Raw genomic sequence first — 228,557 nt, forward strand, 5'->3', positions numbered from 1 at the left:
TGTACATATTAATCTCACTTATAAATAATTGGGTCAACATTCTAATTCCAGTTAGCAAACAGAATACACAAACATTACAAAATAAAATACACAAGTGCGAAGTATGGCTTGTTCACTATTAGGAAATATTATCTTTTCTGTGGATACAGAAAATGCATATAATAAAAATACATATCCATTTATGAGTAAAATTCTTAATAATGTAGGCATAGGTAGATACTTCTATAGCATGGTAAAATACATATCTCAAATAAGAAACCCATGTCATCTTTAATGGTGAAAAGCCAAAAGTATTTTCACTAAGGCTAAGAAAACAAAGATACTCACCACTTTACTATGATACTACATCCACTTTATTTAACATTGTTATATCTAAGCAAATTAATGAGACATGATAAGAACAAAAAGACTTAATACAGATTGAGAAAGTGGGTGCCTGCTTGTTTGCAAATGATGAAATATCAAACCTGGAAAACAAGTGTAATCAATTGAGAACCAGAGACTAAGTATAATAAAATCATTCCATTATTTGGTATAAGATTAATATTTAAAAATCAATGTTTTAAACCTATTATCAATATCAATTATACATGATTTTTTATATGTAAAAAATATGTGGTCAGTAAATATAATAGAAAAGTTGATTTTGTATGCAATGGTAACTGAAAAGAGATAACAAATTGGACTAGATTTAATGAGAAATGTACATACCACTGTTCTGGAGAAATATCTAAAGCCTTTGGCTGGTACATAAAATACTGAATAAATGAGATGCATTTTTCTGAGGAAGCTTTTTTTCTGTAAAGGAATATATTGTTCTTAAATTTAAGTATACATTTAAGTCAATCTCAATAAATATATAACATTTATGTTTGGAATTAGTCAAGTTGATATATTCAGAGAAATACATGAATGAGAAGTCAAGGAAATTAGAAGATAGAAGATATAAGCTTGTACTATTCTTGCAAGATATTCACAAATAAAGGAAACTTCATATTTAAAAAGGGTTTGGTACTAATCCTTGAAAGTCCATAAAAGGAGTCATATTGACTCTGTTTATGATTAAAATTTTATTTAAAACGAGTGACAAAAATTGGATTATTCAAAAACTACATGGCCATAAGAAAATAATATTGACCCTCTACCTTATTTGTTTTACCAAAATAACTTACAGTAAAGTACAATTTCAGGACTTCCCTGGTGGCGCAGTAGACACGGGTCCTCCTGCCAGTGCAGGGGACACGGGTTCAAGCCCTGGTCTGGGAAGATCCCACATGCCGTGGAGCAGCTAAGCCTGTGTGCCACAACTACTGAGCCTGCGCTCTAGAGCCCGTGAGCTACAACTACTGAAGCCTGCGTGCCTAGAGCCAGTGCTCTGCAACAAGAGAAGCCACCGCAAGGAGAAGCCCGTGCACCGCAACGAAGAGTAGCCCCCGCTCACCGCAACTAGAGAAAGCCCGCGCGCAGCAATGAAGACCCAACACAGCCAAAAAATAAAAAAATTTTTTAAAAAGTACAATTTCAAAAAAGTCCAAAAATTGATAAATATACTAGAAGAAAATGAAATGTTTTATTATTATTCTTGTTGGTGTTGTTATTATTATTGATATGGAGAATGCCATTCCAAGCAAGAAACAACCATATACCAGAAAGGAAAAGATATGTACCTGTGACTACATAAAACTCATTTCTGTAAGTTGAGAAATGCATTATACAAAGTCAAAAGAAAGGTGTCAACTGTAAAATAAATATTTGCAACCCCTATGTGAGAAAGAGTAATAATTTACTTAACATATGAAAGGTCTTACAAATAAATAATCAAAAAATGAACAATTCAAGAGAGAAAGAAGCAAATGACAACAACAGTAAGCAGAAAGAATGACAAAGTATCAATAGCTTGTAAATAAGTGAAAGGATCCTAATGTTACTAACGAAATAACAGGAAATTTTAAAATGTGAGATACTATTTTTAAAAAACTTGATGATTCAAAGGGGTTGGTGAGCGTGTGAAAACAAAGACAAAGGATGTGTTAGATACTGCAGTATCTACGAAAATTAAAAATTACTTTTTTGTTTATTTATTTTTGGCTGCTTTGGGTCTTTGTTGCTGTGTGCGGGCTTTCTCTAGTTGCGGCAAGCGGGGTCTACTCTTCGTTGTGGTGCGCGGGTCTATCTTTGCGGTGGCTTCTCCTGTTGCAGAGCACGGGCTCTAGGTGCTGTGCAGGTTCAGTAGTTGTGGCACGTGGGCTCAGTAGTTGTGGCACGTGGGCTCAGTAGTTGTGGCACATGGGCTTAGTTGGTCTGCGGCATGTGGGATCTTCCCTGACCAGGGCTTGAACCCATGTCCCCTGCATTGGAAGGTGGGTTTTTAACCCCTGCGCCACCAGGGAAATCCCAAAAATTACTTATTATATGATTCAACAATTTCTACAACTTAAATGAAAACTATTCTTCAGATATATTCATCATTGCAGCATTTTTATTTTTGTAATAGTCAAATTAGGAGATAAACCTAAATGACCATCAGCATCTGGTTAAATAAAATATTGTGCGTCAGTGAAATCAGTGAACTGAATGAAGCAGCTCATATGTGTTGGTAATGAAAGATTTCCAAAATAATTTAAGTAAATAAAAGTGTGAGGGGGTTTTAGCGTCAGTTTGGTCCTTCAAGAAGCAGATGCCAAGATGGGATTAGGCATGTAAGAGATTTATTGGATGAAATGCCTGTGTGAAAGGTATAAGAGGAGAAAGCAATGAAAGCAAGGGAATCCTTCAGACCACAATGCTGGTCTGACACCTGAGAAAAGAGAGAGGGAAAGAAGGGTTTGGTAAAAAGAGTCTCAGACCACAGTGAGTTTAGAACAAATCCTGGCCAGGCCTATAGGGAATCCTGAGCAATGATTGCTAGTTAAAGGAACTCCATGATGAGCAGGATTGGGCTTTTCCATGCTGAGTCATTGAGGGCAGCCTGGGGGAGGTGTGGCCTCGGTGTGAACGCCCTGATAGATCCAAACAGGTGGGCAGTGGAGGCTCTTAGTTACCTCTACTCACAGAAGTTTTTATTGAAAGTGGTGCATCTTCATGACCAGCAGAGTCTAGTTCTTATGCCATATAGATTTACCTTCCAAAGATGTTTGGAGGGCACTTCCTCCTTGTTGTCCATGGGCCTCTCTTCCTGAGGAGAAACTTAGAAGAGGAAGGTTAGAAGTGAACTATAGCCTATATTGCTTCCTTTGGTCTTGGTGGGTATAACCAAAGGCAATTTATTCCTTCACTATGAATTCTAGCTTTTCCTTATCCTCAACTGTCCGGGTACCATACCTGTGGATCAGGCATTTTGTATATCTCTAGATAGTGGTGTTAATCAAGGCTCTGCAAACAGGAAAGGCAAACGCACACCCAGAATAGGTATCAATCCCCATGTTGACGAAGTGTTGGACCTTGCAGGATGGAAGGAGTAAAATGAAATTGACTTGCCAACAAGCGTCTATTTGGACTTTTTGAGAATAGTGACATACTGGTGGTTCAGCATAGGTCTCTGTTGTTGGAAGTTGGACATTGAGAGGCAACGTTAGCTAGATTAGCCTTGGTTCCTGTTATTGCATCCATGCATAGCCTATATATCTACTGTCCTTACCATTTCATTTATGTGCCTGTCATGCCAGTTCTTGGGGGGTTGATGAGGAAGAACAGATAATATGAACTGGTCAAGTCATTTTTCCAACCTGGTTGTTCAGTGTCCCTTCAGTGGTGGGTGCTTTCTGGTGGGCATGTGTGATATAAAGTTCTTCACACTTTGTGCCCACTGCTGTATGTCCATGCACATGCTCTACCCAAAGGCTTCTAATTTCTTATTGGCCACTTCCTAGGAATTTGTACATATTCTCACCTCATGCTACTTCTCTTATCATACAAAGCCAATGACTAGGAGCAAGATTTGCAATTTTTCCATTTGGGAAGATTTTTTTTTCCTCTCTACTGCTTTTCAAGGCTGTTTACAAATGTGGCTTTAATGCAGCTACCATCCATTTTTAGGTTGTACCCAATATGAGGCCGACCTGTCCATAAATCGAGCTTGAGCTTTTTCTTATTCCTTTAGATGTTTGGATGTGACCCCCATGAAGCTATAGATGTGAGCTGGGGGAGGGTTCCGGGTGCAACTATGGTAGGTGACATGGGGGTTGGGGCTACCTGTTCATGATTAATAATGTCCTCTGTTCCTGAACAAACTTGATCTAGGATATACCATTTGCATCTTACCATGGATTGCTGCTGGGCCTTTCTGACAGTAAGCCTTGGTGGGTCCAACATAACCCAGCTCAAAATGGGCATTTTCAGTCACATGATCAGTTTGTGCCTCATGGTCAAGCATTCCATAACTACCAGGGATCAGTGACAGACCAGGAGCTGTTTCTCAAAAGGCATATAATTCTCTGGTGCAGATGACATGGCCTTACTCCAGAACCCCTGCATCATGATTCTCTTGCTGGGGCCTACCATAAACAAAGCATAAACAAACTTTTTCTATAATGAGCCATAGAAAATATCTGAGACTTTGTCAACCATATGTTCTTTGTTTCAACTACTCAACTCTGATTTTGTAGTGTGAAAGCATCTATAGACAATATTCAAATGAATGAACGTGGCTGCATTTTTATAAAATATGTTTTCCAAAAATGGTGGCATACTAGTTCAACCCATGGGCCATGGTTTGCTGATCCCTGGCATGAACTCCACAGTGAATCTTTTATCATAATTGACACCTCCAACCCCATAGGGTCTGCTGGATCATATGGCTCAGCCTTTGGTCAACTTGCACCACAGCCTGAAACTATTGGAGAATCCTTTCCTCCTCTAGACCCCATTCAAAGATGGTGGACTTCCTTGTCACCTGATATGGACCAGAGAAGTATTCCTAGGTGTGGAATGTGTTGCTTCCCCAAATCAAAGAGGCCTACCAGGTGCTGTGCTTTATTTTTTATTGTAGGGAATACAAGATGCAGTTATTTGTCTTTTAATTTGGAGGGGATATCGTGACCATTGGATCCTTAAAAACTTTTGTTATGGCAGGTCCCTGAACCTCTGTAAGGTTTGTTTCCCATCCTCTGGAGCACATGTCTTAACAAGGCCACCAACTTACTAGCCATCTCTTACTTTCCTGGTCAATTGGCGTGATGCCATCATATAACTGATCAGTGTGATGTTCTCTGGGATGGTCCCCTTTCTTTAGGATTGTCTTATGACAGAAAGCAGGAGAGTTAGTAGAGCCCTGGGACAAAACTCTAAGTAAATATATTTGTCCATTTCATGAATGTGAAGTGTTTCTAGTAGTCTCTTACCACTGAAATAGAAAAGAATGCATTTGCCAAATCAGTGGCAAATACTATCTTAGCTCTAGCAGTATTACCTTGGCCAGTACAGAACCTGCAGTAGGGACTACCATTGGATAAGCTAGCAGCAATTTACAAGAAATTTTTAGGATCCATCTGTTATTGCAAGAGACAGACTGGCTAATTAAATGGAGACATGGTAGGGATAACCACCGCTTTAGGTTTTTAATGGTGGTGCTAATCTTTGCCATCCCCTGTGTTGTGATTTTTTAAAGATTTATTAACTTGCCAGAGTGGAGGGCAATTTTGAAGACTTCTGCTTAGCCTTTCTCACTATTAAAGCACTTACCTCATAGGACAAGAACCCAATTTGGGGATTAGTCCAACTGCCAAGTTTGTCATTCCTCGATTATACATTTGGGGACTGGGGACAGACCACTCTGTGGGTCTGTCGACCCAGTGGACTGAATGTGAGCTTGACTTCAGCCTAGGAAAGACCCCATTTATTACCTAGCCTCCAGTTATGAATAATCATACTTTGTTTCTCTAGATGTCAGTGTCAACTCAGACCTTGTGTCTAATAATTCTCAAAATGTCTGGGTACTCCCCTTTCCCCACTGCATATTTATCTGAATAAATATCTGTAGGTCCCTTTAGGGGTGATTATAATATATATTTGCCACAGTGCTGCAGGGTCTTTAATCCTGGGGACTCAGTCATCTTTTTAGTCAGTGGTTTTGAGAATGGCTGTAGTGAGTGACTAAGGGGGATAGAAGTAGATCAGAATGGTTATAGGAGCTGCATCACATCACATCACATCATATCACATCACATCACATCGGGCCTTGACGACTCTTGTGATGACTGACTTTCACACTGAATGAAAACTGGAGATTTCAGGGTTTTGAACAAAGGATTAAAATGATCTAGCTTACATTAAAAAAAGCTTTCTGACTGCTACGTTGGATGTTGTTATGGTAATCTGTTAGGAGGCTATTGAGCCTCAGTGCCTGCAGTGGAGTGGTGGTAAATGGCTAGATTTTAGATATATTTTGACAGTAGATTTCACAGGATTTATCAATGAATGAGTGAGTGAGAAGAATTATGGATGATTTAGAGTATTTTTTGGCCCAGGGGATTGAAACAATGGATTAGCCTTTAACTAAGAAGAGGAAGCCTATAGATAAGAGCAGGGTTTGAGTGAGGGGATATTTAGAATCCAGTTTTGGGCATGTTAAGCTTGAGATATCTTTGAGACATCCAAGTGGAGATGGTGCGTAGGCATGTATTCGACATTTAGTGAGAGGTGTGGTGAGACAAATGTATTAGGAGTCATCAGTGTATAGGTGGTATTTAATGCAGTGAGGATTGGTGACCCCTTAAGAGAGAGAGAGAGTCTAGATATAGAAGGAAGACCCAAGATTGAGCCCTTGGGGTATATTAGCATTGAGAGACTGATAGAAGTGGAAGAAGCAGTAAAGAAGAGTGAAATAGGAGGAGAGAAGCAAGAGTGCAGTATTCTCAAATCCAAGTAAAAGAAGTGTTTCAGGGAGATGAGAGGGACAAAATGATGCTGGTAGGTCATGTATATGACTGTGAATAAAAAATTGGATTTAGCAAAGTGGAGGCCATTGGTGACCTTTATTTAGTTGATGTCAGCTGCATTATCCCTGTTTGAAATATCAGCATCATCTTTGATTTCTCTCTTTTCCTTCGAACTGTCTCCACTTCCAACTCCAGTATTTAGTAAGCTTGTCCTCAATTGTACTTAAGAGCCATGATTCATCACCTACATTGGGGTAAATACCATTCTACATGCTGAGCATATGGAGATGAACAAGACATGAACTCTTTTTCAGGAATTTACAGCTGAGAATGTGGTACAGGCATAAACACATTTCATTGTAATGGAAATGATAATAATTTTAATAACTATAGTAATTTCTTCTTTTGACATGACTTTTGTTGCTTTTCTGCTGCTGCTGCTACTAGTACTACTACTACTACTACCGCCACCTACCATTATTGGAACATATATGCTGTGCCAGGGATATCTCAAGAAATTCTTACACTTCTATGAGGTGGCACCATTTTATGGATGAAAATGAAGCAGAGACAGGTTGAGAAAGTCATTCAAGGTCACACAGCTACTAAATGGTGGAAGTCCTATTCAAAACCGAACAGTCTAATTTTTGAGTTTGTGTTTGTTAACTAGAATTGAAAGATGACATTTTCTACCTCTCAAAACTTGCATACCTACTAATTTATTCCCTCACCTTAAGTTACATTCCCCCTCTTGCTTCCCCTTATTCTTTTTTTTACTGGGATAGCTTTTCTAATAAATCAATTGTGTGTGAATCCATGTCTCGGACCTTTTGAAGAACCTAAGACATATTATCTTCTATGCTGTTAAAGAATTGTGACAATGACTTGTCTAAGTCTTTGACTGATGGATTAGTTTTTGAAAGAGGTATAACTACAGATAAAGTACTGTGGGACATCAATATATCGAGATGCATTTTGAGCCATAAGTTATAACCACATTTATTGAGAACTTACTATATTCTCAGTTGTGATTTCCCAAGGGGTCCTGGTTGAATATTCCTGCCGATGAACCTCAGATGAGACTATCTCAACCCATCAATGTGTTCCTAATAGAATGTTACTCAAATGCAAAGGAATAAGGAACTTAGGAGTGGCAGTATAACATAATAATAACTTACACTTATAAAGTACTCTGTGTTTGCTTCTGTCTTAAATGTTTTTTAAATAGGAATTCATTTATTCTTCCCAGTAGCAGAATGAGAAATGCACTCTTTTACAGACAGGGCACTTGAACAAAGAGAGGTTAAACTACCTGCCCAAGATGTCACAGTTACTACTATTGCAAAGATATCAGTACAGTCATTATCATGATACTATTATTGGTAGTGCTCACACTTTCCTTCACTATTTTGTCTCTTTATGTGTCACAGCACTACTAGAAAGGGCTGAATGGCTTTTTTAGACCTTACTGAAGGGTTAGACTGATTAAAGAGAATGATTAAAGATAATTACAAATTTGAAGGAAGGGGAAAAATTAAAAGTTTTATGTTTCATATGTCTTTTTCCATAGTCTAAGGGAAAAGCATCCCAAACCTTAAGGGGCCAATTTTTAGGCACACCTCAACTTAGTCAGCTTGGGCTGCCATAACAAAACACTACAGAACAGGTGTCTTAGACAATGGAAATTTATTTCTTCCAGTTCTAGAGCATCTAAGATCAAGATGCTGGCTGATTTGGTTCCTGATGAGAGCTCTCTTCCTGGCTTGCCTTATTACACATATTGCAGTGTGCTCATATGATCTTTCCTTGATTCATGCTCCTGGGGAGGGAGAGAGATATCTCTGATGTCTCTTCTTATAAGGATGTTAATCTCATCATGAGGACCCTTCCCTCATGAACTCATTTCACCCTAATTATCTCCCAAGGCCCCCTCTAAAATCACACTGGGAATTAGGGCTTCAACATATGAATTTATGGATGACAGACATATTTTGTCCATAACACACCTTATTCAATTGACCTTCCCGTATTTATATCCTCTCTCAGAGAGAGAGAGAGAGAGGGAGAGAGACCTAAGTGAAAATCTTTTTAGTGTAAATTTCCAGCTTCATTTAAGCAACTCACCTCTTATTCATGTTATTTGATCTTGTCTTAGAATCCAACACCCTCCTAGCCCCATCCCTGCAGGCCTTGTCCTCTCTTGCTTAACTTACTCTGGAAATCCCCGAAGTCTACTGATGTGGTGACCCCCAATTCCTGTGTTTCCATGATCCCCACTTTCAGTGACTCTGAGAGACCTGTTCCACTGACCATGTGAACCATACCTCTATTGACCTTACAACTCTGGCCATCTCTAATCTGTGACCTACACTGGGCCCATCATCTCCCATTTTTGATGACCATATGATTCTCATCCCTACTGACTCCATTCACCCTACTCCACTGTTCCTAAGATCTCCCTCAGTGACCTCAACCCACTGACCCTTTTATCCTCACCCCACGTTGATGGCACTTTACTCTCCACTACTATCACAGAAAACCACATTCACACATAGCCATCTTCTCTCATTCGCAACTTAAGTCTAGCCATTTTGGGTTCTTGACACAGCCTCTGAATTTCATTTAATAATCACTCTACTTAAATGCCTGAGGAATTTATCCAAAAATTTATTTTTTCATGCACAATAATTTGGCTTGAAAAATCAAAGTTAATATATGATATATAATACTTTTTAGTTAAAAGTTTTAATGGATTCATTAAACAAATATGAAAGGCATTCAGCAAATGTTAACATTGCACAGTTATCAAGGATGCAGCTATGTCAGAGACAGGTGCTATATTATGCATGGGTTCTGTTTTTATCACTATTTCAACTTTATCCTATTAGTTCCAACTCTCAGTGAGGCTACTTTTTTAGAGAACAAAAGGGAAACCCTACTGTCCAAGAACATCTGTTTTCCATATAATTTTTCTGTTCCAGGATTTCTTCTGGAAACATGGTCATTTGACCTGAAACTGAGAGTATGCTTGAAGCCTTGGGGCACAAAGATAGCAGAGTGAACACTCCTGTCTCCCAGCTCTGAAGATCCAAGTCCTTTGACTGCTCTTTGTACTGTCTGTTTTCACTGGCTATGGAGGGGTAGACAGTGAACCCTGAAATGGAAGCCAATGGATGCCCTTATGTCAGGCATGAATAATCTTTTTTCTTTGCATCAGGATTCCTTCAGATCATCAGCTTTGAGAACCTAGCAAAAGTCATTGCTTTAGAAGGTAAAAGTTTGCAGAAGGGAGATTTCCTTCCCCTCTCAGATCCTTGGTTGGCTTCAGCATGTTCTTCATTTTTATTTCTGACCATGACCCTATGGCTCAAATACTGTGAAAAGTCACAAGGGTGCCTGATTTGGAGATAAGCATTTTCTTACCTTTTAATACGTAAAAAGCATCTCTTATTGAAATATCACCACACAAAACTATATATTTTTTGATATTTTAGTCTTGAAGGAATAGTTTTTTTTAATCATTAATGATTAAATGATCATGGCTTAATCAAATTTGACCTTGTCCACAGCCTTGATTAAAATGGCCCTTTTTACCTGGTCATAAATCTTGTTCCATTAACAAGTCCTTCTCAGACTTGTACATAGCTCTAGGCTTTGAATACCTAAGCTCCTGTGAATTCTTTTTTTCCTTTTTTAAAAAACATGCACAGGCAAGTGCCAAGGCACCAGGGAAGAAGAGGATGATGGTTAAATAAAAAGTTATTTAACTTCTATTTTCCATATTTGTTGAATAATGTTTCCAGAATTGATGCAGGCTCTATCCTGGTCAAGTTTCTGGTTTTGTTTTTTTTTTCATTTCCTATAACAGGATATCCCTAAAAAGCACTATATTTGGGATTGGGAATCATGAATTTTCCATGAATGTTTTTGCATTCAAGCATTAATAACTCTTCCTCACAAATTTCTGAGGGTAAAAAATATACACTTAGAAATGAAAAGAATTTGTAGATTCCAGTCAACTGTATATTGGTTAAACTATGTAGTTATTCTATAGAATTTGTGGCAGTCTGCAATGATTTTAACTTCCCTCTATGAAAATGACTTTCTTGTGACTTTAAATAACATTATATATTTAAAAATAAAAAATAACATTCAGAATAATAGTTTAAAATATGAAGTAGGTATTTTAAATGGATTTCTTTTTATTTTATCATGTACTCATATATTTTAGTAATCTGTTTTTAAAGCAAAAGGAATTGAGGCAAAGAAAAATGAAGTTCTTTCTCAGCAAGTCTTCAACTCTTGCTGTTAACTGATTTAGTTTTAGATGTTTCAATTGAAAAAATTGATATAAGGGAGGTTTTCTTTATGAGTGGGTGATATTTTAGGCTTCCTCAGGTAATGTGCCTCCTTTGTTCAGATACTGGGGCTGTTTTGTGGTCATTGAGTATTAATTTTTTTTCAAGTCATTAAGCACATCCTGTTTCATGATTTTGTTCCATGCATCAGGAATTTTACCTTTATCTATAAATCTTTTGAGATATTTTTCTTGTAGCTTTGATCTGAAGTGACAGACAAACCATTTCCAGTATGGCTGGGTGGATGTGTCTGGGGTGATACTCCACCTGGCATATTCCCCTCCTGCCTGTCGATAGTTCTTATATGGGACTTTCCTGCCATCTCCCAAAACCAAAAAGCAATCACTTGCTACCAAACTGGTACAGCAATCAATGACAAAATGGTCTGTTGTGTACCAGCATCCTCCACTGACAGCCTGTGGACGATGGAAGGGAACACTGTGGTCTCCATCATGCGTAGGGATTGTGTTTGTACAAATTGCTCTACAGCAGGGACACTGTTTCCAGCAGCCAGAGAGATGTTCAGCGATCATTTTCTGGATTTCAGGAACGATTTCTTCTATAAGCATATACAAGTCATTCTCTTCTACTCTCTTCATTTCAGGATCCAAAGCTTTACTCATGGCTTCTTTGAGAAAGTCAATATCTTTTATCTCCTGGTGTTCAATGCTTATCAAGTCTTTTCGTGGGAAGATCAAGTTACTCCCCAGGTGATCACAGAACAAATCCAACCACCCAGACACAGTGCTGTTTTTATCTTTAGCTACTACTGTGGATGCCTGAATAGCTGAGAGGATGGCATTCTTGATTTCATCTGAACTTATTTTTAAAAATGTCTTCATTTTTTCACTTCCTTTGTCAGAACAATATCTTTTAATGTGGTTTTCAATGTAATTCTTAAAAAATGATTCCGGATTATGAAGGTACTGCCAATAATTATCAAAATTTTCCTCTTCTGCCAGAGAGATGAGAATGTGTTTCTCCAGGTTAGCCCTATTTCCATTGAATGCCGGGCAGGTGGCTTGCATGTCCCCGGCAATTTTGCGGGCCATGTTTTTCTTTATGGTGTTGGAGACAGCAGTGGTGAGTTTGTGCCACAGAAAATCAACAAATGTTTTAATTGAGGTTGCTCCCTGAGAAGAGATCTTAAAACTCATGAAGAAATCATCTTTCTTGCTTTCCAGATAGTTTACAGGATCATTTGCTCTCTTGAATGCCTTGTGCATATCATGAAACTTCATTGATGCTCTTTGGAATAAACACAAGGATAAGTCTATTTCATATTTTCTTGTAAATGTGTATCTTTCCTTAGTGGGTGCAGATTTCACCTCCTCATCTATTATTCTCAGGATTTCATAGAAATAACTTGGATTGTAATCATGCTTTTGCCTACTAATGTTGTTAATAGTTTCGTTAACTTTTGAAACAATGCGGTTAGTAGTCATATTTATGGACTCTTTATCCTGGGCCTCTAATGTCATTGTAACTAAGTTCAAATATTTCTTGTTCATTTTGATATGTTTGTCATATTTGATTTCAAACTTTTCTCCAGAATTTTTCTTCAGTATGCTTGCCATGTCTTTCTCCTTTTTGAAATAATCCAAAAGGATGTTTTCAGAATCCACTTCAATTTTAGGCTCTGTGACTGGAGGGTGAGTTGAGGACAAATCATAGACCCATTTTTTCCAAAGTGGGTTGAATTTCTCATGTAGCTCTTCCTCACTCAATTGGGTGCCCTTTACAGTTAAAGCCAACTCTCGGCTTTTTTCCAATAATTCCTTTTCATAACCTGATTTTTTGTTATGCAGTTTTTCTTGATTCTTTTTAAAACTAAGAAGTTCTTTGGCTTTTCTTTGGCTGTCTAAAATGAATGCCTCTTTAAGGATTATTAGCTTATTTTCAAAATTTCCTTTCCACTGTACCAGCACTTCACTATCTGGGTCTTCATTAAAATATTTTTCAAGTTCTTGCATGATGGCTTCATATTTCTCTGTAACTGGAGCCTCAATTGTGTGTGTTTCGAGTGTCTGTATTTTTTCATTCTGAATCTGGTTGATCAGCTGGTCCTGTATGCTCAGCACATGACTCCTCAACTCCCATGTCCAGTAGTTATACATGGTTTCCAGTTTGCTCATGGCCATGACCTCTCGGGTATTCCTGAAACTGAAAATAAAGTTTTCATTCAATAGGGCCCTCCACAAATCTTGAACTCGGAATTTTACATCTGATATCTTCATGATGCTTCCCCTAGATTCCTGTTGGGCAGTCACAAGAATTCTGCTTTTCAGTTCTTGGACATTGTGGCTATAACGAGGATTGGGAGGGGCCATTGGGGGATTGCCATCCCAGAGGTGAGCAAAGTAGTAGACGTGGGTATTAACATCAAACTTAATGACATCACGAAAGCGGGTTACATCTGAGCACTGCTCTTCTTCAGCTGCTGTTGCTGCCATTTCGTCCAGTCTCTGCTCTAGCCGCCTTCGTCCTTCCATAGTTTGGTCTTTAGCTGTAACTTCTGCCACATTCTGATGAACAAAGAAGCAACTAGGAGAGATTTTTACTTGTTTCATCCTCAGAAGAGCTTGGACAACTATTTGTAGAATATCTTGCATTTCTGATGGATTTTCCCCGAAAATATTGATCAGAGTCAAGTTTCCAAGTCCGATGACAAAGGTTGCCAACTCATTGTCACGATTCTGGGACTTGTTGCTGAGTTCTGGGGCCCGAAGTCCTTCTGTGTCCACAACAAGCACAAAGTCAAAGCCAAGTTCCTTTGCGAATGTCTCCTCCACCTTCAGAAGCTGCATGTAGGCCCCCCGGGTACACCTCCCAGCACTGACAGTGAACTGCAGCCCAAAAAGTGCATTCAGCAGGGTGGATTTCCCTGAGCTCTGCAGGCCAAGGACAGAGAGAACAAAGAGCCGTTTGTTTCCAAGTTTCTCAGAGACCTTGTCAAAAACAGCTGCCACCCACCTCAGGGGCACATAAGAAGCATCCCCATCCATCAGCTCAATGGGAAAACCAGATAGCATCAAATCTGCAGCAATGTGGGGAAGGGAGAGAAATAGGGTATCTTTCATGGATGAAGCTTCTTCCAGAGCTTCATAGATCTGGCCAACTTCTCTGAGAAGTTGCTCAATTCCCAAGGTGCAGTCACTAATCTCTCTGGAGATAACTTCTATCTCATTTTGCAAGCCTTTCAGAGAGTTGCTCTTTGGTGCCTCTTGCTTTTCTTTTTGGACCAGTGACCACAATGCCTTTTTCTTCTCATTTAGTTTTTCCAAGTGTCCTGCAGTCAAATTGTCTAAAAACACACTCAGCCATTGCAAGAAGTAGAGTTTGGTGTGAGTTTCTGAATGATTTTGGAAAACTTCAAGGACAGAATGCATTAAATCGTTGAGAGGAAAGGCTTTTCTCAACTGTTGACATCGTATCATTTGTTTATCTGTCTCAATCTCACTCTTGTGTTGTTCAATGCTTCGATTCCCTTTTTCTCTCAGATGATAGAGTTCTTTGTCCTTTTTACACCAAAGTTGCCACAGTTTTCCCTGAAGGGGTAGTAAATTTTCCTTCACCTGAGGTATTTCCATTTCTCCCAGTAGGGCCATTAGAATCTCTGCCTTTTCTTTGGCTTCCTTGCATTCTCTCTGGTCTTCATCAATAAGCAATCCTTGCTTGCGAGCAATTTGGGCACAGTTCTCCAAGCTGAGTGCAGTGTCAGAAAGCTCTAACAAACGTCTGATTGTAGTTATGAGCTCCTCTGTTAATTCTGCCTCATTTCTGTTTCTGATCCCAATTCTCACTCTTGGGCCAGAGTTATTTGCCATGGTTTTTTCTTTATCATCAAGCAAACAGATTAAAGTTTTTGATTGCTGACACAGGTCACGGACAATTTTTCGGGTTTCTTTATTGTCATCAGAAGTTGACATGAGGACCACAATGAGAGAAGAGACCTCCTGCAAAAAGGCAAGTTGCTTCTCATGTTCCTTTGCATCTCCATGAAGATTGATGAAGGTCAGGCAGTTGTCAAACCTGTCCTGATCTTCACCCCCAGGACAGAACCAGGCAACTTCCACCACACCTCCCATCAAGAGACAGTCTGTGCTGCTCCCTTTGCAATGTCGGTGAAAAAAGACATCATGTTTCCTTTTACTGAGAAGACAGTTCATGATCTGAGATTTGGAGGCAGAGAAGCCATTTCCAACTCTAATAAAAGACACAATGGGGGTAGAGACACGACACATCTGCTGATTTTTGTAATTGTCCTTCTCCTCTTTTATTGATTTCCCTGCTTGCTGCCAGCTCCTCCTAATTTGACTGAGAGACCAGAGACAGAATTCAATTTGAGCATTGCAAGGATTAGGTATGAGAAGGGGGAGGGCAAACTGACAAATGGAAAGTTTGGCCAAAATGTATTGTCTGGCAAAATCATCTGCACAGTGAAGAATTGCCATCTGTATATCCATAGGGTGAATGTAGGGCCTGGCATTAGTGGCTGCTGAAGGATTAGTGGTGCTATTACTGTCTTCAAATAGATCTTCATATGGATCAAAAGCCTCCTTTTGTTGATTTGAGGTGCTTGGATAGACTTGCTTCTCTGTGTATTCATCATCCTTGATGATCAGGTATCTCAGCCCATAATCCAGCATCAGTAGCTTCTGTAGGAAATAGTAGGGAAGCTCTCTTTCAGAGCAGGGCTGGGTGTTGTACACAGGATTCTTGGAGATCACATGGAAGTTAGCTCTGCTCATCGTTTTTGGGTAGTAATGTTCTAGGCCTAGACGCTGGAGTATTTCTAGGAAGGCTCTATTTTCTATGACCTCCCGTTTGTTACTTTCATTATCATGTGGTTCATGGGGCTGTTTCTTTCCATGGAAAAGACTTTGCAATTGTTTTTTCACATCCTCCATTTGCAATGAAGAGACGGTGGCCTCATAATCCCCATCAATGAGCAATCTCAAGTCTTTTTCTAGGTTTTCCCAATCATGATCTGCCCCAAGTTTGGTGAGGACATGTACAACTTCTTTAGACAAAGATTGTCCCATGTGACGTCTTACTAATGCCAAGCGTTCTGTTTTCTCCTCTGGAGAAGCAACTTTGATGCCAAGTGTAGCTGTCAGACCTGTGAGCACCAGGAATGCCTGAGCCTTGTAGTTGCAAATATTTTTGAGCTCTTGGTATTTATCTAGGGCAGTTTGCATTTTATCCAGTAGGAAGTCTAACTCATCACACCCAAGGAGATACTGAAATGTATTGTTTACCACATGATATCCTGTACCAGCTGCAATCAAAAGTAGCAAGATGTGTGTGTCTGGCTGCCCCGTTTCTTGGAGGTATCTCAAGAAGCAGCCAAGAGACAAGCTGACCTCGTAAGTTGCCTTGCTTTGAGCTTCCTCCACTGATTCTGTGGATTCAGACTTGGCCTTTACTTCCATAAGGTCATTCTGGGTTTTTTTAAAGATTTTAATTAATTCAGAAAATTGGGTGATATTGACATTCTCTTCCTCTGGTTCTGACTGAAACATCCACTGCATGATGGAATGAGCCTGAGGAAAGTTTGTCACTTTGTAGATGTGAGGATCCAAAAGGCTGCACAACTGAGATTTAATAAATTTAGTTTCATAAGTGGAATACTGTTTGCAGAAGTTGACAGTGTCTACCAGAAAATTCTGCAGACTCCTATCTGTGAGGCATATATTAGTCCAAGCGTTATAACTTTTTATTTTTTCACTCAATCTTTGCATGAAATTTATCAGCTTTTTAAGCTGCTCTTCAGGATCAGATACCTCCCAGGATTTCACATCCTCTAGGAAAAGCCTAGCCTCCTTCTCAACACTCAGTAATTCTTCTCCCTCCTGGATCTGGGCAGTAAGACCAGTCAGAGCAGTGTAGCTGTCTTTCAGGCAGTTAGCTACCTGATAAGGATCCTTAAAATCGCTTCGGTGGCTGGTGAGGATGATGTCCCAAACGGGCACCAGCTGAATTCCCCGGTCAATGACACACCAGGTTTGATTATTGGCAACTAGGCCAGCTTTCCACTGTGAAAGGCCATTTGCTTCTGGTGGGCCACCTGTCTGGGCCACAGATAATTGGACTTTGGTTTGGAGATTTTGGAAGGTTGTTCCCTGAGAGGCTGTTTTTGAATGAGAGTCTGACACATCCACACCTGCAGCAACATTCACTCCAAAGCCACTGTAGCTGCCCCTTATGTAAATATCCAGGGCCTCTGCAGCTTGCTGTTTCACTTCTGCCAGCTGCTCACTTTGGAAGCCCTCTGAAATGGCTTTCCACCAGTAGATTCCTCCCAGGTGCAGAGGGCCCTGGTTAGCATGAGAGCCAAACCTGTGAAAGAAGGCTTCAGTCCTGCGCCTCAGCAAGGGAAGTTTGTCTGGGTCTTCTGGCTGACCTGAAAGGTCTTCAATGCATTTCAGTTCCTGTAGAGCAGCCTTGGAGAACTGGAGCTGGTCAGTGGAAAAGTGGCAGGAGGCCAGTGGGATGTAGCTGAACTTGGTTGAGCAGAAGTAAGAGTGCTTAGAATGTGACTGTTGGGTTTCCTCGGATTCTGAATGTTTGCTCTGATTCATAGCAGCTTCCAGGCTAAATCCCCAACCTCCACCCTTTGCTGAGGCAGTTACACTGAAGCCCAGCTTCTCTACAGCCTGGGTGAACATGGATTCTTTTTGAGAAGATGTAAATTCCTTTGTTTCCATCCGTGTACTCTGCTTAGGGCCACAGAGTGAGAACTCCTTGGGGACACTGAGTAGCTCCTCTTTCTTCTCTAACAGGCCCCTTTGGTCACTGGTTTTGTAAATTCCCTGAAGGGCTAGTCCTCCAGATGCATGTCGCACCAGCTCTCTATCTGGAAGGTTCTTCCTGTGAGACAGTGTCCCCTCCATAAGTTTGAGTTGTCCCAGCATGTTTTCCATGACGTCTCTTAGGGACTTTTCGGGACGTGGCCAGAACTCTTTGGGGATCTCCATTGCCTGCATCAGCTCTGCTTCCTTTTTCCTCACTGCCTCTTCCTGTCGCTGCCTCCCTTCTGCCAGCATCTCTCTTAGCTCCTGCAGTGCCTGTTCTGCCTGCTTCTGCCTTTTCTTTATTGTTTCCACCCGAGACTCCTGTAACTCTGAAAGAGTATTTGAGTATGACAGGTTAAGCAGCTTCTCCAGGGCCCTTTTCTCCCAGGGATGTTGTGCCTGGGATTGCAGCTTCTGGAGTTCTTTTTCTTCTAGGTGTTGTAAGGCTTGGGCACAGGTCACACCCAGGTGTTCCTGCAGCTTGGGCAACCAGTACTCAACTGCCAATCCTGCTTCTCTCAACATCTCTTGGAGATCTTGCCCATTTTTGCCTCTGAGCAGGAGCTCATTAGGGGTAGACTCTTCTGTGTCCATGGCTGTGGGACGAAAAGACACTCAGTTAGCCTTTGGCATGTTAATATACAGAACTCTGTGATTAATTTGCAGAAATCTGATGCTTTTCTAAACACTAATAATGAACTATCAGAAAAAGAAATTGAGGAAGCAGTCCCATTTATGATCACATTAGAAAGAATAAAATATCTGGGAATAAACTTAATCAAGAAGGTGAAAGACCTATACTCTGAAAACTATAAATACCGATGAAGGAATTTGGAAATGATACAAAGAAATGGAAAGATATCCTCTGTTCCTAGATTAGAAGAATTAATGTTGTTAAAATGTGCATACTACACAAAGCAATCTATAGATTTAATGCAATCACTATCAAAATACCCATGACACTTTTCACAAAAGTAGAACAAATAATCCTAAAATTTATTTGGAACCACAGAAGACCAAATTGCCAAAGCAGTCTTGAGAAAAAAAGAAAGCTGGAGGTATCACATTCCCTGATTCAGACTATACTACAAAGGTACAGTAAGCAAAACAGCATGGTACTGGCCTAAAAACAGACACATAGATCAATGGAACAGAATAGAGAGCCCAGAAGTATATCTACACACTTATGGTCAGTTAATCTACAACAAAAGAGGTAAGAACACAATGGAGAAAAGACAGTTTCTTCAATAAGTGGTGCTGGGAAAACTGGACAGCTACATTAAAAGAATGAGATTAGCAAAAAATGGGCAGAAGACCTAAAAAGACATTTCCCTGAAGAGATGGCCAACAAGCATGTGAAAAGATGCTCAACATTGCTAATTGTTAGAGAAATGCAAATCAAAACCACAATGAGGTATCACCTCACACCAGTCATAATGGCCATCATCAAATAATCTACAAATAATAAATGCTGGAGAGGGTGTGGAGAAGAGGGAACACTTGTATACTATTGCTGAGAATATAAGTTGGTTCAGCCACTATAGAAAAGATTGTGGAGGTTCCTCAAAAATTAAAAACAGGACCACAATATTGTCCAGCATCCACTTCTGGATATATATCCAAAGGAAGTGAAGACAGGGAATTGAAGAGATATATGCACTTCCATGTTTATTGCAGCATTATTCGCAATAGCCAAGATATGGAAACAGCCTAAGTGTCAGTCCATGGCTTAACAGATAAAGATTTACTACACACACACACACAATGGAATATTTATATTATTCAGTCATGAGAAAGAAGAAAATCTTGCCATGTGTGTGTGACAACACAGATGGACCTTGAGCGTATTATGCTGAATGAGATAAGTCAGACAGAGAAAGACAAATCCTGTATAATATCACTTATATGTAGAATCTAAAAAGCCAAACTAGTAAAAATAGAGAGTAGGATGCTGGTTACAAGGGGTTGGAAGGTGTAGGAATTAGGGAGATGTTGTTTAAGGGTACAAATGTGCAACCAGTAGATAAATAAGTCCTAGACATCTAATGTTCAGATAGTGATTATAAGCAACATACTGTGTTATAAACTTCAAAGTTACCAAGAGACTATATCTTAATTGTTCCCACCACAATAAAGAAATGATCATGTGATGTGATAGAGGTGTTAGCTAACTCTATGTTGGTAATATTGCAATATATAAATGTATCAATTCAGCATGGTGTATACCTTAGACTTATGCAATGTTATATGTTAATTATATCTCAGTAAATAAATAAAATGCACTTCTTACCTGGTTTATACTTGTCACTCACTTCTTACTCTTCATCTGACACTAGTTAATAATATCTTTGTATTATGAATAACTGTTTTATATTATGAACTGTATATGGATTATGAAGATCTCTTTTCTACTGATGCCATCTTAATGTGTGTATGTAGGACCAAATGTTCTAGTATTCAGTGTTTCCTCAATGTTATGTTTTTCCCCCCAATGCCTTTGGACATATCTTTGGGCAGAAGATGAGATGAGATTTTACATGTCGCAACTTCACACATTATTCAGGTTTCCCCTCTTTTTGGAATTCCTGTCCTACTGAATGTCACTATCGTACTTCCAGGTCAATGGGTGTCCTACTCATCCTTCTTCCTGCTGACATGAATGCAGTTCACCATGTCCTTTCAATTTATCCATTTAAATCTCTCTTCAATCTCAATTCTTTTTAATCCCCTACCAGCTCTCCAAAAGATTTTGCCTTCACCTTGTCTTTATTGGATTTCTATAATTGTCATCTCATCTTACACTCATTCTTATTTTGTGCTTTCCATCTTCCCCAATGTCACTAAAATTTGAATCTAGATTTATGGCAGACTTAGAAACTCAGAACAACGTTTTCAACTGAAGATATCTAAAATATCTAGATAAATTTTTAAGACAAATTCTTTGGAGCCTCAAGCAATTTACTGGATAGTGAAGTAATATCTGATGGAAGAGGTAAATAAATTTTAAGCAACTGAAATATTTCCATTACAAATTAAAGCCAACATTTAAGACCTTGGCATACACCAAGGAGGGCAAATAAATTCACAATCAGACATATCATAGTGGAACTGCAGAAAATAAAACAGCAAAAACAAAGCATTTAGAGAAAAACAGATTTTATCTTCAAACAACTAATAATTAGAGAGAGGGCTGACTTCTCAGCAGGATTGATGGAAGCCAGAAGCCAGTGGAATGGAATTTTAAATTTATTGAAAGAAAATAGCTGACGAACTAGGATTCTGTACAGAGTTAGATATCCTTAAAGAGTTACAGTGGAAGAAAAACATGATTGAAAAGAACACATTGACAGAGTTTGCTACTTGGAAATGCACGTTGAATGAACTACTAAGGCATGTTTTTTCAGGAGAAGGAAAATATCACCAACAGGTCCTTGCGGTATTTGAGAGGAGGGTCAAAGATTCTATTGATTTTGGTGCCATTTGTTAAGTAGAATATATGTTGCAATTTCTAATATAATGTCAAACAGAAGAGTAACTGTCAAACTAACAGAGAAAAAATGAAATAACAAAAACACTTGATCATACAGCTTATCAAAATTTGTGGGCTACAGTGAAAGCAGTGCTTAGAGGGAAATTTACATTGAATGCATATATAAGAAAAAATTATCTGAAATCAATAATCTAAGTTTCCACCTTAGGAAATGAAGAGAAAATTAAATTCAAATAAGCAAGAGAAAAGAAATAATGAAAACTAAAGCAGAAACCAATAAAATTGAAAACAGGAAATCAATAGAGAAAATCAATAAAACCATAATTTGATTTTATGAAAATACCAACAAAAGTGATAATTCAGACTATGAAAAGAAAGAGGGAAGGCACAAATTACTAATACCAGAAATAAAATAGGGGTTATGAATATGAATCCTATAGACATTAAGAGGATGAAGAAAAGAGTACTATGAACAACTGTTTGCTCTCAAATTTGATAACCTAGATGAAATACACTAGTTCCTTGGAAGACAACAATCTATCATAGCTTACATGAAAGGAAATAGATAATCTGAATAGGCCCGTGTGTATTAAAAAAAATTGAATCAATAATTAACAACCCATCCAAAACAGAAAGCGTCAGTCCCAGTGGGATTCACTGGTGAATTCTACCAGACATTTAAGGAAGAAATTGTACCAAATATCTACAATCTCTTTCAGAGGACAGAAGCAGAGGGAATACTTCCTAATTTAATTCATGAGGTCAACATCACCCTAATACCAAAATCAGTCAAGGACATTACAAGAAAGAGAACTATAAACCTATATCTCTCATGAAAAAAAAAGTAACAAATTAAATCTAATAATATGTAAAAGAATAATCCACCACAACCAAGTGGGATTTATCTCAGGTATGCAAAACTGATTCAACATTCAGAATCAATTAATGTAATACACCACAACAGACTAAGAAGAAATATCACATGATCATACCAATATATGGAGAAAAACTATTTGACAAAATCCAACACCCATTCATTATAAAAACTTTCAGCAAACTAGGAATAGAGGGGAACTTCTTGAACTTGATAAAAGACACTAACAAAAACCCTACTGTTAACATCACACTTAATGGTAAGAACTTAGAAGCTTTCCTCTTAAAATGGAATTGGTAAAGGAATCCCGTTTCATCACTCCTATCACACATCCTGTTGGAAGAGTTAGCTAATAAGATAAGAAAAGGAAATAAAAATATACAGATTGGGAAAAAATAAATAACACTGTCTTTGTAGATGACATGATCATCTATGTAAAAAATGCCAAAGAATCAACAACAGAAGAATCTCCTGGAACTGGTAAGTGAATATAGCAAGGTTGCAGGATACAAGGGTTAACTTACAAAAATTGTTTTTTTATATGCTAGCAATAAACAATTGGAATTTGAGATTAAATACACAATACCATTTAAATTAGCACCCTCAAAAAAGAAATACTTAGGTATAAACCTAATAAAACATGTTCAAGATCTATATAAGGAAAACCACAAAACCCTGATGAAAGAAATCAAAGAATATCTGCATAAATGGAGAGATATTTTGTGTTTAATATTAAGACCAGTTCTTCCCAACTTAATCTATAGAGACAATGCAATCCCAGCCAAAACCCAGCAAGTTATTGTGTGGATATCAACAACTTGATTCCGAAGTTTACAAGGAAAGCAAAAGACCCAGAATAGCCAACAAAATATTGGGGGAAGAACAAAGTCAGAATACTGACACTCCCAGATTTCAAGACTTACTGTGAAGCTATAAAGGTGCTTTGTGACCACCTAGAGGGGTGGGATAGGGAGGGTGGGAGGGAGACGCAAGAGGGAGGAGATATGGGGATATATGTATATGTATAGCTGATTCACTTCGTTATAAAGCAGAAGCTAACACACCATTGTAAAGCTATTATACTCCAATAAAGATTAAAAAAAAAAAAAAGACAGTATGGTACTGGCAAAAGAAGAGACAAATAGAATTGATGAATGGGCTAGAAGAGCCAGGAATAGACCCACACAAATATAGTCAACTGATCTTGAGAAAGGAGTCAAGGTAATCCAATGGAAGAAAGGATAGTCTTAACAAAGGGTGCTGGAATAACTGGACATCTACATGCAAAAAAATGAATCTAGGTACAGACCTTGCACTCCTCACAAAATTAACTCAAAATGGATCGTATTACCTAAATATAAAATGCAAAACTATGAAACTCCTAGAAAACATAGGAGAAAATGTAGGTGACCTTGGGATTGACGATGACACTTTAGATACAAAATCAAAAGCATGATCCATGAAAGAATAAGTTGATAAGTGGACTTCATTAATTTTAAAACTTCTGTTGTATGAAAGATACTGTTTTAAAAAAAAGAAAAGATAAGCCAAAGCCTGGGAGCAAGTCTTTGCAAAATATATATCTAATAAAAGGCTGGTATCCCAAATGTACAAAGAAACCTTAAAACTCAACAGTAAGAAAACAAGCAACCCAATTAAAAATGGTGCAACATTTTTTTTTAAATTAATTAATTAATTAATTAATTTTTGGCTGTGTTGGGTCTTCCTTTCTGTGTGAGGGCTTTCTCTAGTTGCGGCAAGCGGGGGCCACTCTTCATCGCGGTGCGCAGGCCTCTCACTATCGTGGCCTCTCTTGTTGCGGAGCACAGGCTCGAGATGCGTAGACTCAGTAGTTGTGGCTCACGGGCCTAGTTGTTCCGTGGCATGTGGGATCTTCCCAGACCAGGGCTCGAACCTGTGTCCCCTGAATTAGCAGGCAGATTCTCAACCACTGCGCCACCGGGGAAGCCGATGCAACATTTTTGAACAGATATTTTACCAAAAACATATGCAAATGGCAAATAAACATGGAAAAATGCTCACCATCTTTGTCATTAGAGAACTGCAAATTAAAACAGCAAGATGCCACTACACACCAATTAGGATGGCTAAGAACTCTCATACATTGCTGGTAGGAATGCAAAATGTTACAGTTACTTTGGAAGACTGGTTGGCAGTTTCTTACAAAAAAAAAACAAAACCCTGTACTGTTATCATATGATCCAGCAACGAAGCTACTTGGTATTTACTCAAATGAGTTGAAAACTTAAGTCTACACAAAACCTTCCCATGATGTCTATAGAAGCTTTATTCATATTTGCAAACTTGGATGCAAACAAGAGGTCCTTCAGTAGGTTAATAGATTAACAAACTGTGGTACATTCATACAATGGATTATTATTTAGCAAAAAAAGAATTGAGCTATAAAGCCATGAAAAGACATGGAAGAACCTTAAACCACATTGCTATGTGAAAGAAATCAGTCTGATAAAGCTACATAATTTATGATTCCAACTATATGAAATAGTGGAAGCCAAAACTTTGGATACCGTAAAAAGATCCGTGGATGCCAGGGGTTGTGGAGAGAAAAAAATGGTGCCAATAGACTTGCTTGATGCAGGGTTGCCACAAACCTTCGATTTGTAATAAAACACAATACCCATGAAGTGCAATAAAATGAGATATGCCTGTGTACCTATTAGAATGGCCAAAATCCAGATCACTGGCAACACCAATTGCTGACAAGGGTCTGGCATGAAAGAAGCTCATATTCATTGCTTCTGGGAGTGCAAATGGAATAGCTACTTCGAAAGTCAGTTTGGTTCATTCTTACAAAACCAAATATTCTTTTTCCATATGATTAGCAATCATGCTCCTTGATATTTACCTAAATTATACCTCACAAAAGCTGGCACACAGATGTCTATAGCAGCTTTATTTATAATTTCAAAAACTTGGAAGTAACCAAGATATCCTTCAATAGGTCAATGGATAAATAAACTGTGGTACATCTAGACAATGGAATATTATTCAGTTCTAAAAATAATGAAAAGAATGAAGTGAAATTAAATGAAAAGAAATGAGAAGACATGGAGGAAACTTAAAAGTATATTTCTAAGCGTAAAAAGTGAGACTAAAATGCCTACATACTTTATGATTCCAACTGTATGACATTATGGAAAAGACAAAACTATGGTGTCAGCAGAAAGATGAGTGGTTACAAGGAAAGAATGAGTAGGAGGAGCACAGAGGATTTTTAGGGCAGTGAACCTATTCTGTATATTTAAGGGTTCGTTACACTTCATTAGACATTTTTCAAAACCCAGAGAATGTGCAAGACCTATGTAAACTACGTACTCTGGGTGATAATTGATTTTTCAATGTGGGTTCATCACTGTAACAGATGTGCCACTTTGTTGGGGGATGTTGATAATGCAGGAGATGACACGTGCGGGGGCAAGAGGTATATGGGAAATCTCTGTAACTTCTGCTTATTTATGTGTAAACCTAAAAGTGCTCTAAAAAATAAGTTCCATAAAAATAAAGCAAAGTTTACAGAATTACTTGGTGAAATTGATAATCCACAACTACTTTAGGAAAGGTTTAGTATTTAGTATGTTTTTTGGTACCTGATAAAACAAACCAAGAAAAAATAAGTAAATACAAAGAGAACTCGAACAATATGATTAGCAACCCAACCTAATGTCCCCATGTAGAACACTGCTCACAACATGTTTTCATTGTGTCTCTAATGAGTTGTAGAAAGCCTTTAGGCTGGGCAGGGGACAGCCACGTGTTTGGGGATTGTTGGTGGATAGTTGAGGGGAGAGGAGAAGAAAGTTGAATACCTGGGTGAGGGCATGAAGACATGCATTTGGAGAGCCAATCTAGGGATCAGCCTAAGACAGAGATGTGGTCTTCACCAGCCAGAACTCCCCATGAAGGTGGATCAAAACAGGATGTCCCAATTGCACTCATCACCTGATTTCCAAACGTCTCCCTCCTTTTGTTTTCCCATCACATTCATCCTATTTTAATTTTTCCAGTGTCTCAGGTTCCAAATAGTCACCTTTGACTTCTGTCTCTCTTTAGCTCACTACAGTCAGACATCATATTCTCAAATTCTTCCATCCAGTTCAAACCCATGTACATATCATAGACTATGTGCCAGGTGTTCTGCTCAAAAATGGGGTTATAGGCATGAATAAGACATGGTCAGAGAGGGTTCTGCATCAGTCTAGGAGGAAGGAAATGATGAGAGTAGTCTAGGAGGAGGGAGAAACAGAGCTTTAATTGGAGCTCTAATCCTCATTAGATGACTTTACTTCTTGATTCTCTAGAGAATGCATAAGGTGTCGTGAAATGCACTGATAGTTCTGATGCTAATCATGGGAATCTTTTGAGGCATTCCTCATTTGTTTCTAACTTTTCTAGTTTCTCTTAGAGTTGTATTTGGTTTTGGGTACCCACTTTCTATCTGTGATCCAGTTCTTTCACTTTGTACTTGGTGTTGGTGTTTGGTGGTGTTGGATTAACTTCTGTGGGTAGGAATATGTCTCATACTAATTACAGACTCATTTCCAGTTCTGGCTCCTGTCTGGATTCACCTTCAGACCACATATATCCCCCAATGATAATGGGGGGATAGTGGTATGGGCACATTTGTTTTCTGGACACCTTATTTCATAGTTTTCCATCTATAACTTTTCATTGTTGGGCATCTACTATAGGGCATAGATTATCCTATATATCACCTGTATCAATTTGCTCATGAGTCTATTACCTATTCCATATACACACTGCCACTGGGCCTTCATGTTTGCTCTGGTATATTCAATAATTTTTTTCCTGTCTTGTAATTCCTTTTCCACATTGCATCCAGAGTCATCCTTTTGACATCCAAATTTAAATCATGTATTGTTTTGTTTAGAAAACTGAAAATTCTACATTGTCTCGTGATAACATTAAAATGACTTATCATTCAAGGCCCTTATACTTGAACAAGAATCATACTCTACCGTACCTTTCACAACCACTCCTTTTCCTTTTCCTAATACTTACCTCACTCTCTCCCTTAAAAACCACACTCTGCCATCTTCCTTCATTCTCATGGCATTCTTGACTCTAAATATTACCCTGGATGAGCCTTTCCTCCCCACCTTTTCTGCCAGGGGTTCTATATTCCTTCTGCCCTAATTCAAGTTTCTCCTTATTTGTGAAGCCTTTCATTAATCTTTAGGTTGAGTACATAGCTCTCTTTTCTGAGCTATCAATAGTACCTTGTACTTATATATATTATATAGATTTTCCAACTGTTTATTTTTAAAGCTTTTTTTTTAAAATTTATTTTTGTCTGCATTGGGTCTTCGTTGCTGCACACGGGCTTTCTCTAGTTGTGGCAAGCGGGGGCTACTCTTCTTTGCAGTGTGCAGGCTTCTCATTGAGGTGGCTTCTCTCGTTGCGGAGCACAGGCTCTAGGCACACGGGCTTCAGTAGTTGTGGCACGTGGGCTCAGTAGTTGTGGCTCCCGGGCTCTAGAGTGCGGGCTCAGTAGTTGTGGTGCACAGGCTTAGTTGCTCAACGGCATGTGGGATCTTTCCAGACCAGGGCTCAAACCCGTGTCCCCTGCATTGGCAGGCGGATTCTTAACCACTGTGCCACCAGGGAAGTCTTAATTACCTGTTTAGATCGTGTACTCCCCTTCTTCCCATACTTGTAGCTATTATGCATCAACCACCATGTCAAATTCATGTTTTGTTCTTAAGAAGTCTTATAGTCTATCCTTGTGTCTCTGTTTTTAGTCTCTGCTCCTTTTGACTTTTTTCGTCACTGTTTCTTTTTCAGTCTCTGTGTCAATTCTTATACACCTTTCTCTTCCATTTCCCTTCTTTCTTACCAACTTGCCTCTTTAAGCCAAGCTCCTGTTTTCAAGTTGTTCCAGAGATATGTGCATATAGAGTGGGTTCTTTCCCTGAGTCTCTTAGAGTTAAGGCTGACTGCTTTTAGTTTAGGCTTTGGCTTCCTGTGTAGCACCGGGCCTGATTTTAAAATAAGATAAGGAAGTTAAAAAAAAAAAAAGAAAACCTTTTTACTGTGTTTTAACATTTGTTATTATCTTGCAAAGGCTCAAGGATCTTGAATTATGTGTTTAATAATGACTCAAGTTTAAAAATTATCATAAGAGGACTACTGATTATAAGGTGAGTTGTCCTGTGTGGGTATGCGTGTGAGTGCCCCTGGGTGGGGCATCACACATATAAGCCCTATTCATCACCCAGCTGTCAGGGTCAGCCCTTCCTTGATTCTACCAACTGCTGTGGAAAGGCTTTCAGTTTTATTTCTCTCTCTCTCATTTCCCAGAAACAATAGTTTTTCTTTTCTTTTTAAGTCAGCAGTGCCTTGGCAAGGATAGAAAACTTTTCCACATAAAGAAATGTTGCCATGTCTTGTAGATCCTGTCTCAACTTCATTCTTGCAACAGAACTTTAATTTTATCTAAGTTTCTTTAACTTCCTAGAAATAAACATTTCTGCCTGGCCAGTGCTGTTTTTACATACTGTGACCCTAATTATAACTATAATTATGATGTCTAAAATTGTAATTGAGCCTGAGAAATTTTGGTTCATGCATTTTCTTCTAACAGGCTTGATTTAGAATATTATTTGACATCTATCATATGGTGATACTGCAGTCTTTTATTACTTTGCCTGCTGAAAGGTGCCTAAAATCTTCTGGAGCTCTGATAACTGAGAGTTAGAGTGGCTAAGGGTCTATCTTTTGTGAGAAGCTCTCATTGAGATCAGAAATGGGTTAGGTGTAGGGGAGAATAATAGTTGATAAAAGGGTTAGAAAAGAATCCAAGAGCGTTTTTAGGGAAGAATAAAATCTCAATCATAGGCCTTCAGTTCTTGGCTGGGTTGGGAGACCTTTCTTATAGACATGCTCTCAATGCTTTCTCAGAGACCTCTGTAAACCTCTGTTATGCCCTCAGTGACCATATTTCATGGTATGCTGGAACCAGCCTATACTGACTCATGAGAACCAAATGTCAAGTGTTCAGGAATTTTGTAAGGCAGTTATTAAGCACAGCCATTATGAAAAATAAATTATATAGGAGCACATCCGCAAATACGAAGGGATAAGTAGCTCCAAGGGCACATCCTTCTACTGAAACAATAAACAAGCAAGAGAAAAAACATCAGAATCAACTTTGTTGGAAATCTGGAAAATAATCAAAGGTCTATAGTAACCAAGTATCTGCTGATCAAGAAAAAGGCAACTTAAAAATGGTAGGGGAGTGTTGTGGCATTTTTACTTGCCTTTGGGCCACCTTCCTCCCCTGCTTGAGGGAATCTTGAAGATATCAGCCCACATTCCCATTGTGAGACCCTTGTCCCTGCTTTCAAAGGGAGAAGAGCAGACCTTGATCTCAGAGAATTGTGTTTGTCTATCTGGAGCCCTCTGGGGGCTATCTGAAGGACTGACGAAAGGCAGTTTTGTTTTTATTTTGCGTAGCACAGAGCTTCCTCAGGGCACAAAAGCAGCCAAGTGGAGGGCATTCCTTACAAACAAGAAAGGTAAATGGACAACCCCTACTGTCTGGGGGAAGATGTTAAGGTTGAGACAAATAATAGACATGCTGAAACTTGGTAGGAAAGACTGGAGAGAGATTCTGTGTGGAAGTGGAACAGTAAAAAGTTCCCTGTGTGTAGGATTTATACCTCTAAATGATCCTTAGGTTCAGAAGCAGAAAGTGAAGGCTAAGGCAGAGTTGTAAAGGGCCAGGTTAAGCATTGGAGGAATGCTAAACACTGAGCCAGTATGCAAAGCGAGGTGTTTTTTGTTTTGTTTGTTGGTTTTTTGTTTTGTCTTTAGGCAAAAAAATCTCAATCAACACATAAGCTCATGATAAGCTAAAGAACACATTTCAGAGAGCACAAACCACAAATATCTTTAGAGAAAAAGGTAGAAAAGTACTAAACATATAACCAAAACCCACAGGAATGAACCAAAACAAACCCTGAGCACGAGAAAGATTATGATTTCAAGAGTCACCTTATTATAAAATTCAAAATGTTCAGTTTTCCACAAAAAAAATTTTAAAATGTGCAAAGAAACAAGAAAATATGACCCATTCACAGAAAAATGAATAGAAACTATCATGAGGAATCAAGTCATAGAATGTATTCAGCAAGGCCTTTAATTCATCTGGCTTAAATATGCTCAAAATGCTAAAGTAAATCACGGACAGAGATTCAGTAACACCAGGGGAATGATGTGCCCCAAATAGTATATATCTCTGAAGAGATACAAATTATAAAAAGGGACCAAACAAATTCTGGGGTTAAAAATTACAATAACTGAAATGAAGAATTCACTAAGAATTTGAACATCAGATTAGAGCAGGCAGAATTAAAAACCAGAGAACTTGAAAATAGGTCATTTAAAATTATCCAGTCTGAGGAACATAAAGATGAAGGAGTGAACAAAAATGAAGAGAGCCTAGGAGACCTGTGGGACACCATCAAGCATACCACATACAGATAATGGAAGTTGCGTAAGGAGACAAGAGAGAGAAATGATGTAAAAGAATTTTGAAGAAACTATGCCCAAAAAGTCATAATTTGATTAAATACATGAATTTACACATTTAAGAAGCTCAATGAACTTTAGGGAGGAAAAACACAAGAGGTCCACACTGAGACACGTTATAATAAAACTTTTAAAGGCCAGAGACAAAGAGAGAATCTTGAAAGCAGCAATAGAGAAGTGACTGTCATATACAAGGGAGACTCAGTAAGAAAAAGACTGGATTTCTTAGCAGAAACCGTGGAGGCCAGAAAGCAGTGGGATGACATATTTAAAGTACGTAAAGAAAGAGAAAACCCATAATCCTATATCTGGCAAAACCATCATTCAAAAATAAAGAAGAAGTTAAGACATTCCCAGATAAGCAAATGCTGAGGGAGTTCATCACTAGTAGATATGTCCTACAGGAAATGCTAAAGGGAGTCCTTCAGGTGGAAATGAAAGAACACTTGGCAGTAACTTGAAGCCACATGAAAAAATAACACAGGTAAAGAAATATATAAGCCAGTATTACTGTATTTTTCATTTGTGACTCCTTTTTCTTTCCCAATTTGATTGAAAGACAAATGAATAAAATGATAATGATAAATCTATGTTAAATGAGCACACAAAGTAGAAAGATGTAATTTGTGACACAACAACATAAAGGGGAGGAGGGATGGAGCAGTGTAGGATCAGAATTTTTATATACTTATGGAAGCTAATGTGATATTAATTCAACATAGATTGTTACAGGTTTGAGAGGCTAATTGTAAGCTCCAGGACAACCAATGCTAAAATAACTTTTAAAATATACAGAAAAGGAAATTAGAAAGGAGTCAAAATCATACACTACAAAAAAATCAAACACAAAAGAAGGCAGTTAATGGAGACCTTGAGAAACAAAAAAGATATGAAACATATAAAAGACAAAGCAAAATGGCAGAATAAGTGTTTCTTTATCAGTAATTTTTATAAATGGATTAAACTCTTTTATTAAAAGGTAAATATTCTTATAATAGATTGAAAAACAAAATGCAATTACATGCTGTCTAGAAAAGACTCATTTTATATCCAAGACATATAGGACAAAAGTGAAAGGATAGAAAAGGGCACTCCAGGCAAATAGTTACTAAAAGAGAACTGAGGTATCTACGCTAAGATCAGACAAAATAGACTTTTAAGTCAAAAATTGTTACAAGAGACAAGGAAGAACACTAAATATTGATAGAAGTGTCAACCCATCATGAAGATATAAAACTTATAAACCTATGAACCTAACAACAGAACTCCAAACCATAGGAAGCAAAAATTGAGAAGTGAGGACAGAAATAGACAGTTCTGAAATAATAGTTGGAGATTTCATTGCTGTACTTTCAATAATGGATAAAACAACTAGGTAGAAGATCAGTAAGGAAACAGGGTAGTTGAACAATACTGTAAACCAGCTAGATCTGACAGACGTAAACAGACTCTCCATCCAACAACAGCTAGCAGTGTTTCTGCTGAACAAATTTTCTCAAGAACTTTGTGGATCTTCTATAGATTTCAGTGGGGTTCACTCCTTTAGACAAAAGCCACTTCTATGGTTCTTTTCCAGACAAACCCTTCTGGAAAAGCCTTGGCCTCCCGCTGAGATGGTAGGGAACAGTGACCTTAAGCTTCCTAGAGGACTTCTAATTTGGTTGATATCTGTGAGGCAAACCCTTATCTTCTTGAAAGGACCATTTCTGTGCCTGATTCCTTTACCTTTTAATCTTTCTGAGGTTTTAGGAAAAGGTTGTACAATCATAATCAACAGAGATTCAAGACTGTGAATCTCTTTATTCTAATGGGTTTTGCCTTTTGCAGAGGCTGAGAAATTTCAAAATTGTAAGGCCTTGGCTCCTTTTTGTTTAACAGTTCTTTCCCCAGTTTATCTTTCTTTTCTCACATTTTATCATAAGCAGCAAGAAGAAATCAGGAGGCACTTTTAACACCTTACTTGGAAGTCTCCCTAAGTATAAAACCAGCTTTTAAGTATTTCCTTGTACATAACTCCAGGACATAATTTTGCTAAGCTTTCTATCACTACATAACAAGAATCCTCTTCCTTCTGTTTCTAATAACATGTCCCTCAATTTCTTCTGAGCCCTCACTGCAGCATACCTAAAGTCTGGATTTCTTCTAACAGTCTGTCGAAGGTATATAGGCTTTCTCTGTCATGCTCTTCAAAGTTCTTCTAGCTTCTGCTCACTTGCCTGATTCCATAGCTGTTCCCAAGTTTTAGGTACCACTTCTAGGCACCAAAATCTGTATTATTTTTATATTATCGTATAATAGATTGCCACAAACTTAGTATCTTAAAAAACACACACATTATATCACAATTTCTGTCAGGAGTCTGGCATGGCTTAGGTGGTTCCTCTGCTCAAGGTCTTACAAGGCAGCACTCCAGGTGTTGACTGAGCTGTATTTTCATCTAGAGTCTCAACTGGAGAAAAGCTGCTTTCAGCTTATACATGTTGACAGAATTCATCTCCTTATGATTTTAGGACTGTCCACAGTTCCTTGCCACATTATCTTTTCTGTAGGCCCTCCCTCAACATGGTAGCTTACTTCTTTAAGCCAGCGAGAGGGAAAATTATCTCTAAAGAAAGGCCGAGTCGCTCTTTAAGGTTTTTTCCCTGATTAAGTCAAGCCTACCCAGGATAATATTCCTTTTGGTTAACGCAAAATCAACTGATTTGGGACCTTAATTTCATCTGAAAAATTCCTTCATCTATGCCACATTCTATTGGCTAGCAGCAGGGGGAGGGCATTACATAGGTCTCGAATCATGGAGCTACCCTCATCTGTGTGCCAAGTGACAAAATATGTAACATGCTCAGCCCAGTGTTTGACCTATTCTAAGGGTTCAATAAATGTTAACTCCTCCTATCATTTAATTTTTCTAAAGCCCTGTTGGAACCACAGTCTCAGTGCCCAGAGGGATGTGGGACTCAATGAGGTAAATCCCACTGAAGGGGAGGAGGACCTAACGGAGGTTTCCACCACTAAGCCAAGGGAGTATCTGATTCTCCTAGTAATAAGAGCATGCCTCACACTTTAGGAAAATCTGGAGAGAGGAGCTGTTGGTGGGGACTTGAAGAGCTAAACCAGAGAACTTAGAAGGAATACATATGAAGATTAGGTTCCAGGGAATTTTTCAGTGCCTCAAGGTAAAGTGTAGAAAGGAATTAAGGGAAGCATAGCCCAGGGAGTGTATGCCATGGAAACAAGTAGGATGGCTGTTATCTGGGGAGACATATAACCTTCAAGACATCCATTTAGTTGGCCAAAGGGACTTGGAGTTTAGGTGGCTCAGGATTGTAGCTGAGCTATTCTGTACATGGAATTCATTTGGTGCCTACACCTATTCCAGGTGGTAGAGGCAAATTTTCAGAGAGGATATCTAGTTAAGATTGGCCTAGGAACCAAAGTAACCAGAAAAGTGGCAAGTGTAATGGGGAAAACATCATGAAAAGAGACAAGGGCTGCTCGAATGGGATGAATAAGGCCCAAGGGCCATTGGATCCTATAGGACCAGGAATGGACATGTAGGAAAACGAGAAGCTCCCCAAGGTAGAGGAGCAGGCTCCAATCTGCGGGAAACCATGAAAACTGAAAGTAGAATGGCAGACCCACCACTCCAGGGAGCATAAATATAGGGTTTGATGACAATATATCAAGTACAATAAAGATTGGGAAGCTTACATACATTGGGGAATGAAAGGATCAGTCAAGACAGAAGGGTCTAAATTAAGGCCATGCTTTTTTTTTTTTTCTTTCTTTTTAAATTTTAACTAGAAACTACATACCACAGCTGCAGTCAGGAATGCTGATCCTGAAGGTTAACTTTCAGAGGTGGCTTCCTGTCTCCTGGTGCTTCTGCCATGAGGTAATGGGAAATATTAGCCATAGAAATTGCTGCAACATGGAAAATAACTTTCATCATTTTGGTGTAGACTGAAAGTTAAGGGAGGTGCTGTGTCTCTTTTCTGCTAATGTTTTACTTATTTTCTTGTTGTCTCAGAACGAGGAGTCTCTTTCCTTTAGGAAATGTGGGAGACTGTAACCCAAAGAAAGCCTCTTCAGCCTTTGAAATCCCATAGCCATTGACCTCCAAATAGGTTAGGAAGGAACCAAAAGGATAGGACAGTAGCTGCAGCTGCTTTTTCTTTCTAAGACTTAGGACTAAGCCTGTTGAGCTAGAATTCTCATGGGTGTCAGTTCAAGGGCACAGACAAAGGCACATAGGGAGGAGGGTAGACTCCTCAATGATTGTCTTCACTGGACAGGCTGGTTCAGATTTGGACAGATATTGTCCTGACACTGGAGTTGGGGAGTTTGTGTGTCCTGTTACACTGTCAGGCTCTTCTCACTCTGCATGAGTAAGTCTGCTGGGCATTGGGTAGGAGTTGAATGTGTCAGAAGACATTTTTCAAGATGACCTTCCCTGAAGGGAGCTAGCAGACCATGGATATATCCCCACATTAGGAGATGATCTGCCAGTGATTCGGGAGCATTGGTTTATACCACAGTGGACACAACCTTTGCTCACAAAGCAGAATGGTACAAGTAAGACTTCATATTGACTAGAGAAAGTGTATTGTGGAAATCAATCCATATATTTAGTCCTTGCTAAAGACTGAGTCCCTGGTATTTATGTAACCTAACAAAATGATCTCTGCTGAAGACTAATGCAGTGGCCTTTACTAGGTGTATGTAGGTCCAGACACACTAGTATTTTCCTCAGGAGTAAATCAGTTTTACAGTTAAGGTGTATACCAGGATCCCTCCTTCCCACCCCTGTCTAGAGTGTCTGGGAAGAAATCGTTTGAAGTCACATAAAAATTCAACTTTGTGAGTTCCAGCAAGGATCTATTAACAGTCAAAGACTTACATCCTTGTTCAAGACCATGTTGTGTCTTTTCACTGACTTATTCTCTAAGAAAAATACATGTAAAATAGTGTGTATATCTGAGTGCTGTGTATAAGGCACTTGTTCCAATAGTTTCCCAAGGCAACAAGCCATTCTTTGTAGCTTTGTGTGCCTCAGAGCTGATACTGGGGTTGTGTCAATGAAAGAGAAGTAGAGATATGGGTAGTAGGAAGAAGGATGAGGAGAAGAAAAGATGTCTTTTAGTTCTTGTCTACTTCAGTGTTGCCTACAGTGAAGGACTTGTGGCCTAGAGGTAGATTATTTGCCCATACTTTGTGGTGCTGGAAAGATTTTGACAATGATTTCTCCACCTAGCTTATCATACAGTTTTGGTCTATTTGAATGCCAAACTATAGAGATAGATTTAAAGAAGGCAGAAATTGCAGCAAATTAATGGAGGTGTTAAGGATTGTAATGTCCTCACTCCTCTGATCGAACTGGACTTGGTTTTAAACCAATTTAAAGTTAAAAGTATGAGTTAATCTTTCAAAGTAGTTGTTCTCAGTCTTTATTTTGGATATTGATCACCTGAGGACATCTTAAAAATGTGGGTTCCCAGCCCCACTCACAGAGAATCTGACATGGGATGTCTAGCTTATTGCTCAGGAACTATGGTTTTTATAAACCCCCCAACTTTAATTTTATAAATGCTGCCAAGTGTTCAATCATATTTTGAAAAAAACCCAACCCTATTCTAAGGAGACATTTTTAATGGAGAAAAGATGGGAGTGTAAAAACTAAATTTGCCATTCCTGTTGGCCTGAACATGAAGATATCTCCTTTGAGATTCTTTACTTCTTAGTTTCCAACTGAGGTGTTCTTTCTGTCTCAGTATTTGAATGAATACACATGAAGGTTCAACTACTATGCTAGAATGTTCAACTGAGGGATCTTTAAGAATTTAACTTCAAAGGATAAAGACACGGAAAGGGCTATGAAGAGCTATAAAGCTCATTAAGGAGACAGGCAGGCTAGATCCAGAAATGCTGCCAACATGTGACTGAGTCTAATATGGTTTTCAGAAGGAGAGATCAGAAAGGATGTTTGAGAAAAATCATCAAAGAAACAATAGAAGAATATTTCCCAGAGCGGCAGTATGGCCTGATTCTCCATAATGAAAATATACATCAAATGTTGTACAGAATTAATAACAACACCAGTAACAACAACAGTAACAACAACTCTAATATATCCTGGAAATATTCTCCTATTCTTAGAATAAAGAGTAAAGAGTTTGAATATTAAACAAATGAAAAATCTGGTTTATTTACAGATAAGTTTAAAGCAGACTGATATCAGAGAAACAATAGAAGAATCTAGGGAGCTCCTCTTTGTTGACCATCTCTTCTCTCTGTACCCATCATGATAATGTGCCTTTGAGTGAACTAGATCATACAAGTACCATGGATTGGAAGTTTGGCAAAGATTTAAAAAATTTCAGCATTTATTTCACACATATTTATTGAGGGCTATCATCATGCTGGGAAATGTTTTAGGTACTGTGTGTTGATTGATGAATAAGGCAGGTTAGATACCTGCCCTTACAGTGTTTACCCATAGTGGAGGGAAGCAAACCATAAACTTGTAAGTATTTGAATAAGCAAAATAATTTCAGATTATTTTAAGTGCTAGGAAAGAAACAAGCAGATAATGGGATGGAGAGTAACTTGAGGCTGCTTTCGATATGTAGTTAGAGAATGTGTGTTCAAAGACTCTGCTGCTAATCGTGAGCTGCTTTAGGCTCTTTATGCAGTGTCCAGCCTTTCCCAGTTTCTGTCAAATATAATGATCCACCAATGCCACTTCTGAGTATTTATCTAAAGGAAAAGAAAATACTAATTTGAAAAAATCCTCCCTCTCCCCTACCAGGTTCATTCCAGCATTATTTACAATAACCAAAGTTGGAAACAACATAAATGTCCATTGATGGATGAATGGATAAAGAAAATGTGGTACATTTCTAATGGAATATTATACAGCAGTAAAAAAAAAAAGGAAGGAAATTCTGCCATTTGTGACAACCTGGTTGGACCTTGATGGCATTATGTTAAGTAAAATAAGTCAGACAAAGATAAATACCATATGATCTTACTTGCATATGGAAATGAAAACAAAACAAAACCAAAAACAAACTAAATGATACAGAGAACAGGTTGGTGGTTGCCAGAAGTGGGGGAGAGGGAGGGCAAAATGGGTGAAGGACAAAGGCTGAAATTTCCAGTTATAAAATGAATGAGTCCTGGGGATGTTAATGTGCAGCATGATGACTATAGTTGATAATACTGTACCATGTATTTGAAAGTTTCTAAGAGGAAGACCTTAAAATTTTTCATCATAAAGAAAAATAAACTATAACTGTGTGGTGATGGATGTTAACTAGACTTTGGTTATCGTTTTGCAATATATACACATATGGAATCATGTTGCACAACAGAATAATATTATATGTGAATTATAGCTCAATAAAGTAATAAAATTTTAGCTTGCCTCTTAGTCTCTGCCTCCTATTATAGATTTTATTATTCCTTTAGCTCCTCTTTGGACTTGTTGGATTAACTGTGTTGAACAGCTTATCCAGTTAGAAACTCATCCTGAATTCCTAAGTCTAGCCATTTGGGGGTACCATTCCTTTTTGATGGGGAAATGGTGATGTGGGCACCTTTTATTTCTTGGAAGCCCATTTTCCCTACTTTTTCCCCTAAACTGCGGTCCTTGTTAGTTACTTACTAAATGCTCGGCATTTAGTTTGCCCTATTTATTTGACTGCTCTGTATGAGAAGCTCTTGAATCTGTTATCTCTATCCTTGTTGTGGTCCATCTTTCACATTGCATCCTGAAACTTGTAGGTAAATCATTTACTTGTTTACAGAACTTGAAAACTCTTCATTGGTTTATGATATCAAATTACTGGGCCCTGGCATTCAAGACCCCTCACAGTCTGGCAACAATTAACCCAATTCCTTTTACAACCACTCTTTTTCCTTTTCCTAACATCTAGTTCACTTACTTCTCTTAGAAACTATACTCCGTCGTCTGTCCTCAGCCTCATAGTTTTCTTAACCCTGTATGTTGAGGGGGAGCAGAATATGCCACCTCCAAATCTGCCACTTTGGCATGTGGATTGTTTTGAGCTGAAGGCAATTAAGACCCAGCAGACTCAGGAAAACTTTTTACCTCTCCTTGAACTGCCTAAAAGAATCATATAGAGGGCCTGTACCAGAGAGAGCTATTACCAGAGACAACTTTTTATATCAGAAAGATGTACCTGCATGGCATGGCAAACATTTGCTTACCAGTCATTTGCTCTTCTCATCTTCTTGTGAAGTGTCTTCCTTGCCTTTGAAGCCCTACACTCCTACTTCCTTCTCCTTAGCTTGGGATAGTATATATGCCTCAATTGCCAGATTGCTTTGAGTCTTCATGTCTTGGTGGGGATCTTGTAAGCATGTAATTAAACTTAATTTTCTCCCGTTAATCTGTTTTATGTCAATTCAATTATTAGACCAGCCAAAAAATCTAGAAGGGAAATTGTTTCCTCCCCTAAAATATTATGTTACATGAGCACTTCCCAGGACACTATGCTCCTAACCCAATTCAGGTTTCTCATTTGTGAAGCCTTCCTTTATTCTTCCAGGTCGAGTTAGTTCCTCTCTTCTCTGTGCTTACCATAGTACCTGTTACTTACATGAATCATAATAACAAAGTTAAACTTTTCTTGAGTCCTTTACTCCTGGAAGCAGTGATGGTTAAAGAAATCCGTCCACCCTTTTGTGTTCTGAGAATTAGTTTACTGCAAAGAGCCACCTTTCCCCATATGACTTATATAAACTCATCTGTGTGTCCCTTTATTACTTATAGGGAGGCCAGACACAGACCGCCCCCCCCCTTTTAAAATAACTTTATTTATTTATTTCTATACAGTAGGTCTTTGTTGGTTACCTATTTTAAATATAGCAGCAGACACAGACCCTTTAAATTCCATTCTTTGCCTCATAAAGGATTCACTGAGCTGTTTGTCCCCCTGATCAATTGGAAAGTGTTTGAAACTAAACATTAGTTAAAATTCTCTGCTTTTCAGTCCCCTTAACTTTGACCCACCTTCCTCCTGACCCTGCATACAACCTCTCCTTAATGGTCCCTCCTAAGGATAAAATATTCCCTGATTATCCCACTCCCTCTATACTGTGTTCTTCTTAGCCTGCTGACCCTTTCCTCTAAAAGAATATTCCTTTCTGCCTGGCCTTTGAGATGCCTGAAGCTCTATGTTTGGATTATTTTCTCTATTACAATAGTCTCTTTCCCCTTATTGCAATAATCCTTTCAAATAGTCTCTTTTTACCTAAGTCTAGATTTATTTTTAGTTGACAATAAAAATTACCAAGTTGTTTGTCTGTTTCGATAATGTACTCCCTTTCCCCCAGATTCGGAGCTGTTTATTGGAACAATGAGAAAGCCAGGTTCCTATTTGTGTTCTTAGCATGCCTTAATCTGCCTGTGTCTCTGACTGTCCCTATGCCTGTTTCCATCAATTTCTGTTTTTATTTTAGTCTCTGAGTATGTCATTGTATCTTTTTGTCTATCCCATTTCCCTCCTTTTCCTTCACCTACCTGTCTTCTTGAGGCCAAGCTCCTGTCTTCAGGTTGCTCCAGAGATATTAGAGAGAAAGTAGAGCTGGTTCTTTCCCAGAGTCTGGTAGTTTGCTGACTGAAGCTGACTGAAATCTTCAGCCTAGACTTCAGCTGCCTCTGTGGTAAAAGGGCCTTATTTTATCCTCCAGACAGGAAGTGAAAAACTGGTTTCACTTTTGTTTTTGGTTTTTTTCCCCCTTTAAAAAAAATCAGCTGATTTAAAGGAATCCTGCTTATTTATTTATTTATTTATTCATTAATTCATTTATTTGTTTATATTGTGATTCCTGGGCGTTAAAATAACTGCAAATGGAAGACTAATGTTGGTATATTTGTGTGCATGCATGTGTGTATCAATGGTGGAATGGGGTGAGCACCAGATAAAGAACATGGGAGAAACAGGATAGGGAAAGAATTTAGGAGAAGAGACATGGGCACATTCGAGTGTCTTCCTCAGGGAAGTTGCTTTAACTGCTTTACTGTTCTAGCTCTCAAGTCACCCAAGGACAAAGAAGAAGCATGCTCTCAGTGCTAATGAAACTTCTTAGGTTTTATTTCCTATAAAAGATCTCACTAGAATTAGCTGTTTGTTTGTTTGTTTTGTTTTTTGTGGTTGATTTGAAAATTAACCAGGTTTCCAACATTGTATTAGCTGATTTGGATGATTCAACACTACTGCGAGATAAATTCTTAACAGCATATTGTGTGTTTATGCTGAGAAAGAGAATTTTACAGTTGTCTATATTTTATATTAGAGCTTTTTAGTAATGTTAAAAATCTGACTGTTTTCTCTCACACCTAAATCCCATGTAAAGCATTTTGTTTCATTGATTATTATCTTACTCCATGATTTAATTCATTATAATTTTGCTTGTAGATCAGTACCTCCTGCTCCAGTGTTCTTCTTCTGTTTCAAGCTTTGTATGTCTACACACGTCTTCTTGGAGGTGAACCTCATACTCATTTTTCCCAGGTCCTCTAGAAATTCTACCCACATTGTTTCATATTTCCTCTTCCCACTCCCAGTACACCTGCACATCTCTACTACATGGACCTATACTGAGCTCTTCTGCACTGTGCTCTCAGAGCAGTTATACCACTCTTAATGATGCTCCTATCACATTGTGCTGCACTGTAGCTGTCTATCTGATTTCTCCCATCCCCCAAACCTGAAACATCCCACCTCCCTGTGTTTGTCCCAGTTGTGAGGGATCTGTCTTCTTCATCATTATATCCCAGATGTAGTGCATGAAACATATAGATGAACAAAATGTGTTCATCTATATGTTTGTAGGACAGATGCATGGAGGGTTTTCCCCACAGCAAAATGTGTGATAATTGAATAAGGAAATTACCATATCTGTCAGAGCTTTTTTCCTCAAGTTGTATGTGAGGATATTAATAGCTATTTCAGTGAGTTGACATGAGGCACAAAGAAGGTATAAGGGCAGCTGGCATGGTGTCCTTCCAATAAGACTTCACTTTTCCTACTTTTAGAATAGGAGTGTAGGTGTTTTCTAGTAAACAAGAGTTTAAATGTCAGTCATTAATTTGAGTCCGGGATCCAACAGTGACTAGCTATGTTTGCTTATGTCTTGAGTGTGGAGAGGGCGACCTAAGTAATGAGAAGCAGCCAGGTGGTGGAATGAATTTGTGCCAGTAGCACTACCCACCTCATATACATTAATGAGGATAAAATGAGATAGGTTAATAATCCCACCCAGTGCTTGGCCTGCAGCAGACATTCAAATATGAATTCTTTTTTCCCCAGCACATAATTTGTTTGAAGATCTAATCTGTCAGAACAAGAAACATCAAGTGGAGGGTCTTCAGCTGCAGTGCTCCTTCCAGTGTTTAATTTGATTAAGATTTCAGTAAATGTATAAATTAATGAAGGAATTAAAACAATCCCGTAGAATCAAAATCAGATTCACAAACAGGTTCATTTCACCACACAGTTACCTCCTGTTCCTCCAGGTCAACCCCCAATACAGAGGACAGACTCTTGGTTTCATCTTTTAGTTTTCTCTCAATTCCAAGAAATGTTTGTTTTTAACATGAACTTCAGTTAAATGATTAGTGAATGTTTTGTTTGTTTGTTTGTTTTTTTCAAGGAATTCCTTCATTTTTATTATTTATTTATTTTTAGCTGTGTTGGGTCTTCGTTTCTGTGCAAGGGCTTTCTCTAGTTGCGGCAAGCGGGGGCCACTCTTCATCGCGGTGCACGGGCCTCTCACTATCGCGGCCTCTCTTGTTGCGGAGCACAGGCTCCAGACGCGCAGGCTCAGTAGTTGTGGCTCACGGGCCTAGTTGCTCCGCGGCGTGTGGGATCTTCCCAGACCAGGGCTCGAACCCGTGTCCCCTGCATTGGCAGGCAGATTCTCAACCACTGCGCCACCAGGGAAGCCTAAAATTCACCAATTTTAAGTACATAATTGATGAGTCTTAATGAGTATATTCCATCATATAATCACAACTAGGATAACAATATAGAAGATTTCCATCATTCACAATTTCCCTCTTGCCCCTGTGCAGTGAATCACCTCTCCCAACCCAGAGCCCTGGGAGACTATTGATCTGCTTTTCATCACCGTAGTTGTGTTTGTTGTAGAATTTCATTTAAATTGTCATATAGTGCATATTTTATGGTGTCTGGCTTCTGTCATTTTGTTTTTGACATTATGGTTGCATTTAGCAGTGGTTTCTTTATCTAATCACCTGTTTGGTTTTTTGTTTGTTTGCTTGCTTGTTTATTACTGAGTATTCTATTGTATGGGTATACCACAATTTGTTTATCTATTAATTCTTGATAGCTGAAGGTTATTTCCAGTTTGAAGTTACTACGAAGAAGCTGCAATGGGCATTAGATTATAACTCTTCCTATGGACATGTTTTCATTTCTCTTGGTTAAATAACAGTAAATGGGAATGCTGTGTTTTGTTTTGTTTTGTTTTTTTTGACATCTTTATTGGAGTATAATTGCTGTACAGTGTTGTGTTAGTTTCTTCTGTACAACAAAGTGAATCAACTATATGTATACATATATCCCCATATCTCCTCCCTCTTGAGCCTCCCTCCCACCCTCCCTATCTCACCCCTCTAGGTCCTCACAAAGCTTCAAGCTGATCTCCCTGTGCTATGCAGCAGCTTCCCACTACCTATCTATTTTACATTTGGTAGTGTATATATATCACCGCTACTCTCTCACTTCGTCCCTAGCTTCATTATTGAACCTCCCTGGTTCAATACTGTATGGGTTAATGCAGATATATCCCTCATTTTATGGTCTATGTCTTAGTCTACACTCAAACCAGGTTGTAATCCTGAAGATCAAATCTGGGCAGACAGGATCCCTTTTCTTCTATTTGTAATTTGAACTTCTGTGACCCTCCAGAAGGAAGAGACCACATAACTTGTTCTGTGCCTTTCAGGCTTTTCTTCACTATCTTGTGCTTAATTGTGCTCCAATTTGTGAATATGTCTTTGCTGTCCCTCTGTGCTGGGAGGATGCAGGGGGTGGGACCAGACCAGATGTTGCCCTGCTTCTCATTTCCCCGAAATGAAACTTCAGTGTGGCTTTGCAAGTAATGTTTGTTTGTCTCAATCATTTAAATCATTTAATGGCGAAAATATCCTTAGATTCAAAAACAGTCTTCCACAAATGTTCACATTTCTTACTTGGCTTCTTCCTTGTTAACCATTGCAGGATTTCTGTTTCATTTCTCAGTTCCCAGAAATAAGCCGACTTTTACTGTCAGTAGGGATCTTGGCTAGAGCAGAAAACATTTGTCTAAAATATGGCTTTAAGTGAATAGATATTGTACTCTTTTCTTTACTTCATAATTGAAAAACCCCAGGACATCTCTGAGAAGGAAACAAACTTTCAGACATTGATCCAGTGACAGCTGCCTTTCAACCAAGTTAGAGTTTGGAAATATAAAGCCTATAGCATTTGAAAAAGTTGAAGTTGACCTATTTTTCTAAGTATAAAGTATAGAAATTGTGATATTTGAGTCACCAAGTAGTCTACTCATTTCCCATTTGTAGTATCTGGTGATGTTAGAAGGCTGCAGCAATGAGCTGTCTCCTGATTAGGTTCCCTGGATTTTCACCTGTCTCTCTTCGTCTATCTTCCCTCCACTCCACCCCCAGGACACTGGGGGTTAGAAGATTGTGGTGGGTAGGAGATAGAATTCACATCGTGGAATTCCTGGCTCCAGGCTTTCTGAGCAGGGGAGCATGTTCTTCATTGTATGGGTTGTCTTCGAGTTTCTGACTCAGTTGATTCTCTTGTGTATGTTTATGTGGGGGTGAATCTGCTCATCTTCTGTGAGCAGCTCGGGCTGTGGCTTACCCTGGCCTGCTCTATCCACTATCAGTCTTGCATCCATTTTCAAAATCTCCCATCCCCTCACAGACCCTCTTCTGTTCTCATCGTTATATTTACATTAAAAAGGTTTCTGTGTTTGTTACTATCATTTTAGCAGAGTCTCTGAAGGGAAAGGGAATAAATATGTGAGTTCAGTCTGTCATCTTTCCTTGGAACCCTATTGGCTATTAAACAGGCTAATATCAGGAATTCCCTGGTGGTCCAGTGATGAGGTCTTGGCACGTCCACTGCTGAGGGCAGAGGTTCAATCCCTGGTTGGGGAAGTAAGGGAAGTAAGATCCCACAGGCCGCACAGTATGGCCAAAAAAATTTAAAAATATATACACACACACACACAGGCTAACGACTCTCTCTTTTTCAAAAATCCCTTCATCTGCCACCTTGTATACCTTCACCTATCACTCTGCCTTCATCCTTGGCTTCTCAGAAACTTTGTGAAAGAATTATCTATGCTCACTCTCTTTACTTTCTCACATTCTACTCTCTCCTACCCGCTCCTGGCTGATATCTGCTGTGTCAGTGTACTTAAACAGCTCTGGATAAGGCTGTCAGTAGCTTCCATATTGCTCAAGAGGCAGGTTTTTTTGTTTGTTTGTTTTGTTTTAGTGTTCTCCTTACCCTTAGGAGGTATTAAAATTCAACTGGGTAAATTTTAAAGATCTCTTTGGCTTTATTCAATGATTCATGTGTGGGTCAGAGTCCAATCTAGTAGACAGAAGAGATATCTGGAGAGCTATACAGTGAAGTAATTTTATAGACAGTAGGGAAAAGGAACAAGGAAGCTGTACTAGGCAAAAAGGCAGATTGGTTATTTCCTTATAGGAATGGCAAAGATTTATCAGGTGGATTACCTAACCAATGCTGATCAGGCAATTACTGATTGACTGGTATCAGACTGATTTCTGGGAAAGCCAAAACTATAATTAAGTCTCAGTTTAGTGATGTGGGGTTAGCATGAGTGACTCAACTTTGGGCCTGTTGTCTTGTTTTTAACAGAGCGTGTGACAGTGTTCCTGTTTCTTGAAACCACCATTGACTTTCATGACACAGCACTTTTCTTGATTCCCCCTTTGCGAATCTGGCTGCACTTCTCTTCTGCTGGCTTTGCAAGCTCATCGCACTCTGCAGAGACATGCACTACTGTATTTCGTTATGGCCTCGTTGTAAAACCTTCCTCATCTACTCTGTACTCTCACTCTAAATGACCCCTTGTCTTCACTGGTCAACCATATGCAAATTATTTTCTTATTTGTCTGTCAAGCGTTGTATCAGAGTTCTATCCAAGGGATTTATTACAGGGTTGTGATCTCATGCAATAAAATGACTGTTGCCTCTGTGATTAGTGCTGGGCCTGAAGTCACCAGGACAGGCACTTGGGGAGGTAAGATGAACATGACATGGGGGAGGATAATGGTAAACTGGAATCCATGAGGATGAGCTGAAGACTGTTTTGGTCTCTTACAGCCTCCAGTCATCCAGTCACCTAACTCTGATAATTCAGGTGATCTGGAAAAGAAGCTGGTGCCCTTTGTCACAATATTAAACTCCTACCTAGCCCACAAGTTGGAGAAGATGAAAGAGGGAAGCTGGATGGGAGCTGATGGAGGTGTCGCCTGAACCACTGCCCCACATCTACAAGGTGAGTCAGTGACAACATCTGTGAGCTGCAATAGTGTCCCTAATCAACTTTCTACATGGAATACAAAGAATATAGTTGCTTCACCTCTGCCTTCTAAATCTCACACAGAATATCTCTGTGGTCTACACTAACCTTGAACTACAAAGGGAAGGAAGTTCTAGAAAATGTAGTTTCAGTTTAACTAAGTAGACACAGGACAACTCCGCTACAAGTCTTGAGTTCCAGGCCCATAAAACTAGGGTGACCACATAGTTTGCTTTTAAAATGGAGCACTTTAGAGAGTGAAACATGATGGGGCAAATGCTACAATCCTCACAACAATCCAGGCCATCTATTTCAGAACATGTACTCTAAACCTGCAAATCATCTACTCTAGAGTGGACCTCTCAAAGTATTTCCTCTAAGTGCAGTTTCTGACGCTAGTCAACTTTACTCTTATTTGCTGTAATCATGCTAAGTTGTATTAAAGAGACACATTTCTATGGCAACCAAAATTTTTTCCCTGGCCTTTACAGTCTCCTGCCATGATGGTCTCTCTAATAATGCGCTCTAAATATATTGTTTTCCTATTTTCCATTTACTTCCTCTTTTTTCCCCCATGGAATCTTCTCAGTTTAAGTGAGTTTTAAACTTTGGCTTCTTTGTCTTTGCTTTTAAATCGGTATATCGGCTTTGTGTATGTACTAATGGCCTTGTAGTTTAATTTGGGGGGCACCATAATTTCAGGAGTTTGTCTAAACTACATCAATTCATTTGGTGATTAAAAGCCTATTTGTTTTCAAATTCACATTTGAAAGTTTTTCATTACTTTTTGATCTCAGAGGAGCATCCCGCCTAAAATATTTTTCAGAACAGAGATAGAGGATTGGAAATTCCCGGGTTCAGTGGATCTTTTCCTTTGCTAAACAAGATTGTCCTCTCTCTTCAAAATGTTCTCCTTGATGAGTCAATATTCCATCATTCTCAGGAAAATGGGAGAAATTTTAAAAAGGAATTAAAAGCCAGATAGGAAAGCAAAGATTCATGGCTGAATGCTAGAAAATTTATCTCAAATGACTGCTTTATGTTTATAGTGATCATTTAAGAAATATGGATACCTAAAAACTTGGAGGAAAAATCCAAGAAGAGGAGGAAACCAGATCAGGAACAGACTAATGTAAGATGAGCCATGGTCTGAAGTAGAACACAGTTGCATCTGTATTCCATGCATGGAGTCAACACAAACAGGAAAATAACCAAGAAGTGACCTATTCAACAGTATGATTCAAAGACATGTTTGGCATAAGAGGAAGTCATGTCTTTGAATAACATTGAGAAGTAGCCACTTTAAACTGTCACAAATAACTATCATTACTAGCTTTCTTGGGAAGTATAAATTATTGAAATGATAAATATTTCTTAATTAAAAATATAACTTGAAGCAATAGTTTTCCTGCAGACTAGATCTTGGAGTAACTGTTTCTTCTAGGAGTGGTCAGATTTACCAAGTATGTGAAGAAAACCTTTCTGTCCTCTTGACTTCAATGTTTCCACCTGCACAAGTGGAGAAGGAGCCCCAGAGCTCTGTGTTATCTTGGCAAGATCCCTTTACTTCTCAGTAGTTTCCCAAACTCACAACTCTGCCATCACTCTCTGCCTTGAGCCTAAACAATTAACCCCAGATTTACAGGTTGAATTGTGTCCCCTAAAAGATACGTTAATAAATCCTCACCCCCAGTTGCTCAGAATGTGACCTTATTTGGAAATAGGGTGATTCCAGATGTAATTAGTTAAGATGAGGTCATATTGGAGTAGGGTGGCCCTTAATCCAATATAACTGGTATCCTTGTCAAAAGAGGAGAAACAGACACACAGGCAGAATACCATGTGATGATTGAGGCAGAGATTGAGGTGCTGTAACTGCAAGTCTGGGAATGCCAAAGGTTGCCAGCAAATCACCAAAAAAATTGAAGAGGCAAAGGAAGATTCTTCCCTACCGGTTTCAGATAAAGGATGGCTCTGCTGACACCTTGATTTTGAACTTCTAGCCTCCAGAAACTTGAGACAATGAATTTCTGTTGTTTTAAGCCACCCAGTCTGTGGTACTTTGTTACTGTAGCCCTAGGCAACTAATATACATGGTATGTGCTTATGTCCTTCATCTCTATTTATGCTTGATACAAGAAACCCACGGCGTACAGTTCAGCATATACCGCTGCATGTTAAATTCTCATATGATTTAAACAGCCTCCTTTTGACTATATCTCATGCCCCTGTCTAAATCTGAAATCTTTTTCTTGTGTCCTGTGGAACATGAGGTCAGACAGCAAAACGAAACCAGACTTTCCTGTAAAGTCAAAGCTTCCTGTACTAACATCTCAAATACATCTGGCACATTCCCTTCTAAGGAATTTTAAACTTGCTGTTATCTTCGTTCAGAATGCTCTTCTCTCAGATAACTGAATGACTCCCTCTTTCAATTCCTTTAGGTCTTTAATTCAATATAACTTTCTCAGAAAGGCCTTTCTAATCTCCTTATGTGAAGTTGCCATCATATGCTTGCTATTCCCTTTCTATTTCTCTCCCCTGATGTATTTTTTTGAAGTATAGTTGATTTACAATATTATATTAGTTTCAGGTGTACAATACAGTGATTCAATATTTTTATAGATTATACTCAATTTAAACTTATTACAAAATAATAGACATATTTCTCTCTGCTGTACAATATATCCTTTTTGCTTATTTATTTTATACATAGTAGTTTGTATCTCTTAATCCCTTACCCTTTTCATCCCTGATGTGTTTTTTACCTTAGCACTTTTCACCATAAAATGTAATTTATAATTTATTTTGTTTGGAAGGAAAAATTCAATAGGGTGTTGTATAAAATTGATATAAACACCTAATAATAACTTAAATGAACTATTAAAAAGTGCTGACCTGAAACAAATAGACTGCAAGATATTTCTCCAACAAAGATGGGTTTATTCAGGATCAGCAGAGAATTGCAGTTTGGGGTCTGCATCTTTGGCAAGCCACATGCAAGTCCCCACACAGTAAGGGAAGGAGAATACTTTTATAGAAGGAGCAAGGAAGTTGGGAAGGCCATAGTAAACAAAGAGTCCATGGCTTTTCATGTTTGAGTCCTTGACAGGAACAAAGAGGAATCTTCCTTCTTCCTTTTGGACTCTGCTATTGTCCCAGGGTGTGAGAGCTTCCTCTTTGGTCTCCTGACTCTACTTAATTGAGGTTGCTGTTTATTATTTTTTTTACACTTTTCCCCTTTTTATCAAGATTTTTCTCTGAAAGCATTGCTGATCAAGTCAGGTTTTCCAATTTCAGTGGCTTTTTTGCCCATCTGTGCCAGGAAGCGCCTTTCTTCCTGTAAGTGTACTGTGAGTGTAGGGTCTCACATTGGAGGGAAAGTGCACAGATTGGAAACCTGTTGGAGTCACATCTGAGTAATGAGGGGTAAGAGGGAGAACTCTCAGGCACTTTTTATCTGAAGCCCATATGTTATCAAGATCATAGACACTGGAGGTCATCTGAAGTTTTACGTCATCATCAAAGGTTTGGTGACAAACTTCCAACAAACCTAATCTGGATATCTTGGGAAAACTTCTCATCCAATGTCATCTGATTCAGTTCTGTGAAATCTTTACTTTCAGGTCACCAGATGATGTGCTGTCCAATCAGGATTTGATGCTTTCTTTACATATGTCATGTGAATCCAAGAGTCTATCTATTCCTTGGAGTTTGGTGACACAAGGATTGGTTAGCAGTGCCTGAAGGAGACTTCTCCAACTAGGTTGAGGAGACCTCTTCTGGAGGTATCTTTTCCAAAAGATGAAATCTCCAGGTTGCAAGCTTTGATGCTTAAGATCTTTGTCTCTTGAGAGTGCACTGTGAAATGATTGATGTACCAAAATATGGTTATTTTTAATAGAAGCAATTAGGCCTTTGCGATATCAGAGTATCTCTCCTTTTATCAGTTTTGGATCAAAAGAAGCAGGAGCCAAGTGCATTGGGCATCCTGTGACTCTCTCAAAGGGTGAGAGCTTATGAGTTCCAAAAAGGGTAGATCTGAAATGTAGAAGGACCAACAGCAATGATACTGGCCAAGGTATTTGGAGGGCCTGTACAAATTTTGCAAATTGAATCTCAATAATGCTGTTAGTATGTTTGACTAAACCAGAGCATTGAGGGTGATAAGCAAAGTGAATATGTTGTAAAACCAGCATAGTTGTTGAAGTATCTGGCCAGTAAAATGGGTTTCTTGGTCATTATTAAGTTTGAGAGGAGTTTCCTAGGTAGGGATTATCTTTTCTAGAAGGACTTTGGCCAGAGAAAAGGCCTTTCTGCAAGGGGAGGCTTCAGTCTAGTGTGAAGATATGCAGATCATGACTAAAACATATTTATACCCATTAGACAGAGGAAGTTGTATGAAATATATTGACCAGACCTCAAATGATCCATTAGGCAGTTTAAATTGTTTAGGAACAGTACAAACAGGCTTCCTTGCATTGCACTTTGGGCAAGTGGAACAAGTGAGGTAGGCACTCTTTGCAACCTTGTTACTCTTTCCCACCAATATCAATTCATGAGTGCCATCATTTTGTCAGTGGACCAACAGTGGTGCGGAATGGGCATTTTAGAGTCTCCAGGAGGACTGGTGTTACTGAACCAAACTTGGGTCTGCTTGCCCATGCACAGTAAACTCGATATACTGACACCTGGCTGTGGTGAAGAGAAGTGAAGCATTTATTGCAAGGCCAAGCAAGGAGTATGGGCAGCTAATGCTCAAAAGACCAGAACTCCCCAATGGATTTAAGGGAAGGGTTTTTAAAGACAGGGTGAGTGAGAGTGTTGCAGGGTGCCTGATCAGCTTGTGGACTTTCTTCTGATTGGTTGGTGGTGAGGTAATTGGGAGTCAACATCATCAACCTTATGGTACCAACTGTTCTGGGTCTGTGTGCTTGTGGTCAGCATGCAGTTAACTTCTTTACCTGGTTGTGGTTTCAGTATCTGCAAAACAGCTCAAGATATGGCTCAGATATTATATATAGCCTTTGAGAGGAACTAAAGTCCTAGACTTTGTTGCATGGCTAAACTATTATTGTTTTGTCTTGCTTGACTGTTTCCCTTCATTTCTGTGTTTTCTCAGTTCTCTGATTAAATTTACTCTTTGGAACTTGGGCAAGGCCTAGGAGGCTAAAGTTTTTCTACAAACAAGTGACAGGGGACATGGCAGGGTCCTGCTCAGTTACACTGGGTTTTTATTTAGTCCAAAGTGGAACTTTCTCTTGTTATCAAATCAATAATAAGAAGAAATGGAACCGTGGCTTCACAGTCAGCTTCAGTTGAAACTGTCTAATCTCAAATAGAACAAAGTACCAAATGAGTACTGGCGTAGAGAACAAGGCCTTAATGGAAATGTTAAACCTCAACATAAATCCTGAACAATGCCTTGAGAGCTTCAAACGCAAAGAGAGCATGAGCTCAGATGCAGGAGAAAGAAATACCTTCAAACTCCAGGGTCAGTGAGAAAAGCAGTGAGCCTATGGGGTCAATTGTGGCTATGGCACCTGTTTACTCACCATCTCCACAGCCTTCAGGGGTCTTCTCTGGTCCTTATACGGGCCACCAAAATGTTGACCTAAAATAAATAAACTGCCAGATATTTCTCCAGCAAAGATGGGCTTATTCAGGATTAGCAGAGAATTGCAATTTGAGATTGGCAACCATGGCAAGCCATGTGCATCTCCCCACACAGCAAGGGAAGGAGAATGCTTTTACAGAGGGAGGAAGGAAGTTGGGAGTGCTATAATAAACAAAGAGTCCATGGCTTTTCATTGTACAAGTCCTTGACAGGAACTAAGAGAATTGTTCATCCTGTTGAACTCTGTTATCATCCTGAGACATAAGAGCTTCCCCTTCTGGTCTATTTAATTGAGGTTTCTGTCTATTAATTTTTTTAGAAAAGTAATGATTTCTGGAATTAGAAAGAATTGACTAGAAAACAGTGCTTCCAAACTGATTTCAAACCTTTTACTATACTGATATGGCTAGATCAGGTAAGTGAAGAGGGATATGTGTAGACAAATAACTTGTTTTCGTCAAAGAAGTGACTCTCTTCTGTTATGTTTAGAGAGAGGTTGTAGAAATGTGGAATTCATGGTGGTGTGGTTAGAAGGTAGCTGATACTGATGCCGAAAGCTCAGCTTCTCTGTATACTGGTGCAGAATCGAACCTGAGACAGAGTTTTGGGTGAAATAAAAAAGGATAGCTTTATAACTTTGCCAGGCAAAGGGGGACAGAGCGGGCTCCTGCCTTGAAAAACTGTGTCCCAACTTGGAGAGGATAGTGAGAAGTTTTATAGTAATAGTTCAAAGAGGGCATGGTCAGCTCATGGACATTCTTCTGATGCGTTGGGGGTGAGGTAAGAAGGAGTCAGCATCATCAGCCTTCAGGTTCCAACTTGTCTGAGGTCTACATGCTTGTGGGCAGCATACTATTGTTAATCATTAACTTCTCCCACCTGAAGGAGGTTTCAGCATCTGTAAAATAGCTCAAAGACATTGTTGTGTGTATCCTTTCATGGGGAAACAGGACCTTGCCCAAGGCTGCACTATTGTTTCTCTTGACTGTTTGTTTCTCCCTGGTCTCACATCCCCTGCCTTCCGTAATTAGCAACTGCTTGAATCTGCCTGTTGGAACTCAGGGAAGGTCATGGAAGCTGAACGAAGGCTATTTCCTGTAATCAGAGAAACCGGGAACACAGAAAGGCTTTGTGCCTAGGAACCCCACAGGGCCCTGCTCAGTATCAATAGATGAAACAAATTATTATTGACTGACAGAGTGATATTGGTTGGATGCAGATATTTGGTTACTTACCACATTATTTTGCCCTTAATGTCATCATCCATAACATTTCTACTTATATGTAAATAAAATAAAAACGCATGTTAACACATTTGGTAGATGTCACAAGTCTAGGAGCAACAGCTAAGGACGTGGATTACAAAATAAGACCTAAAGTAAAAGTTTCTTTTACTGTAATGATGGGTGATGGTCATAATTATAAATTTAGTCATAGGTTATTAAAATCTGAATTATATAACAAAAGCAGCTGCACAGATTTAATTGTATGGTAGCATCGATTTGTCAATGTCTAGAGATTTATAAGAACTATAAGATGGATGTTGGTCCTTAGTAGCAAATATGGGGAGAGAGAAGGTCTTCAGAATATATTTTATAGGCAAAAGAAGAACATAGAAAAGATGGTGAGTGAAGATAAAGAAGTTAGTCAATAGTCAACAAAGAGTAAGTCCTTTTTCAGGAAAGTGTTTCAGATTAGGTGCTGGTGATCAGGAATTGTTGTGAGAGAGCTAGATTTACAGGAGCTCTCCAAATTACTTGTGGAGTTTGAGGGCATGGGCTATTGTTAGAGCTACTTCTTTTAAAAATATTCTGACATCATCTGATCTGCTAAGTGCTGATGCTGAAAAATGGAGACACTGCATTCCAAAGTGGTGAAGCTAAGGGAGATTGTTATAGGAGAGAGAGAGATGCCTGGAGGCTATAGAAATAGTGAAATTCAACAACTGGCACTACTGATGGCAGAGAGATAAAGGTGGGTAAAGTGCAGTTACTTAGTCATTAGATACACGTTTGGGAGAGGAGAAAGAAAGATTCCAGATGTGTTTTAGATGTAAGTTTACCAGAAACATGGGAGTGAAAAGACCATGTATTTATTAAAAAAAGAAAAAAAAAAGAATTATTGAACTCTTACTAGTATCAGATACAGGAAATAAATTTATGAAAAAAACAGACTTGTTCATGCTTTTATGAAGCTTACTCGAATGGAAAAAATGGCAAAAAAAAAAAAATACAAACACGTGGAAGCTAAACAATATGCTGCTAAACACGAATTGATAAACCTTTAGCCAGACTCATTGAGAAAAAAAGGAAGAGGACCCAAATCAATAAAATCAGAAAAGAAAAAGGTGGCATTACAGCTGACACCACAGACATACAAAGAACCATAAGAGACCACTATAAGCAACTATATGCCAATAAAATGGACAACCTAGAAGAAATGGACAAACTTTTATAAAGTTACAACCTCCCAAGATTGAACCGGAAAGAAAATTTAAAAAATATGAACAGACCAATTATCAGTACTAAAATTGAATCAGTAATTTAAAATCTCCCAAAAACACAAAAGTCCAGGACCAGATGGCTTCACAGATGAATTCTATCAAAAGTTTAGAGAAGAGTTAACACCTATCCTTCTGAAACTTTTCCAAAAAATAGTTGCAGAGGAAGGAACACTTCCAAACTCGTTCTATGAGGCCAACATTACCCTATACCAAAACCAGACAAAGGTATCACAAAAAAGAAAATTACAGGCCAATATCGCTGATGACCATAGGTACAAAAATCCTTGACAAAATACTAGCAAACCAATTCCAACAATCCATTAAAAGGATCACACACCATGATCAAGTGGGATTTATCCCAGGGTTACAAGGATTTTTCAATATCCACAAATCAATCAGTGTGACATAACCACATTAACAAATTGAAGAATACAAACCATATGACCATCCCAGTAGATGAAGAAAAAGCTTTTGATAAAATTCAACGTCCATTTATGATACAAACTCTCCAGAAAGCAGGCATAGAGGAAACATACCTCAACATAATGAATGCCATATATGACAAACACACAGCTAACATCATACTCAACAGTGAAAAGCTGAAAGCATTTTCTCTAAGATCTGGAACAAGACAAGGATGCCCACTTTCACCACTTTTATTCAACATTGGTTTGGAAGTCCTAGTCACAGCAATCAGAGAAAAAAAAGAAATAAAAGGAGTCCAAATTGAAAAAAAAGAAGTAAAAGTGTCACTGTTTGCAGATGACATGATACTATACATAGAAACATAGTTTTCTGCTACCGGAAAGCTACTAGAGCTCATCAATGAATTCTGTAAAGTTGCAGGGTACGAAATTAATACACAGAAATCTGTTGCATTTCTATACACTAACAACAAAATATCAGAAAGAGAAATTAAAAAACAATCCCATTTACCATTACATCAAAACGAATAAAATACCTAGGAATAAACCTACCTAAGGAGGCAAAATACCTGTACTCCAAAAACTATAAGATGCCGATGAAAGAAATCAAAGATGACACAAACAGATGGAGAAATATACCATGTTCTTGGATTGGAAGGATCAATATTGTCAAAATGACTATACTACCTGAGGCAATCTACAGATACAGTGCAATACCTATCAAATTCCCAATGGCATTTTTCACAGAAGTAGAAGAAAAAAAATTTTAATTTGTATGTAGACACAAAAGACCCCAAATAGCCAAAGCAATCTTGAGAAGAAAAACAGAGCTGGAGGAATCAGGCTCCTTGACTTCAGACTATACTTCAAAGCTACAGTAATCAAAACAGTATGGTATTGACACAAAAACAGACATGTAGATCAATGGGACAGGATGGAAAGCTGAGAAATAAACCCAAACACTTATGGCCAATTAATCTACAACAAAGGAGGCAAGACTATACCATGGAGAAAAGATAGTCTCTTCAATAAGTGGTGCTGGGAAAACTGGACAGCTACATGTAAAGGAATGAAATTATAACATTCTCTAACACCATATACAAAAATAAACACAAAATGGAATAAAGACTTAAATGTAAGACCCGATACTATAAAACTCCTAGAGGAAAACATAGGCAGAACACTTTTTAAAATTTTTTTATTGGAGTATAGTTGCTTTACAGTGTTGTGTTAATTTTACTGTACAGTGAAGTGAAGTAGATTTCCCTGTGCTATACAGCAGGTTCTCATTTGTTATCTATTTTATATATATTAGTGTATAAATATCAAACCCAATCTCCCAGTTCATCCCCCCTGCCCGTGCACTTTCCCCCCTTGGTGTCCATACGTTTGTTCTCTACATCTGTGTCTCTATTTCTGCCTTGCAAATGGGTTCATCTGTACATAGGTAAAATACTCTTTAACATAAATCGCAGTAATATTTTATGGCTCCATCTCCTAGAGTAATGGAAATAAAAACAAAAATAAACAGATGGGACCTAAGCAAACTTAAAAGCTTTTGCACAGCAAAGGAAACCGTAAACAAAATGAAAATTCACCCTACAGCATGGGATAAAATATTTGCAAACAATGCAACTGACAAGGGATTAACTTCCAAAATATACAAATAGCTCATACAGCTTAATATCTAAAGAACAAATAACCCAATCAAAAAGTGGGCAGAAGACCTAAATAGACATTTCTCCAAAAAATATATACAGATGGCCAACAGGCACCTGAAAAAATGCCCAACATTACCAATATTAGAGAAATACAGATAATAAATGCTGGAGAGGATATGGAGAAAAAGGAACCTTCCTAAACTGTTGGTGTGAATGTAAAGTGGTGCAGCCACTATGGAAAACAGTATGGAGGTTCCTTAAACCTCCAGGAGTGATTGAGCAATCCCACTCCTGGGCATATTTCTGGAGAAAAGAAAAGATACATGCATCTCGATGTTCATAACAACACTATTTACAATAGCTAAGACATGGAAGCAACCTAAATGTCCATCAACAGATGAATGGATAAAGATGTGGTATATATACACAATGGAATACTACTCAGCCATAAAAAGAAAAGAATGAAATAATGCCATTTGCAGCAACATAGATGGACCTAGAGATTATCATACTAAGTGAAGTAAGTCAAAAAGAGAAAGACAAATAACCATATGATATCACTTATATGTGGAACCTAAAATGTGACACAAATGAACTCCTTTATGAAAGAGAAACAGCCTCACAGACATAGAGAAGTGACTTGTGGTTGCCAACGTTGGCCGGATGATGGGAGTTTGGGATTGGCAGATGCAAACTATTATATATAGAATGGATAAACAACAAGGTCCTACTGTATAGCACAGGGAACGGTATTCAATATCCTATAAAAAACCATACATACAGTGGGCTATTACTCAGCCATTAAAAAGAATGAAATAATGCTATTTGCAACAACATGGATGGACATGGAGATTATCATAATAAGTGAAGTAAGTCAAAGACAAATATCATATGATATCACTTATATGCTGAATCTAAAAAAAATGATACTAATGAACTTATTTACAAAACAGAAATAGACTCACAGACTTAGAGAATGAACTTATGGTTACCAGGGGAAAAGGGTGGCGGGGGGAGGGATAGATTGAGAGTTTGGGATTGACATGTATACACTGCTATATTTAAAACAGATAACCAACAAGGACCTACTGTATAGCTCAGGGAACTCTGCTCAAAATTCTGTAATAACCTAAATGGGAAAAGAATTTGAAAAAGAATAGATACATGTATCTTTGCTGTACACCTGAAACTAGCACAACTTTGTAATAAATAACTATACTTCAATAAAAAATAAATTTAAAAAAAGAACAGAGAGTTGATAGTATATTGGGTGGAATGCATGAATGAAAATAGAGGAATCATTTACATGGTTTTGGGGTTAATCTAGGCATAAAATAATGGTGCTTTGGACTAAGGCATGAGCAATGAAAATGGGAGTAATGGATATATTAAAGGATATTTAGGAGGGAAAATAATCAAGCTTGATAATGTTTGGATATTGGGATGGGATGAAAAAGAGGAAGGAGTCAGGACTACACCAGATTTCTATACTGAGTGACTAGGTGATACTCACTGAGCTACCTATTGGACCTCCACACCCGAAGCTACTAAATAGCTACACTTGGATGTCTTTCACATGTGTTTGCAATACATCCAAAACAAAACTCCTGTCCAAGCCTGTTCCTCCTTCTGTACCTGACATCCTGCATTATCTCTGTTTCTTTCTCCAGGCTTACCTCTTGTGACTTTCCACCTTCTCCTCTAGACACCAGCCATACTTAATGACTTTTATGCTTGCCATGCTCTCTTTTGCCTCTGGAAGTTTTACCTGTTCATTCTGTCAATTCTTTATTCTAATTCTTCTTCTTACTTTTTTTCCATTATTTATTTGCAAGTTTAGGTGGCATCTTCTCCAAAAACACTTCCCTGATTCTCCAAAATGTAAGTTAGCTGGTCCTAATTCGTGTGCCAATAGACCTCTGAACTTCTCCCCAATACGGCTCTGATTACCCTGAATGATAATTACTTCTTTGTTAATCTGTCTCTGTCAGTCATTCCATGACTTCAACTTGTCTCTGGAAAACTTAACTGAGTGGTGACATGAGCTAATCTTTCAAGCTATGTTATTTCTATTGCTCTTACCTGGGACTGGGGCAGGTGGTGGAGGTTAGATGAAATGATCTCCTTTGGAGACAACAGGGTAGAACTGCCAGAGATATTAAAGCCTGGCATGGATTCAACCCATTATTTCACACTCATATTTCTTCATCTTTTTCGCAATGCCCAATGTTGTTCCAGGATCCAGGACCAAATAAAATAGTCAGATTCCATGCCCCAGGAGTTTAAAGTCTCATGATGAAATGAGATGCTGACATAGACCTCTGTAGAACATAACAGTTAACCCAGGAAAATTGAAGGTGTAAGGAAGATCAGGGGTGGGGAGATGGAGGGAGGGAGAGTGAGAGTGAGTGAGAGAGAGAGGGAGGGAGAGAGAGAGAAGGAGGGAGGAAGGGAGAAAAGAAGAAGGGGGGGCGGAGGAGGGGGAGGAGGAAGTTGATGGCAAGGAGGACATTTGGATGTGACCAGGAAAAGCTTCACAAAATGTAGTCTTGGGGACTTCCCTGGTGGCACAGTGGTTGGGAATCCGCCTGCCAATGCAGGGGACACGAGTTCAAGCCCTGGTCCAGGAAGATCCCACATGCCATAAGCCTGTGCACCACAACTACTGAGCCTGCGCTCTAGAACCCGGGAGCCACAACTACTGAGCCCACGTTCCACAGCTACTGAGGCCCACATGCCTAGAGCCCGTGCTCCACAAGATAAGCCACCACAATAAGAAGCCCGCGCACCACAACCAAGAGTAACCCCCACTCGCCGCAACTAGAGAAAGCCCACGCACAGCAACAAAGACCCAAGGCAGCCAAAAATAAATAAATTAAACAAACAAAAAAAATGTAGTCTTGAAGATCTGCCCCAAGCAGAGTTAGTTGGTTAGTTGCTCCTTTTCCTGCTCTGGCAGCCTATATAATTTCTCATTTATACATTCATTCAACAAATATTTTTCAGTATCAATTATATGTCTTAAATTATTCTTTGTGCTGGAAATACAGCAGTGATTGGTGGGGTGGGATGGGGCAGCCCAGATCCCTCACTTAATGGAATATACATACCATCTCTTACCATATTGTAAGATAATTTAGAAATTATAAAATATTTTGTATATTTTCAAAAGTATTATAATAGAATATGCAATACATGCATTTAAGAAATTTAACCATTTGCTGTTTGTTTTATGGATTTTTATAGAACTAAACATTACAGATACTATTATAAACCTTTTGTATAACCTCAGAGTTCCTTTCCTTTCATCTCTCCTTAATAGCCATTGTTATGAAGTTTGTATGTGTCTTCTGTCCAAGTTTATATAATTTTACTACATACGTAATTGTCTATAATAAATATAACATTACTTTTATGTTTCAAAATCTACATACTATATCCATACTTCTGCAGCTTATCTTTGGAACATCTCTACTGAGATTTTTCTGTGTGCATACACACAGATCTAATTTGTTCATTTTCTCTGTATGAAAATACAGTGTCTAAATTTCATTGTATGAACATACTATATCATATTTATCCAGTGTCTCATTGGGAGTTGATTAGATAGTTTCTAATTCTCTTTTTGCTATTTCAGTGATTGTGCAATGATTGTGCATATTTCTATTTGAAGATGTTTGAGAGTTTTCTAAAAGATGTATGCATAGGAATGTAACTTCTTCATCATAAGAAGTCATTAAATTCATTAAGATGAGTAGACACCTAAGTTATTTTCTTCCACCTAGATGGTTGATTTTTCCAGTCTAATTTATCTATTAATCATTGTTCCCCTTCTGGTTTGTAATGCTACCACTATATATGCAAATCTGTATATATGCAAGGTTTTTTTTTTTTTTTCTAGGCTACTGTTCTGTGCCTTTGCTATATTTGTCTACTCGCTGTCATTGTTAGGTTATTCTATATAGTATGGATTTTTAAAAGACTTGGTTATCTGGTTGGGTAAGTATCTTTTAATTTGTCTTCTTCCAGCAGTATTGGCTATTTTTGGCTCTTTAGTTAGAAATTCATAATTATTTTAAGGTAAACTTTTAAAGTTTTGTGGGAACTTTGTTAGGTTCATGGCTATAATTTCAATGAGTTTAGAAATTAATTTTGGGGAAAATGGCCACTTTCTGTTATTGCAACTTCTCTTCCACAAATGTGGTTGTCTCCTATTATTACGATGTTTCTTTATGTGCTTCAGTAAAGTTTCATAATTTTCTTTAGGGAAGTTCTTATACATCTTTAGTGGATTGACTCTTAGGTTTTTTGGGTTTTTTGATAAAATTAATAGCATTTTTTTTTCACAGCTTGTATGTATATTTATTTTTGTAGTATAACATGTATTTGTTTTTCTAAATTTTTATTTCATATTGGAGTATAGTTGATTAACAATGTTGTGTTAGTTTCAGGTATACAGTAAAGTGATTCAGTTGTACATATACATGTATCTATTCTTTTTCAAATTCTTTTCCCATTTTGGTTACTACAGAATATTGAGCAGAGCTCCCTGTGCTATACAGTAGGTCCTTGTTGGTTATCTATTATCTGTTTTAAATATAGCAGTGTGTACATGTCAATCCCAAGCTCACAATCTATCCCTCCCCCCTCCACCCTTTTCCCCTGGTAACTATAAGTTTGTTCTGTCTGTGAGTCTGTTTCTTTTTTGTAAATAAGTTCATTTGTATTATTTTTAAATTTTTTTTTGAAAATTGAAAGACATGTTTATTTGTGATGTTAATAAGGCTCCCAAAGGGGAACCAGATGCCCAGATGGCTTCATTCTTTTTTTTTTCTTTTTTTACATCTTTATTGGAGTATAATTGCTTTACTATGTTGTGTTAGTTTCTGTAAGTAAAACTAAGTAAACGAAATATTAAAAGCAAAATACAATAAAAGGAGAGAGGAAAATGCACTGTTGTATAGACAAAAAGATAACTCCCTTGGAAATCCAATTCATCAAGTAAAATAGAAGATAACTAAGGATACAGAGGAGTTGTATAACAAATGACCTAATGGCTATGCAGAAAAATTTTAAATCAGGTGGTCTAAATCAGAAAAGGAATGTCAGGTTATAAATATAGATGATAGCTAGGTTATAATAATAAATAACCCTATGGCTGCTTAACTAAAATTAAAAAGCATTTAAAAAAAAATTTTATCAGGGTATAGTTGATTTACAAATACCGTATGCTAACACATATATGTGGAATCTAAAAAAAAATGGTTCTGAAGAACCTAGGGGCAGGACAGGAATAAAGATGCAGACGTAGAGAATGGACTTGAGGACACAGGGAGGGGGAAGGGTAAGCTGGGACGAAGTGAGAGATTGGCATGGACATATATACACTACCAAATGTAAAATAGATAGCTAGTGGGAAGCAGCCACATAGCACAGGGAGATCAGCTCGGTGCTTTGTTACCACCTAGAGGGGTGGGATAGGGAGGGTGGGAGGGAGACGCAAGAGGGAGGGGATATGGGGATATATGCATACATATAGCTGATTCACTTTGTTATACAGCAGAAACTAACACAACATTGTAAAGCAATTATACTCCAATAAAGATGTTAAAAAAAATAGCAAAAAGAAAAAACCCATCATATTATACACCTTAATCTTACACAATGTTATATGTTGATTATATCTCAATAGAACTGGGGAAAAAAAGACTGTTCTTCAAGACTGTGAACACAATGCCTAGGATAGTGACTGGCAAACACATAAATATTAAAAGAATATAGGTTAACAAGTGAATTAATCTCTTAGAGCTGCCCAGAAAATGGTTCAGGGGCAGAGGATTGTGATCTCAGGGTCTTTGCTGGCAGGAGGCACCTATCAGGCTACACATCTTTGGACATACGCTCAGCTTGCACACCCAGGGTACTTTTATAACAAACATATCCACCATATCTGAGAACACTGGATACGATCCTTGGTGTCTGGTCACCTGGTAGGTCAGACTATCTATGAGCCATTGTTGCAGGATCTGCATAGAGGGGTAAGGAAAAGGGAGGCAGGAGCATACATGAATACAGTATAAGGATAGCCGCTCTTGCAAGGCCGGAAGGAAGAATTATTTGTGAACTAGCCCAATTATTTTAATCTGTGGTTAAGGAGAGAGGTTACCACAGGCTTATCTCTTGAAAAAATGTTAATGAATGTAAATTAAATACTACACTCATCTACAAAGACTGAGTTCAGGTCCCACCTTCAGAATATTGCTCACTCTTTTGGCCAAACAATTTGTCCACTGTACTGTTCACTTAACACACAGAGGGTGGGAGACCAATCAAGGATCATCCTGATATCCCTTTGGACTAGAGATCTTCTGGCCACGGCTCATGGCAAGAGACTGAAGACTGGGATGCTGACATACATATTACTGCACTACCACCTCCTTTCCAGAGCAGCACACATCAGCAGAGCTCCACACTGCTTGCTGGGTGGAAAGGGATTATGTCTCACCCCCAGGCCTCCAACCAGCACCTTTCACCCCTGTGTATCATAGTTCCTTAATAAGCAGTTCCCAGCCTTGTTCCTCAATGCCTTTGACCTAATGCTTTTCTTTGGGAAAAGCAACTGGGTCTGGTAGCAGAAAGGAGTGAGTTTTCCCATGTTCTTGTCCCAGGAGGAAGAATGTAGAGACTTCCCTTCAGGACGTGTGTAACAGTCCACATTTTCCCTATCAGCCACACAATTTCCCACACATTTACCTTTGCATACTAGTTACCAGCACTGACTTTAGTGTCAGAACAAGGCTACTAGCTGTGACATCCTAAACAGAATATTTAACAGTTAGGTACTTTAATACCCACTGGTGTAAAATAGCATAATGTTAATAATGCCTACCTTACTGGTTTGTTGTGAGAATCAATGTGATAATGCGCGGATAATGCACTAGACTCATACATGATACTCACATGTCTTTGTTTAAACACGCAGCTGTTTTCATTTTCACTCTTACTTTTTTAATGTTATATTCTGGGGGAATGTGGTAAGCCCAATTTCCTGGGAAACAGGATTATAGCATCTTTGAAAAGTTCTGAGTTGCAGATCACTCATGCTTCCTTTCTTATCCTCTCTAACATGTTGCTTTTGTGTATTCAATCACACCCCTGTTACGTCATATCCTCCTCCAGGTTTTGGCCACGAATGTACCTCTCAGCAGGCTCTATTTTGTATCGTGGAGAGACGCAGAATTCTCTCTATTTTCCTTGTTTCAGAACTAACAGCACTGAGCTCCAGGATCTCTATGGTACCTGAGGAAAGAAATCCTTTCATTAAACTATAGAACTTTTTGTCAGTCTTTTGTGTGCTTGTTCTCAAGAGAAAACACAGACACCAACAGGCTTCTTCTGGAACAAGAAACATATATTCTGTGCCCTAGTCCAACATCCAAACGACATCACAGCTGCCCAAAGTTCCCCAACCTTGGGTAAAGATGTCCTGGATCTTCATTTCCCCGTTCGTTCCCCACAATACCCTTTCTCCCACCCCAAGACGGTGCCTGCAGCCATTTTCCCCAAGCCGCTTCTCATCTTCCTTGGAGCTTTCTTCAGGGATCAACGAATCTCACCTGGTACCTTCAACCACTTACCAGGGTCCACCTGCCCTCTCTTCAAGAGTGAAAAATTCTGCAGACATTTGCACTAATCAAGGGAAAGCAGGCTGGTTTGCCTATTTTTGTGCTTCCTGGAGATCCATGTCTGGTCTCTGCTTAGGCTGCATGGTTGGTGCTGCTGCACTGAGCCCAGAAGACTGGAGCCGGGGCAGGAGAGTATATTTAACACTCACCGTCCCTTCCTCCCATGGGCTTGTTAACACACAGTCTCTCCTGGCTCCGGGGAAATTCTGTGTGCTGCCAATACTGTGTCCCGGGGACCTGGACAGGGAAGCTGAATCTCCACCCACCTAACTATTCCTCTTTCTACCTGGACATGTTTAACTATACGTGTGGATAGGGTGTAGCCCTTTTTTCTTACTACCATATGCAAGGTAATGCAGCACCAAATTACTCAAAAACCAGGATGAGAACCCTAAGTCAGTTAATAAGGTAATTAATACATTCATTTGTTCATTCATTACAAAAAATCACATCCTGCTTTTATTGAGCTCTTTTTATGTACAGGGCACTGTGCTATACATTCTTTGGAGTAAAACTATGTAGATCATGGTTTCTGCCCTTTAGGAACTTCTAGTTTTCTAATTAAAATTAGAAGTATACACTGTAATGAGCGTAGCATGTGACATGGGCCAAAAGAGAGGTGCAAAGTGCTCTAGGAACACCAATGAGAGAGAAATGGTTTCTAACATAAGAATCTAGAAAAGGTTTCATCAAAGAGGTGTCATTCCAGACTCATGGCAGGAAGGTAGCGTGAAAATAGCGTGATGGGAAATAATTTTGGTCCAGTAATCAGAAGATCTGGTTTTTAATCTAGGTTCCATCCTTCTGAAGACATTTAACCTTCAAAAATTGTCTTTATTCCTCAGTTTTTTATCTCATAAAACATGGTAATAATAATTCCATTGTCACATCATATTATTAATATCAGTTTCAAAAGTAATATGTATAGGAAAACAGTTCTAAAACTGTCTTGTGATAAGTATACAAATGTAAAATATTACCTGTGTTGGAATATGAACCACAGCCATGACTTGATCAGAAGAAATGATGTGAGAGGGCTTTCAGTGTAGAGAGACTAGCACAAGAAAGAATGCAGCGTAATGACAGCAGAAGGTGAGACAGGTGACTAGAGTCCTCTGCCTTGGACTCCAGGAAGCACTCAGTCATTTGACGAGCATTTGTGGAGTATGCACTATGAGCTGAGAATAGTGTGAAATGACAATCCCTTCTGTCTGTCAGGTTATCCACAAGAGAGTGGTGAGCCTACAGTATCTCTGCTCTTAATCGTGCCTCAGTAACCATAAAATCGAGAATCAAGTGCTAGAAGTTTTGCAAGAGCAAAGGACCAAGAGATATACTTGTCTCTCTGTGAGTAGCCAAAGGTGGATGAAGGGAGTGAAACAGGGGCCTGAAAAAGTGAGAAATTCTAGAGAGATTTTAGATTCAAGAGAGGTAAACTCCTAAAGATCCTAGAGGATAACTTCCAGGCAGTATCTGTCTATTGTAACCTGTTATTTAAGGGAATGCTAGTGACTTGTTGTAAATAGGATGTAAAATTTGTTCCAAAATACTCTTCTTTAGTCCTGACTGAGAAGACCTCAAATGAAACTGTGATGTATCAACCCTTCCTAGGTATATTGGCAGGTATATGTGTGATCTCAGAATACACCAGTGACATAAATAGGATGTGACAACTGGTAGTGGTGGATTCATTTACATTGTTTACACTTCTATGACCAGGAGATGAGTTTTTTAAAATTTTTAAAATTTATTTATTTATTTATTTTTAAAAATTAATTTATTTATTTATTTTTGGCTGTGTTGGGTCTTCGTTTCTGTGCGAGGGCTTTCTCTAATTGCTGCGATCAGGGGCCACTCTTCATCGCGGTGCGCGGGCCTCTCACTGCGGAGCACAAGCTCCAGAGGCACAGGCTCAGTAGTTGTGGCTCACGGGCCCAGTTGCTCCGCGGCATGTGGGATCCTCCCAGACCAGGGCTCGAACCCGTGTCCCCTGCACTGGCAGGTGGACTCTCAACCACTGCGCCACCAGGGAAGCCCCGAGTTTTTTTTTTTTAAAAAAAAAACAAGTACAGTAGTGTCTTCCTACCTATCTCCAAATACATGTCAAAAAAGATGGGTGTTTGTAGTTCAGCTTTGTTTTTGATCAGAAATGCAGTCAAACAGGAGTTTGTTTCCAAGTGACCCACTGAGCAGTGTAAACACTTATGTTTATTTCAAATAAAATATATTTGTATTATTTATCATTTATACTATGTACTCATACCACACTACCTTCTGTATCAGGTAGTCCAATAGAAACATACCTGTTTTGTTCTTTAAAAAACTGGCTAGAATTTGATGGAGAAGGATAGACTTAGCTCTTCCCATACTCCATCCATTCGTATTCTTTGTCTAAAAGCATATGGTGTATTGGCACTATTCTGGAAAGCCTGGACCACTGGTCTTCATGAAATGAGACTATGGAACACGAAAATCAGGGAAGGTAATAGCTTCCTAAGGAATGACTGTAAGAGAAAATGAAAACACCTGTGCTATACGCCCTCTCTCTTCTCTGCAATGCATGGAGCTGTCCACTCATGCTTGCCTGCACCAAATGGTGACAACTGAAAGAGCTGGTATCGTTGGTTAGAGTTGCTAAATATATAAAGCAAAAATGATGTGTCTAAAGAAAGAAAGAAAGAAAAAAAAGAAAAAAAAAACCAGAAGAAAAAAAGAGTGTAACTCCCACATCAATGATACATTATTAATAATAATCAATAAAAATTAATAAAATAAGAAAAAAAATGTGTCAATTATACTTTAATTCTCCCTTATCAATCAGCTAGATTAAAACAACATCAATGCATGAATTCCATGAGAATTAAAAATCCAGAAAATTTTGAAAAAGTTAATATGAAGTCACTGAAATCAATTGAATTCTATTAAATTATTTAGCATAAAAAGACTGACAATATGTTTCTTTTTAAAATAAACTTTTTATTTTGGAATAATATTGGATTTATAGAAAAGTTTTAAAGAGAGTTCTCACATTCTCCTCCCCCAGTTTGTTTCTCCTAATATTATCACCTTACCTTACTGTGTGTACTTTCAAAACCAAGAAAGCAAGATTTGCACATTTTTAAACTAAACTCCAGGATTTGTTCAGATCTTACCAGGTTTTCCATATCCTTTTTACATTCCAGGATCCAGTCTAAGTTACCACATTCCATTTAGGTATCTTGTCCCTAAGTCCCCTAGATTTGACAGTTTATTGTCTTTGTATTTCACAACTGTAAGGGTTTTTTAATGAGGCAGAATAGGGGTTTTAGTATTACAGAAGAATGTTATTTTTTTTTAATGCTCTTTTCCAGAAAGGTTTTTGGACGTTTTCTGACTCTGTTCAATACGAAATGTTAGGAAATAGTAAAAGATATTGGAATATTAAGTTCAAGAAAAAAAATGTTAATCACAGTCTAAAATTCATGTGCACAAGGTTGTAGTGTGCAAAAAATTATAATAAAAACCAAAAGGAAAATTGAGATCATACTGTGAAGAAACTTGAAGGACAGACTAAGAAACTTGGAGTTTATTCAAGGTTGATGGGAACCAGTAGATATTTTTTAGCACAGAAGCTGTCTACGTTGATCCTCACTTGCTCTGTAGATGTTAGTTGCCTCTGGCCACGCTGGGTATCTCTCCTATCTGAAAGACCCTGTATGGATCCAGTACTTCTATTTCCTGTAATGATGAAGGAGACTGGAGACTTCCCCCAGACACTACCCTGGCAAAAGGGAATTACAAAAGAGTAACATTATTTATGCAATATTTTGAAGGATTGGCAGATTATAAAGATGATTTGAAAGAAACAGGATCAAATGTAATAGGGTAAAAAAAAGTCCTCTATCTAGGTTTATAGACAAAATAATTATATCAATGGACTATGAGAAATAATCTGATAATTAATAGTTCATTTGAAAATCTTAGGTTTGGAATATAAAATTCAATATCAGCCACGAGGATAATATGACTATGAACATGCAGTTCAAGTCAAGAGAAGTGTCAATCCCACCAGAGTTCACATGGACTCATCTCATTTTTGTTGTTGAAAGATATATAAGTGCAGGAGACTGTGCTAAACACTTTTCCTATACCTGAAGTATTTGGTTTCAAATTTTGAAGTCAGAATTAGAGGTGTTTTTTTAAACTCAAAAAAAAAATAATGCATTTTATTGGAAAATAAAGAAAAGCACAATAAAGGAAATCAACATCACATATTTACTTCCTGCTAACGAGAGTTAACTGATAAGGAGATTCATAAAACAGCTACACTATTGATGCCCAGAGGAAAACATTCCCATCCCAGACCACTACCCCCTTTCAGAAACTTATTCTACGGGGGACGGTGGAAGATAGATTTTTGATGAACTGTATATCCCGTCATTTATAAATTATAATAGCAAGACACTTATAAGTTTATGTAACTGTTTTGGCACAAATAAATGTGAATATTACATTAAATAAATAGGGACCAGCTAATAATGCCTGATAACCTTGCTAGTAGACTTTCGCATACTTTTTAAAATTGAAATATAGTTAATTTACAATATTATATTACTTTCAGGTGTACAAGACAGTGATTTAATATTTTATATAGATTATAGCCTTTCATATCCTTTCTTAAACTGTAGAAAACTATAGGAAGATAAACTGCAACAGCAGAAGGCTCCCACATCTGCAGAGAGAAGCTTCATGTAGCCTGTTGTTCTGGGTCTTGGGTGACTGTAAGGAGTTAAATTTCCAAAAATCATACTGACATACCCTCTAACCATCTCTCTGTCCAGATGAATAAAGGGGCATATTTTATTGGCTAAGAAATGTTTATTTAAATAAATATGCTGGTAATAATACCTTTGACGCAGAATGCAATGTATAAGAGCAAGGGGTTCATTGCATAGTTACTGCTAATATTTCAGTCAAATTCCTTCTAGTCTTATTTAAATATATGAACAAATAGACTGATACTATTTTGTATAGTATAGTATTTTGATACTATTACATAATCTAATATTTTCATTTATTAGGAATATTTTTCTGTCATTAGCTCTATTTAGATCATGGTATTTTAATGTCTGCATTCCATTTAATGTATAAACTACAAATTATTTAACCAGTCCTCTGTGGAAGTTTAGCATAGTTCCATATTTTTCTTATAGTAAATACAAATGTCTGTCTGCACAAATATTTCTTAATCAGAATGTTTTCAATACTTTTAGCATTTGTGATATATATTGTCAAATTTTCTTCTAACAAGGCTGAGTCATTTTGTACCTCCTCATACCCTAGCAAAGTGTGAGGGGTTTAGTTCCTGAACCTGCCAGTCCTACCTACAGGTGTGACACACATGCCTTGCCTACATGGCTCCAAATTATATTCATTTATTATATTTCTTTATAGCTACCATGTGCTAGATACTATTCTGGGCCCTGGTAATAAAATGATGAACAAACAAATGTGATCCCTAGTTCCATGGAGCTTATAGTCTAATTAGAGAGACTGAAGATTAAATAAACAACTGCAATCAGCCACTCCACTAGTTCAGTGTGGGCACTGACCTCGGTAAATCAGGAAATGAAGCTCTAAACCCCTGTAGTCCAGGAGGTGATATGTTGCCAATACAAAAATTCACAGTTTCCTATCTCCTTGCCTTGTAATTCACACTAGGTGATCACATGGGGCCCCACTACCTCATAGGCTACAGTTGGTGTCCTCCGGCTAGAAGAGATCTCATCCAGAAGTCTCCTGATGCTTTTCCATAATGAAGCATGTGTTTCCTTGAATGGCTTCCTCCTTCCGCTTCCCTTTTCTGTATTTTCTGCCTCAGAACTAAAACCCAGTAACAAACCCAGGAAGAGCCATTTAGAGAGATGCTAGTTCTGCATTTTTTTTTTTTTTTTTGCTTTAAATATTCAAGTTCAGTCATGCCTTGTGCTCATAGTCATCCCTTTCCACCCCACCAGGATGCATGATTCATGAACCTGCTCTACGTAAATTACAATGGAGCATACAACATGGGATCAACTTCTAGCCTGTATGTTAAGACCTTGTCTTGAAGAAATCCAATTTCAAGCTTGTAATCCTCCTCTCTTCCTCCTTCTGAACTAGTTCTTTGGTGGTACCTTTGAAACTCTAGTCCCTAATTTAAACTCTAAGAGCTCCTCTGGACTTCATAGAAGACATAGATCCTAAGTTTAAGAGCATTATCTAAGATTTAACACATCCCTTCTACCCAACTCTGCTAGCTTTCCCAGGCTTAGCATCATGGCCCTGGTATAGGCACAGAGTATGGCGTAAGGCTCTCTTTACCTCTTGGTTGCGCAAGCAGTAAATGATAGGGTTGAGCAGTGGTACAATGACAGCGTAGAGTACAGACACCAGCTTGTTGGTGTCAAAAGCTGAGATTGCCTTTGGGCGGGCATAGATGAAGATACTGGCTGCATAGAAGATGACCACAACAGTGAGATGAGAGGCACAGGTGGAAAAGGCTTTATGGCGCCCAGCAGCTGAGGGAATGCACATCACAGCACTGGTGATGGCCGTATAGGAGGCCCCGGTGACAGAGAGTGGCCCCAGCAGTATAAAAATGGCCAGGACAAAGTCTGTAAACTCTGCTGTAGACATGTCAGTGCATGAAAGGTTGAGCAATGGGGAGACATCACAGAAAAAGTGGTTGATGGTGTTGGGGCCACAGTAAGAGAGGTGAGAAATGAGAAAAACTTTGACCATGGAGATGCCAAAACCTCCAGCCCAGGAGCCAGCTACCAGCTGCACACACAGCCGGCCACTGACAATGACAGGGTAGTGGAGAGGATGGCAGGTGGCCACATAACGATCATAAGCCATAACTGCGAGGAGGACACACTCAGTGCATCCCAGGCCCAGGAAAAAGTAGAGCTGTGTCATGCAGCCCTCAAAGGAGATCAGCTGCCCATGGCCCTGTTTGGACCCAACAAAGCCAGCTAGCATCTTGGGAATAGTGACAGTAACGTACCAAATCTCCAGGAAGGACATGTTAGCCAGAAAGAAGTACATGGGTTTGTGGAGGCTGGGGTGGTTCCTGATTGCCATAATGATGAGTATGTTCTCAGTCAGCACCAGCACATAGGCCAGCAGAGAAAGGGCAAATAACAGTGCCTGCAGTGGCACAGGAGCTGGGAAGCCCAGCAACACAAACTCACTCACTCTCCCACTCTGGTTCTTTCTCTCCGTGGTGTCAGTCATGCCTGCTGCTCTTCAGAAGAGAATAGTGTCCTCAGGAGGCAGCAGCAAGAACCCAGCCTTCCTCTCGCTGGAAGAATTAGTAGAATGAATCGATGTTGCTCATTCGTATTAGTAGAATGCAACGTGTGTAGTGCATATAATTCATTGCTGAGCTGAGGCCATTGTTCTCGTCTGTAATCTGGGAATGAGCTAAGATAAAAGTGGACAAAAATAAACTACTTTCTATTGGGATAGGACAGGAGTGTATTCTGGCCCTTGGAGAAGTATGTATTGATAAGCACCAGTTGGTCCCTAAAAAACACAGATCAAAACCAAAATATTAAGAGTCTGGGCTGCCCTGAAGTGAGAGTTTGTCTATGAGCTGGATTATGACTCTGTTTTGAGGAAATAAGTTACACAGTGGAGGAATAACAGTAACATATAACACAATTAAGTGTTTGCTATGTGTTATTAGTACAGGAACTATTCTGAAAAATTTGTAGATGTTAATCCACCTAATCTTCAGAGGAACCCTATGAGTAAGTACTGTTATTAACCCCACTTAACACCTAAGGGAACTGATGCATAGAGAGGTTAAGTGACTTGTTCCAGCTCACACAGATAGTAAGAGATGGAAGCAGGAAGCCAGAACCTCAGAGCTTCTAAAATATTCAGGCAACATGAAGGAGGGACTGTAAGATACATCCTGTATTTACACCCAGAACGGAGGGTCTTTGGGGCTCAGCTAGGGATGCAATTTCCTCCTGCAAGGAAGAGGGAAAAAGTAGAACCCAAGGAGGTCATGGCACCTATAGAATGAAAGTCCTACATAACCTTGTACTTAAGAGGAGGATGTGGGACCCACATGGAAATCATATTAGGAAGTGGATTCTGGATTTCTGAAGAACTGAGAATTCCTTCAGTTCTGAAGGTTGTGCTAACTATCTTGGAATGAGAGTAGAACACCTTCATTTAGTATCCCTAAAAGCTAAACCAAGTGACATTAAAATTTTCAATAGTTTATTTGAGCAACATCAATTCATATCGGGCAGTGCCTAACTGAAAATGGTTAGGAGCACTCCACTGCCAAAAGCTAGGGGCAGAGCTTTCATAGAGCAGAGGCTGAAGCAATGCAAGGACATTATTTGATTGGCTATAGCTTGAGTGGTTGCCTTATTTGGGAAAGCCTAGTTGGATGTTTGTGATTAGTTCTTAAATTTTGTTGTTTTGGATATGAGTGCATTTGCAGTTGACTCTGGCTTAGGTTTTGGTTTGCTCATGTAGGCTACTAAAGCATGAGAACCACCTCAGTCCAACAGCCTCCTTGTTTAGTTACTTTGACTGTAACAAGATCAATACAAAAGCATACATTTAGTAGAGTACTCTCTTTGTTTACCTTGGTATCAAAAATATAATTTGCCCTTTCAAAACTTCAAGCCTCTACTGGATCAGATGTGGATCTGACATATCCACGTGGGAGTTGGTATGAAGAAAGGGTTATTGTCACCCTGGTGTCCCTGTATGATCATAGCATTGGATGGGGAGTATAAAGATTAGAAAGAATGGGGGAGAACCAGATGAACAACTGGGGACTACTTTCCCTCAGGAGAGTCCTTACTTTTTAGTCTTAAGCCTGTTCCTTTGAGATTAACAGGGACAGAATGTGCTCACACATCAAGCTTCAACTTGCTAATGATTTTTTCCCAGCTTTATTGAGATATAATTGACATATAACATTGGATAAGTTAAGGTGTGCAATGTGATGATTTGATAGAAGTATATATTGTGAAGTCTTTACCACATTAATTAACACATCCTTTACCTCACACAATTACCATTTTGTTGTTACAGTGAGAACACTAAAGCTCTACGCTCACAGCAACCTTCAGATATACAATATAGTATTATTAACTGTAGTCATCATGCTCTACATTAGATCCCCAGAACTTACCTTACAACTCAAAGTTGGTACCCTTTGACCAACATCTGCCATTTTCCCCAGGCTTCAGCCTCTGACAACCACCATTCTACTTTCTGTTTCTACGAGTAGCCAAGACATGGAAACAACTTGAGTGTCCATCAATCAATGAAAGGATAAAGAAAATATATACATATACAATGCATTGTTATTTAGCCATAAAAAAGAAGGAAATTCTGCCATTTGTGACAAGATGGTTGGATCTTGAGGGCATTATGTTAAGTAAAATAAGCCAGAGAGAGAAAGGCAAATACTGTGTCTCTCAGTTATATATGGAATCTGAAAACATCAAAACTGCAGATGACTTTATACCTGAGTTCCTCTTCTCTTTATGCTCTGTGAGCAAAACTTGAGCATTACTCAGTACTTGAGACCTTGGCATTCCTCTCAGTACTAGAGTACTTTAATGCAATTACAAAATGCCATATCCCTGGCTTACATTTCCCATCACTCCCAACCTTACTTTCCACACCCACCATTTATTTATTTCAAAAGTATTGCTGGATCAAATATGGCCCAGACCACAGGCTAAGAGTTGTGGTACAGAAAAAGGTAAATAACACATGTACTAAGTCTTCAAGGAGCTCATAGTCTGGTGGTAGAGACATATCTTTGTCTTCTCATCCCTGAAAGTTTAATCTGCCACACCTATTCTTACACCATATACTAGCTTCATATGGGAACCTCTAAACTACAATTGTCATTCATAACCTTAGCTTTGATCCTTTATCCTCAATACCTGCCTCATATGCCATTAACTGTGCATTTGACCCTGTTGGCCTCAGACCTTTCTGCTTATCTGTTAATCTTCTCTGCCTCTGCCTTCACACTTGATGTTCTGCACACTTGAAAAAAAAAAAAAATTAGCCTCCTAATTGGTCTCACTGCCTGTAGTATCTCCCCTAATGCTCAAATCTGAGCATTTCACTACCCTACTTAAAACCTTCCATAGTACCACATTGTCTACACAACCATGTTCAAGCTATTTAACAAGGCATAAGTACTTCATGACCTGCTACTGCTGTCATCAAAACCTTATCTCTTATCACCACCTACATTGTATCTTATACCCTGCAGCTCTTGACATACAGCATGTGTATCACCTAACTCCTCCTTAACCTTCAAATCTTGACTCATGTGGCATCTCCTCATAGAACCATTAGTTGTCCTTTCTTTCTTTTCCTTTTTCACTGATTTGGTAATGGGTTCCTCCCATTACTGTTCCCACAAGAGCCCGTGAAAGCCCATATATCATTTACTAGCTGTATCACTGCTGCTACTGCTCAGGTAGATATAAAAGAGGTACTATATGCCAAAGTGGCCACATACATCCTTAATGGTATAGCAAAGAGTGGATATAATTCCCTTGATGTCACATGGGTCCCTCAAATACAATATGTCTAGAAAAAATTGTCTAAGCCTGTTCTTCCTCTATCACAGTGAATGATACTAGTTTCTCTGCAGTATATACTGTACTGGAGATCCAGAATTTCCCTATATCGTCTATACCTATCCTCCCCACCCCAACCCCACATCCCACTCACAACTAATCCAAGTTTTATCTAAACTTCCTCTTTAATTATCTCCTAAATTTGTCCCCTTTCTCCTGTCCTATTTCTACTGCCTTCCCCCTAGTCCTTTATACCAGTCACGTCTTGTTATTTCTTGACTTTATTTCAATAGGCTATTGCCTGGTCTTTTTCCCCCAACCTCAACTTTTATCAATCTAATTTCCACTTGTTTCTAGAGTGAAATTTTATGTAGAAATTTGACTCCAAGAGCATTTGATTTTGGGGAACACATACAAAATCCCTCAATAATGTGTCAAATGTGTTTCCTTTTAACTGTCCTACAGTAATCCAGTCATTGCCCACTATTTTCCTTTTTCTAAACATGGTGTGATATTCTCTAACTCTATGATTTGCACATACTCTTCTTTCTGTCAAAACTGCACCTAGGAATTATTTATCTTTCACATTTCAATTTCTTGGTTATCACCTTCCAAAACTACCCATATTTCTACCGATATAGATTATTTACTGGTATTTCTGTCTCTTCTTTTGACAATAGTTCTTATTTTAGGGTCTGCTTTAGCAACTAAATAGTAAAGGTATTATAATGGTTGCATAGATGCATGAATGGAGGGGAAAATTGAGAAAGGAATGATATGGGCAGACTAGATGAATTGCAAATGATAGGAATCAAATATAAAGAAAGCAAAATGTAAAAAGGAGTTGGGTGGAAATGATCAAGAGTAGAGAACTTAAATGAGTTACCAGAAAATCTGACAGAATTGGAATAATATGTAAGGAAAACAGACATTGAATATAGAAGAATCAGCAGACCCACAGGGACAAGATAACATGTAAGGAAGTTAGAGAAAGAGCAAAGAAATTGGGACTTCTGTTGATAAAATGGATGATATCTGGGTAAAATAAATGTGCTATATTGACAAGAGATTCAATGAGAGAAGATAAGTATAATACAGAAAGGATAGAATTAGGAATGGGAGATCATAAAAGCTGTAGGGAGGCTAGGCAGAGTATGAATGGATACAAAAACAAGCTATGAGTGGAAAAGATAAAGAAAGTCATATTGGTCTAAGTATCAGAATGGACCAGACATGAGAAATGCTGTAAGGGTTTGGGTTTTATTAGGTGTAGAGGGGACTAGGAAGATGGGTGTATTGGACAGAAAGAAAACATGGGAGACTTGACCGTTGAAGAGGAATGAAGCAGATAACAGAATCCACTTACTTTATTCAGATGTCTTTGACTCCGGGTCCTCCCAAGATGACTAGTTGGTGAGGAAAAGACTTAGAGAGTGTATATGAAAGAAAGTTGAAGCATCAAGACAAAGAAAGATGCTGCAGAGACTCCACCTTCTCTTCCTCCCGTGATCAGAGAACACTGCCACACCAGGAAAGTTTCTTTTATCTTGCACCTCCCTCCTGTAGTCCCCATTTTGCCCTCCTCCTTCTGATGTTTTAGAATGACTCTAAATCCAGAGCCCAAGAGACCAGTAGAGATACAAGAAGAAAAAAAAAAGACTGGGGAAGAAGACAGGAAAAGGTGTGTTTGGGAAGTAGGAAATAGAAGTTGATCAGAAAAGTTACATGAAGCAGAGAGTGTCACAATACCCCTACTACCTCGTAGCTTCTTCCCTTGCCTTCTTCTTCCTTCTTTCCATCCTGCCACATTCATGCTCAAAAGAAAGCCTTTGACTTTAGGCCAGGCCAATCTGGGCTTATATTCTGGCTCAGTTATGTAATCTTAAGCAATTTACTTAAGTTTTTTGAGCCTTAGATTCCTAACCTGTAAAATGGGAATAATATACCTCACAAAGTTGTTGAGAGGAATAAATGAAGTGATATGTATACAGTGCTTGGAACATGATAGGGTCTCAACAGTGCTACCCAGTTTCTTCCTTTATCTCCTGAACCCATGTGGGTAACATCCCTTAATTCCATGATGTCATAGAAGGAGCACTGAATTGAAAGTTTCTGGAGTTTAGTTCCACGTTTGTAATTGATATTCTGTTTAATCAAGGATTTTGTTATATATCAGTTTATTTTCCATAAAATGATAATAACATACACTACAGATGTTTTGAGGATTAAATAAAACAACATTTGTGAAAAGTTTGGCACAATCTCAGTCCCTAGTAAGCAGTGTAAGTAGAGGTTAATAATGTGGGCTCCACCGAATGTAAATTGATACAGCCACTATGGAGAACAATATGGAGGTTCCTTAAAAAACTAAAAATAGAATTATCATATGACCCAGCAATCCCACTACTGGGCATATACCCTGAGAAAACCATAATTCAAAAAGACACATGCACCCCAATGTTCATTGCAACACTATTTACAGTAGCCAGGTCATGGAAGCAACTTAAATGTCCATCGACAGACGAGTGGATAAAGAAGATGTGGTGCATATATACAATGGAATATTACTCAACCATAAAAAGGAATGAAATTGGGTCATTTGTAGACACACAGATGGACCGAGACTGTCATACAGAATGAAGTTAAGTCAGAAAGAGAAAAATATCATATATTAACTCATATGTGGAATCTAGAAAAATGGTACGGATGAATTGGTTTGCAAGGCAGAAATAGAGACACAGATGTAGAGAACAAACGTGTGGACACCAAGTTGGGGAAATTGGGGGGTGGGATGAATTGGGAGATTGGGATTGACATATACACACTAATATTACACTTATATGTATAAAATAGATAACAAATGAGAACCTGCTGTATAGCACAGGGAACTCCACTGTACAGTAGAAACTAACACAACATTGTAAAACAACTATACCCCAATAAAAAAAACATTAAATATATTGTGTACATATTTAATTGACAAAAGTAAACAATTAAAAAGAAAAAGCTCTATAATAACCCTCAAATATATAATTGAAAATGAAAAAACACTATCCTGAAAATTAATAGAGACAACATTTACACAAATGCTGAAATTATAATAGCTTCACAAGTGTGTGTAGCACAGGCTTGGCTTCCTGTGTTGGGAGACAACTGTCCCCAGTCATCTCCCATTTCTGCACATCTTCTAAAAGTTTTTGTTCTGAACTATCTATTCCAGGATGTTTAAACAACCCGATTAAAAAATGGGCAGAAGAACTGAATAGACACTTTTCCAAAGAAAAAAATGTAGATGGCCAACAGGCACATGAAAAGATGCTCAACATCGTTAATCATCAGGGAAATGAAAACCAAAACCACAGTGAGATACCATCTCACACCTTTCAGAATGGCTATCATCAAAAAGAATGCAAATACACATGTTGGCAAAGATGTGGAGAAATGGGAACACTTGTACACTGTTGGTGGGAATGTAAATTGGTGTAGCCACTGAGGAAAGCAGTATGGAGGTTTCTCAAAAAACTGAAAATAGAACTACCATATGACCCAGTATTTCCATTCCTGGGTATATATCCGAAAAAAACCCAAAAATACTAATTTGAAAAGATGCATGCACCCCATTGTTCATAGCAGCATTATTTAAAATTGCCAAGATATTGAAGCAACCTAAGTGTTCATCAACAGATTAATGGATAAAGAAGATGTGGTATTTATATACAATAGAATAGTACATATCCAAAGATTGCATAAAAAATTTTTTAAAGTTTTTAAAAGGAAAAAAAATTAAAATAATGTGGGCTCCACCATCACACTGCTTGTGTTCAACTATGAGACGTGGAAAAATTATTTAACATCTCTGTGCCTCTGTTTTCTTCTCTATGAAATGGGAATAATTCTAATATCCATCTCACAGAATTGTGAAGATTAAATAAATATATGGATGGAAGTTTCTTAGAACAGCACCTGGAACACAGTTTTCCTCAAAAAATGTTAACTAGTGTTCAAGAAATATTTGTTGAATCTGAATCTGTTGAAACTGGAGTGGAATTATCAGTGGGAACACTGGAGATTAAGAGAAGGTTCTTTGAGATTCTGAGTTTAAGAGATTCTCATCAGTAACTGGGAGGAAGCTGTTCCTAAAGTTTGAATAATCGGAACAAAATGAGTATGATTGGGCAGTTTTCATTGTCTGGATTAGTGTGCTGTCCATAAGCCTCACTGACCCCATGATAAGAACAAAACTCAGTTCTCCAGGAACAGAAAAAAATACTGAGATAGTCAAGAGGAAGTTACCATAAGAAAATGATGTAGCAGTGAAAAGGGGCAGAACATAAAATATCTACAAATGCTCTTAAAATAAAAACCTGATTTTGAGTGAAATCCTGCGCCATAGACATTGTAGTAAACCCTATTTTGTTTGTTGTTGTTATTTATTTATTTATTTGCCTGCGCCGACTCTTAGTTGTGGTACGTGGGATCTTCGTTGCCACATGTGGGATCTTTAGTTGCAGCATGCGGGATCTAGTTCCCTGACCAGGGATTGAACCTGGGCCCCCTGCATTGGGAGCGCTAAGTCTTAACCACTGGACCACAAGGGAAGTCCCATAAACCCTATTTTGAACAAAGGAAAATATGTATGTACATAAATATTATTGCCATACTATGCTGTTAGTTGAAAAACGATCAAACCCAGCAGCTGTTTGAATTAACATTGATTTGGTTGATGTGGTAGTATTGTTTAAATGAGGAGTGTTTGCAAACCTCATTTAGATTTAGAGGTTGATGTCAGTTCGCCTTTGGTGATTATTATCAGCCAACTGACCACACCAATAGGCTAAATTTAAAAAGCTATAATCATTCAGTATATACACTGTTAAATCCATTTGATAAACACTCATGAGGATAAAGGGGATATGTCCTTAAGATAAAAAAAAAATACAGGTTTAAATTTCTTTATCCAAAAAAAAATGGGGCACTTGAATTTTTCAGGTTTTAGAAAGGTAATATGCTGCATACACCATACGTTTCCTATCACCTCCAGAGAGTTCTGAAGCAGTATTCTATAATCAAACGCATCAATATCTCTATAGCAAAATGTATGACTATACAATGTAGAATAAATAAAGACTATAAATAATCAGTTCACAACAGATTTTTCATCCAATGTGTTAAGACCCCAAACTTAGGAAAAAATACTGTTTCCAAAGCTGCTTGGATTTTTTTTTTTTTTTTTACACACACTGTATTTTATTTTTACAAGAGATAAATAGACTGACACCAAGCATTGTACATGGATGACCACAACAAAAGCAACAATGATTGCAATTACCAAACATGAAACACACTCATACTATGTCATAATATTGACATTCAGTCCAGTAATCCTCCACTGCAACAGCTCCTTTACTTTGCAGTGAAAATTGATTTGTATATTCTTTGCCTCTGAGTTCTTGTGGGATTTTTTCTTTTTTTAAATTCAACCAGAAAGTCACAAAAATTATACTCATCCTCATCAGTTCACTCAGTCCCATGTAATTAATTTTTTTTTTTTCATCTTGATCTTTTGTTAGCACTTTTATGAGCTCATCAGTTTTTCATTAGAGTTCTGAAAATGCTTATTCATTCAGTTCAGCAGTACAGTCAGGTACCAGAAACCTGTACTTGTCAGAGTCTTTTCCATGAATTTCCTGAAGATGAAACCCTTTTATAGGAACATATTTACAAAAGCATCAGAGTACACCCAGAACTGTCTGTAAATGACAAAAGACTTAAAAATGACCACGGTTAAAGATTGGATGAAAGTTCATAATAATGCAGTTGACAAGAAAATTAGTTATTTCTGAGATATACATTTTAAAGTAATAACTAGGATTATGACTTATAACATTATACCAGAACATATAAGATTTTTAGAAATTTCATGTAATGTCTGAAACATTTATATTAACATATTTCCATACAAATAACCCAATGAAAGTTTAGTACTAGTTGTTTTGTTTGTTTTTTTATACAGCAGGTTCTTATTAGTCATCAATTTTATACACATCAGTGTATACATGTCAATCCCAATCGCCCAATTCAGCACACCACTATCCCCACCCCACCGCAGTTTTCCCCCCTTGGTGTCCATATGTCTGTTCTCTACATCTGTGTCTCAACTTCTGCCCTGCAAACCGGCTCATCTGTACCATTTTTCTAGGTTCCACATACATGCGTTAATATATAATATTTGTTTTTCTCTTTCTGACTTACTTCACTCTGTATGACAGTCTCTAGATTCATCCACGTCTCAACAAATGACTCAATTTCGTTCCTTTTTATGGCTGAGTAATATTCCATTGTATATATGTACCACAACTTCTTTATCCATTCGTCTGTTGATGGGCATTTAGGTTGCTTCCATGACCTGGCTATTGTAAATAGTGCTGCAATGAACATTCGGGTGCATGTGTCTTTTTGAATTACAGTTTTCTCAGGGTATATGCCCAGTAGTGGGATTGCTGGGTCATATGGTAATTCTATTTTTAGTTTTTTAAGGAACCTCCATATTGTTCTCCATAGTGGCTGTATCAATTTACATTCCCACCAACAGTGCAAGAGGGTTCCCTTTTCTCCACACCCTCTCCAGCATTTGTTGTTTGTAGATTTTCTGATGATGCCCATTCTAATTGGTGTGAGGTGATACCTCATTGTAGTTTTGATTTGCATTTCTCTAATAATTAGTGATGTTGAGCATCTTTTCATGTGCTTCTTGGCCGTCTGTATGTCTTCTTTGGAGAAATGTCTATTTAGGTCTTCTGCCCATTTTTGGATTGGGGTGTTTGTTTCTTTAATATTGAGCTGCATGAGCTGTTTATATATTTTGGAGATTAATCCTTTGTCCGTTGATTCGTTTGCAAATATTTTCTCCCATTCTGAGGACTGTCTTTTCATCTTGTTTATGGTTTCCTTTGCTGTGCAAAAGCTTTGAAGTTTCATTAGGTCCCATTTGTTTATTTTTGTTTTTATTTCCATTACTCTAGGAGGTGGATCAAAAAAGATCTTGCTGTGATTTATGTCAAAGAGTGTTCTTCCTATGTTTTCCTCTAAGAGTTTTATAGTGTCCGGTCTTACATTTAGGTCTGTAATCCATTTTGAGTTTATTTTTGTGTATGGTGTTAGGGAGTATTCTAATTTCATTCTTTTACATGTAGCTGTCCAGTTTTCCCAGCACCACTTATTGAAGAGACTGTCTTTTCTCCATCGTATATCTTTGCCTCCTTTGTCATAGATTAGTTGACCATAGGTGCGTGGGTTTATCTCTGGGCTTTCTATCTTGTTTCATTGATCTATGTTTCTGTTTTTGTGCCAGTACCATATTGTCTTGATTACTGTAGCTTTGTAGTATAGTCTGAAGTCAGGGAGTCTGATTCCTCCAGCTCCGTTTTTTTCCCTCAAGACTGCTTTGGCTATTCGGGGTCTTTTGTGTCTCCATACAAATTTTAAGATGATTTTTTCTAGCTCCGTAAAAAATGCCATTGGTAATTTGATAGGGATTGCATTGAATCTGTAGATTGCTTTGGGTAGTATAGTCATTTTCACAATGTTGATTCTTCCAATCCAAGAACATGGTATATCTCTCCATCTGTTGGTATCATCTTTAATTTCTTTCATCAGTGTCTTATAGTTTTCTGCATACAGGTCTTTTGTCTCCCTAGGTAGGTTTATTCCTAGGTATTTTATTCTTTTTGTTGCAATGGTAAATGGGAGTGTTTCCATAATTTCTCTTTCAGATTTTTCATCATTAGTGTATAGGAATGCAAGAGATTTCTGTGCATTAATTTTGTATCCTGCAACTTTACCATATTCATTAATTAGCTCTAGCAGTTTTCTGGTGGCAGTTTTAGGATTCTCTATGTATAGTATCATGTCATCTGCAAACTGACAGTTTTACTTCTTCTTTTCCAATTTGTATTCCTTTTATTTCTTTTTCTTCTCTGATTGCCGTGGCTAGGACTTCCAGAACTATGTTGAATAATAGTGGTGAGAGTGGACATCCTTGTCTCGTTCCTGATCTTAGAGGAAATGCTTTCAGTTTTTCACCATTGAGAATGATGTTTGCTGTGGGTTTGTCATATATGGCCTTTATTATGTTGAGGTAGGTTCCCTCTATGCCTACTTTCTGGAGAGTTTTTATCATAAATGGGTGTTGAATTTTGTCAAAAGCTTTTTCTGCATCTATTGAGATGATCATATGGTTTTTATTCTTCAATTTGTTAATATGGTGTATCACATTGATTGATTTGCATATATTGAAGAATCCTTGCATCCCTGGGATAAATCCCACTTGATCGTGGTGTATGATCCTTTTAATGTGTTGTTGGATTCTGTTTGCTAGTATTTTGTTGAGGATTTTTGCATCTATATTCATCAGTGATATTGGTCTGTAATTTTCTTTTTTTGTAGTGTCTTTGTCTGGTTTTGGTATCAGGGTGATGGTGGCCTCATAGAATGAGTTTGGGAGTGTTCCTTCCTCTGCAATTTTTTGGAAGAGTTTGAGAAGAATAGGTGTTAGCTCTTCTCTAAATGTTTGATAGAATTCACCTGTGAAGCCATCTGGTCCTGGACTTTTGTTTGTTGGAAGATTTTTAATCACAGTTTCAATTTCATTACTTGTGATTGGTCTGTTCATATTTTCTGCTTCTTCCTGGTTCAGTCTTGGAAGGTTATACCTTTCTAAGAATTTGTCCATTTCTTCCAGGTTGTCCATTTTATTGGCATAAATTTGCTTGTAGTAGTCTCTTAGGATGCTTTGTATTTCTGCGGTGTCTGTTGTAACTTCTCCTTTTTCATTTCTGATTTTATTGATTTGAGTCCTCTCCCTCTTTTTCTTGATGAGTCTGACTAATGGCTTATCAATTTTGTTTATCTTCTCAAAGAACCAGCTTTTAGTTTTATTGATCTTTGCTATTGTTTTCTTTGTTTCTGTTTCATTTATTTCTGCTCTGATCTTTATGATTTCTTTCCTTCTGCTAACTTTGGGTTTTGTTTGTTCTTCTTTCTCTAGTTTCTTTAGGTGTAAGGTTAGATTGTTTACTTGAGATTTTTCTTGTTTCTTTAGGTAGGCTTGTATAGCTATAAACTTCCCTCTTAGAACTGCTTTTGCAGCATCCCATAGGTTTTGGGTTGTCGTGTTTTCATTGTCATTTGTCTCTAGGTATTTTTTGATTTCCTCTTTGATTTCTTCAGTAATCTCTTGGTTATTTAGTAACGTATTGTTTAGCCTCCATGTGTTTGTGTTTTTTATGCTTTTTCCCCTGTAATTCATTTCTAATCTCATAGCGTTGTGGTCAGAAAAGATGCTTGATATGATTTCAATTTTCTTAAATTTACTGAGGCTTGATTTGTGACCCAAGATGTGATCTATCCTGGAGAATGTTCCGTGCGCACTTGAGAAGAATGTGTAATCTGCTGTTTTTGGATGGAATGTCCTATAAATATCAATTAAATCTATCTGGTCTATTGTGTCATTTAAAGCTTCTGTTTCCTTATTTATTTTCATTTTGGATGATCTGTCCATTGGTGTAAGTGAGGTGTTAAAGTCCCCCACTATTATTGTGTTACTATCAATTTCCTCTTTTATAGCTGTTAGCAATTGCCTTATGTAATGAGGTGCTCCTATGTTGGGTGCATATATATTTATAATTGTTATATCTTCTTCTTGGATTGATCCCTTGATCATTATGTAGTGTCCTTCCTTGTCTCTTGTAACATTCTTTATTTTAAAGTCTATTTTATCTGATATGAGTATAGCTACTCCAGCTTTCTTTTGATTTCCATTTGCATGGAATATCTTTTTCCATCCCCTCACTTTCAGTCTGTATTTGTCCCTAGGTCTGAAGTGGGTCTCTTGTAGACAGCATATATATGGGTCTTGTTTTTGTATCCATTCAGCAAGCCTGTGTCTTTGGCTGGAGCATTTAATCCATTCACGTTCAAGGTAATTATCGATATGTATGTTCCTATGACCATTTTCTTAATTGTTTTGGGTTTGTTTTTGTAGGTCCTTTTCTTCTCTTGTGTTTCCCACTTAGAGAAGTTCCTTTAACATTTGTTGTAGAGCTGGTTTGGTGGTGCTGAATTCTCTTATCTTTTGCTTGTCTGTAAAGCTTTTGATTTCTCCATCAAATCTAAATGAGATCCTTGCCGGGTAGAGTAATCTTGGTTGTAGGTTCTTCCCTTTCATCACTTGAAGTATATCATGCCACTCCCTTCTGGCTTGTAGAGTCTGCTGACAAATCAGCTGTTAACCTTATGGGAGTTCCCTTGTATGTTATTTGTCGTTTTTCCCTTGCTGCTTTCAATAATTTTTCTTTGTCTTTAATTTTTGCCACTTTGATTACTATGTGTCTCGGCGTGCTTCTCCTTGGGTTTATCCTGTATGGGACTCTCTGCGCTTCCTGGACTTGGGTGGCTATTTCCTTTCCCATGTTAGGGAAGTTTTCGACTATAATCTCTTCAAATATTTTCTCTGGTCCTTTCTCTCTCTCTCCTCCTTCTGGGACCCCTATAATGCGAATGTTGTTGCGTTTAATGTTGTCCCAGAGGTCTCTTAGGCTGTCTTCATTTCTTTTCATTCTTTTTTCTTTAGTCTGTTCCGCAGCAGTGAATTCCACCATTCTGTCTTCCAGGTCACTTATCCGTTCTTCTGCCTCAGTTATTCTACTATTGATTCCTTCTAGTGTAGTTTTCATTTCAGTTATTGTATTGGTCATCTCTGTTTGTTTGTTCTTTAATTCTTCTAGGTCTTTGTTAATCATTTCTTGCATCTTCTCAATCTTTGCCTCCATTCTTATTCCAAGGTCCTGGATCATCTTCACTATCATTATTCTGAATTCTTTTTCTGGAAGGTTGCCTATCTCCACTTCATTTAGTTGTTTTTCTGGGGTTTTTTCCTTGTTCCTTCATCTGGTATATAGCCCTCTGCCTTTTCATCTTGTCTATCTTTCTGTAAATGTGGTTTCTGTTCCACAGGCTGCAGGACTGTAATTTTTCTTGCTTCTGCTGTCTGCCCTCTGGTGGTTGAGGCTATCTAAGAGGCTTGATGGGAGGCTCTGGAGGTGGGTAGAGCTGACTGTTGCTGTGGCGGTCAGAGCTCTGTAAAACTTTAATCCACTTGACTGTTGATGGGTGGGGCTGGGTTCCCTCCCTGTTGGTTGTTTTGCCTGAGGCAACCCAACACTGGAGCCTACCCGGGCTCTTTGGTGGGGCTAATGGCAGACTCTGGGAGGGCTCACGCCAAGGAGTACTTCCCAGAACCTCCGCTGCCAGTGTCCTTGTCCCCACGGTGAAACAGAGCCAGCCCCCGCCTCTGCAGGAGACCCCCCAACACCAGCAGTTATGTCTGGTTCAGTCTCCCCCAGGGTCACTGCTCCTTCCCCTGGGTCCCGATGCACACACTATTTTGTGTACGCCCTCCAAGAGTGGGTTCTCTGTTTCCCCCAGTCCTGTCGAAGTCCTGCAATCAATTCCCACGAGGCTTCAAAGTCTGATTCTCTATGAATTCCTCCTCCCGTTGCCGGACCCCCAGGTTGGGAAGCCTGACGTGGGGCTCAGAACTTTCACTCCAGTGGGTGGACTTCTGTGGTATAAGTGCTCGCCAGTCTGTGAGTCACCCACCCAGCAGTTATGGGATTTGATTTTACTCTGATTGCGCCCCTCCTACCGTCTCACTGTGGCTTCTCCTCTGTCCTTGGACGTGGGGTATCCTCCTTGGTGAAGTCCAGTGTCTTCCTGTCGATGATTGTCCAGCAGCCAGTTGTGATTCTGGTGCTCTCGCAAGAGGGAGTGAGAGCACGTCCTTCTACTCCGCCATCTTGGTTAATCCGCCGCTGCTTGGATTTTTGAATCACAGATAAGGGCTTATGGAATCCATACCTATTTATAACCAAATGCATATGCCAAGGGAAAAAATACTAGATATATTATTAAAACAGAAGATGGCAAAAATATTCTTTATCCCCATTATTTCATGTTGCTTTGGTACTTTTTGTCAATAAGATACAACCTGAAAAAAGTGAATAATAAATATTTAAAACGTAGATGCAAAATATTATTTGCATATATGATTATACTTAAGAAAAATAAGAGTACTAAACTAAAAACTATTCAGTAGTTATAAGAAATACTACAGAAAGAGTCCATGTACCCTTTGCCCAGTTTCCCACATAGTAACATGTTATGAAACTATAGTACATTATCACAAACACGGTATTCACATGGTAATAGGCCGGATACAGAATATCTTCATCACAGGAGTCCTCATTTTGCCCTTTTACAGGCAGACCCATTTCTCTCCTGCCCATATCCTTTCCTTAAGCCCTGTTAACTACTATCTGTTCTCCATTTCTATAACTTGTCATTTCAGAAATGTTCTATAAATGGATTCATACATTATATAATCACTTGAAATGGGCTTTTTTTCTTAGCATGATTCTCTGAAGATTCATTCAGTTTGTTGTGTGTATCAATAGTTCTTTTTGTGTGTGTGTGTGTGTGTGTTGCTGAGTAATGCTACATGCTGGATGTACTTAGTTTGTTTAAACATGCACCAGTTGAAGAACATCTGGGTTGTTTCCAGTTTATGCTATTATGAATAAAGCTGCTATAAACATTTATGTAGAAGTTTTCATGTGGCAAAAAAAATCTTGCTCTGATTTTGAGATAAACTGCATTAAACTTGTATATCAATTTGGGGAGAATTGACATCATTACTACTTCAACATTCCAGTCCATGAACACAGTATGTTTCTCCTTTTATTTAGATCTTCATTCATTTCCTTCGTCAGCATTGTGTATTTTTCAGCACGCAAGTCTTATAAATATATTTTTAGATGTACACCAACTAAATATTGTGTTATTAATTTCAGTGTCTATGTGTTCATTGCAACTGCATAGAATTACACTTTTTTTTAAAAAAATTTATTTATTTATATTTATTTTTGGCTGTGTTGGGTCTTCGTTTCTGTGCGAGGGTTTTCTCTAGTTGCGGCGAGTGGGGGCCACTCTTCATCGCGGTGCGCGGGCCTCTCACTGTCGCGGCCTCTCTTGTTGCGGAGCACAAGCTCCAGACGCGCAGGCTCAGTAGTAGTTGTGGCTCACGGGCCTAGTTGCTCCGCAGCATGTGGGATCTTCCTAGACCAGGGCTCGAACCCGTGTCCCTTGGATTGGCAGGCAGACTCTCAACCACTGCGCCACCAGGGAAGCCTTACACTTGATTTTTATATATGTTTATTTTGTATCCTGTGATCTTTCTGAACCCACTGTTCCAGACTTTTTTGTTGATTCTGATTTCTGAGTTCTGATTCTCCACTAGGCATCTTCTGACAACGTAAACATTAAAGAGACAGGCACCTTATTACTGCTCAATGGGTGTGGAAGTCTAGGCTCTCCACTGACACCTGGTGGCAGTGGGGATGAAATTCCTGGCTCCCACCCAGCCTGGTGAGGGTGGAAGTCTAGGCTCCCCTGGATTTAACCACAGTTTTTCCTATTGTGTTTGGATGAAGTAGAGTGGTTATCATCTAAACATTTCTGTCTTGCTAGGTTGCCCCCTTTCTGGGTTATTTGGCTAGAGAGAGCACAGTTTTGTTTGGGCTTTTTTGTTTGTACGTGTTAGATTTTCAGATTTCTGACTTCTCCAATAACAGGCCTAGGATATATGAAGCCAAAAACAAACCCAGGGAACCCACTACCTTTTCATTCCTTGGTCCACAATGTTCCTACCTACTTGCCTTCTTTTTTCTACCTTTCAGAGTCTTATGTTTGTTTTATATATAATATCCAGGGTTTTTTAGTTGTGCTTGGTGGAATCAGTAAAAATGGGCAATCAACTTTCATAGCGAAAATAATAACAATGTGTTGTGTAATTCATAGAAAATATATGAGTAAAATGTATGACAGCACTAGGACAAAAGAAAGAGAGGTAAATGGAAGTTCACTTTTATAAAATGTTACAGTATACATGAACAGTTATGTTTCTTCAGGGTAGATTGCTACATGTTAAGGATGCATATGGTAAACCCTAGAGCAAACACATAAACAAAGAAACAAATAATTTATAGCCATAGGTGAAATAACAAAAGAGAAGAAAAAAATTGGCAGACATACACCCAACTATATCAAAATTTGTAAGTTTAATCTATTTTAACAGAAGTTGATTTTTATACTGAAAATTTTTCACAATAATAAGCAATTACTTGAATGTAATTAGGAATCATTATATAGTGATCTTTATGTCTACAAAATTTACTTTGTGGGTTATTGAGGATAAATGAATAGTATTACTTTATGACGCCTATCATGACAAAAAATACTTGTAGGTTAAAATATTTCCAATATTTAGAATAAATATTTAACAGAAGTAAATATTCCTATTAAGAGACAGAGATTGTTACTCTAAGATTAAAGCAAGAAAGCAAGCAAGAAAGCAAGAAAGGAAGGAAGAAAGAAAGAAGAGGAAGGAAGGAAGGGAGGAAGAAGGAAAGAAAGAAAGGAAGAAGGAAAGCTAGGAACAGCTGAGACAAAATCTTGCCATCAACCCCACCCTCAGCACTGTGACCACAGTTGGGAGGGAACTCACAACCCCAAGTTTCTCCCTGAGGAGTGAAGGGTTTTAACTCCACACCAGGCATCCCATTTTAAGACCTGCACCTGAGAGACAAGCCCCCAAAACATCTAGCTTCAAAAGCCAACAGGGCTTGTGTCCATGAGACCCACAAGGCTATAGCAATCTGAGAAATAGTTCTTAGAAGGCTCATGCAGACTCACCCACCCCACAGCCCCAAGGCCCAGAAAAAGGGCCCTGAAAAGAGCTCAGAGACACTGAGGCAGCTGAAAAGTGCTCAGGCTTTCTGTGAAGTAGGCCTATTTGCTTATCTTAAAGCATCAGCCTGAGGGGCAAGCATGTAATTTAAAACACATCTCTCTCCAAAGACAGACGGAGGCCAGCGGGTGCCATCTTTGCACTCTCCCTCTGCCTCACTCCAGCTCACAGGTATCTCTTGAGAAGGAGCTTATGTACTTGTCTGGTACCCTGATTTTGGGGGGTTGTCACCCAGAGGACACCTCTTGGTCACCTGGTTCTGGTGGCCAGCAAGGCTTACGCTCTAAGGTCCCATAGGACTGTAGTAAACAGAGAAGGAATTCTTAACTGGCTACCTCCCAAGGCACAGCAGAAAGGCAATAGACTAACGTGCCCAGTCTTTCTGTAAAAGAAGCCTGTTAGCTTATCTTCATAGGCACAGCCTGAGGGGCAAGCTTCCTATTAAACACACATCTAAAGGCCCACTGTAATCCTCTTCAGAGACCTCAGACAGTAGGATCTATCTTTGAGCTCTCCCTCTGCTGCACTCCAGATCACCAGTATCTCGCAGAAAGGAGTGCACATGTCTAGTGCCCTGGTTTTTGTGACTGATGCCCAGGAGATACCCCTTGATTACCTGGTGGCCCGTGGGGCTTAGGTTCACGGGTCCCATTGGACTGTAACAAACAAAGAAGCAGTTCTTAACCAGTTACACCTCAGGGCACAGCAGGGAGTCAACAGACTAAGGCACCCAGTCTTTCTGTGGAAGAAGCCTATTAGCTTATCTTAAGGCTTTGAACTGAAGGGCAGGCTTCTAATTAAAAACACTTTTAAGGGCCAACGGTGATCCTCTTCAGAGACCTTGGAGGGCAGGCACTATCTTCACACTCTCCATCCACCACACTCCAGGTCACCAGTATCTCCCAGAAAGGAGTCTCTGCGCATGTCTGTTGCCCCAGTTGCTATGGCTGCCACCCAGGGAAAGCCCCTGGATTGCCTGGCTCTGCTGGCCAGTAGTTCTTATGTTCATGGGTCCCTAGGACTATAAAAAATGGAGAAACATTTCTTAACTGGCTACTGCCCCCTGGGGCACAGTACAGAGACAGCAGACTGAAATGCACCCCTGTCTTTCTGGGAAAGAGGACAATAAGCTTATTTTCATAGCTGTGACTTAGGGGATAGGCTTCTAATTAAACACATATTGAAGGGCTTAATATAGTCCTCTCCAGAGACTGGGGAATCTAGCAGGTGTCATCTTTGCCTTCTCCCTCTGCTCCTCCACAGGCCATCAGCGTCTCTGAGAAAACTTGTATACACATCTGGTACACTGACATTTGTGACTGCCACCCAGAGGATACATCCCTTGATAACCTGGCTCTGGTGGCCAGTGAGACTCGTGTTCATGGGTTCAATGGGATGGTAATAAACAAAAAACAGTTCTGAACTGGTTATCACTCCAAAACTCAACGCAGAGGGAGCAGATAGAAATGTTCATCTCCCAGTCTTCTCCTGAAAGATGTATATTTGAATACTTTAAAAGTTGCTGCCTACAGGTCTGACTTCCAATTAACCTGAATCTAGGTGCTAATAGGGATTCTCCCCTTTGGGACACTGATGGCTCTTGGCATACCCTCAACTACTGGGAGCCCCCTAACAATAAAGTAGGTTGCTTGGACAATCACAAGGGTTTGAGAGACAGCCAAGAGCTAGGGCAGCATTGAACAATAAGTTTTATCTCCTATATGATGCCACTCCTTCAGACTGAGCGAGGTGGCTGTTTTATCTAATGTATAAAAACCCACACAGAGTCAAGGAAAATGAAGAAAAAGAGGGATATGTTCCAAATGAAGAGCAAGATAAAACCTCAGAAAAGAAGACCTTATGAAATGGAGATAAGTTATTTACCTGATAAAATTTAATATAATAGTCATAAAGATGCTCACCAGGCTCAGGAGAACAATGGCTGAACAAAGTGAGAATTTAAACAAAGAGAAAGAGAATTTTAAAAGTAGCAAACAGAAGTCACAGAACTGAAGAATACGTTAACTGAAGTGAAAAATATACTAGAGGGTCTCAAAAACAGACTAGATGAAATGTAAGAAAGGATCAGTGAACTCAAAGATAGGTTAGTGGAATTCATTCAGTCAGAGCAGCAAAAAGAAAAGAGAATGAAAAAGAATGGAGATAGCTTAAGGAACTTAAAGGGCACATCAAGCAGAATAACATTTGGATTATAGGAATCTCCCCAGAGATGAATGTAATAAGAGACAAAGAAGGTCATCACATAATGATAAAGGGCTCAATCCAACAATATTTGTAAATATTTATGGACCCAGCTAGGAATACCAAAATATATAAAGCAAAAATTAAAAGACCTTAAGAGAGAAATAAACAGCTATACAATAATAGTAGGGGACTTTAATATCCCAACTTCATTAATGGATAGATCACTCAGATAGAAAATCAATAAGGGAACATTGGCTTTAAATAACATGATAGACTGGATAGACTTAACACACACATAGAGAACATTCCATCGAAAAACAACAAAATACACATTCTTCTCAAGTGCACATGGAACATGCTCAAGGATACTTCATATGTTAGGGCACAAAACAAGTCTTAATAAATATAAGAATATTGAAATTATATCAGGCATCTTTTCTGACCACAGTAGTATGAAACTAGAAACCAATTACAAGAAGAAAACTGGAAAATTCACAAATATATGGAGATTAAACACCATGCTACTGAACAACCAATGGATCAAAAAAGAAATATAAAGAAAAATTTTTAAGAAATACCTTGAGACAAATGGAAATGTAAATACACATAAAAAAACTTATAGAATGCAGCAAAAGAAGTTCTAAGTGGGAAGTTCATAGCAATAAATGGCTATAATAAGAAACAAGAAAGGTCTCAAATAAACAACCTAACTTTGAACCTCAAGGAACTAGAAAAAGAGGAACAGATGAAGCCCAAAGTTAGTAGAAGGAGGGAAATAACAAAGATCAGAGTGGAAATAAGTGAAATAGAGACAAAAAGAGAATACAAAAGGTCAAAGAAACTAAGAGCTTGTTTCTTGAAAAGAAACACTAAATTGGCAAATCTTTAGCTAGACTCCCCAAGAAAAAAAAAGAGAGAGGACTCAAAATCAGAAATGAAAGGGGAGATGTTACAACTGATACTACAGAAATACAAAGGCTCATAAGGGATTACTACAAGCACTCATATGCCAACAAATTGGACAAATGGGTAGAAGAAGAAATGGATAAATTTCCAGAAACATACAGTCTACCAAGACTGAGTCATGAAGCTATAGAAACTCTGAACAGACCAATTACCAGCTAGGAGATTGAATCAGTAATCAAAAACCTCAAAAAACAAAAGTCCAGGACTAGATGGCTTCACTGGTGAAGTCTACCAAACATTTAAAAAAGAATCAATACCAATCCTTCACAACCGTTTACAAAATATATGAGGAGGGAACACTTCCCAACTCATGTGAGGTCAGTATTACCCTGACACCGAAACCAGGAAAAACAATGTTTGTGAATAAGGACAAGAGAGGTAAAAATTGACTGTACAGGTAAGAAGAGGTCAGACCGTTCAGAACTTCTTTTTGACCATGTGATAGATTTTAGATATTAATCTAAATGCAGTGGACCACCATTGAAGCATATTAAGCAAGGGGCAATTTTTAAAAAAAGATAACTATGTCTACTGGGTAGGTAATTTATTGTTAAGTGGCAAGAATGTAAAGAGAGACTAGTATAGGAATGGCAGAAGATCAGGTAAAAGCTGATGATGGTTTAGGATTGAAAAGGTATCAAGGCCTATACTCATATTTCTTGCATGAGCAATCATGTTGATAGAGATACCTTTCACTGAAATGGTAAAGTAAGGAGGACAAGCGTATATGGCTGTAGAGGCATGGCTGTGAGAGAGAGGTCAAGAATTTAATTTCCAGTTTCTCAAAGAGAATACAATATAGTGTATGTTTAAAGTAATATAATAAATACTGAAAGATTCGGTAAAACCACAGTAACAGTTACTGAACCCAGCTCAATCCAAGTGTAAGAACTTTCAGTCCAGTGGGGAGCAGACATATAAACATTAGGACAATAGGTAATAATACATGCATAATGGTTAGAAGTAGTAGCAAAGTAAGAAGTATAAGAAGGAATGGGAGCCAAGGTTTAAGATTGTATGTGAGATAGGCATTCCAAGACAAATAAGTAGTAAGTGCAAAGGGTACAGAAGTAAGTCTTCTTAATGTGTAAAAGTGTAAACTCTGAAGCCAAAATGCCTGGGTTGTAATCCTGACTCTCTTCCTGAGTAGCTGTAAGACACTGGACAAATAACAGCATATCTTGACTCCGTGTCATCTATAAAATACAGATAATCACAGCACCTATTTCATTGCATTGCTGTGAGGTTTAAATGAATTAATATATGTAAAACACTGGTGGACACTTAAGAAGCACTGTGGAAATGTTCATCATGTTGATATAATCATAATGATGATGATGGTGATAGCAGTGGTAATAATGATGAAAATAACATGGGAGAGATGTCTGGAGGAGATGAGGGTAGGGAGATAGGCAGGGGCCAAATATTCAAGAGTCTTCTATGCTAGAACTCTGAAACTTATTGTGAACTATCTTCATTAAAAAGTTTTAAGCATGAAGTAACAATCAGCTATGTGTTTGGAAAGACTTTCCTGGTAGTATTGTGGAGAATGGGTGGCTAGGGGACAAAGTCTGTGGGATGGAGACCAGTCAAAAGGCTTATACAATTGCCCATGAACCATAAACTCAGGGCAACACAAAATTACTTCTTAATCTCAGAACTTGAAGTCCTCCATCAAAATGGGTCAGCAGAGGAAGCAGTAAGCAGACCTGACTGATAAGAGGAAAATCACTGCTTCCCTGCATCCCACCCACTCCTGTAAGCCTGCAGGCCAGTGAGGACTTGAGCTTCAAAGCTGGCCTGCTTGCCAGCAGGACTTCATTAAGTGTGGCTCTGCAGCCTGAGTTCATTAGCCCTCTCCCCAGATCTGATCTTGTCTGTTCACCTAAGCTCTCCCTCCAGGCCCCAAGAGGAGGCCACTGGGAGCCTCCCTCAACTGTGTTCCCTGAACAGCAGTGTGTCTCATTAACAGCTTTTTAATGAGGTCATGGTCTGTGACTGTTCATTAATAGGCTGGTTAGTCTGCAACCCCAGGGGTGGAAGAGACTGAGGATAGAAGCCAGGGGGAACAGAGCTCAGCCCAGCTAGAGCTGAGGAGAGGGAGAGAGAACTAACTCCCTTTAGGGAGAGATTCCAGCCCTGTACTCTTGGGTCTCCAGGGTCCCTTCCAGCTCTCAGTGACTATGACTCTGCAGATTGAGGTCTGCAGGGACCAGGGACAGGGGTGGGAGGAATTTCAACAGAGTCCAGTGACCCCAGGCTTGGACCAGCTCTTGGTCTAAAGAGACACTTGAGGAAATCAAGTACTCTTCAGGTTTTCTTTGATGCTTGTGTAAAGGGAATTTCCCTCTTGAAACTTTTTATCATCTTGCCTTCCATAATCATGGATTCCTTTGCTACCCCCTACATGCCCAAGGGCAGATTCTTTGTGCTATTTTCCAAGTCCTTTTAAACTATACTGGTCCTAGGAGTTCAGTTGTTGGCCCTCTTCTCTCTTCCTTGTGTACTATCTCTTAGAGATCCCACCATTGCCAGGGTTTCAACAAATCACTACTGTGAGATGAAACTTCGGTATTGGCTTATATCTCCCACCAGGATTATTACTAGTGCCTCCTAATTGGTCTCCCAGCCTCCAGTCATACTGAAGACTTTCATATACACCCCATTCTCATTCATCCTTCTCACCGTCTCCAGAGTTCTTTCTAAATACATATGTGATGATCTGTCATAATCATGCTTTAAATCCTTACAATTCATCCTCATCTTCACAATGAAACTATGTTCTTAGCATGTCATACAAGCCCATGTATAGTCCAGCTCAAGCTTATCTTTCCAATCTCGTTCTTTCCATACCCCAACCCTGCAGTTGAATGCATAGTCAACAACTGTCACACTGATCTATTTTCTTTCCCCTTATACCAAGCATTTCTAGTTTCTCTAAGCATAGTCTTTTTTTATTCTCGTCGACAATTTAGAGTCTGAAAAACCTGGATTCAAATCCTGTGTCTGGTACTTAACAGCTATGCAAGTTCATAAAAATAACTCTAAATATCTATCCTTATATTTCATAATCTGTACATGGGATATAATATAATTATGTAGCACATTCATAACCAAAATTAATAACATAATAATATATAATAAAATTAAAATTACATGAGCCAACCACTTCCACTCATGGAGCTGTATGATCTTTCTGTAGTATCTCTTTCAATTCAAAGGGGGGGATTGGTTATGTAAAATTCTCAAGGATGTTTGCTGTAATTGTAACATGAGAAATCCACTTAAATTCTATCTCCTCCCAGGAAGCAGGGTGAGTTAAGTAACTAACATTTATTGACAGAAAAATATGTTACATATTTTTAAATAAAGTATTAATTATTCCTCACGGGTGTCATCACAATTTTTAAAATAGGATACTTGTTTCAAAAAAGCAAGTAACTTGTTTAATTGTCACAGCAATTTAAGTGTCAGCAAGAATATTAATCTAGGTATGAATCCAAAATATCGTGTACTTTAAGATTGGGATTGACATATATACACTAATATGTATAAAATGGATAACTAATAAGAACCTGCTGTATAAAAAAATAAATTCAAAAAATTCAAAAAAATAAAATAAAATTAAAATATTGCATATTCCTTCTTCTAAAATACAAAGGTAGAAGCTCAAAAGAAGTTATATGAAATAAGTAAATAAAATAATGTTTTACACGGAGATTAAAAGAGCTCTTAGGAGAGTGAAAATTAGCAAAGAAAACAAAACACAACAAAGAACAATGTTGAGATCAACTTCAGTGGAAATTATCTGATCTATTGTGTGATGAGCTATTTCTTTGGGAGAACTAGAAGTACTTATAAAATTACTTTTATTTTCTGAATGAAGAAGATACCTGGCACAGAGTAAGTGTTCAATGAATGGTAGAAATTATTACTAACCTGTTGTATCTTTACACAGTTTTTTCTGTCTAAAATTCCTCCCTCTCACCACCTCCTCCCCGTACTAAGTTAATTTATACTTATCTTTCAAGATTCAGCTCTAATTTTATTCTTTGGAATACAATTCTAAATGTTTTTCTTCTAGAAACACTCTCTAATTCCCCTAGATAAAGCTGAGGTCACTTGCCTTTGTCATACATATCTTGGTCTTATATTACTACTAAAGCATTTAAGATAATGTAATTAATTGTATTTTACATGCATATCTATCAGGTGAGTATAAGGACAACCTCTCATTATGTTCAAATTCCTTTGCCTGGCACTCACTAATACTCAATAAATGTCGAAATGAATGATTAAGTCCCAGATCATTACCTCTAGCAGTGATCTCTCACCCAAATGTGTTTCATGTTTCCACGTGCCTCCAAGACATTTCTGCTTAGGCAGCAAGGTATCTATCTAGCACAATGCTCTCAAACTAATGTATGAAATAAACTTTTATGAAGGATGCTTCCTTCTCCCTAATAACAGTGACAATAAACACAGCAAAGATATTTTCCACTAATTTTCTCCCCCAAATGTTCTTTTGCTTGTAAATATGTTTTCCTCAAAAGCCCCCCAAATTTTAACCCCCAAAGCCCCCCAGAATTGTTATCCAAAATGTCCACAAAAAGATGTAAACATAACTATCCCTTTACTAGTAAACATACATTGTTTGTGAGGGTTTATTTCCATACACTGATATAAACAACTCACCCAAAAGTGATAACTATCTGCTGTACTCCAAAGTTTTAAACAATTTACGTTACCCATAACGTAACGTATGAGGACACTTTGAGTACCAACAATCAAGGATGAATGATGTACCCATGAGTCCATAGAAAGAGAAAGAGGTGCACTTGAGCGCTCAGGCACCCTACTCAGCATAAAAGTCCAAACCATGCAGAACATGGATTAAGGATCGGAGCTTGTTGAAAGCATGCTGAGCTGGTTAGCGGAGGGTTACCTACAGATGGTAAGTCAACTCCAACCCCTGTGTGGTATGCCTACATGATGAAATTCTGAACTCATGGTTACTTTGAATAAAACACAAACTCATTCTCCAGTCACTACATCTAGTCAACTTTTTTCTTATTACTTACCCTTCTTTTTTATTTAATTTTTCATTGATTTATTTTTACATTCCATCAGGGAACATGTATATACCGAGTTCTGAGAGTACAATGGTGAACATACATGCTGCTGTTTAGTTAGTGCTCATCCAACTAAATGGGTCAGAGAAGTAAACAGATGATTATGAAATTAAAACATCATTCAAGGTACTTTACTCTGCTCTAATGCTACAACTTGATCATCGGTATCATAGGAGTATAAAACCAGTCTTCAACTCCTGCAAATTCTTCCTTGGCAACACTTTATTCATCCCTGTTAATTCCCATTGCCATTGCCATTGGCTTGTTACTTATTCCTCTTTTTGATCCCCCCTTTTGTTGCCATATTCTTTCACTTAATCAGTGAACATTTACACACTGAATCTTGAAGGTACAACAAAAAATGAACAAGGTGCTGCCCTCTAAGAGCTCCTATGCAAAGTGCTTTACTGTGTAATAGTTCTACACTTTGATAAGTGCTATCATGGAACTATTCAACCAGTCTCTAAATCCTGCTAATTCTTCCTTGGCAAAATTCTTCCACATCCTTTGTTTCAATTCTCATTTACATTGCCACTGCCATTGGCCTAGCCAGGCCATTGTTCCTGAATTATTACTATATAAGCTTCCTCACTATTCTCATGGCTTGCATTCTTTCTTCCCAATCGTCCTTTACACTCACTGCTAAGTACTGATTTACAGAATCCCTCAATTAAGAGAGGATTAAACAAAGAATTCACAAATAAATATATAATTATACAATGCTACCACTGCTGTGAAGTAAACTAATAAAATTCTCTGAAGAAGAATAAATGGGACTCCTAATACAAGGAGGTCAGGGAACTCTTCTGAGGAAGTAACAACAGAAAATCAGAAAGTGGTATCAGAAAATTGAGTAGGAGTTAACCAGGTGAAAATTAGGAGGAAAAACATTAGAATCAAATGAATTAACCTATGCAAAGATCCTAATGCAGGAAAGTTTAGTGAATTAGTGGAAAAGAAGGAAGCCAATCTGACAAACATTAAGTGTAATTGCAGAAACGGTGATGATAGCAGTAATCAAGGTGATGTGGTCATCTTACAGTCAACTGGAATGCCCCTTCCTCTCCCTGATGGAAACCTTCAAGTCTCAAGTCAAACAGTACTTTGATGAAACCTGCTTTGTATGACATACACCAAGGCTTGGAATGTTTTCTATACTTAATTGCATTTCCTTTTCACAACAGGTATTGGGACATGGAGTAATTTTAATATCTTTCTCTAGGTCATAAGGCTAGAAATTAATAGGGGAGGAACCAGAATAAAAGTGTTGTTTTGTTTCAAGTGTCTTTTATTTTTATTAAAAATTTAATAAATGTGCATAAAATTAAGTACAAAATAATACACAATCAAAATATCTCCCTCTCAGGGTTGACCTCTGTTCTTCCCCGCTTTCCTTGCCCAAAGGCAACAACTATTATCAATTCCTTGTGTATCTTTTGAGAAATTTACTGTTTACATATTTTATATGTAGGTTTATAATATTTATTTCTATTAAATAGATGTAATTTGTGTAATGTGTATACAATATCCTTCACCCTGCTTTTTTTCACATAAAAATTTATCTTGGAGTTTATCCCACATTAATATATTCACAGTTGCATAGTATTGCAATGGAAAACCTACAATTTTTAATCAGTTGCCTATTGATGGAATTAAGACAATTTTTACAATATTTTAGTGTTAAAAATTGTACTATAATAAGAAACAGTATAACCTTTCCTGTGTCTAAAATTGTATGACTCTTAAAGCCTGAATCACTAGCTCTATCCCGTACTGCTCTCTAGGCTTCTCAAAAGCCAGTAGCCTCAAGTCACTTGATCAACCTTTGGACAAGGGCTTATATCTTCTGCTTGTACAACTTCCTCAACAATGACCAGCCTACTATTAACAAAAAGACAAAAAGATCCTGTAATAAAGGAAGTCTATTTAATTGAGCCCTTTCTTTCAGCAGTTTTCTATTTCTTCCATCCTGGATTTTGTGTATAGCAACTACTTAGTCTTAAGTTCTTAATTGCTTATTTGTTCAGTGCCTGGCTTCCCCCATTTGAATGTAAGCTTTATGAGCACAGGGACTTTGTTTTGTTCATTCCTCTCTCTAAGGGTCTGTAACAATGCTTGTCATGTAGTAATTAGTCAATAGTTGTTTTGAACAATTACTGGCTATTGGGAAAGTTATTATAACATGATATTCATGATATAGTAATATATATGCTGTAATAGAGTACATTAACATCCTTGTTAATATATCCCACCCCATCATACCAACCCTGTAAAATAAGCATATTATCTTTGTCTAAGCAATATGGAAACGGAAACTCAGAGAGCTTAATAAAATTGCTAGGCATCACAAACCAGAGAGTTCTAGTGCTGGGGTTAACTTAGGTCACTCAGAATCCAAAACGTTTGTGCTTTTCTCTACACAATCCTACATTCCTAGAATATGGTTTTCCTTTCTTGAACTTCATCCAATTGCACCTGACGTTCCTTAGGGTCCCAAAGGACAGTGGAGTCAAGAAAGGTCAGTACCCTTGAGGAAGGGAAGGAAGAGGAGCTAAGGTGAGCCCAGAAATGCCTAGGGGAAAATACAGATGCCAGCCCTTCACCTGGCCCTGAGGACAAAAGAGGCACAGCTGGGAATATATCTCCTAAGTCAGGACCGGGAGCATGGCCAACCCATCTAGTCTGCTCACTCATGCCTGACACAGAGAAGGCAGCAGTGACCTGGATTCAGGTCCAACTGCAACTGCACCTCAGATGGAACTCAAATCCACAATCTTAGGGCTGAAACATCACAACTCATCTCAGGACTTAATGAAGCTCAGCTTCTTTATGTCTTGACACAGAAGGAATTCAGCAAGAGGCAAAGTGATAGGTAAGAAGTAGATTTATTAATATAAGATGCTTGTGGCAAGCAAGAGGGCTCTGCCCCCAGAACTAAGTGGACTACATTTTTATAATCAAAGGAAAAGTGGGAAAGGGGAGAAAACCACCTTCTTCCTCTTCCTTTGTAAAGATGTTTCAGGAAAATGGGGCACAAGAGGGTGGTCATGTCCTAGTCTCAGGCAAGTTCCTGGGATGTGCCACCAAGTGAGGGTCCTTGGCTTCATGCAGGAAAGAATTCAAGAGTGATCCATAGTAAAGTGAAAGCAGGTGTATTGAGAGAGGTACACATTCCATAGGCAGAATGAGGTCCAACGCAGAAGGCGAGAATGGTCCTGAAATATGGGGTGACTAGCTTTTATGGGCTGAGTAATTTCATAGGCTAACAAGTGGGAGGATTATTCCAACTATTTTGGAAAAGGGGCAGAGAATTCCAGGAGTTGGGTCATCACCCACTTTTTGGCATTTTACTGTCGGCCTCAGAACTGTCATAGTGCCTGTGGGGTGTCATTTAGCATATGCTAATGTAGTACAGTGAGCACATTGTAATACAGTACAGCTCAAGGTCCACTGGAAGTCGCATCTTCTGCCACCTCGGGCCTGGTTGGTTCTAACCAGTTTTTGTCATAACCGATTTTTCTCAACGGCTGTGTTATTCTTTAAGGATTGTGCCCTGTTCCATTCCCTCCTGTCTCACAGCTGTTAATTATTCATCCAGGACAGGAAGTAAGACCTCCCTGGTTCTTCTTCTGGTCCTTCTGACAGCAGAACCAGAGTTCCTCAAACACTCAGGGGCGTGCATGAAGCATAGGTGTCAGGCAGAGCTGAACAGGGCAGATCTCCCTATTGGGCACAGGTAAGGCTCTTACCAAGGGATGAATCAACCAGGGGCCCCTCTCCAGATCTGGTTGCTCAACTAGACAAGATTTGGCAGGGTTTGTCATGACACCTAATTCTATTCCTATGTCCACACTGGAAAGATATTACCATTTTTCACCTTCCTGAGCCTCAGTTTCCACTTTCTGTGTCATAAGATAAGTGAGATCTGAGACCACAAGAAGATTGAGATTACCCAGGTTATTTTCCAGTTCTGACTGTAAAGCATTCTGGCTCAGAAAAATTCCAGTCTCTGCAGCTTTGACAGAACATATACCTCCTGAAGTCTTGACTGTCCTCTAATTAACTCAGGGAAGACTTGCCTCACTGGAACATGCACAAGGTAGATCACATCAAGTACACTATTTCTTTAAGACAATTCTATGGGTGCAGAAAGCCTAGAAGAGAGGGTTCCTCCTCCTGAGACAGTCAGCTAATGATTAGCAGAAGAATGTTCTTCTGGAAGTTCTGGAGGGACTGGCAGGGAGCCTGAAATGTCTTTTGATTGTGTTATGTGGTTTTGCTTTTTTGTTTTTATTTGTTTCCTGCCTGAATGCTTAAAGGAAATTTTCCCTATCCTAAAATTTTTTTTAAATAAATAACACAAAGATCAAGACATATTGGTATATTTCCATTATTTTCTGTGTGTGTGTGTATTAAGGAATGCTTTCAGTTAAAAAAAAAAAAAGCTCAGTGGTTTTTATGTTTTATAATATTTTCACAATTTCAATTTTATAGTTTCATAATAATGTACACCCTAGATGTTCTGCACATCTTTAGCCAACTTCATTTTCATCCCTATTGCTTAGAAAGCCATCAGAGAATTTATTAGGTGTCCCTACTCCTTATACATTCCCCCAAACAAGATACCGTATACTTACTGTATCAAGACCTTCATTGTGATTTAATATAATTGATTATTTAAATATCTCCTCCATTAGATTCTAAGCTTCAGGGAGAAATCAATCATCACATTGCCAGTACCTCAACAGAAGTGGAATAAATATTGAATTTTTTCATAGCATTTAAGATTCCAGCTCTTATTTAATATAGTCCAAGTTAATTGTTTATTCATGAGTATTATCTTTCAAACATTCACTCTAATGTTCTTCTTATTTTTCACAGAATTTTTGTGGGAATATGTTTCTTTTTTCCAATTTGTCCACTTTAGAAAGAGAAGTAGTTGGAATCTCCTGGGACACACTCACTATCTACTTAGTTGTGCTACAGTACTCCTCTCAGATCTTAATTTTGAAAGCCAGTGGATATTCTGGGTCCTGACAATGAAATGTCAATTACAGCTTTGCTGGACTGAGGAGAAAGATCCTAAGGTTGTTACCTCATAATCTGATTAGGCAAGAAGGAATAGGCATTATATGATATAAAATACTATACAGCTCTTACATTGAAAGGAGGGGAAAAACTGCATTAAAACTACTACATTCTATAGACATTCTTCCTATGCACCCCCTTGCCATTTTTTCTCCTATTTGAGTCACCTCAAAACAAAACATGAAAAAACATGACTTTTTCTACTATATACACTCTCAAGTTATCTTAGGATTGAAGTCTTTAAATGTATACAAAAAAGGTAAGTACAGCTTTGGGCAGTAGATGGAGAAGATAAACACCATGAATTTTGAAGAAGGGGGATATATAATAGGTATACATGGAAAATTTATACTGTTTTCCATCTAACTCCACTCCATTTCCTCAGGACACCTTTCATTTAACCCTGCTAAAAAGGTATTAAGTGTGCAGCAGAAAATGGGTGTGTGTGAATATGATCCGAGTTGTTTTAGCAAATATGGTAACAAAGTGGAAAATGGATCACAAAGAATAAGAGTGGGGAACAATAAGCCATTGCCCATTTCAGAGCTCAGGCTCTGGCCTTTCTTCCTTGTGTCTTTATTCTTAGACAACACAAGGTCCTTTTTCTTGCAACTGAAATCCTGATCTTGCTTCTTTCCCTGACACTAAGAAGGAGTCTGAAACACAAGTCCAGAATCTGACTCTTCCAATCAAGAATCTCTCTCTATGACCACAGCTTGGAATTCATTCCTATATCAATGGCTGAAGGAAACTGGACAAGAGTTAGTGAGTTTATCCTCATGAGTTTCTCTTCCCTACCTACTGAAATACAGTCATTACTCTTCCTGACATTTTTAATCGTCTACCTGGTCACCCTGCTGGGAAACAGCCTCATCATTCTGGTTACCTTGGCTGACCCCATGCTGCACAGCCCCATGTACTTCTTCCTCAGGAACTTGTCTTTCTTAGAGATTGGCTTCAACCTAGTCATTGTGCCCAAGATGCTGGGGACCCTGATTGCTCAGGACACAACCATCTCCTTTCTTGGCTGTGCCACTCAGATGTGTTTCTTCTTCTTCTTTGGGGTTTCTGAATGTTTACTCCTGGCCACAATGGCATATGACCGCTATGTAGCCATCTGCAATCCCTTGCACTACCCAGTCATCATGAACCCTTGGACACGGGCAAAACTGGCTATTGCCTCCTGGTTTCCAGGCATTCCCATGGCTACTGTGCAGACCACGTGGCTCTTCAGCTTTCCATTCTGTGGCACCAACAAGGTGAACCACTTCTTCTGTGACAGCCCACCTGTGCTGAGGCTGGTCTGTGCAGACACAGCACTGTTTGAGATCTATGCCATTGTTGGAACCATTCTGGTCGTCATGATACCCTGCTTGCTGATCCTATGTTCCTACACTCGCATCACTGCTGCCATCCTCAAGATTCCATCAGCTAAAGGGAAGCACAAAGCCTTCTCTACCTGCTCCTCCCACCTCCTTGTTGTCTCCCTTTTCTATATATCTTCAAGCCTTACCTATTTCCGTCCTAAGTCCAATAATTCTCCTGAGAGCAAAAAAGTGCTATCACTGTCCTACACTATTGTAACTCCCATGTTGAACCCCATCATTTACAGCCTGAGAAATAATGAGGTGAAGAATGCCATTGGCCGGAACTTCCACAAGGCTTTAGGCCTCAGAAACTGTATTCTGTAGACATTTTGAGGTACAACTAAGGTCTTTTAAGTGAGCAACAATCAGTTTCATGTTTGGGATTCCTCTTTGCCTCTCTTCCCATCTCCATTGCGCCGAAACCCAGCTGCTGAAATGGCTGTTGAAAAGCCCAGTGGAGAGAAGGAACACAGAAGTAGATTACACCTATCATTATTATATGCCATTTAACTCTGCTTGCCCATTATAGACTTACATTCCTTATTTTATTGGTACAATTGCTATTTTGACACTTCTGTGACCAATCTAGTTATATACTTTGCTAATGTGTGCAAATGTAACATACAACGGGGACAGTATAAAACTGCTTGTAATGTGAACTTTGGGACACAAGAGTCATCTTGGTACCTTACCTTGTTTTCTGCAAGTCCTGACTCCATTCAGTAGAAATAAAGGCCATACACCCCCAGTACATAATTCTTCCCATTCATTCATTTCATTTCACATGCCTGAGGCAGCTTTGGCTTTAAATTTGTTGGTATTCAGTGTGGATAGAGAAAAGTGGATCACTAATCCCCATGACTATTTTTTCATAACTCCACTATCCTTAATCAACTCCTTTCAGGCTATTTTTCCCAGGTAGAATAATCGGAGTTTCCAATTTTCTCTCTCATTCTATATTCAGGTTTTTAAGCTTTGTTGAAGTAATTTCAAATTTTCACAAACATAATTTCAATCCTGGTGTTGCTTTCTTCAAGGCTTGCAATGGATCCTAACTATTCCAGTATAAGCCTTATTAACAACTGTTATTTTTTGCTTAGTTTAGTGCCTTTTAATTTTAAAACTCTGTGTTTATTGATGTGAAAATACAAAAGACCACAAAACACAATTTCTGCTTTCAGAAGTTTATCATTTCATCAACATTTGAAATTATGAAAAAAACTATGAACTCCTGAAGTAACGGAATATTACATAACATTTGACTATTTGACCTTGCCTGTGTTCATATCCCACTCTGCCGTTTAGTAGCTGAGTAACCAGAGTAAAGTCTTAAAACTCTTTATGCCTTTTTCCTCATCTATAAAATGATGCAAATAAAAATAATACCTATCTCATAGGTTTGTTTTTATGACTAGATATTAATAATGTATTTATGACAGCCCTAGCATATTCGTAGATAAGTTTTTGCTCTTAGCAATTACCTCATCTGAATCCTTCATTTTATAGTGAAGGAAAGCAAGGTTCAAAGATATTTGATCATAAATAATTGGAACAAAATTCAGGTGCCCTAAATTTTAGGTCTTGACTTTTTCAGTACCATGCAATGCATACCTAATTAATTAATTCAGATTCAGAGTAAAAGAATATTTTAAAATTGCAGAATGGGGGATACCTGAGTAGGCATTAGTATATGTGAAAACGATATGAGGAACATGAACTTAATCCAAGTTTAAACTGCATCAGTAAATTGTAACTCTTTCTTTACTCAGGGAGTAGTTAAGATAGACCACCACATTGTACATAGGGGTTGACCTCTTCCCATTTTTTCTTGACACACAACATTGTTTAACCTAAACTAGACCCATACTGACTTTGATCATCAGCTTTTTGAAACAAATACTGAAGTACCAAGATCCAACACTACGTTGCCTCAAAGTCTTCTCTTTCTCAAAGCATAAATGTATGGAATCTACACATAATTGTCCATCTCCTTATTTCTCTGTTTTGTTCTCCAACTCCAATATTCATCAAGCACCTCCTACCTTATTTAAATTAATGCTGACACAATCCCTTTTAAATACATTTATATTTTTAAATAATGTAACAAGTCCCAATAATCCCATGGTCATATAGTCAGCAAATAGTAGAGGTGGGATTTAAAGCTGATATTCTGTCATCAGCTACAGTTTTCCCCCATTGCAAGCTAGCTGTGACTTATGATATTCAATAACAATGTAATAAAGAACGCTCTAAAACAAATTGTTGTTTAAAGTTAAATGAGCAGTTTTTATAACAAAACATTAAGGAAAGAAGCTTCATTGCCTCTTGACAAGGATTATTATAGAAGGTATTCTTATAAAATTGTTCCAAATAATGTCTTTGATATAATTCTATATTATGCGATTATTTATATTGTGTAGTCAACAAACCACTCCCACTACAATTTGGAAAAAAACTGAAAAGTAGAAAGATGAAAAAAATCACTTAATTCTCATTACTCGGAGACAAATGGTGATAACACCTTACTGTACTTACTTCTAATAATCTCTGACAGTTGCAGACATACTGCATGCACATTTTTATAATTCTTTTTATCACTTAATGTCATAACTGAGGTTAACAGATTGGACACTCAACAAGTTATTTAGGTAGATAAAGCAGTTTTCTCATTTAAAAACAGAGATAATCACGGTAACTTCCACACAGCGTTGTTGTAAGGATTAAATTGGGTAATGAATATAAGCTCCTAACCCCAATCATAAGCATTTCTTTTCACACTGTTACAATTATTTGTAAGAATAATATTTAAAGGCTGTAAAATATGTCACCATGTATAAGTGCCATTACTTAATCTATATGCTCTCTATTCTCTATAATTCACTGTTTCTTGTATTCCAGTATAAATAGTAATGTAATGAACATTTTAGCATTTTAAGTTTTTTTAAATTTTATTCAGCCACCATATTGAGATAAAATTCCAACAGTGGATTTAGTGGGTCAAAATCCCTGAAATTTTCTGTTTATTTTGCCTGTACTCATTGATCTCTTACTGTGATCCAAGCATTGTGACCATTACTATTTCTAGCGATAAACAGGCGCAACTTTTAGTGGCAAAGAGGACAATTCACCAAGTAGCCATAATCAGCCTAAATGTGTAATCACCTGATTAGAGCTTCAAAATATAGAGGAAAAAATGATAGAGCTGAAATGAAAAGTTGATAAGTCCATATACAGTGGGAGATTTCTCTACTCATTTCTCATTAATTGGTAGGACAAGTAGAAAGAAAATCAGTAAGAACATAAAAGAATTGAGCAACACTAAAAATAAACTATTCCAAAATGACCTTAATAGAGCACACCATACAACAGCCAGATATCACTTTAAAATTTTAAGTGCATGTGGGACTAAGTATTCATTGCTACTGTATAGAAATACAGTAGATTTTTGTATGTTGACCTTGCATCCTGTGACCTTACTAAGCTCACTTATTAGTTCTAATAACTTTTTCCTTTTCTTTGGTAGAATCTCTAGGATTTTAAAGAGAATCATAGGAGAAGAACAAACCTTTAAGACCAACATATATATATATATATTATATATGGTGAACTATTTCTTTGGGATCATTGAAAGGAAAAACAAAGTTATTTTTATTCTCTAAATAAAGCTACCTGGAACAGAATAAATCTTCAACAAGAGGTAGACAAGATTATTAAATCTTTATATCTTTATTCAATTCATCTGTCTACAATTCCTGTCTCTCATCCCCTACTCCCCATACCAAGTTAACATCTCCATATCATTTAAGAATAAACTCCAGTGTTTTCTTCTCTATCAATCTCTCCCTGATTCCTCTAAGAAAATCCAAGTTTACTCTCCTTTGAACACATGTGGCATCTTGCATATATCACTGTTAGGCATGAAAGACATTGCAATTGTATTTTTCATGTGCACAGAGAACACAGTAAGGACAGTTCATCATTCATGTTTGTATTACTGAGGGCTCGTCTAGTGCCTGGAATTCAGTAGGTGCTCAATAAATGAATGAATGAACAGAGAATTCCCAAATTGTTTCCCTAGCCCTGATCGCTCACTGGAATGTGAGTTCCATATTTCCAGCTGCCTCTAGGACATGTCTGCATAGCTGTCAAGGCATACATCTAGCACCATGCTCCCAATCTCCAAATCTTGAAAAATTTTTCTTGTTACTTATTCCTCTTTTTGACCTCACCATTTGTTGACATCTTCTTTCATTTCATCAGTGAATATTCGCAGACTGAGTCTTGGTATAACACTGAACCAGGTGCTGCCCTCTTGGAGCTCCTGGCTGTGAGACAGACAAATATACAAACAGCTATAAAATAAAAAGACAGTACCGTGCACAGTGCTGTACCATGTTATATTCTACACTTCAACAGAAGCTATCTTAGAAGTGTTTGACCAGTCTCCTAATCCTGCTCATTCTTCCTTGGCAAAGTTCTTCTTGCTCCAACTTTGGCTCAATTCTCATTTTCATTGCCACTGCCATTACACACCATTACACAACACTAGCCAGGCCCTCATTTCTAAAGTAATATCGTAAGAGTCTCCTCACTGTTCTCATTGCTTCCATGCTCACTTCCCAATCCTGCTTTACACTCATTGTTCAGTACAGAATTTACAGGGATGTGCAAAACAAAGTCCCTACTCTCAGGGACGTTACAGTCCAATGGAGAAGAGAGATATTAAAGAAAGAACTGCACAAATAAATATATAATTACAAATTGATATCATTGCTATGAAGGAAAATAACATATTGCTCTGGAGGAAGAATAAAAGGAGAGAGTGCTAATTTGCTTTTGGGATCAGAGAAGACCTCACTGAGGAAGTGATATTTAAAGTGCTATCAGGAGATTGTGTAGGAGTTAGCTAGCTAAAAACAAAAAGGAAAAATATACAAAGCAAAATAATTAGTATATACAAAAATTCTAAGTCAGTAATTGCAGAAATAGTGTTGGTGGAAGTAATAGTAGTGATGTTGGTCATTATATAGTCAACTGAAATGTCCCTTCCTCTCCTTGGTGACAACCTTCAAGTCCCAGGTCAAATAGTATCTTGATGGAACCTTATCATTTATGATATTTGCCAGTGCATGACATACTTCCTGTACTTTATTTCATTTCCTTCTCACAACAGGTATTGTATATGAGAAACTAAGACATGGAATAATTTTCCCCAGGTCATGAGATTAGGAATCAATGGAAGAAACTAGAATCATAGTTTTCTTTCTTTTTTTTAAAATTGAACTATAATTGACTTACAATGTTGTATTAGTTTCAGGTGTACAGCAAAGTAACTCATATATATATGCTTATATATATGCACATATGTATATATATTCTTTTTCAGATGCTTTTCTACTATATGGGTTATTACAAGATATTGAATATAGTTCCCTGTGCTATACAGTAGGACCCTGTTTTTTATCTATTTTATATACAGTAGCGTGTGTTTGTTAATCCCATACTCCTAATTTATCCCTTCCCCCCCTTTTCCTTTTGGTAACCATGAATTTGTTTTCTATGTTTGTGAGTCTGTTTCTGTTTTGTAAATAAATTCATTTGTGTCACTTTTTTCAGATTCCACATATAGGTGATATCATATGATTTTGTCTTTGACTTACTTCACTTAGTATGATAATCTCTAGGTCCATCCATGTTGCTGCAAGTGGCAGTATTTCATTCTTTCTTATGTTGAGTAATTTTCCATTGTACCTATATACCACATCTTCTTTATCCATTCATCTGTCAGTGGACACTGAGGTTGCTTCCATGTCTTAGCTATTGTAACTAGTGCTGCTATAAACATTGGGGTGCATGTATCTTTTAGAATTAGAGTTTTCATCTTTTTCGGGTATATTCCCAGGAGTGGGATTGCTGGACCACATGGTAACTCTATTTTTAGTTTTTTAAGGAACCTCCATACTGTTCTCCACAGTGACTGCACCAATTTACATTCCCACCAACAGCATAGGAGGGTTCCCTTCAGCATGGTAGTTTTCTTTCATTTTAGATATCTTTCCATTTCATTAAAAAATCCAAAATTTGCACGTGACAGAAATTCACCAGACTCCTTCCTCCTGGAGGTGGAGATTAATTCCCCTTCCTTGGATGTGGGTTGGACTTAGTAACTTGCTTCTGTGGAATAGACCATGAAAAGGGAATAGTGATAAGTCATGTTCATATCATGCACACCTTGGTGTGATATGATGAGAAGAACACTTCACCCTGTGGTATAGTTCCCACCTCACCAAAAAAAAAAAAAAAAAAAAAAGTCCAAGCATGAAAAAACAATAGACAAACCTTAATTGAGGGACATTCTGCAAAATACCTTACCAGTTGCTCTTCAAAAATGCCAAGGTCATGAAAAATAAGGGAGCACAGAAAACATCACAGATTGGAAAAAAATGAGGATATATGACAACTAAATGCAATATAGTATTCTGGAATGATTCCTGGTACAGAAACCAGACATTTGTGGGTAAATTGACTGAATTCAAATAAGGCCTGCAGTTTACTTAATAGTATTGTACCAATGTTAATTTTTTAGTTCTGAGAAATGAACCATGGTTATGTAAGATATTAAAATTAGGGGAAAATGGATGAAGTGTAAAAAATATTAATAATTCTTACTGTCTTTGACTGTTTTATAAATCTAAAATTACTTCAAAACTTTAAATGTTTTAAGTAAAAAATTCAATCAATATAAATTTATATACAACCAGAAGTAGAATTCCCTCTCAATACTGATCTCTGTTACCCAAATTCATTGCCCAGAGGCAACTATTATCAATTTTTTGTATATCCTTACAGAAATTTTCTAATAAATAATTTTATTTATGTATTTGAAATTTTCTTTTTATAAAATATATGCAGTTTTTGTGGTATAATGTATATATCATGTTCTTCATCTTGATTTTTTAAATAAACTTTTAAAACTGCTAAGCATCACAACTCAGACAGGTCCAGTGCTGGGATTAAACTCAGGTCACTCAGAATCCAAAATGTTTGTACTTTTCTTTACATAATACCACATGCTTACAGTATGGTTTTCCTTTCTTGAACTTCATCCTATTGGAATCTGACATTCCTTAGGGTCCCAAAGGACAGTAGAGTCAAGAAATTTCAGGTACCCTTGAGGAAGAGAAGGAAGAGGAGCTAAGGTGAGCCCAGAAACACCTAGGGGAAAATACAGGTGCCAGCCCTTCACTTGGCCCTGAGGACAAAAGAGGCACCGCTGGGAATAGATCTCCTAAGTCAGGACTGGGAGCATGGCCAACCCATCTAGTCTGCTCACTCACGCCTGACACAGAGAAGGCAGCAGTGACCTGGCTTCAGGTCCAGTCATTAATGGCTATCCAAGACAGGGAGAAAGACCTCCCTGGTTCCTCTTCTGATTCATCTGACAGCAGAGCCAGAGTTCTTCAAACACTCAAGGGCGTGCATGAAGCATAGGTGTCAGGTAGAGGGAAACAAGGCAGATCTCCCTATTGGGCACAGGTAAGGTTTCTATCAAGGGTTGAATCAACCAGGGCCCCTCTCCAGGTTCAGTTGCTCAACTGGACAAGGTTTGGCAGGGTTTGATGGGGCATCTAATTCTATTCCTTTGTCCACACTGGGAAGATCTCATCAATCTTCTCCTCCTTGGCCCTTAGTTTCTCGTTTCTATGTCATAAGATTAGTGAGATCTGAGACCACAAGAAGATTGAGATTACCCAGGGTTTTTCTTTTTTTTCTCCAATTCTGTCCTCTAAAGCTTTCTGGGTCAGAAAAAATTCAGTCCCTGCAGGTTTTGAGAGGACATATATCTCCTCCAAGTGTTGACCGTCCTCTAACTCAAGGAAGACTTGCCTCAGTAGAATATTCATGAGGCAGAGCACATCAGAATAGACCGCTTCTTTAGGACAATCCTATGGGTGCAGAAAGCCTAGAAGAGTGGGTTTATACTTCTGTGACAGTCAGATGATTAGCAGAAGGATATTCCTGCAGAAGTTCTAGAGCGACTGACAAGGAGCCTATGGGCCTGCCATGGGCCAGCAAGTTCTGCAATGTCTCCCACCCTCAAGTCAGGCTGCCATCTCTTCTTCCCAGTAGTTTACAGAAGTTCTGGGACCAAAGATGACATTTAAATGTTTAGGTTGGGTTCATTTTACATGCTTTGTTGAAAACCCAAGTGTTGTTTTTATTATAAATTTTGTTCTGATTATGGTTTTAAGTGCAGGCTCTGTCATTTCCATGTAATTACAAAGTTTCTTAACTACAAAATTATGTATCTGCATTAAATTTCTTCACTCATCTCTAATATGGGGAGGATAATAATGGCATTTAAATCACAGAGTTGTTGTGAAAAGAAAATGAGAGAATGAATGTAAAGCCCAAAGCATAAATCTATTACATTGTTAGTAAATATTGCAGCTTCATCATTATGATCATCATCATTTTCATTTTTAATGTTGTTATTGCTATCATATAACAAATGTAGCTCACTGTAGAAGATTTAGAAATCCAGGAAAATGGAAACAAGAAAATAAATCCCTTTTTTTCAGCACTTAAAGTAGATCACTTTAAAATTTTGATTATAACCTTTCATCCTTTTTATACAAGCACATATTTACAAAATTAGAAATTTATATGTGTGCAGTTTTGGCATCTTGTTTTTTCATTAATATTGTACTGTGATTATTGCACTACACCGTTAAGTGTTCTTCAAAATTATTTAAATGAGTGCACGATTTTCCTTAAAGTCATGCTTTATAATTACACCCTTCATTCATCTATCTATTAATGATCATTTTCAAGGTATCACTATAATGGTCAGCACTGAGCAAGCATGTAAAATCATTGCCTCCGATTCTTCTACCAGAGGAGTTCTTGAATCAAAATGTATGAACGTTATAGGATCCTCACACAATTTGTGCCAAATTGAGGCTAATTTGCACAGCCTCAAACAAAATAAGATATTGCTTACTATACCACCTTACTAGCACTGAGTATTGTATTTTTAAATATTTCAAATTTGGTGAAGAAATTGAATTTCTATGTTAATTTTTAATTTTATTACTAGCAAAATAGAGTAATTTTCATATGCTTACTGGCCATTGGCACTTTTTGGTGAAATAAAACTTTGTGCCTTCTATTTTTCTTTTGGGGAGATTGCATCTTTTTAAATGTGATTTCTGTAGCTCATTATATATTAGGTAGCCAAACACTTTTTTATTGTTCATTGCTATTATTGCAAATATTTTCCCCAGCTTGTCATTTACCTTTCTGTTTTGTTTATGGGTTGTTTTGTGTTCTATTTTATTCTTAATAATCTTCAAGTATTTGTTCTTCAAATAAAAAGCAATACATTTTCACTGTGGATAATGTAAAAAATATAAAATGTGAAGAAGAAATTTAAAACACTTGGCACCACACCACTAAGATATTAAAGAAACAGAACTGAAGGCTTTCTATATGTATTATGTAATACATGTATAATATATATATAAATTATCTATTTTTATATAGTTAGATTGTCCTTTATTGGTTATTTGTTTCGATTACACTATTATAAATAAAGCTGAGATGAGCATTCTAGTAGATAAAATTTGCAGGTAATCTTAATCTAAAATTGTAGATATGGAGTTGCTAGTTCAAAGAGTCTCTGATATACACTGTGAAATCCACTTATTGTTTGGACCTACAGTGTTTGAATGTTTATATTTCACTTTTACCCAAAATAAATATCACATTTAAAATTGTTAAAGAAAAGATGATCTCCTTTTTAAAACATTATTTTTGATTTCTGATGACTTTGAGCTTTTTTCTTTTTCTTTTTTTGGCCTTTGATTTCTGATGATGTGACTTGAATGATTATAGATTTACCTAATTTTCTCTTGGGTAGTTTGTAACAATCTGTTGACATTTACCTTGTAGATATTGTCTCCATTTGAAACTTATCTTTTAATTTCTATGTTAAACTTTTAATGTTTAAACTTATTTAATTTTTATATGTTGAAATCAATGGATCTTTTCTTTTTTATTTGGATTCTGCTTTAGAATGTGTGTGAGAAAGACCTTCAGAAAGCTAAACATTAACCTATATTTTCTCCAATTCAGCTAGAGCTTCCTACTAACATTTATATCATTTTCCATATCGGTTATATTTTATTGTGTTATTTAAAGTGAGAATGTAACATTTATTTTCCCCTCAAGTTGCCCCAGAGCTGCCCCACAGCTGTGTATACATGCATTGCTCCTGGGATTTATTCTGTTTAAATTTTTTGCCTAGAGTGATATTCTCCAAAACATGCACAAATAAACATAGTAAGATATTTTAATACTATGAGAAAATATAATAACATGTTTTAATATCTGCTGGTGCATATAATTCTTGCTCTACTTTTCTTCATATTTTTGAAATCACATTAAATTTACTTATTAATGTGTTAATAATTGACATCTTTACAATACTACTTTTTTCTTCATAAAGACAATATGGCACTCAATTTGCCCAACACATTTTTCTAACATTATATAAGTATACTAAATTTCATACGAATGGTCTATTTTTAACATGCTTATTCTAAAGTATTTCGTATTTTTTTGATACAGTGAAACTTTTTTCCCAACTAGCTTTTTTTTCATGAATATTGGAAAATTACTTATTTGATATATCTACCCTATAACTGGCCAATGCATTGAACTTCTTAGTATTAATAGCTCTTCTTCTTCTTGAAATGATGTTATCTTTTTCTTTCCACTATTTATGCCCTATTTATTTTCCTTGTACTATTGCATGGCTAAAGTCGCCAAAACTTATTGTGAAACTAACATGGGAGTCTCGAGATGGGCTTCAAGAGACATGAGATTTCCTCCAAAATAAACACAATATTATTTTTTTTGAAGGAAAGAGATACCATTGTTTTTGTCAGATTCTCAAAATATTGCATAACCCCCCAAATTCAAGAACTTTCACACTAATGTTTTACCTATAAGTATAGTGTTGGCTATTATTTTTACATAAACATTCAGGTTTTATTGAGAAAGTAATCTTCTATTCTTAGGTGACTAAAACTTTGATTTTTAAAAAATCAGAAATAAATACTAAATTGCATAAAACATATTTTTAGGATCTACTGAGATTAACATGTTTCTAATTGAATTGTTGGGAGAATGAACTCTATTAACTGTAAACCACATTTGCATTACTGAAATAAATTCTACTTTGGCATAATGTATTACTGAGATTTAATTTTGGATTCACTGTGCTTGAATTAAATTTTATTTGGACTTTTTACATCTATACTCATAAGCGAGATTGATCCAGGGAGATTTTTACATATGTTATATTTTCAAATTCTGAAAAAAGTCATATATTATTGTCATAATTACAAATTATAAATAATTGGATAAGCATTTTAAAAATTATTGTTTGTATGATATATCTTTTTCCTTTTTTTTTACTTTCAAACGACCTATGTAATTGTATTTGTTGTGAGTTTCTTGTAAACAGCACATAGTTGGGTCATGTTTTTTAACCCACTTTGCCAAGCTCTGTCCCTTAATTGTGTATTTAGAACATCTGCATTTAATGTAATGATAGATATGTTAAGAGCTTAAGTCTGCCATTTTATTTTTTTGTTTTCTGCTTGCTCTCTCATTTCTCTATTTTCTTTTTCTTACCTTCATTTAGGTTACTTGAGCATTATTATAATTCCATTTTTATTCATCTGTAGTGTTTCTTTTAAATATATCTTTTTGTATAGGTTTTTTGGTAACTACTGTAGTTATTACATTATATATACCTAACTTATCACAGTCTACTGGTGTGGTCATCTTACCGTTTGAGTGAAGTATAGAAATCTTACCTTCCTTTACATCCTTTTGACCTCCCCTGTTTATAATATAATTTTCTTAAATATTTCTTCTACATGCATTTGAACCATATAAGATAGTGTTATAAATGTGCTTCAACTACCAATCATAATTTAGAAAACTCGAGAGGAGAAGGAAAGTCTATTATATCTATGCATATTTTTGCTTACCATTTTACCAGGACATTTTGGACATTATGTTATGATATTCTGAATCTTATTTAAACCTTCTCTCTTAGCTGACTTCCTTTAACATTGCTCCTACAGAGAAAGGGAGTGGGAGTGCCACTTCATCACTGCCAGTTGGGGGTGGAAGTTCAGGCTTCCCACATTGTCTCCACTATCACTGGGATGGGATGGGGGGGGCTTTGTTATTGCTCCCCACTAGGCCTTCTCTAATACCACCCAGAAGATGGGTTGGGGAACCTGTTAGAGCTGCTGAGGGGAAAAGTCTAAGTTTCCCACTGAAACTTTCCTGCTGCGAGTAGATGTGGAGCCACGGTTTTTTCTTTACTGTTTAGCTGGAGTAGATGGATTATTGTCTAAAATTCTTGCTAGACTGACTCTTTCTTGGTCCTTTGGCTAATGAGAGCAGACTCCGTTCAAGATTTTTTTGTCTGTGCCTATTGGCATTTCAGTGTTGCTCACATCTGCGGCTCTAAGTCTGGGATATAGGAGGCAAAAAGAAAACCCAGTGAACTCACCACCAAGGCCTTCCTTGAGTTCTGAGGTACCTAGGTGGTCTACCTTCTTTTCCCCACTTTTCAGAATTTTATGTTTCTTTCATATGTAATGTCTATGGTTTTTAGATATACTTAATGGGAAGAATAAGGAAAAGCATATCTACCCCATCTCCTTGACACAGAACTTCCCTGATTTATATTTTGCCTTTGTACTTGGGCCAGAGTTTTTGTTTGGTTGTGGTTTACAGGATTTGTTTTAATTTGTTTATTGTTTTGTTTTGATCTTTTTCTAGGCTGGTTATTAGAATTTTTCCCTATCCTCAAAATTTTAAAAAAATTATTAGTATAAGGACATATGTCTGTGTGAATCTTTTAGAAATTTGTTTGTATTTAGGGATTCTTTCAGTTCAAAAAGTCATTTCTTCCTTTAGCTTAAAGACGTTTATTTTTCCTCTAGTACTTCTTTGAATATTGTTTTTCTTCTCTCCTTTGTTACATCATTCTGGAATGCCTATTAAATTGATTTTATTTACTGTCTTTTACTTCATTATTCTTCTCATCATTTCTGTCTTTCCATAATTTTTCTTAGTAATTGAGGTATATATTCTCAAACTTGTATTCTAATTCACTAATTCAGTTTTCCTAAGTTTCTAGCACTGGGCTGTATAACCTTTTTTTTTTAAATAAATAAATTTATTTATTTATTTTTGGCTGCATTGGGTCTTCCTTGCTACACACGGGCTTTCTCTAGGTGCAGTGAGTGGGGGCTACTCTTCGTTGCAGTGCATGGGCTTCTCATTGCGGTGGCTTTTCTTGTTGCGGAGCACTGGCTCTAGGTGCACGGGCTTCAGTAGTTGTGGCACGCAGGCTCAGTAGTTGTGGCTCGTGGGCTCTAGAGCGCAGGCTCAGTAGCTGTGGCGCACGGGCTTAGTTGCTCTGCAGCATGTGGGATCTTCCTGGACCAAGGCTCGAACCCGTGTCCCCTGCATTGGCAGGTGGATTCTTAACCACTGCGCCACCAGGGAAGTCCCTCTGCTCTATAACCTTTTAATTTGATTTTCATGATTTCCCCCCAGGTGGTCTTTTCTGACCTAAGGCTGTCATTTTCATAAGTACTTATTCAATATTTAATATCTTCTAAGGGATTTGTTGAGAATACATAGTAAAACAATTCAATGTCTCTCCGATTTCTTCCAGACTCTTTTTTGAGAAGGGGAACAACCACTCTGATGTCTTAGATTCATCCGATTAATCTAAGCTGTTGTGCCTTCATATCTCCCATGACTTTCTCTGCTGCTTATTTTGAAACACACAGGGCTGGCTTGTCTTGTAATGACACTGGGAGAGTTTCTGAGATTCTCTGTTTGCTGCATCATTGATTTTTTTCATTATTTTTTTAAAGACAGGTTTGGTTTTTCTGAAGTTGAACTCAACACTGTAATTGATTCCTTTAATTTTTAGTGATTCAGAGAAACTTTAGATCAGTACAATCATTATTCTTTGCTAAAAATGATTTTCTCTACCTGCATAGATGTTTTGGAGTTTTAAATATAACCTTGAAGTTCAAACATGACCTGACTAATATTTGGTCTCTCTTCATTATTTAGCCACTCTACTGCTTGAAAATGGATTTTAAGTGAAAACAGATAGTATTGAAGGATGAACATACCACCTGGTCTTCCTGATCCCAGGCATACAGCTGCTGATTCCTCCTTTATCCCACCTTATACCATCCATTCTCATAACGATGTCAGAGTGGTCTTTCTACATGGAAAATATGACAATATCACTCCCCTGCTTCAAATAATCAGGTGACTCTCTTTCTATAGGACAAGGTCTAAATTCCTTAGCACAGAACCAAGTCCTTTGATGTAACATACCCAAAACTGACCACATCCTTGTTTCTCTTTTACTTTGTGTCAATTTTGGTTTTTACTGCTCCTAGTTATGTTTTTATTTCTGTTATTAAATGCGTATTGTTCTTACTATAGTTCTCCGTGCACATCTAATTCCTTTTAAATTTATCCCAGCCTCTTGGCCCATATCATTTTCCAACTTCATCTCATAATGTCTCCATTAGAATTCAATACTTTAGATTACCAAGATAACAAGAGAAGAGCCTCTTAATAATCAGTTGCAAATTAGAGACAAATAATGTAAAATGGGGACCCAGTTGCGTCTGGACACCTTGATGTTAATGATGTTGATTCTCTTTTCTACTATCTTCAATGTGATTTTGCAGAAATTCCAATTGTAATTCTCTTAACCATTAATGAGATAATCCTCAGATCAAGTCAGAACAGTTCAGTGAAACATGGTTTAATAGAAATCAGAGGATTTTGGAATCCAACAGATGTGGTTTGGACTCCAGATATGCCACTCTAATTGTTATTTATTAACTTCTTTGGGATCAGTTTCCTCACCTGTAAAATGCACATGTACAAGGAAAGAGCACACGCATATGTTAATACATACTAGCTCCTCATTCACCTCCAAAATTCTAGCCAGGCAAAAAAAGATTCATGAAGAGTAGAAAAGTAATTAGATGCATTGTTCTGCATCATAATCATAAATATATTTCTAAAGTTTTGATAAATTCACATGTATGTGTTCTTTAATGAAATCGTGAACATCGGGCTTGTTTCTCAAAAGCTTAGGTGTTTTCAGGAATATCACTGTCTCCCAAAATGGGCCCTTTGGTGGCCCATTCAGGAATTTGTGGTTCGGATTAAGCATAAACTTTCCCTATATGTCAATGTACAAATAGAGACATATCAACTCCTCCAAAAACTGACCTAGGCCCATTTCAGAGCTCACGCTGTGGCCATTCTTCCTTGTGCTTTTATTCTTAGACAACACAAGGCCCTTTGTCTTGCAACTGAGATCCTGATCTTGCCTCTTTCCCTAACACTAAAAGGAATCCAAACAACAAATCTAGAATCTGACTCTTCCAATCAAGAATCTCTCTCTATGACCACAGCTTGGAATTCATTCCTATATCAATGGCTGAAGGAAACTGGACAAGAGTTAATGAGTTTATCCTCATGAGTTTCTCTTCCCTACCTACTGAAATACAGTCATTACTCTTCCTGACATTTTTAATCGTCTACCTGGTCACCCTGCTGGGAAACAGCCTCATCATTCTGGTTACCTTGGCTGACCCCATGCTGCACAGCCCCATGTACTTCTTCCTCAGGAACTTGTCTTTCTTAGAGATTGGCTTCAACCTAGTCATTGTGCCCAAGATGCTGGGGACCCTGATTGCTCAGGACACAACCATCTCCTTTCTTGGCTGAGCCACTCAGATGTATTTCTTCTTCTTCTTTGGGGTTTCTGAATGCTCCCTCCTGGCAATCATGGCCTATGACCGCTATTTAGCCATCTACAATCCCTTGCACTACCCAGTCATCATGAACCCTAAGACATGCACCAAACTGGCTGTTGCCTCCTGGTTTCCAGGCATTCCTGTAGCTACTGTGCAGACCACGTGGCTCTTCAGCTTTCCATTCTGTGGCACCAAGGTGAATCACTTCTTCTGTGACAGCCCACCTGTGCTGAAGCTGGTCTGTGCAGACACAGCACTGTTTGAGATCTATGCCATTGTTGGAACCATTCTGGTCGTCATGATACCCTGCTTGCTGATCCTATGTTCCTACACTTGCATCATTGCTGCCATCCTCAAGATTCCATCAGCTAAAGGGAAGCACAAAGCCTTCTCTACCTGCTCCTCCCACCTCCTTGTTGTCTCCCTTTTCTATGTATCTTTAAGCCTCATCTATTTCCGTCCTAAGTCCAATAATTCTCCTGAGAGCAAGAAGGTGCTATCACTGTCCTATACTGTTATGACTCCCATATTGAACCCCATCATCTACAGCCTGAGAAATAATGAGGTGAAGAATGCCCTTGGCCGAACCTTCTACAAGGCCCTAGGCCTTAAAGACTGCATCCCATAGACATTAAGAAAAAGATTAAAGTCTTTCGAATAGGGAACAATCAGTTTGATATTTAGAATTCCTCTGCCTCTGCCTATCTCCATTATGATGAAACCCAGCTGCTGAAATGACTATTGGAAAGCTTTGGAAAGCTCAGTGAAAACACAGAGGTAGTTTAGACCTGTCACTACCACCTGGAAACCTCCTCTGCCTGCCCATTATGGACTTACATTCTTTTTCTTATCATCATTTTAACACTTCTGTGGCCAAGTAATTCCAGATATTCACATTCCTGTGTTCACACTGTGAACAGTATGAAACTGCTTATAATCCTAACATGGGAACACACATAATAAAAGAGGGCACAACCCATCAAAAATTACCTTGTGACTTTGTCTTCCTTTGGGCAAATCTGACTGCATTCACCAGATAGGAAACCCTATGAGTCCTCCCGATACATAATTCTCCTCACTGCCTTATTTTAGTTCTCATGTCCTTGAGGGAGTGTTAGTTCTTTCAAGCTCACTCGTATGTATTGTATGGATATAGGAAAGTGGGTCAATAATTCCCATACCTATACCTTTATAGGTCCAGTAATGATTTATTCCTCAATCTATTTATCCCAGGAAGAATGACCTGAGCTTCCACAGGCTCTCTCTCTAGATTTGGGGTTTCAGTGGTTATTTGTTTAATGATCATTCTTAATCATTAACTTAGGTTCTTACACCTTGTTGAAGTAATATCATAAATTTCAGTCATGATGCTGCTTTCATTAAGGATTAAAATGGATCCAGCTAACTCCAGCATAGCTCTTCTTTAACCACAAAAAGATTCCTCATTCTTTTTATAACTTCATAGTACTCTGCTTTGTAGATACACCATAGTTTATTTAATGAGTCTTTTACAATTACAAAGAATAGCTTTATGCATGTGCCTTTTAATGCTTTTGCCAGTGTATCTGACATATGGAAATCTAGAAATTGGATTTATTGGGCCAAGTGTAAATACATATATAGTGTTGCTATATTGGCACATTTCCCTCCAAATTGATTGTACCATTTTATACTCTCAACAGCAATTTATGAGAGTTCTTGTTTCCTCACAGCCACATCAATAATATTTGTCATCAATCATTTGCAATTTTGCTTATATAATAGGTAAAGAAACATAATTAAATTTTAATTTGAATAAATTTTGAAGAATACAGAGGGAATACGTGAGTAAATCAGAGAAAAGTCATGCATTTCATTTAGACTTCTGAGTTCATAGGTTAGATGATTAGCAGTCGGTGATGTCTTGGTACTCTATTTTCTCTACTCAAAAGGTTCTTTTGACCTTCATTTTAGCCAAATCCATCTCATCTTTCATGGTCTACTGCAATTCCTCAAGCAGCATAAATTGCTCATCCTACATGCATCTATTCTAAGTTTGTCAATACACAAGTTAAATTCTGTGTCTACTATCCTCTACTTATTTTTACATGTTTGTCTTCCCCCAATGTACCTGTAACTCTTTGAAAATGAATGCTGCATAAATGTTTCTGTTTTACTACAACATAGGCATTCCTGGAAACCTTATGTTCTGCAAAACTCACACTAAAATACTATGGAGAAATAAGGTTAAGGCAGATCACTGAAAATATATGCAAATTTGAAGCCAGAGCATTAACAGAAAGAATAACTGGTACATGGAGAGACAACATAGACTGTCCAGGCATGCAGCTCAGAGAAGCTGGAGATTGCCACAGTAGATAGGCAACATGCACAAACAGTAGAATAAAATTGCCAACGATGGTTTATTTAGAAAAAGAGTATTTGGTGCTGAGACAATGCAGACGGATGTGATGCTCTAAACCAGTGGGGCAGCCCTTATATGGCCACGGGAGTCAGTACCACTTTCCACGAGCCACAAGCTACACAGAGCAAGGGGTGCCCCTTTCTGTGGATGAAGCCTAAGGTACAGGCATACTTTTAAAATTCTCTTAAAAACAGCTAAGAGAGCTCCTGATGCCAAGGTCTCAGGACATTTACTTAGATATTGAAGACTGTCACTTTACTCAATCTATTCTGATTTGCTTTGCCCAATTAAAAGTTACATACAATGAAATTATTTTCCTTTTTTTCAATAGTATATGCAAGATAAGTAAATGAATGGATAATCTAGCTGAGAAATGATGATGACTTGGAATAGAGTGGTATTAGTAGAAATTGATTCAAAATATCTTTTACAGGAAAAATTGATAGGACTTGATGGTGGATTGCGTGTGGAGAAATATCCCACTCAAGAGAGGGGGGTTGATTCTAGAGCTAGACCAGTTCCTATGGTAGAGTACAGGTGTTCTGAAAGTCTAGGGGAGATCCATAAAAGAGGTACAAGAGAGATTTTTTTTCCAGAAAAGTCAAGCCTAAAGCTCTTTCCTTCATATCCCTGTTATGAATCCCCTTTCACTTTTTAGGAACATCCACCCAAACATGCAGTAACTGATCTTCCCTTGTGACCAGATACTTCCATCATAGACCAGGTTACCCCAGAATCGGATATGGAGCCAAGGATTCAAGTACAAGTGATTTATTAATGAGAAACCATTAAATGAGTGGGAAAAGTAAAAGGGGAATGGAGAACAAGATAAGCAAAATAATTTCAGGGGAAATCCCAGTTCCCTTCTGGATCTCCAGAGCATAAATAAATCACAGAGTTTGTTCTGCTTCAGGTCATAGGAAGGAGGCCTTTTCATACTCCCAGTTGTAGGGAAGAGGGAGAACTAAAGCCGGGTTGCCAGTGCCCGGGGGCATTCTTCTGAAGGTCTCATTTACAAGCTTTTAGAAGTTAAGCTTGCAGAAGCTGACACAGAAGGTTGCACTGAGCTGGGCAAAATGAATCAAGAGGATTAAGGAGGAACTCCAACAGCATCCATTACAATCTGCCCTTCAGACATGCTTTCCATCAGCTGAGTGTTTTGAGTCAACAAAAAGCTCCAAGCTTTTAATCAAAACATTAAAAAATGACCACTAAAGAAATGGCCACTGAAACCCCAAATCTTTTTGTTTTTTTTAACATCTTTATTGGAGTATAATTGCTTTACAATGGTGTGTTAGTTTCTGCTTTATAACAAACTGAATCAGTTATACATATACATATTTCCCCATATCTCTTCCCTCTTGCATCTCCCTCCCTCCCACCCTCCCTATCCTACCCCTCTACGTGGTCACAAAGCACAGAGCTGATCTCCCTGTGCTATGCGGCTGCTTCCCACTAGCTATCTATTTTACGTTTGGTAGTGTATGTATGTCCATGCCACTCTCTCACTTTGTCCCAGCTTACCCTTCCCCCTCCCCATATCCTCAAGTCCATTCTCTAGTAGGTCTGCATCTTTATTCCTGTCTTCTAGGTTCATCCACCTCACTACAAATAACTCAGTTTCGTTCCTTTTTATGGCTGAGTAATATTCCATTGTATATATGTGCCACATCTTCTGTATCCATTCATCTGTTGATGGACACTTAGGTTGCTTCCATGTCCTGGCTATTGTAAATAGAGCTGCAATGAACATTTTGGTACATGACTCTTCTTGAATTATGGCTTTCTCAGGGTATATGCCCAGTAGTGGGATTGCTGGGTCGTATGGTAGTTCTATTTTTAGTTTTTTAAGGACCCTCCATACTGTTCTCCATAGTGGCTGTATCAATTTACATTCCCACCAACACTGCAAGAGGGTTCCCTTTTCTCCACACCCCCTCCAGCATTTATTGTTTGTAGATTTTTTGATGATGGCCATTCTGACCGGTGTGAGATCATATCTCATTGTAGTTTTGATTTGCATTTCTCTAATGATTAATGATGTTGAGCATTCTTTCATGTGTCTGTTGGCAATCTGTATATCTTCTTTGGAGAAATGTCTATTTAGGTCTTCTGCCCATTTTTGGATTGGGTTGTTCGTTTTTTTGATATTGAGCTGCATGAGTTGCTTGTATGTTTTGGAGATTAATCCTTTGTCAGTTGCTTCATTTGCAAATATTTTCTCCCATTCTGAGGACTGTCTTTTCGTCTTGTTTATGGTTTCCTTTGCTGTGCAAAAGCTTTTAAGTTTCACTAGGTCCCATTTGTTTACTTTTGTTTTTATTTCCATTTCTCTAGGAGGTGGGTCAAAAAGGATCTTGCTGTGATTTATGTCATAGAGTGTTCTGCCTATCTTTTCCTCTACGAGTTTGATAGTGTCTGGCCTTAAATTTAGGTCTTCAATCCATTTTGAGTTTATTTTTGTGTATGGTGTTAGGGAGTGTTCTAATTTCATTCTTTTACATGGAGCTGTCCAGTTTTCCCAGCACCACTTATTGAAGAGGCTGTCTTTCCTCCACTGTATATTCTTGCCTCCTTTATCAAAGATAAGGTGACCATATGTGCGTGGGTTTATCTCTGGGCTTTCTATCCTGCTCCATTGATCTATATTTCTGTTTTTGTGCCAGTACCAAACTGTCTTGATTACTGTAGCTTTGTAGTATAGTCTGAAGTCAGGGAGCCTGAGCTCCGTTTTTCTTTCTCAAGGTTGCTTTGGCTATTCAGGGTCTTTTGTGTTTCCATACAAATTATGAAATTTTTTGTTCTAGTTCTGTGAAAAATGCCAGTGGTAGTTTGATAGGGATTGCATTGAATCTGTAGATTGCTTTGGGTAGTAGAGTCATTTTCACAATGTTGATTCTTCCAATCCAAGAACATGGTATATCTCTCCATCTATTTGTATCATCTTTAATTTCTTTCATCAGTGTCTTATAACTTTCTGCATACAGGTCTTTTGTCTCCTTAGGTAGGTTTATTCCTAGATATTTTATTCTTTTTGTTGCAATGGTAGATGGGAGTGTTTTCTTAATTTCTCTTTCAGATTTCTCATCATTATTGTATAGGAATGCAAGAGATTTCTGTACATTAATTGTGTATCCTGCTACTTTACCAAATTCAGTGATTAGCTCTAATAGTTTTCTGGTAGCATCTTTAGGATTCTCTAAGTATAGTATCATGTCATCTGCAAACAGTGACAGCTTTACTTCTTCTTTTCCAATTTGGATTCCTTTTATTTCTTTTTCTTCTCTGATTGCTCTGGCTAAAACTTCCAAAACTATGTTGAATAATAGTGGTGAGAGTGGGCAACCTTGTCTTGTTCCTGATCTTAGTGGAAATAGTTTCAGTTTTTCACCATTGAGGACGATGTTAGCTGTGGGTTTGTCATATATGGCCTTTATTATGTTGAGGTAAGTTCCCTCTATGCCTACTTTCTGCAGAGTTTTTATCATAAATGGGTGTTGAATTTTGTCAAAAGCTTTCTCTGCATCTATTGAGATGATCATATGGTTTTTCTCCTTCAATTTGTTAATATGGTGTATCACGTTGATTGATTTGCATATATTGAAGAATCCTTGCATTCCTGGGATAAACCTCACTTGATCATGGTATATGATCCTTTTAATGTGCTGTTGGATTCTGTTTGCTAGTATTTTGTTGAGGATTTTTGCTTCTATGTTCATCAGTGATATTGGCCTATAGTTTTCTTTCTTTGTGACATCTTTGGTATCAGAGTGATGGTGGCCTCATAGTATGAGTTTGGGAGTGTTCCTCCCTCTGCTATATTTTGGAAGAGTTTAAGAAGGATAGGTATTAGCTCTTCTCTAAATGTTTGATAGAATTCGCCTGTGAAGCCATCTGATCCTCGGCTTTTGTTTGTTGGAAGATTTTTAATCACAGTTTCAATTTCAGTGCTTGTGATTGGTCTGTTCATATTTTCTGTTTCTTCCTGGTTCAGTCTTGGAAGGTTGTGCATTTCTAAGAATTTGTCCATTTCTTCCAAGTTGTCCATTTTATTGGCATATAGTTGCTTGTAGTAATCTCTCATGATCCTTTGTATTTCTGCAGTGTCAGTTGTTACTTCTCCTTTTTCATTTTCTAATTCTATTGATTTGGGTCTTCTCCCTTTTTTTCTTGATAAGTCTGGCTAATGGTTTATCAATTTTGTTTATCTTCTCAAAGAACCAGCTTTTAGTTTTATTGATCTTTGCTATAAGAGTATTTTAAAATCCTGGAGGAACACAGGGAGAGAGTAATTAATTATATCCAGTTCGGGATAGGAATGGTCAGAAAAGGTTTTATTAGGAAGTTAACATTAGATTTTGGGTTAAGGAATGAGTATTAATATGGTTTATCTGCGTTTCACTAAGGCATTTGATGAACTCTTTCACGAGACCTTTGTTACTATGTTAAAGAGATATGTTGCAGATGACAGTACATATAACTGTGTTTATTTTATTTATTTATTTTTTTATAGAATTTTTTTAAAAAATTTATTTATTTATTTATTTTTGGCTGCTTTGGGTCTTCGTTTCTGTGCGAGGGCTTTCTCCAGTTGCGGCAAGTGGGGGCCACTCTTCATCGCGGTGCGCGGGCCTCTCACTGTCGTGGCCTCTCCCGTTGCAGAGCATGGGCTCCAGACGCACAGGCTCAGTAGTTGTGGCGCACGGGCTTAGTTGCTCCGCAGCATGTGGGATCTTCCCAGACCAGGGCTCGAACCCGTGTTCCCTGCATCGGCAGGCAGACTCTCAACCACTGCGCCACCAGGGAAGCCCCCATAACTGTGTTTATTTATACCCAACACATGTCTGAAATGATTTAAAGTCCCTGATAGAAAAAAAGAGATAGCTTTGCTGTTTGCCCAAAGAGTAGAGATTAAAAATTGGTGTCAAACCATTTGGGAATATAGCTTAAGTGATGTGCCCCTAAGATTTGGCTCTGTCCTAAGAAATATTTTGATTAAATATTTGAGGGAATTGGACATTTATGGCACACTGAGTGATGCAAAGCTGTTATAATGGAGTAAAGCTTTAAAAATGTCTTTTCAGCACATAGCAAAAAAATTAAACAAAATAAATATAGCTTGGAAGATAAAACCTATAAAACACACACACACACACACACACACACACTCATCTTATATGACTGTTGGCTCAACTAGAGATCCAATAGTATCATCAAACTGCTTTGATAAAAGTTAAACCTTAGGCTACATTAATTACTAAACACCTAGAGTTAAGCACTCTGCTGTGTGCAAAAGATACAATGATGAATGAATACATTTGTACCCATGATGTTAATAATTATATAACATAAATAGATGCACACATACACAATTATAAAAATGCTCTAATAGCAGTTTACACAAAGTGTTAAAAGAGAGTAAAAGAATAATCCCTTGATTTGGCCAAGGGAGGACAAGGAAACTTCACAAAGAAAATGATTTTTCTGATGAGAGATGAGCAGAAAAGTTATACATAATTGCAGGAAGATGTTTCCGAGGATAGAGAGCCACATGCACAAAGGCAAGGAGGGGTGAGAGAACACGATGTGTGCACAGAACAGAAAGTATTTTGGTGTGATCAGAGCATCAGCTCTGTAGGGGATTTCAAACTGGAAAAATAAGCAGAAATCAGAGAAAAAGACCTTGTCAAGGGTTGTACTTATTCCAGGAACAGTAGGGAGTGATTGAAAGACAGTGAGCAGGTAAATAACCCTATCCGAGTTGCTGTCAGGTCACATACAAGTGAAGGATGGTTTGAAGAGAATGAGCTGGAATCGGGTTCCTACAGTATTCCAGGCCAAAGAAAATAAGAACCAGAACCGAAAGCCGTGGTGATAGGGATGGAGAAGGTGATACTGAATCAGTGTTTAGGAAGAAAAATAATCTAATTTGGGGGATGAATTAAAGGATTTTTATCCCAGTTCCTGGGTTACACAGCCAGGTGGTATCATTTCCTGAAATGAGGTAGATAAAAGCAAGGAGGTTAGGGAGGAAGAAGATGATGAGCGTAATTTATGACTCTTATCACTCTTTAAATCTAAGGCTGTATTGTTGATGTATGTAGTCTTTTGTGTCTAAATTCCTTATGAATGTGGCTCACTATGCCTACACTCTGCCTATATAGATATTTCCCTGATTATTTTCCATATCTTCTTCATTCTTCATTCAATAACGATTTACTGGGCGTCTACCTTGCAAGGCGTTGGGATAAAAAGTTGATTAACACAATCTCTTCTCTCAAGGAGTATACCACCTAGAATATGAGATGAAGACATGTATTCATGATTATTCTAAGATAAAGACTGTAAAAGTATTTCAGGTCTCCAGTGGTGCTAATACCTAGAAATGCTCTGTCCTTCTAGAAATTGTCTTACTTTTTTCTCCTTTGCTTCCATCCTATGCCAAACGCTCCACCTTAGTCTCACCTGTGAGCTCAGATTCATTCCCATTCTTAGAGAGTGGGTGAAAGTGCCACCTGACAGGCAAATCCATGGCTTGGAGTCAGACTGACCAGGATGCATATCCTGATGCCATTTGCTGACCGCCTAACTTTGGGAAAATTACTCCACTTCTCTGTGCCTCAGATTCCTTGGCTGTAAAGTGAAACTAATAATAGTCCCTACATCTTCCGGTAGTTGTGAGACAACCATAACACTTGCAAAATGCTCAGAGTACTGTCTGCTACTTACTTGGTGCTCAATAAATGTTCATTCTTACTATAAAAATAAATAAGGTATCAAAAAAAGTTTTCATAAAAGAAGTGATGGCCAGCTTGAGGTTTCTAAAATGAATAGGAATCAGCAAAAATTTTAAAATAAATCTTTCTCGCTATTTTTACTCTTTACCTTCCTCTTTCCTTCACCACCTTGACTTCATGTCTTGCACCTGCTCAGGATTTTACTTAAAAACCATCTCAGTGAAACCTTCTATGACACTCCCCACACCCTAAATCCTATCTTCTCTACTGCTTTATTCTTCTCCGTTATTCTTGTCACCATCTAACATACTATATATTCTATTTACATAATTTGTTATTAATCTGTCTTCCCTATTAGAAGGTGAGTTGTATGAAGGCAGAGATTTTTGTTTGTTTTATTTACTAACATATTATCTTCAGTATCTAGAGCAGTGTCCGGCACACAAAAGATAATCAATATTTATTGAATAAATTATTTTTTTCTCTTAGGGATTGAAAAGAAAGGGCTACAGCGAGTTTGGGCAATGGGTTAGATAAGAAGTAGATATTGGAAGGTAGATTTAGCTTCATATGATAATAATTGTAATGTTTAGCATTCATTGAGCATGTATTATAAGCCAGTCACCATATTACGTGATTTAGATTTATTCCTTCATTTAAGTTTATAGTCATCAGAAAAATTTTCAGAGTCCCAGTTTTGAAGCTTAGTTATTGATGCAGTGGTGAAACCTTCTGATTCTTCTTCACAGGATTTAATGGTATTAGTCAAGCTTGCATATTTGAGTTGGTCTTTATTTATATGTAAATTTGTTTCATATTTCTTGAGAGTCAAGACATAAGTCAACCAGTGGAAGCTAATGAAAGGGTGTATACAGAACACAGCTGGATTCTCTCTATTATCTGACAGTATCTTGAGTCTGTGTTCCCTTTGTCTGATCACATATAGCCACATGGAGAATATTTAGCCCAGTGATCAAGATAAACCAGAACTTCTATATTATGCATCTTCTTGCTTAAACTACAATTGTTTGAGTTTAGAAATGAAGATGTCTCTAATATGCTGAACTCTTCCCAAGTATGAGCTGCTCCAGATTAGGACACATTCAGGTCTCCTCCTCAGGGATCGCTGGTAGTTGTTGGTTCACTTTCCTTGACTTTCTCCTTCCCACCCTTTCGTTTTGCAGAAAACATGCCCTGGCTCACCTCACCACCTTTCTGTGCATTAAGACCCCTCCCTTCAGAAATGGTTGGCCTGGCTTCTTTTTAGCACCACTGACTGCTGAAGAGAGATAGAATAGGAGGACAAAAGTGAAGCTGTGACTTTGAACATCCTCTGTCAAGCAAAGAAAAGTTGAGACATTATAGATATATATGGTGTGCCTGAGTCCAGTCTGAAAAAAAGTTAGTATTCTTCAAAAAAAATTGTGAATCCCTTAGTCAGACTTGTTTTTTACATTTCGGAAAGTACAGCTATTTGACCTTCAACAACTATAACAAGAGGTTGAAGAATGAGGCCACAGGAGTTTCCCTTTCTAAGGATGTAACAGAGGCCTAAATAACATACGGGGACTTCCACCTTCCTGGAGTGTGGATGCCCAATGAAATCCTGGGCAGAAGAATAACATGGGGAAACTGGATAATTGTCAATGAGTTTGTTCTTGTGGGCTTCTCAGCCCTGTCCTCCGAGCTACAAGCTCTGTTGTTTCTCCTTTTTCTGATCATTTACCTGGTTACCCTAATGGGAAATGTCCTCATAATCCTGGTCACTACAGAGGACTCTGCCCTCCAAAGTCCTATGTACTTCTTCCTCAGGAACTTGTCTTTCCTAGAGATAGGTTTCAACTTGGTTTTTCTGCCCAAGGTGCTGGGGACCGTGATCATCCAAGACACAACCATCTCCTTCCTTGGCTGTGCTACCCAGATGTACTTCTTCTTCTTTGGAGCTGCTGAGTGCTGCCTCCTGGCCACAATGACATATGACCACTATGTAGCCATCTGTGACCCTTTGCGCTACCCAGTCATCATGGGTCACAGGGCCTGTGCCCAGCTGGCAGCTGCCTCCTAGTTCTCAGGATTTCCATTGGCTACTGTGCAAACCACATGGATTTTTAGCTTCCTTTTTTCTGGCCCCAACAAGGTGAACCATTTTTTCTGTGACAACCTCCCTGTCATTGCACTGGGCTGTGCTAATATACCTCTCTGTTTGAACCGGAGGGTCTGACAGCCACTGTCCTATTCATCTTCTTCCCTTTCTTGTTGATCCTGGGGTCCTGTGTCTGCATCCTCTCCACTATCTTCAGGATGCCCTCAGCCAAGGGGAAGTGCAAAGGCTTCTCCACATGTTCCTCCCACTTCCTGGTTGTCTCCCTCTTCTACAGCACTGCCATCCTCACATACTTCAGACTCCAGTCCAGCACCTCTCCTGTGAGCAAGAAGCTGCTGTCACTGTCCTACAGGGTGGTGACTCCCATGTTGAACCCCATCATCTACAGCTTAAGAAATAGTGAAGTAAAGACTGCACTGAGGTGGACCATCCACAGGACCCAGGACCCTCAGAAACTATGACCGACTTAGATGGAAACTGAGGGGGTAGAATGCAAGGACAAAGGAAAGAAAAGCACGTTCCTCAAATAAGTCTTTTGTCTCTACTCTTTCCAGGAGCCACAGTATACCCACTGGGATTTTGGACTTTCCACTGGGAATGAAAGAACATGAGTGATGAATGAACTTCAGTAGGCCCAGTATTCTCTGGGACTGGGGTACCAGTGTCTCTGAGGATGCTACTAGTTTACACAAATTAGCAGCCTATCGAAGGTTGACAGTTTCACTACAATTTGCCATTTTTTAATTTGTTTTAACTTTTCTTGAACTTCTTCATCCGTGTCGTTTTATAATTTTCTGCTTTGCTTTCTTCTATATGTCCAAAAACTCTACTGGTAGCTCAAAGATCTTTTTGTTTATGAGATAAAGTAATGATGATAAATAGTAGAGTTTGTTTCATTCTTTCGCTCATTTTTTAAACAAATTTTGAGTTTAAACTCAAACTTTCAAATTTTCAAAAATTTCAAAATTCAAAATTTCAACAAATTTTTATGCAGCGTTCAGCATGTGTCAGAGCTTATTTAGACCCTGAAGACACATGGGTGAATAAAACAGACTAATTTCTTGCCTCGTGGAATTTATATTCTAATGAGAAAGAAGGAAAATAAAAAGATACTTTAAATCCTCCACTGTCTTGTAAGGTACACATGTTTAGAGGGCTATCAATTGAGGACATTTTCTGCTACCATAATTGGTCTGTGCCTCATCTGGAGAAAGACTACTTCGCATTGATGACTACCTGAATCTCAAATTATACACCTTGGATATGAGAGTTACTTGACAGAAAGGATGTAAAGGAATTCCAAGTTAAGTATAAGTGGATAAATGATGGGAAACTGCTGTGAATAACCCAAAGATTTTTTGTTTTCTAGATTTTTTGGTAATGTTATTGTGATTGGATGAAATCAACTGTCCTTTTTAAACTTACATATCCCTCAACCAATTTAACAGCCCCTCTTTTGATTTTGTCAGGGAACATAGTCCGGTTCTGGATTCTTGGCAAAGAGTAGACTTGGGACACGGGCACCATAGCTTTGTGTAAACTATTCATAAGAATTTATTGACAATTAACAGCGTAAACTAGCATTTACTCCATAGACATGTCCTCTCCTCAAACTCTACAAACGGCTCTCCCTCTGTGTGCCAGGGAGGTACCAGGACCAGTTCGATCTCCCACACAGGGTATCCTTCAGCTCTTGCATAGCAAGGGCTCCAGAAGGGCAGCACATTCTGAAATCCCCATAGGAATTTGCAAATGAAAAGGCAGATCAGCGGTTCTATTTGCATGGTGGCAATCACACAACTAGGCAGATTGGCACTATTATAAAATGTTTAGCAAGCTTTTCGCTTTTACATTTATTTTACTTGACCTTGGTATGGTAGGCAGACTAACGGCCCCCCAAAGATGTCCACATCCTAGTCCCCAGAACCTGTAAGTATTTTACCTTGCATGGTAAAAAGGACTTTGTAGATATGTTTAAATTAAGGCTCTTAAGATGGGGAGATTATCCTGGATTTTTTTTTTTAATACAGTAACAGGAAATTGGAAGGTAGGTAGAGAATGAGCTTGAAATATTTAAGCTCATGAGGCTTCCTCACCTCCATATACCTAAGTCCACAGCTCCTGTCTGCTGGTCTTTTATATACAGCTACCCTCTCCAAGTTCCAGTTGCCTCCTTTTGCTCCTTTAGGCCTAGGATTGGTAATAGCTTCTCACTCTTCCACCCCTTAGATGTCACTATTTCTTGTTGGTTTCCAAATCCCTGTGTTTACCATTGTAAAGATGTGCCCCAATGGATGCTCATGTCTCTAATAACAGTGTGAGAAGAAGGACAGCAGAGCTCATGTATTCTGCTTCACCATACCCATGCTCTTCACCCTCCACCTCAAACACACATGCAGTTGCATGTACACATACACATACATGTAACACCTAGCTCATAGTAAGTGACTAAGTACTGTTTGTCAATTTATTGGTTATTTGATGATGCAAAGGGATTCAGAAATACCAAAAGATAAAGGAGTTGGAGTAGGATCTGGAATAGATAGATAGTAATATATAGTATTATTTTAAAAAGATAGATTTTACAGGTTCCCAGGTTTATAAAATGGGAGTGTTTCTCAAGGGATTTTTTAAAATCCCCTGGTACTAAAAGACTGACCAGAAGGAAGCAGACTCTCCTTCCTAATGCTCCATGAATTATTGTCCTTCTTCTTCTACAAAGGTAGTGCTGGATAAAGGATGGAGAGTGAGTCCACGGACAAGTCCCAAGGATAAAAACCATATTCCAGTCTTGCTGAGGGACCGACTCAGTGAGTCTTACAAGTAGGCAGCCAGGAAGGTCTCACTGTCAGTGGAAAATTCCAAGTCTGCAAGGGAAATTCCTTGTGGCTACTTTTCACAGAGTTCCCTTCACATCCTTGTTCCTCAGGATGTAGATGAGGGGATTAAGCATGGGGGTCACCACTGCACAGAACACAGAAACCAGCTTTTCCTGTTCTTTGGAAGCCTTTGGTGTCATGTAGGTGACAATTGCTGACCCACAAAAAAAGATGGCCACTGTGAGGTGGGAGCCACAGGTAGAGAATGCCTTGAGCCTCCCCGCAGCTGACTTCATCCTGACCACAGTCACTATGATGTGGCCATAGGATACCAGAATTAGAGAAACAGGTATGAGGAGAATCACAATCCCCATGAAGAAAATGGCCATCTCTGAAGTGCGGGTGTCTGTGGATGCCAGGATCAACAGTGCAGGGGCCTCACAAAAGAAATGAGCAATATTATTGCTGCCTCGGTAGGGTAGCCTTAGTGTGAAGGTGCTGTCCACCACAGACACCAGAATGCCACTGGTCCATGATCCTACAGCCAGCTGGACATACACCCTCCAAGTCATGATGCTAGGGTAATGCCAAGTGTTGCAGATAGCCACATACCGATCATAGGACATCACCGCCAAATGGGGACACTGTGTACACCCAAAAATGAGGAAGAGTAGAAGCTGAGCTGCACAACGTGTGAATGAAATCACTTTCTTTCTGGATAGCAGGGCTCTAGGGCCTGAGGAACGATGTTGGTAGAGAAACAGAGGTCAGCCAGAGATAAATTGCAGAGAAAAAAATACATGGGTGTGTGAAGCTGGGAGTCAACCTGAACGAGGAACATGAGAAGTAGATTTCCAAGCACAGTGACCAGGTAGACACCCAGGAATAAGATGAAAAGCAGCTGCTGGGTGTGTTGGTCATCAGAGAGTCCCGGAAGGAGGAATTCTGTCACCTGTGTCTGATTTGTCTATCTCATAGTTTGTCTCTCTTTTTCAGTATGAAGTCACTACACACTAAATATAGGTGTGTATAGCCTATAAAATTATATAATTCAGAATTGGAGGGCTTAGGAATTGCCCGCAAACACTACCAACCATTTCAAGAATCCCCTTTACAAGGTTGTTAGACAATGATTGTGCTGTTTAGTTGGAATGTTTTCAATGTTGCAAAACAATACTTCATAAGATGGTATATTCATTTCTAGTGTCATTCTGGCAAGGATATAGTAGATCAAAAGACTTATCTTCTTTATTTGAATATCACACTTCTAGTAATAAAACAATAGATTGAATTCACCTTTAAAGTTATGCAATTTAATTTCTCTTTATTATCGACAAAAACATTTGAGTTGTATTTCATTCTTGCGACACCTCCCCCATCTCATGATAGTGTAGATTTTTCTTTTTAGTTCTTTGGATGTACAACTCTTCCTGTTGTCTCTTCCCTGAAAAAAAAAAAAAAACAACGGTCACTAAGATAAAAGAAAAAGAGCCAAAGTACCTTGCCGAACTGATGGTTTTTCTTGGACAAAATAACCTATTTTGAAAGAGCTAGGAAACCAAGGGATAACTCTGGATGGTGTGCCATAATCTTTTTGACAATCCTGTCCCCAGCTTCAACTGGAGCTCCTGAATATAAATCTTAACCATCAGTGAAACAAAACTAAAGTTTCATTCTACAAAACTGTCTTTTGACTGTAAATTATCTCCACAAAAGAAAAGCTTTGACTTTATGTTCAGTAAAAAGTATACAACTTTAATATAACAGCACACCCTGTTGTCATGTTGATATTAGGACAGCACTAACCAAATTAAACTCCACCACTTAAGGTGATCACATGGCACTAAAACAACCATAAATTGAAACGAAATGCAAGCCCTTCAGCCAAGTTGCATAACTCAATAAGAAAGTTGGCATCTGCATAATACAATATCTGTTCATTTTCATTTCTATTTAATTATCATATAAATGAAAACACAAGTTTTGATGACTTATGAACCTCTGAGACTATATCTGCTGACATCATTTGAATGACTGGTATAAAGTTTAAGAGAGGTGATTATGATTTGAAGGCTTTAGTCTGTGATTTCAAATACAACAAAGTGCCCTAAGGTGTCTCAGAGGATGGAAAGATAATAAAGTTGAGGGATCTTGAAGCTCCAGGGAATGCCCTGTTTACATGAGTCTCAGGACCTCACCTTTAAATATTCCCTGGAAGGAAAATCCTCTGTTCAGAACTGGGACCTAAGAGAATTGGAGTTTGTACTTTGAATTAATTAGGGCAGAAAGGCTTGGGATGGAGTCGAACTCATAGAATGACTCTAGTGTAGACCTTGGGAGACACTGCTTAGAAGCCTATCCACAATTGGTGATGTCCTTTAGAGTAGATATGCAGGCTATAGAAATCACTCCCTCTGGCACTTGATCCTCAGTTCCTTCACCAGTGACTCCTCAGCTTTATCTCTGCCCTCTGGTGAGAGTGAGAAAGTTTGTGATGGACCTCCATCTATAGGATTTTGCAACACTGATTGAGGGTTGAGAGGTGAGCATCGTGTTGGGAAAGATGAACTTTGTCATTCACGCTCTTATCCATTAACTTTTTCCTTTCTAGACTCCCAGAGACAATTCTATTTCCACTCTTCTCCAGAATCCCAGCCCCCAAATCCTCTTCCAGACTTTTCTCCTTCATCGATGAGGCTGTTTCCAGAGAGGTCACATTATTTTCCTCTTGCTATTGAAAAGCAGCTCTGCCTGATTCTCCCCTACCCTCTGCTGTCAGCCCTTTGGTCTTCACTGTTTCCCCCAGCTTGCATTTGTTCCACCATCTCCCCTTGAACAGGGAGAGAGCTGGAAGGATACTAGGAATCTTGCTTTGAGGAATGCCTTCAAGAGCTTCTTGCCTGTGAACATGCTTTGGGTCTAGGGGATGTGAAGGAACCCAGACTGTATGGTAAACTGTTCCAGGAATGCTGGCACTGCTGCCTCCAATCCCCTTGGTGAGTTAGAGCAGATGGAGAAGAGTGGGTCCAGCTACATTCAGTGCTGTCCTTCTAGTCCGGAGGAGGATACTAGCCTCCACTGCTGGTGCCATCACTTGTATACCCCATACTCCAATCTTCTTCCCATACAAGTCAGGCATGGTGGCTTCCCATATGACCCAGCCTTGGTCAGTATCCAATTGGCTCAGTACCTCCTCTGTGACTCTTTTTGTTATGGTACAGATTTGGTGGCCATGAGAGTGAGTACATAAGAATATAAAATACTCATGTGAGTATATCCATGATGTGTAGATGTCTGTGTGTTTGTGTGAGATATTGCTTGTGAAGCTGATTGAGTAGGTATATGTAGCATTGTTGTGTGTGTATGACAAGGAATAATTCCCATGTATGCAGTTGTGTGCACGTGAGACAAAGTCATTAAGAGAAGATATCTGGAAAAGCCATACTGGTTAAGCCATAATGGTTACAATGTTATTAGGGCCTCAGAGGTATAAAAGATTCATTGCCTGTCCTTTTAGTTTGGGGAAACAGCCAGACTTATAGATCTCTTCCTGTAGTCCCTTCCTCCTGCTGCTTTTCTCCACATCTCTGGATTCCTGTTCTCTATGTTCAGCTTCCCCTCCCTGCTTGCTTCTAACTTTTGTTCCCATTATTTTATTTTTCCTACCCATTTTTCTTCCTCATTTTCTCTCTGTATTAAAGAGAATTAATTAGTCAAGTTGACAAAGTTATATGAAAATTTAGAGTGTGAAAGAATAATTATCCCTGACCTTCCTTGGAATACAAATGATACTACAGTTCATCTTATTTGGCTCCTTTTTCACTCATGTATCTCCTTTCCTGCCTGGAGATTAAACCGCATTCTTCCCCAACCCACATATACACACACATGTACATTAAATATACAAATCCTACCTTTGACAGATAGAGAGATAACCATTCTTTACCTATACTTTACAGTTCTACCTGGATTCTTAGTTTTGTTGCGTGTTAAAAGTTTATCAATGTGGTAAGGATGTTATTTAAAGGAATCACTGAGAAAGAGGGAGACACATATACACACACACACACACACACACACACACACACCCCCATACATGTTATTTTGTAACCCACTTTTTTAACTCAATTGTGTGTCAGACATCTTTCTGTGGAAAATATCGATCTACTTACCTTTTAATGGCTTATGGTTGTTGCATTATCATCATCATTATCGTCATCATCATAACCATAGCAGGCATTTTTTTAATGTAGCTGCCAGACATTGAGCAAACTATTTTCCATTATGTTCTTAATTAAATCTTTACATTTGTACAGTGAAGTTGTGGTGTTATGTTCATTCTACATTAGGAAACTGTCACATACAAGCAAGAGCTAAATAAATTGTCCAAGGATACAGATCTAAGAAACGAGGGGAAAAGGATCCAACCCATGTCTGTGTGACTCAGACATCTTCACTTTTACCTGTTTCTCTGTACTGTATAGATTATGTTAAGTAGGAAATCCAAAATTTATTTAACGTATCACCTATTGTTAGACTTCAGGTGTTTTTTTCTGGAAACATTTCTATATGTGAATATCCTTTGAAACAAAAATTTTGCATATCTATAATGCTTTCCAAAATATAAAGTCGTAAAATTAGCGTTGTTCAGAAAAAAAAAAAAGCTTATTTTGGAATTTTGTAATATTTTCAGATTACCTTCCAGAGAGATTTTGTAAATGTACATGCCTACATAGTTCATATCTGTTTGCCCCACTCTCCAATATAGAGTGGGTGGTTTCAATCTATTTTCACCTTTGCTAATCTTCTTATACAGGATTACATTCTGAGCTGGCTGTTGTCCAATGTCTGAAAGTGACTGTTCTATACTTTGTTTTATACTGGGTTTTTTTTTGTTTGTTTTTTAAGATTTTTTTTTGATGTGGACCATTTTTAAAGTCTTTATTGAATTTGTTACAATATTGCTTCTTTTTTTTTTTATGTTTCGGTATTTTGGCCACGAGGCATGTGGGATCTTAGCTCCCTGCCCAGGGATTGAACCCGCAACCCCTGCGTGGGAAGGCGAAGTCTTAACCACTGGACCACCAGGGAAGTCCCTTGTTTTATATTTGCTTCTAGCAAGATGGCTGGTCCTATACCACTTACTTTATCAAGGCTAAAAGTAGAAGCAATAAAGTGACTTTGGTTTAAAGCATCCTCAGTTAAATACTGTTGAGATTTTCCTATTTTTATATTTTTCCTATATTGTAAATTTATATATGGCCTTTTAAAGAACAACTTTAAAACACCAAAACATTAGAAAAGAAGAAAAATAAGCCACCTATAATTCCATACCCAGAGTAAACCACTCTCAACATTTTGGACATTTTTTGTTTAGTCTTTTCTGTACATTTTGAATATATATATTAGCATTGGTCCCTAAGGCACTAGCAAAACCACTTTTGGTAAGTACTAAAGGAAGATTATTGTCATCATTATTATTATTGATATTGATAACCATTATTTGTAGGGTACAGAAGAAATGGTGCTCAGATAACACCTAGGCAACAAGAGAAGGGAAAAAATAAAATGACAGACTTTACTTTGAAGCTGAAAGTGCTGAGAACAGGTAAGTTATTCCCTGTGGAATTTCAGAAACAGTTGTGGGAGAGGAAATTGTTCTTTGAATAACTGTAGGAACTATGCTGTACAGTACATCTCTAGGACCTACTCACCTTGTATAAATGAAACTTAGTATCATTTGACTAATACCTTCCCATTTCCTCCTCCCCACGTGGCCCCTGGCAACTACCATACCACTCTTTGCTTCTATGAGTTTGACTATTTTAGATTCCTCATATAAGTGATATTACGTAGTATTTGTACTTCTGTGTCTGGCTTATTTAACTTAGCATAATGTCTTCTAAGTTCATCCATGTTGTCACAAATAGCAGGATTTCCTTCTTTTTTAAGGGTGAATAATGTTCCATTATATGTATATCCAACATTTTCTTTATCCATTTTGTATTGAAGTATAGTTGATTTACTATATTATATTAGTTTCAGGTGTACAACATAGTGATTCAATGTTTTTATAGATTATACTCCAATTAAATTTACTATAAAATGTTGGCTATATTCTCTGTGCTGTAAAATATATCCTTGTAGCTTATTTACTTCACGCAGAGTAGTTGGTTCCTCTTAATCTCCTACCTCTCTCTTGCCCCTCCCTCTTTCCCTCTCCCCTTCAGTAACCACTAGTTTGTTCTCTATATCTGTGAGTCTATTTCTGTTTTGTTATATTCATTCATTTGTTTTATTTCTTAGATTCCACATATAAGTGAAAACATACAGTATTTGTCTTTCTCTGTCTGACATTTCACTAAGCATAATAACTTCTAGGTCCATCCATGTTGTTGCAAATGGCAGAATTTTATTACTTTTTATGGCTGAGTAATATTCCTTTGTGTGTATATACTACATCTTCTTTATCTATTCATCTGTTGATGGATACTTAGGTTGCTTCCATATACTGTAAATAATCCTGCTATGAACATTTATCTTTTCAAATTAGTGTTTTCATTTTCTTCAGATATATACCCAGGAGTGGAATGGCTGGATCATAGGGTAGTTCTATTTTTAGTGTTCTGAGGAACCTCCATACTGTTTTCCATAGTGGCTGCACCAATTTACATTCCCACCAACAGTGTACAGGTGTTCCCTTTTCTCTACATTGTTACCAACACTTGTTATCTTCTGGGTGTTTTTTTAGTAATAGCCATCCTAACAGGGATGAGGTAATCACTGTGGTTTTGATTTACATTTCAATCATGATTAGTGATGGTGAGCACTTATTCATGTACCTGTTGGACATTTGTATGTCTTCTTGGAGAAATTTCTATTCAGTTCCTTTCTCCATACTTTAATTGTGTTATTTGCTTTTTCGACATTGACTTGTATGAGTTCCTTGTATATTTCAAATATTAACCTTTTAAAAAAATTTTATTGAAGTATAGTTGATTTACAGTGTTGTGTTAATTTCTTCTGTACAGCAAAGTGACTCTGTTATACATATATATATTCTTTTTTTTTTTAGTAGGATCCAAGCTTTATCTTCAAGATACAGCATGTATGTATATAAATATGTGGAAATGCAATGTAAGGACATGCAAAATGGTGGGGTAATACCATTTACTGTAAATGGTACAGTACTATTTACAGCTTGTAAATACCATTTACATTTTGTAATTTCTTCTTTATCTTTTTTTATATTTGAATGTTATTTTATTTTTTGATACAGCAGGTTCTTAGTTATCTATTAGTTATCTATTTTATACATATTGGTGTATACATGTCAATCCCAATCTCCCAATTCATCCCACCCCCACCCCCACCCCCTGCCACTTTCCCCCTGCCACTTGGTGTCCATATGTTTGTTCTCTACATCTGTGTCTCTATTTCTGCCTTGCAAACCAGTTCATCTGTACCATTTTTCTAGATTCCACATATATCTGTTAATATACGATATTTGTTTTTCTCTTTCTGACTTACTTCACTCTGTATGACAGTCTCTAGGTCCATCCACATCTCTACAAATGACCCAATTTTGTTCCTTTTTATGGCTGAGTAATATTCCATTGTATACATGTACCACATCTTCTTTATCCATTCGTCTGTTGATGGGCATTTAGGTTGCTTCCATGACCTGGCTATTGTAAATAGTGCTGCAATGAACATTGGGGTGCATGTGTCTTTTTGAATTATGGGATTGCTGGGGCATATGGTGGTTCTATTTTTAGTTTTTTAAGGAATCTCCATACTGTTCTCCATAGTGGCTGTATCAATTTACTTTCCCACCAACAGTGCAAGAGGGTTCCCTTTTCTCCACACCCTCTCCAGCATTTGTTGTTTGTAGATTTTCTGGTGATGCCCATTTTGACCGGTGTGAGGTGATACCTCATTGTAGTTTTGATTTGCATTTCTCTAATAATTAGGGATGTTGAGCAGCTTTTCATGTGCTTCTTGGTCATCTATATGTCTTCTTTGGAGAAATGTCTATTTAGGTCTTCTGCCCATTTTTGGATTGGGTTGTTTGTCTTTTTGATACTGAGCTGCATGAGCTGTTTATATATTTTGGAGATTAATCCTTTGTCAGTTGATTCGTTTCCAAATATTTTCTCCCATTCTGAGGGTTGTTTTCTCATCTTGTTTATAGTTACCTTTGCTATGCAAAAGCTTTTAAGTTTCATTAGGTCCCATTTGTTTCTTTTTCTTTTTCTTTCCATTACTCTAGGACATAGTGATCTAGGACAAAAAAGATTTTGCTGTGATTTATGTCAAAGAGTGTTCTTTCTATGTTTTCCTCTAAGAGTTTTATAGTGTCCAGTCTTACATTTAGGTCTTTAATCCATTTTGAGTTTATTTTTCTGTGTGGTGTTAGGGAGTGTTCTAATTTCATTCTTTTACATGGAGCTGTCCAGTTTTCACAGCACCACTTACTGAAGAGACTGTCTTTTCTCCATTGTGTATCCTTGCCTCCTTTGTCATAGATTAGTTGACCATAGGTGCATGGGTTTATCTCTGGACTTTCTACCCTATTCCATTGATCTATATTTCTGTTTTTGTGCCAGTACCATATTGTCTTGATTACTGTAGCTTTGTAGTATAGTCTGAAGTCAGGGAGTCTGATTCCTCCATCTACCTTTTTTTCCTTCAAAATTGCTTTGGCTATTCGGGGTCTTTCATGTCTCCACACAAATTTTAAGATATTTTGTTCTACTTCTCTAAAAAATGCCATTGGTAATTTGATAGGAATTGCATTGACTCTGTAGATTGCTTTGTGTAGTATAATCATTTTCACAATATTGATTCTTCCAATCCAAGAACATGGTATATCTCTCCATCTGTTTGTGTCGTCTTTGATTTCTTTTATGAGTGTCTTATAGTTTTCTGAGTACAGGTCTTTTACCTGCTTAGGTAGGTTTATTCCTAGGTATTTTATTCTTTTTCTTGCAATGGTGAATGGGATTGTTTCCTTAATTTCTCTTTCTGATCTTTCATTGTTAGTGTATAGGAATGCAAGAGATTTCTGTGATTAATTTTGTATCCTGCAACTTTACCGAATTCATTGATTAGCTCTAGTAGTTTTCTGGTGGCATCTTTAGGATTCTCTATGTATAGTATCATGTCATGTGCAACCAGTGACAGTTTTACATCTTCTTCAACTTGTATTCCTTTTATTTCTTTTTCTTCTCTGATTGCTGTGGCTAGGACTTCCAAAACTATGTTGAATAATAGTGGTGAGAGTGGACATCCTTGTCTTCTTCCTGATCTTACAGGAAATGCTTTCTGTTTTTCACCATTGAAAATGATGTTTGCTGTGGGTTTGTCATATATGGCCTTTATTATGTTGAGGTAGGTTCCCTCTATGCCCACTTTCTGGAAAGTTTTTATCATAAATGGTGTTGAATTTGTCAAAAGATTTTTCTGCATCTATTGAGATGATCATATGGTTTTTATTCTTCAATTTGTTAATATGGGGTATAACGTTGATTGATTTGTGTATATTGAAGAATCCTTGCATCCCTGGAATAAATCTCACTTGATCATGGTGTATGATACTTTTAATGTGTTATTGGATTCTGTTTGCTAGTATTTTGTTGAGGATTTTTGCATCTATATTCATCAGTGATATTGGTCTGTAATTTTCTTTTTTTGTAGTATCTTTGTCTGGTTTTGGTATCAGGGTGATGGTGGCCTCAGAGAATGAGTTTGGGAGTGTTCCTTCCTCTGCAATTTTTTGGAAGAGTTTGAGAAGGATTGGTGTTAGCTCTTCTCTAAATGTTTGATAGAATTCACCTATGAAGCCATCTGGTTCTGGACTTTTGTTTGTTGGAAGATTTTTAATCATAGTTTCAATCTCAGTGCTTGTGATTGTTTTGTTCATACTTTCTATATCTTCCTGGTTCAGTCTTTGAAGGTTATATCTTTCTAAGAATTTGTCCATTTCTTCCAGGTTGTCCATTTTATTGGCAGAGTTGCTTGTGGTAGTCTTTTATGATGCGTTGTATTTCTGCAGTATCCATTGTAACTTCTCCTTTTTCATTTCTAATTTTATTGATTTGAGTCCTCTCCCTCTTTTTCTTGATGAGTCTGGCTAAAGGTTTATCAATTTTGTTTATCTTCTCAAAGAACCAGCTTTTGGTTTTACTGATCTTTGCTATTGTTTTCTTTGTTTCTATTTCATTTATTTCTGCTCTGATCTTTATGATTTCTTTCCTTCTACTAATTTTGGGTTTTGTTTGTTCTTTCTTCTCTAGTTCCTTTAGGTGTAAGGTTAGATTGTTTATTTGAGATTTTTCTTGTTTCTTGAGGTAGGATTTTATTCCTATAAATTTCCCTCTTAGAACTGCTTTTGCTGCATCCCATAGGCTTTGGATCGTCTTGTTTCAATTGTCATTTGTCTCTAGGTATTTATTGATTTCCTCTTTGATTTCTTCAGTGATCTCTTGGTTATTTAGTAACATATTGTTTAGCCTCCATGTGTTTTGTGTTTTTTACGTTTTTTTCCCCTGTAATTGATTTCTAATCTCATAGTGTTGTGGTCAGAAAAGATGCTTGATATGATTTCAATTTTCTTAAATTTACCGAGGCTTGATTTGTGACTCAAGATGTGATCTATCCTGGAGAATGTTCCGTGTACACTTGAGAAGAAAGTGTAATCTGATGTTTTTGGATGGAATGTCCTATGAATATCAATTAAATCTATCTGGTCGATTGTGTCATTTAAAGCTTGTGTTTCCTTAGTAATTTTCTGTCTGGATGATCTGTCCATTGGTGTAAGTGAGGTGTTAAAGTCCCCCACTATTATTGTGTTATTGTCGATTTCCTCTTTTATAGCTGTTAACATTTGCCTTATGTATTGAGGTGCTCCTATGTTGGGTGCATATATATTTATAATTGGTACATCTTCTTCTTGGATTGATCCCTTGATCATTATGTAGTTTCCTTCCCTGTCTCTTGTAACATTCTTTATTTTAAAGTCATTTTATCTGATATGAGTATTGCTACTCCAGCTTTCTTTTGATTTCCATTTGCATGGAATATCTTTTTCCATCCCCTCACTTTCAGTCTGTATGTGTCTTAGGTCTGAAGTGGGTCTCTTGTAGACAGCATATATACAGGTCTTGTTTTTGTATCCATTCAGTGAGCCTGTGTCTTTTGGTTGGAGCATTTACTCCACTCACATTTAAGGTAATTTTCCATATGTATGTTCCTATTACCATTTTCTTAATTGTTTTGGGTTTGTTTTTGTAGCTCCGTTTCTTCTCTTGTATTTCCCACTTAGAGAAGTTCCTTTAGCATTTGTTGTAGAGCTGGTTTGGTGGTGCTGAATTCTCTTAGCTTTTGCTTGTCTGTAAAGCTTTTGATTTCTCCATCGAATCTGAATGAGATCCTTGCTGGGTAGAGTAATCTTGGTTGTAGGTTCTTCCCTTTCATCACTTTAAATATATCATGCCACTGCCTTCTGGCTTGTAGAGTTTCTGCTGAGAAATTGGCTGTTAGCCTTATGGGAATTCCCTTGTATGTTATTTTTCATTTTTCCTTTGCTTTTAATAATTTTTCTTTGTCTTTAATTTTTGTCAATTTGATTACTATGTGTCTCGGTGTGTTTCTCCTTGGGTTTGTCCTGCCTGGGACTCTCTGTGCTTCCTGGACTTCGTGGCTATTTTCTTTCCCATGTTAGGGAAGTTTTTGACTATAATCTCTTCAAATATTTTCTTGGGTCCTTTCTCTCTCTCTTCTCCTTCTGGGACCCTTATAATGTGAATGTTGTTGCATTTAATGTTGTCCCAGAGGTCTCTTAGGCTGTCTTCATTTCTTTTCATTCTTTTTTCTTTAGTCTGTTCTGCGGCAGTGAATTCCATCATTCTGTCTTCCAGATCACTTATCCGTTCTTCTGCTTCAGTTATTCTGTTATTGATTCCTTCTAGTGTATTTTTCATTTCAGTTGTTGTATTGTTCATCTCTGTTTGTTTGTTCTTTAATTCTTCTAGGTGTTTGTTAAACATTTCTTGCATCTTCTCGATCATTGCCTCCATTCTTTTTCCAAGGTCCTGTATCATCCTCACTATCATTATTCTGAATTCTTTTTCTGGAAGGTTGCCTATCTCCACTTCATTTAATTGTTTTTCTGGGATTTTATCTTGTTCCTTCATCTGGTACATAGTCCTCTGCCTTTTCATTCTGTCTATCCTTCTGTGAATGTGGTTTTCGTTCCATAGCCTGTGGGACTGTAGTTCTTCCAGCTTCTGCTGTCTACCTTCTGGTGGATGAGGCTATCTAGGAGACCTGTGCAAGCTTCCTGATCGGAGGGACTGGTGGTGGGTAGAGCGGGGTGTTGCTCTGGTGGGCAGAGCTCAGTAAAACTTTAATCCGCTTGTCTGCTGATGGGTGGGGCTGAGTTCCCTCCCTGTTGGTTGTTTGGCCTGAGGCAACCCAGCACTGGAGGCTACAGGCTGTTTGGTGGGGCTAATGGCAGACTCCGGGAGGGCTCATGCCAAGGAGCACTTCCCAGAACTTCCGCTGCCAGTGTCCTCATCCCCGCAGTGAGACACAGCCACCCCCTTCATCTGCAGGAGACCCTCCAACACCAGCAGGCAGGTCTGGCTCAGGCTCCTATGGGGTAACTGCTCTTTCTCCCTGGGTCTTGATGCACACACTACTTTGTGTGTGCCCTCCAAGAGTGGAGTCTCTGATTCCCCCAGTCCTGTCGAAGTCCTGCAATCAAATCCCACAAGCCTTCAAAGGCTGATTCTCTGGGAATTCCTCCTCCCATTGCCAGACCCCCAGGTTGGGAAGCCTGGTGTGGGGCTCAGAACCCTCACTCCAGTGGGTGGACTTCTGTGGTACAATTGTTCTCCAGTTTGTGAGTCACCCACCCAGTGGTTATAGGACTTGATCTTGTGATTGCACCCCTCCTACCATCTCATTGCAGCTTCTCCTTTGTCTTTGGATGTGGGGTATCTTCCTTGGTGAGTTCTAGTATTTTCCTGTCAGTGATTGCCCAGCAGTTAGTTGTGATTCCGGTGCTCTTGCAAGAGGGAGTGACTCAAATATTAACCTTTTATCTGATATATGGTTTGCAAATATTTTCTCCCATTCCATAGGTTACCTTTTCATTTTGTTAATTGTTTCCTTTGGAATGCAGAGGCTTTTTAGTTTGATATAGTTTCACTTGTCTATTTTTGCTTATGTTGCTTGTGCTTTTACTGTCATATCCAAGGAATCATTACCAAGACTAATGTCCAGAAGCTTTTTCCCTATATTTTTTTCTAGGAGTTGTTTTAATTCATTTTGAGTTAGTTTTTGTATATGGTGCGAGATAAGGGTCCAATTTCATTCTTTTGTATGTGGATATCCAGTTTTCCTGACACCATTTATTGAAGAAACTATCCTTCCCCCATAATGTATTCTTGGCCCTTGTTGACCATATATGTATGGGTTTATTTCTGGGCTCTCTATTATGTTTCATTGGTCTGAATGTCTGTTTTTAACCATTATTTCATGACTAGGATGTGATAAACGTCTTTTCTTGTGAATATTTTCTGCAATTTAGAGTATTTATTTAGAATGGACTCCTAGAATTGGATTTAGAAATTGGGATAATGTTTGTGAGTAGTAGATGATATTAGGCCTCGGGGATTCAGGAACTCCTAATACTACTCTATTCTTAGTCATTCCTCTCCTTAGAGTTATACAAAAGAAACGTGAAGTAATGAAAAATAAGACACTACTTTTTATTAACCAAGCTAGTCCCTAATGTCACTGAAGTTCAGTGCTCTGATAAGCATGGATTGGGCTATGTGGTCTAGTCTACAGTCATTTAAGGCTCCCTTATGGCTTAAATCCATATTGTATCATCATATTACCTTCTGGCTGGCAACATGATACACAAGAACAAAGTGATGATGAGTACACCGAGGAACTATTCAAAAATGAGAGAATAGAGCAAGTAAAGTTCTTAAGGGGGACCTTGTTCAACTTAACAGTCCAGTCCCAGGAAGAGGAGAAGTAGAAATGTGCATGACCTTTTCAAGCACAGTAATCCTACCCAGTAGTAATCATGGACCAATCAACATCCTCAAATGTTATAAATCAGATTTTTACTCCTCATGGGGAGAAAGGACTAGTAAAAAAAAGGAATTTCTCCCTTACCCATACTATTGAGAACTGGGTCAAAGCATATGAATATTTGAGTCATTTAATATATTTGACAAAATTGTTTCTCAGAAATATTGTACTAACTTTCCTACTCACTTGCACTGTACAAAAGTGTCTTTTTCTCTGCACCATCATTATACATTATACAGCTAATTAATTCTGCCATTTATTAATTGCATGATTTAACCTCTCTTTGCCTCAGTTTTCTTATCTGCAAAATGAGATAAATAGTGTCTACCTCATAATGTTATCAGGACAATATAATAATATAAAACCCTTATAGTAATGCCTGACATGTATTAAATGCTCAATAAAATACTAGTTATTATTTTTTGTTGTGATGTTGCTATTAAAATCTTAGCTAATCTCCCAGGTAAAAACTGTATCTCTCATTGTTGTAATTGTATTTAGTCATAATAATATTGAATATTTTTCTTATATTTAGTAGCTATTTGCATTTCTTCTTTGTAAATAGCCTTTTCATGTCCTTGACCCATTATTTCTTGGACTCAACAATTTTCATAGTGTTTTATATGGAATCATAATGTAATAAAGTATTTTAACTTTTGTCTGATGTCTCCCTAAAATATTTTCCTCAGTTTGTAGTTTATCTTTTAATTTTATTCATGATATTATTATCTCACAGAAATCTTTCAGTTTATGTTGTAAACTCTACACATGTTTTCCTTCATGGTTTCTTAGAAGGCTTTTGTGATTTTCAAGTCTAATCCTATCCATATGTCACAACAACTTTAACCTATTTTTCCTTTTTTGTATTGTTTTACTTTTAATATTTTATTCTTTAATCCAAACAGAATGGTCCTTAGTGTTGATATGCCAAAGCTTTGTTTTTAAATCCAAGAAAATTTTGTTGTTTTTTAAGAGGTCAAGTTAAATTGATGCCCAAAAACTGTTTCATGTTTTTCAAGCATATGTTATAATTAAATATGTGGTATTTTGAACAGTTAGTGGTGCAGTTTTATGCAAGGTGGTAGTCCTAACAGTATACATGGTCATTTCCTAATAATATGTGTATAGCCATTTAGTAAAATCCACAGGAACTCTAATATCCTCGTATCAGAAGTAGCCAAGAAGGCTTTAACAACGTCATATTCTATCTATAAATAAGAGGCACTGGGGAGAGGAGATTTGGGGAAAATGAGGTGGATTTAAATTACAATCAACTAATAAGAATAAAAATATTCTACTTAGTATCAATTAGAACAAGCTGGATAGCAAAAAGCTAGAAATATCTAATTGGGTTTTTTAATTGAGCTTTAAATGAGCCTCTTCTACAGGACTTGATGTCATAAACCCAATGTTTGTTCTTTTTGTTTGTGCCAAACAGGTAAACAAGCATAAATCTCAATGGGAGAAGAAAACCACACTTTTGTGGCTGAGTTTATCTTCCTTGGCCTTTCACAGGACTTGCAGACCCAGATCCTGCTGTTTATTCTTTTTCTTATCATTTATCTGTTGACTGTGCTTGGAAACCTGCTCATCACTATTCTCATCTTCATGGATTCTCGACTTCACACCCCCATGTACTTTTTTCTTAGAAATCTCTCTTTCACAGATCTCTGTTTCTCTACTAGTATTGTCCCTCAAGTGTTGGTCCACTTCCTGGTAAAGAGGAAAACTATTTCTTTTTTTGGGTGTATGACACAGATCATTGTTTTCCTTCTGGTTGGGGGCACAGAATGCGCACTGCTGGCAGTGATGTCCTATGACCGGTATGTGGCTGTCTGCAAGCCCCTGCACTACTCCACCATCATGACCCAACAAGTGTGTCTCCAGTTGGCCATAGGGTCCTGGGCCAGTGGCGCACTAGTGTCTCTGGTAGATACCACCTTTACTTTCCAACTTCCCTATCAAGGACAGAACATTATCAATCACTACTTTTGTGAACCCCCTGCCCTCCTGAAGCTGGCTTCAGCAGATACTTACAGCACAGAAATGGCCATCTTTGCAATGGGTGTGGTCATCCTCTTAGCTCCTGTCTCCCTGATCCTTGTCTCCTACTGGAATATCATCTCCACTGTGATCCAGATGCAGTCTGGGGAGGGGAGGCTCAAGGCTTTCTCTACCTGTGGCTCCCATCTCATTGTTGTTGTCCTCTTTTATGGATCAGGAATATTTACCTACATGTGGCCAAATTCCAAGACCACAGAAGAATGGGATAAAATGATATCTGTGTTCTATACAGTGGTGACTCCAATGTTGAACCCCATAATTTATAGCCTGAGAAACAAGGATGTCAAAGGAACTCTCAGGAAACTGACTGGAAGAAAGTCCTCTTCTCAGAGACAGTGACCTCTAGGTCTGACTTTTAGAGCTACAGTAACCTTAAAAGAGGAGCAAGATTTCAGTCGACAGTTACAAGTTAGGTCATTTCAGGAAGAAGCATAAAAGTAAGGAACATGTTCCAGAAACTGTGAATACACCACCCTAAACATAGGGAAGAAATAAAAGCATGAAAAGTTAGTTTATTTCTTGATTATGAAAAGCACTAAATGCTATTTTGAAGGAGTTTTTGGTTAATTCAGCTAACGTGGACATGTTTTAAGCTTGATCACCCTTGAATTTAAGAGATTTGAACTGGATTATCCAGAGATAATGTCTAATATGAATTAAATACATGATTCTAACATTAAAGACATTTCAAGTTTGGATGTCCCAGTCGTACAAAACCAGGAATAGTCTAATCAAAACAATCAATATATTTAATACTGGTCTCATTCACGGCCCAAAGCATTTCAGCTTGTAAAAAGGTACCAGAGGCCACACTACTTCCTAGTTCATGATGTTCTCTCCTGAAAGCTCCAGAAAATGAGTTTTTATATCATCACCCCAAAGTCCATATAAACACAGACTATCAGAGTAAAAAGTGAATTCAACAGTCATCTAATCCAAACTAATCCAAACATATGTCTGAGGATTAAACCACTCCATAATATTGCCATTGAGTAATTGTCCAGCATTTGCCTAAACAAGAATGGTATAGCTAGTGCTCTACGTTCTAGGATCATTCCCTTTCATATGTAGATAGTTTTTTTACTGTTAGAAAGATCTTCCTTATGGTAAGTCAAAATCAATTTTCCTATATCTTCAACCCACTTTCCCTAGTTTTACTCCTAGAATAATTTTCATTATCCTTCTATACCACAACTCACTGAAGTCAGTTTCTATATTTGCCCAAATTCAATTTTCATAGCCAACCACCCACTTGTTCCTTTAAAATTCCTTTATCTAACATGCTTTGGTATCCAATATTCATTCAGGTCATCTTCCTCTGTATGAACCCAATTAACCCAATGAATATCTCTTCTGAAAGCAAAATGAATTAGAATTTTAGAAATTGGAGTTTACCATCCCTAGACTGACCCCTTAAGCTTAGATGCCTCTAACCACATTTCACTGTGGCTTAACTTGTCTAGAATGGTCAATTCTAGAGTCCACTTTAGGTTCTCATAGACTCTTAGTCCAAATAAACACACTGACAGGGCTTCCCTGGTGGCGCAGTGGTTGAGAATCTGCATGCCAATGCAGGGGACACGGGTTCGAGCCCTGGTCTGGGAAGATCCCACATGCCGCGGAGCAACTAGGCCCGTGTGCCACAACTACTGAGCCTGCGCGTCTGGAGCCTGTGCTCCGCAACAGGAGAGGCCGCGACAGTGAGAGGCCCGCGCACCGCGATGAAGAGTGGCCCCCGCTTGCCACAACTAGAGAAAGCCCTCGCACAGAAACGAAGACCCAACACAGCCCAAATAAATAAATAAATAAATAAATAAAAATTTATAAAAAAACAAAACTGACAGCTGCTCCGCTCTTTTTTTTTTTTTACTCCTTATAACATTTATTCACTTAAAAATACAGTAGATACAAAAAATAAAATGAGGGGGGTGGGGGGAATGGATTGGGAGTTTGGAAGTAGCAGATGAAAACTATTATATATAGAATGGATAAACAACAAGGTCCTACTATATAGCACAGGGAACTATATTCAATATCCTGTGAAAAACCATAATGGAAAAGAATATGAAAAAGAATATATGTATATAAATAACTGAATCACTTTGCTATAGAGCAGAAATCAACACAACATTCTATATCAACCATACTTCAATAAAATAAGTTTTAAAAAATTGAAATTGAAAACAAAAGTTTCCCATCAGATAACCCTTGTTGTTGTTTAAAAAGCTACAAAAGTATAGAAGTAGAAATTTTGAATAGTACAGAAAGATATAAAACAAAACATGATAGCCACTCCCTTCTTCCCATGTCTTTCTCCCCATGATAAATACTACTCTGGGAAAGATAATTTTCTTGCTCATTCTGTCTCTCCCTTTCAATTTTAATTGGAAAATAGAGCACATAGCTTATAAAATGGGGATATGCCCCTCTATTTTTGTCATAGTTTTTATATGACTTTTAGATAATTTTAGAAAGTCCTTTTTTGTTTGTTTTTTTACTTTTATTTTTAAATTTTTAAAAAAAAATCTTTATTGGAATATAATTGCTTTACAATGTTGTGCTGGTTTCTGCTGTATAACAAAGTGAATCAGATACATGTATACATGTATCCCCATATCCCCTCCCTCTTGCATCTCCCTCCCACCCTCCCTATCCCACCCCTCTATGTGGTCACAAAGCACCGAACGGATCTCCCTGTGCTATGCAGCTGCTTCCCACTAGATATCTATTTTACATTTGGTAGTGTATATATGTCAATGCTACTCTCTTGCTTCGTCCCAGCTTACCCTTCCCCCTCCCTGTATCCTCAAATCCATTCTCTACATCTGCGTCTTTATTCCTGTCCTGCCCCAAGGTTCATCAGTACCATTTTTTTTTTTTTAGGTTCCATATATGTGTTAGCATATGGTATTTGTTTTTCTCTTTCTGACTTACTTCACTCTGTATGAGAGACTCTAGGTCCATCCACCTCACTACAAATAACTCAATTTTGTTTCTTTTTATGGCTGAGTAATATTACATTGTGTACATGTGCCACATCTTCTTTATCCATTCATCTGTCGATGGACAGTTAGGTTGCTTGGCTATTGTAAATAGTGCTGCAATGAACACTGTGGTACATGTCTCTTTTTGAATTATGGTTTTCTCAGGGTATATGCCCAGTAGTGGGATTGCTGGGGCATATGGTAGTTCTATTTTTAGTTTTTTAAGGAATCTCCATACTGTTCTCCAAGGTGGCTGTATCAATTTACATTCCCACCAACACTGCAAGAGGGTTCCCTTTTCTCCACACCCTCTCCAGCATTTATTGTTTGTAGATTTTTTGATGATGGCCATTCTGACCGGTGTGAGATCATATCTCATTGTAGTTTTGATTTGCATTTCTCTAATGATTAATGATGTTGAGCATTCTTTCATGTGTCTGTTGGCAATCTGTATATCTTCTTTGGAGAAGTGTCTATTTAGGTCTTCTGCCCATTTTTGGATTGGGTTGTTCGTTTTTTTGATATTGAGCTGCATGAGCTGCTTGTATATTTTGGAGATTAATCCTTTGTCAGTTGCTTCGTTTGCAAATATTATCTCACATTCTGAGGGTTGTCTTTTGGTCTTGTTTATGGTTTCCTTTGCTGTGCAAAAGCTTTGAAGTTTCATTAGGTGCCATTTGTTTATTTTTGTTTTTATTTCCATTTCTCTAGGAGGTGGGTCAAAAAGGATCTTGCTGTGATTTACGTTATAGTGTGTTCTGCCTGTATTATCCTCTAAGAGTTTTATAGTGACTGGCCTTACATTTAGGTCTTTAATCCATTTTGAGTTTATTTTTGTGTATGGTATTAGGAAGTGTTCTAATTTCATTCTTATGAAATTAGAACACTCCCTAACCACTTATTGAAGAGGCTGTATGTACTCCATTGTATATTCTTGCCTCCTTTGTCAAAGATAAGGTGACCATATGTGCATGGGTTTATCTCTGGGCTTTCTATCCTGTTCCATTGATCTGTATTGCTGTTTTTGTGCCAGTACCATACTGTCTTGATTACTGTAGCTTTGTAGTATAGTCTGAAGTCTGGGCGCCTGAGTCCTCCAGCTCCGTTTTTCTTTCTCAAGATTGCTTTGGCTATTCGGGGTCTTTTGTGTTTCCATACAAACTGAAATTTTTTGCTCTAGTTCTGTGAAAAATGCCATTGGTAGTTTGATAGGGATTGCATTGAATCTGTAGATTGCTTTGGGTAGTAGAGTCATTTTCACAATGTTGATTCTTCCAATCCAAGAACATGGTATATCTCTCCATCTGTTTGTATCATCTTTAATTCCTTTCATCAGTGTCTTATAGTTTGCTGCATACAGGTCTTTTATCTCCTTAGGTAGGTTTATTCCTAGATATTTTATTCTTTTTGTTGCAATGGTAAATGGGAGTGTTTTCTTAATTTCTCTTTCAGATTTTTCATCATTATTGTATAGGAATGCAAGAGATTTCTGTGCATTAATTTTGTATCCTGCTACTTTACCAAATTCATTGATTAGCTCTAGTAGTTTTCTGCTAGCATCTTTAGGATTCTCTATGTATACTATCATGTCATCTGCAAACAGTGACAGTTTTAATTCTTTTTTTCTGATTTGGATTCCTTTTGGTTCTTTTTATTCTCTGATTGCTGTGGCTAAAACTTCCAAAACTATGTTGAATAATAGTGGTGAGAGTGGACAACCTTGTCTTGTTCCTGATCTTAGAGGAAATGGTTTCAGTTTTTCACCACGGAGAACAATGTTGGCTGTGGGTTTGTCATATATGGCCTTTATTATGTTGAGGTAGGTTACCTCTATGCCTACTTTCTGGAGAGTTTTTATCATAAATGGTGTTGAATTTGTCCAAAGCTTTTTCTGCATCTATTGAGATTATCATATGGTTTTTATCCTTCAATTTGTTAATATGGTGCATCACATTGCTTAGCATATATTGAAGAATCCTTGTATTCCTGGGATAAACCCCACTTGATCTTGATATATGATCCTTTTAATGTGCTGTTGGATTCTGTTTGCTAGTATTTTGTTGAGGATTTTTGCATCTATGATTATCAGTGATAATGATTATCAGTGTAGTTTTCTTTTTTTGTGACATCTTTGTCTGGTTTTGGTATCAGGGTGATGGTGGCCTCATAGAATGAATTTGGGAGTGTTCCTCCCTCTGCTGTATTTTGGAAGAGTTTGAGAAGGATAGGTGTTAACTCTTCTCTAAATGTTTGATAGAATTCACCTGTGAATCCATCTGGTCCTGGGGTTTTGTTTGTTGGAAGACTTTAAATCACAGTTTCAATTTCAGTGCTTGTGATTGGTCTGTTTGTATTTTCTATTTCTTCCTGGTTCATTCTCAAAAGGTTGTGCTTTTCTAAGAATTTGTCCATTTCTTCCAGGTTGTCCATTTTATTGGCATATAATTGCTTGTAGTAATCTCTCATGTTCCTTTCTATTTCTGCAGTGTCAGTTGTTACTTCTCCTTTTTCATTTCTAATTCTGTTGATTTGAGTCCTCTCCCTTTTTCTCTTGATGAGTCTGGCTAATGGTTTATCAATTTTGTTTATCTTCTCAGAGAACCAGCTTTTAGTTTTATTGATCTTTGCTATTGTTTCCTTCATTTCTTTTTCATTTATTTCTGATCTGATCTTTATGATTTCTTTCCTTCTGCTAACTTTGGGGGGTTTTTTGTTCTTCTTTCTCTAATTGCTTATGTGTAAGGTTAGGTTGTTTATTTGAGATTTTTCTTGTTTGTTGAGGTAGGATTGTATTGCTATAAAATTCCCTCTTAGAACTGCTTTTGCTGCATCCCATAGGTTTTGGGCTGTGGTGTTGATATTGTCATTTTTTTCTAGGTATTTTTTGATTTCCTCTCTGATTTCTTCAGTGATCTCTTGGTTATTTAGTATTGTATTGTTTAGCCTCCCTCTGTTTATATTTTTTACAGTTTTTTCCCTGTAATTTATATCTAGTCTCACAGCATTGTGGTCGGAAAAGATACTTGATATGATTTCAATTTTCTTAAATTTACCAAGGCTTGAGTTGTGACCCAAGATATGACCTATCCTGGAGAATGTTCCATGAGCACTTGAGAAGAAAGTGTATTCTGTTGTTTTTGGATGGAATGCCCTATAAATATCAATTAAGTCCATCTTGTCTAATGTGTCATTTAAAGCTTATGTTTCCTTATTTATTTTCATTTTGGATGATATGTCCATTGGTGAAAGTGGGGTGTTAAAGTCCCCTACTATTACTGTGTTACTGTCGATTTCCCCTTTTATGGCTGTTAGTATTTGCCTTATGTATTGAGGTGCTCCTATGTTGGGTGCATAAATATTTACGATTGTTATATCTTCTTGGATTGATCCCTTGACCATTATGTAGTGTCCTTCTTTGTCTCTTGTAATAGTCTTTATTTTAAAGTCTATTTTGTCTGATATGAGTATTGCTTCTCCAGCTTTCTTTTGATTTCCATTTGCATGGAATATCTTTTTCCATCCCCTCACTTTCAGTCTGTATGTGTCCCTAGGTCTGAAATGGGTCTCTTGTAGGCAGCATATATACGGGTCTTGTTTTTGTATCCATTCAGTGAGCCTGTGTCTTTTGGTTGGAGCATTTAATCCATTCACATTTAAGGTAATTATCGATATGTGTGTTCCTATTACCATTTTCTTAATTGTTTTGGGTTTATTGTTGTAGGTCTTCTCTTGTGTGTCCTGCCTAGAGAAGTTCCTTTAGCATTTGTTGTAAAGCTGGTTTGGTGGTGCTGAATTCTCCTAAATTTTGCTTGTCGGTAAAGGTTTTAATTTCTCCGTCAAATCTGAATGAGATCCTTGCTGGGTAGAGTAATCTTGGTTGTAGTTTTTTCCCTTTCATCATTTTAAATATATCTTGCCACTCCCTTCTGGCTTGCAGAGTTCTGCTGAAAGATCAGCTGTTAACCTTATGGGTATTACCTTGTATGTTATTTGTTGCTTTTCCCTTGCTGCTTTTAATATTTGTTCTTTGTATTTAATTTTTGATAGTTTTATTAATATGTGTCTTGGCTTGTTTCTCCTTGGATTTATCCTGTATGGGAACCTCTGCACTTCCTGGACTTGATTGACTGTTTCCTTTCCCATGTTAGGGAAGTTTTCAACTATAATCTCTTTAAATATTTTCTCAGACCCTTTTTTTTTCTCTTCTTCTTCTGGGACCCCTATAATTGGAATGTTGGTGCGTTTAATGTTGTCCCAGAGGTCTCTGAGACTGTCCTCAATTCTTTTCATTCTTTTTACTTTATTCTGATCTGCAGTAGTTTTTTCCACTATTTTATCTTCCAGGTCACTTATCCGTTTTTCTGCCTCAGTTATTCTGCTACTGATTCCTTCTAGAGTATTTTTAATTTCATTTATTGTGCTGTTCATCATTGTTTATTTGCTATTTAGTTCTTCTAGGTCCTTGTTAAACATTTCTTGTATTTTCTCCATTCTATTTCCAAGATTTTGGATCATCTTTACTATCATTACTCTGAATTCTTTTTCAGGTAGAGTGCCTATTTCCTCTTCATTTGTTTGGTCTGGTAGGTTTTTACCTTCCTCCTTCATCTGCTGCATATTTCTCTGTCTTCTCATTTTGTTTAAATTACTGTGTTTAGGGTCTCCTTTTCTCAGGCTGCAGCTTCATAGTTCCCATTGTTTATGGTGTCTGTCCTCAGTGGGTGAGGTTGCTTCAGTGGCTTGTGTAGGCTTCCTGGTATAGGGAACTGGTGTCTGTGTTCTGGTGGGTGGGGCTAGATCTTGTTTTTCTGGTGGGCAGGGCCACGTGTGGTGTTGGGTTTTGGGGTGTCTATGAACTTAGTATGATTTTAGGCAGTGCCTCTGCTAATGGGTGGGGTTGTGTTCCTGTTTTGCTAGTTGTTTGGCATGGGGCATCCAGCACTGGAGCTTGCTGGCCTTGGGTGGAGCTGGGTCTTAGCGTTGAGATGGAGATCTCTGGGAGAGCTCTCGCCGATTGATATTATATGGGCCTGGGAGGTCTCTGGTGGTCCAATGTCCTGAACTCGGCTCTCCCACCTCGGAGGCTCAGGCCTGACACCAGGCCAGAGTACCAAGACCCTGTCAGCCACATGGCTCAGAATAAAAGGGAGAAAAAAAGAAAGAAAAAATATAATAAAAATTTAAAAATTAAATAAAAATTTAAAAAATTATTAAAATAAAAAAATCAAAAATAAATAAAATTAAATTTAAAAAAAAGAAGAGAGCAACCAAGCCAATAAACAAATCCACCAATGATAAGAAGCACTAAAAACTGAACTAAGATTAACATAAAAATCAGAAACAAATCAGTTGCAGAAAGCAAACCCCAAGTCTACTCCCAAAGTCCACCACCTCAATTTTGGGATGATTTGTTGTCTATTCAGGTATTCCATAGATGCAGGGTATATCAAGTTGATTGTGGGGATTTAATCCACTGCTCCTGAGGCTGCTGGGAGAGATTTCCCTTTCTCTTCTTTGTTCGCACAGCTCCTGGGGTTCAGCTTTGGTTTTGGCCCCACCTCTGTGTGTAGGTCGTCCTCCGGCATCTGTTCCCACCCAGACAGGACGGGGTTAAAGCAGCGGCTGATTAGGGCGCCCTTGCTCACTCAGGCTGGGGGGAGGGAGGGGTACGGTAGTCATAACTGGAATGCAGGGTGAGCCTGCGGCAGCAGAGGCCAGTGTGACGTTGCAACAGCCTGAGGCGCGCCGTGCATTCTCCCGGGGAAGTTGTCCCTGCATCACAGGACCCTGGCAGTGGTGGGCTGCACAGGCTCCCGGGAGGGGAGGTGTGGATAGTGACCTGTGCTTGCACACAGGCTTCTTGGTGGCAGCAGCAGCAGCCTTAGCATTTCATGCCCATCTCTGGGGTCCCCGCTGACAGACGCGGCTCACGCCCGTCTCTGGAGCTCCTTTAAGCGGCGCTCTTAATCCCCTCTCCTCGCGCACCAGGAAACAAAGAGGCAAGAAAAAGTCTCTTGCCTCTTCGGCAGTTCCAGACCTTTTCCCAGACTCCCTCCCGGCTAGCCGTGGTGCACTAGCCCCCTTCAGGCTGTGTTCACGCCGCCAACCCCAGTCCTCTCCCTGGGATCCGACCGAAGCCCGAGCCTCAGCTCCCAGCCCCCACCTGTCCCGGCGGGTGAGCAGACAAGCCTCTCGGGCTGGTGAGTGCTGGTCGGCACCGATCCTCTGTGTGGGAATCTCTCCGCTTTGCCCTCTGCATGCCTGTTGCTGCGCTCTCCTCCGTGGCTCTGAAGCTTCCCCCCTATGCCTCCCGCAGTCTCCACCCACGAAGGGCCTTCCTAGTGTGTGGAAACTTTTCCTCCTTCACAGCTCCCTCCCACTGGTGCAGGTCCCATCCCTATTCTTTTGTCTCTGTTTTTTCTTTTTTCTTTTGCCCTACCCAGGTATGTGGGGAGTTTCTTGCCTTTTGGGAGGTCTGAGGTCTTCTGCCAGTGTTCAGTAGGTGTTCTGTAGGAGTTGTTCCACATGTAGATGTATTTCTGATGTAGTTGTGGGGAGGAAGGTGATCTCCACCTCCTACTCCTCTGCCATCTTGAAGGTCCCTCTGCTTGGCTCTTTTACCCAAACGTTAATCAATCACACATTTAGAGGGGATTCCATGGTAACCATTGTACAGTTACCATGAACATAGGTCCAGGAACAACACACCTCAGATTGACTTTGCAGGGGAAGACCTCCCCAGTGAAGAGATATCTAGTAACCAAAGTTCTTATTTCTTTCATTCATGCATGAATGCATCCATGGAATCATTTTAAAAGTATTTGTTGAGCTCTTATTTCATTTTATCTTACCATTTTATCAGAGCAATGACTGACACATAATGTGTTTTAATACACACTTTTGCATTTGTTACTATCCTTTTAAAATTACTGGAACTGCACTACAATAGACAAACTCTAATCTGGGGTAGGAGGATCAGAGAAAACCCTCATTCAAACAGCATGTGCTAGATGAGGTGATGTAGACAAGGACAAAAAATTAATAGTTGAAATAGGTGACTTGGCTGTCGTTGATGATCTAGATGAGAGCTACTTCAGTAACAGCAGAAAAAATAAGAAAATGTAAGAAGAAAGTACAAACACTACCTTAAATATTGCCATTACTGATAGTTGCCATCTCCACCTTCCAAATTCTGGAATCCTGAGCAAATAAAATGATTGCTGTTTTAAGGCACAGAGTTTTGACGTGGTTTGTTATGCAGCAATGGATAACTGAAACTCTGAGAGAATTGTGCTCCATCACATTCAAATAGGTTCCTGTGGGGCTTATTCACATTACCAATAAAAACGACTACCTCTCCTGCTATGGAGGGAGAGGGGGAATAAAGGGCCAAGAAGCTTCTAAAGAATCATAATAAAGATGATGTTTCAGTCAGGGTTTGTAGTTGCAAGTAACAGAAACTGACTATGCATGATTTAAGCTAAAAGGAAAAATACTGAATAATAGTAATTCCGATTCTGCAGCCAGAATCACGGGCCAAATTCATTAACACAAAATGGGTCTGCTAAGGACATCACTGCCATTCAGCACTAGGTGGCGCAGTTTACACTGCCAACACCCTCAGCACAGGCCCTGCTGCTGGAGCGGCTAATTCCCTGAACCTGGAAATTGGAATGTTGCTGCTCTCTCTACCGCTGACAAAAAAAGAGAAGAAATTGCTGACACTGCCTCAGCCAGGTGACCAAGGTTAACATAAATAGTGTTAAGTCCTGTTGTTAGTACGTTCCCTTGAGATGATATGATGGAAATAGCACTTTATGATCGGAAGATCCCTCAAACCCATAACCTCAGTCTAATCATGAGAAAAACAGACAAATTCTCATACATGGGCTTCCTATAAAATATACAACCTGTACTCCTCAAAACTGTAAAGGTCATCAAAAACAAGTCTCAAAAACTGTCACAGCCAGGAGGAGCCTAAGGAGACAAAACCTCAGCAAGTTCAAACAAAGTATAAAGTTTAGTTAATAATAAGGTATTAATCTTATTTTCTTAATTGTAGCAGATGTGCCATAATAATGTAAATAATAATAATAACAATGTAAGTTGATAGTGGGAAAAGGGGGGGTATATCAGAACTCAATGTACTATATCTTCTCAATTTTTCTGTACATCTAAAACTGACCTAAAAAATAAAGTCTGTTTTTAAAAAAGAAACTTTTTGATGTCCTTGCTTTTTCATGTCACTAGCTCTTAATTCAAAGTCTAGACTGGGTATATCTAATTGATCGAGTCCTAGCTGCAATGCAGACAAAGGAAGTTAATATTAGATGTATTCAGTTTCCATGGATGGAGACAGGCTCCAACTCCCTCACAAGACTCAACAGAAGACTATAATTTTAGACAGTGTATTCAAAGGATCAGAAGCCAAAAACTGACAAATGTCCATAACACATGGCCCATGAAACCAAATCACCCCTATTCATATCTTGACTATCTACAAATTCCAGACTGACCAATGCAACTCACAGTCTACACAACACAATATTCTGAGGATGTGCAGAACATAGAACATTGGGTGAAGAAATACAATAGCTTAGCATATGGAATGCTTCCACTGGTCGTTAAGACAGTCTTCATTTGATTGTGTTTACTAATATATTTTCAATTGCTAGTACAGTATTTGCCACATATTAAATTCTCAATAAAAATTGGCTGAATGAATATATAAGTGGTCTAGGAAAAGTGTTGGCTTAACTCAGGTCAAGTTTTCTCTATATTTTTTTCTTAAATACAGAGAAGATCTGGATTTCACAATGATAGAAGAGAATGGAGTTTGTAGCAAACAAGTGTATGCATCTTAAGGATCTAATCCCAGATGGCTTTACAATGAAAGTCATATATTGAGAGAAACCTTTAAAATTGTGCCATTAAAAAATAGCTGGACTTTAGTGAGGTAACTGCAAACTGAAAATGACCCTTCTTCAATTAGAAAGCAGTGTCTAGGCCTCTGTGGACCTTTGAAGACACTTGGTCAGAAACCTCATATCTATAAGGTATGAGAGGAAGGCTGGTCATTCCGCCTCATACTTGGCACCCTTTCCATTTCCCTGAACTCTTAATTAGCTAAAGACTACGTTTGAGCCTGTTTACTGGCAATACTTACAAGTTAAAATTTTTATTTTGCCTAGCTATTAACTGACTTTTATAAAGGTCAACCCCATCACAAACAATTCATGGCACACACCAAACTCCTAATCTTGGAAAATATCATTCCACAATTCTGGCACATCTTACTAATGACCCTCTAAATCTTGAAGCGTTGAGTGAGTAGCAGTGGGACAAGAACGAAGTGATCTGAGCTTGAAGCTCAGCTTCGCTATCTTTTAGTTTCCATAAATTTGGGGATGATAATCTCTTCCTTATAGTGTTGTGGTGATGAGTGAGATGACATTTATAATTTGCTTATGATAGTAATGAGTACAGAAGAGGTTGGTTAAAACAAACAAAAATCTGGCTCCTATCTTGTTTGATCTAGATTTAAAACTCCCTTCCTGGGAGACAGTCCCTGATTTACTAGTTTGAGTTCTTCCTCTGGGGCTCAGTCCTAGACTCCTCCTCCTTCTACTGTTTTCTCTCCTTCTCTCTGCAGTCTCATTTCCACCCCCCACCCCGCATAGTATCAAGTACCATCTACCCGTTACCGACACAAATTTTACAAGTCTGGCCCCATACACCTCTAAGCTCTCAGACACTTAACGTCCAATTTGACAGTGCTTCTTGTATGTCACAAAGTATCTCATATGTAACAAGCCAAAACTGGACTCATGGTCTTTTGCAAGATTTTCTACCGCGATGCAAAACTGAATAAATGAGTGAATGAGCGAATCAGCAAGTCAGTAAAAACCATGTTAAACCATGTTATATACAAGACCATATCTTTTCAAAATTACTTCACTGGTTTTTGATTCCAAGAAAATGGGGGAGGAGGGTGGGTGGTGGTGAGAAGGTAAAAAAATTTTGGCCAGTTCTCCTAGATGGGGATGGAGGAAGCCACAGAAGTTTGACAAGGCCTTTTCCCACCTACCCTAAGCGTGGCCCTCGGTTCCTGGCCCTCGGTTCCTGGCCCTAGGGTTGGACTCACGTCTATGAAGAGGGCGGGGCCTGGGAAAGGGGCGGGACCTGGGAAAGGGGCGGGACGGGCAGAGGCCCCACCCCGTCCACTTTACAAACTTGGGCCGCGGGGCCTTCTGGGGGCTTCCACGGCTGGTGCGCTTGCGCGGGAGTGCGCCGGCCGGCGTCTTGGTATTTAGTAGATACTGAGCCGGCACTGGCGTGTAAGGGACAGATGTGGCCCGCGCTGCTTAGTTGTGGTGTGATTACTAACGCAAGCTCCCTCCCCGGGCTGGGAGGACGACTTCTGCGGCTCCTCTGAACTGGCTCCTGGGTGTGACTGAACCCAGCCCTGGCTGGGAGCGGTGTTTGCAGGTATCACGCGGGTCAGCGGGCGGTGAGGACGCGGGTGCGTGGAATTGGGAATCCTGCTTGAGGACGTGCACGCGGTCTCCTCGGCTTGTTCGCTGTTACCTGGATTCCAACTCTGTGCTCTGCAGTCTCTGCGGGAGAAGCTGGAGTAGGGCGCGAGCTGACAGAGATGGAGGCGTGGGCTGTGGTAGGAAGTTAGTGCGTGAGAGAGGAGAGGTAAAGAGGGCTGGGGTGGGAAACAGGACGGTTAGGTTCCAGATCCAGGTCTGCTGTCTCCTCTTCCATTCTGTGATGGGGGCAGTCTCCAGGCGTTTAATCTGGTAAATATATCTTGCTCAGCTGGTTTTGGAATGACTGATATGGATTCCCGATCCAGTGTGACTGGATCAATCGACTGGAAAAGAAAATGGAGAAAAGTTCATTCCAACTTGCCGTGCTGTCCCACTCATTCCTGGCCACTCCCTGAAACCTCTTTATTTCAGATGCTCATTTGCACACTGCTTTATGCTCCTTTTTACAAGCTAATCTCGGAAGGCGAAAGATTCTCCTTACCTCAGGCTACTGCTCTGCCTATGACCTATTTGATTAAAACAACCCTTTTTCACAGATACTACCTTTTCCCCATAATTAGTGCCTGTTCAAGTTTCTTGACGCTGTAAAATCCTATGAACTTGTGTCAGCTGGTTATTTGATCTAACTCTCCAGATTCCTGTCACCTGCGCCTTACTGAGCCCTTCCTTCCATTGGTATTGGCTCAGCGTCTTAAATCTTCATTCTGAGTCCTACCATCATCCTTAAAGGTGTCTGTTTAGTACTTTAGAGTTTAAACTTTAACAGTTCTTGACTTTGTTTATTCCATTGGTGGTCACTTACAGACCACTTAAGCTATTCTCAGTCACAGTCATACCTTGGACCATTTATCATCCAGACTGTTCCTCCTTCAAAATCTTAAGTGCTAGCATATCATCCTGAACATCTCTAACCTGTCCTCCTAGCTCTATAATTATTTATACTGAGTAATTTATTAATTTTTAACCTATAAACTCCTAGTATATTTTGTTGCTTTTTCTCACTTTGAGTTGAACGTTTAATTCATCTCATTCTTGTTTAATTATATATATAAGGCTTTGCTGTTGCCTAACAGTAGAACTCGAGCTGTTAGATTTTGAAGTGCAGTGTTTTTAGTGTTTTTAATTTGAGTTGTTTTTTAGAATCAAAAGTTAAATTTCAAAGTAGTTGAGATTTTTTTCTATTTCTACTTGATGTTAAGATCTCGTTTTCATTCTGGTAATAAATGTGGTTTGTACCACTTTTATTTACTTTTATTTACTGAGTTTTTTGGTAGCTTAATAAATAGCAGCTTATGTAAGCATTCTCATAAGTGCTTGAATAGAAACTACATTCTATATGGTTTTATATATCAGGCTAAGCATGTTATTCATGTCCTCTATACTATCAATTTTAGCTTACTTGTTAAGGACTGAGAAAGTTGCCTTAGTCTCCCATTTCTGTTGTGTTATTGTTGCTTGCATCTCTTGTTTTCTGAGGGTTTTGCTATAAATATATTTCATTGTGTTATTTGATACACTTAGTAGCAGTCATATTTCATTATGAGTTATACCTTCAATCATTTAAAGTTTCCTCTTTGTCTAATTTTATTCATTTGTGCTTTTAATTCAATATACATCTTAATTCAGTATATCCCTGCATATTATTGTTGTTTACATTTGCTTGTTATTTTTTCTATCATCCCTTTAAGCTTTGGAGTTCTTTTGTTTTGGATGTCTCTTAATATTTTACATAGTTGAGTTTAAATTTTTACCCAGTGCATTTATTGTTACAATGGATATTCTTGTTGTTAAATCTGCTTTTTTTTTTTTTAATGCTTACTTGGTTTTTTGTTTTGTTTTTAATATGTGATCTGTGAACTTTTTTTTTTTCTTTCTCCCTGTATGTTAATTCTGAAAGTATCTGGGCCCATAGTTCATTGTTCTGCTGGAACTCAGTGAGTGATACCTCTTAAGCACTTCGGAACTTTCTTTTTCTTTTTTTTTGGTAATGAATGTGTACTTTCCTTAAGCTTTGGAGAAGGTTTGTGTTGGATCTCAGAATGTTCCCTCAGTTGTTCCACTTTGCCCTGTGTCCCCATGTAATGGGGATACTAATGAGTATATAAATGGTGTCAATACATTTCTACAAGACAGAAAGTGAAAATATGGTTTACAGAAGCAGTGTAGAAAAGGTCACAACTTGGAATATGCTAGGAGGTGGAAACCCATCTGCCTATGTGAATATTAAGCTGTTTCAACAGAGTATGGCAGTGAGAGTTAAATAGAACATAGGAATCGAGTGAAGGGTTACATGTGAAACCTCTATTCCAGTCATCTCCCAACCTCCCAGCCCTCTTCCCACCTACATAGAGAAGCAGTTTAGCTCCAGTGCCTTCCTCCCACAAAAAGTTCTTCCCTAAATAAATTGAATAAACCATCTGAGGAGAACGAAGGCTTTTAGGTTAGGTGTTGACATTTCATAGTAAAACCTTTTCACTCTGTTGTGTGGGGAGCCCACAACTTGACAGCCTGCTCCTCCACTCACCCTAAATCAAAGTCTGCCAATGTGTGTGTCTCACTGATATTCACATGGCTCTTGGTAAGTCTCCCATTCAGGGTAGACACCCATTAGGAAACCAATCTACTGATACAGAAGAAGTAGAAATTCATATGATGATCTGGAATAATCAACCTAACACTTGATTCTTAAATATGAGCAGAAAACTAGGGAATACCAGATGTCTAAAAACCAAGATAAATAGAAACCCTGACCACAGAATCAAAGGGAATTTAGGAAACAGAAAACTCAAATTAGAATCTTCAGAGAAATTAGAAACGATATTGTAACTGTACAAGCACAATGCTATGGAAAAAGAACCACTGGCCTAGAGGCTTATAATAAAAATGACTCCTGAATGGTAAATTGCATCTGGACTGGGAGAACTGTAAATCAGATAGAAAGCTGGATCTGAACTTCCCTGAATGTAGTGACTCATAATCTGGCACGCTCTTTGGGGAACCCTGAGAACTGCACTCGTAGCGTTGTTAGATATCAGCTCCTGTAGAAGGCTTTTCAGTCAAGATGCTTTCTGCCCAACCTACATGGTCCACATCTCCTTGCACTCGAGCTATACTCTGTGAGAACTGCCACTGAAGAAAAATTCCAGTTACTCCTCTGTTAGCAAGCTTTGTTTTCTGTCCAATAGCCTTCGTAGTAACCTAAGTGCCAAATATGAGCTGTGGTAGTTCTGCAAGGTTTAAATGTTTTGTTGAGCCTAAGACCTCCCTGATTGATGGGCATTGCAGACTGGCTCATAGCGAATCCTAACAAATTAAAACTTTTGATTGTTATAGTCCGGGAATGCACTTTTTGACCTATCCATGTTCATTATCTGTAGGTCATATTTATGTCTTTTTTTCAGTCTCTTGGGTGCCTGAATATTGGCTCTGCGTCTGAAGCTCCTGAAACTTTTCTCACTGCATATATATGTATATAGTACACAAGTGCTTAGCCCAAGCATGAGAATTATTGGAATCCTCTGATAAGACAAATTTGAACTGCAGTGGGAGCTCTGTGTAGGAAGATGCAGCCTTTGAACAAGTTGACGGCTATCTCAAAACCTCAAAACCTGGCTCCTCATGAACAAAGTGAGGTCCTGAGAGCAGATGTGTCTTGGCAGCAGGAATCCATCCCAGTCGTGGAGACAGATGACTGTGAAGCCTCTCGTCTAAAGTTCAGACATTTCCAGTATTTAGAAGTGTCTGGGCCTCATGAAGCCCTGAGCCAACTCTGGGAGCTCTGTCTTCAGTGGCTGAGACCAGAAATTCACACAAAGAAGCAGATCCTAGAGCTATTGGTACTGGAACAATTCCTGACAATTCTCCCTGAAGAAGTCAGGACTTGGGTGAATTTACAACATCCAAAGAACAGCAAGGAAGTGGTGAGCCTCATAGAGGATGTGATTGATATGCTTAAGGATGAAGGTGAGAATATAGAAAATTGGAGGTAGAATAGTTGACCCTTCCCATATGAAGAAAAATTATCTTTAAAAAAAATTTTTTTATGGATGCATAGTTGATGTACAGTATTTATATGTTATATGTATATTACATAGTGATTCATAATTTTTAAAGGTTATTCTCCATTTATAGTCATAAAATGTTGGCTATATTCCCTGTGTTGTACCATATATCCTTATAGCTTATTTTATACATAATATTTTATACCTCTTAATCCTCTTTCCCTATATTGTCCCTCCCCCCTTCCCTCTTCCCACTGGTAACCACTAGTTTGTTCTCTATATCTGTGAATCTGTTTCTTTTTTGTTATATTCACTAGTTCTATTTTTTTGATTCCACATGTAAGTGATATCATAGAGTATTTGTCTTCCTCTATCTGACTTATTTCACTTAGCATAAAAACTTTTTCTGAAGCTAGAAGGTGTCAAGGGCCAGATCATGAAGAACTTTACTATATTAGGAAGGCTGAACTGAGATCTCACAGATTGAGTAGGGGAGTAAAATAATTTGATTTACCTTTCAAAAATACTGTGTTGGCTTCAGTGTAGGGCAGGGATCAGCAAACTATGACCACAGGCCAAATATTTTTGGAAATAAAGTTTTATTGGAACACAGCCACACCCCATTCATTTACATTTTGTCTACAGCTGCTTTCATACTATGACTAGACTTGATTAGTTATAGCAGAGACTGTATTGCCTGCAAAGCCTAAATAAAATATTTACAATCTGGATCTTTACAGAAAAAGTTTATCAACTTCTGCAGTAAAGGATAGCCCTGAGAGCTCTGAAAATAGGAAAACCAGTTAGGAAGTATTGTAGTAGATCAGGTGTTAGAGAATGAGGAAGCATTTGGGAAAACAGAGGAGTTTGAACCTAAAGGGTTTACATATTAGGTGTGAATGGGATAAATGTTCTGGCTTGCATGAATGGAGTGTAAGTAACAGTTTTTGTTGGAGAGGAGATTGATATATTAATTATGTGGCATGTTGAATTTGAGGTCTTTGTGGGACAACCACAGTGAATAATCTAATATATAGTTAAAAATATGGCTTTAGTGTTCAGAAGTATAGCAATTTCTGTTGCTGCTGTAACACATTACCGTAAACTTTGTTGCTTAAGACAATATGAATGTATAGTCCTACAGGTTTGTAGATCAGTGGGTCTCTCTGGGCTAAAATCAAGAAAGAAAAATATGGAAACGTATAGGTATGAACAGAAGTAGGAAAAATACAAATCCTTAGGAAGAACCAGTATTTAAGAGCTGGCATAGATCTAACTACCAATTATAGAAAATAGAGAATAGAGGAACATGTTAAACTATACCATGGGAATGCCATTACTAAAATCCAATCTGTGGGAAACTGCAAGACAATCCAGTTTCTTTTTTTTTTTTTTTTTTTTTTTTAAATTTTATTTATTTATTTATTTATGGCTGTGTTGGGTCTTCGTTTCTGTGCGAGGGCTTTCTCCAGTTGTGGCAAGCGGGGGCCACTCTTCATCGCGGTGCGTGGGCCTCTCACTATCGCGGCCTCTCTTGTTGCGGAGCACAGGCTCCAGACGCGCAGGCTCAGCAGTTGTGGCTCACGGGCCCAGTTGCTCCGCGGCACGTGGGATCCTCCCAGACCAGGGCTCGAACTTGCGTCCCCTGCATTGGCAGGCAGACTCTCAACCACTGCGCCACCAGGGAAGCCCCGACAATCCAGTTTCTAAAACAAAATAATTGTAAGGGAGTAGGGAGGGGCTATGGAAGAGGGATTTAGAGATTAAAAGAAACATAAAAGATGTGTAATTGATCATGTGAATGTGTGAACCTTATAAGACATGAGGCAATTGACTGGATATTTGACTAGGCATTATTGATTAGAGACAGTGATGATACTGGTATTGGGATTATATTTAGTCCTTATCCAAAAAGGAAATAAAATGAAGTACTGAGCAAAATAAGAAAACTCAGGGAAGCAAGCTAGAAAGGAGTAATCTAGAAAGCAAAGAACCAGGAAAGATTGGTATCTTGAGCTAAGAAAAAAGAAATCTTCAAGAAGGGAGTGTTCAACAATGTTGCAACAAAAAGGTCCTGTTAAGATGAGTATTGAAAATAATTTATTGAAATTGTTGATTAGATCAGTGGTCCAACATGGGTCTCCCTGGGCTAAAATCAAGGCATCAGCAGGAATTCATTTCTTTCTGGGCCTCATGCTCCCTTTCCCCATCTTCAAAGCTGGCAATGGTGAGCCAAGTCCTTTTCACACTGCCATCTCTCTGACACTCCATTCTATTGTCATGGTGTGTGCTGGCATACATGCACATGCTCACACTCACTCTTTCACTCTCTCTGTCTCACTGACCACAGCTGGGAAAAGTTCTCCACTTTTCAAGATTAATGTAATTTGATTGAGACCACCCAGATAATCCAGGATGATTTTTTTTTTTTAATTTTTATTTTTTGGCTGCATCGGGTCTTTGTTGCTGCACACGGCCTTTCTCTAGTTGCAGCGAGCAGGGGCTACTCTTCGTTGTGGTGCTCGGGCTTCTCATTGCGGTGGCTTCTCTTGTTGCGGAGCACAGACTCTAGGTGTGTGGCTGCAGTAGTTGCAGCACGTGGGCTGAGTAGTTGTGGCTCGCGGGCCCTAGAGTGCACGGGCTTCAGTAGTTGTGGCGCGCAGGCTTAGTTGCTCTGTGGCATGTGGGATCTTCCCAGACCAGGGATCAAACCCGTGTCCCCTGCATTGGCAGGTGGATTCTTAACCACTGCACCACCAGGGAAGTCCCCAGGATGATTTCTTCATCTCAAGGATCTTTAACTTTAATATTGCTGAGTCCCTTTTTTTTTGGGCCATGCCATGAGGCTTGCGGGGTCTTAGTTCCCCAACCAGAGATTGAACCCTGGCCCTGGCAGTGAAAGTGCTGAGTCCTAACCACTGGACCTCCAGGGAATTCCCTTGCTGAGTCCCTTTTGCCATGTATCCAAGGATTAGGGCATGGACATTTCAGGGGGCTATTCTGCCTATCACATGGGTCAAAAAAATATGAAGTATGAGGTGGGAATGTGATAATCATTATAGACTATTCTTGAGAAGTTTGGGAAGAAAATGAGAGGTTTCAGGGTAATACAGGACCAAGAAAGGCTTTTGCTTTCTTTTAACATGCCATGGATCCCTGAAGAACCCACTTAAAGGGTCTGCCCATATTTTACCTACCTTAGACCTCTCAGGGCTGAAGTGGCTACCTGGCTAGCATTTGTCAGAAACATTTAATGAAAAATGTATTAGCCACTGCTACCTGGGACAGCAAATAAACAGTTGGGACAAACATAGACTAAACAAAAAGATGGGAGGAAAGGTGCTTTAGAGAGTAAGGGATTTGAAAGCTCCTACATATTCTTAGAGATCTAGAAGGCTGGGTACATGTTCAGAAAGACCTGAGAATTCCCTGATTCTCACCTCTGGCTGGTCTTCAGGCTCTGCTCGAGCAGGAAATGAAGACTAAGGCAGGGGTGAAAACTATCTGGCTAAGTATTGAAGGCATTTCCTGATGCAGACAGCCCATCTGCAAAGGCGAGGAAATGATTTTTGTTTTTCTGGTTTCAAGCATTTAAGGAAATCTCTGGAATCGCTAGCTAACCACCAAGTTAAGGAAACAGACTTAAGTGGGCACACACAACAAAGAATATAGACTTTATAAATTCTAAAAAATGTTGAAAACATCAACAACATTGATAAAACTTTAGCTACAATGACCAAGCAAAAAAGAGAGAAGACCAAAATAATTAAAATCAGGAATAAAGGTAGGGATATTACTACTTACTAATGCAAGCATAAATCAAAAAGATTATAAGAGAATGCTGTGAAAACTTAGATGAAATAGAAAAATTCCCAAAACTACCAAAACTGACTCAACTCATCTGTAACAACTAAAGAGGCTGAATCAGTAATTTTAAAAATTTCAACAAAGTAAACCCAAGGACGACATGGCTTCACTGGTGAATTCTACCAAACATTAAAACAATAATTAACACCAAACTTTCTCAGACTCTTCTAAAAAATAGAAAAGGCAGGAATACTTCCTAACCTATTCTATGTTGGGAGTTTTAATCTGATGCCAAAGCCAGAGAGAGGCATTACAAGAAAAGAAAACTAGTGAACCAAACCCAGCAGCATATTAAGAGGATTATACACCATGACCATTAGGGATTTATCCCAGAAATACAAGGATGGTTCAAATGTGAAAATCAACATTATACACCATACCAATACAATGAAGGGAAAAATCACATGATCATCTCAATTGATGCAGAAAAAGCGTTTGACAAATTTGTATATGAATGTTCATAGCAGCATTATTCATAATAACCGAACAAATGGAAGCAATCCAAAAGTTCATCAACTGATGAATGGATAAACAAATTGATATTCATACAGTGGAGTATTATTCAGCCATTAAGAGGAACAAAGAACTGACACATGCTACAACATGGATGAACCTTCAAAATATGCTACTTTAAAGAAGTCAGACAAAAAAGGTCACATACCATATGACTGAATTTACATGGAATGCCCAGAATAGGCAAATCCAAAGAGACAGCATGGAGGGAAGGGGAACGGGAGGTGACTCCTTAACGGGTATGGGGTTACTTTTGGGGGTAATGAGTATGTTCTGGAATTAGATAGTGGTGACGGTTGCACAACACTGTGAATATACTAAAAACCATGAATTGTGTACTTTAGAATGGTTAATATGGTGAATTTTTTGTTATGTGAATTTTACCTCAATTTTTTAAAAAGGTAAGGTAAAAGAGATTACTGGATCAAGCTAAGATTGAATGTTAGATGTAAAGAATCAGTGTTCAAGGAATTTGAAGTCTGAAAAGAGTAAATCTGCAAGTGATTTACCATAAAATCCAAGCTGCGTAGAAAAGAAAGTCACTTCACAAGAGGGATGATAGACTGGGAGAAAATTAAAGAAGCAATGTACTATGGTGGAACCTTGATGAAAGAATAGGAAAGTTGAAAGGATAGGAAAATATAGTTAGGGATTGATTCATTCAAGTTTGTTCTCAGAGTAGAACAATCCTAAGTATATAAGCACCCCAGTATGAAAAAGGAAGTAGCTTGACTGCTGATGGTTGTTAGAAATAAGGTTGTCAAGGGTCTTCAGGCTGGGTTGTTGAAAAGATTATGATTTGGTGTGGAAAGCAACGTTAGCTAAGTAAAGTTTTTACTGACCTAGTACAATTACTTATTTAATGTCTGTCATTCACAACAGACTATAGGCTCCCTGAGGGCAGGCATATGTGTGCCTCACACATGGGAGGTACTCAGTAAATACGGGCTGAATAAATGAATTTGCAATAGCTTAGTGTATTACAACATCAAGAAGGCCCTAGCTAAATGGCATGAACCACTATGAAAAAATTTTTGTATGAGCGTAGGAAAATCTTTATGAGGAAATGGGAATGGAGAAGTATGAATATATCAAAACAACTACCAAGACCATAGTATTGGAGTATGAGAAGAGGTGGCTTTGATGGTGGCCAAGATCCATTTTAGATTAGAAGGGAGAAAGAATATTTTATAAAGAGCTAGGGAATGTATAGGAATTTTTCTTTGAATGGCATGAGAGTTTCAGAGAACACGACTGTAAAGGTTCAGGAAGGAAGTCAGCAGGAAAGAAGAGTTATGGGAAGGAAACAATACTCAGAGCAATAAAAAAGGGATGGTTGATTGAAGGCTTTTGCATCTTTTCAAGATATCTCGCATATTTCCAAGAACAATGTGATATTCTACTATGTATAAAATAGATAACTAATGAGAACCTACTGTATAGCACAGGGAACTCTACTCAGTGCTCTGTGGTGACCTAAATGGGAAGGAAATCCAAAAAAGAGGGGATATATGTATATGTATAGCTGATTCACTTTGCTGTACAGCAGAAACTAACACAACATTGTAAAGTAACTGTACTCCAATAAAAATTAATTTAAAAAATAAATCATAAAAAAAATGTGGTATTGACTGTCCTAGGGGTTATGGGACTGAGCAAACTGAGGTTTCACAAAGTGTTATAGGCCTGAATAAAGTTAACAGACTGTAATCTTGTAGCAGTATTCAAATGGCATGTTGCTGAGAAATTTGGATTTTTTTTCAAATCCTACCTTTATTTATAAAACGTAAATATTTCCTGCATTGTTTCTATTTTTTCTTATTTCACCCTGAATCAATGAAAACTTCTTCATAGACCAGTATTGGCCCATAGTCTGGCATTTGAGGATTAGTGGTGTAATTAATGAATCTTGGAGAAACATTAGGAAGTAGCCCTTGGGTATAGTCTCACCAAAGGGCTGGAGAAGAGAATTGGTTGCTGCTCAGATTTTTATGTCCTGGAAGAGTCAGTAGTCCAAGGTGACCAGACTGCCTAAGTCTGTGTATAGTATACACAGAGCGACTTAGAGGAAAAGAATCCTTGAGTAGATTAATCCCCAATGTCTTTGAGAAAGTGATTGGTTGGGTAAAATATTCTTAGCTCCCAGTAGAATTACAGCCTGTGGTGGCTAAGCCTTAGTTAGGATTTAGTTTTGACAAGATTAAAGTTTTTTTTTTGGATCTGCTATAACCACAGATGAGGCAGCAAAATATTATTTTGGCCTTCTCTCTGATCAAGTAGTTCTTGACCCCTGGTAGAATATGCAAATCACTTTTAGAGCTTTTTAAAAATATAAGATCTGGGCCCCACTCCTGGAGATTCTGGTTGCTGGTAGAGCCTGACATCATTAAATTTCAAACTTCTGAAGTAGCATGTTAAAAGTACTATAATTATTAAAAGTTTCTCCAAGGAAAAACTTGTCTCCCTAATGTTTTCCTTCATCTTCCTCAGGTATAACCTGCAAGGATTCTGCCCTACTCCAGAAGGGGAGCATCAAGAAAGAAAAAATGGAAGCTGACTCACTAACAGGCAAATCCCAGGTAAATTAGGATTCCACTCTATTGTAACGTTCTGCTTTTTCTTTTTAGGTCTGTGAACTTTTGCCAAACATAGTTCCATCTAAGAACATGACTATTTTAGTTGATGATACGCTGGACATTGGATCTATTTTAGTTGATGATACACTTTTTGGAAAATATTTAATTTTTGTATATTCTCTGTGCATCTATGCCCTTGAGATTGTAGATGATAATTGAAGGTATAGACATAGGGCCTACCCAGGGAATGTTTAGAATTAGAAGTGAAGGAAGCCAAGGGCAGAATCCTGAGCAATGTCATTTAATAGGCAGGAGCAGAAGAAACCTCAAAGGATACTGAAATGAAAGGACCAAAGTGGTAGAGGAAAACCAGGAAAATATGATGTCACTGTGAAAGCAAAGAATGACCATATTTCAAGGAGAAATCCTTTAAAAGTTCAGAAAAGTGCAGCCTGAGTAGTGTCTATTCTCTTAACATCATGGAGATACAAGCATGCATGGGAATAGAAGCCAGGTTGCAGAGGGTTGAGGAAAGAGGAAAAGTGAGGAAGTAGGCAAAACACATGTAGACAACTTATTCACAAAGACTGGCTCTGAGGTAGAGGAAGGATTTGTGTGTTTCAGTGTGATTGAAGGTAACTATAAGGACAAGGTTGAGAATGCTGGACAGAAAAGTGCAACAGCTGATGGGATGAAGGCCCTTATAACCAGTATTTATGCAGTGCCTAACATTTCTAAGGGCTGGGAATATGACAGTAAATGAAACAAAATGCCTGCCTTTGTGGAGATTACATACTACTAGAAGTAGACAAACACAAGCAAATAAGATAGTTGCAGATGGTAATAATTGTTAGGGAGAAAATAAACAGACTGATTAGGAAGATGGCTACTTTGTTGGGTAATCAGGAAAGGCCTATCTGACAAAGTGACATTGGGCTCTGAGACCTGAAGGATGAGGCATTAGCCAACAGTGTTTCTCAGTTAGAGATGCTCCCTGTTCTGCTAGGAGAGCCTACATTTTCATTATAAATTTCCCTCAAATCTGCCTTAAACTCTTCCTATTCTGAACTCTTTCTGTGTAAATTATTTGTACTCTATAGTAATTTTTGTACCACAATTATTCCAACAGGTTTTTCTCCTCAGTTAAAATGTAAGCTAATGTAGAGTTAGGACAGCCCTTCATTTTCCTTTCCCAGCCCTCAAAGAGTACCAAGTTGTTAGGCCCCTAAGGTAACTTGATTTTTATCACTTGGAACTCCAAACATTGTCCTATCAATTTTTTTTTGTATATTCTCGCCACCTACCCTGTTCTTTCCATATTCATTTCTCCTCTAGTAATATTTTTGAGACCTTTGATTAAAAAGGAACTTAATGTTTTAGGAACCAGTGACATTCAAAGATGTGGTTGTGGAATTCAGCGAGGAAGAGTGGGGGCAACTGGACCCTGCTGTAAAGAACCTGTACAGGGATGTGATGCTGGAGAACTATAGGAACCTGAATTCATTGCATAAAGGTGGCGTCTGCGTATTTACCTAATCTGCCCTTTAGTAGTCTCTTCATCTACTGTTAAAAACTACTGTTGAAGTGGTTGAGGGCATTTGGGTTTCAGTTTAGGTTTCCTAATAACTTCTGGGCACAATAGCAGATTTTCTTGCTGTATGTGACTGAAAGTCCTTTCTGATGTAGAGCTAGAAATACACAGGTCCACTGGCCTTATCTTTTAGCAGCTCTTAGACTACTACTTTGGGATGGGATTCTCTTCCCTATAAAAATGTCTGAAATGTGTTTGTTTGTTTGTTTGTTTTCCTTTTCCCCATGTACAGAGCATCTACTTTCCAAACCAGTTGAGACCTCCAGGTTGGAGAGCAAGGAAAAAAGTTGGATAATGGAGCAAGAAATTCTAAGAACAACTGTTTTTGGTAAGCAACAGGTAGATCTGAGGCATTTGTAAGAAGCTTCTGTTCATTAAATACACAGATAATGTACAACCCAGGGTTTGAGTTGTTGGTTGGGAGGTGACAGCAAACCAGCTAAACTTTGAAGAAGAAAAGTCATTGCTTTTTGTTCACAGATTCCTTTTCTTATATGGACAGGCAAAAAAGTGGTGTGGGTTAGGAACACAGACTCTTTTTTTTTTTTTTAATTGAAGTATAGTTGGTTTACAATGTTGTTAGTTTCTGGTTACAACAAAGTGATTCAGTTATGCATATATATATATATATGTATAAGTGTGTGTGTGTGTATATATATATATTCTTTTTCATATTCTTTTCCATTATGGCTTATTATAGGATATTGAATATGGCTGCCTGTGCTATACAGTAGGCCCTTGTTATTTATCCATTCTATATATAATAGTTTGCATTTGCTAATCCCAAACTCCCAATCCATCCCTCCCCTCCTCCCTCCCCCTTGGCAACAACAAGTCTGTTCTCTATGTCTGTGAGTCTGTTTCTGTTTCGTAGATAAGTTCATTTGTGTCATGTTTTAGATTCCACATATAAGTGATACTATATGATATTTGTCTTTTTTTTTTTTGATTTACTTAGTGTGATAATCTCTAGGTCCACCCATGTTGCTGCAACTGGCATTATTTCATTATTTTTAGAGCTGAGTAATATTGTATATTGTATATATGTACCACATCTTTATCCGTTCACCCGTCAATGGACATTTAGGTTGTTTCCATGTCTTGGCTATTGTAAATAGTGCTGCCATGAACATTGGGGTGCATGTATCTTTTCGAATTATAGTTTTGTGTGGATATATGCCCAGGAGTGGGATTGCTGGATCATATGGCAACTCTATTTTTAGTTTTTTAAGGAACCTCCATACTGTTCTCCATAGTGGCTGCACCAGTTTACATTCCCACCAACAGTGTAGGAGGAGGAACACAGACTCTTAACACAGGCAGAGTTGCCTGGGGCAGCCTCCCTGCCAAGTTTCCTCTTCTGTATCGTGACAGTGTTTACCTCCACATTACTGTGAGGATTAAATGAGTTGATATGTGTAGCACACTTAGAACAGCCTCTGGCATGTGGTGTTATATAAGAAAATGTTAGCCAACCTAACATTAAATCATATTCTCTCTTTTAAAGAAAAGGAACTGCTTTATACTAGGGTGACTCCGGTAATCTTCCATTTTTCCTTCTTTTACTATAAGACCTCCTTAACTTGTGCCTTCCTACCTTCATTGTAATCTCTATATTCTTATTAACATTTTGTTTGTGAGAGATTAGAAATTGTTGTGTGCTTAATATAAATTTTAGTAAGTAAAGTATGAAGAGGAATATAACTCACCCTGTTACCTCACTACCCAGAGCTATGCAGTATTAACATCGTGGTTTGTTTTCTTAAGCCATTTTCTTTGTGATGATGTGTGCCTATGGCTTGTAAATATTTTTCTCCAAAACTGGGATCATCGAGAATGTGTCATTTATGTGTTCTGCTTTTCTCACCTCATGTGATATCATGAACAAATACCCATTTAATTAGTCTATGAAAATGTGGTTTCTTATTCGCATATGACAGCCCCTCACATGCATGTATAATAATTAACCATTCCCCACCCCAACTGTTGGACATTTAGTTTGTTGCCAGGTTTTCAGGCATATCTGATTCCTTTCACAGGATTCCTTCTTAGAAGAGAAACTTCATCTCAAAGGGTATAACTATATTAACTGTCTTGTTACATTAGGTTATATTGTCTACAAAAGAACTATGTTGTCTACTACCAACTCATACTCACTAATAATGAGAGTGTTACTATCACTAGTAAGTTATTATCTATCTTACTATCACTAGTAAGAGTGTGAGTGAGATGAGATGAGAGTGTTACTATCACTAGTAAGTTAGTTATTATATCTCTGTTATCACCCGAGCAAACACTGGGTATTATTTACCTGAAATCTTAATTTGTTAGGCAATTGACTCCATTTCTTCGTTCATAAGGTAAATCCTCTCCCTGATTATCCTTTCGACCCCATTTCTCCCTGCTTTTTTTAACTTATATTTTCACCATTTCTGCCTCATTCTCCCATTAGCTTTTTAACATTTTCAGGTCATTATTAATTTTTTAACTTTCTCTCTCAAGCCTACACCCTCTTCTAATACTCTGTTTCTTACCTCTTTATAGCCAGACTTCTCCGGGTGTTTTATACTTGCTTTTCTCTTTTCCTCACCTTTTATTCCTCAACCCGTTCTGTTGAGCTCTTACCCAAAATACTAATCTTAAACAGTTCTTGTTCAAGTCACTCATGACTTTATTGGAGCGAGCTCCAGGGGACACTTTTTAATTCCTTATCTCATTTGACTTCTCAACAGCAAGTGACACTGTTAACTGCTGCTCGTTCTGAAAACACTCCTAGGTTCCTGTAATACTCCTGAGTTTCTTCTTCTCTTTCTGGCTAGTCTGTCTCTGTCTACTGCAGACCTGTCCTTCTCTACCTATCTAATACATTTCAGTTTTTCAACATTTGATCTCATCCTGTCTTCTCTTTTGACTCTGTATTTTCTTCCATCTACAACTGCAGCTTCAATTATCACACATTTACAGCAGCTTACAAGTTCATATCCCCAGCTCAGGCTTCAGCTCTGAAATAAAGTTTATATATACATGACATTTCTCTTGGATGTCTCAAAGATGCCTTAAATTTCATAAAACCCAAGTGATTTTTTTCCTTTCCAGTATTCTTCCATTGTTCCCTAGCTGGATGAGCTGCCATCCATCCAGTTATACAAGTATAGTTTAAGTATTATCCTTGACAGCCTCTTCTCCTTCACCTATCTAATACTTGTTTTTTATCCTAAATATCTCTTTTTTTAAAAAATAAATTTATTTATTTATTTATTTATTATTTTTTTTTGGCTGCATTGGGTCTTTGTTGCTGCGCGCGGGCTTTCTCTAGTTGCAGCGAGCGGGGGCTACTCTTTGTTGCGGTGCGCGGGCTTCTCATTGCGGTGGCTTCTCTTGTTGTGGAGCAGGGGCTCTAGGGCGCACGGGCTTCAGCAGTTGTGGCACGTGGGCTCAGTAGTTGTGGCTCACGGGCTCTAGAGCGCAGGCTCAGTAGTTGTGGCGCACGGGCTTAGTTGCTCCGTAGCATGTGGGATCTTCCCGGACCAGGGCTCGAACCCGTGTCCCCTGCATTGGCAGGCGGATTCCCAACCACTGCGCCACCAGGGAAGTCCCGATCCTAAATATCTCTTAAATGAATCTACTTCTCTATCTGCAATGCCACTACTGTAGTCCATGTCCTGTCATCTCTCACCTGAACTATCACCATAGCCTCTTGTCTTAATACAAGATCTTGGCTTCCCTCTTAGCTCTGTCTCCCCTCCACAACTCCAGTGTTTGAACCACACTGCAGTCATGGAGATCATGGTTTATCATGTACTTGCTGAAACCTCTGTACTGAATTCAGTTTTGCTTACTTCACAACACACTTGTCCCTACCTACTTCTCCAACCTCATCTCACAGTACATCCTTTTTGCACTCCAACCACACTGATCTACTCTCAGTCAGCCAGCATCAAATATGTATTAGCATCTACTGTGCCCTGTGCACTCTGATAGGTGTTGGGGTTCAGTAGAGAAAAAACACTTCCATAGGGAACATATTTCTGTTGTCCCTTGAGTGTGGCTTGCCCGCTCCCATCCCAGGACCTCTGTGCATGTTGTTTCTTTACTTAATGCTCTTCCTCCTGTCTTTGCCTAGTTGACTCCTATTCCTTCAGATCTCAAATAGGTCCATATCTCCTCAGGGAAGTCTTTCTTGACTAGGTTAGTTTTTTCTATTATATACTCCCATAGCACCATATTCTTTTCGTCTTACCATTTATCACAAATACACTCTACATGTGTCTCTGTGAGTCTTTGTCTCACCCTAGGCTTTGTGTTCCTTGAGGGAAGGCAACATGTCTCTTTCTGCCTACATTTATATCTCTGCCTTTTGCACATATGTAGGAACCAAAGAAACAGATAGATAGATGGATAGATACTGGATTATGAGAAAAGTAAAAATTATTTGTTTTGGTCATCTGTGATTCAGTAAATGGTTCTTTTATGTCCGTTATCAAGATTCTAGAGGTTTTTAATTAGTATATTACAAGCTTATGTTAAATTCTTACTATTGACCATATTTGTGGTGAATGAGATGTGTCTGAAGACATTTTTAAAAATTATTTTATTCATGGAGCCTGCCAAACATATTTTTTATGTTATCATGTATCTCCCCCATTGTTTTATATCTGTTAATTTTATACATAAGAATTTTTCCATCCCAAAACTAAGGTACATTTTTTCATTTTATTCTAGCTCCATCTACTTCATTATTTAAATATAATATACCTTAATCAATCTGGAATTTACTTCAGTAAATGTCATTTATTTTCCCAGTTAATGGATTTTGGTGGATTAATGATGGCCACAAAATCTTTGTCACTCCCTCCATTGAAGTATAGATCTTGTTTTCCCTCCCCTTGACTCTGAGCTGGCACTAGATTCTTTGATCAATAAAATGTAGCAGAAGTGACACTGCCAGTTCCAGGTCTAGCCTGTAATAGGACTTGCAGCTTCCGCTTCTTTCTCCTGGAATTCAGCAGCCACTAGTTCTAGTACCCTGATATCACTATGCTTATGAGAAGCCCAACTTGGCCACATGGAACATGTATACACACACACAAATACACACATGCATCATGTATTTTTTTTTAAGATTTCCACATTTTTTTAAATTGAAGTATAGTTGATTTACGTCATGTTAGTTTCAGGTGTACAGCAAAGTGATTCCGTATATATATGGAATATATATATATATATATATATATATTCTTTTTCAGATTCTTTTCCCTTAATGGTTATTACAAAATACTGAGTACAGTTCCCTGTGCTATACAGTAGGTCCTTGTTGGTTATCTATTTTATATATAGTAGTGTGTATATATTAATCTCAAACTCCTAATTTATCCCTCCCCCCTTCCCCTTTGGTAACCATAAGTTTGTTTTCTATGTCAGTAGGTCTATTTCTATTTTGTATTTAAGTTCATTTGTATCATTTTTTTTTTTTTTTAGATTCCACATATGGGTGACATCATGATATTTGTCCTTTTCTTTCTGACTCATTTCATTTAGTATGATAATCTCTAGGTCCATCCATGTTGCTGCAAATGGCATTATTTCATTCTTTTTTATGGCTGAGTAATATTCCATTGTGTATATGTACCACATCTTTTTTATCCATTCCTCTGTTGATGGACACTTAGGTTGCTTCCACGTCTTGGCTATTGTAAATAGTGCTGCAGTGAACATTGAGGTGCATGTATCTTTTTGAATTATGGTTTTGTGTGGATATATGCCCAGGAGTGGGATTGCAGGATCATATGGTAGTTCTATTTTTTGTTTTTTAAGGAAACCTCCATACTGTTCTCCATAATGGCTGTACCAATTTACATTCCCACCAACAATGTAGGATGGTTCCTTTTTCTCCACACCCTCTCCAGCATTTATTGTTTATAGACTTTTTGATGATGGCCATTCTGACCAGTGTTAAGGTGATACCTCATTGTAGTTTTGATTTGCATTTCTCTAATAATTAGGGATGTTGAGCATCTTTTCATGTGCCTTTTGGGCATCTGTATGTCTTCTTTGGAGAAATGTCTATTTAGATCTTCTGCCCATTTTTTGATTGGGTTGTTTGTTTTTTTGATATTGAGATATATGAGCTGTCTGTATATTTTGAAAATTAATCCCTTATCAGTTGCATCATTTGCAAATATTTTTTCCCATTCTGTAGGTTGTCTTTTTGTTTTGTTTATGGTTTCCTTTGCTGTGTAAAAGCTTTTAAGTTTAATTAGGTCCCATTTATTTATTTTTGTTTTTATTTCCATTACTCTAGGAGATGGATCCAAAAAGATATTGCTGCATTTTATGTCAGAGTGTTCTGCCTATGTTTTTATAAGAGTTTTATAGTATCTGGTTTTACATTTAGGTTTTTAATCCATTTTGAGTTTATTTTTGTATATGGGGTTAGAGAATGTTCTAATTTCATTCTTTTACATGTAGCCTGTCCATTTTTCCTGGCACCACTTATTGAAGAGACTGTCTTTTCTCCATTGTATATTCTTGCCTCCTTTATGGTAGATTAATTGACCATAGGTGTGTGGGTTTATTTCTGGGCTTTCTGTCCTGTTTCACTGATCTGTATTTGTTTTTGTGCCAGTACTATACTGTTGTGATCACTGTAGCTTTGTAGTATAGTCTGAAGTCAGGGAGCCTGGTTCCTCCAGCTCCATTTTTCTTTCTCAAGATTGCTTCGGCTATTCTCAAGATTGTCTTTTATGTTTCCATAGGAATTAAAAAATTTTTTGTTCTACTGTGAAAAATGCCATTTTCACAGTATGTATATAGTAGTGTGTATATATTAATCTCAAACTCCTAATTTATCCCTTCCCCCTTCTCCTTTGGTAACAATAAGTTTGTTTGTGTAATGCCAATTACACAAAATGTAATTTGATAGAGATTGCATTGAATCTGTAGATTGCCTTAGGTAGTATAGTCATTTTGGCAATATTGATTCTTCCAATCCAAGAACATGGTATATCCATCCATCTGTTTGTGTCATCTTTGATTTCCTTCATCAGCATCTTATAGTTTTCAGAGTACAGGTTTTTTGCCTCCTTAGGTAGGTTTACCCTTAGGTATTTTATTCTTTTTGATGTGATGGTAAATGGGATTGTTTCCTTAATTTCTCTTTCTGATCTTTTTTTGTTAGTGTATAGAAATGCAACAGATTTCTGTGTATTAATTTTGTATCCTGCAACTCTACTGAATTCGTTGATGAGCTCTAGTAGTTTTCTGGTAGTGTCTTTAGGATTTTCTACACACATGTATATTTTTAAGGCTCACCAAATGTTTCAGGTCTAGAATAAGAATCAATGATCCAAGTTTACTAGAGACAGTATAAGGTAAATTTGGATAGAGAATATAAAGCCAGATTTTGGAGAGTTTAACTAACTAGGTGATTTGAGAAGTCGGGGGAAATTGTTAGGCCAAAGAAAGGCAGAGGTGGTTTGGCATGGGCTGGTCTCCAGGAGAGAAGTAGGCAGAGACCCAGAATTAGGATTATAGGCTAAGGTTTAAAGTTTATTTTTGTTTTAGGTTAGAGACAGGAACAGTCTTATAGATAAAGCACAGTTTATGAGTTTGGAATTAGTGGTCAGGAATAAGTCAGTGATTTGAAATCTATTAGAGCAAAAAGAGAACAAATCATGGGTTAATATTATGTGTAAAGATAAACAATGGTATTAACACTAAAATCAACAGATTCTTAGGCTTATTACCATAATTATTTAATATTTACCTGAAGGTTTTAACTAATGAAAGAAAAATAAATGAAACAAATGAGAAAATAAATAGAAAAGAGAAAAAGCTATTTGTGTATGATAACTTTCTACTTAGAAAATCCAAGAGACTCAGTATCAAAATGATTATATCTGTTTAGAATTTCGTTAAGGTGGCCAGATATAAAATAAAAATATTAGCAGCTTTTCTACATATTAGAACCAAGCGACTTGAAAATAACAAAATACATGAGAGTGATTTTAAAAATAGAAGTAAGGAAGTTGCATGAAAAATGAGTTGTACAAATGTGAGGCGAACATAGATTTACTTAAGGAAATACAACTAGGAATTTTGCTATTTAATAAATACTACTAGAACAAAATTACGGTTTTGGTCATCTATTATTTCTAACAAATTACCCTAAAACTTAGTGACTTAAAACAATTATTTTATTAATTCTCACAATTTCGTGAGTTGACTTAGGAATTCTTACATTCCATATGATGTTCGCTGAGGATGCAGTGTTCTGGGAGCTTGACTGGGATGGAATGGCCAAGATGACTTGGCCATTCCAACTATGATCACATAGTTGGAAGTTGGTGTTAGCTGTCACTGGGAACTTAGCTAGTCCTGTGGACCACAACACCTATACATGGCCTCTACTGAGGCAAAGACTTCTCACAGCATGGCAGCAAGGTTCTGAGAGGGAACATCCTGAGAGGAATTGAAAGCTGTGGGTCTTTTAAAGGCTAGGCCCAGGGACTTCCCTGGTGGCGCAGTGGTTAAGAATCCACCTGCCAATGCAAGGGACACAGGTTCGATCCCTGATCTGGGAAGATCCCACATGCCGCGGAGCAACTAAGCCCTGCGCTTTAGAGCCCGTGAGCCACAACTACTGAAGCCCACGTGCCTAGAGCCCATGCTCTGCAACAAGAGAAGCCACCGCAATGAGAAGCCCATGCACCACAATGAAGAGTAGCCCCCGCTCACTGCAACTAGAGAAAGCACAGTGACAAAGACCTAACACAGCCAAAAATAAATAATTTAAAAAAATTTTTTTTTAAAAAAATAAAGGCTAGGCCCAGAAATAGCGTAGTATCATTTCTATCACATTGTGTTGGCCAAGCAGTTGCAGGATCAGCCCAGATTCCAGGGGAAGAAAAATAGACTCCACTTCTCTATGAGGAGAGTATCAGAGAAAGTGCCATAATTCTGATCTGCTATAGTCTGTCCTCTGGCCACAAATTAACTTTATTTTTCTCCCTTGTTAATTACATTTACTCTCTCCTAAGATGTCATTTCATTATGGCATCAATCTTGAAGTCCAGGAACTCATCCTCTAAATTAAGTCCAGGTTTGGAAGAGGTTCCTCTCTCTCTGAAAACCTGTGAGTTAAAGGGACAAGTTATCTGCCCCCACACATCCAATATACACTGGTGAGGTAGAGACAGGAAAGCTACACTCAATATTTCCATTATATTCCTAGGCTTCATCCTAGGAGATTATGATTTAATTGTCTAGTTTCCAGTGTGGGTATTTTACAGACAAATAATGATTTCTCGTAGAGATTAGACTAAAGAAGGCTGAATTGATATATACTTGACAGAGTTGGATGTATCAGTGAGAGCTGCTTTGAGGTAAAAGTCATTTCATAAAGTAAAGTAATAGTACCTAAGGACAGATTAGATATGAGAGATAAAGAGCAATGGTTATTCAAGTTCTCTTCATGAACTCTAGCGTAAATGTTAGAAGGCCAGTGACTCACTGAACGAAAATGAGGACATTGAGGGAAGTTCTTTCCACATGGAAGATGATAGTCTCTCATTTGTTGAGTTTTGGAAGAGAGTAGGGATAGTCAAGTAGAGGTGTTCTAGTGACTGTGTGAAACTGGAAAGCTGAAGGTCTTGCTTGGCTACCAATAAAGTATAGAAGATAAAATCGTTAGATATATCTGATGTTATGTGGAAAAGGAGAAAGAAGGGAAGTCAGTTAAATTTAATTTTTTTAAAAAATGCTAGAATATACAGTATACTGGGTATATTTATATAGAAACTAAGTGAAAAAGGAATTTGAGAAGGAAAGTGGAACTTTATCAAATGAAATAGAGAAACTGAAGGCAGGTGAAAACAGAGGAACCCAACCTGAATCAGAATAGGTAAAGTTTTGAGTTCTAGGAAACACATAGAAGTGTCTGAGCACTGTTAGAATCAGGAGTGATTATTTTGAGCTGGTTTCCCTGCTATCATATATTACAGTTCTTTCTGCCTCTGTTAAATGCAGGGAATAATTGCTCTGTATGGAAAATAGGGACACTGTGATTGCAAGTTTGCTTTTAGCTGTTAAGCTATGGGGCCTATAAATTTAGACATGTTCCTGAAGAAATGATTAAATTGGTATTTTTGAAGGGCTATTATGTGGAACTGCTTGGGGTAAAAGAGACAGGATGCTAGAGAAAGGAAGATTAGGTATACCTTTCACAAACTAGTTATGAACCAGTGATGGCTTGAACTGTGATATGCCATGCCATCCCAGTTCATATGCTGATATTTTACCTAAGTTCTGTGTATTCTCCTTAGTATTCTTGAATAGCTGTCATATTTTGTGATCTCCTGATCCTTTTAAAAATATTTTTATCCCATTTATTTATTCTGTAATCCTTGTTTTCTAACCTTGCCTCACATTTCCATTCTGTATTTAAAGACCCATAAAATATGCATATACCCTTATATGGCTTAGCGTCCCTTTCTTAATTAAGCAGTTTCCCTTCTAGTTCATGGAATTTTTTATTTACTTTTAGACAGAGAGATAATTTCAGAAAATCAGGATTTAGTTCCAAAGCAGAGAATTTCTGGAGAAGAATCATCCCATGCAGTGATTATGACAAGACTGACTGAAAGTGGACATCCTCCTTTAGATGCCTGGAAAAGTGATGATTGGTTATATAGGAACCAGGAACACTGGGACATAAATTTGCCACAAGAAGCTTTCGTTCATAATGCAGTCTACACTGAGGAGGCAGACTTTGAATATAGTGAAAATAAGAAAAGTTTTGATGTTAAGTCAGTTAACTCAACTTTTGACACACAACAGGGAGTTCCTGTGAGAAAGGGTTCCCCAAAGTGTGATCAGGTTAAAACTAACTTCGAATTTAATTTAGACTCAGTAGGTAAGCAACATTCAGAATATAACGGATGTGGGAATGCCTTGAACTTGAGTACAGATACTCAGCACCCAAAAAGTCATGCCACAGTGAATTCCTATGAATGTTATCAATGTGGGAAGGCCTTCAGCCGCAGTTCATCTCTTGTTCGACATCAGATCATTCACACAGGAGAGAAACCCTATAAATGCAATGAATGTGGAAGATTCTTCAACCGACGTACAAACCTTACTAAGCATCAAAAAATTCACACTGAAGCAAAGGCCTCCGAAGGCAATCAATATGTAAAACCTCTCAGTCAGCCTGAAGACAGTAATAAAAATCCAAGACTCTGTTTTGCAAATAATCCCTATGAATGTGTTAACTGTGGAAAATCCTTCACCCGGAGCTCCTCACTTATTCGACATCAAGTGATTCATACAGGAGAGAAACCATTCAAATGTAAGGAATGTGAGAAAACCTTCAACAGGAGTTCAAACCTGATTAAACACCAAAAACTTCATACTTGAGAGAAGTCCTATGACAGGAAGAATGTGGCATTATCTTCAGTCAGAACTCATTCAAAGTCCATGAATTTATTCTGGAAGGAATCCTGTGAATATAGTAAATGAAAGAAAATGTTTGTCGGAGATTATTCTTTAATTGATATGACTGAATTAATATGGAGATAAATCTGTTATTGGATAGAAATCTGAGGGAGCTTTTCCAGGCTTCAAATGAACTCATAAGGGCTCAGAGTTAAACATATCAACATGATAGTGTTTGTCTGTCATTATTCCAATATCCATTGCCATCATCTTTCCCTAGTTCATAAATGGAACCTATGGAATACTTATATTCACCTGATCTATTGATGAAGTAGATATTAGGGAGGTGCCAAGCAATACCCTTGGAGTTGACATCTAATAAAACTCAAACTTTCAGTCCTTATAAGAAGGTCACAAGAAACCAGGAACTCACAAGAATATATCCATAGAAGGATACTTCTAAGGACTGACTCTGAATTAATGGTGAAGACCACAGTGACAGCCAATTACTTCACACCTAGTAATATCCTTAGGTGTCCTGGTGTGGAGTGGGGACTGGAATTGGAAGAGGGTTTTCAACTGCAATGGTGGGTGGATGTGTTGTTAATCTACATGTATTCTCAATATCTGCATTTATTGAAGTACTGTTTGGGATCTAGGCTTGAGAGACATCCATAGCCTTGGGCTGTCATTTATCCCAAACATTAAATGGTGAACAGAGTGTCCTAATACTCTGTGTACCAGAACTGCCTCTGTTTTCTGTAAGCTACATCAGGATCCCAAAGGGTTCTTGAGACAAGATGTTTATCTTAATTTGCCCCCAAAGATTCATACTGGAGACATTCCCAATGAATGTTGATGGTGACTTTTGTCAGAGTTCATACGTTATCCAAAAGCAGAAAACATATTCTGGAGTGAACCCCTATGATGAGTTAATAAATGTGAAAAATTATTCTATGTTCATTTGTTCATTCTTTACATCACAAGCTGTTAAATTAAGACAAAACCCTACACAAGTATTGATAATTGATAGGGAAATTCATATAAACATAAGGCAACTTGTGAAGAATCCTAAGAGAAAAACACTCTGAACATAGGAAATTCTTGAGGTATATAGTTCAGTCATTCATCAAAGCAGTGACATGTTTAATATAATGGATTATGACATTCTTCTTTTAGGCATTCTAAGTCTAATAGTTCACCTTTTTTATAAGCTATAATTTTCTTTTGGCTGGTTGAAAGATAAAAGTACTATTTTCATTTGTTATCTTTTTTCTCAACAGCTAGCTATTTGGGCCTAAGTAAAATACTTATTTTTACTCCTAAATCTCTACACTTTCCAAAATTAAAAGATCTATATACTATTTACTAAGCTAAACATACTTAGATTCGAAGAAAACCCCTTTAGAGTACACTTAACATTTAATTTTTGCAGAAGAGTTACAGCCAGTTAACATCTTCCAGCCTTTTTCCATAAACCTATTTACTTAATAAACATTTGAATTTCACCATGTGCATTCAAAGGCAGGTATCTAAGCTGAAACATGAAGAAAGTGAAAATTACCTAGATTGTGTGTGGTGGAGTGTGGGAATGTTAGAAGAGATGAAAAAGGAGAAACAAGGAGTACAGAGCTACAGAGTGATGAGGGCATGGCATCAGGAAACACGTTCACTGACTGGAATGTGGCACTGGAAAGGAGTGGAGCAGGAATACACAGAGGTGAAGTTAGAGGGAAACTCAGAGGCCAGATCGTGAAAGGCCTTGTAAGCCACCTTAGAAGTTTGGACTTCATGCTAAAGGTAATGGCAAAGAGTAAAATTCCTGTCACCACAATTATTCAGTGCTCTGAAAGTGCCAATTGGAATAATAAGAAAAGGAAAATAAATGGAAATTGGAAAGGAGAAAATCATTTGCTGTTGATATGGTAGACCATTAGGACAACCTAAAAAAATCAATTGAAAAACTTAAATTTAATAAGTGAATTCAGATATACTACATACACCCCACTTCCCTCAAAAAATACCTTGAATAAATGGAAACATGTTTCTGGATGAGAAGATAATTGTAGAGATGTTCAATCTCCCCACATTAAACCATTCTAATCAAGTATTTCATTAGGAAGATTATTTCACCAAGTGATTATAAAGTTTATTTTGTAGAAGTAACAAGTTAAAATAGCTATATACCTTTTTATTAAAGGGGGTTGATAAGAGGAGCCTTACTACTAGTAACATAGTGCGGTACTAACCTAGGAATTGACATCTCTGGGACAGAATTGATTGTAACTAGACCTAGATGTTTGTAAGAATTTAGCATGTCATAAATTATCACTTCACATTGGTATGGAAAAAAGAATAGTTAATATTACATTTATATCATATGCAGGTATATTAATTAGGTGAATATATAATATAGGCTGATATTTATTAAAATCAAAAATTAAAAGTTGAACATCAATGAAAACTGGTCTAAAAAATTAACTGTCAATTCATGATAAAAGTATAACCAATAAACATGGGGGAAAATACTATCTTCACCAATAATAAAAACATAACACTTGGGGCTAATAACATATGAAAGGAATATTAAAGCAGGACTGTCAAAATGGCAACTCATAACCACTAACAGGAGTGTAAATAATTACTCCCTTTTTGGAGAGCTGATTCGACATGTATGAAGAGCCGTTAAAAAGTCAGTACACAGAAGGGAACAGATCAGGAGTTAAGGATTCAGGAACCTCAAGAATGCATGTGTTTCCCCAGAGGGCAGCACGGGATGCACAGTCTAAAATAGGAAAGTGCAAGAAAGTTGCAGAAAGGACTAGGCATCCAGCCTACAAAGCAAGGGAGTAATTGCAGAGCTCAACCCGAGATAGCAAAAAAGAACAAGTATGACTCGAGAACCACCAGACTCAGCAACAGCAGCAGCAACAACAATCACTGAGGAACTAGGTCAGAGATGAGCTAGGGGTGGGGCTTCCCTGGTGGCGCAGTGGTTAAGAATCCACCTGCCAATGCAGGGGACACGGGTTCAATCTCTGGTCCGGGAAGACCCCGCATGCCGCGGAGCAACTAAGCCTGTGCACCACAACTACTGAGCCCATGCACCACAACTACTGAAGCCCACGCACTCTAGGGCCCATGTGCTGCAACTACTGAGCCTGCACTCTAGAGCCTGCGAACCACCACTACTGAGCCCGTGTGCTGCAACTACTGAGCCCACGTGCCACAACTACTGAAGCCCACGCACCTAGAGCCCATGCTCCGCAACAAGAGAAGCTACCAAAATGAGAAGCCCGTGCACCGCGACGAAGAGTAGCCCCTGCTAGCCGCAACTAGAGAAAGCCCACATGCAACGAAGACCCAATGCAGCCAAAAATAAATTAAAATTAAATTAAATTTTAAAAAAAGAGATGAGCTAGGGGCAAGGCAACCACATCACCCAGGCTCTCTTACATATACTTAATTATATCAATAAGCACATAAATATTTGTCCATCTGTTTCATATTTAGGAAGCTGTGGTCAAGTTGTTATTGGCACAGATTCCTCTGGATCAAAACACTGTTAATTCCTACCCTCCTGTAACTTATTGCAGTAATTAGGACCCTTTGTCTCTAACACATGCCCACCATCTGGCATCTGCCACTTTTGAGTTATATGATTACCGTTAAGATCAAGAAACCCATTTCCATTGCAGCAATTTTCACCGTCATCTCTAGCCTACACAGAACAGACACAGCAAAGCTCTTCAAGAATGTCTTTGCTCCTCTTTCAAAACATCCCTTAACTCTGGAGAAGAGAGTAATAATAAATCCTTTCCAATATTCCATCACCCTGAACCTCTGAACACTATTCTCTATGGTATTCGAGAAGTTATGTTATTAGAAGTAGGTCAAGTTTGATTCCAGGTTTTAATTACCCAGTTTAACAGAATAGGTTGCTCTTTCAGATGTTTAAAGCAACATGTTAAACTCCAGGTTCCAGATGTTTGCACCCATGACGATGAATTCAACCCAAATGTAACTTACATTTGGTCCATCATAGACTCCCACATTTTCTCTCCCAGCTCTTGCTAATGTAATTACTGAGGTCTTATAATTCGTACAGTACTAATAGGTATCTCCTCTAGGAGCAGGGAATGCTTGCATTTTTTTCTATCAGGGTTAAGTTGGGATCTAAGTCTCATTATGGGCCTGGAGCCACTGACAGTGGTGGGGAAGAGCACTGAAGAGATGTGGTATCAGTTTGTGAGGCAAATGCTCCAGATGTAATCAAGAGTAAACTTGAATGGAGTGGAGGTCTGACACCCTCAAATAAGCAGATAAGGGATATTGTTGTTATTGACAAGAGAGGTTCAGAGGAATGGGGTGGCCGTGTTCTTAGCCTCACTGGTGTCTACCCAAATGCCTATCCATTGCGCTTCATCAGTTCTCTTACCATATCTCTGACCACGTTATGAATTTAACTGGCACTGCAATTTTGCAACCATTTCAGTCAGAGTGTGATTTGGTCCTCAGCCATATTTGCCTGGCAGCCGTTGATAACAAGCGCTAAAAACTATACTAAAAAAACCAAAAAAACAACAACAAAAAAACGGACAGACAGAACCCTAGGACAAATGGTAAAAGCAAAGCTATACAGACAGAATCACACAAAGAAGCATACACATACACACTCACAAAAAGAGAAAAAGGAAAAAATATATAAAAAAGGAAGAGAGCAACCAAATCAATAAACATCTACCAATGATAATAAACTCTAAATACTAAACTAAGATAAACATAAAACCAGAAACCAATTAGATGCAGAAAGCAAACCCCAAGTCTACAGTTGCTCCCAAAGTCCGCCGCCTCAATTTTGGGATGATTCGTTGTCTATTCAGGTATTCCACAGATGCAGGCTACATCACGTTGATTGTGGAGATTTAATCTGCTGCTCCTGAGGCTGCTGGGAGAGATTTCCCTTTCTCTTCTTTGTTCGCACAGCTCCAGGGGTTCAGCTTTGGATTTGGCCCCGCCTCTGCGTGTAGGTCGCCTGAGGGCGTCTGTTCTTCGCTCACACACGACCGGGTTAAAGGAGCAGCTGATTGGGGGGCTCTGGCTCACTCAGGCAGGGGGGGTGGGGGGGGGTGGGGGAGGGAAGGATATGGATGCGGGGCGAGCCTGCGGCGGCAGAGGCCAGCATGACATTGCACCATCCTGAGGCGCTCCGTGCGTTCTCCCGGGGAAGTTGGCCCTGGATCACGGGACCCTGGCAGTGGCGGGCTGCACAGGCTCCCAGGAGGGGAGGTGTGGCTAGTGACCTGTGCTTGCACACAGGCTTCTTGGTGGCGGCAGCCAGCAGCCTTAGCGTCTCATGCCTGTCTCTGGGGTCCGCGCTGATAGCCGCGGCTCGCGCCCGTCTCTGGAGCTCGTTTAGGCGGCGCTCTGAATCCCCTCTCCTCGCGCACCCCGAAACAATGGTCTCTTGCCTCTTCGGCAGCTCCAGACTTTTTCCCAGACTCCCTCCCGGCTAGCTGTGGTGCGCTAACCCCTTCAGGCTGTGTTCACGCCGCCAACCCCAGTCCTCTCCCTGGGATCCGAAGCCCGAGCCTCAGCTCCCAGCCCCCGCCCGCCCCAGCGGGTGAGCAGACAAGACTCGGGCTGGTGAGTGCTGGTTGGCACCGATCCTCTGTGCGGGAATCTCTCCACTTTGCCCTCCGCACCCCTGTTGCTGCGCTCTCCTCCGTGGCTCCGAAGCTTCCCCCCTCCGCCACCCGCAGTCTCCGCCCGCGAAGGGGCTTCCTAGTGTGTGGAAACCTTTCCTCCTTCACAGCTCCCTCCCAGAGGGGCAGGTCCTGTCCCTATTCTTTTGTCTCTGTTTTTTCTTTTTTCTTTTGCCCTATCCAGGTACGTGGGGAGTTTCTTGCCTTTTGAGAAGTCTGAGGTCTTCTGCCAGCGTTCAGTAGGTGTTCTGTAGCAGCTGTTCCACATGTAGATGTATTTCTGATGTAGTTGTGGGGAGGAAGGTGATCTCCATGTCTTACTTCTCCACCATCTTGAAGGTCTCCTCCCAGCCGTTGAAAATGAGGAACTACTTCAAAACTGCCATAGGGACCTTTTGGTGATCCTCTTCTGTTTCTTAATTGTATGCTCACAGCTCTTGGTTACTCTTGTTCTCTATGTTTATTCTCGAAGGTGACAGAGAAGCTAGATGGCTCCAAATTTTTAAAATCATTATTTTCATCATAGCAACTGAATGTCATAGCCACTTGATCTCTCAACGCCTTGCCCTCTACCTGCACTTTTCTTCAATTCTGCCACTAGTGATAATTTGAGAAATCTCTATACCCTAAAATTAATTTTTTCCCCCAGCAAGGAGGTTATCTCTGTGCTGCTCCCAGTAACCCAATCCTGAATCCCATTTAGAGGATCTATTTTCTAGGACCACTTTGGTCCCAATAAGTATTTCAGTCTGGGTCCCAGCAGGAAACAGGTTCTAATTTTAAAATAATTTGATAATAGTTTAATAATCTGGGACTATTTAAAGAGGTGTGGGCAGAGTTTAGGGAAACCACAAGAAATAGGGAAGTATTCCAGTGGTAGTAACAAGGGGGTGTTTTATTCCTAGGCCCGAAGAGGCAAGAGGAAGAGGAAGGAGCCATCTCCAGAAACTGGAAGGAGAAAGTCATGTAAAGAAGGCACTTTGGTAAGAGCTGTGACTTCAGGTCTAGAAGAGCAGCCAGTCAAAACTAACCCTCCAGTCTGTCAGGGCTTCCCATTGGCCAAACCTAGTCAAAGCCAGAGGGCTCGGGAACCTATTGATATAGTCCATTTAGGCCAGCCTCCCAATGTTGGAGAAGGATAGGAGTGGATTTAGAAAGGCAAATGGAAGATGTCTGATACAGGATCCAAAATGACCTGATGAGGGACTTTTAGTGGACCTTAGTCTTCCTGAATATATCTATGATTCACATCCTTGGGAGTCCAGCTCTCCTTGGACTAGCTTCTGTACCCAATTAGGTTATCTATAGCATAAGTAGAAGTGTTTTTGTTTGTTTGTTTTTGAGATACAATTGACATATAACATTAGTTTCAGGTATACAACATAATGATTCAATATTTGTATATATTGTGATCACAAGAAATCTAGTTAACATCCATCACCACACGTTACAAATTTTTTTTCTCGTGATGAGAACATTTAAAATTTACTCTCAGCAACTTTGAAATATACAATACAGTATTATTAACTATAGTCTCCATACTGTACATTGCATCCCCAAGACTTACTTATGTTATAACTGGAAGTTTGTGACTGTTAACCACATTCACCCATTTCACACCCCCCTCACTCTTGACAACCACCAATCTGTTCTCTGTATCTATGAGTTTGGTTTTTTTTTTGGAGGGGGGGGGGTTTAAGATTCCACATATAAGTGAGATCATACAGTATTTGTCTTTCTCTGTCTAACTTATTTCACTTAGCATAATACCCTCAAGATCCATCTGTGTTATTGCAGATGGTAAGATTTCCTTCTTTTTTATGGCTGAATAATATTCCATTGTGTATAAATATACATACTGCATCTTCTTTATCCATTTATGCATCAGTGGACACTTAGGTTGCTTCCATGTCTTGGCTATTGTAATTAATGCTGCTGTGAACATGGGACTGCAGGTATCTTTCCAATTTAGTGTTTTCATTTTTTTAGGATAAATACCCAGAAATGGAATTGCTGGATCATACAGTAGTTCTATTTATAATTTTTTTAAGAACCTCCATACTCTTTTCCATAATGGCTGCACCAATTTACATTCACACCAACAGTGCACAAGGGCTCCCTTTTCTCCACATCCTTGCTAATACGTATTATTTCTTATCTTTTTGATAGCCATTCTAATAGATGTGAGGTGATATCTTACTGTGGTTTTGATTTGCATCTCCCTGATGATTAGTGATGTAAAGCTCCTTTTCATGTACCTTTTGTCTTTGTAAAAACGTCTATTCCAGTCCTCTGCCCATTTTTAAATTAGATTGTCTGTTTTTGCTATTGAGTTGTGTTTATATATTTTGGATGTTAACCCCTTACCAGATATACTGTTTGCAAATATTTTCTCCCATTTGGTAGGTTGCCTTTTCATTTTGTTGATGGTTTCTTTTGCTGGGCAGAAACTTTTCAGTTTGATGTGGTCTCACTTATTTTTGCTTTTGCTGCCTTTGCTTCCTGTGTCAAATCTAAAAAATCATCTCTAAATCTGAAGTCAGATAAAACTGTGAGTTGCTTAAAGTGTACATCCTGGTGATTTGATATGTATACATTGTGAAAGGATTCCCCCCATCTAGTTAATTAATACATCACCTCCAGGCCAGCCAAACTTCTTGAAGGTGTTGTCCATACTGGCTCTGTACTGGTGATCCCACTAACACACACCAGTACTTTTTTCAAGTTTGTGTATTTCTTTGAATAAAAAAAAAGTATTTCTATTGTTTGCGCTAAATTATGACTGGATTATGAACAGTGGCCCTGACTGGGATCTATTCACTATTACCTTAATAGATGTGATCTTTGAACTTAGTAATTTACCAATACTAGTTCTGCTCTGTCAATTTTCTCCAAGGACTCCTTGATATTCAAGTTGATTTCTCTTGCCCTCATTACTTCATTTTGATGTTGTAATGACTGAAATAGATTATTTCTTAAAACAAGGATCTACTATTGTTTGTCAGAGACATTAACTAGGTACCACTCTAGCAAGTGAGGAAAATCATAAGAGATATCACTTACTAAATATATGTGACAATGAGTTTAGTGGCTAAAAAAGCAGTTTCTGAGAAATAAAAATACATAGGATTAGTATTTTCTTTTTTTAATGAAAATGCTTCTTATAAAAAATTTCATCTCCTAATATAGTCTTAAGAGATATGGAAAATCAAACTTCTAGGTTTTAATCCTGGATTTGCTACTAATTTGTCCTATAACCAGTTATTTAACTTGGGACTATGATTTCTTACCTGAGAAGGGGGATAACTGGTCCACATTTTGATTGTTATACAGCTCAAATGAAATAATATATTACTTATTACTGAAGTACAAGAATTGCAAATGAAATGCAAGTATATAATTTTCATTATTATTAGCACTCAGTGATTTAGCAGTGTTTAGCTCATGGTAATTGCTCAAAAGTCACAGCCATTATAACTATAATAATTGACCAAAGAAGCAATAGCCTGGCTCAGAAATTAACAATCAACCTTCCAAAACATCAAATGCAATAAATTCTAGTTCCAGGGATGAAGGATTCCTCAACTGTATGTGTTCAGGCTTTCTAAGAGTCAAACTTATTTTTCTGTGGAAGAACCTGTAGCACCAGAATTCATCATAGATGGAGCAGTTCATGTTTAGACAGGGATAAATCCTACCTTACCCCACCACTTACTTTAATATATTGATATTTTCAATTATGAAATGGTTGGAAATTTTCTTTCAAAAGGAGAGAGGCGTGCCTTTACTTTTCCCATCTATCATTGAACCAGGAAAGGAAGGTAACAACTCTTGGAGACCTATTCAGAGCTAAAATATAAACTACGGAAAAATCCATTCAAAAATCCTGTGCCTGTGTTAGTACTCTTAAATATCTGGATGTGTGTGTCTGTGTTTATACATGTGAATGCAGGCTTACCAAGGATAGCAGATACTGACTAGATCAAAGCAGTTATTTCTAAAACAACAAAATCCAGCAAAAACTAACACTTGGGAGCATATTCACCAGTTGCCTGACAATCTAAAGGTGGGTACTGATGGGGATCTGCCAAGGTGGAAGACAGCAGGAGAGCAAAGGGGGCCTTTTGCCCACTGGAAGATAAAACCAAAGATATCTAGTCTAATACTAAAATATAGGCATAACTTGGAGATATTGTGGGTTCGGTTCCAGACCACCTCAATAAAGAAAATAATGCAATAAAGCGAGTCACATGAATTTTTTTTTTTTTGGTTTCGCAGTGCATATGAAAGTCATGTTTACACTATACTGTAGTCTGTTAAGTGCACAATTGCATTATTTCTAAAAGAAACAATATACATACCTTAATTTAAAATTACTTTATTGCTAAAAAATGCTAACCATCATCTGACAATGCAGGGTTGCCACAAACCTTCAATTCGTAAAAAACAAACAAAAAACCTCATCATTTGTGAAGCACAGTTAAGTGAGGTATGCCTGTATGCACGTCATAGAGGAAACCAAGTAATTAAAAAGGACAGGAGATGGAAGGGTTGAGGGAAGAAAAGGAAGAGGCTATTAGAAGATTAAACTTCCAGGAATAACGGAATTTTCCTTTATGTCTTCATGGGTACGAAATGGTAACATCTCAGTGGTTTTGATTTCTGAATGAAAATGTATAACTTTTTGGAATTAAAAAAACGTCTAAATCAGTATTCTGCATCAGCTACTATCTGTTTGGCTCTTTGATCCTAAAATAATTCCTTCATGTTCACTATTTAGTGGATAACACAAAAGTGGGAGAGAAGGCTGACATGAGGACTACCTGCACAGTGACTTGCTTGATGCTGTTTTAAAGTTTTATTTCTTGTCAATTGCATTATGAATGTAAAAAGAGTACTAGTTTAAAGAGGAAGGGAATTTTTCAATCAGGTTTCTCTTCCTGTGACTCAGTTTTCATATAAAAGCAACTGGAAGGCTTCCCTGGTGGCGCAGTGGTTGAGAATCCGCCTGCCAATGCAGGGGACACGGGTTCGATCCCTGGTCTGGGAAGATCCCACGTGCCGCGGAGCCACTAAGCCCATGTGCCACAACTACTGAGCCCACGCTCCTAGAGCCCATGCTCTGCAGCAAGAGAAGCCACCACAATGAGAAGCCCACATGCAGCAATGAAGACCCAACACAGCCAAAAAAATAAAGAAAAAAAAAAGCAACTGGGAATACTACTTCTGTATGGGGCACGTGTAAAAATTTTAATGGATTCTTTGTTCCTAAACCCCAGAATTCTAAATTTTTTTCTCTCAATGGACTTGAAATCATTTGAATATGTGAAGTTATGATGATACTGTCTCTTCAACAGTATCCATCCCTTAAACATTTATAGTGTGTCAACACTGTGCTAGAAGTCAGAGACACTCCAGGAACTCCTAATACCTATATAGAAGGTACTATAGAAATGATGTGAAAGCACAGGATTCCAGAGACCAGATTTGACAATGTTTAAGCCTCCAGCGTGGGGACAAGATCTCCGAGATGACTCTGAAACTGCGTTTCCGGATGGAGAAGAAACGCTTACTGACCTGAGTCCTAGCTGTGAAGGGCTCCATCCCTCCTTTTCTGTTCTCTTCCCCTAGGGAAGGGCAGAATGGTGGGAAGACGGCCGGTGGAGTGTAGGGACTGTCACTTTTGTAGTCTGAAGAGGTCAGCTTCTCTAGAATAGAGCACTGTAAACCAGCCCGGATCCCCACCCCCTCCAGAAATTAGGCAGATCCCAAACCATTCGCACCAGCTCCCAGAATAAAGTCGGCCCAGCTCAGCCCGGAGTGGTCTGAGCTCGCTGCTACGGCGCAGGCAGTAGGAGTTCCGTATGAGCCTTAAGAGATCTTCACTAAGAGCGTGTGCAATTGGTAGCTTCAGCCTATCAACAAAAATAAGAAATCAAGCTAAACCTCTGCTTGCCCTCAGGAGTCCCTCCAGTCTGAGAGTTGCGCAGGCCTGAAGGCTCGGACTGCTTGCCAAGGCAGTAAGGATACTTGGGTCCTCGCCTAAGAAACAGTCTAGCTACTGCAGCCTCGGGACGTATCCCGCCAGGAGGCAGCACCCCTTGTGGCCCCGGTGGAGCGGTTTGGCGCCAGCACAGTCCGCAGCTGCGCTAGTCCTCCTGCTCTGGAGCAGTGGGGCTTTCCTGGCCAGGTCGCTCATGTACTCTCTGCGGATCCCGGAATCCACACATTTTCCCATGAAAACTGGGTAACTGTTCTGTCCTTTGGGCTTCTCTTCAATTGCTATTAGAAGTGTCTGGTGACCTCTAGTCTCCAGTACTATGAAACAGACTTGCCATTTGGTGCCTGGAGACTTGGTGAGATTTCCAGCTGGGTCTCACCACTTGGTTTCCTCGGGCTAATCGTGAGCCTTTCCAAGCCACGATTTTTCTTGACTATAGAGTGCACTTAGTAAGGACCTTTCTTGACGTGATTGTGAAATTAAAATGACGTTAAACTTTCGAGAAGACGTCCCGGCAACAGTGTCCTGTGAAAATCAATAGTTTACTATGTAGTATGCACCATTCTAGAGATATAAGTTCACAAGAGACCTTAGGACTCTTGTTATCTCAACCCTTTTAATTTACAGCTAAGCATACTTAAGCTCAGAGAGGTCAAATGATTATCCCAATTCTGTATCATCAATAAAAGGTAGATCTTGGATCAAATGCCAGCAATTCTTCAGTTACTTAAGCTACTGTGCCTTTCACTGTTCACTAGGAAACCTTTTCAAAGAATGTTAAAGTTCTAAATCATTTGCCAATTAATTTTAATATTTGGTGAGACACCTGTACACATGACTCAGGGTGGTCTGTATTCTAAGTTGTAGAACCTAAGAAGATGAACAAAAACATACCATAGTGTTACCTTTTTTACTGGATCACATAGTTTTTCAGCCTCTGCATAGCCTAGTATACAGTATTCAGTAGATATTAGGATTTAGTCAGTTAATTTGGTAGGCATTCCTGACAGGATCTGCCTGACTCTGATAACTTGGCCTACATAGGATTGCTGATGACAAGACTCCCAGTTCACCCTGACCCAGTGATTGATTATAAAAGTTCATTGACATTAGGTAGAAATACACCCCGTTTTCATAAAAACTGATCTGAGCTCAGGCAGCCTGGTTCTTAACCACTAAACTCTTATTCTTAAGACTGCATATTTTGCTCACTCTGCTTGAAACACTTACCAACCTCCCTGCCCCATCCCCTGTCAAGTTATTTCAGTTTATTCGGGACAAAGATTAAAACCACTCTCTGGAATGCCTCCCCTGACTCTTCCCCAAGTTTGGGCTTAACTATCCCCATGGCACAATTTTAGCTTTATATTGTCCAGATGAAAAAACCCTAGACTTTTAGGAGTAGCTCAAACCCCAACACGAAGTCGTTAATCTGGACAGACTGATTTCACTGTCCCTAAAAGACGATGTACTCAACTACACGTTTTTATAAGCAATTCCTCCTGTCTGTAAACTATTTTGGCCTTTTTACCTATTGAAATTCCATCTAAAGTCCAAGTTTAAAACCACCTTCTGATATATTCATCATACTCAAAGTATATCCAAAATCTGATTATTTCTCTTGCCTCCACTGCTAACATTATGTTAACACCTTATCTTTCTTAGGCATCACTAAAATACTTTCTAATTGGAATTTCTGCTTTGGCTCTAGCCGCTACCTTCAGTTAATTCTTAACACAGCATTCACAGTGACCCTGTTAAAATGTAAAGTTAGACCATGTCTCTTAAAATCTTCTAATGGCTTTTTATACTATCTTTAAGCTCATTTTTTTTAGTGACTGTGTTTTCCAGTTTTACTCTAGTGGGCACACTGATGAAGTGAAAAATAAATCCAACAATTAAAAAAGGAAACTGAGGACTTCCCTGGTGGCGTAGTGGATGAGACTCTGTGCTCCCAGTGCAGGGGGCCTGGGTTCGATCCCTGGTCAGGGAACTAGATCCCACATGCATGCCACAACTAAGAGTTCACATGCCACAACTAAGGAGCCCACATGCTGCAACCGAGGAGCCCGCCTGCCACAACTAAGACCTGGCGCAACCAAATAAATAGATATTAAAAAAAAAAAAAAAAAAGGAAACTGCCTCCTACTATCAAAACTCATTGACACCACCTCGTTGTCTTGTCTACTGTATGGCCTCATGACCTCCGTTCTTGCTCCTTCTCTTCCCCTCACTCTACAAAATATCCAGTCTCTGGATATCCAGTCACTGTTGTTGAAGTCTTTTCCAAATGACATACTGTTGTTCCTTTGTTTAAGATTCTTTAATGTCTCTCCATGACCAATAGAAATTTTTTAGCTTGGCACAAGAAGTCCTTCATGATCTGGCCATCCTCTAACCTCACCTTTCGCTTTTATACTTTATAATCCAACAATGTCAAGTACTTAGCTTTGACATTGTTGTCAGGTACTTTGACATTGCTTGTAGCTGGTTGTATACATCATGTAATTTCATTATTCCATTTCTTTGCACAAATTATACCTTCTGCCTCCTATCTTTTAACCCAATAACTGAATATAGGAAATCATTATAAAAATTACCTAAAATAATTGAAAACTTCATACATAAGTACACTTATGGAAGTTCAATTCATGCTATAAAAATTAAAACAGTCTAAATACCCGATAATATAGCAATAAGTATTATGGTACAGCCACACAATGGAATGTCATGTAATCATTAACATTTTAAATAAGTTGTATGTAAAAAGTTTTTTTTTTTGAAAATAAGACACCAATAAAAATATAAAAAATACAGAAAAGCATGAAGAACATAAAGATAACCAAAGATCCTCTCAAAGAAACCCACTAATAACATTTTTGTATATATCCAATGTTTTCCCCATGGAAATATCTGTATAAATATAAGTAGAATCTTACCCCATATAGAGTTCTATATCTTGTACTTTTAACACCATATTTATTATAACATTCTTGGAAAATATAGGTTTTAATGACTGCATAAGATTACGTCATGTAGATGAACCATAATTTATATGACCTTTCCCCTATTTAGGGGGGAGGGCAGCATAAAAATATTTTAATAAATATCTTGAACATTTATCTGTGTATGTGTTCTAATGTGGTTCAGAATGCTTGGCCCAGACCCACCACTTTCTGGAGAAACCTATTTGAACATCAGCCCTTACAACCATGTTATATGCCTTATCACTTCATCCCTGGGCATGTCTGAAAGCACCAGAGTGAACATCTGATACAAAGCTAGCCAATCCAAAGGCTTACCAGTAGCCTATAGTTTGGCCTGGCCTCAAAGACTTGTCAGGAGGTAGTAATTATAAGTTGAGCCAATCATCTTCCCCTACTCAGAAATCTAAACAGAGACCTAGAAGTTACAAGTTAGTGGTGGGCAATAAAATTGAAAAAAATATATTCAAGGATGTGGTGGCAATTATAAGCATGCACAGAGTAAACAGGAGGTCAATCTGTAGAGAGGAGAGGATAACCAAAGAGAAACAAAAGTTCTTGAAAGAGTAGCCTCCTTGTCTAATGGCTTTCTACAGCAAATTCTCATATTGAAGCTTCTGTCCTTGTGTTTTTTCTTTTTTGGTGAGATTTTAAAACATAATGTTATATAACTCAATTTTTATATGAAATAACTTAAGTGGATCTCTGTTCTTTGCAAATAGAACTACCCTAATAACACAACAATGTAAAGCAATTATACTCCATTAAAGATGTTTAAAAAAAAAAAATGAAGTACCCTAATAGAGTGTAACTCTATTTCCACAGGATATACATCTAGATATGAAATCACTATAGGACAAAGAGTAATAACAATTTTAAGGCTTATAATTGGCCAAATAGCTTTTCCAAAGCATGTCAATTTACCCTCAACAAAGGTAGTGTATAAGTATCAATCATTCTGTACTCTCACTGAAAATAGCTATTACAATTTTTGTTAATGATAGTGGTATTTTCATTGCTTTAATCTGTTGACGTCCTTTGCCATTTTTTAAACTAGCTGTCCATCTCTTGTATTAACTTATAAAAGTTCATAACTATCCTAATCAGGGCAAATATTTTCCCTGTTGTTGTCTTGACTTCCATATGTTCTTAACCTATAGTTTAAATTTTTTTAATGTGGTCAAATTCCTAGGTATTTTTTCTGAGTTCTTCCATTTCATCAAACTCTCAAAAAATGCATGTGTGTTTTCAACCACGTAAAAACCCACTTTGGTGAATTTTAAACATTTTATGTTTAAAATGGTAGAACCTCCTCTAAAAGAAAAAAAAGAAAGAGAGAAAGAAATCTTGTGCTAATCTTGAATGTGAATCAGAAAAGATGGATGGGGTTAACTTGTGGCTTTGTTTTTGATGAACCAGGCTTCATGAAACCATATGGAGGTTCATGGAACACAGCTTGAAAACCTGTGCTTTAATCAATATATATTAGATCAGTATATATGATATAGGTCATGAGACGAAAGCCTAATTTTATTTTTCACAAAAGAGTTAAATAATTTTCTCAGCACCATTTACTGAATAATCCTTCTATTCATAAATCTTTTATCATATGTAAAGTATTTAAGCATATGTACTTAATGTTTTATATATATATATGTAATCCATATACTGGTTTATTTTTAAGCTATTTAGTAATAACTGAGCATTCTGAACATTTTTTCAAAGGTACAGTCAAGTTCTCAATATTTTAACTTCAATATATCATTTATTATATGTTAGGGCAATCTCATTAATCTTTCTTATAATTATCTTTGCTCTTCTCCAATATCTATTTTTCTTAAAAGACTTTAGAATACTTTTTTCAATTTCACATCTCATTGGGATTTTGATGAGATTGGAAATAAATCTATAAATTAAGAACATCCCCTCTATACAAGTCCCCTTTTATTTTCAATTAAATGTTGTTTTTCATTTTCATTCTACATTTTTGCTATTTGTTCCTTTTAAAGAAATTTTAGTATTTCAAACCCTTTTTTGCACCCATTGTATTTTTCTGATTATTACAAGAGTTTAGGAAACTATTGGTTTTTATATTATTACCCACCTTAATGGGTTTAATTAGTTCATTTTAAATTAACCTTTAAAAGCATATCGTAGGCATGCTTTTGTTTGCCTAATAAACATTTGCCTATTCTTTTATATCAATAAATCAATATTGAGCAATCAATCAATTGAAAATTGGTCAATTGACCAATATCATTTTGCTTTAATCTTTTCTGTTGTAATAGCATATAAGTAAAATTTTAATTCAATCAAGGGTTTTCAAAACTTTTTAAGGGGAGATTTAACCTATTTTGATAAATTTGATTTCCTCTCATCTTGATCCATGTTCTCTAATTTTTTAGTTCATCTTCATGTTGTTTTTGTTTTCTGTCTTTTGCTATAGCGACTGAATATTCTTTGCTTTTATCTTCTCTGTTTTGAAAGAAATACATTTTTAGTTCTTTTAGTTGCAATTTCTAACTTTGTAAAAAAATATTTAGACCTTTACTTCTAGAGTTGTTAAAGTCAAGAAGAAAATGTAATGAATCCATGCTATCTAAGGTCAGAGATGTAGCACACTTTCTTTTGCTGTCCTTCCCTCATTTGGTTGCCAGATTTAGCAAATAAAAACACAGGGTGCTGTTAAGTTTGAATTTATATGAACAAATAATTTCTTAGTATAAGTTCCATGCAACATTTGGGACATACTTATACTAAAGAATTATCATTGTATATCTGAAAATCAAACCTAACTGGGTGGCCTGGATTTTATCTGATAACCCTACTTTCCCATCCAGACTTTAGCATATAATGTTTTTATACTCAACATTTGTATATTAAATATTTTCTTGTACAACTATTTAATATTTTTGAAGTTTTGTAAACAAATTAACACTTATTCAAGACTTAACTGCATGTTTAACTGATTTTAGTGTTTGTTACCAGTTCTTTTACACTATGACTTCCACATTCTTGAGCTCTCTTTAAGAAAGGTACATATTCGATATGTTTTCTGTTTTCTTGCTTATCTAATTTGTTACCTACAAACATAAAAGACAATTCAGTTGATAAGATAAACTGTGGGCGATAACAGATTTTTCAGTCTCACAATTCTGAAGGTGTTATTCTGTTGTCTTTTGACAATTACTGTTGCAGAGGTCTTTATCCATTTTCCCTCTTTGGTATTTTAGATAACCAGAATTTTTCCACACCTCCTAGTGTCTGAACCTATGAATAAATGTGGAAAACTGGGAAGGGGAATGGGTGAGAGTGTATTATGGTAACCTCATAGTGCAGCACCCCTGCAACAAAAGGCTGGTTCTTGAGTTTTCTGGGTGACAGAAATAACATCTCTAAGATAGCCTATCTTGGATAAGGGTCATACACTGTTTTCCGAATTTACTGGCCCTTTAGTTAATTCTTCAACATTTGAAAACTTGTTGTCTACCAGTTTGATTTTCAAGTTTTGTGTGTTTTCATTTTTTTTCTGTAGCTTCTTAGGGACTTTACAGGTGAGTCAAGATGCTATTTCATTTATAGCTAGCCAATTTCAATTCAAACCAAAATATAAGAAAATGTTTTGAAGTCAGTGAAAATACAAAATTGAACATACAGTATGACTTCATGCACATGAAAGTGCACAGGAAAAAAGGCTTAGAATGAAACAGGATGAAAAGTTTTCTTCTTGACTCTTCTATACATTTTATAATGACTATGCATAATATTTATTGTAGAAAAAGAAAATACACTTTAATTTAAAATATCCTCCTAAGGATCTCCTCTTGAAGCAAATGATTCTTAGTAGGAATTAGGAGAAACTATAAATGTTGCTTGGGATTATTTGGGTTATTTATAGAATTTTATTCCCAGCAGCATTTACTGGGCTTAAGGTGAAGCTTTGATTAAAGCTGTTATAACTAAATGAACAGAATTATAAGGTTTTTCTTCTGCGATTACTGTGAAGATGTGAATTCTGATCGAACCCCTTATAATACTCATGGCATTTATGAATTTTTTCTCCCATGTGGACTCTTTGATGAATTCGAAGAGCTGAGCTATGGCTGAAACCCTTACCACACTTAGCACATTGATAAGGCTTCTCTCCTGTGTGGACCCTCTGATGAATGTGAAGATTTGAGCTGTGACTAAAGCCCTTTCCACAATCATCACATTTATAGGGTTTTTCTCCTGTATGGACTCTCTGATGAATGAGAAGATGTGAACGCTGACTGAAGCCCTTCCCACACTGTTCACATTTATAGGGTTTCTCTCCAGTATGTACTCTTTGGTGAGTGTGAAGTTTGGAACTCTTGCTGAAGCCCTTCCCACATTCATGACAAGTATAGGGCTTCTCCCCTGTATGGACCCTCTGATGAATGCGAAGATCTGAGCTGTGACTAAAGTCCTTCCCACAGTCATCACATTTGTAAGGCTTCTCTCCTGTATGCACCCTCTGATGGATTTGAAGATTTGAGCGCTGGGTAAAGCCCTTACCACAGTCATCACATTTATAGGACTTTTCTCCCGTGTGGACTAACTGATGAATTCGAAGATTTGAACTCTGACTGAAGCCCTTACCACACTCATCACACTTATATGGTTTTTCTCCTGTGTGGACTCTCTGATGAACATGAAGTACTGAACTCCGACTAAAACTCTTACCACACTGATCACACTTAAAAGGCTTCTCTCCTATGTGAAGTCTCTGGTGAATGTGAAGTAATGAATTTCTACTGAGGTCCTTATCACACTGCAGTCTATAGAGTTTCTCTTCTGTGTGGACTCTTTGATGACAGTGAAGACTGGAGATCTGACTGAAGCTCTTACTACACACATTACATATATAAGGTACCTCCCCTGGGTGGACTCTCTGATGAAAGTGAACACCGAAGCTCTGACTAAAGTTACTGGCAACTTCATCACATCTGTACAGCTTCTTACCTATGTGGATTCTTGGATGTCTGTATACGTCTGATCTCTGAGTGAAGCATGCTGTGCTGATGGAGCATGGATAGAACTTTTCTCCAAGTTGATTTCTCTTGTGAACACACTGTGAGTTCCAATAATAAATTTCTTTACATTTATTACATCCACAGTATTTCTCTTCCACAGAGCCTTTCAGCAGGTCATTTTGGCATATCTCCCCAATGTACTCTGGAAGGGCTTCCTCTCCTGGGATATAAGAATGCTGACCTATAAGCTTCTGTTCTTTTTCCACAGAGAGATTTTTCCTGGATATGCCAACATGGTATCCGCGTCCTTGAAAACCACGTGAATCACTCACATAGATTTCTCTACCATCGTCTTCAGTGTGTTTTGTTTCTAAGGATTGATAAGGTATAAACTTCGTATATTTTAAGTTCCTGGGAATTTTGCCTTCAAAAGTCAGTTCGTAGTTCCCAAACCCTGGTACTTGTGTGGAGAGTATTAACCATTCTTGATGGTGAGAAAGGTGTTGCTGCTTTAGGTCTTTGGAATCTATACCTTGAACCATTTCCACATAGTTTTGATTATCATATATCTGAGTGCTGGCATTCCTCCAGCCTTGCCAGCAGGAAAGATGTTCATGTTCAAAATATCTGAATCTTTCTTCTTGGGGTCTGTAGCTCTCTTTCCAGTTTCCTAGAAAAGTAAGCAGATAATCCAGTGGTAAGATGAAAGCTGTGCTTAAAAATTTCCAAGTATCTCAATCAACAAGCTCCAGAATTACAGGAATATATGTGTGGGTGCAAGTGGGAAAGAAGTGTTATGACTTAGGCTGCTCCATATTTGGGTGTGGAATTCATTTGTTTGTTCATTCATAGATGTATTCATTCATTCAACAAACATATCTTGAGCATCTACTACTTGCCAGGTACTGTTAGAAATAAAAAAGAAAGTCTGACTGGTTTCATGGAAATAGTCTTAAAGACTGAGATTTAATTAGATTACTCTATTTCGGACATTATTATAAGAAATAAAATATTGTTTCTATTTTTCTGTTCTAAAATAGTGTAGTAGATTGTGGGAAAAAACTCTCTACTTTATCTACATCTTTGGGTGTTCCCCTTACACACCGACTCTAGGCTTGGCTATATAATTCGCTTTGGCCACTGGGACAAAAGTGAGACAAGCAGAGATTCGCAAAGTGCTCGTGCATTGGGGCTTGGCCTCTCTTGCTGGTTTTGAAAGTCCTGTGATCACCACCATGTAAATGAGCCTGGGCTGGCCTCCTTGAAGAGAGACATATGGTCAATACATGCCTGTTATAACACTGATACTGACCAACTGCCATTCAGGCTGTCCAGCTTCATCTTAGACCATCCAGCCCCAATCAAGTCACTCCATGATAGAAGATCCATCTAACCAACTAGAATCATGAAAAATAAAGTTTGTTTTAAATCACTAAGTTTGGGGTAGTTTGTTATACAGCAAAAGCTAACTTACAAATAGAACATGAAGAGAGAACAAATCGAGGACTGCACAAAATTATGGGCGGAAATCTGTGCTTTAAGTGTAATCCAGAAAATAAACAAGAATCACAAATACCTATTAATTACATAGCCAGAATGTTTTGGATGATATCTTGCTTCCTTTATCTTCTATTTGTCATGTGATTTAAGACCCATTTTTGAGAATGTTTCTTCTACCTCAATACAGCACCCTAATAAAGAACCAAAATACTCAACAAAACTGGTCCCAGAAGAAACTAACCTTATTCCCTAAGAGCTGTGATAATTTACCTACTGACATGACATTTGTGTAGTTCTCCCACATGACCTCTCTGTAGAGCTTTTGTTGAGAAGAATCCAAGAATTTCCACTCCTCCCAAGTAAAATTAACAGTCACATCTTCAAATGTTACTGCCATCTGGTTGAAGATCAGGCTTTCCAGGAAGAAGAAATCTAAGTGAGAAGATGGACAAAGAAAAAGACATTCAGCAGGTAACATAAGTGGTAAACCAGAAAGAAAAAGAAATAACTCCAATAATGAAGAAAAACAAGAAAGGTAAGAGGAGACATAATAAGAGGTCAAGTAGTTAAATAATGTATCCAATCATTGAACACCACCACCATCATAAGAAACATTTATATAGCATTTGTCTGCTAAACACTGGGCCAAGTAAGTACTTCACATATATTTCAAGTAATCCTCACAGCAATCCTATGTTGTAGATACTATTATTATCCTCATTTTACACATTAGTAATAATGGTTGAAAAAGATTAATTCCCAAGATCATGGACCTGGAGGTACTGCAGCTACGACCCAGGTCTACATACTTTGGACCAGAACTATTTGCCAACTGTAACAATATTGCTTCATGTTGCTTATATTATTGCTTCATGATTGATCATTTTAGACTGTTTACTTCCCACTGTGAGATGAGGAATTAGATTACCACCCGTACCTCCACTCCTCATCCTCCTATAGCATTATCACTAATTTTCTGGTTAAATCAATAAGCAGTGCTTATATAATTTTGAATATGATTATATACTGTTTTTTTGTGGGGGGGAATTACCTGTTTAATTTTTACTTAATAAACTTACTGTCCTCAATTTTTTGATTTTTCAAAAGGCTCTATATAATCTATTTTATCAAGTGTCTCATCCCCTCGCCCAACCCTTTTATTTTGGAAAAGTCCATCATCCTGCTCCAGTCAGGGCCGACTACTCTTTAGTGCTCCATTTCAAGATCATATGACTCTTCTTCTTTTGTGATTTACTCCATTAATTGGGAGGCACATAACAACATGAGTTCAATCAAGCCTGTGAATGTTAAGCCTATGGCCATCGAAAAAAGCAAAGGTGAGAAACAGACAGAGGTTTTCTTCAAAGGAGAATATCCAAACATGGTTACTAGGAAAGATTCCCAGGAATCATTTGAATCACTGTATGCCTTAAGTCTTTATTACTATCCCTCATAAGTGGCTGGGTGTAGAATTTGAGAGTGAAAAGAATTTTTCTCAAAACTGCTTCACTGTTTATAAGCTTTTAGTGTTGCTAAGACTGATTTAAAGAACAAACTGTAATTCCTTTGTGGGCAACTTTTTCTTTCCTCTCTGGAAATATTTTAGGGTCTTCTTTTGTGGCTGGCCCTCTGCCCCAAATGGTGTATGGATTTGAGCCTCTCCAAAGTTCACAGGGCTCATCAGTTCCTTTCTTGTCTGTATTACCCTGCTGAGTATTCTAGGATGTAACATCTTCAGCCCTATGTAGCTCTTACCACTATTCCTACTGTTGCCATCCAGGTTTTTGTTGAAATTTCTCATTTGCTGACGGCTCTTCGGCTTCATCATTGTAAGTTCATAAATTTCTTGGTTTTTTATTATATATATGCAGTTTTAGAAAGTAGAAGAGATAAATGCATGTATTCTGTCTAAAAATATTTTAGTAGAAAGAATAGATCATAAGTTGGTTATGTGACAAATTCATTTTATTTCTTTGATGACACATTCTCAATTGTAAAGTTCAATTTAAAATGTTCAGTAAATACTAAGAATAAAAAAAATAGTACTTTTGGACTTCCCTGGTGGCGCAGTGGTTGGGAGTCCTCCTGCCAGTGCAGGGGACACGGGTTCGAGCCTTGGTCCGGGAGGATCCCACATGCCGCGGAGCAGCTAAGCCCACAAGCCACAACTACTGAAGCCCACGCGCCTAGAGCCCGTGCTCCGCAACAAGAGAAGCCACTGCAATGAGAAGCCTGTGCACCGCAACGAAGAGTAGCCCCCGCTCACCACAACTAGAGAAAGCCCGCGCGCAGCAACGAAGACCCAATGCAGCCAAAGATAAATAAATAAATAAATTTATATTTAAAAAAAAGGGAGAGATAGTACTTTTAAGGAGATTACAATAAAATGGAAGGCAACTAGACTATCATCATCATCATACAAATATAATCATAGCAGCAACTAAATATTATCTAGCAGTTATGTGAAGAAGGCTTTGTTATCTCATTTACCATCACAACAATCCAGTAAGGTATTATTATCAACACTAAAGGAATGAGGAAACTAACATTTAGCAAGATTAAGTAACTTTTACAAGGTCATGTAGTTACAAAGTAGTGGTTTTTAAACCCAGGCCTACCTACTAAGTGAAAGTGAGAAAAGTTAAAAACAACTTGTGAAGGGTTGTAAATCAAGATTTCCACGTACAGCCATATTGTGTTAATACATAAGGGCAAAAGGAAGATGTACTGAAATATTCAAGGAAACAGCTACTGTTTCCCAAATTAAATAAAAATCCACGCCTAAAAAATGAAACATTAATTAGAAATACGAATTCAAGAATGAGAAAATTCAGTGCTGTTTATTTTTAAATGTTTATAAATGTTAAAAACTATAAAGATAGTAAGTCTACTTTAACACATATGAATGGATAAATCAAATAAGAAAATTGGGATCCTCAGAAGCTGAAAACCTGGTGTCAGTGTAAAAAATAAATGAACTCGCTGGTTCTTCATTTTTTAAAAAGTACAGTAAATAAAACCCAGTCTGTTGTTATTGCTTTTGATTGTCATTTAAACAAAGATTTAGGAATTTATTTTTAAAAATATACTAGAGATTAAGAGCCTAGTTTTTTTTTTACTGAAAGTAAGTTCATAAAAATTATAACAATGCCGAAGTAATATAAGTAAAAATTAAGTCTACCCTCCCCAAATAATTTAAGAAATAACCACTATAGTTTTCACTGTGTCCTTTCGGACCTTTTTTCATACATACATACCCCACTAATGTTTTTTTCATAACACAGACATGATAATTCTGCAGTCTGCTTTTTTCATATAATATATAGTGTACAACTTCCCGTTTCAGTACATATAGGCCTATGTTATTCGTGGTGACTTTAAAATATGTCCAGAAATTATTTGATACCTTTCCCTTCAAAAGGTGGAGCCTAATTCCCCACCCCTTGAATGTGGCCTGGGTTAGGGACTTACTTCTGATGAACAGGAAAAAAAAGCAGAAGGGGAAGCAATGGTGTGCAGCTTTCAAGACTAGCTCATAAAAGGCACTGCAGCTTCCTCCATGCTTTTTTTCTTGGATCAGTCACTCTGGGAGAAGCTATCTAACACACTGTATGAATAGTTAGGCAGCCCTGTAGAGAGGCCCATGTGGTGAGGAACTGAGGCCTTCTGTCCTCAGTGAGAAATGAGGCATCTGCCAACAGCCATGTGAGTGAACCATCTTAGAAGTGGATCCTCCAGCCCCAGTGAAGGCTTCCAATGAACTGTAGTCCTGCTGACAGCTTGACTGCAACCTCGTGTGAAACCCTGAGCCAGAACCACACTGCTATACTGTTCCCAGATTCCTGACCCTTAGAAAATGAGATAATAAATGTTTGTTATTTTAAGCTGCTACATATAATTTATTATGCAGAAATAGATGGTTAATGTATTGTTGTAAAAGTTGCATAGCATTTCATGTTATGATATTCCAAAATTTAACTGTTCCCATACTGATGAAGATTATTTCCAGTTTTCTGGCTATCATAATACAGCAGTGAACAACTCTCTTAAATACATCATTGAACACTCGTAATATTTCTAGAAGATACATTTCCAGAATTAGAACCACCAGGCATGTGCATTTCAGTCTACTAAAAAAACACTGTAAAACTTTGAAAATATTTTTAAAAATTTGTTACAAATATTTTCCCCCACTAGAAAGTTAAAAGCGGAATACCTACATTCAAAATTAGTAGGTACAAGTCTATAGAGGAAAAAAAGAATTATAGAAAGCATAAATTAAGATGGCAAGTAAAATTATTAATAGACAAAAGGATCCTAAAACAGTTTTAAAATATAGAGGCATATTGCTTAGAAGAGACACTCCAAACTACTGAATTCTAGAAGATTAAAAATGAAAAGACAGGCTAATCTGTAACAGAAAAATGTAGACAAAAATAAAGTAGGTTTTGCAATATTAATATTACATAAGGTAAAATCAAAGGAAAAAGTATTACCCTAGATTAACAGAGTAATTTTATGAGAACTGAAATTATTGCTCTTGGTGTACCACCCATCAGAATTAAGATTTTGTCAGAATTGCTCCACGACTGTATATCAGAAGGTGGGGGGTGAGGGGAGATGGGGACCATATGATAGCAAAAATAACAGTAATTATAATAAATGTGAATAGCTTAATCTCACAGATTAAAAGACACAGATTTGTAGGTTAAAAAAATAAGATTCAACATGTGGTTTAGAAGAGACACACTAAAAAGAAAAAAAACATAGGAATAAAAGGATGGAAAAACATTCCACACAAATATGAACCAAAAGAAAGCTGTAATAACAAACTTAACTTCAGATGAGATAAAATTTATGGCAAAAAATTTGTAACTGTGTGGTGATGGATGTTAACTAGATGTATTGTGGTGATCATTTTACAATGTATACAAATATAGAATCATGTTGTATACCTGAAACTAATATGTCAGTTATATGCCAATAAAAAATTTATGGCAAAAATATAAGGGACAAAAACACAGTTTTTTTTCTGTATTAGTAAATAAATAGTAAGACCAAAAAATATCCATTATAATTAAACTGCACCCACAAATAAAATTTCAAAATGTATTAAGTAACAACTATCATAAGTTCAAGGAGATATAATATATACACCATTGATTGTAATTATAGATATTAATATACTCCTCTCAGAAAATGATAGATCAAGCAAAACCAAAGAACTCAACAATATAAAGACTAAACAGTACAATTAATACTAGAGTTATTTTATCTGTGTTGAATTCTATACTCCGGAAACACTAAATACACATTATTTTCATGAACCCACAGTACTGTTACAAGATTGACCATGTATTGGTCTATAAAAGAAATCTCAATAAATTCCAAATTATCAACATAATGCAGAATACATTCTCTAGATACAAGGTAATAAAATTAGGAACTATTAACAATGGAATTTAAAAATCCACACTTCTGGAACCCAAGTAACATATTAAATAGCCCTTAAATTTAAAAGGAAAATATAATGATAATTAAGAAAATTTGAATTGAATAATAATAATTACACATCAAAATTTTCAAGACCCACATAAATAAGTACTAAAAGGAAATAAGAATGGCTACATATAATCAACCTAAGCATTCAACTCAGAAACTCAGAAAACAAAAACTCTCCCCCTCTAAAAAAAAGAGCAAACTTCAAAAAAGAAGGATAAAGCTGAAAGTCAAAGGGGCAATAAACAAATAGATGATGTGGAAATGCATAAAGCCAAAAGATGCTCTTAAAAATTTAATAAGTCAGATCTCTGCAAGTCTAATTTTTTTTTTGAAAAGATGATTATAAACAAAATTCTGGACAAAATGAGGAAATAACCACAGACATAAGACTTAAAATAATACAAGAGCATTATGAACTATATGCAAATACACTTGAACATCTATATAAAAGAACAAATTCCTAGTAAAGTACACAATGCCAATATAAAATGCCAAAATAGATTTTAAGAGTAATATAAAATTACAGACCAGTAAGTATTAAAGGAAACTGAAATGGCAGCCAAGATTCTTTCTGCCTCCCCCAAAATCAAAGGCCCAAAGAGTTTTACAGTTGAGTTCTAGCAAATGTTCAATTAACAGTTAATTACTATTATAATCAAACTGTTTAAAACAAGAAAGTGAAAATTACTAGCTTATTATATGGCCAGTGTAATATTGATTACAAGACCTGGTAAGAACAATACAAAAGAAAACTATAGGCCCATTTTTAAGTTTGATAGATATGTAAAAAATCCTAAATAGATATTAGCTAACTGAATTCAGATATGTATGAAAAAATGATAAAGCATAATTTATAACAGGAATGGAGGACAGTTCAACATGAGAAAATTAATCAACATAATTCACTATACTAATAGACTACAGAAGAAAACCACAATTATCTCAACTGATGCAGAAAAATTGTGTGATAAAGATCATAATGTTCACTGCCTATAAAGGTCTTAAAAAAACTTTCAGCCAACTAGAAATAAAAAGAAACTACCTAAATTGGTAAAGGTTATATATTGATACTAAGAATCTACATCAAACATTAAGCTTAATGGAGAAATTTTATATGTATTCCCTTTATGATGGTAACAAGATAAGAATGCCCACCATCACCACTGCTTTCAAAATAGTACTAAGGGTTCTGACAAATACTATAAGAAAAGAAGAAATAAGAAGCATAAGGATTAGAAGAAAAAACATAAAATGTCATTATTTGCATATGTTATGGCAATCTACCTAGAAAAACAAGAGTATGTGGATAAACCATAAACTGATGAAAAAGCTCAGCAAAATTACCAGACACAATAAAGCAAAAGCATCACGGTATCAGCAATCAACTACCAGAAAACAAGATATCATTCACAACAGCAAAAAAACCAAAAAAACCAAAAAAACAACTATCTTATAAAAAGATAGTTTTATCTTTGAAGACAACTTTCAAATTCCAACAAAGTAGAAAAAAGATTATCTGAATAAAGGGAGAAGCATGCCTCCATGTTCTTGGATGAGATGACTCAAATTCAATATACCTCCAGTCAAATTTCTAGCTGGATTTTTTGAGGAACATGATATACTTTTTTTCCCTAAAATTTATAGGGAGGGAAAAGAAGTCCATAAAGACTTAAGTAAACCAAGCAGGAAGACTTGTTCTACTAGATACTGACATACCACCAAACTACAATAGTAAGATCAGAACAAATAGACCAGTAGAACAGAATTGAGGACTCAGAGCCTAAGCAATGTACTTGTTTATATATGAAAACTTATTAACAATAAAGATGGCATTAAACATCAAAGAAAAAAGAAAGGATTATTTATACTAGATGGTGGTGTGAAACTGATTAACTATATGAGAAAAAATAAAGCTGGATTCCAACTTGATATCATATACAATGGGACACTAGATGGATTAAACACTTAAATGTTAAAGGGAAAGTTATAGAGTTAGTAAAAGAAAATGTTAGGATTGAAAAACATTTACCATTGTTAAATGAATCCAAGGGCCAGTTCTTTGGGGGGAAAATATTAACAATAAAATAAATCAATCCCTGACTAGCTATAAAAGAAAAGAAAAAGGGGTGGGCACAAACAGAAAAAAGTTAGAAATGAGATTAGTGAAAAAGCAACAGATAAAAATTTAATTGAATGTTAGGTGGGCACTTTCCACCATTCTCTAGAACATAAATCTGAAAATCTGAATGGGAAATGTATTTTTTCCTAGAAAACCATTTGATATAGCCCCAAGAAAAGGGAAAAATCCTGAACAGATCAGATATTTTGAAAGAAACTGGTCAAGTTATCAAACAAATATGACCTTCACAATAACAACCCAAAAGTTTCCTTAAATGAATTCTTTCAGATTTGCAAAGAACAGATTATGTGATTCTATTATACTATTCCAAGGCATATAAAAGAATTATCAAAAATTTTAAGAAACTCAGGAAAACACTGAGACAGCAAAATCAGAAAACTACAAATCTATATTACTAATGAATATTGACATAAACTTCAGAAATAAAGTAAAATATAAGGCCAATAAAATGCAGCAACACCTGTATTTATAATCTACTGCCACACAACTAGTTACTTCAAAACTGAGTGGCTTAAAACAATAATTATTATCTTTCATGGTTTCTCTGGGTCAGAAATTCAGGGGTAGCTTGGCTGGGCAGTTCTGGTTTGGACCTCTCATGAGAGTGATGTTGAGCTGTCAGCTAGTGCTGCAGTCATCTAAAAGGCTTGACTGGGCTGGAGGATTCACTCCCAGGGTGGCTCACTCACATGGCTGGCAGGTTGGTTGTGATTGTTGATGGAAGGTGGAAGGTCTCAGTTTCTTTCTACTTGGTCCTTTCATGTGGCCTGGGCTACCTCTCAACATGGTGGCAAGTTTCTTGAGAGAGACAGGCAAGCAAAAGCTGCATCCCATTAATGACTTAGCCTGGGAAGTCACATAGCATCACTTCTGCTGTACTCCATTGGCTGAGGCAAACACATGCCCCCAGCCAGATTTGAGAAAAGGGGACACAGATGACACCTTTTGGTGGGAAGAGTGAAAGTCACATTGTAAGAAGAACATGAAGGATAGGATGAATTATAGGTATGACTATCTTTGGAAAACATAATCTGCTATAATACCAAAGTATATTATAGCATGATGAAATGGTGGCTAATTCCAAAAGGCAAAGGAAGGTTCATAAGAGAAAATCTATTAACTATAAGCCATCATAATAATGTCAAATAAGAAGAGCCATATAATTATTTTAATCAATGCCCAAAAGATCTCTCTTAAAATTCAACAAATGGGACCTAATGAAACTTAAAAGCTTTTGCACAGCAAAGGAAACCATAAGCAAGATGAAAAGACAACCCTCAGAATGGGAGAAAATATTTGCAAATGAAGCAACTGACAAAGGATTAATCTCCAAAACATACAAGCAACACATGCAGCTCAATATCAAAAAAACAAACAACCCAATCCAAAAATGGGCAGAAGACCTAAATAGACATTTCTCCAAAGAAAATATACAGACTGCCAACAAACACATGAAAGGATGCTCAACATCATTAATCATTAGAGAAATGCAAATCAAAACTACAATGAGATATCATCTCACACTGGTCAGAATGGCCATCATCAAAAAATCTACAAACAATAAATGCTGAAGAGGGTGTGGAGAAAAGGGAACCCTCTTGCACTGTTGGTGGGAATGTAAATTGATACAGCCACTATGGAGAACAGTATGGAGGTTCCTTAAAAAACTAAAAATAGAACTACCATATGACCCAGCAATCCCACTACTGGCTTATACCCTGAGAAAACCATAATTCAAAAAGAGTCATATACAAAAATGTTCATTGCAGCTCTATTTACAATAGCCAGGACATGGAAGCAACCTAAGTGTCCATCAACAGATGAATGGATAAAGAAGATGTGGCACATATATACAATGGAATATTACTCAGCCATAAAAAGAAATGAAATTGAGTTATTTGTAGTGAGGTGGATGGACCTAGAGTCTGTCATACAGAGTGAAGTAAGTCAGAAAGAGAAAAATACCGTATGCTAACACATATATATGGAATCTAAGGAAAAAAAAAAAAGTCATGAAGAACCTAGGGGCAAGACTGGAATAAATATGCAGACCTACTAGAGAATGGACTTGAGGATACGGGGAGGGGGAAGGGTAAACTGGGACAAAGTGAGTGAGTGTCATGGACATATATACACTACCAAATGTAAAATAGATAGCTAGTGGGAAGCAGCCGCATAGCACAGGGAGATCAGCTCGGTGCTTTGTGACCACCTAGAGGGGTGGGATAGGGAGGGTGGGGTGGAGGGAGATGCAAGAGGGAAGAGATATGGGGACATATGTATATGTATAACTGATTCACTTTGTTATAAAGCAGAAACTGACACACCATTGTAAAGCAATTATACTCTAATAAAGATGTTAAAAAAAAAAACAACTCATGCTATCCAAACATACTTGGAAAAATGTCCACTTCATATGTTAAATGAAAAAATTAAACATATAACAGCCATTCATATATTCAACAAATATTCATTGAGTGCTCACTATATGCCAGGCATAGTTCTATATACTAGGAACATTCCCTGCCCTCATGGAGCCTATCTGTCATGATTCAAATTTTTTTATATATACTAATCTCTTTATATATGTATCTTAAATTTATGTTTGCATATTTGTACATATGTGTATGTGTATGTATGCATACATACTAGTATTTGTACGGATTAGTGAGTATGTATGTATATTAAGTATTAAATAAAAGACTAAGTATTGATAAATACATCAAAATGTCAATAACGGCTGTCTCTGGTTGATGTGCCGTGGACTCTGAGTGGTACACAAGAATAAGTAACCAGTTAAACATTAATTGCCCTCCAGAGTATGGCGTAACCTTATACATTCATACTTACGTCTCTACTGCAACTAGCCCAGTTTCCTTATTTGTCCCCTTATATTCTGCCTGAGACTAAATGATGGTCTTCCTGTCTGGAAAGATATCTTCCAATTCATAGTAATTATTCAAATCTGAGTTCCTGTTCCTGTCTTTTACTTAAAAGTGCCACTCATTCCAGCACTGTTTAATGTATGATAACTTTAGAAATTCTTATTAACCTCATGTGATTTGTTTCCCCAAGGTTAAGGAAAGACATTTTTGTATTTATTCATCTCGGGTCATCAAAAACAGTATGAATTATATAGTAGGCTTGAATGACTGGCTGACTGAATGAGTAATTGCTGGGAAAGGACACTGGGCAGGAGGCAGGAGGCAGGGGCTTGCTGCATAGGAGGCTTGAAAGCTTCTCAGGCAAAGAGGAATATGTTCTATTCAGTCTGGTCCATCCATCCCCGTGGCCACCTCCACTACTCCCACTATCCATGGAGAAGTCTGGGGCATTTTATAAATGAGAAAAGACAATCCGACTCACCTGGGATCAGACTGTGAGGGAAACAGTGAACATTCCTTCCTCCTTCGTGCTCCTTTTTGGGGGAAGGGTGGAGTGTTGACAAGGCTGAGCTGAGGGAGAAGAAAGGAGGAATGATCGACTGGGCATGACTTGAAATTCCCAAACTCACTACAATCCCCACGTACTAACTGAGTGTGACCCCCCAAATCTCCCAGACAGAGGTCAGAAAGAGCTCAAGAACATTTCTGTTCCCTTTCAAGCACCCGAAAGGAGAGCTGTACGAACTGGCACTCAGGACCTTATTTCTGACCATCTAGAAAAGTACAATTCTAGTTGGGGCATGAAAACACAGAATTTGATCTCACAGTTTAGTCCCTCCAGGAATGCAGATGCTTTCTATGTAATTTAACCTCTCTGAGCCTCAAAATTTTCCTAGTTTATTATTAACAAGAACAATTTTTTTAAAAGATTGGAAAAAGCAGCACACTTAAATAGTTCTTTCTAAAAGTATATTTTTAAAATTTTGTTCAATCAGTTAAGTAGAAAGGTAAATTCCATCACCCTCTCCTACTTCTTACAATATAAATACTGGATTTACTATTAGATCAGAGTACAGAGTCTTAGCAAAAGATCCCAGATCTAGGGCCCCCAGGACATGATAATAGTCTCAACTCTGTCACCAACCACTTGTAGAACTTCGAAAAAGACCAAACTTCTAGACCTCGTAGGGCCTCACTTTCCTCACCTGTAAAATGGGGGCATGAGTCTTTGCCACCCTGGTCCTCCCTTGCTGATCACAGGTCCCTGGGGAAAATGATAAACAGTTAAGAGCCCTCTTTCCCTAGAGAGAAAAATGCTTCATGGTGTCTCAGGAGCAGGACAGGTTTGGGCTCCCACTACGCACCAAGGGCCGCCAGAGTTTGTACATCTGAAGCTCCAGGTTCAGACGTACAAACGGTTCTCGCGGAGCTGGATCCCGGCGGCCTCGGCTCCTGTCGCGGAAACACGCGCGGCCTCCGTTCCACATCCAGGCCTCCGTTCCCCATCCAGACCTCCACCCCAGCACCTCTCGGCCCCGAGCACCCCAGCCCCAGGACCCAAGCTGCCTGTGCCTCCTCTCTCCTTCCCCTTCTTCAGTTTAAACGTGGGGCGGTCGGCTGTGAAGACACCTACACTGGTGTCCGAGATTTCTAAGCCGGAGCGGCTTCTCGGCCCCCGGCCCTCCCTCTTCTGCCTCTCTTCCTGCCACAGCTCTCCCCGCCCTTGTCCGCTTCTGGCTCGGTGCTCCCGAGAGTCCGCGTCACTTACGGAGCCTCTGGAGGGGGACGGGGACCGGCCCAAATACTCCGTCTAAATAAACAATGGCCGCAGCCCCGCTTGACCAAAACCAAAGCCCCAGGCCTCGGAGTAGACACTCGGAGCGTTCCCATGGAGACGGGAGGAGGCGGGGCGGGAAAGGAAAACGCCGGAGGACGTGGCTCCTGATTGGCCAGAAAGAACGAGGCGAGACCTCGCCTTAAACCATCAGCGTTCTCGGGTGGGAGGACAGTGTACTATGGCTCTCTGAACCGAGGATGGGGCTGAGCCCCCAAGATACTAACGTTAATGGGACGGTTCTAGGTGTTTTTAGGGCCCCTGGGAAGGGGGGCAGGGCTGGGGATTCGGGGAAACAGTCACCCTGGGGGGCGAGGGGTGGTAACGCCTGCTGTCTCGCGCACTCGGCGGAATGGGCAACCCACTAGCTCTGGCTGTAGCGTCGCCTCTAAATTCGAGTCACACAGCCGCGAAGAGGGCTTTTCAAATTTCGTTTTATGGGGACCCGCTTCTCTCCTGCTAACTCGCTGGTCGGGTGGGGCTTTCCTTCCTGCTCTCTTCCTGCCAAGACCTAGGCTTCTCTGCTACCATCATTTTCTCTCACCTGGATTATTGTAATAGCCTATTAACTGGTCCCTCGCTTCTGCTATTGCTACTCCAATCCCCTTCATGAGGATCCTGGATGATTCTCTCAAAACATAATTGTGATTATTCACTTTGCTCAAAACCCTTACTTGGCTCCCTAGCTTATTCCTAAGTGAAAGCCAAAGTTCTCACAGTGACCTATATGGCCCTACATATAGGGCCATACTTTTCTCATCTAGTTCCCTACCTCTCTGACTCCATATTTCATTATTCTGCTCCCTTTTGCCGTATTAGCCATTCTGGCCTAATTGTTGTTCTTTCAACTTGTCATGTTTGTTTCCACATCAGTCCCTTCTTACATTCATGAGGTGTGGATGGACTCATCCACTGTTCTAGGTGCTGGGGATACACAGTGAACTAATGGATAAAAATCTTTATCCACTATGGAGTATGGAGCCATTCTATTTGGTGGAGTGAAGTGGGCTGGGGAGAGAGCATTAATAGCCAACGCACAAAATTATTTGTTGGGTGAGGAATTCAGGATGCAAAAAACAAAATATAATTCAAATTGTGTAACTCAGTGTGTGTGTGTGTGTGTGTGTGTGTGTATGTTATTGTGAGTACAATTATACAAGCATGGAGAAAAAATGCAAAAGGATACATTCCAGATAGTTGATGTACTTCATGTGGTTCATTTATTGGGAGAGATCACTGTGAGTAAAGATAGGAAGAAAATTGAGGGCCTATAAGTCTCTCAGACTCTTAGTAAAAAAGGAATTTCATGACTTTTACCTCTGTGCTTGTGGGAGATAAGGGAAATCACAAGCTTTCTTATTTGACAAACCTCCAAGCATTTTACCTTCTAGTAACACAGAGATGTCATTTATAATATTATTATCAGAAGAACAAGGACTACAATCACTCAGAATTCATGTTAGATGTTAAAGGTTACTTTCACAAGGCATTGCAATACTTTCAAAAGTCCAGGTATCTTATAGGAGTACTCCGTACAACTAACACTTTCAAGTGCAATATAAGCAGAAATAGAACAAGATGGTAGCATTATGAATATCTATGCAGATCTCCTTATTGCACAGCAAAACAAGATGGATATTCTATTACTGATTTCCACTTTTCACCTTGTTAGATTAGTTTTATGAAGAAGAATGGTGTCTCTCCTTCCAGTTGCAAGGGCTTGTGGAGACATCTATAAATTTTTTCAGAAATGCCTTTTCCCTAGTAGTTGTTAATTAATAAGACTTGCATTTCAATTTTATTATTTAGCTTTTCAAGGAAAAAAGGCATGGTGCTTGCTTCAGCAGCACATATAGTAAGAAGAAAAAAGGAAAGAAGGCATGGAAAATTAAATTTTACCAAAAGTATAGAGAAAAGGCAAAACAGAATTTTTTAAATAATGATGCAATAAAGGGCAAACATGTTCTTCACAGGAGTTTTTTTAGTGGGAGAGCTAAGTCAAAAAGAAAAAAGATTGCACTAAAATGCATATCATAAAACATAAGCATTCACATAAAATCAAATATTGTCAGATATACGTAAATAAAATAAAAATGAAAATGTCTAATTCATTTTTACTAAGGTACAGTTCTGGAACCCTCAGTTTCTAAAACTTCGTTTCTTTAATAGTCTCCTCAGTTTTTAATTTTTTTGTGAAATAAATGTGTTCTATTTCATGGTTTTTTATGAGCATGTTAGAAATGGTTTCAGATGCAAAACCTCTAACATTCATAGCTTCTCTTAAGCTGTATGGACTTGTGAATAAAATATTTAGCACATTACTTGAAGAGCTATTATATAACCAATCCATATAGTAGGCTGGAGCCAAACCAAGAGAGTGTACCTTGTTTTCTCTCACCCTCACACTGTTGGTTATCCTTTTGAATTAGTTTTTATATGAATGTTTACAATCTAAGGCTCTGATTTCTGAGTGATTGAGGTTGTTGGATCCATCTTGCCAACTAGCAGGCCTGCTCCCTTAGTATCTGCTGCCTAGAGTGGACGTTTACTTAATGACAATGAATGCTGACTCCTACTTTGCCAATAAGGTTTAAAGCTCTCCGTGAAGCTTCCAGCTGGAGAAGTGTTACCTTAAATGAGGCTATGGACAACTCCACAATCTCCCAAATCTTGCTAGGTCAAGAGGAAAAAAAAAAAAAAAGGGTCTTTAGAATGGGTAATCCCCATCCTAAGAGGACACACATTTGCCCATTTAATCTGAGGTCTCTCATCTGAGAGTTAGACGATTCTAATTGCTGAAGCTGCTGGATTTATTAGAGTCTAAGCCAACTTTGAGGGGCCAAGGCAATAAATTCACACAAGAGATTTGGGATTTGGACGAAATTCCACTATCTATATGTCAACACAGCGTCATGATGACCATGATGCTTGATTTACTCAAATGTTCCTCATGTCTATCAGGCAGACTCTTGCCCGAGGGCCTCTGCACTTGATATTTCCTCCCCCTGGAATGCTCCATCTCCAGGATATCTGCATCGCTTATGCCCTCACTTTCTGCAAATGTCACCTTCGCAGAGTGTCTTCCTTTTCCACCCAAAGAGAAATAGGACCCACCTCCTAGCCCCCACCCCCAAGCAGTAGGTCCCTTACCCACTGTTTTCCTCCTTAGCGATGATCACCATCTGATACACTGCAGTTGGTTATCTCTACTCCTTCAGTAGAATGTAAGCTCCATGGGAGGTGTGGGGGTCTGGGGGCGGGGGGCGGCAGCAAAATTTTGAATGTTTTGTTCCCTGCTAGAGAAGGCCCAGAAAAGTGTCAGGCACGAAGTGGGTGCTCAACAGTTATAGGGATTATTGGATGGATGAATAAGGGGACGCAGCTTATTAGAAGTTAGCCTGTCTGGGAAAGGTCATCCGTAGCTAGGGTCCAACTCCCAGACTCTCTCTTCCCCACATGTTATTGGTTATCGGGAAAAGGAGGCTGTGAGCCCCAAGGTGTGCTGCGCACAGAAGGTCCTATAATGAACACTGTATCTTTTCCTAGGAGCAGGGCGTGGTAACGCGGGTCTAAGATGCAGGCCGGGAGCGGGAGAGTGGGAACAGCCCCTTGCCCCGCGAGCCAATGGGAAGAGACACTCTCTGGGCGGGGCTGTGAGGGTCCAAGCATCCCGGGCGGCCCACGCAGCACTCCGCGCGCGTTTGCTCGGCTCGAAGCGCAGGAGGGAGTTTTGGCGTAAAGAGTCAAAGAGTGAGTTCCCCTTTCGCATCAGACAGCAGGTAACTCTTGAGCCCTTCCCTTCCCTCTTTCCTTTCCCTCTTGAGTTCGTGGCTTTCAGCGCTGGAATTGAACCTTCGCCACCAATGCCCACCGTGTGACCCCAGGTATGGAATGACCGTTCTCTTCGCTGCGTGTGTTTTGCCTGCTCTAAAATACAAAGTTAAATCCCGTGAGCGTCTTGCCAGCGCCCGGATTCTGTGTGGAAGACAAGAAAGGGCAGGCAAACTCGGCCCGAGGCCCAAGAGGAGAGCTGCTAGGACCCCGGGGGTGGAGAACGGTGCTGGCTAGAGGGCGCCGGCGGTGACCGGGCGGGAGAGGCCACTTCCCAGGTTCCAGTCCGCTGCACCTGGGGAGACGGGAAGCCCGGGACCGGGGTGCCCACGTGGGTAATGAGTGCAGTTTGGGTGAAGACCTAGTGTAGCCTTTAACTCGCGGGCAATGCCCGTTTCTTAACTCTCCTGATGTCAGGTGGTATGATTATCCCCACTGTCAAGAGTTCTGATGAATTCAGGCACGGTTCTCTCCCCTCTGCCCGGAGCAGGTGTTTATCCTTCAATCCCAGAATCTTCCCTCCACCTGGGCTCCGCCGTTATTCCTCCACCCTGTGACGCCTCCAACCCCCTCGCCCGACTGAAGACAAAACCGCTAGCCTAAAACTTTGCAGTCTCTGTGCTCCTCGCTACCAATTTCTCTCATTCCTCTTCTAACAAAGTTCTAAAAAGAATAGCGCATATTTGCTCCCTGCATCAGTCACCCTCTACCCATAATAGTGAGGCTTTATCACTCCCACTCCTTCTCCCCCAGCAGAGACCTAAAATTGCTGTCTTCACAGAGGTTTCCACTGAGCTCCCACCCTCCAAATTCAAGTACAGTTGGCAGGCATTCATAATCTCTTTGAGATTTGACAAATTGATATTGCCTCTCTCACCTTTTTATTTTTCCACGTATTTAAGTAATGTATTCTGATTAAAGAAAGTTGTTACAAATTGTCCTAAACCCAAAACACAACAGTGGTTAATACTTTGATATATTTCATCCATTTTTTATGCAGAGGTTTCAATTCCTTAGTTGTAATCCTTAATGCTCCTACCATTTGCTTTTAACCATGCATGTGTTGCATATTGCTGTATGAAGAGATCATTTTAATGGCTGAGAAATCAAGTGCGTGCCATATTTTTATGCATTTATTTCACTAATCATCATTAAATTTTAATTTGTTGACAATTGTTTACTATTCTATTATGCACAAAACTTTCTTTTCTGTATTTGGAATTCTTTCCATTGGATAATTTCCCATCGAGAAGTTACTGATTGAACAGTCATGCATATTTTTAAAGTTCTCCAGAGCTGTGAAACCTGCAGCTTTCCAAGAGTGTACAAATTAACATTTACACTAACAATATCTGCTTCATTCCATTCTCATCGTCATACGGTATTGTTTCTTAAAGTTTATTTTTGCCATTTTAATAAGCGTGGAGTGATATCACCTGGTTTGTATTAGTTTGGTATCTGCTTAAGTTTGAACATTTTCTGAAATACTTGTTAGCCATTTTCCCCGTGTCTGAAAAGGTTATTTACAATAATTTTATTTCAGTGCTTTTCTAATATATTTGTATTATGTCTTTTGGTGATATGAACCTTTTTAAAACCACATTTTAGAGGGGACTGTAACTCATATAGAAGACTGCATTAAACATAAATGTGCATCTTAGTGAACGATAACCCAGTGATCATCCATGTAAACTATCACCAGGTCAAGGAATAGAAGATTACTATTACCGTACTACACTATACTAACGTATTACCATTACTATAGAGTGCCCAGGAGCCCAGGGGAAGCTTCCTGATTACAAATCCCTCCCTCCCTGCAGAGGTAACACTAAACCGATTTTTATGGTAGTTACTTCCTTACCCCAGCCCATTTTAAAAATGTGGCTTTAACACTTACACATACATCCATAAACAGTATACCAGTTTAGTTTTCTATTTTTTAGTTTTGATATTTTTATAAATGGAATTATATGGTATATAACCTTTTGGGGTTTGACTTCTTTCACTGATTATGTTTGTGTGATTCATCCTAGTGGCAGGTAACTACAGATCATATATTTTCATTGCTCCATAGGATTTCATTCTATGAATTTACCAGTTTATTTATTGGTTCTACTATAGGTTTGCTCTTGGATCTTTTCCAGTGCTTAGGAATTACAAACAATGCTGTTATGGCTATTTTTGTATGTCTCTTGGCATATACCTGCACACACACATTTCTGTTAGGTATAATATATTCTGAGGACTGTAATTGCTAGGCCATCGTGTATGCATAAATCCAATTTAAAAACAACCATTTTATTTTAGAATAGTTTTAGATTTACAGAAAAAAGAGTTCTCGTGCACCCATTACCCAATTTCCCCTATTTTTAACATCTTGTATTACTGTAGTATATTTGTAACAACTAAAGCAATTAATTAAAACTATTAATTCACACTTAGTTCAGATTTCACTATTTTTTTCCCTAGTACTCTTTCTGCCCTTGGATCCTTTCTAGGATACCATATTATCAATACTTTTAGGCATCTTGTCTCCTTAGTCTCCTCTGGTCTGTGACAGTTTCTCAGTCTTTCCTTGTTTTTGATGACCTCGACATTTTTGAGAGTTATTGGCCAGGTATTTTGTAGCATTTCATTTAGGTTTGTCTAAAATTTTCCTCGTGGTTAGACTGGGATTATGGATTTGGGGGAAGAATATCACAGTGGTTATATGCCATTCTCATCAAATCACATCCGTGGTACACACTGTCAACAGTGACTTATGGTTGATGATATTAACCTTGATCACCAGGCTA

The 228,557-nt window shown here is 38.2% G+C and overlaps 9 protein-coding genes across 11 annotated transcripts; 5 read left to right on the plus strand and 4 right to left on the minus strand.

The window, feature by feature from the left end:
* Positions 1 to 9,654: 9,654 nt before the first annotated feature.
* Positions 9,655 to 40,669, minus strand: LOC133098591 (interferon-induced very large GTPase 1-like). Of its 2 annotated transcripts, XM_061201389.1 has the most exons (3): positions 40,534 to 40,669; positions 34,802 to 34,871; positions 9,655 to 18,626 (listed from the first exon to the last, which is right to left on the minus strand). In XM_061201389.1, exon 3 carries the CDS (start codon positions 18,622 to 18,624, stop codon positions 11,326 to 11,328), a length of 7,299 nt encoding a protein of 2,432 aa, XP_061057372.1. In that variant the 5' UTR covers positions 18,625 to 18,626; positions 34,802 to 34,871; positions 40,534 to 40,669; the 3' UTR covers positions 9,655 to 11,325. The 2 variants fall into 2 exon arrangements, with proteins under 2 accessions (XP_061057372.1, XP_061057371.1); XM_061201388.1 differs by lacking the exon at positions 34,802 to 34,871.
* Positions 40,670 to 46,501: 5,832 nt separating this feature from the next.
* Positions 46,502 to 188,368, plus strand: ZNF215 (zinc finger protein 215). Its single transcript, XM_061201393.1, has 7 exons — positions 46,502 to 46,583; positions 140,199 to 140,297; positions 167,807 to 168,368; positions 175,277 to 175,365; positions 176,743 to 176,875; positions 177,186 to 177,281; positions 187,497 to 188,368. Exons 3-7 carry the CDS (start codon positions 167,969 to 167,971, stop codon positions 188,366 to 188,368), a joined length of 1,590 nt encoding a protein of 529 aa, XP_061057376.1. The 5' UTR covers positions 46,502 to 46,583; positions 140,199 to 140,297; positions 167,807 to 167,968.
* On the plus strand, positions 46,532 to 132,373 carry LOC133098595 (olfactory receptor 10A4-like). Its single transcript, XM_061201395.1, is given in 3 exon segments — positions 46,532 to 46,583; positions 131,628 to 131,957; positions 131,960 to 132,373. Coding segments are annotated over 3 exon segments (741 nt in total). The 5' UTR covers positions 46,532 to 46,544; the 3' UTR covers positions 132,332 to 132,373.
* Positions 70,760 to 71,755, minus strand: LOC133099344 (olfactory receptor 226). Its single transcript, XM_061202932.1, has one exon. The coding sequence runs from the start codon at positions 71,753 to 71,755 to the stop codon at positions 70,760 to 70,762; it is 996 nt and encodes a 331-aa protein (XP_061058915.1).
* On the plus strand, positions 104,079 to 105,047 carry LOC133099345 (olfactory receptor 10A5). Its single transcript, XM_061202933.1, has one exon. The coding sequence runs from the start codon at positions 104,094 to 104,096 to the stop codon at positions 105,045 to 105,047; it is 954 nt and encodes a 317-aa protein (XP_061058916.1). The 5' UTR covers positions 104,079 to 104,093.
* On the plus strand, positions 120,288 to 121,253 carry LOC133099346 (olfactory receptor 10A5-like). The gene is given in 1 exon segment (XM_061202935.1): positions 120,288 to 121,253. A coding segment is annotated over 1 exon segment (951 nt). The 5' UTR covers positions 120,288 to 120,302.
* Positions 134,719 to 135,665, minus strand: LOC133099347 (olfactory receptor 2D2). The gene is given in 2 exon segments (XM_061202936.1): positions 134,719 to 135,419; positions 135,422 to 135,665. Coding segments are annotated over 2 exon segments (945 nt in total).
* LOC133098594 (olfactory receptor 2D3) lies at positions 140,277 to 151,204 on the plus strand. Its single transcript, XM_061201394.1, has 2 exons — positions 140,277 to 140,297; positions 150,240 to 151,204. Exon 2 carries the CDS (start codon positions 150,260 to 150,262, stop codon positions 151,202 to 151,204), a length of 945 nt encoding a protein of 314 aa, XP_061057377.1. The 5' UTR covers positions 140,277 to 140,297; positions 150,240 to 150,259.
* Positions 188,369 to 207,049: 18,681 nt separating the features above from the next.
* Positions 207,050 to 221,962, minus strand: ZNF214 (zinc finger protein 214). Of its 2 annotated transcripts, none has more exons than XM_061201390.1 (5): positions 221,866 to 221,962; positions 221,303 to 221,361; positions 220,579 to 220,667; positions 209,841 to 210,002; positions 207,050 to 208,740 (listed from the first exon to the last, which is right to left on the minus strand). In XM_061201390.1, exons 2-5 carry the CDS (start codon positions 221,317 to 221,319, stop codon positions 207,050 to 207,052), a joined length of 1,959 nt encoding a protein of 652 aa, XP_061057373.1. In that variant the 5' UTR covers positions 221,320 to 221,361; positions 221,866 to 221,962. The 2 variants fall into 2 exon arrangements, with proteins under 2 accessions (XP_061057373.1, XP_061057374.1); XM_061201391.1 differs by lacking the exon at positions 221,866 to 221,962 and adding an exon at positions 221,731 to 221,855.
* Positions 221,963 to 228,557: the final 6,595 nt, after the last annotated feature.

This window comes from Eubalaena glacialis, chromosome 10 (genome assembly GCF_028564815.1).
Source record: "Eubalaena glacialis isolate mEubGla1 chromosome 10, mEubGla1.1.hap2.+ XY, whole genome shotgun sequence".
Classification (NCBI taxonomy): domain Eukaryota; kingdom Metazoa; phylum Chordata; class Mammalia; order Artiodactyla; family Balaenidae; genus Eubalaena; species Eubalaena glacialis.

Coding starts and splice junctions, on each gene's coding strand:
- LOC133098591 (XM_061201388.1), bottom strand. CDS start 18,624: ATGGACACAGAAGAGTCTACCCCTAATGAGCTCCTGCTCAGAGGCAAA.
- LOC133099344 (XM_061202932.1), bottom strand. CDS start 71,755: ATGACTGACACCACGGAGAGAAAGAACCAGAGTGGGAGAGTGAGTGAG.
- LOC133099345 (XM_061202933.1), top strand. CDS start 104,094: ATGGCTGAAGGAAACTGGACAAGAGTTAGTGAGTTTATCCTCATGAGT.
- LOC133098594 (XM_061201394.1), top strand. CDS start 150,260: ATGGGAGAAGAAAACCACACTTTTGTGGCTGAGTTTATCTTCCTTGGC.
- ZNF215 (XM_061201393.1), top strand. CDS start 167,969: ATGCAGCCTTTGAACAAGTTGACGGCTATCTCAAAACCTCAAAACCTG. Junction 175,366..176,742: donor CACTAACAGGCAAATCCCAG/GTAAATTAGGAT, acceptor TTAATGTTTTAG/GAACCAGTGACATTCAAAGA. Junction 177,282..187,496: donor TCTAAGAACAACTGTTTTTG/GTAAGCAACAGG, acceptor ATTTACTTTTAG/ACAGAGAGATAATTTCAGAA.
- ZNF214 (XM_061201390.1), bottom strand. Junction 210,003..220,578: donor CCCTCACAGTCTGATCCCAG/GTGAGTCGGATT, acceptor CTTCTCACTTAG/ATTTCTTCTTCCTGGAAAGC. Junction 208,741..209,840: donor CACAAATGTCATGTCAGTAG/GTAAATTATCAC, acceptor TTACTTTTCTAG/GAAACTGGAAAGAGAGCTAC.